Source organism: Nomascus leucogenys, chromosome 4, assembly GCF_006542625.1.
Source record: "Nomascus leucogenys isolate Asia chromosome 4, Asia_NLE_v1, whole genome shotgun sequence".
NCBI classification, from domain to species: domain Eukaryota; kingdom Metazoa; phylum Chordata; class Mammalia; order Primates; family Hylobatidae; genus Nomascus; species Nomascus leucogenys.
In genome coordinates this window covers 33,812,073-34,095,568 of record NC_044384.1, presented here as the reverse complement: position 1 = coordinate 34,095,568, position 283,496 = coordinate 33,812,073, and the positions used below count along the sequence as shown (strand labels likewise).

General features: G+C 43.0%; 3 protein-coding genes across 8 annotated transcripts; 2 read left to right on the top strand and 1 right to left on the bottom strand.

Moving 5' to 3' along the window:
* The first annotated feature begins 33,410 nt into the window (after nucleotides 1–33,410).
* On the top strand, nucleotides 33,411–61,584 carry SLC14A1 (solute carrier family 14 member 1 (Kidd blood group)). 6 transcript variants are annotated; one of them, XM_003267529.4, is made up of 11 exons: nucleotides 33,411–33,503; nucleotides 34,180–34,243; nucleotides 36,488–36,633; nucleotides 39,518–39,665; nucleotides 40,211–40,400; nucleotides 43,428–43,556; nucleotides 45,586–45,778; nucleotides 48,282–48,429; nucleotides 48,647–48,781; nucleotides 57,464–57,513; nucleotides 58,873–61,584. In XM_003267529.4, the coding sequence occupies exons 3-11, from the start codon at nucleotides 36,499–36,501 to the stop codon at nucleotides 59,044–59,046; spliced, it is 1,302 nt and encodes a 433-aa protein (XP_003267577.2). In that variant the 5' UTR covers nucleotides 33,411–33,503; nucleotides 34,180–34,243; nucleotides 36,488–36,498; the 3' UTR covers nucleotides 59,047–61,584. The 6 variants fall into 6 exon arrangements, with proteins under 6 accessions (XP_003267577.2, XP_030666362.1, XP_030666361.1 ...); XM_030810502.1 differs by having other exon boundaries at nucleotides 36,559–36,633; nucleotides 58,873–60,021; XM_030810501.1 differs by lacking the exon at nucleotides 36,488–36,633 and having other exon boundaries at nucleotides 58,873–60,021.
* Nucleotides 61,585–123,168: 61,584 nt separating this feature from the next.
* On the top strand, nucleotides 123,169–141,844 carry SIGLEC15 (sialic acid binding Ig like lectin 15). Its single transcript, XM_003267532.4, has 6 exons — nucleotides 123,169–123,364; nucleotides 134,728–134,787; nucleotides 135,213–135,596; nucleotides 136,488–136,865; nucleotides 137,980–138,010; nucleotides 139,867–141,844. Exons 1-6 carry the CDS (start codon nucleotides 123,313–123,315, stop codon nucleotides 139,946–139,948), a joined length of 987 nt encoding a protein of 328 aa, XP_003267580.2. The 5' UTR covers nucleotides 123,169–123,312; the 3' UTR covers nucleotides 139,949–141,844.
* Nucleotides 141,845–145,641: 3,797 nt separating this feature from the next.
* On the bottom strand, nucleotides 145,642–269,851 carry EPG5 (ectopic P-granules autophagy protein 5 homolog). Its single transcript, XM_003267534.2, has 44 exons — nucleotides 269,705–269,851; nucleotides 256,063–257,007; nucleotides 254,055–254,298; nucleotides 252,744–252,880; nucleotides 251,064–251,171; nucleotides 250,081–250,154; nucleotides 248,225–248,330; nucleotides 245,577–245,691; nucleotides 244,722–244,872; nucleotides 241,155–241,310; nucleotides 236,504–236,661; nucleotides 232,340–232,494; nucleotides 230,527–230,667; nucleotides 223,311–223,475; nucleotides 222,283–222,402; nucleotides 221,356–221,615; nucleotides 216,678–216,818; nucleotides 216,089–216,233; nucleotides 215,659–215,856; nucleotides 215,161–215,271; nucleotides 213,356–213,478; nucleotides 211,944–212,110; nucleotides 210,174–210,395; nucleotides 207,622–207,745; nucleotides 203,653–203,797; nucleotides 200,693–200,864; nucleotides 197,486–197,648; nucleotides 187,688–187,830; nucleotides 185,621–185,777; nucleotides 182,472–182,666; nucleotides 180,179–180,392; nucleotides 177,978–178,126; nucleotides 176,922–177,123; nucleotides 176,262–176,334; nucleotides 174,115–174,221; nucleotides 168,477–168,652; nucleotides 165,461–165,646; nucleotides 164,696–164,905; nucleotides 163,509–163,653; nucleotides 157,980–158,222; nucleotides 156,438–156,654; nucleotides 155,725–155,940; nucleotides 153,463–153,577; nucleotides 145,642–150,554 (listed from the first exon to the last, which is right to left on the bottom strand). Exons 1-44 carry the CDS (start codon nucleotides 269,765–269,767, stop codon nucleotides 150,372–150,374), a joined length of 7,740 nt encoding a protein of 2,579 aa, XP_003267582.2. The 5' UTR covers nucleotides 269,768–269,851; the 3' UTR covers nucleotides 145,642–150,371.
* Between the last annotated feature and the right edge of the window lie 13,645 nt (nucleotides 269,852–283,496).

Here is a 283,496-nt window from a genome sequence, read left to right as displayed (position 1 = left end):
TGGGTAATGGGAAGATGCTCTCCAGACTTGGGGTTCGGAACCTAAATTCACTGAAAATGCCAATATGCTTTCCTTTACATTACAGAAATATTTCTGGAAGTGCCAGATGAAAACTAATTTTTATCAGCACTCAAATCATATTATAAACAAATGTGTTTCCCTTTGTAATATTCATAATCATGCTCTCATTAAACTGTTTAAGTTTGCAAGTTGGCATCAGGGTTTTCTTAAAATGGGGCTCAAATAGAGGTTCATACATTGCTTACTTGAGGGGTTTTCCATGCTCAAGTATGTGCCTGAAAAGAGACAAGGAAGGACTCAAAATCATCAGAACAGGGTTTGATTTGCTTATGGAGCGAATTACACAGAAATGACCTTGGACACGGTTTTCTGTTTGAGTTGAAGCACAGATTGTTAATAACCCATCTCACTATTTAGGGTAGAGTCTTTCAGCTTTGTGCCCCCAAATTACAAATCACGCCAGTCTTGAGTGGCCAGTAACCCTTGTTTAGTCACTCTGGTCATAGTTTCAAGCTCCTAAGCCACAAACCTTCTTTGTGGAACTCCATGTGGCTTGACCTTCCCACCCCTTCTCCAGAGGGGAATGAACCTCTCATAGTGCCATAGCGGTGCCTCCCACCACCCTCCAAGCACACATGCACTCCCAGTTTATTGTCATGGAGATGAGGACATAAAAGGGAACATGGGGAAGGAGAGGCGAGGACAGACCCTCTATAACCACAGCTTTAAGAATTACATTTTACCAAATCCATCATTTGGAAAAGTTAATTTCTATGTTTGCCTTTTCTTGGTCTGCCCCCAAGATTCTGGCCATATTTTAGCAGCCCAAGAGCACTGGGTGGCATATTTCTCTTCCACATCATATCTAGCCCATATGACTTCTCCAGGAAAATGCAGCACTTAAGGGTGGAAACAAATCCTCCACATAGAAAAAGCAAACGAGTCACACTCCAGAGGCTACCTCTGAGTTTGCAATCACACCTTGAGGCCAAGAAGGTCTCAGGCTGTATTTTAATGACCGTGGAATTAGTGCTCTCTGAGGATTAAGCATCCAGGAATTTCACCAGAAGGCTGTTTATGCTCACAGCTCACTCAGTTGCCCCAGAACCTCCAAATGATGACATATAACTATTAAAGCACCAGTTTTCATGCATTTTCCACCAAAGTGTTATAATCTGGTTTTATTAAGAGCAGGAAACCCTTCACGTGCATGCTATTCTGGTTATTGACCACTAATAAAACCCTTCAGCTGTTCTAAGTATTTCAATATCCTCGCCTATAAAGCAAGCTGAGTTGGCCCATGATACTAAGCAAAGTAGAAATAGATGGGGTAGAATTTGACCTATGAAAACATACGAGGTCTACAGAATACCAAAGTAGCTAGTCTAGTCCAGCACTTCAATTAAGCACCAACAGTGGAGAGCTGCAGCCGGCTCCATCAGTTCCTGAGAGTCCACTGCGCAAGTGAGCACATTTCTCCCCATGCCATTCAGTGACATCACATTGATAGCTTGAAGCCGGCCATGGTGGGAGTATTTACATCACAGAAATCAGCAAACTACAAATCTGGGCATGCACACAAGACACGAACACATGTTTTACAAGCACACATACAAACAAACAAACAAACAAAGTATACAGGAATGTGAGAGGGAAAAGGGAGTGAGGTATTAAAAAAAAAAAAAAGGACAGGACGGGGCACGGTGACTCACACCTATAATCCCAGCACTTTAGGAGGCCAAGACGGGTGAATCACCAGAGGTCAGGAGTTCGAGACCAGCCTGACCAACATGGAGAAACCCCATCTCTACTAAAAACACAAGATGAGCCAGGCGTGGTGGTGCATGCCTGTAATCCCAGCTACTCAGGAGGCTGAGGCAGGAGAATCGCTTGAACTCAGGAGGCAGAGGTTGTGGTGAGCCGAGATCACACCATTGCACTCCAGCCTGGGCAACAAGAGTGAAACTCTGTCTCAAAAAATAAATAAAAAGACATATACACCTGTATATCCCAGAGAGGGGCCTTGCATGGGCCCATGAAGATACACTGGGGACCAAAGCACGTGATTAACTCAATTGTCGGGAAAATTTTTTAAATGGGTGGAGCAGAATGTGTGCTACATGTATGTACACAAACATGCACACACACATGCACAGTTTTTTTTTCTTCATCGAACTAGCCCATTGATGGCACATAATAGCCCTGAGAAATAGTAACTGAGTAATTGACTGAAACACCTTCCTACCCCTCTGTCTCAATGGAGCTGCTTTTCTATTCTCTCTATGGAATAAGTTCTATAGAGAGAATAGACTCTACTGGCTGGAATTTGAAAACTGTTTCATGCACACAATGTCCTTATAACAGATACACAGGCTGTCAACTAGGCCAACTGACTTGCCACGAGAACTTATTGCCTGTAGCCTCCTTCCAAAACACATGTGTAGGGTTCAGGGAAAGAACTTTTCAGAGTAGTGCACGGCATCTAACCCTCAGCATTCCATCATTTTATGAGCAATAACGTCAAGCCTCTTTTGCAAACGGTCTTCTACAACCATCCTTTCCTTACAGAGCCTCTGTTATTCAGACATTTAAACTATATAATGGTTTCAGGTGAGGTGCATGTAGATAGATGGTAGATTGGTAGTTCTCAAACCCGAGCATGTATCAGAATCACCTAGAGACCCTGTTCCAAAGATTGTCAACCAGTAGACCTGAGGCACGGCCTGAGAATTTCCTTTTCTAACAAGCTCCACACAGATGCTGCGGGTATAGGAGCCCATACTTTGAGACCCATGAGATAGACTTAGAAATAGGATGCTGCCTCCACTGATTTATTTCCCTTTCATTGTATATTGTAACACACTGGTTGCAAATCTAAGAATAGATGCACTGGTTGTGCATCTAAGAATCATCTGCAAGGCTTATTAAAACACAAATCCCTGGGCCTCAACCTCAAAGATTTGGATTCACTAGATCTGGGTGGAACCAAAAATCTGAGCTTCTAACAGACTCTCAGATTATACAGATGTGGCTGGATCCAGGTCCAGAGATCATTGCACAGGTTCTTACTCTTGGTTAGATTAGGATCCTCTGATTCTGATGCCAGGCCCTACCTCAGGCCAATTAAGCCAGCAATGGGCCTGGGCACAGGTAATTTTTTAAAGCTCCTGGGGTGATTCTAACATGCAGCTGGGGCAGGAAAACAACTGTGCTGCCTATTTGTTGGACCCCAACTGTTTCTAATTTGAGTCACTTTTCAGCCCTCCATTAACCCCCAGTCCCCATCCTCAGTCCCCAGGTGGGTTTGCATAAGGGGTAGTAGACCTGCCATGAGATGCAGTGAGAAGCACTGGGAACTGAGGCAAGAGGAGCACAGACAGCACAGAGAATCCTCTAAAGTGAAGTTTATCTCTTTCTCACTGTTATTGGGGGCTCACCCTACACCACAAAGAAGACTAGATAAAGAAAACCACTAACTAGTAACATCCAGCTCAGTAGGCTGAGCACAAAAGCAAGGTTTTGCTTTGGCCCTAGACCTAGAAGCCTGCTGAGTGAGTGCCGTGGCCCTAGAAAAGAGGAGCAGGGGATTGTCTAGAGCCCCTCCAACCACGCTGCTCTCAGTCAGGCACCACAGACGTGGGCAGAGCTGGCTAGAGGTAAGAGGCATGGCCCCAGTGAGAAGCAGCAGGTGTGCCCTATGAGCAGGTAGGACGGGGTTAAGGGCTGGCCTGGAATGGGGGCAGAAGGTGGAAGTTGGGGGAAATGGTGATGACAGCAGTTGTTGCAAGGGGGCAAGCCAGTGGGCAGGCAGTGGGTGTAGAAAAGCAGCTCCATTGAGACAGGCATGCAGGGAGCCCTGTGCAGGCAGTCAGCTGCGGTCAGGGGTTAAGGAGGTGGAGAAAAGCAGAACATGGAGCCATGTAGAGAGCAGGTGCTGGCAGCCAGCTGGTACTGTAACAGGAAAAGGGCAAAAAAAAAAAAATATATAGCTGTTTTGGTGGTGGAGTGAGGCTCCACCCCTCTGTGAACTGCCTGGTAGGGCCAGGGCTGGGGCAGGGATGGGGTGGCTTTCACTCCTTTCCCCAGTGCTTGCTTCTTGAGGGGTCAGTCTGGGTCACTAAGGTCCACCTGTCATGGCGTGGCCTGAGCAGTAGTTTCAAGGGGTGTCATGGGGCGGGGAGGTGGGCAAGTCGGGCAGCAGAGCATTACAAACCCTGGTGCCCAGGCAACAGCCCAGACCAGCTCTATCAGAATCTTAGGGGCGGCCCAGGCCTGGGTGGTTTCCAAAGCTCCCCAGGGGACCCCATCAGTAGAAGGTGTGGGGGACCCTCGGTGCTGCGCTGCGCTGCGCTGTGCAGGGCTGCAGGGAGAAGATTCTCTAGGGAGCTCTCAAGTGGGAGGAGCCCCAGGCAGCAGGATTTTGTCAAACGGAGATTGTCTCTGTCCCTGAGGTCAGAGGAGGCCTGTAACCATGCAGTTCTTAACCTCTGGATCTGGACAAATGTAAGCTGTGCTCCTGGCCCCTCTAAAGGCCTGTGAATCCTATTCTGCTCATCTGTGTGTAGTTCTTGTTTTTAAGCTTCCAGAGAGACACTGATTCCTAGCTAGTTTCTAACCCTAGCATACAGCAAGATGGAAAGCTCAGGACACAAGATTAAAGTGACAGCCTAGAGGGCAGGACAAGGAGTCTGGGCTGTGGCTGGAACACCCACCACCATTCCTGGGCCACAAGCCGCCTTCAGGGACTGGCTTCCTGTTCTCCCAGGCCCCACTGTGGCTCCTTGGCCTTAGCCCCAGGTTCTCAACATGAACAGACTGTGAACTCCTTGTGAACAGGGATGAGTTTTGTACATTCCCCTAACTGGGGCCTCTCTCCTGCAGTGAATGAGTGAGTGAGTGACAGACACAGTTATACTAAAGTTATAAGTTATGTCCAGCAAAAAAGAGGCATTGCCTTCTCTGTTGTCATCTGTCCTCCCATCAGAGTCTTGCAAGTCTTAATAGCTTTTGAACAAGTGGACTATATTTACATTTTGTACTGAGCCCCATGAATTACGTAGCTGGTCCCGTGCTGAGCTCTTGGTGGCAACTGGAGCTTGCTCTCCCATGGCTGCAGCATCAAAGATCCCCCTGGGCTAGTTCTCTGCTTTCAAACTCCTTCCTCACCCATGACAGCATGAGACAGCAACACGACACCCCAATATACACAGAGCCTCACTTGTGGGGTACTTACTTGACAAGCACCCCAGGGAGCAAAGGAAGTGCAGAGAGAGGTGGCACCTTCTACCATGAAGACCCAGCACACCCAGGCTCCATGGTGCAGGGACTGGAACAAACCAGGAAGGCACCCAGCAACCAAAATATTTGTGGATTTTCCAGCTGGAGCAAAAGAAAGACCCAGAGAGACCCCTACTCATAATCAGCTCATGAAACGCCCTACTGGAGAAAGGCAGAAAGAGTAGCCGGCTTTTTCCCCATCCCTGCATACTCCTCCGCATGCTCTTTGAATCAATGTTTAGCCGGATTTCACCCAATCATGAGCGTGTGAGTGGGGAGCACCCCCGTGACTTCGCTTCCTGCCCAACACATCACACCACAACCTGTGAGTAACTCATCTTCCCCACCATGTTATAACCTCTGAGGGGCCAGATTACGTATCTTCATGGCCCCCATCTCCAGGCCTGGCACGTGGTAAATGCTTGATACATATTTACTGACAGATGGACCCCTACTTCAGCATCCCTGTAAGCCTGGAATTAATTCCAGGAGGTGTGTACTAAGCAAGATAATGTTTAACCAAAATGCAGATTCTAGCACCTCCCCTGAACCCCAAGATACTGGGATTCAGTAAGTGATGGGGTATCTGCATTTTTACCTGCATCGCAAATGACTTAAGAAGGCCAATTCTCCTGGCTGTCTGAAGAACTGAAGGAGTTGGGTAGACAGAGGGGGCCTCAGCACAGGAATTTGAGTAGAATTCACTTAGAAGCCCAGGACACGATTGCATGAGTGGCCACGGGTCAGTGTGCAGCTTGCAAATCCAGTCATTGTAAGGCCTTATCCTAGAAAGGCCCTGATGGGGACTGGGGTTGGAGGGGTGGGGGTCGAGGCAGGTGGCTACCATCTGTCAAGAGCAGCAGCAGACCTGCGGCTGGCTCCATGGCTTCTGTGGCCCATGCCCACCCTCCCTCCTTACCATCACAGCAGTCGCCCAAATGGCCCAGAGAGGAGCTCATGGGAACCACACTTACTGTTGACACTGGGGGAAAAGAATGGAAATATGATTTGGCATAACTTGAGGGACGTATAAATAGTTTGTGCCTTTTACACCCCAAAAACTTCAATTTACCTCCCTCATGAATGTCTCAGTAGCTTCCATATTCTTTAAGAAAACTCCAGCTTTTACATAAAATTTAATATTGACCATATAATTCAACATTTAATTTTATGTTATCTGGTATCACCTGTCACCTGGGTGGAGGGTCTTATTTGCTCAGCAAGGTGGGAAACTCTAAAGTCAAAGACTTCATCTTATAGTTACTTAAACACAACATACTTTGGAGACCAAACACATTACTGAGAACGGGATATCCTTGCTGCTTGATTCACTTACTATTTGAACTCCTGGTTCTGAGACTGTTATCCAAGGAGAATAAAAGGGTGCTGGATGGGCTTCCATGGAGAGATGGAAACTGTCTGAGTGTTAAGGGCTCAGGCTAGGGAGGAGACAAAACTCTTCTTCTGGAAGTTTCATAGCTTTAGCTCTTATATTTAGGTCTTTGATCCACTTTGAGTTAATTTTTGTATATGGTAGTAGAGTCCTCAATCTTCTGCAAGTGGTTATTCAGTTGCCCCAGCACTATTTATTGAAAAGACTATTCTTTTTTGCATATGGGATTGTTTTTCAGAATCCGGAAAAATCTTTAGTTCCCATTCCTCTTGCTCTAAGGTAGTATTTCTGTAACTCATCAGTCATGGATCTTAAATACATATCCAAAACAAAACATTTTACATAAGAAAAAGTCACATGATCCAATAAGATCCAGGTACATTAAGCCAAATAAAGTTTAACATCTTTTATTAGCATTGGCTTCTCAAAGACTTTAATGCCAGTGTGCTTTTAATGAATCACTTCTCCTTCTTTTATCAGAGAAGACTGTGTGTGTGTGTGTGTGTGTGTGTGTGTGTGTGTCCACATATTAACATCTCTAGGAGTACACTTCCAAACACCTCAAGTTTTGGAATCATTCTTTTGCAAGAATAGACTTACTGACTTGAATGCTATTGGATTGTTTTAATTTCATCTTGGAGAGTTAGGCTAACAGGATAGGTGGGGTGTGTGTGTTTTGTAGAGTTGTAGCTTTTATCTTTAACCAAGTCAGAGCAGAAATAACACAATAACCTATGAATTCCTCGGGGGTTTTTTTTTAGCAACTGAATGTAGAAGCCACAATTTTAGTCTGTTTCTGAAGTGTCCATTTTTTTAAACTTAAATATTAAGGAGTGTGTTGTTGTTTTGTTTTGCTTTTTGAAAGTGTGGTCCAAGAACCACCTGAATCAGACTCACTTGGGTGTAGTTAAAAAGCGCAGATCCCTAAGGCCCCTTCAGACCTAATACTCAGAAACACTGGGGCTGGAGCCCAGACCGCACCCCTACCCCCGCCCCGCCCAGGATCCCTGGTGATTCCTGTGCATATCGAAGTTTGAAAACCATGCTTTTCCTTGAAATTAAGAGACGGTGATCCCAGTTGTCTGCAAAGAGATAGGGGACAGAAACTGACATGTACCTAGGACGAAGATGGCTCTTTCTGTACCTTTGTCCCTTCCCTTCTTCATCTGCACTGCCCACCTTCTGTGCCCTTTTGCATGCTCATACATCCTTCTGTATGATCAACGGGCTTGGGCACACTGCACACTCCTTGGCTTATGAAACTTTCACACTGTCAGCAGAGGGCGCCAGAGCCCCTCCAAAAGCCATGGAAGGCTCCACTTGCTCGTTGCCCTCCTTTTGCATTCCAGGCTTTTGCATTCTATTCTAGGCATCTAGTTTTCCAAGCTTAGGCCCGTCCCCTGCCTCACTGATTCTCAAAGGGACATTGGATCTCAGGAGAGTGCATAGCTGCTAAGAAACGCACTTATTGCGGGGCCTGGAAATTTATTTAATGCCTCTGAACCCAAATTTCACATCCTAACAAAGAACTAATTTATTAGCCTGTTATTGTAGTTCTTTTAATGGTTAAATGAGGTAACAGGTGAATGTTTCCATGAAAGTCAGCAGCCCAGTGACTGCCAGCACCCGGCCCCTGCCACCACTGGTGCAAGTTTAAGCATGGACACTGGCAACCCTGCTCCCACCTGCACCCTGCCACAGGTACAAGTGCACACAGGAATGCAGCAGCTCTACTTCTGCTGGTACCCCACCCCCACCAAGGCATAAGCACCCTGCGGTGCTGCCACAGGTGCTAGAACATGTGAGTGAGCACAAATCCTGCTGCCACCGCCCCAAAGAAGCACTTTGTCTGGCACCACCCATCAGAGGGTTGTGGCCAGTGGACCAGAAACACCTTGGCCCCTCCGATATAGCAGGTTCCCAATCTCAGGGGGCCAGATAACAAAGCTGGGGTCCTGGTACCAACTCCCCAGAGTTAGAGTCCACCAGGAGTGCTGAGCTGAGCCATGGCCCCTAAAATCTTCCAGAAATGAACCCAGTCAACCGAACCTATCTAATACCACAATGAAACCCCCAAGGGCAGCAAAGAAGAGAAAAGAAAAAAAACCGCATAGAAAGGACAGCAGCTTCAGAGGTTGAGGGAACATCAGCCCACACAGATGAGAAGGAATCAGCACAAGAACTCTGGCAACTCAAAATGCCAGAATGTTTTCTTACCTCCAAATGACCACACAAGTTCCCCAGCAATGGTCCCTAACTGGGCTGAAATGGCTGAAATGACAGAAAAAGAATTCAGATTATGGATAGGAACAGAGATCATTATCATTGACATCCAGGAGAAAGTTGAAACCCAATCCAAGGAATCTAAGGAATATAATAAAACAATACAGGAGATATCATATGAAATGGCATTTTCAGGAAGAACCAAACTGATCTGATAGACCTGAAAAACTCACTTCAAGAATTTCATAATACAATCACGAATATTAACAGCAGAATCAACCAAGCTGAGGAAAGAATCTCAGAGTTTGAAGACCAGTTCTACAAAGTAGACAAAATAAAGAAAAAACAATAAAGAAGAATAAACAAAACCTCCGAGAAATATGGGATTATGTAAAGAGACCAAATCTACAACTCCCTGGCATCTCTGAAAGAAAAAAAGAGAGAGAGAACACATGCAAGAGCGAGCGAGCACAGAGCACAAGCAACTTGGAAAACATTTAAGGATATCATCCATGAAAATTTCCCCAACCTCACTAGACAGGCCAACATTCAAATTCAGGAAATGCGGAGAATCCTTGCAAGATACTATACAAGATGACCATCCTCAAGATACACAGTCATCAGATTCTTCAAGGTCAAAATGAAAAACAAAATGTTAAAGGTGGTTAGAAAGAAGGCGCAGGTCACCTACAAAGGAAATCCCACTAGGCTAATAGTGGATCTTTCAGCAGAAGCTCTACAAGCCAGAAGCAACTGGGGAGCCTGTATTCAGCATTCTTAAAGAAAATAATTCCAATCAAGAATTTTACATGCAGTCTAACTAAACTTCATAAGCAAAGAAAAAACAAGATCCTTTTTAGACAGGCAAATGCTCTTGGAATTCATTACCACCAGACCTGCCTTGCAAGAGATCCTTAAGGGAATGCTGAATGTGGAAAGGCCATCACTGGCAACTGCAAAAACACACTTAGGTACTTAGACCATTGACACCATAAAGCAACCACACAATCAAGTCTGCATAATAACCAGCTAATAACAGAATGCCACTATCAAATCCACACATATAAATATTAATCTTGAATGTAAATAGGCTAAATGCCCCAATTAAAAGGCATAGAGTAGCAAGCTGGATAAAGAAGTAAGACCCAAATATATGCTGTCTTCAAGAGACCCATCTCACATGCAATGGCATTCATAGGCTCAAAGTAAAGGGATGGAGAAAAATCTACCAAGCAAACAGAAAATAGAACAAAGCAGAGGTTGCTATTCTAATTTCAGATAAAATAGTCTTAAAATCAGAAACAATTTTAAAAAGACAAAGAACATTACATGATAGTAAAGGGGTTCAATTCACCAAGAAGACCTAACTATCCTAAATAGACATGCACCCAACACAAGCGCACCTAGATTCATAAAGCAAGCTTTTAGAGACCTATGAAGAGACTTAGATAACTGCACAATAATAGTGGGAGACTTCAACATCCCACTGAAAGTATTTGACATATCATCAAGGCAGAAAACGTACAAAGACATTCAGGACTCTATCTCGACACTTGACCAAATGGGCCTAACAGACATCTACAGAACTCTCCACCCAAAAACAACAGAATATACATTCTTCTCATCTGCACATGGCACATACTCTAAAATCAATCACACAACCAACCATGAAACAATCCTCATCAAATTCAAAAAAATCCAAAATCATACCAAACACATTCTCAGATCACAAAGCAATAAAATAAAAATCAATAGTAAGGGGCCAGGTGCAGTAGCTCACACCTGTAATCCCAGCACTTTGGGAGGCTGAGGCAGGTGGATCACCCAAGGTCACGAGTTCAAAACCATCCTGGCCAACATGGTGAAACCCTGTCTCTACTACAAATACAAAAATTAGCTGCGTGTGGTGGCACACGCCTGTAGTCCCAGCTACTCTGGAGGCTGAGGCAGTAGAATCACTTGAACCTGTGAGGCAGAGGTTGCAGTGAGCTAAGATCGCACCACTGCTCTCTGGCCTGGGTGACAGAGCAAGACTCTGTCTCAAAAAAAAAAAAAAAAAAACTACTAAGAAAATTGCTCAAAATCATACAATTACATGAAAATTAAACAACCTGCTCCTAAATGACTTTGGAGTACATAATGAAATTGAGGCAGAAATCAAGAAATTATTTCAAACTAATGAGAACAAAGATACAACATACCAGAATTTCTGGGACACACCTAAAACAGTGTTAAGAGGAAATTTTATAGCATTATCTTATGTCAAAAAGTTAGAAAGATCACAAATTAACAACCTAATTAACATCAAGAAGAACTAGAGGAGCAAGAGCAAACCAACCCCAAAGTTACAGAAGACAAGAAATAACTAAAATTAGAGCTGAACTGAAGTAAACTGAGATGTGAAAAACCATACAAAAGGTCAACAAATCCAGGAGTTAGTTATTTGAAAGAATAAATAAGATTAATAGACTGTTAGCTAGATGAATTAAAAAAGAGAAGATCTAAATAAACACAATCAGAAATAACAAAGGGAGATTACCATCGACCCCACAGAAATGCAAAAATTAAACCCTCCAACACTACTATGAACATTTCTAGGCACACAAACTACAAAACATAAAAGCAATGCATAAATCCCTGGAAACATACAACCTCCCAAGATTGAACCAGGAAGAAACTGAATCTCTGAAGAGACCAATAGCAAGTTCCAAAACTGAATCAGTAATAAGAAGCCTGCCAACCAGAAAAAGCCCAGAACCAGATGGATTCACTACTGAATTCTACCAGATGTATATAAAGAAAGAGGGGGTACCATTCGTACTTAAACTATTCCAAAAAAATAAGGAGGGACTCCTCCACAACTCAATGAGCCCAGCATCAACCTGATAGCAAAACCTGGCAGAGACACAACAAAAAGAGGAAGCTTCAAGCCAATATCTTTGATGAACATAAATGCAAAAATACTCAACAAAATACTAGCAAACTGAATCCACTAGCACATCAAAAGGCTAATCCACCATGATCAAGTAGGCTTTATCCCTGAGATGCAAGGTTGGTTCAACATATGCAAATCAATAAATGTGATTCATCACATAAACAGAACTGAAAACAAAAACCACATTATTATCTCAATAGATGCAGAAGTCTTTCAATAAAATCCATTATATCTTCATGTTTAAAACCTTCAACGAACTAAGCATTAAAGAAACATACCTCAAAATAATAAGAGCCATCTATGAAAAACCCACAGCCAACATCATACTAAATAAGCAAAAGCTGGAACAATTCCCTTTGAGAAACAGAGCAAGAAAGGGATGCTTCTCACTACTCCTATTCAACATAGTACTGGAAGTCCTAGCCAGAGCAAATAGGCAAGAAAAAGAAATAAAAGGCATTAATAGAAAAAGAGAAGAATTCAAACTATCTCTGAAGATGGTATGATTTTATACCTGGAAAACCCCATGGTTGCTGCCCAAAAGCTCCTAGATCTGATTTTTAAAACTTCAGCAAAATTTCAGCATAAAAAAGTTATGTACAAAAGTGGCATTTCTGTACACCAACAATGTCCAAGCTGAGAGCCAAATCAAGAATGTGATCCCATTCACAATAACCACAAAAAGAATAAAATATCTAGTAATACAGTTAACAAGGGAGATGAAAGATCCCACAACGAGAATCACAAAACACTGCTCGAAGAAATCAGAGATGACACAAACAAATGGAAAAACTTTCCATGCTGATGGATAGGAAGAATCAATATTGTTAGAATGACCATACTGCTCAAAGCAATGTATAGACTCAATGCTTGTATTAGTCTATTCTCACATTGCCATAAAAAAATACCTAAGACTGGGTAATTTCTAAAGAAAAAAGGGTTTAATTGGCTCACAGTTCTGCAGGCTGTACAGGAAGCATGGCAGCATCAGCTTCTGGGTAGGCCTCAGGGAGATTTTACTCATGGAAGAAGGCAAAGCAGGAGCAGACATCTTACATGGCAGGAGAAGGAACGAGAGAGAGTGAGGAGGTGCCACGTACTTTTAAACAACCAGATCTCATGAGAACTCACTATTGTGATGACAGCTCCAAGGAGGATGATGTTAAACCATACGAAACCACCCTCATGATCCAATCACCTTCCACCAGGCCCCACCTCCAACACTGGGGATTACATGTTGAATCATGAGATTTGGACAGGGACTCAGATCCAAATCATATAATTCCATCTCTGGCCCCTCTCAAACCTCATATCCTTCTCACATTGCAAAATCCCATCATGCCTTCCCAACATTCCTGCAAAGTCTTAACTCATTCCAGCATTAACTCAAAAGTCCAAAGTCCAAAGTCTCATCTGAGACAAGGCTAGTCCCTTCTGTCTATTAGCCTGTAAAATGAAACACAAATTAGTTACTTCCAAGATACAATGGATATAAATGGATATATAGGCATTGGGTAAATACTCCCATTCCAAAAGGGAGAGATCAGCCAAAAGAAAGGGTGAATAGGCCTCCTGCAACTCTAGAACCCAGCAGGGCAGTCATGGGAAGATCTATCCCTGTGGGCTCACAGGGCAGGTTTATCCCTGTGGCTTTGCAGTGTTCAGCCTGCATGGCTGCTCTTAAGGGCTGGTGTTGAGTGTCTGCAGCTTTTCCAGGTACATAGTGCAAGCCTTTGGTTGGTCTACCATTCTGGGGTCTGGAGGATGATGACCCTCCTCTCACAGCTTGACTAGGCAGTGCCCCAGGGGGTCTATGTTGGGGGGTCCAACCCCACATTTCCGTTCCACACTGCCCTAGCAGAGGTTTTCCATGAGGGCTCTTCCCCTGCAGCAGGCTTTTCCATACATACTCTGAAATCTAGGTGGAGGCCCTCAAGCCTCAACTCTTGCTCTCTGTGCACCTGCAGGCTTAACACCACATGGAAGCCATCAAGCCTTCTGGCTTGCACCCTCTGAAGCAGTGGCCCAAGGTGTACATGGGTCCTTTTTAGCCACAGCTGAAGCTGGAGTAACTGGGATACAGGGTCCAGTGTCCCAAGACTATGCAGGGCAGCAGTGCCCTGGGCCTGGCCCATGAAACCATTCTTTCATCCTAGGCCTCTGGGCCTGTGATGGGAGGGGCTGCTGCAAAGGTCTCTGAAATGCCTTTGAGGCCTTTTTCCCTATTGTCTCAGCTGTTATGATTTGGCTCCATTTTACTTATGCAAATTTCCAGGCTGCTTGAATTCCTCCCCAGGAAAATGGGCTTTTCTTTCCTACCACATTGCCAGGCTGCAAATTTTCTGAACTTTTACACTCTGCTTCCCTTTTAAATATAAGTTCCAGTTTCAGGTCGTTTCTTTGCTCACACATTGAGCATAGGTTATTAGAAGCAGCCAGGCTACTTCTTGAATGCTTTACTACTTAGAAATGTCTTCCCTCAGATAACCTAAATCATCACTTTCAAGTTCAAAGTTCCATAGATCCCTAGAGAAGGACCACAATACACCCAGGCTCTTTGCTAAAGCACAACAAAAGTGACCTTTACTCCAGTTCCCAACAAGTTCCTCATTTCCATCTGAGACCTCCTCTGCCTGGACTTCATTGTCCGTATCACTCTTAGCATTTCAGTCACAACAATTTAACAAGTCTCTAGAAAATTTCAAATTTTCCCTTGCCTTTCTGCCCTCTTCTGAGCCCTCCACACTCTTCCAACCTCTGCCCATTACCCAGTTCCAAAGTTGTTTCCACATTTGGAGATATCTTTATAGCAATGCCCCAGTCCTTGGTACCAATTTTCTGGATTAGTTTATTTTCACATTGCAATAAAGAAATACCTAAGACTGGTTAATTTATGAGAAAAGAAGTTTAATTGGCTCATGATTCTACAGGCTGTTTAGGAAGCATAGTGGCATCTGCTTCTGAGGAGGCCTCAGGGAGCTTTCACTCATGGCAGAAAGTAAAGTGGGAGTAGGCATCTTACATGGCAGTAGCAGGAGCAAGAGAGAGAGGGGGAGGTGCCACATACTTTTAAACATACTTTTAAACAACCAGATCTCATGAGAACTCACTATCATGATGACAGCACCAGGAGGGGATGGTGTTAAACCATAAGAAACTGCTCCCATGATGCAATCATCTCCCACTAGGCCCCACCTCCAACATTGGGGATTGCATTTTAACATGTAAAATGTTTGGAGGGGGACATAGATCCAAACCATATGAATATTATTCCTATCAAACTACCAATAACATTGTTCATAGAATTAGAAAAAAAACTATTTTAAAATTCATAAGGAACAAAAAAAGAGCCTGAATAGCCAAGACAAGCCTAAGCAAAAAGAACAAAGCTGGAGACATCACATTACCCTACTTCAAATACTTTGGCAAACTAGACTTTGGTTACAAGGCTACAGTAACCAAAACAGCATGGTACTGGTACAAAAACAGACACATAGATTGATGGAACAGAATAGAGAGCCCAGAAATAATGCTTCACACATACACCATCTGGTCTTTGACAAAAGCCAAAAGTTAACAAAAACAAGAAATGGAGAAAGGACTCCCTATTCAATAAATGGTACTAGGATAACTAGCTACGTGCAGAAGATTGAAACTGGACCCCTTCCTTTATCAGGTACAAAAATCAATTCAAGATGGATTAAAGGCTTAAATGTAAAACCTATAACTATAAAAACCCTGGAAGATAACCTAGGAAATACCCTTCTGGACATAGGCCCTGGCAAAGATTTTATGAAAAAGGTGTCAAAAGCAATTGCAACAAAAACAAAAATTGACTAGTAGGAACTAAAGATCTTCTTCACACCAAAAGAAATTACCAAAAGAATAAACAGAAAACCCACAGAATGGAAGAAAATATTTGCCAACTGTACATCAGACAAAGGTCTAATATGCAGAATACATAAGAAACATAAATTAACAGGCAAAAAACAACTCCATTAAAAAGTGGGCAGAGGACATGAAGAGACAATTTTCAAAAGACCTACACATGACCAACAAGCATATGAAAAAATGCTCAACATCGCTAATCATTAGAGAAATGCACATCAAACCCACAAGAAAATGCTGTTTCCCACCCCACAATAGCTATTATTAAGTCAAAAAATAACAGAGGCTGGCAAGGTTCCAGGAAAAAAGGAACACCTATACACTGCCAATAGGAATGTAAATTAGTTCAGCCACTGTGGAAAGCAGCATGGCAATTTCTCAAAAAACTTAAAAAAGAATTATCATTGGACCCAGAAATTCCACTACCAGATATATACTGAAAGGAATATAAATTATTCTACCATAAGGACACATGCATAGGTATGTTCATCACGGTACTATACACAATAGCAAAGACATGGAATCAATCTAAATGCCCATCAATAGTTGACTGGATAAAGATAACGTGGTACCTATACACAATGGAATACTATGTAGCCATAAAAAGAAATAAGATCATATCCTTTGCAGCAACATGTATGAAGCTAGAGGCCATTATCTATTTTTGTTTTTTTGATGGAGTTTTGCTCTTGTTGCCCAGGCTGGAGTGCAATGGCACAATCTCGGCTCACAGCAACCTCCACCTCCCGGGTTCAAGCGATTCTACTGCCTCAGCCTCCTGAGTAGCTGGGATTACAGGCATGAACCACCATGCCTGGCTAATTTTTGTATTTTTAGTAGAGACAGGGTTTCTCCATGTTGGTAAGGCTGGTCTTGAACTCCCGACCTCGTGATCCGCTCACCTCGGCCTCCCAAAGTACTGGGATTACAGGCATGAGCCACCACATCCAGCCGCTAGAGGCCATTATCTTAAGCAAACTAACACAGGAACAGAAAACCAAATCCTGCATGTTCTCACTTACAAGTGGGAGCTAACCACTGAGTACACATAGACATAAAGAAGGGAACAGACAAGGGGGCCTTCCTGAAGGTGGAGAGTGGGAGAAAGGAGAAGATCAAAAAACTACCTACCAAGTACTATGCTTATTACCTGGGTGACAAAATAATCTCTACACCAAACCCCTGTGGCACACAATTTACCTATGTAACAAACCTGTACATGTATCCGTGAACCTAAAATAAATTAGAATTTTTTTTAAAATGAGACAACAGAGGTGAAGCTCTTTGATCAGCTCCTGTTACATTACCATAAGGCAATGATTTGCATTTCTAGAAAACCAGAAACCTTGAATTACAAAAATAATGTTGTAATTTTGTAATTTAAAATAAATTTTAAATTTTATCATTAACAAATTATTAACAAATCTAAGTTCAGTCATGGCTGTCTTTCATCCATGTACTCAGAATCCTTCCATTTCCTCCACAGTTTTTGGCCTTAACCTTGTAATTTTGCTGGCAGCACCAATGGTGAGCAGAAGAGCACAGGTTAAAAAAGAGAGTTCTCCCTCCAACAGATCAGCTCCATTCTCATGCATCACACTCCACTCACTCAGCTTTCTTTCTCTACGTTATGCTCATCAATTTTAAAAGACATGTAGTTAAAATGTTGTTCCCTGACCAGGCACAGAAGCTCATGCCTGTAATCCCAGCACTTTGGGAGGCCAAGGCAGGTGATCACCTGAGGTCAGGAGTTCGAGACCAGCCTGGCCAACAGAGTAAACCCCATCTCTACTAAAAACGCAAAAAAGCAGCTGGGTGGGGGCCAGGCGCAGTGGCTCACGCCTGTAATCCCAGCACTTTGGGAGGCTGAGGCGGGTGGATCACAAGGTCACGAAATTTAGACCATCCTGGCTAACATGGTGAAACCCCGTCTCTACTAAAAATACAAAAAATTAGCTGGGCGTGGTAGTGGGTGCCTGTAGTCCCAGCTACTCAGGAGGCTGAGGCAGGAGAATGGTGTGAACCGGGGAGGCGGAGCTTTCAGCAAGCCAAGATTGCGCCACTGCACTCCAGCCTGGGTGACAGAGTGAGACTCTGTCTCAAAAAAAAAAAAAAAAAAAAGTAGCTGGGTGTGGTGGCGGGCGCCTGTAATCTCAGCTACTCGGGAGGCTGAGGCACGAGAATGGCTTGAACCTGGAAGGAGGGGGTTGCATTGAGCTGAGATCGCACCACTGTACTCCAGCCTGGGCGAGAGAGAGAGATTCTGTCTCAATAAATAAATAAATAAATAAATAAATAAATAAATAAATTTGTTTCCTAATTAATTGTGCTATAATTAGCACTATGAAAATTTATTCTGTGAAGACAATTATTGTAACAGGTACTCTGGTGATGATGGTGGAGGTGGAGCTGGTGGTGGAATTTATGGTGTTGGTGGTGGCACTGGTGGTGGTGAAGCTGGTGGTGGCATTGGTAGTGGTGGTGGTGGTGGTGGAGGCGATAGATTTTCCTACTTAGCATCCCTCAGAGATTCTACCTGTCTGAAGGATAAAGCCCAAACTCCTGAGCTTGACAGACAAGGCACTTCATGCCCCAGCTGTTGTTTATCTCTTTAGACTCACTTCTCCCAATACACACACACTCCCTCTCTTACACTTACTCACTAAGCTCTTCCACATTAAATTACTTTATGAGCCTCAGACCCAATGCACCTTAATTTTATTGTCTTTGTTCATGCTATTCTTGTCATCCCTTTCTTCCATTTTCCACCAGAAACACACCTATTCAGTCCTTAATACGCAGTTCGAATGTCACTAGCATCTTTTGTGAGGACTTCTCTGATCTTCAAGGCAAAGTTAAGTTTTCTTCCTCAACACTTTTGTCAACTTCGTCTCTAATATTTCTGATCTGGCTTTTAAGAGGCTGGTGGGGTCTCCTCATCAGAGGTGGACTTCTGATTGACCTCTCCACTGGCCCCTCTAGACTGATATGAGAACTCTGGCCTGCTGCCCTCCAGGGTAAGACAGCAGTCACTCCATTATAGGATTGCACACATACTATGAGGTCGAGCAGCAGGTCAGGATGTGCTCTGGGCTCAGAAAGGCTATGACAAGTTTTTTGGTTTTTTATGTTTTTCTTAAAATATAACATCTATCCAGAAAAGTGAGAAAATCATAAATGTACCACTTAATCAATGAATTTCCCATAAACGAACACACCAATGTAACCAGTATGCAGGTCAAGAAACAGAATATTACCAGCATCCAGAAGATTCTCAACAATTGTACATAAAAATGCATTTTAACTATTTAAACTTATTATTTAATTTTCAATATGCAAGCAGTCACTAGCTTTTTGAAGACATTTTAGAAGTTACAGAAGCCAAAATGCCACTGAGGAAGTCACTCTAAGGGTCTGGAGACACTGTGTTCCATTCCAAAGAAAAACTCAAGCCCTCAAGTCACCTGGGCCCCACCATGAGTACACCTGAGCCTTGGAGCTGAGCCAGGTGCAAGAGAGACAGGTACATTTTCTAACTGAGTGAAGCTGTTACTGAAACACCAGGGGTTCAGTCTAGATCCTACTGCTCACCCCACAGAAAGCCAATGACTGAGGTGATGTTGCCAAGGAAGAAGGCTTTAATTGAGGGCTGCAGCCAAGGCAATGGGAGCTCCGTCTCAAATCCATCTCCCCCACTGACTAAAAGTAGGGATTTACACATAGCAGAAAAGAAATGTAACAAGGTGTAAGAAAACAGAAACTAGGGAGGGGCAAGGAAGCAATGATGATAAATAAGGGATTTGGCATCTCATTGTCTGTATGCAGCAATTTGTTCCAGAGTTTCAGGTTTTTTATACTTTTTTGAGAGGCCTGAAGGTCATTTCCTAAAAAAGGAACTCAGACTAAACAAATGTAAGTTTCAATGTTTAAGACAAGGGTCCATTTCTATGTTTATCCAAAAAATAAAAATAAAAAAAAATAACATCTATGTGACAACTGGGTCAGTTTCAAAACAACCAGAGGTGTCTGGAGAACAAGATGACTTCTACTCTGAAGACATTCCAAGCAAGGGAAAAGGGAAGTGAGGTGGAGAACAGCTGTGACTGCTTGCCTGCCAACTCTATACTGGTGTCTCTACTAAGGACTTCATGTATACCTTCTCACTGATACCACTGAGAGGGCTGTCCCCCTTTTAAAGAAAAGAGAGAGGTAACAGGACTTGTCCCAAATCTATATATTATGATGCTCAGAAGCCCCCAAATCAGGATCTCAACCTATTTGGCTCCCAGTGCATCTTCCTAGAAGAAACAGCACAGGCAAAGGCCTGGGATAGGAATAAGGACAATTTCTCCCAGGGCACTTCCCCCATGAAGGAACTGACACCTTCATGCAACATCTCATTGAGGAGTAATGAGAGTTAGGGATAGAGGCATGGAGTCATGCCGCATTACAGAGGGAGGGTCCTGAAAACAGGTAGAGGAGCTTTGATGGAGGGCATCTCTCACTGGCCCCAACCTGCTACTTCACCCTTCCTGCCCCTCCATGTGTGATGGTTGAGAAGACATTGCACGTGTGTGAGATCTTGAGTGTAATTTTTCTTCTGCATTTCTTCTGCAGATGTCTTGATGTTTCATGTGGGTGTGTTTGGTAGTCCCTACTGCCCTGGGCTTTTCTATGAGAGAAAATGTGCTGGCTCTGTTATTGACACATCACCCCGGCCCCCAGCAGTACACAGGGGTTTGGAATGGCACCGTGACCTCCTGGCCTGATGTGCTTGCAGGAAAAGCACAATCCCAGCAGCTCACACGAGGCAGTGGGAAAACAAGCCTGTGTCACTGCTGTGTGTGTACGTGGGTTCCAACACACTCCTCCTTTATCCTGAGAGGTCCTGTACTCCAGGGAGGAGTGCAGAGCAGCATGTTGCTCACCACCCCCTCAGCTGACTTTCAGGGCCCTTCTGTGAGGCCAGCTGACCTGCCCAGGGGCCTTGCTGCCCTTTGCTGTTGAGAGCTGCAGGGTCAGAGGCACCGCATACCCTGAAGTGTGTGGGAGGCTGAACAGGTGCCAACACTCCGCCCCACACCAGCCCTGGACAGCTCACCTCACCAACCCTCTGTTTCCTCAGCTTGTAAAAGGAAGATGATGCCACATGAAATGATGACGGAGCATCTGCCCCATCCCATTAAAACGTTAAGTCCTAAAGGACAGAAATCACGGCTGGCAGAACCAGGCGCAGGGACCTTCCGGGGGAAAGTTCTGAACATGACCCTGATGAATGGCTCTGCGCACTCCTCATCCTCCTGCCTTTAACAGCTAACTGGTTCTAGTTGCTTCTAGCTGGCTCCAACTGCTTCTAGCTGGTTCTAACTGCTCCCCTATGCCCATGCTCTCATCTTCCCTGTCACTTCTGTGCAAGCAATCTCCAAATTCAGTGTCTCCAGCCCGTGATTCTTACCCAGACCAGACTCCCACATCTGCAACTGCATCCTGGCCATGTCCACCTGCCTGCCCAGACATCTCAGACTCTGTCACAGAATGGACTCCTAGTTCCCTTTGCTCCACTTCCTATTTTCATTTTAACATTGTTATTAAAGTGTGATAGATTTACATTAAGTGCACACATCACAAATAGACAGCTTGATGAACCTTCATGAATGGACACATCCAGGTAACAAGCACCAGATCAAGCAGCAGAACATCATCAGCATCCCAGAAGTCCCCCAGGGCCGTCTTCCAGGGGTGACCGATGGCCTGACTTCTGTCTGCTTAGCCTGTTTTTGAACTTTGTATAAATGAAATTATACAGTCTGTTCTCTTCCATGTCTGGCTTCTTTTGGTCAACAATGTGAGATTCATTCATACCATTGCATGGAAGTATAGACCACCCATTCTCTTGCTGTGCAAGTACAGTATTACTTACCCAATCTGTGGCTGATGGCAATCAGATTGTTTCCCTTTAGGGGCTATGATGAGTTCTGCTGTATTGAACTTGATGGTGCATGTCTTTTCTTGTGACTATATGTACACATTTCTTTTGTGTATAGTCCCAAGAAGGAATTGCTGGGCCATGGATTAAGCATTTCTGCTCTCATAGATGCTGCCAGTAGTTTTTTTTTTTTTCTTTTTTTGAGATGGAGTCTCACTCTGTCACCCAGGCTGGAGTGCAGTGGTGCGATATTGGCTCGCTGCAACCTCCACCTCCCTGGTTCAAGTCTCCCAGGTAGCTGGGATTACAGGCGCCCATCACCACACCCAGCTACTTTTTCTTTTATTTTTAGTAGAGATGGAGTTCTACCACATTGGCCAGGCTGGTCTGAAACACCTGACCTCAGGTGATCTGCCTGCCTCAGCCTCCCAAACTGCTGGGATTACAGGAGTGAGCCGCCACACCTAGCCGGTGCCAGCAGTTTCTAAATTGATCGTATCAGTGTACATTTCTACCAGCAATGTGGGTAAGATTTGGCAACTCCACTTCCCTGCCAACACTTGATGCCATTTTTGATTCACCCTTCCATGCCTAAGGTATTTCTTTTTTCCTCCAGAATGATCTCATATTTTCAGCCCTTTCCTCTCAGTACTGTCCTGCTTCAGGAGAGCTCACAGTTAGTCTCCCTGGCACTGGCTCTCAGGCCACCCTGTGGACTGCTCCCAGAGAAGCTCCCTAAATGCTGCTTTCACCCTCACACTGTTCTGTCCACAGAACTTCAATTACTCCTGATCTCCAATTACTGTAGAGTTATAGCTGTTCATCTGGTTTTTGACACTCTGCAAACCTGGTCAATAATCAAGAAGACCTCATCTTTCTTTTGGGCTTCATAATTCCCACATATCATTTTCCAATGTCATAATCTCTCTTCCAGTAAGTCTCCAGCATCAGCTTGTTTGGCAGGAAAACTGTCTTCTTTGTTAGCAGTTCTGTAAGGAACCTCCCTCCCCACTAGCTGGAGAGGGTAGTGGCAGCAAAGCCTCAGAGAACTTGTTCCAACACCCTTGTTTTCAAAGAAGCCCCAAAGTTGTAAAGAACTTTTTAAAAAATCCTAATGACTTGGCAGGTTTTCATAACTTTCTTAAAGTTGCAACCACCACCTCTTATTTGTTACTATTCTTTATTTAATATGAAAGCAGGCAGAACTTTGGAGCTACAGGCATCAATCATCTGCTGCATTTAGGGAGGCTTTATTTTTATTTATTTATTTTGAGATGGAGTCTCTCTCTGTCACCCAGGGTGGAGTGCAATGGCACAACCTCAGCTCACTGCAACCTCTGCTTCAAGCAATTCTCCTGCCTCAGCCCCCCAAGTAGCTGGGATTACAGGTGTCCACCACCACGCCTGGCTAATTTTTGTATTTTTAGTAGAGATGGGGTTTTCACCATGTTGGCCAGGCTGGTCTCGAACTCCGGACGTCAAGTGATCCACCCGTCTCGGCCTCCCAAAGTGCTGGGATTACAGATGTGAGCCACCATGCCTGGCCAAGGGAGGTTTTAGACCAGTAGAAAGTGTTTGAAACCTTCCATCATTACAGAGAATCATAGAAATGCATAGAAAATAGAGTGCAGGCAAATGATGCTTATTTCTCCCACATGTTAAGAAGAAAAATCAGACTGCTCTGTGTTTAATATTTGCTTACAGTTTATGTAGTTATTACTTGAATGTTATATAGTTATTAGAATGTTATATAGTTATATATATAACATGTTATATAGTTATATAGAATGTTATTATAGTTATTACTTGAATCCTACTTTATATAGGAAATCCCAATGCATTCTAGTTCATATTGCCCATATTATGGAACGTAGAGCATAATTTTGCTATTTTAAATGGCATAGGGGTTCATAGTTGCATCTTGTCTTTGATAATGTAGTATTTTTCTTACTTGTACTTTATTTGATGCTGAGTCCTTTGGTAGGGGCAGTAGGGGTTCCATGCCTGGTCATTATATTGTACAACACGAGGAAGGGAATGTCAGAAGATGCTATCATTCTGATGCCTTATGCAAACATAAAGGAGCAGTGCTTTCCTTATGGACATAAGTGGGGGCTAGATTCACAGCACACACCTTCTAGTCTGATCACAGGCTGTTTGCAGCCCCTAAAACAAGCCATGTTTCTCTCAGCTTATCCTTAAGTCTCTCCCCTGAAGGCCGTTCTCTCTTTTCCTGCCTTTGCTAAATGCTACTCAAATATTAAGGGCCTTATTAGGCTGATATCTTTAGTAAAGTTCCTTCTGCTTACTCTAGACTGTACTGATATTACCCAAACTCTCTTAATCCTAAATCGTGTCTGCCCACAATTTAGCACTTAATTGCATATCACGTAGTATCATTTAAGGGAGACTTAAAATCTGGCAGTTCTTGATTGAGCTTGACGGGCATCCTGTCCCTCCCTGGAAGACCACATAATGGGTTTCCTTTTAGCTAATGATATTGCAAACCCCTTGTGTGCTAAGGAAGAAGCATTATTTTGCCCCAGTGTCACCATTGATCTTATACAGCCTTGACTCTCACTGATGCTCCCTGTGTCTTATTGCTGCTCCAGGTGCGAGAACTATCTCACACGTCATACCATTCCCTGGAGTCCTGAGGACTTACCCAGATACTCAGTAGGATGGGAAATTGGGGGTGAAAATGAGTTAATTGGAAGGGCATGGCCTGCAGCCTGAGAGAAGGTGCTGAGTTTGGAAAGTAGGAAGGCAGTGAACTGGCCAAGGGATCATGAGTTTACAGCTTGTGACCACGATGTAAAGCAAGGAGGACTGGTCCCATTCCACACCTGATCCTTAGGGACCTCAGGCCTCTGGGTTTGGCAGCTGGGATTGGTATTGCCCTGTGTCATCCACAATGATCTCTGCCAAAGAGGGCCTGAAGATACAGGCTTCCTTCCTGCTTGCCATCTTCAGAATGGCTCGGGTGTCCCCAGAACAGGCCAATCTATGCACCTAGAGCTGAGGCTTGACACTCCCCAGGTTCAGGGCAGTCCTAGAAGCAAGCTAAAGCCTCTCCCCTCGGGGTAGATCTGCAAGGCTGGCATCCTGGGAGCTTGGTGCATAAGGCTGATTCACCTGCCACAGGAGCTATGAGCTCTGTGTGTGTCCCCAGTGGCAAGGGCATTGACCCCGGGCTACCTGTCCCAGTCACAATTCTGGACCCCTGCTCTGAGGGCTATATTTAGAGGAATTCTACCCCGACTTCCCTGCCAAACTAGAGACACACACACCCTATCTCAGGACCTCACAGGAACTCATCCTAGTCTTCAAGTATCAGAGTCGTTCACCCATTTATTCATCCATATACTCAACAAATAACTATTATGAATCTCCATGAGCCAGACACTGAACCTGGGGCTACATCAGTAAACAAGACCATCCCAGACTCTGCCCTCAGGAAGCTAGCCAGTGAGTGGGGAAGCTCTATAAAGCAGACAGTTGCAAGATCCTGTAATTACGGTGAGAGGAAAGAGAAATATTTTGGGAGATGCATGCCAATGGCTGTGGCCTGAAGTTTGACCTTTCCTCCAGCAGGGAGTCATAATGGAAGATGCTTACCCACCCCTGTCCTGAGGTAGGAGGGATAGCAGATGGGATGGCAGTGTCATTTAGAAAATTGCCTTCAAAATGTCTATTTTTATAGTGTAGGCTATACAAAGTACAGTTCCACAGAGTGTTTTGTTATTTTGGCCTTTTGGACAAAGAAGTTGTATGTATACTGGGGTGGTATAGGAGAGAATTATTGCAGGGTCCCTGAATTTACAAAGATCAAGGAATCCAAGGTGGAAAAACCAGGGCATAGAACCCACCAAGAAAATGTTTCAAGAAGTCCCCTGAGACCCTGGGGTGGGGATTGCTCCTGCAATGCAGTAGATGTCAGTCCTGTGGGTGGGCAGGATGCAGAGGCCTCTGGCTAAACCACACAAGGTGCTTCCAGGCTCCCTGGGCTGGAGGAAGCCCTGCCCCTGTGTGTGCAAGCATCACCCTCCCGTGACATGTGATGATGTCTCATGGTAACTGATGGCCTCAAGGCACCCACCAAACCTATATGAAGCAATCAGCACCACACAGAGGGTGGGACCTGATGGAGTGACTTGATGGAGTTTAATGGGAGGACAAGGCTTGGCCTAGAGTGTTGCCTTCCATTGGTGTGGCCCAGCATGCAACGGCACACTCCCTGCTGCCAGCTGGAATGCCATCATGACTCACTTGGGCTCACCATGGCATCTCCAAACAAGACACTGGAATTTGTAAACTGTCCCCACTCCAGGAGCTGAATTCATGCCTTTTCACCTAGTCTCAAGGACTCTTTACAGCAGTGCTTTCCAAACAGTAATGTGCACACACAAATCCCCTGGGGACCTACTTAATGCAAATTCTGATTCTGAAGGTCTGGGTGGGACTGAGATGTTTCATTTCTAAACAAGTTCCAGGGGATGTCAATGTTGCTGATCTGGGGACCACACTCTGAGTAGCAAGACCTGAAAACATTCACCAAAGTGAGTGAAATTTAACCTTCACTTCTCCTTCACAAGGAAGCATGATCGGCTCCACCATCTGGTGCTCACTCAGCAAGCATTTGTTCAGCCTAGGAACTGAGATAATGTTAACACCATTGGTGGAAATAATGAAGTCAGAGACAGCAACTGTTTTAGGAGAAATAATAATAATTACCTTTGCTTGAATGCCTGTCCTGTTCTATGATCTTGTTTGATCCTTATATTTGGAAGGTAGGTATTATTAATCTTCATTTATTTCATAGTGGAATTAGGCTCAAAAAGTTGAAGTGATTTTCCCTGAGGTGTTATTGCTGGCTGGAAATTGAACCTGGTCTATTAATCTCCAAAATCTACCTGATCCCACTGTGAAGCAGTTCCTTGTTCTGGAGAGTGGGGAATTAGGGTTAAGTAGATTCAACATAGTGGTTCTCAACCTTGCCTGCATGTTAGAATCACCAAGAAAACTTTAAACCTCCCCACACCCCAAACTAATTACAATAGACTCTCTAGGGGAGGGATGCTCTAGTCACATTTTTTAAAGCTCTCCAGGTCATTCCAATGTGCAGACAAGCCTGAGAATCACTGAGTTAGCCCACCTCTTCTCCTAAGAAGTGAGCAATTGAGAAGCCAATAAATGAAATGGCAACCTTGTCAGAACTAGTATCTCTCCATTCCTTCTCCAGGACTCTTTCCAAAAACTGGCTAAACATAACATGATGTAGTGGGATGAAGCAGAATGGGAAAGAAAGTAGGATGCAGGAATTTGCCAAGGGAAAATACATAAGGAGCTGAGAATCCAAGCCAACACTGGAGGCAACACACATTTAGGAACTGAGGAGAAAATTCCAAAAGATAGAAAATTTCACCAAACTAAAACACTTAACATCAAGAACAACATTTCTTCATTTAGGAGTCCTCCTGTGCTTGGCATCTCTTACATAATGGATGGATGAGTGAATGGAGGGAATGAGAAAGGTGGTGTGGCTCTAATTGACAAGAAAGTTCAGAAGCCAAGTTGAGTAGGAAATGGGTGTCACATTGGGATTGAGGAAAGGCATAATAACAGGAGAGATGGTTTTACCCAGTATGAATCTGTTGAAGGAATGACTACAAAAGTGAATGGTCTCCAAGAAGAAGTCATTATAAGGTTTTCTGATTAGGATTAGGATGATTTTTAAATAATAGAATGGAATATGCCAAGTAGAGAAATAAATGGAACAATATGCTTGAAGCAAAAAAAAAAAAAAAATGCTTGAGGCTACTCTAAGGACCATAATGCACCATCTGTTGCCATAATCAAGAGAAAAGGGCAGAGCCCCCCACCATCTCCTCAAAGAGAAATCTTAGATAACAGAACAAAGCTCTGGGTACTCCACCGACCACCTGGGATGCCCCTGGGTAACTTCATTCTTCAAGGCTGTCATGGATATTAAAGTGAATTTCTCCTTCTTAAACATTGAGGATAAAAAGCTATTGAGGACCAAGTGTGGTCGTCATCTATAATCCCAGCATTTTTGGAGGCTGAGGTGAGAGGGTTACTTGAGGCCAGGTGTTCAAGATCAGCCTGGGCAACCTAGCAAGACCCCTTGATTACAAAAAAATAAAAATAAAGCAATTGAGCAATTGGTTGTGAGACTTACATGGCAGTCAAGTCTCTCAGAGGTTCTGTAGACCCCAGGTTTTACAAAAATGTGAGTCAGAAGGAGCCAAAATGCTAAGTGACGTTGGGCATTAAAAGTCCACACAGGGATATTGTTTTACCCATCATATCACACGTGTGTTTAAGTTTCTGCCTAGGATTTTCCATCTCACTCAACGATGTTTAATTCATTGTCCATGTCAATGTGGGTTTAATTGTGAGATCACAGACACTTATCTTCAAAGATGACATCTCCTGAACCATGCCTTAGGCACTCTTCTGTATGAAGGAAGGACATTTCCTCACCCATCCTCGCTCCCCTGGCCCACTTTCAGACCTCCACTGACACTTCGCCACTGGCTGGCCGGCGTGCCAGTGTGTCATGCTGCTGGGGGCTAGAAAGCTAAGTGACCCACCCAGGAATAAACTCTTTGACTTCACTCACATCAGCACATCCCAGCCACCTCAGGCCACAGGACAAAACTAAATATTAGCCCCCAATTTAAATATGTCCCTTGGTCCAGGTGTTGGGAGAAAATAATCAGCAACCTCAGCTGAGTGAGAAAAAGACTGCAGGTAGGGAAAATGGATAAACAATGGCAAACCCATCTCTCCCTGTGTATGCCCTATTTCTTCCCACATTGCTGTTTCTCCAGGACCCACAATAGACACCCAGTTGGGAGAAGGCTCCACTGGTCCCAAGAAGCTGAATTAAAAGCTGGCTTCTTCCAGTACCAGAAACAAAGTCAATGCGAACACTTCTCCAACTAAGAGTTACAATAGTGTTGAGAGTCACCATCTTTTGTTTAAGAGCAGGGGTTTGTGATTAATTAGGAACCCTCCTTTTAGTTCTATCACCATTTATTCATCTGAATCTTGAATGAGAAATGGAAAATTTCGTATTTTTCCAATGCTATACAGAAAGGATTATCAAATCGAGCTCAACTTCCTGAGTTTGGGGCCAGCATCCCCTTATCTTTTACAGTGAGAGAACAATCCGATGCATGTGGTTTACCCTCAGCGGGGGCCTTGACAAATGCGGCCACACCAGTCCCCACCCCTCATTTTTCCCAACACTTCACTCTCCTTTTCATCTGAGCCTAAAGATATTGAAATGATTCTCCTCCTACCTCTTTCCCTATTGTTCCTCATTGGGAAATGATTTTTTTTTTAATCTTGAAGGAACAAAAGGCACAAGCCTGGGAGGGAGGATGATGCCCCGGGTGGTTTAGTGGATGGGATTTGGCACTCTCACCACCATGGCCCTGGTTTGATTCCCGGTCAGGGAAGCCTTTCTTCTTGCCAGGAGTGGTGGCTCATGCCTGTAATCCCACCACTTTGGGAGGCTGAGGCAGATGGATCACTTGAGGTCAGGAGTCTGAGACCAGCCTGGCCAACATGGTGAAACCCTGTCTGTACTAAAAATACAAAATTAGCTGGGCATGGTGGTACATGCCTGTAATCTCAGCTACTCAGGAGGCTGAGGCAGGAGAATCACTTGAACCCGGGAGGTTGAGGTTGCGGTGAGCTGAGATGACACCACAGCCTGGACAAAACAGCAAGACTCTGTCTGAAAAAAGAAGAAGAAGAAACAAAAGCTAGCTTCTCAGTGTTCAAAAAAAAATGAAAATTTTTAAAAGCTCAAAGTATTGCTAGACAATATGGCTCCTTGCACAGACACACTAGCACCCCTTTTCTCAAGACATTTTAGTGCCATCTGCAACAACTTTGTTGCAATAAACACATAAATGTCTAGGACATTAATGGTGACCCCCTTAGACATGGTACATTTGTGCAGTGCACAACCTGCACACCCTTACACATTGGCCCATGACACCAGAGACATTATGAGCCTTACACTGGTCGGATTTTAATTTAAAAGCTGGAAAGGTGACAGGTGGGCATCTGATGAAAGTTGTAGATAGGGATGGAGATTACCTAAACCCTCTGCTTTGTGCAGGAGGAACATCTCTGCATGCTCCCAGCTATTGATCCCCGTTTACTCCTAAAATGGATTGAATAATTTCAGGACCGCATTTAAAGGGAGCTAAAAACTTAGGGACCTCAGTGCCTCCTTTCATCACCCATCATTGTGTTCCCCCAGCAAGGGCAGGCGGTGGAGGTTTGAGTGAGACATTTGCACTCTCTGCGCTGCCTTGGTCCTTGGCTTCACTCTAGGGAATGCCTACCACAAAGGGTCTCCTCCAAGTATCATTCTGGGAGTTTTGGCTCTCGTCTGGTGCCTTTTTGTCTGACTGTTTACCAAACCAAAGAAGTCAGTAGGCTCAGAACACACTGCAAAGGAACATCCTGTTTCAGGCTTGCAGTCCTTTCTACTCTCTTCGTAGGGGATGAGGGGACAGAAAAGCATGAGAATGTCTTGTAGAAGTCCTCAGTGTGGGCGCTGCCCAATTACATAATCTTGAGGTGCCAATTATTTATAACATTAAACTGCCTATGCATAGATCAATATCAAGCAGCAATCAAATGAAACAGTGTTATAATTTCTGATTAAAACAACACAAATTTAGAAATACCTACAAATGCAAGGTATTGTAGGAAAAATATGAAAACTGTGTTTTATCCATAGTTGCTTTCTCCTTTCTCCATTTTGTTACCTGGTTCTTATGTCCTCTTACGTATATTTGATGAACTGCCTCAAAATCTTTCTGGAAAGAGAGAGGTCCATTATGAATAAAGAGAGCTATTGGATCCTGACTTCATCATCCAGTACCTTCTGGCCCAGATGGGACTGTGCATCGTAAGATATATTTTAAAAAATAAAAGACAGTACCAGAACTGCTGCAGAGCTAGGGGGCATGATTTCATGGCCAGTGAGAAATAGAGATGTAAACTGCTTTAAGTGCACAGAAGCCCACTGGGAAATCCAAATAGATTTGGGCAGAGTATGAGGAGGGGGAGGAGAGAGAAAACATTCTAGGGGCAGAAACTCCAAGAAGAAAGTGGAAGAGGAGAGCAGCTTTATGTATGTTCATTTGTGATTGTTCCTGGCAGAGAGAAGGAAGGTGCATTCACTTGGTATGGGAACAGAGAGGGGCACCCAAAGAGGAGATGCAAGGGAAAGACCAAGGAAAGTCAATGTTAGGGCATAAATACTCAGCAAATGACTCTCTGGAAATAATAAAGGAGCTACTGTAGAAAGAACAGAGAAAAGGTCATTGTATCATGCAATTAGGCTGCTTAAAAGCACCGAGAACACATATATGCATGCTATGAGTGCCCAGTTGTCTACAGCAACAGGGTGGCCGCGGACCCTGGCATCTCAGGATCCTGCAGTATGAGAATTTGGCAAGCCCTGGATCAGAAAGCTACCTAGTTCGCCGTTCTTGAATGAAATGAATGGTTTCCTCTGGACTCATAACTGCACCCCTTCTGATGTCAAGGCAGGGAGAAGCTTGTCCCCTTATTCAAGACAGGAGGAAGGTTCCATTTGGAAATCCCCAAGGTAAACCGGTGCTGATTGAGAGGGGCCGACATCAGAATGGGGGCACCTCTACATGTTCGGCATGGTGCTTTGAAGATGTCATCCCTCATCACAACTTTATAAAGGAAGTAAAGTTACCCCACTTTACACTGAGGCTCAGAAACTGTGAGTAACATGCCTAAGGTCATACAGCTTGTCAGAGAAAAGCCAGTATTCAAACTCAGGTTTATCTGACTTGGAATTCCATGTGCCTTGTGCTGCTTTGTGCATACAATATGGCAAGGCTGTATTTTGTGACCCCCACTTAAGGTGTGGCTTTACAGGGACCAGGAGAAAGGCTAGGGAGGGAGGGTGGGTATAGAAGGAGGTGGTTTTTCCAAGAAGGCCTGAGAGTCACTACACACCTTCAGCCCTGACCAGTGCCACTGAGGCAGAAGGCTGCATGGGTGTCATGTGCAGGCAGCTTCAAGATGAGGTCCATAAATATGCATCATGGCCAAGTTGAGTGAAGGAATTAATGAAAAGCAAACATACAGGCAGAAGTTGGAAATATTGGACAGCAATAGAGTGGTTAAAACTACAAAGTTTGAATCAGACTTTGAGCAAGTTATTTAAACTCTGAGCCTCAGATTGCTCATCTACAAAATGGGGACAATAGTATAATATAGGATTTTTGTGAATGCTCAACCATTTGTGGCAGTTATTATTCTCATTACTATCATTAGCATGATTATTTCTAGCAGGAACAGTGGCCCATTTGCATAAGGAAGTCGTGGAGACACTAGTATGAGTCCTTTCATTCCCAAAGCAGGCCACTCACACTGTCTCCTGAGGATTCATTTTTCTCCTTCAGGGAAACCCTATGAGCTTATTTTCTCCTTATTTTACCAGGGAAAAAATGTTGGAAGGAGATTTGCCTGAACCTCAAAACTCTTATTATGAACCTAGACCTATACACACCCTACCTCAGCTGCTCAGGAGGCACTTGGAGGAAAGATGTCCCAAGTTGGCAAGAACCCTGTGGTCTGGCAGGTGTCCAGCGGGTGGAGCCAGAGAGCTCCCAGCCACGGGCCACCTGGCTGAAGGCTGCTAAGTACTATCTGCACATCCAAGCAGGCGGGAGACCCAGATGAAAGAAGACCTATGACATCTGCATGGCTGGCTATGGGATTACATATATATAATATATATATAATATATGTATATATGTGTGTATATTACATATATACACACATATATTACATATATACACATATGTAATATATGTATATATACATATATACATGTATGTATGTAATATAGATGTATATGTTACATATATACACATATATACATATATACACATATATATTTTTTAAATTCTGTGCTCATAAAAGTACATTTGAGTTAGATTTTTGCCATAACAGAACAAGCCACAAAATTGAAATTTAAAAAGAAGGGGGAAGGAGGAGATATTTTAATTCAGTTTTAGATTTCCCTGCTATAGAATGTTTGCTTCCTGACTTTTAAAGAGGCAGCAGAGTATGTCCAAGAATTCTCACCTGGGAAGATGGACATTCCAGGGAAACACTGATATTTTTATTTTCTCCTCACTGGGAAAAAGGCAGCTGGCTTTCAGAAAACAACTTGCATGTACCTTATCTTCCCCACCCTCCCAACAGCCCCTCAGGCCCTTGCTGGAGTCTTACATCTGTGTAGAAGTTGTACCAAGTCTAAGAAAATTTCACCCCAGGAGCAGCCGCTTAGCTTCTGAGTCCACACGGCAGCAACCTGCCCCATGGTTTTTAGTTTGACACTGTGTTGATCCTTTTCAGTTGTAAATCTTTCCAAAAATATGAGTAGGGGCCAGAGGAAACAGGAGAAGAAAAAGATGCATTTTTGTAGGATTATTGCTGGTCAAAGACCTTGGAATGCTGTGGAAGCAGTGGCAAAGCCGTTGGTACTGTGTCAAGAACAGAGAGACATCAGGTACTGAAGCCAGGGGACCAGTTCCTTGGTGTTGCTTTGTCATTGATGCCTGAAGTGGGAGGAGAAAGCTGAGTCCACAAACACACAGAGCAGAGCAGGGCTCTGGGCATATAACTGTTAGGTGCCTCCCTCCAGCACCGTCTCCTGAGAAGCACTCTCCCTTGTCGTGGAGGCGGGCAAATCTTTATCAGCCACTGCCTTCTGCCGCCGGGAAGCCAGCTAGAGTGGTGTAAGTACCCATCCTCGTTTCTATTCATTTCCAACTATTCATCATTTGGGGCTTGTCTTCACAGTTCTAAGTTTTGCTCTTTTTCTTAATGAAGAAAGTGTTTTATATCACTGGAATTGATCAGAAGCAGCAAAATCAGAGTTCTTGTAGACTAGAAAGCAATTTACCAAAGCCACGGGCTTCTTCCTGGAAGCTCAAAGGCATGCCTTTATTCGTGATTTCTGAAGCAAGGTGCGTGCAGCACCTGAGCTGGTGTGGAAGAGGGTTTGCAGGGAGGTGTCCACCCAATGTGCTCAATGATTCTGAGTTAATCAACACTATTAGGAGTTTCAGGCTGTGTTCTTGAAATAATAATTCGGGCTGTGTTCTTGAAATAAGTTCGAGGCAAGTGTCTACATGACTCAAAAGAGAAAAGTGGGCCACTGGGAATGGCCCTTTCCAGTGATGGATTTATGGACTCCTGTGTGTGTGCTGTCATGCTGAAGGGAATGTTCTTGTGCACCCATCGGGAGAACGAGTCAGTCACAACTGAAGCCACGAATTTGCCAGCTTCCTTGCAGCTGCCCTCTCTGGTGTCTGGAATCAAGACTTCTGGGAGTAGTGTTTTCCGAGGAGAGAAGTGTTTTAACCACGACACGGGAACATCTGACAGCATTTTCTTTGTTTCCAATTACAGCTTTAAAGAAAACTGGGCATCTGCTGCTACTTAAAATCAAAAACTACCTAAAATAAAGATTATAGTAAGTACCAAATAAGTGTCAATGCTGAAAGTCTCTTTATTATGCTAGAGCATGAGTGTTTAAATGCTTTCTTCTATATCCATATCCAACACTTCATATTATTTTTAAAAGTAATAGCTGAAGCATGGAAAATTGAAGACTTCAGGTCTCTCCAATTGCACAAATTTCTAATACATGCTGGCAATAGAATATATTTTATTTTGTGAAATAAAATAGAGGATATTAGTTGAATTGAAATCTTGATATTGCCTTGTATTAAAATGCTAAGCACTGCTTCATTTTACTAGTGATCTGGGGTATGAAAAGTGCTTTTTGACTTCTGCTGGAAAGCTCTTTAGGTGCAGCCTCCAGGATATTCTTGGGATGTTAACTTCAGCACACATAAGCCTTGCTGTAGATGTGTCAGCTTTGAGGCACAGGGAGACGTTTGTTTGTCAGAGAGTAACTGCTTCTGGCAAGGGCATAGGGTGAAAGTGGGGATAGCAGAGCTCTTTCTTTGTGGTTGTTCAACCCTCACCCCAAGATTAGTTCAAAGTGACCGTGAAGACAGTCTGTGCCCACCGCATCGCTGAGTCCTAGCCCCCTCTGCATACTCCAGCACACAGAAACTGCTGCTTCACTTGTTTGTCGATTTGAACAGAACCTTGGGTGGCATTAACGTGCCTGGCCCCAGACTGAAAAATTAAGAACCACCAGAGCTGACCTATTCCATAAGACGCACTCTGCCTGCCACGTACTGAGTGAATCTGGATGGTGCCCACTCTGACCCTTGGTTTTCTCTTCTATAAAATGAAGGCTTGAACTATGTGGTCTCCAAAATCCTACCTAGCTCTCAAATTTCTCTTGGTTCTAGGAAAATATTGATGTTGAGCTCAAGGAAGGGGTTCTCCAAGGTGTGTGATTTTGGTGGTAGAGGAAAGGCAGGCACCAGGCGGGGACAGAAGGGGAAGCTGTCTACACTGAGAGAACGTGACAACCCCTGCTTGTCTCTTTTTTCATTCTTCATTGTTTATTTCTTTGTTTTTAGCTTTATATAACATGAGAGCCCTACCACTGGGTTTCTTAACCATTTGTTCTTTATCAAATAAAAATATTCATAATGCAACATGCAGGCACATCAGCGTGGTGCAGAACTAGCCAGCCAGTTTACCATAGGTAAATATACACACACGCAAGCACACACACAATTTTTACCTGAGACATGTCAGAAGTGTTTCCCAAAACTGTGGATTTTTCTGAGTCACTCTGGTAAAGGGTAGGTTTTCAGGTTTCCGGCCAAGCCAGTAGAAGAAAGTAAAAACAGAATAAACAACAGGGGGAGAAAAAGAGAAATACCGCACACACAACTGTTTTGGAACTTCTGGTAAAAGAGTGATATTCTTGGATGCAATGGAAGTTTTAAAAAGGAAAAAGAAAATTTATAAAAAGCTGCCACACTTGTGGAATTCAACTAAAAACTGTTTATTATTCATAAAGTGATGTTCAAAATTTAAGAGTTATTGGCCTGGCATGATGACTTATGCCTGTAATCCCAGTGCTTTGGGAGGCTGAGGTGGGAGGATCACTTGAGGCCAGGAATTCAAAACCAGCCTGGACAATACAATGAGACTTTGTCTCTACAAAAAGAAAAAAATAAATTAAACACAGCTGGATGTGGTGGCACAGGAAAAAATAATACCAGTTAGGAGTCTCTTAAAGAAGGCTTGTGAATGCATACAAAGCATGGCTAGTATCTTATTACAGAAAACAGAGCCCACATCATGCATCCTTCTCTCACGTTTCATAAACAAGGCCAAGGGAACCTACTGTGGGGCAACCTGTTGCTTTGATGTTGGTCCCCAAGATGCAGCCCTCACAATCTGCCCCCAAATGTGTCAGAACATGAACCCCCTCCTCCCCCTCTGGAAGAGGCGACCTCAGATCCAACAGCAGAGACACGCAGCAGAACAAAATCTGGGCATTGGTCCCTGTGTAGGATGGCTTCCTGTTATTTTTTTTAAAGCAAAGTAAATGAACATTTAATTTCCATAGTCAGCTGGTTGTCTTTCTGCCCACTGAGAGCTCTTTGAGGAAGGCAAAGTCCTCCTTCTCCATTAGAGGTCTCCCGTGTGGGGCCACACCTTCCCTCACCAGGAACCCACTGGGCGCGCTCCAGCCCCCCTCAGCTTGCCTTTTGCGTGGTCATTAGAGCTAGGGCACACGTCATGCTGATTCACATATTTTTGCCCTTTGTCATGTATTGAGAAAAAGTAAGGATGAATGGACGGTCTTTGATTGGCGGCGCTGGTGACGCCCGTCATAGTCCTGTTTGGAAGGACCCTTTTGGTGAAGCAGCGCGCAGAGGCATCACCCGGCTAAGCTTGGCCCTGGCAGATGGGTCGCAGGAACAGGTATGCTTCCTTCATGCAGCCTCTGGCTCGGGGAAACTGGGAGCCCGCTCCAAATTCTGGGGTATCTTTTCTGGGCAGAGCCTGGGAAGTGGGGGTTGGCTGTGAGCTAAGCCAAAGGCACAGGGATCTTGGTCCAAAAAGACCCATGGCACTCACCTTGGTTTAGAGGCTGGACCATTGAGCTGAGAAGTTTTGACAGCCATGGAAATGATGGGGATAAGTCAGCTGGAGTTTTACATTTACCCTGTGTCTATTTTATTAGAGTGCCTTTTACTTACTGTCCCTTCTTCTTAGTTGAAATTAATGGCCTGCTTCACTGGGGCTAAGATGTTTGAACATAAGCAGAAGGTCCTGGCTGCGTAGCCTTGCCTTGTCTTCCCAGTTAGGATGTGAGGACTCTTAAAGTTCCCTAAGAAATGCAAACATTTTAGCATGGCAAAATTCTAGGGCAAACTACAACTGTGAGTTATGGATTTTTCCTAAGTGGTTCTCATGCCTGACTTCTGGAGCAAGTAGTCAGGGCTCCCAGAGGCTCTAGAAGGGTTCAGCTGTTCAGAATAAATGGTTCCTGGGGACTCCAAAATAGCAGCAACTGTCTGCTCAGGTCATGAGAAAACCCCTCTCTGCAGGAGATCCTAGCCCTACAACCCATCCCAATTATGTTGAAATTGGATTCACAAATGGTAATAAGTCTTCTATATGTTGGGCTGTCGATTTGGAGAAAACTAGTTTAATTTTTACTTAACTTTAGGTGGCTCAACAGGAGACTCAGGCCGCTCAGGCTCTCAATCACGTCTGGCCAGTTATGTTATCAGGTTTCGAATCTGTATCTCCAAAATCTCTGAGGTGATGGGATATTTCAAGCTCTCTAAAATAAATAAATGTATGCTGGGAATTTTGAGAACATGAATTTATTTATTCTGAAATAGCCCATGTTCCTGCTTTGGGGGTTGATGGAAAAGGCCACTTGAGTGTTTTCATTTGATGCTGCCACCTTAGGGTTTTATAGATTCAGTTCCAGAAACTCAAGGCATTTATGTCTTTGGGCTGCTTGTCCTTGCCTGAGCTGAAGCCTGATGCCTCCCATAAGTTGGTATGGCTTTGAAAATGGGTCACTGCAGCAGAGGCATGGGCTTATCAAGCAATATTTTCAGCTATGAAATGTGAAGAAGGAGATAATCTGAAAATAAATGACAGCCACCACTTAGATTATGAAATAGAAGTACTTTTTCATAAGTGCTTAATTATTCATACGGTTTTTTATCTTTAACTATGGAGCCAACTCAGCTCCATATGGACTTAATTTTGGTTCCTGACCTCCAAGATTCATTGCAAGTCACACATATGTTGGTGTCTAACATTGTTTTACCAAGATAAAATGACCTTGGTCTGGCATGCATTGTATAAAAGGCTGCTTTTTTGTGTAACGATTAATAGTTCAGCACTGTTTAAAAAGCAGAATGGTTAGTTGGGCAGTGAGGTAATACAATTGAAATGTAATTGCTAACAATAAATCAATTATCCATATTGATTTACTTACTGGGATTAATAGAAGCCAAAGCTAGAGTTCAATTTTTTTTAATAGGTGTAACTTAGTATCTGTTCATTGCTATTTGTTAGCTATGGTAAATGGAACAATGATGGGGCCAGAAATATCCATGAGGACCATTTGATCACAGCCTGGCAACACAGAGAAGACAGGCTGGTTTCTCTATGTGGGCTTTCAGTGTTTCTTTGGTAGTGTCTTATGTGGCTGTGGCTTCAACATTCCACAATTGTGCCTTCCAGGGTCTGATGATTTTGGCGTTTCCCTGCTTCCCAATTGACCTGGCTGTGCTGTTGGATGTTCTTGCACATTCAAGGTGGTTTTACCACTGGCTTCCTCCCTCAGCCTGCCTCTGGGATTATGCCACTGGTATTCTTTTACATCTACACCATCAGCACCATGAAATCATCATTTTTGTCTTCAAGGTACCAAATTCTGGTGATATTGGTGCTTTCTTGCAGATACTTATCATGAGAAGTGAATGGTCCCATAGTGAACACAGTCATGGTTACAGTGTTCATATGTTCCAGAGACATGTTTCCTATAATTATACCCTACACATTTTTCTATCATACAATCCTTAGATTACAGCTCTTTGGTTTTCAATAGCTTTGTCCAATTCCATCTTTCCCGGGCTCTCTACCTGGATGAAATATCCTTCTTGCCTGGTTTTACATATTTAAATAACAAATTCCAAAAGTAGAGAGTATCTGAGGCAGTCACATGACATAAGGACAAATTCAAGCAATCTTGGACTTGCAGAGGGTGGGGAGACCGTGTCAACACACAAAATTTTAAAGATTTCTTCCCTTTCAATCTTTTAAAAACAAAACTTTTTATAAAATAAAAATGTAATTTAAAAAGGCTACCTGTCTTGGCAAGTAGCTGATCAGCCTGCATTAGTGAGCAGGCCATTCCATAACCTGATTTCTTGCTCCTTAATTGACAACATGGAGCTAAAGCACTTAATTTTAGCTCTTTCTACGTGATTTGACTCATTCTGTTAACATTAACTGTTTTTCAGTCTTCTCAACTAGACTGAACTCCTTAAGTGCAAGAAATATGTGCTCAGTAAATGTTTGTTGGAGCAGACACTGCACCTTATGAAATTAAAGACCAGAACCTTCTCATGGTAGCATTAGAGACACTGATGGCAAAGGTACTGTGGGATTTGGGTTTGGCTAATAAACTCTGTAGTGGTGTTTCAGAAGGAAAATGGTGCTCTCTTAGTTCTATGGAACATAGTGGTCCAGATCTTCTACTGTAACCAGGCCCAAAGCTGGCTAATCTGGAGGGCTCTACCTTAGGGATACTTACAAGCTCTGTCTTTCCCTCAAGGAGACAGAGGAAGAGATAGCCATGGAGGACAGCCCCACTATGGTTAGGGGTGAAAACCAGGTTTCGCCATGTCAAAGGAGAAGGTGCTTCCCCAAAGCTCTTGGCTATGTCACCGGTGACATGAAAGAACTTGCCACCCGGCTTAAAGGTATTTATCCTTTCATCTTTTGGAGAGACAGAAGAAGTAGCTTTGGGGGAAATGGTTTCCTGGTACTTCTACTTATATCTTTAGTTATATTCTCCAACTTTTTATAGATCTCTTTACTCACCATTTTTCTACTTTTTATCTTTTAACCTGCAAACCTCTCCATTTTTTTTTTCTTATGGAGACAGTAGCCAGGGCCCAGCTCATATTAGAAGGCACCTGGCTTCATCCTGTAGTTTCAGTACTTAAAACTTAAATTTATTCCTTTGGCTTCAGAGTTTATACCTATAAGCATGATAATAAGTGCATTAGATGCTTTCAGGAGCTTAGATTCTAGGAGGGGCAGTGTGGGTTGAGCATACAGTAGATAGATGCTTTCAGGGATCTGGGTGCCACTAAAGCGACAATGGGTTCAGAGAGAAATATTAAAGAAATATCAAAAATGTTTCACTTCCAGGAGGTTTTGCTGATTTTGCTCAGGGTGGGCCTGTGGTTGAGGAGTATCACTTGGCAGCTTCCTCAGCTCTGCTTTACCTCATCCCTTCCAGACAAACCCGTGGTGCTCCAGTTCATTGACTGGATTCTTCGGGGCATATCCCAAGTGGTGTTCGTCAACAACCCCATCAGTGGAATCCTGATTCTGGTAGGACTTCTTGTTCAGAACCCCTGGTGGGCTCTCACTGGCTGGCTGGGAACAGTGGTCTCCACTCTGATGGCCCTCTTGCTCAGCCAGGACAGGTAGGTGTACCCTTTCCAAGCCTTCTCAGCTCCCTTCTAAGACACAGGGGCTGACCAGTTGCTGTGGGCAACAGTGATAAAACCACATCCTTCCCAGGATAAACAACCTTTGGTCCACAGAACTCTTTATATTTGTTTTTAGTCAGAGGTCAGGGAATCGGTTACAGTCTCTTGCTCTTGATATCTGAATAAGTGGCTGGTCTAAATGATGCCAGATTCTTGTGGCATTACGTGCTAACCAGGACTAAGCTACAAGTAATTCCCTGGAGAGGTTCTGAAGGGATCTTCTTTAATGATTGATAAAATTATTTGCCATCAGCATTCTATTTGGGAAAAAGTGCATATGAATTCAGAAAAAGTTTTAGTGGCTTAATAACCCCCATTATATCTTGTTGCTATGATGAGTTTAGGAAACTCATTCTTCATAGACAGTGCAAAGGTCAGCTCAGCTCCTGGAGAAAAGAATAACCATGAATTCCAACTAAGTGGATTCTGACTTAAGAAGCCTTAGTGAGTCTTCTGATATATTCATTAGATTAAAAATAGCACACACTTTATAAATTGATCTGTCATTGAAGAAGTGATGAGCTGACTCTCACCAGGGCAGTAGATAGCTCCCCACTAGCCAGTTCCTTTAGGAAGAGAACCAGTATTCCAGGTGTCTGGGATCAATGCATAATCCCCAGTGTGGTCATTACACAACTAAGCTCTTGTAATGCTAGCTGCAAGTTGCCTGAAGAGATCCATGGGGAGAGAGTTAGCAAATGCTCCACTTTTCTATCAATTTCAAGGAGTCTGATTTGCTCCCTGTAGAAGGGGATTTTATAGCTTAGGTTAAACTCTATTCCAATGCATGCCAAGAAAAGGTCTCCTCAGTTTGGGAATGGAGTCTATAATTGTGCCATACTGAATATTCCTGTATTATTTTGCTCTGATGAAACATGATCAACTCATTTTTTGTCAGATATTATTTAGAAGACAAGTCATTTATATGTGTTAGTTTCAAATGTTTTACTTTCCCTGGTCTGAAAAGACTGCACTAAAATGGAAATCCTCTGTTTTAAGTAAATATATGTCTTCCTGTGGCTTTAACTATGGCATTCCACAATTTGTAGATGTTGCCATTAATTTTCCACTGATCAAACTCAAGCATTAACATCTCCAAGTCAGTTGTTCAGAGGACAAGTCTGCATAGCTCTCCGCTGTCATGTGTAGTCCCAGTTTCTGAGTTGCACCATTGCAAATTGTATCACCTCCCATTTGCCCTCAAGGATTACTTAAGGGAGACAAAGAACTTTTGAATAGGGAACTCCACCTCTAATGTTCATCCGGATTAATGTACATGACATCATCTTGCCTGTTGCAATGGTGCCTCCTAGCCCAGTTAGAAACAACCCAAGAAGCAGCTGTCACACTATCCCTTACCAGCCCCTGCAGTGTGGCTCTCTGGCTGTAGCACCTCCTGCTCGAGCCCAGCATTAGGCTTCATCATCTTTACTCCCCCATCCCCCTACAGACATCGCCCTTGAGTGACAGGCCCTTGGGAAGTGGGTCCTGTGCCCTTCACGGTGCCAGACGTTGCCAACTCTCAGAGCTGTGGGGGTCCTGGCTTGTCAGGTCAATCAATATAGGTGCCCATCAATGGTGGATTATATAAAGAATATGTGGTGCATATACGACATGAACTACTACATAGCCATAAAAATGATTGAGATCATGTCCTTTGCAGCAACATGGATGCATCTAGAGACCAATATCCTAAGTGAATTAACGTAGTAACAGAAAATCAAATACCGCACGTTTTCACTTACAATCAGGAGCTAAACACTGGGTAAACACGGACATGGAAATAGTAGACAACTGGGACTCCTAAAGAGGAGAGGAAGGGAAACAAGTGTTGAAAACCTACCTATCAGGTACTTTGTTCACTATTTGGGTGACGAGTTCAATAGAAGCCCAAACCTCAGTCAGCATCATGCAATATATCTATGTAACAAACCTGCACATGTACCCCCTCAATCTAAAGAAGGAGAAGATGGGGAAGAAATGAGATTGAATACTAAGCAAAAAGTAACCTCAGAAAGAATTGGGTGCTCAACATGCACATAATTAAATCGGGTACTTCTCCAAGTAAGAGAAAAGCAATCGTTCTTTGCAATAACTTTGAAATGTGTGTTTGGAGACAACAAAATAGAAGCATCAGGACACAAAAATGTATACTAACCTGGAAGATTAATGTTGATAAGATCAAAGACACTATGAAAGTGAATTTACATTTCAGGAATCTTATATCTCTCACCAAGAAATCAAACTTAAGCAACAGTTTCATATGCTAAAAGCATTATTCAAGTCAGAGGCTCTTGTTTAAAAGAATAACTTTCCAAAGGAAAGGCTAAAAGAAAATATGGCAGATTGCCTTGCTAAACTCCCCTTTCCTCTCAGCCGCTGTAGACCAGTCTTTAGCCTTGACACCTGTAGAGGGAGTCATTCTCTATCAGGGGTCCCCAACCCCTGCACTGGAGGCAGGTATCAGTCTGCGGCCTGTTGGGAACTGGGCCGCACAGCAGGAGGTGAGCGGTGGGCTAGTGAGCATTTCCACCTGAGCTCCACCTCCTGTCAGATCAGCAGCAGCATTAGCTTCTTATAAGAGTGCGAACCCCATTATGAACTGCGCATGCGAGGGATCTAGGTTGCCCGCTCCTTATGAGAATCTAATGCCTGATAATCTGAGGTAGAACAGTTTCATCCCAAAATCATCCCGCATTCCCCATCCATGGAAAATTGTCTTCCATGAAACCTGTCCCTGGGGCCAAAAAGGTTGGGGACCGCTGATCTAAATGCACATTAATATTTTTATCTATGTATATTTCACTTCATGTCTTTATTAGTTTTCGTATGATGCTTAGACTTTGAAATACATTTCCAAATATAATATGAATATGATCTGGAAGTTATTAGTGTTATTTATGTGCAAGTGCAACCAAAGCCTACCCAGGAAATGTCTGTGCTGTGTCTCTTGCCCCACAGGTCATTAATAGCATCTGGGCTCTATGGCTACAATGCCACCCTGGTGGGAATACTCATGGCTGTCTTTTCGGACAAGGGAGACTATTTCTGGTGGCTGTTACTCCCTGTATGTGCTATGTCCATGACTTGGTAAGTTACAATTGGTTTTCAAAATGCCTTTTTGAAAAAACATGGCAGAAGGAGGGAATGGGAGTTGTTATATGGCAGAGTTTCAGTTTTTTGCAAGATGAAAAATGTTCTCTGAATGTATAGTGGTGATGGTTGTACAACGTGATTGTCCTTAATGTCATTGAGCTGCACACTTAAAAATGGTTAGCTGGGTGCAGTGGTTCTTGTTTGTAGTCCAAACTATTCAGAAGGCTGAGGGGGAAGGATCACTTGAGCCCAGGAGTTAGGGGCTGCAGTGAGCTATGATTGCGTCACTGCACTCCAGTTCCCCAAACCTCCTTGCTTGGGCTAAGTGAGGAGGAGGAGGAGAAGGATGGAAGGGAGGAGGAGTAGCAGGAGGGCAAGGAGAAGGAGGAAGAGGAGCAGGAGGAGGACAAACAGTTAAAATGGTAAATTTAAAATTGGATTCCAGTAGATTCTGTCTGTTGGAAACAGAAACAACCATTTTAAAAGATGTGTATTTCCTTACAACCAGCTATTTGGCCTTTTGTCTGATCTGGCTACATATCCACTAATACCCCCCAACCAGAGGTGGCTGCACATTGACACTTCCATGGGGAGGGGAAACCGTGCGGCAATGAACATACGAGTGCAGGTGCCTTTTTGGTAGAAACACACTGATGCACGTGGCCCCCCATACACCTGACTCCTCCCTCCCGAGACTCTACTGTCATTGGTCTGCGGTAGCACCTGGGCATTGGGAGTTCCTAAAGCTTCCCAGGTGACTCTAAAGTATAGCCAAAGTTGAGACCCACTTCCTCCATCATTGCCTCTCAAACTTGAACAATATGAGAATCACCTGCAGGGCTTGTTACACCACAGGCACCTGCTCCCTGGCTCCAGGGTTTCTGATGCAGTCTATCTGGGGTGGGGCCTGAGAATTTGCATTTCTAACACATTCCCAGATGATGCTGGGAGAACCACTGTGCCTACGTGAATTCCCCTTACCCACCTGCCCCCCAGGTCTCCCTTAGAAAAAATTTTTTGGCTGAATTCCTTTTTTTTCAAACCTGAATCCTTCAAACTAGTTTTTATGTTGACAATGTTTTAAATCCTTTTTCTGGAAACAAAGATTTCCTTCTTTCTATATTGTAGTTAAATATAAAATACTAATACACACATAAATAAGAAGCACAGCCTCCTGTGGGCAGTGTCTGCAGAAGGGCCACCCACCCTTGCTGCACCCACGGGTGTGTGGACGAGGACCTACCTGTAGAGCCAAACTCTTCAGGAGGTAATTTGGGAGCTGCTCTGAAGAATACGTTCATGGGAAGGAGGCCTCGCCTGTAAGTGCTCACCACGCTCCCTTCCACAATCCAGGAAAACGGGAGTTCTGGTCTTTAAGTGATGGCTCTTTGATTGGGCCAACAAGTGAGAGCCTATGAGGGACCTTGGGACCATGCAGCCCAGCCCCCCAGTTTACAGGCTCGGAGACTAAGGAGATGCGCCTTGCCTAGGTCATGCAATTTATCAACAGCTCAAGGACGCACACTCTGCCCCACCAACTGTGAGATCGTTTTCCTCCAGCTCACACTACCTGCATCCTTGAACGATTGTTTCTCTTTTCCAAAAATAGGTCTATTAAAGAAATGATATATGCAAAATCAGAATCAGGGTTGCCTCTAGTGGGGAGGGAGGGACATAAAAGCAAGTGGAGGGACAAAGGGGACTTTCACTATGTAGACAATATTTTATTTTGTATGTCATAAGTACTTCAAAAATATTTTTTAAATCTCAATATATAGCTCACTCTGAGCAACCCCAGAGTAGAATTTTTCAAAAGCCAAATAAGCTGAGAGTTGATTTTTTACTTTACATAATATTCACTGCCTCTATAATAGGATTTATCCCAAGTTTTCTTTCTGTGGCAAATTCGCCAACACAACACGTAAGGGGCCTGTTGGCAGGTGAAACAAGGCCCCTCCAGAGTATAGCGATTCCGTGTGTCAGCCTGGTTTGTCACATGCACATTCTTCTGCTCTTTTTTTAGCCCAATTTTCTCAAGCGCATTGAATTCCATGCTCAGCAAATGGGACCTCCCTGTCTTCACCCTCCCTTTCAACATGGCGTTGTCAATGTACCTTTCAGCCACAGGACATTACAATCCGTTCTTTCCAGGCAAATTGGTCACACCTGTAACTACAGCTCCAAATATCTCCTGGTCTGACCTCAGTGCCCTGGAGGTAAGAGACACTGACTTCTCACATCGCCCCTGGCTCTGCAAGATACACAATGGCCTCCTGGTCAATTGTCCATGGGTGTCAGAGTCTCCTAGATGCTCAGGACTATGGTGGCCTTTCTGCCTTCATCTTGCCATTTAAAGCGTTTGTTCTACTCCAGAGCATTAGGGTCTAAGGGATTTTTTAAAATTACTATTTAGTCAAGCTAATTTTTCTGCCTTTACCCCTAAACATCTACAGTGCTAACCCCAGAGTACAGTTCCACTGGGAGTCACTCTATCGTAAGCTTGGGGGTGGGGTGATGGGATCCAGCCCTTAAGGCATGTGGCCTCCAGCCTGGTTTTAAATCTTCCACAGTCTACTCCCTCCAATCAAAAAACTGGATGCTTATTCTTAGAGCTTATGACAGAACCTCTCTATTCTGCTTTTTCTTATGGCATAGCTCATAGAACACTGACAATAATTTAGGGTTCCCAAGCTTTGGTAGGCATCAGAATCACCTGGGGAGTTTTAAATACCCAAACAGGCTTCATCTCAGACCCTCTAAATCATAATCTCTATGGGTGGGGCCTGGAACCTGTTTTAACAAACTCCCCAAATTGTGATGTGGGCCAGAGTTTGAGAACTGCTGTATCAAGGGATGAATCCTATGTATCTCTTTAAAGATGGTCATAAAGAGATCCCGTATTTTTTAAAACCTGGTTAACCCAAATCAAATTCCAGCTCTTCCTGTTGGTGTGTAATAAACATGTTTAAGTTTTCTGGATTATCAAGAACAAGAGAACACCTGAAATTAGAAGAAAACCAAGAAACCTTACCTTTTTAATGTGCTCTCCCACTGTCAGGTTATGAAACGCCCTTTTCCGTCTTCGTTGTTGAGTGATCAAAACACCTGAGGAGCTCAAGTCACCTTCTCCTTAACTTCTTGCCAGAAAATTAAAGGGAGCACCTGGAAACAATTCAGAAGGAAAAATCAAAGATTCATTAGAACTAGCCATGAAAAATAACAGTATAAAAAAGCATTAATCTATCTAGAACTGCACTAACACAGGAGCCTCTAGCCCCATGTGGCTATATAAATTTAGACGTAGATTAGTTAAAAATTGAGTTCCTCAACCTCTTTAGCCACATCTCAGGTGCTTGATAGCCACATGTGGCTAGGACCCACTGTATTAGACAGCACAGATACAGACTATTCCATCATCTTGGAAAGTTATCCTACACAGTGCTGATCTGGAGCAGGGGAAGCCTTGTCCTTCACACTCTGAATGAACAGCCCATCCTCAGCACCAACCCCAACCCTATGGCTACCTGAGAAAGAGTTCTGAAGTCCAAAAAAAACAAAAAAACAAACAAAAAAGCATATGCCATCTTTGCAAGTTCCCTAGTCTAGAAATAGCAAAATGTTTAGACATGAAGACCTAGCATGGGCTGGAAGAATTTAGAGTCCATCTTAGGGTAGAGTCAAACTCACACTATGGTCTGGTGCCCTTAGCCAATGTTAGACTCAGCCTAATATAAGAGGGGAGAAGACACTTTCCCTTGGGCCAAAGCTGGGGCTTCCTCTGGCAGAGTCACTGCCTCCAGAAGGTCTTTGGTACATACACGACCTAGCAATGGAGGAGAGGGCAAGATGGGAGCTGGGGAAAACATCTTCCAGTAAATGGCCTTGCTCAAAAGGGACATGCCATGGCTAATTATGCCTATCCTAGCCCTACCAGAAGTTCAGCTGTAAAGAATGATCACTTGTTAGGTTCAGTCAAACCTTGTTCACTCCTGAGAACTGCAATTCTGTGAACAGAATAACTAAATTCAGGCCTCAGCCAGAAAGTAGAATTGTGACATTTCCATGTATTTTTGTTTTGAGACCTGCTTGACAATTGTTCATAACTAGAATAAGCTAAAGATATCTTTGTTTAAATGAATACATGTTCCACTTAACAACAGAAAAGTAAATTCACAAACTTGCTAATAATTGCTTCTAAATTGTGGACAAGATAACCTGGCTTTAGGTCTCTGGCTTTAGTGTAAGCATCCAAATTGCATGGTGATAATAATCTCTATTGAACATAGGGATGCATGGATAGATTAAATCACCCTCAACACTGATGGACATTTGAAAGCAAAAGAAGTGTCAGCTGTGGTCCCTGCCATCCCCAGTGGGAGGCAAGGCAGATCTTCATAGCCAGGAGCAGTGAGTGGCACCATGCTGGGAGCTTAACAGTGGCCAAGGCCAAGTGTCAGTGCAAGCTGGAGAGCACAGGGGGAGCTTTGAGAAGGCATGTGTGGCATGCACCAGGGAAGGGTTGGTGTATCTCTGGGGATAAAGCTGAAGAATGACTGGGATTTTTCTGTAATCAAAGAGAATTTTAAAAGATAGTAACACTGTTCTTGAAAGAGATAAGGTATGTCCAGTCTAAAATTACATTGTAGGAGTTTGTGGGTGTCCTGTGGGTTTTTGTTCAGTTGTTTTGGTGGCCTCATGTTTAAAAAATTTCTTTTGCAGTTGTTGAAATCTATACCAGTGGGAGTTGGTCAGATCTATGGCTGTGATAATCCATGGACAGGGGGCATTTTCCTGGGAGCCATCCTACTCTCCTCCCCACTCATGTGCCTGCATGCTGCCATCGGATCATTGCTGGGCATAGCAGCGGGTGAGCACAAAAGCCCTTACCAAATATTGAGCACCTCCTCCATCCCATGCATTGCATCAGGCATCTTCTGTGCTCCAGATCTTTCTTGAGATCTTGGCTTCCTAGGGACCAATGGGAGTTCCCGGGATGCTTCCTGCTAACTTTCAATCCCACCCTCAGTTTCCTTCCAGAACATCCTGCCTTTAGTCCCAAGTTCTGACCCCTCCTGTCTTAACAGGACTCAGTCTTTCAGCCCCATTTGAGGGCATCTACTTTGGACTCTGGGGTTTCAACAGCTCTCTGGCCTGCATTGCAATGGGAGGAATGTTCATGGCGCTCACCTGGCAAACCCACCTCCTGGCTCTTGGCTGCGGTGAGTCTCCCACGCCCCTGGGGGAGGGCTGCTCGTGACTATAGGATCTCAATCAAGGATAAGCAGTAAAAACAGACTGAGTGAAAAATCAGGGCCAGGGTTCTGGCTTGAGCCCACTCGCTGTCTAAGTGTGTGAACAGGACAAGTGACGTCCCCTCTCTGAGAGCATTAAAATCACCTCTGCCTACCTCTCTGATGATTGTGAAGGCAGGAGCCTATTGAGTTATATTAACATCCTAAAATATGGATGTTTGGGAGGATAGAAAAAAAAATCCCAGTTATTCTTCAGCTTTATCCCCAGAGATACACCAGCCCTTCCCTGGTGCATGCCACACATGCCTTCTCAAAGCTCCCCCTGTGCTCACGGGCTCTCCAGCTTGCATTGACACTTGGCCTTGGCCACCGTTAAGCTCCCAGCGTGGTGGCACTCACTGCTCCTGGCTGTGAGGATCTGCCATGCCTCCCACTGGGGATGGCAGGGACCACAGCTGACACTCCTTTTGCTTTCAACTGACTTGTCCTGCGTTCTTCAAACTAGTTGTTTGACCCAAGAAACTAAAGGGAAATAACTCCGGCTAAATACAGAGCAGTGTCCCCTGGTGAATGAGGGTTGATTACATTTATCCCTTTGAATGAGCATCACAGTAACCCAGCCGTTCTGCTTATCCTTGATTGAGAATGCATCAGAATCACCTGAAAGACTTGTTAAAACACAAATCACTGGGCCCCCTCCTCAGTCTGATTCAGTGTTAGAGGTAAGGGGAAGAATATTTTTTTTATTTTATTTTTCTGAAAAACGGTCTCATTCTGAGCCAAGATCGTGCCACTGCACTTCAGCCTGGGCAACGGAGCAAGACTTCATCTCAAACAAAAAAAGAAAAAGGGTCTCATTCTGTTGCCCAGGCTGGAGTGCGGTGGTGTGAACACAGCTCACTGCAGCCTCAACCTCCTGGGCTCAAGCGATCCTGCAACCTCAACCTCCCAAGTAAAGTAGCTAGGACCACAAGCGTGCCACCATGCCTGGTTAATTTTTTATAGAGACGGGGTCTCCCTATGTTGCCCAGGCTTATCTTGAATTCCTGGACTCAAGCAATCCTCCCACCTCCACCTCCCAAAGTGCTGGGATTACAGACATAAGCCACCACGCCGGCAGAATTTCCACTTCTAACAAGTTCTCAGGAGGTGCTGATGCTGTTGCTCTCGGGATCACATTTCAAGAACTGCTGTATTAATCCTTTCTGACTCCCAGTGTTCTAGCCAGACTCAGCCTGTCAGAGCGAGAAGGCATCCTGAGACTTCTACTCCATCCTTCTTACTTTACTGTTGGGGTCCTGAGGCCAGAGAGGCTAAGGGATGTACTGCAGCTAAGGGATCTGGACAGCGATAGGTAAATCCACCCCCGGAACCCACACTTACCATCCACCTCCAGAGTTACCCCGCTGCACTCCTCTGCTTCCCTTTTGTAGCATTCAGGCCCTCACGGCAACCTCTTAGGTGAAAACAGACTGCATGTGATTTGGATCTGAAAAGCTAATAGATGTCCCAGGTGGATTTTGAGTGGAGGCTCATTCACCCATAGCCTCTGGCATCCCTAATTCAATCAAAGTATAAGCATTTAAGATAACGTTCTAGAGTGGAGAGAATGAGATTCGCTTGGGAACAAAAAGGAGGAGGGATAGTGTAATGTGGAGAAATTATTTCTAATCTAGTGGAAATATATGTCTAGAGTCAGTTTATCACCAGATTAATCAAGCCAAGGTACCTGAACAGTTATGAAAGCAGTGGGCCACGTATCAGGCAGGGTTTAGAATAGATCTCTGCACTGGCAGAAAATGGGATGGAACCAAGCGTTTCTAAAGACCCATTCCATTTTGATTTGATGCTATAGCAAGGGTAACATAACTCAGGTTGCTGTGATGTAGCCATGTAGATGTCATTTTGTCAAATTCTTTACTATTACTCAACTATTTCACCTAGCAGTTCTGTTGAAATGTTGTGCTCCTTCTCCATATTTGTTCACAAGCTTAGGATAAAGGAGAGGGTTACAGACAGGTGCTGTAGCCACCTGAGTTCAGCTGGGTTCGAATGTTTATCCTACAACCTTTCAGCTTTATTCTGAGATTGGTTAGGAGTTTCCACCTGAGTTCAGCTGGGTTAGAATGTTTATCTTACAACCTTTCAGCTTTATTCTGAGATTGGTTAGGGGTTTCAAACCTTTATTTGGAATGCATACCTTTATTTTTCTGGAGGCAGTAGCCATGAATATGTATTAAACACACATGATACAAAAGACAGTACCAGGAAGAGCAAGAGGTTTAGAAGCTTTAGGTCCCATGCAGTTCCTGCACACAGAGTGTTACAGTAGAGGGCAGAAGCCAGGCAAGGGAGGGAGCCCAAGAGGACCATGCAATCTTTGTGGGAGAAGAAGAAGTCCATAGTACAGGATTCTCCAGGGGGCCATTTCCATTCAGAATTATCACAAAGTGCCTCCTGGAGAAGGGGGCTTTTCCATAAATGCTAGAAAATAAGAGGAGGAATTCTGTTTGGTGGAAAGGGTGGTGCAAGCCAGCATGGGGACAGCCTGAGCATGTCCTTCAAGATCAAGGAAAAGGCATTTTGAGCACAGGAGATGGCGATGAGGTTTTTGTTTTTCTGGGTTTTTTTTTTTTTTTTTTTTTTTGTTTTTGACAGTCTTGCTCTGTCACCAGGCTGGAATGCAGTGGCGTGATCTTGGCTCACTGCAACCTCCAACTACCTGGTTCAAGCGGTTCTCCTGCTTCAGCCTCCCAAGTAGATGGGCTTGCAGGCATGTACCATCACACGCAGCCAATTTTTGTATTTTTAGTAGGGACGGGGTTTCACCATGTTGGCCAGGATGGTCTCAATCTTCTGACCTCATGATCTGTCCACCTTGGCCTCCCAAAGTGCTGGGATTACAGGCATGAGCCACCACACCTGGCGGGTGCTGAGTTTTTTGTTTTATGTTGTTGTTGTTTGATATGGACTCTTGCTCTGTAGCCCAGGCTGGCATGCAGTGGCACAATCTCAGCTCACTGCAACCTCTGCCTCCGGGGTCCTAGTTCAAGCAATTCTCCTGCCTCAGCCTCCCGAGTAGCTGGGATTACAGGCATGGGCCACCATGCCCAGCTAAATTTTTTTTTTTTGTATTTTTAGTAGAGGTGGGGTTTCACCATGTTGGCCAGGCTGGTCTTAAACTCCTGACCTCGTGATCCGCCTGCCTTGGCCTCCCAAAGTGCTGGGATTACAGGCGTGAGCCACAGTGCCCAGCTGGTGATGAGGTTTTGACAGACCATGGAGAAGAATGAAGCCAAAGCTCTTGACATGTGTTTCCCCAAAGTGGGAATATCTTTGATATTTTCTCAATTACAGAAGCAGCACAGGTTTATTGTATAAAACAAAACAAAAATGTAATCTGTATAGAAATGTATGAAACGGAAAGTGGAAATACTCCATTTTACTCCCTGGAGAGGGCTTTTTTGCCCCCTTCTTATAAGGATGCTTGTGATTACATTGGGTCCATTCAATAGTCTAGGAAATTCTCTCCATCTCAAGGTATTTAACTTAATCACAGCTGCTGCTAATTCCCTTTTGCCATGTGAGGTCACATATTCTCAAGTTCTGAGGTTTAAGATGTGGACATCTTTGGAGACCATTATTCTTCCTACCACACTCACCTTCCTTGGGATAGATTTTTTTTTTTTTAACTGGTGTAGCATAATGGTTGAGGCAGTCGACTGAGCTAGTTAAGAGCTCAGACTCTGGTACCAGACAGCCTGGATTCAATTCCAGTAGCTCTGCTACTTACTAGCGTATTTGCTTATGAATGTAAGCAAATTACTTAACCTTTCTGTGCCTCAGTTTCCCCATCTTAGAAAATGGAAGTTACCATATTTAATTCATACAATTGTTCTGATTATTAAATTAGTTAATGTGTGTCTGAAACTCATAGAACAAATAGTGTCTAGCACTCGGTAAGCGCTATTTAAAAGTCTGGAAAAAAAGTTTTTCTGGTGGATTTGCATAACTTATTAAGAATCAAGCTTGTTTATTTTCTCCTCTCAATTTCTTAAGTTTATCAACACCTGTATCTTCTCCCCAAATATGACTGATACCCGAGCCTGCCTTTACTTCCTCTGAGAAGGCCCACCCCTAATGACTACTAAAACCATTGATACTGTATAGAATTTTTATTTTGGATTTGTTGTAAGTATAAGTTTTTGTTTTTGGTACTTGCTTATTTAGGCAACTGTAAACTTTATTAACTTGCTTATTCACTCTTAGTTCATATTAACCTTCTGTATTTTTTTTTGTTTTGAGACAAAGTCTCACTCTGTTCCCCAGGCTGGAGTGCAGTGGCACAATCTCAGCTCACTGCAGCCTCCACCTCCTGGGTTCAAGCGATTCCTATGCCTCAGACTCCCAAGTAGCTGGGATTACAGATATGTGCCACCATGCCCAGCTAATTTTTTGTACTTTTTGTATAGACAGGGTTTTGCCATGTTGGCCAGGCTGGTCTCGAACTCCTGACCTCAAGTCTCAAGTGATCCACCTGCCTTGGCCTCCCAAAGTGCTGGGATTACTGGTGGATTACTTTTTCAAAGAAGGTTTGCAAAGAGAGTTTTGTTTTCTTCAAAGAGGGTTTGCAAAGAGACCTTGTATGCTGGAGAATATCTTCATTTTACTTTCATTTAAATTTTAGTTGAGCTAGCTACCGAACTCAAGATTTAACATTTTTTTTCTCAATATTTTGAAGGTTGTCCTCAAAGACTACTCCACTGTCTTCTTATAACCAAAATTGCTATTAAGATGTCTGAAAAGAAACTAATTCTTGTTAAAATTGATTTTATTTTTCTCTCTGGACTCTCTGAATTTTCTCTTTGCATATTATATTAGATATATATATATGGTTTTATTTCACTATTATCTGTCTAGATGTAGCTTTTTTTTTCTATGCTACTAGGTACTCAAGTCCTCTCAACATGAGCCCTCATATCTTCCTTTAATTCTGGGAACATCATCAGTTTTTACTTTGTCAAATCTTTTCAATTTTTCCCCTCTCCCTCTGTGATTTCTAGTATTTGAGTACAATACTTTATGCTAAGTTTTTCATAACTCTTGACTTTTTCTTAATATTTTCCATCTGTTTATCTTTTCCTGAGGCCCTTCAATTCAGCTGATTGGCCCAATCATTCTTTGGCTCTGTCCATTGTGCTGATCACATCATCTGTTGAGCTCTTCATTTCTGGTTCATTAATTAAATTTTATTGGCTGGGCGCAGTGACTCACACCTGTAATCCCAGCACTTTGGGAGGCCAAGGCGGGTGGATCACAAGTTCAAGAGATCGAGACCATCCTGGTTAACACAGTGTAACCCCATCTCTACTAAAAATACAAAAATTAGCTGGGCGTGGTGGCACGTGCCTGTAGTCCCAGCTACTCAGGAGGCTGAGGCAGGAGAATCACTTGAACCCAGGAGGCAGAGGCTGCAGTGAGCTGACATCACGCCACTGCACTCCAGCCTGGGTGACAGAGTGAGACTCTGTCTCAAAAAAAGAAAAAAATTATCGACTGTAGGTTGTTCAGTTTGTTGTCCTTCTTTTATGGTATTTGCTCTCCTGGGATGTCCCCTTTCCTTGTCCTGGGAGCTCATGTTTCCCTCGGGATATCAGCTATTTGGATGAGTCTCTGGGCAGAGATGGAAGCCCAGGCTGGAGCTAAGGAAAAAGGGGTCCCATGCCACAGGGTGTAGAACCTCCATTGCTCAAGGCCATGGAGATGGTGACTGTGTAGACACTTTATATAAGTGCCCTTTTGCTGGGGGAGGTTCAGATTGCTTCTAGTTTGAGATCATTACAAAGAGTCCTGAAATGAATATTTTTGGTACAAATGTCCTTGTGTACTTTGTACAAGCATTTCTGTAAGAAAGATTCACCTTCTTTTCAAGAAGCTAAATTGATGGGTTAAAGGGAATGCCAATTTTAATTTCAGTGGATGGCAACTTCATCTCCAAAAGAGCCATACCAGTTTCCACTGCTGCCAGCAGTGTGTGAGAGTGCCCACTGGGCCCCCACAGGGTACAATCAGACTTTTAAATCTCAGTGCATGGATTTTTGAGGCAGATCTCCGGCCCCCCTTGGAAAGGGAATCTCACGTGTAAAATGCCACAGCAAGTTTCAGCTTGTCCACATCACCCTGATACTGCCAAACAAAAGACCAACCCTCTCAGCCAAGGTAAATAAGTGACAGACATTTATTACAGAGCTGCTTTTTTATTAGTCCCCAGTGGCTTTATCAGGAAGTGAACTCAGGAAACTCTGACAGAACCTGGCACTGCTGTCTTTCTGGCCTCTAAGCCAGAGCAATTGCACGGCCAGAGAACATCTCAGTGTTGTTGTTTTACCAGTGGAGAGTTTAAACACATTGTGTATCTCTTCTCAATGGTTGGGTTAGCACAGTGGGACTCACCTGTGGCAGTCCACTGGAAGGGACACTATCCAGGAGGAGCTGAAATCCAGTTTCCCCTTCAGTACTCAAGGGCTTTTTCTTCCCTCAGCTACCAAGAATGTTGTCAGGGTCATTGCCTACAAACTGATGATGCTGTGCAGAATTGCCCCTCTACTGTAAGGCTTTCCCGGTCCTACTTGGAGAGTCTTAACTGACATACCTACCATTAAATAATCTATCACTAGTACTATGGAGAGAAAAGCAACTTTGAATTGGAGATCGCTTCACAGCAACATAACAGTATGAGACGTAAACGTGCCAAAAGTGAGCCTTAGAAGTGTAATGGATATTTTTAAAAGAGAGAAAGCAACAAGGCCTCATGTGCTCAGGGGTGGTGTTGTGGTAGAGGAGGCACTCAAGAGATCAGGGACAGAGGGCCCCAGTGCTTGGCAGAGGGCCAATGAATAGTTGTTGAATTAATTGATTAAATTTTAACAATGAATGAAATTGGTGTAACTGAGGAGAGAAACCCTTCTAAGCCAAGCCATGAGCACCCTTCTGCTCAGAGCAGTAGCTCAGTCCCATGGTGAAAGAGGTGCATTTACAGCTGTGTTTATGGAAATACAAGCTCTCATTTGAGATTCTTCACCTCCCAGTAAGGCAGATCTTCAAGGTGCCTTTTTACAGATGATGAAACTAGATTCCAAGACAGTGATTTGTTATACAACAAATAAAATGGCAGAGCTGGGATTTGAAACAGTACTGTTTCCAAAGACCAGCCCTTCCCACTAGTGTGAGACAATTCATACATGAAAGAATTTGATATACTATTGAATAAGAAACACCAGGATAAAAAGACAAAATATTGGTAAAAGGACAGAAGTCTATGGAAAAGTAAATGAGGATCACAGAGCCTCTCCCACCACGTCCTGCCACATCCCCGCACACCAAGATAGCTGATGTACCAGACATGAAGACAAGATGGTGAGTGTGTCTCACGGTGAGCTCTGGTGGCCCAAGTGGCTGTGTGGCCATTATATGAAGGTCATTCTTCAGGCTGTCCCCATGAAACCTGAGGGCTTCCCTGAGACTCTGCGAGCCTTCTCTTCAACCAAAACTGAGGAATAGATAATTAGCTGGCTGAGATCTGTGCTTTTGTTGTTTTACATTGAAAGTCACCCATATACTCGAATTACCGACTCTACAATTTTTTTGGCCACTCAAAGCAAATAAAAACATATGACGTTGGCTGGGCACGGTGGCTCATGCCTGTAATCCCAGCACTTTGGGAGGCCGAAACGGGCAGATCACAAGGTCAGGAGATCGAGACCATCCTGGTTAACATGGTGAAACCCCATCTCTACTAAAAATACAAACAAAAAAAAATTAGCTGGGCGTAGTGGTGGGTGCCTGTAGTCCCAGCTACTCGGGAGGCTGAGGCAGGAGAATGGCGTGAACCCAGGAGGCGGAGCTTGCAGTGAGCAGAGATCATGCCACTGCCCTCCAGCCTGGGCGACTGAGACTCCATCTCCAAAAATAAATAAAAAATAAAAAAATAAGACGTTTATTCATTGATTTTAATGGTATTGAAGAAGATGTTACCAAGGGGAGGAAGCTCAAGTTTGTGGTCAGTTCCTGCTGTTCTCTGAGTTCTTTCCTTCTTATTTTGTAAACAGGGTTTTGTTTTGGTTTTTAGTACACAGGCTGCCAAAGCGAGCGCTATGATTTTTTGTAGCTGTGAATTCAATTCATTAATATGAGAATCCTAGATGCTATCTCAAGAAACATTCATAGGTTTCATTTTAATTCAGCTATGCTTGGATAAAACATCAGAGAAATTTATTTGCCATAGAAGGCCTTTCCCTTAAGTATTAGCAATAACAACAAAATAGTAACCATAAAAAAACTACCTTTATTGAGCACTTACTGTGTGCTAAACACATGCATTTTTTTCCTTTCATCCTCACACCAACACCATGAAAAAGATAATCCTCTTACTTCCATTGTACAGGTGAGGAAATGGAGGCTTAAAACAGAGCCCACGGAGCTCCTAAGTGATGGAGCCAGGATTTGAACCCAGGACTGCTGACTTTAGGATCATGCTTGTAATCAGGGCACTGTACATTCCAGGTGATTTATACTGGAAGGCAGCCTTTCCTGTGATTAAAAGTGCATCTACCAAGCATTGTTCTCTCTCTCCTTTTTTTTTGTCTGTAGCCCTATTCACGGCCTATCTTGGAATCAGCATGGCAAACTTTATGGCTGAGGTGAGTTTGCTTTAGTCTCACTTTTCATTAGCGTAATTGACCAGCTTACGACTATATGGGAAATGCTCCTGAAGTCCACTGGGCTGGCATCCAGTGGCAGGATCCACGACCGTGAGAAGCACTGCTCTCCCTTCTGCTGGAGCTCCCTGGCCTTTCTTTCAGCATCACAGCAAACTTTAGTCCAAACTACAATCACCCCGTATGTTACAAATATCAGATTGCTTGGTTTAAAAAAAAAATGAAACTTAGGTTGTATAACATATTATCGAGTTCAGAGTCTAACTCTGAGTGATAAGAAGTTGACTTTAGGATATCTTTTACTTAAACAGAAAGCCAGATATTCCATTGCAGGTGATGCAGGGCTGGTTTCTGACAGCTCAGTCCATTTTGATGTGGTCATGGCTGCTAAGGAGTCAAGGCAGTATCTAGCCCTTTTGGCAGCAGCATGGAGATTTTATCTGGGAGGGTCCTTAAGGAGACACAGTGTCTTTCTGGTAGAAAGCCAAAGTCCCATTACACGCATGCATGATGGAGAGTACATCAGAGCACATGGGGCCCTTCACATGTCAACAAAGAAGGTTCACAGGCATCAGTCCCTGGACCCAAATGGGCAAGCTGCACACCAGAGTCAGCTAGGAAGACGGAAAAATATGGAGCCTTAGGCCCTGTCCTTTGGTATTTCTGATAGAGTAGGTCTTGTATGATGCTTGAACATCTGTGTTTTTTTTTTAACTCCCCCAGATGATTCTGATGTGCAGTCAGGTTAGGGTACCCCTACATTCCATCACACCCCAGGGAGGTCCATGCATTGGGCCAGAGCTGACCAATGGTGTATGCTCAGAATTGTGTGAGTTTCCGTGAGCAGCACAAAGAGGACCTACCCTCAAGGAACTTGGAGTCTATTTGGGAGACAGAATGTAAAGAAACAGAGTAAGTCAAGTCTAAGACCTAGACCAGGCAGAAGTCAAGGTCAGAGAGGTCACTGTGGGCTGGACTAATCAGAGAAGGCCTTGTGGACGTGAAGAGTGGTTGGGGGCCATTTGCAGTTTGCAAGTGTCATCTCTGTTTGTCAAATGTCCTCTTGGCACATCTGGTGCAGGAAGTCTGAATATATGACAGGCAGAGAAAGACATACAAGATAGAGACATAAGTGGCTGCCCTAAAGAATGGATGTCAACATTCCAACGGCTCAATGCCCTGAGATTGTAAACTCGGTCTCCACGAGCATGCACAGAATCCAGAGCAATGCCCCCAGTGGTTCATCCCCCTGGGCTGAATGCAAGTAGAGGGGGATGCTTTGTGCAGCTCAGCTGTCAGACGGGATCTGAAAGGAGTGTGTGGCTTTCTCTTCTTCCCCAGATTGGATTGCCAGCTTGTACCTGGCCCTTCTGTTTAGCCACGCTATTGTTCCTCATGATGACCACAAAAAACTCCAACATCTACAAGATGCCCCTCAGTAAAGTTACTTATCCTGAAGAAAACCGCATCTTCTACCTGCAAGCCAAGAAAAGAATGGTGGAAAGCCCTTTGTGAGAACAAGCCCCATCTGCAGCCATGGTCACGAGTCATTTCTGCCTGACTGCTCCAGCTAACTTCCAGGACCTCAGCAAACCGCTGTTTTTCACCAGTATCAACTTTCATACTAATGCATCTGTGATCTGTTCTTATGCTCATTTTGTATTTTCCTTTCAACTCCAGGAATATCCTTGAGCATATGAGAGCCACATCCAGGTGATGTGCTCTGGTATGGAATTTGAAACCCCATTGGGGCCTTGGCACTAAGACTGGAATGTATATAAAGTCAAAGTGCTCCAACAGAAGGAGGGAGTGAAAACAAACTGTTAGTATTTATTGATATTCTTGGTGTTTAGCTGGCTCGATGATGTTAACAGTATTAAAAATTAAACCCCATAAACCAACTAAGCCTTATGGAATTCACAGTCACAAAATCGAAGTTAATCCAGAATTCTGTGATAAGCAGCTTGGCTTTTTTTAAATCAATGCAAGTTACACATTACAGCCGGAGTCTATATCACAGAGGTGCAAGCTGACAGCTGAGCTCGGTCCCCACTTCCTGCAAACAATGGCCTGTACCCTATCCCTTGTGTGTGTGACATTCTCTCATGGGACAATGTTGGGGTTTTTCAGACTGACAGGACTGCAAGAGGGAGAAAGGAATTTTGTCAATCAAAATTATTCTGTATTGCAACTTTTCTCAGAGATTACAAAGGATTTTTTAGGTAGAGATTATTTTTCCTCATGAAAAATGATCTGTTTTAAATGAGATAAAATAGGAGAAGTTCCTGGCTTAACCTGTTCTTACATATTAAAGAAAAGTTACATACTGTATTTATGAAATACTCAGCTTAGGTACTTTTACTTTAACCCCTAAATTGATTTTGTAAATGCCATAAATGCATAGAATTGTTACCAACCTCCAAAGGGCTCTTTAAAATCATATTTTTTATTCATTTGAGGATGTCTTATAAAGACTGAAGGCAAAGGTCAGATTGCTTATGGATGTTATTTTTATAAGTTGTTGAATTTCTTAATTTAAAAAAGCTCATTATTTTTTGTACACTCACAATATTCTCTCTCAGAAATCAATGGCATTTGAACCATCAAAAAGAAATAAAGGGCTGAGGGTGGTGGCTCACACCTGTAATCCCAGCACTTTGGGGAGCCCAGGCAGGTAGTTTGCTTGAACCCAGAAGTTCAAGACCAGCCTGGGCAGCATGGCGAAACCCCATATCCACAAAAAATACAAAAATTAGCCAGGCATGGTGGTGGGTGCCTGTAGTTCAGCTACTTGGGAGGCTGAGGTGGGAAAATGGCTTGAGCCCAGGAGGCGGAGGCTGCAGTGAGCTAAGATTGTGCCACTGCACTCCAACCTGGGTGACAGAGTGAGACCATGTCTCTCAAAAAAAAAAAAAAAAAAAAAAAAAAAAAAAAAAAAATACAGGTAAGGATTTCCCTGTTTTCCTCTCTTTAATTTAAAAATTATCAGTTCCGTAAAGTCTCTGTAACCAAACATGCTGAAGACAGCAACAGAAGTCACATTCAGGGACTGGCTCACACCTGTAATCCCAGCACTTTGGGAGATGGAGGCAAAAGGATCTCTTGAGCCCAGGAGTTCAAGACCAGCTTGGCAACATAGCAAGACTCTATCTCTTAAAAAATAAAAATAGTAACATTAGCCAGCTGTGGCAGCACACATCTGCAGCAGCTACTCAGGAGGCTGAGGTGGAAAGATCGCTTGTGCACAGAAGTTCGAGGCTGCAGTGAGCTATGATTACGTCACTGCACTCCAGCCTGTGTGACCAAGCAAGACCCTGTCTCAAAAAAAAAAAATTAATTAATTAATTTTAAAAGGAAGTCATTTCATTTACCTTCCACTTCAGTGTGTATCGTGTAGTATTTTGGAGATTGGAAAGTGAAACGTCAGAATCCTGAAGATTTTTTCCACTTCCAGTTTGCAGTGCTCAGTGCACAATATACATTTTGCAGAATGAATAAACAGAAATAGGGAAGTAAACCTACAAATATTTTAGGGAGAAGCTCACTTCTTCCTTTTCTCAGGAAACCAAGCAAGCAAATATATTGTTCCAATTTTAAAACCCAGTGACCAAAGCCTTTGGAGCTATGAATTTGCAACTGTCATAGGTTTATGGGCATTGCTGTGGAGAAGCTCAATTTTCAGTGTTTGAACTGAACCCTTGCTTGTTAGGGAATGTGTGAAAGAAGGAATTGTGGGGAAAAAAAAGCAAGCATAACCAAAGATCATCAGCAGTGAAGAATCTAGGCCGTGGCTGAGTGAACCAGAGGCCTCTAAAATGGACCCAAGTCGATCTTCAGAACGGGGATCTACCGTGCAGGAGCTTCTTGTGCTCACACAAATCTGTAAATAGGAACATTGTACATTGTCGAATTTAAATGATATTAATTTTCTCAAGCTATTTTTGTTACTATTATCCTAAAATTGAATATTTGCAGGGAGCACTTATACTTTTTCCTAACGTCTGTATAACAAATTTCTATGCAAGTACATGAATAAATTATGCTCACAGCTCAGTTTTGTATAATGTGCCGTTTATAGCCATCATGTATATGAACAATCACAAGCATAAGTAGGTATTGCTTATGTTGCATGTGCTAGGATCCTTATTCCTTTCTTACACTTGGTAATAGCACCAGATGTATAGTTGAGTAAACCCTTTTCAATTTCAGATTGGCAGGCGCATCCCCTTGGGTATCCTCTCAACTATCCATTGTTCTTTCAACTCCAGGATGAGAATGAATAACTGAGGACAGTTGTTCAGGACATGCTCCTAACACTTTGAGATCAATATCCCTAGAGCCACTTCTATGCATTCCCAGACAGGCCCTGGGCACCCCCATCAGGGCTGACCCTGGGCCACAGCATGCCTCAGGGTTCAGCTCTCTAGGACAACCCACTTGTCAGAATGTTATCCCCTGAGGCTGAAGCCACAGCCATGCTTGTCTTTTCCACAGAAGCACTTCTTTTCCACCCCCTTTCACCACAGTTGGCAGATTTGAAAGAAAATATGGTAAGAAGAGAAATTTACTTCAACAAGTTTGAATGATAAGTTTCAAAGCAGCCCTAAAAGGAAACTAAAGAAGCCATAGTGGGGTCTCCCTATTGAAATGCCCTCTGTCATAACAAAACTTCTCCTACCTATGGTTTCAAGGTAAATTCAAATAAATTCTCCAGAGTGATCTGGGCATTCTATGTCTTCTTTTATCTGGGGGAGAAACTTTAGGTTGTGAGGCTCTTATGCTAAAGACACTCTATACCTTTAGGAGCTAAAGGGGCCAACTTGCCTGTTACCCATGATACATGATTAGCACGGAATATGTCAAGATCAAAGCTAAGTTTTACAAGAAACCAGGAATTTCTAAGGAGGCTTCTTATTAACAGTTTTGCAAGAATATTTTTGTGGTTAGTAAACATAAGATAAGATTTCATGCACAGGACTGTTTTCAGCCTTTCTCCTTATGTAACTAGTTCCTTCCAAAAGGCTTCACTCTTTAGTTTCATCTTCTTCTTTAATCTGCATTGACAACCCCCAGACCATTAGGAGGGCTTATAGCTTCAAGGCTGTAGAGTGCCACTGGCTAAAGCAATCAGCAATGCAGATCCTGAAGGAATTTAAGGCTTAATAAATGAATATAGTAAATAATAGACTTTTAAAGAATGAAATATAAGTATAGCTGCTTTCACAGCTCTTAATTAAACTATAAAGTAGATGCAGTAAATCAGACCAGACATGTGCAAAGTCACCTAAAAGAGAAAATTGCTCCCAGGACTGACCTAACCTTATTTAATATTAACCTGGTAGGTGTGAACATATCTAAAGCAAGCTTAGGTCCACCTGATGGGGTAGCAAGTCAACCACTGAGGCTCAGGAGGAGGAAAACCTAGGAAGGGGGTCTTCAGTATTGGAACTTGAGGTGGGACAGGTGTCAAGGGTGAGCTCTGTGGTGGAAATGGCACTGGGGTATTATGGTTTAGTAAACTGAACTATACAGACCAAGCAACTAATGCTCCTTGTCCAATCCTGTACTCACAAGCTATTTGGCTTCCTATGCAGACTTGTCTTATAGGGTAAAAACACATGTGTCCACACTGATGAGCTTCTGATCCTTGATAGTTACATTTCTCATTTTAGTTGATAATTCTAATTGTTATACATAAGTCTTTTAAATTTTTACTTACCAAATTTATAGGTCACCAATCACACACCCTCCCCATGGTGCTCCAAAAAAGTTAAGTTTCTGAGGTCCCAAAAGTCAATAGGGTGAGGAGTGGGTAGTTAGGGAACGCCTCCCTGAGGAAGGGAGGTTTAGGCAGAAATCTAAGGAATAGGCAGAAGGTGGAGGAAGGTGGAGTGTGGAGGGAGCAGTACCCTTGGCAAAGGGAACCTTGTGGATAAAGGCCTTGAGACAAGGAGATTGTTGCTTTCAAGGAGTGAGAAAATTGCTGTGGCCGGATTATGGTGAATGAAAGGGTGCTGGAGTGAATTCAGCAAACCAACTGGGAGGCCATTGCAGTAGTGCAGGAGAGAAGTGATGGTGGTTTAGACTCCAGTGGTGATGGAGAGACGTTCATGGATATGAGAGACAGGAGGCAGAATCATCAGAACTCTGTGATGAGTTGATTTGCAGGGTGAGGGAGGGGGAGGTGTCAAGGATGGCTTCCTGATTTGTAGCTTGGGCCACAAGGTGAATGGTGGTGCCACACCATCGATGGAGCACTGAAGGGTTGCTTCTCCTCTCATGCTGCACACTCTTCCTCACCAATTCCATCCTTCTCATGCTTCAATCCAGAGCTTATCTTCAACTCCCTACAGGGACTGTTCCAAAAGCACTTCCTCAAACTCAACATATCCAGGACAAAACTCATCTTCTTCAACTATTCTTCTCTCCCTCCCATGTTGACTCATGGAGAAAGGTAGCACCCTCCACCCGACTGGGAAAGCCAGAAACAGGATGCCATCCTTGACCTCATTCTCTCACCTCCAGGAAATAGATAGCCAAGTGCTGAGGGTTCCACCTCCTTGATAGCTCCCATTCATTCATTTATTGAATGACTGTTTACTACATAACAGGAACTGTGACTACAATAGTGAACCAGACAGCCATGGTCTCTTCCCTCACAAAAACTTGATGAGGTGAACTGACAAGTAAAGGAGTAATATAATATAGTGCAGTGATGATAATGAGTAAGAGACAGCCAGGTGACAAGGTTGAGGGAAGAGTATGCCAGTGACCTCTTTCTTCTAAAAAATGAAGACAGTAATATAACATTAAGTACCAGGCATCCATACCAGTTAGGATGCCTTTGCCTGCAAGTAACAAAATACCTGACAAAAAGTGGTTAAAACAAGAGGAATTTCATTCCTAAAAGTAGGAAATTCCAGATTTGGTGCTCAATGATGTTACCAAGGGTGCGATTTCTTTCCATCTTCCTCATCATTCTCAGCATCCTCAGAAGGCTCCACTTTCATCCTAGAGCTTGTAGCCTCATAGTTACAACATGGCTGCCCTGGTTACAAACATCACGACCACATCAAGAAGAAGGGGGGCAAACAGAGTTGCAAGAGGGCCATTCTCTCATGTTTCTTGTCTTTATCAGGGAGGGAAGTCTTTCTTAGAAGCTCCTCCAAAATAATTTCACTTGTGTCTTTTTGGCAGAACTGGGTTGTATGGCTATTTATGGCTGCCTAAAAAATCTGAGAAAGTATGCAGCTTCTCTTGTAACAGGTGAACTCTGCCATATGGAGCAAAACCAAGAGGAGTGGCAATTAGACAGGCAGCCAACATGGCTGCTACAGTGGTATATAGTACCACCATATAGCATGTAGTTCCTATGTGCCCACACAAGAGAGAGACATAGTGATAGACTGTCTATTGTGGGATTCACAAAGGGATTTAGAACAGAAATCTAGACCAAGACCTTTTACACAAGAGATTCTTTGTGGAATACTTGCTGGAATATTCCCAGAGTATTTTGGGATACCCCAGACTCATACAAGGTTGTATAACCTCTAATTAACAAGATTCTAAGCAAAGGACGAGACGTGATCTTGCTCAGGTAAGGAAAACTTAGGGTCAATTCACGTTCTAATTAGTTCTCTTGATCTAACAGTTACGGCTTGGGCCAGGCGCAGTGGCTCACGCTTGTAATCCCAGTACTTTGGGAGGCTGAGGCGGGCGGATCACGAGGTCAGGAGATCGAGACCATGGTGAAACCCCGTCTCTACTAAAAATACGAAAAAAAAAAATTAGCCGGGCGTAGTGGCAGGCACCTGTAGTCCCAGCTACTCCAAGAGGCTGAGGCAGGAGAATGGCGTGAACTCAGGAGGCGGAGCTTGCAGTGGGCCGAGATTGCGCCACTGCACTCCAGCCTGGGCGACAGAGCGAGACTCTGTCTCAAAAAAAAAAAAACAAAAAACAAAAAAAAACAGTTACAGCTTATAAATCATTCCATGTTGGAAGCCCCACTGGAAATAGTTGAGGTTCAATTCAGTTACAGCTCAATGAAGTACTGAAAACAAGTGTCCAACATTTTCTGGTTCATGGTTTAAAATAGGTTTCAAATAAACAATGAGGAAGCCAGTTTCCTGTTTGGGTTGGGTCCATTGGATCCTAGCCCATCAAAGCTTTGAATTGTATTGCAATGACAAGCAAGGACTAGAGGGGGAAAAACTGAAGCGCAGAGGCAAGTTGGCACAGTGCCAGGAAACCTGGCTAAAATTAAGTCCCTCAGTCCAAAGGAAACAATGGCAGCTAGGACATGAGTCAATGGTCCAAGTGCAAGTGCATTTGGGGGCAACAAGAGTACACACAGGCAGGCCATGGAACTGGCCAAACCAACAAGAAGGTCTTTCTACATTCTGAGACCCCCTCTAATGCTGGCATCTCAATGAGAGGGTAGATCTGTACTACTGAATACAGTAGCCACTATCCACGGTGTAGCACTTGCAGTGCAGCTAGTCCAAATTGAGATGTGTTCTACATGTAAATTGCACACTGGGTTCCAAACACTTATAACAAAAGAGGAAAAAATATCTCAATAATTGCCTATATTAAATTTTGAAATGACAATAAAATTTTAAAAAATGAAAAATTAGCCAGGCATGGTGGCGCATTTTTGTGTTTTTAGTAGAGACAGGGTTTCACCATATTGGCCAGGCTGGTCTCAAACTCCTGACCTCAGGTGATCCACCAGCCTCGGCCTCCCAAAGTGCTGGGATTACAGGCATGAACCACGATGCCTGGCTTTTTTTTTTTTTTTTTTTTTTAAGACAGAGTCTCACTCTGTCACCAAGGCTGGAATGCATGGATGCTAGCTCGGCTCACTGTAGCCTCCACCTCCCGGGTTAAAGTGATTCTCCTGCCTCAGCCTCCCTAGTAGCTGGGATTACAGGTGTCCACCACATTTTTGTATTTTTAGTAGATATGGGTTTTCACCATGTTGGCCAGGCTGGTCTTGAACTCCTGACCTCAGGTGATCTGCCCGCTTCGGCCTCCCAAAGTGCTGAGATTACAAGCATGAGCCACCATGCCCAGCCCAACCCACTGTTTTCCTTTGCCTGTTTGATTCTGCCAATAGGATGAAATACAGGGAGAATGGAAGGAAGAGGGATTTGCCCCTTTCAGCAGTAGTTTCCAGCTCCTTGTCACTTTGCCACAACCTGACCCATCAGGGCCCCTTAAAGGGTTCAGCACCGCTGAGTCATTCATTCCTTCCTCAGTGAGTTCTGTCCCTGGCCCTAATCAAAATGAACGTCCTGACTAGGAAGTGGCTACCTGGGAGGATTAAAAGAAATGGGGAAGTCTGATCCCAAGCACCTTCTATTATCAATGTTTTCTTTGCCAAAAAAAAAAAAATGCTAGCAATTCCTGGCCACAACTAAGTGTCACTCACTTGGGAACAGCCTAGGGACAAAGGCCATACTGACCTTACACCTATGCAAGAAGGGCCCTATACTGACCCCTCAATGCTTTAAAATGTCCCAAACTCACCTCCCTCTAGCCATTCCTCTGCCCCTTCCCTATGGACAAGAAGCGCATGGGCCCAAGAGGATATGTCCACCTGGAGCCTGGGACTCTCTTCTGGACCATGCTCCGAGCACCTAGGACCACAGAATGCCCTCCCCAAATGGCCTAGAGCTTGCTTTCTGGGCCCATGAGGCCCCCTTCCCTGAGTTCTCCTTCTAAAAGGGGATTGGGTTTCCAGGTTACACACCCCTTAGCCTGAGGTGCTACTAAGAGATGCTGATGGAGGCTGGAGGGTGAACGGAGCTTGGACGTGCCCACTGAGTTGTCCATATGCTTGCATGGGGCCCCACTAAGCAGAACAAAGTCCAGTGGAAAGAGAAGATGGGGTGGGCAAGGGACTTCTTTTTGTGTTCTTGCCCCAGCCTCACAAAGAGGCTCAGAGAGGGCCTCACAGGAAGTGAGTAAGTTCCAGGCCCTGGGTCTAAAGCAAAGGCCAACAAGGCCATTAAGCTGAGATCTAAGGAAATGAGCTAAGAGACAGAACTGCAAGGCTGGGCACAGATTCAACCAATGAAATGAGTGAGAGTTTTTTGAGGCAGTATTGCCAGAGAAACCTTAAGCTGAACATATAGGCGCTTATGATTGTCAACCCCAAGCACCAGATCCCATGCCAGAAGGGAGCGGGCCTCAAGGCAGGGCCACCCCAGCAGCAAAATCTTCCCAGGTGCTCCTCAGGAGTGTCCAAGGTTAGCCCTGTATGGGAGACCCCAGCAACAGGGAAGCCATACTGGCTGACCACAGACTCACCCACAACCAGGCCATGAGTCAAGAAACATGTCTGCCTGCTTACTCACTATTCCTGACAAGCAGGACACACTGTGCTCTGTGCCAGGGGCTGTGACCTCCTGTTCCCTTTCCCCTTTTTAAAAATGGAAGTTTTTATTATCTTGCTTCTCCCCCATCATGGTTTCTATATTGGGTGCATTGGGGTGACATGCTTATCTCTTTGCCAGATCCAATGGAGGAGAGAAGAGGTATCAGTAGCCATGGTTGTCTCCCGGGAGAAGGAGGTATGAACAATGCGGAGCTATTTTAAGCAGAGATATCTTTGAGATCGTGTGTGTGTGAAGAAGGTTGTGTGTGAGTTGGGCGGCAAAGTAGGGTTCCCCGTGCCCATCTCCCACCCCTGGCCCTTCTAATCTCAGGCCTTGAACCCTTAACTGCAGAGGAAGAGCATGAGCCAGGCTGGAACAATCACCGCACTTTACCTCGACCACAGTGACTGACTCAGGGTGGTCTTATCACAGCAGCTGCCAATGTCAGTGCTTCTGGGTGGAGCTGGTGGGAATAAATGCCTTTCTGTTTTTTGTTTGTTTGTTTGTTTGTTTTGAGATGGAGTCTCACTCGCTCTGTCACCCAGACTGGAGTGCAGTGGGGTGATCTCAGCTCACTGCAACCTCTGCCTCCCAGGTTCAGGCAATTCTCTTGCCTCAGCTTCCTGAGTAGCTGGGATTACAGGTGTGTGCCACCACACCCGCCTAATTTTTGTATTTTCAGTAGAGATGGGGTTTCACTATATTGGCCAGGCTGGTCTCAAACTCCAGACCTCGGGTAACCTGCCCACCTCACGCCTTTCCCTCTTGACCCAGCTGTTGCCATGTGAGTCCAAGGTTGTGTCAGAGGCCGTGTTCCCCACTATGTGGAGAAAGGCCATGTGGAGTAGGAGAGAATTAGACAATGGGTTAAGTGAGGTAGGGAGAGAGAGAGTGTGTGTGTTCTAGAAGCCTCAATTCTCCTGTTCTAGTCCCAGAGGCCACCAGAGATTCCTGCAAATCTGCTTTAGGTTCTATGAACTTCCTTACCTTTTCTACTTAAGCTAGTATAGAAAGTATAACTGACACTTTCAACTAAGAGTCTCAACTAATTAACCAATCCTTAACATTTGAGTTAAACTTTCTTAAACCCATGGTTCTTTACAATACTTTCTCATTCTGTTTATATATCCTCCCAACAGAATGAGAGAGAGAGAGAGAGAGTGGTTTAAAACAATAGAAATTTATTCTCTCACAGTTCTGGAGGCCAGAAATCCAAAACTAAGGTATTGGCAGAGTTGTGTTTTTCCCTGAGAAAGAAGATTCCCTGCCTGTCAACTGGCTCCTGGTGGTAGTCAGCAATCCTTGATGTTCTCTGGCATTTCTTGGCTTGTAGTGGCATCACTCCAATCTTTGTCTATATCTTCAGATGGTTTTCTTCTCTTTGCATGTCTGTGGCTCTATGGCTCCACGTTTTCCTCTCTTTTCCCTTACAAAGATGCCACTCATTGGATTTACGGCCCACCCTAATCCAATATTACCTCATCTTAACTAGTTACTTCTGCAAAGCCTCTGTTTCCAAATAAGTCACATTCTGAGGTTCTGGATAGACATTAGCCTTAGGAGGCACACTATTCAACCTATTACACATATATAATATGTCCTACCATTGCCCACTTGAGAGGGCTTGGTTGTTTTACATGCCAAAAGCAGTGAGCATACCTACCACTAAGAGCCTGGCTTCTAAATGCCATTCTTAAAAACTGCATATTCTCCACATGAATCCCAGAACTTAAAGTAACAACAACAACAACAACAAATAACCAAATAGTGATCAAAGAATGATTGGGGAAAACTGAAAAAGACACAGAAGTCAGTTTGAAAGAACTTCCACTGGCCAAATTTGGGACAGTTTGAGCATGAAAATAAATAATAACAGTAATATGTCCTCTCAAATAATATAGAAAACCATGAATCAATACTTATATACCTAAATACATACATACAAACAAACATACATACATGTACTAATTGAAAATAGAGATATTTGTCATTCCTTTTTCAGCAAATATAATTCCATCCTATGGATATATGGTAGTTCATGTAAGTGTTCTATTACTGATTCAAGTTGATTTCAATGCTTTACTATTTTAATAGTAATGCAATCCATTTTTTATTTTATAATATTTTGGACTTGGGGGGGTACATGTGCATGTTTGTTACATGAGTATATTTTGTATTTGTGGGGATTGGGCTTCTACTGTACCCTTTACCCAAATAGTGAACATCGTACCCAATGGGTAATTTTTCAACCCTCGCCCTCCTCCCAACCTCCCCCCTTCAGGAGTCCCCACTGTCTATTATTTCTATCTTTGTGTTCATGTTTACCCATTGTTTATCTCCCACTTATGGGTGAAAACACGTGGTCTTTGATTTCCTGAGTTAGTTCACTAAGGATACTGGCCTCCAATTCCATCCATATTGCTGCAAAGGACATGATTTCATTTTTTATGGCTGCCAAATAAATTCTATTGAGCTTTATTTTGTATTTCGAAATACAGACAATTTAATCAATTTGAATTAAGTATGACTGCAACTAGCATAGACTCAAACTAATAGTGGGTAATTTCTTTCTCCTATTTGGAAAATCTGGAGGCAGGCTGTCTGTGGCTGGTGCCCCACCAAGTAGTTGAGGACCCAGGCTTTTTCCCTCTTTCCCAAGAGTACCTCCCAGTCTAAGATTGTTCTGGATCAGTGGCTCTTCATCAGGGATAATTTTTCCCCTAAAGGACAGTTGACAATGTCTGGAGACATTTTTTATTGTCATATTGGGGACAAGGTGCAACTGGCATCAAAAAAGTAGAGGCCAGGGGTGCTGCTAAATGTCCTACAACCCATGGCAACAAGGAATTATCTAAGCCCAAAATGGGAACAGTGTGGAGGTTGAGAAATCCAGTTCTCACTCCATCCATCACACCTGTGATCCAAGAAGCAGGTCAGCATACAGAAGGAAGGGGCAAAAGGCATATGCCAGCTGACTTAAGAAAAGTTTCTAGAAGCTGCCACACAATTCCACTTATATTCCATTCACCAAAACTTAATCACATGGCCACACATAGTTGGAAAATGTAGTCCTTATTCTCAGCAGCAATGTGCTTAGTTAGAAATTGAGGACCAAACTGTCAGTCTTTGACATAGTAATTATATTGGACATGACTTTTCAAATTAAATTTACCTTCCTCCCCTTGCCACCTTTCCCATGACTGATCCCCAGCAAAAAAAATCATTCCCCTCCCTGCCAAGAAGTGGCTCTTTTCCCCACCGCTGCTTTGAGAATTGTTGCCTTGGGAAGAAAGAATGTCATCTTGAACCATTACCTCAAAACTAGTTGAGATTCTTTCTTGCTTCATTGACTTCACTTGACAAATATTTATTGAGAGCTTTAAAGTGCCATGCACAGTGTTGAAGGCAGCTTGGCACCTCCCACAGAGCCAGCTCAGACGCAGGCATGGAACCAAGCAGACCACTTGGATATCATGGCCAAAGCAAACCTAGAGATATCTGTGATGAGATACCTCTATTTTCCCCTAGAGAAGAGAGGTCTTGCAGGAACACACCCGCGGAAGAAAAGGCAGTGCAGTCAGCAATCCCTGAGGCCAATTCTGAACCTACTACCAGTTCATGTGACCTCGAGCAAGCCGTATCCTACCTGCACCTCTATTTTTTCCTTTGCAAGTCTAACGCTGGGATCCAGAGGTTTCCCAGGCCAGCACTGAGCTACCTACATGAATCAACTTGGAAGTGTGCTTAAAATGCAGATTCCTGGGCCCACCCCAAATTCTGATTAAGAAACGCTATGGTGGGGCCTGATAATTTATGAGTTTTTTCTTAAGTGCATATGTTCTCATGCCCAACAGCTGTGAAAATTACCAGACTAGTAGAAATCCTTCTTAGCTCTAACAGTCCAACGTCTTGGAAATTAGAAACAAATCCACATTCATGTAGCATTAGAAAGTCCCTGTAACATTTCAGGAGACACTACACACTCAGATTTAAAATGAGAGCTTGCAAAGTCATAGAAAATAAGAAGGCATCATTTCTACCAAAAGCATTACTGATTAACTGCTTCAAGAATGGGAAGTCATTTTCTATTACTGGCATAGAAGAGGAATAACAACATTATAAAAGGTACTTAAAAAAAGATGGATTTTCTGAGCTCTGAGACTACACTGAAGGAAAATAAGTCATAATTCTATGTCACTAGGAGCCCATAATTTTTTCCAGAAAGAAAATAAAAGGAATCAGGACTCCCTACACCTACTTGCTAGAATAATCAGGCATAGGGATTAGCAAAAGGATGCAGAGAAGCCCTCTTTACATCTTCTGCCAGCACCAAGAAAGCTATGACAGCCCTTGGGCCCAACACAGCTTTGTTCTTTAGAGAATCATGCCTACAAAGGTTTGGAAGCAGTGCATCTAATACTCTGAGTGATATTCAAATTTAAATTGACATAGAATAAAAAGAAAATAAAAGTCTCGTACAGGTCTCTGCCTTTTGAGGTCCTACATTTGCATATCTCACTACCATCAAAATAAAGTACAATGAGGTCTCTAATGAGACCTAGAACAGACCTGGAACATACAGATTATCAAAGGCTTATCCAAGAAGACATCCACAAAGCTGAATTCTGAAGGCTTAATATGTGTTAGTCACAAAAGCGTTGGAGAAATTGGAGGATACTGGCCAGGTGAACTAACACACACCAAGATCTGAAAGTAAAGCACCCAATGAAGTATACAAATTACAGGTAGTTCATTCATTTGAAACCTATCCCAGAGTGGTGAATGGTGAGGCTGGAAAGGTAAGCAAGGCCAGAGCATGAGTGGCCTTCATTGCACACAAGTACAGGAATGTGGGCTTTGTCCTGAAGGCAATAGAGAGGCACTGGAAGGTTCAAAGCTGGGGAGCAACTCTAGCTGCATGTAGAGAATGGGCTGTAGCACAGCAGTATTCCAACTAGGGAGACTAGTAAGAAAGTTAGTGCAACACTCCAGGTAGGAAACAATGAAAGTCTGACACAAGAGAATGGTAGTGGGATGGATAAAAGGAAAATTTCCTAAAGCACTTTGAGTTGTAGAACTAAGACTTAGTGATTGATTTCACTTGAAGAATAAGACAAAGCGGGTAGTCAGCAATGACTACTTTGGGCACCTGAGGTGGTGACAGTCAGTGAAAAGTCAAATACAGAAAGGCAGCAAGTTGCAAAGGTTGGGGCAGAAGAATCCAAGGAGGCAGTTGACTATAATGGCCTGAGACTTCAGAGATTGATTTAGGCAGCGGATGATAAATCAAACCACAAGCCAATAAAATGACCCCAGGAAAGAATTATGAGTGAGAAGAAGATGAGCATGGAACCCCAGGGAAAAAAATCAGCCTTTAAGCTGCAACAGAAGAAAATGGGCATAAGAAAAGCTAAGAAAGAGTCACCAGAGAGGCAAAAGGAAAATTATGAGAGTGGGTACTAAAAAATTCAAAGGAAGAACAGATTTTAAGAAAGGAGTGTTAATCATGGCCACTGTTTCCAAAAGGTTGTCCATGAGATTCCACAATGAAGAGGTCCCTGATGACCTTGGGAGGCACAGCTTGGAGTGGTGGGAGCAAAGCCAGAGAGCCTTAGATTTAAGAGACAATGGGAGGTGGGAGGTAGGAAGTGAGGACAATGAATTGGAAAACCTTGGTGCAGCTAATCTGCAAAGAGTTTAAAAGAGGGAGGCAACCAGTCCTGGATGGGAGACGGGAAGGTGATTCTTTTAAAGATGGGAGACACTTGGGACAATTTAAATGACTTAAATTTACTGAGTATTCATATGTGACCTCATTTGAACCTCCTAATATCCATGAGGAATTTTTCCCATTCTACAGATGTGGAAACTGGAACTGAGGCTAAATGACTCAGAAACATAGGGGAAATTGATGGTAGGGTTTGGAAGAAGAGATACAGCCATTACTTCCTTCCCTGAATTCCCACTGCCACTTCATCATGCTGGAGGCAGAAGGCAGGGAGGCATGGAGAGAAAGAAGGAAAAGAGGATTGGAAAGGAAGACTCACAGTCCTAAGTCCCCATGAGGTGCAGGAACTATTAGAAACTTACTTACCACTGTATTAGCCTGTTCTCACTCTGCTATTAAAGACATACCCAAGACTGAGTAATTTATAAGGGAAAGAGGTTTAACGGACTCACAGATACATGTGGCTGGGGAAGCCTCACAATCATGGTGGGAGGTGAAAGGCGCGTTTTGTTTTGTTTTGTTTTGTCTGTTTTTTGAGATGGAGTTTCACTCTTGTTGCCCAGGCTGGAGTGCAATGGCGTGATCTCACCTCACTGCAACCTCCGCCTCCCGGGTTCAAGCGATTCTCCTGCCTCAGCCTCCTGAGTAGCTGGGATTACAGATGCCCACCACCACCCCCAGCTAATTTTTGTATTTTTAGTAGAGACAGGGTTTCAACATGTTGGCCAGGCTGGTCTCGAACTCCTGACCTCAGGTGATCCATCCACCTTGGCCTCCCAAAATGCTGGGATTACAGGTGTGAGCCACTGCACCCGGCCTGAAAGGCATGTCTTACATAGAAGCAGGCAAGAGAGAATGAGAGCAAAGTGAAAGAGGAAACCCCTTATCAAACCATCAGACCTCGTAAGACTTATTCATTACCTCAAGAACAGTATGGGGGAACTGCCCCCGTGATTCAATTATCTCCCTCCTGGTCCCTTCCACAGCATGTGGGAATTATGAGAGCTACAATTCAAGATGAGATTTGGGTGGGGACACAGCCAAACCATACAAATCACCTTTAATCAAATCCCACTAACCCCTCAAGAAAGACACTATTATAAAGTTTGGCTTACAGTGAGTAAGGGCTCTGAGGTTGAGACAGGTTACACCTTCACCAGGTCATGCTGCCAGTAAGTGACTGCATCTGATGTCAACTTGGATCTGCAGAAATTAAGGTGTCCTCTCACCACTTCTAGCGAGCCCTTCATTTCAGAGTCTCAGGCACTCTCCTCCAGCAACTCCACTAGTCTCCACATCACCCCTACCCCCACCCCCACAGTAGACTATTTATGAACACTGCTTTCATTCCAGTCTGTGCTCACCCAAACCCTACATGGCCTCATGTCTCACACCAGGGTCAGCCCCACAGTGGCATGAGACCACACGCATGGAGGAAGGGAAGATGAAGAATACTTCACTGGGTCCTTCCCTTTTACTCAACAGTAAGTAATTTAAAAGATTATTTTTATATGAAAAATAAATCTGAAGACATTGCTGAGCCAAACACAAAAATTACATGAATTTCTGAGATGAAATATGAGACTTCCATGGGATGTCCTGCTTGTGGTGCCGCTTTGGACTCCAGCAAGTTCCTGTTTAGAATATTTCAATGGAAATTCATGAAAAACAACTTAAAACAGGACAAAGGGCTTATGGTGGAAATTCAGACCTTCCAGTCCATCCCACTTGCTTTCCAGGCTTAACTAACCCTACTTCCCCACAAGAACCTTACTTGATACTCCTACTACATCCCTTCAGCTTTCCCCTTTATCTCTGCTTCCCCTGCAGCCTGGAATGCCCTTCTTCTACTCCCTCATCTCAAACCTGTTCACCTTCCATGAAGTCCTGTAGGATCAGAGTCATCTCCCTTCCACTAATCTCCCATGTTAAGCCAGCACTTGTCGAAGCTATCATGCATTGTTATATTATCCATCTGTGGTGTAGGGCTTGTCTCTCTAAGCTGCTTAATAATAGGGATCATGTCTGCTATATCCTTGTGCTTCCACACATAAGCAAGATAGCTTTCCCAGAGAAACAAAAACAGCAGCAGCACCAACTTATATTTAATAGGTACTCATATATATGATCTCATTGGAACTTCATAATAATACCACGAGGAAGTTTCCCTACAAAACTGACACTTAGAGAAACTAAGTGACTCTTGCAAGGCCATACAGGTTGGAAAAGACTGCTACATTCTGACAGCAGAGCCTGTGCCATACTAAGTAGTTGCTCAAAGAATGTTTATTAGTTGACTTTTTCCACTTCTTCCTCTTAAATGGTAGCAGAGTACCATTAAGTGATCTCCATAGACTCCATACAGAATAGCAGAATCATCTAGCAGAGCCCCCCCGCCACCCCCACCGCTCATTTCTGACCCACAAAATCACTAGACATAATACAATGGGCTTATTGATTTAGGTCATTATGTTTTTGATTAGTTTTTCAAGTGGCAAGAGAAATCTGAAAAACCCTTATGAGTTCTGAAGCAAATTTCTCATAGTTGGCATTTAACACAATTTTTGTATTATCACTGAGCACACATGAGGCAAAGTCTGTCCTAGTGCATTCCCAGTTCATTGTTGATGCCTTTTCCCAACAATTCAGTTCTCTCCAAGGTCCTCTGAAGATCCCCTCTCAGATCTTCTTCCCTCAAGATGCCCTAAACCTTAAAATCCTTCTGGTCTTATGCCTCTCTTCTTCCTTCTTCCTTCTTTCTTCTCCTCCTCCTCCTCCTCCTCCTTCTCCTTCTTTCTTCTTCTTTCTTCTTCTTCCCTCCCCCTCCCTCTCCTCCTCCTCCTCCTTCTTTCTTTTTACCCAGGCTGCAGTGCAATGCCATGATCTCAGCTCACTGCAACCTCCACCTCCTGGGTTCAAGCAGTCCTCCCATCTCACCTCCTGAGTAGCTGGGATTACAAGTGTGTGCCACCATGCCAGGTTAATTTTTGTATTTTTAGTAGAGACAGGATTTTGTCGTGTTTGCCAGGTTGGCCTTCTTTACCCTTCTATTATCCTTCCTCTCCTCCCATTAAAGTGTGTTTCATTTTAAAGGAAGAATTTTTTTTTAATAGAGTCTCGCTCTGTTACCCAGACTGGAGTGCAGTGGCGTGATCTCAGCTCACTGCAACCTCCACCTCCTGGGTTCAATTAATTCTCCTGCCTCAGCCTCCTGAGTAGCTGAGATTACAGGCATGTGCCACTAAGCCCTGCTAATTTTTTTGTATTTTTAGTACAGATGGGGTTTCCCCAAGTTAGCCAGGCTGGTCTCGAACTCCTGACCTGATATGATTCACCTGCCTCAGCCTCCCAAAGTGCTGGGATTACAGGTGTGAGCCACTGTGCCCCACCTTAAAGGAAGAATTCAGTAGCCCTAAAGAATCTCCAAGGTGAAGACTAGAAGGAGAGAAATCAATGCAGCATTTGTGTAGAGACCTAGGAGGAGAGGGCCTGAACACCAAGCAGTCTCCCTGGTGTTTCTTCTCCATCTTCTATTCATAGCCTTCTACACAAACCAGAAAAAGATCATCAATTTTACGCCAGATGTGAGAAGATGCCCACTCCCACCACCTCCCCCAGTAGTAAGTCCTCATTAAAACTTGCTACCCTCTGTATCTAAAATGATTTAATGCTTCCTTTCCTTTGAAGTGATGATAGTACAGATTTTATTATCTTTTCGAGGAGAAAAGGTCTGTTAGAATAAATAAAGCCTTAGTATATGAAGTAATGTTCAGAGTGTCTTACCAACTTTAGTCTTCCCCTGGGAATCCTCTCTCTTCCCCTATGCTCACCACATCCTGTCCTTCTCTTCCAGCCCTGCTCTGATTATTAACTAAGAACCCATAGAAACTAAGGTTTCCTTTAGCTCTCCCTAAATGGGGTTTGAATAACCCACTAACCATGTTTAAACAGATCTTCTTAATCATAGACATCACCCTAGAAGACAAATATCACTCTTTTATTATGTGGCTGCCCATAAAACCCAGACAGCTTCCTGTTTCTGTTTGGACCTCATGTGCCTGCCAAAGGTATCCGCCATTTCCGAGTGGCTTTGAGGGAGGCATAAAAGCCAGAGCCCACAGGATGGTGTTACTCAGTCTTTGTCTTAGGTCTCAAGTGGGGCCAGATAGGGAGGGGAGTGTCACACCTTGTTGCATTACTAAGGCTGATGGTCACCCAAAATACAAAGATAGGACTGTATCTCTTGGAGATGACGGTTCACATGTCAACATACACTTCCCACCTATGTCAGTCTTCCCACCCCCAAGCTTGGTCATGTCTTTCCTCACCTCACTTGCCTCCTACTCCGCTTCCAATCTGGAAGGGCCCCTCTTCTCCTGTCCACCCAACTAATGGCTACCCAGCCCACCAAGGTACACTTCAAGCCCCACCTCCTCTCTGAAGCCTCCACTGCCCACTAGGTGACTTTCTTCTACCATTCACAGATGGTAACATGTGTGTATCATTCCTACCTAAAATGCTGGAGAATGGTGTGTTAACTCTTCCTGTGGTATTTGTTTTCCCAAGATTATATTTAAGTTCCTGGAGTGCAGAAAGCATGTGCTGTCCATGTTTGAATGCCCCACGTGCCTAATAAAGGACAATGTAGATGGAAGACCCATGTGCAATATACTGAATCAATTAAAGAGACAGGGCATGACATTGTTCAGGCAGCTGTTAATAATAATAAAAAAATTAGTTGCTATCATTAAGCCTGTCTCAAACGGCAGAGAACAAGACAGACACAGGGGATGACCTACAAGCTTCGAGACTCAGAGAATTCAACAATCTTAAGAAATACCTCCTAGGCAGAATGCTGTATTTGTTTGGAAGGTTGGAAGACTCTGAGCTTGAGAACCCTGAAGAAGGCGGAACTGTTGGGTTGAGGGCAGCCGGGAAGGGTTTGCCTGACACTCTTGGCTGGGCGGGAGGAAATGGGGGGAAGGAGAAGGGCGGCGCACTGGGCTGCCGGAAGCTGGGTTCCTTCAGAAAGGACGTTACGCTACCATCCGTGATATCACCCCAAGCCCTAGCATTCTCAGGAAAGTCGCTTATGAAGCTATGACTCAAGTGCTTGGGCCCACGCTTCGCAGCGTGGAATCAGCGGCGGGGCGCGGCGGCACGAGGAAGCTGTGCAAAGCCGAAGGGGCAGCCTCGGACCAGGAACCTTACCCGTCTGGCGGGTCTTATGGCCGAGTCACCGTGGCGGCGCAGCAGCTCGGGCCCGGTTCTCCCGGGCGGGCCGGGGTGGTCACCTCTGCAAAGCAGGGTTTCTGTGCCGTGATCGAGTCTTGCCCACGGGCATGTTGGGAAAAGCCTGCTGCGCTCCCTGCCTGAAAATCCACTCTTGAAAATGCACTCCCTTAGGTTAAAACGCTGCCTTTCTTAAGGACCTTCTTTAAAAGTAAATCCTAACATAAGTTGGTGCAACCAATTTCCTTCCCTTACAGACGCTGAAAGCAGAGCACTGAAGGGGTGGGATTCTTGAAGGGGAGGGAGGGAGGTAAGGCTACTGATGATCCTGGAAGGGACATCTCCACTGTGAAAGGTTTAGGGGAAGGCGGGTATCAGCTCTGGTTGCTTGGCGAGTTTGCCGTATTTCAGCTGACGACTTTCGTTAATGAATTTCACCTCTAGTGCTCAGTGGTTTATCTGAAAGAAAAGGCTGGACTAGAGAAGTGGTTGTCAAAGTGGTCCCCAGACCAGCAACATCAGCATCACCTGGGACCTCGTTAGAAATGAAAACTATAGGCCAGTCCTACATCTACTGAATCAGAAACTCAGCGGAGAGCCCAGGAATGTCTTTCAACAGCCCTCCAAGTGTTTCTGATTCATGCTGTAATTTGGTGACAAACTGGACTAAATGATCTGGCGAGTCCCTTGCAGAGAAGAGAGCTGATACTTTTTAATGTAGTTCATGAGGCCATACAAGGCCCTCACTGATCTGGTCCTCATGTAACTGTCCAGTCTCTTAAGGCAACAGTCTTTCTCATCTACATAAAACTGATAAAACTTTCTCTAAAGAGATTTCCTCTTTGAAACCCAGCGTTACATATGCTGCTCTTCCTGACGTAGCCTTTTTCTTCCATTACTATCTCCTATTTGTCCTATAAGACTTGTTTTGTGATTATCTCTTCCAGGAAGGCCACCTTATACCTCCCAAGGTCAGGTGTCTCCCTTCTGTGTTGTTGTGGCACCTTATAAATGTTATATCCATTTACCACCTTTATCAGGTTACCCACCAGACTGAGCGAGGTGTGGGCAGAAACTTGTACTTCTGCATGTTCAGTGTCTGACACAATGTTAGCCACTACAGTAATCATCAATGCATGAGTGAATGAATGGATGAATTGAATCCTTTTGTCAACTGAGGGCTCAGATAATGGCTTTCTGGTTCTTTTTGATCTCTAATCATTGATAATTTAAAGCTCTTCGTGTTACCCCAATGATTTGATCAATGCTTATTACTGTTAGTAATGTTTTGTTTTTTTTTTTTGAGACGGAGTTTCACTCTTGTCACCCAGGCTGGAGTGCAATGGCCCGATCTCAGCTCACTGCAACCTCCACCTCCCGGGTTCAAGTGATTCTCCTGCCTCAGCCTCCCAAGTAGCTGGGATTACAGGCACCCACCACCATGCTCAGCTAAATTTTTATATTTTTAGTAGAGATGGGGTTTCACCATATTGGCCAGGCTGGTCTCAAACTCCTGACCTCAGGTGATCCACCCACCTCAACCTCCCAAAGTGCTGGGATTAGCCACCACGCCCGGCAGCTGTTAGTAATTCTTTATAGTACATTACATAATACAAATTATTTCATATCCATTGGCCCATTTCAACTTCTCATCAACCTTAAGAATTAGAGTAGGTATTGTTTTAATCATTTTAACAGCTGTAAAACAACTCACAGATATTAAATGGCTTTCCATGGTTACCTATTTCTGTAAAAATTATTTACACAGAGTACAAATAAAACACAAAGTGTCTCCTTGGCAAGGCATAGTGATAGACACATAGGAGATAAAAAAGTTATTAAAGACATGATCCTTATCCTCAAGGAATCTCCATTTTAGGAAAAATAAAACATATTCTCCAAATAGCCACAACATAATAAGTGTATAATAAATCCAATCTTAAGTGAGTCATTCCATTAATGATCTAGGAGTTTGGTGGACAGAGGAACTGTGGGTGGCAGAGTAGTTAGGGGAAACATGATTGGGGCAGAGGCAGAAATTGCATTATGACTGGACAGAAAAGGCTGTGAATAGATATGAGAAGAAAGCCAGGAGCAGAGAATAGACTAATAAATGAACAGAGACTGGAACAATCAACATTGTTTGGGGCAGTGAAGATATCTAATAGCTGTAGCAAATAGCAGAGATGCTATGAAGGGGAGCTGTGAAAGTCAAAGATAGAACTGGTGGTGGCACTACATATGCCACTGAAGGTGGGCTTGATGGGAGGATTTTTCACACTTTTATTAGGCTATTAGTGGCCACTCTTGAAATTACAACATATATCATGGATTTATTAAACATTAATGTTAACTCTTACTTTTCCCTCCTCCCAGACAATGCAAGGACCTTAGAACACTTTAACTCCATTACCTCCCTCCTGACTTGCTATCATTATCATGGATCTTGAGTATGTATCTTAAACCCCACTAGTCATTATTATTTTCATTTTGCATAGTCAGTATTCATTTATATTTACCTGTGTTGTTTCCATTTTCATTCCTCTTCAATTTTTCCTTCATCTCCAAGCTTTCATCTGGGATCTTCTCTTTACCCAAAGAATATCTGTCAGAATTTCCTTTAGTGCAGGTCTCTTGGTGGCAGCTTCTTTCAGTTTTTATTTCACTGACTTTATTTTACCATCATTACTGAAGAATATTTTTACTAGGTGTAGAATTCTAGATTGGCCAAATTGAAAATATCATTCTACTATCTTCTTATTTCTGTTATCATTTTTGAGAAGTCTGCTGTCATTCTTTTCGTTCTTGGAGATGAGGGTCTCACTGTGTTGCCCAGGTTGGAGTGCCATGGCTAGTCACAGGTGCAATCATAGCTCACTGCAGCCTCGAACTCCTGGCCTCAAGCAATCCTCCCTCCCGCCTCAGCCTCTTGAGTAGCTTGGACTACAGGCAGGCACCACTGCACCTGGTTTACCACCATTCTAATTGTTGCTTCTGTCTATTGTCACTTGTCTGCTTTTAAAATTTTTCTCTTTGATTTTGGTCTTCTGAAATTGGACTATGATATGTCTAGGTATGAGTACATTTTTTTTATGCTGCTTGAGATTCATAGGATTTTTATCTGTTTGGGGGAATTCTCAACCATTATCTTCTCAAATGCTCGCTCTCTTCTCTCCATTGGGGATCCCATTTGAATAGGTACACATTATGTAGTATACGTGCTGATCAAACTGCATATGTCTCTGACTCTTCTGAATTTTCATGCTTTTTCCTGAGCTAAGTCTGGATAGTTGCTTTTGACCTTTCTCCTAGTTCTTTCATTAACTGTATTTATTTGCTGCTAAATACATCATTGAGATCTTGATTTTGGTTATTATATTTTTTAATTAGAGTGTTTCTAGAGATTCTCTATCAAATGTGGACAATTACTTTTTATAACTTCCAATTTCCAATCCTTGCCAACAAATTTCAAGTTTGGCCTTTACTTTCTTTTTTTGTTTGTTTTTGTTTTTGTTTTTGAGATGGAGTCTCGCTTTGTTGCCCAGGCTGGAATGCAATGGCACAATCTTGCCTCACCGCAGCCTTCACACCCCGGGTTCAAGCGATTCCATTCCCCTGCCTCAGCTTCCTGAGTAACTGGGATTACAGGTGCCTGCCACCACACCTGGCTCATTTTTGTATTTTTAGTAGAGATGGGGTTTCACCATACTGACCAGGTTGGTCTCGAACTCCTGACCTCAGGTGATCCGCCCACCTCGGCCTCCCAAAGTGCTGGGATTACCAGCGTGAGCCACCACACCCAGCCAGGTCTTTGTTTTCTTGCATATATTATAATGTTGCTTTAGAGTCTGTGCATGGTAATCCCACTGTCAAGAATGACCATGAATATCTTTCTGTTATTTCTTGCTTGTGCTGGTCTTTGAGTGTTGTCTTCATTCCTCATTTGCTTGGTTATTTATTACTGTGTGTTGAACATTATGTTTGAAAAAGTATCTGTAGAAATAACGTGAGACTTAGGATGATATCTTCTTCTGGATATGATTTTCAGTTTCTATGCCAGGCATCTAGGGACACTAGTAATCCAACCAAGATTGCTTCAATTCAAAGTCAAAGCTTCAAATTTTTTGAGCCACCCAGATGACTAAGGCTAGAATCCATGTGAAGTTTAATTCCAGCTTAGTCTGACAGTGCAGCCCTTCGGGGCCCCAACTCTGAGTGCCAAGTAGTTTACCAGGGTCTCCACCATGGAAAAGAAAGGGAGCAGTAGATTCAAACTTATGGGCACCTAGCCACCCACAGTTTTCAAAAACATGGCTCATCTGTCTTCTCTTCAGATGAGCCAATGCCCCCTGGGCAAAAGTAGCCCTAAATGCCAAGCTTGCTCCTAGAGCCTCATTGTCTCCTAGATCTTGGCTTGCTTCCTCACTATCTTATTAGTTTTTGATATTTTAGGGAAATTTTTTTAAATGTTTTCTCTCAATTTGTTAGTTGTTTTCAGAGGGAAGGTTGGCCCATATTAGCTAGTCTGCCTCTATTAGAAGCAGAAGTCTGATATGGACTTTGGATAGAAATGAGGATCAGAAATTTTTAAGAATAGAGGGACATGGCCAGGCACGGTGGCTCACGCCTGTAATCCCAACACTTTGGGAGGCTGAGGCGGGTGGATCACGAGGTCAGGAGATTGAGACCATCCTGGCTAACATGGTGAAACCCCGTCTCTACTAAAAATACAAAAAAAAAAAAATTAGTCGGGCATGGTGGCGGGCATCTGTAGTCCCAGCTACTCGGGAGGCTGAGGAAGGAGAATGGCGTGAACCCGGGAGGCAGAGCTTGCAGTGAGCTGAGATCGTGCCACTGCACTCCAGCCTGGGCGACAGAGCGAGACTGTGTCTCAAAAAATAAAAATAAAATTAAAAAGAGGGACATAAGCAGATAAATGAATCAGAAAGCAGTGTGTATGAGGGGGCTGTTGCAGGGGTCAGTAGAGAGATAAGAATGGAAGAAGATGATTTTTATTGGTTCCCTTGCTTCAGCCAGCATAAAGGATCAAAGAATTTATTTGGCTAATGCTCAGATTGGTACTTCTAATCCCAGTTAAACCCATGAGATTTCAAAAACAGGCAATATTGTTTAACTTACTTAGTTGTTTCCTTGTTGGAGAGCCTTTGATTCCAACTGCAAACTCTGCCAAGAGAAAAGAGAAACCTAAACCACAGATGGATTAGTCCCTACTCTAGGAGCACTGAACCATTGTCCCTGCTCTCAGAGAACCACCTGGAGCCATGCCGGGGCAGTGGGTGAGTTCAGGGAATTGAGGCTGCACTGCTGAGACAGAAACATCAGTCAAGGTGCAGTGCCCTATGCTGTGGTCCCCTGGCTGCCTGCCTTTCAGGACTATAGGTGCTGGAGCTTTTGAATAGGGATGACGGCAGACCCTGCTGCTTGGGCAGCATAGCACCCATCCTCTACCTCCTTTCCCTTTACTTCTTTCCATTAGAGAGTCTGCAGTAGCTAAATATTCACTCTCCCAATATACCTGTATCATGGATTAGTCATGTGATACAGTTCTGGCCAATGAGATGTAATCAAAAGTTTGGTAGGAGAGTTCTGGGAAAGCTTCAGCTTTGCTAATAAGAGACAGATGGGGCTGGCACTGATCTTGGTATTGATCCTAGACTTGAATGCAGATGCGTCACATAGAGTTGAAGCAGCCTTTTCATGACCATAAGGAGACATGCATGAAGGAAAGGCCCAGAAAATCTTCAAGGCACCAGCCCTAACATTGCTTTTCTCTTATATGAGAAAAAGAAACCACTCTTGTTTCAAGCTACTGTGGGTAGGCTTTCTATAATTTGCAAACAAAAACACTCCTAATTGATGCAGGGAGATTCCTAATGCCAGGACCCAGCATCTAAGCAAAATCATCTTTGGCTGTAGGATTAAAAACATGATCAAACAGCAAATATTGACCAAACTTCTTGTGAAGCCAGCACTGAGCTAGGTGGTGCTATGGAAATCACCAAGGTAGCAGGCACTGAAGGCATTCACAGCCTAATTAAGAGACAGAATTTAATACAAATGAAATCTCATGATCATGATCAAATGTTAGAAAAGCCTTTAAGATGATCTAGTGGTTTTGGACATGTGTCAGCCATGATACCATCCCAACACCATACAAAGACTCAATGTGTAAAACATAAAATCTGCTTCATTTTAAGAAACCTGTGCAATTGGCCCCTCCATATCTTTGATGATTTGTGGCTGAAAATTTCTGAGTAGCACTGCAATTGATTTGACAGCTGAGAAAACTGGGGTCTCCATGGCAGAATGGAAGCAACTTATTCTAGGAGATGTAACAGGTTTGCCATGGTGCCTGAATGAAATCTACATCTCCAGGACCGTTTTCAAGGCTGTTTCCTTCCAAACAGTGACCAAAAGAAGGGAGTGGATTATTACATGGTAAATTGGAAAGCAGCAGCAATAATTGGTACAGGAGACCGAAGAAAGGAGAAATTAGCATGACCAGAATTAACCAAAGCAAGCTTCATGGAAGAGGTGGGACTTGAATGAGGTCATGAAAGTTGAATAAACTCAAGATGGATCAGTGGTTCCATTGGCCTCCAGAAGACATTTGGCAATGTCTAGAAGCATTTTTGGATGTCACAACCTGGGATGGGGGGTAGCATTTAGTGGACAGAAGCCAATGATGCTGCTTAAAGTCCTATAATATGCAGGAAAGTTCCCCACAACAAAGCATTATCCAGCCCAAAATGTCCCAATAGTGCCCAAGTTGAGAAACCCTGGAATACATGGAGAGAAGGCCAGGCAAAGGGAATGGTGTGAACAAATGCAGAGGTATACATGAGCAATGAGTTCCTTGAGAACAGAGACTGTATCTGTCTTATTCTGTGTATACCAACACACATCAGTGGCTGCCTAATGGGTAGTTATTTGCTGGATGAATGAATAAACGCTGTTCATCTTTGAATTCTACTCTAGCACTTTGGCAGCAAAGAACTTTGCTCAGAATAAGAAAAGCAGTCAGCCTCATCAATACTTTTCCTGATTTTCCCTGCCTCACCTGTTCCTCATCCCAAGTTAAAAAAGGAAGGGAGTACCTCTTATTCATCCTTCTAAACTCGTTTACATTCTTACACCCAGGCTTCTCTCAGTACTCACCAAACTCCTTTGCTACCTGGGTCTCAGAAACAAGAGAAGGTACCAGCCCTCCCCTTCACTGAGCAGACAGATGACCGATGCCAGGGAACTGTGTGTCCATTTGTACTCATAACAGCTCTAGGGGACTCCCAGCCTCATAGCCCAACCTCCCATTTACACACTTGTAAATGGAGGAGGGGAGGGAGAGTGGGGTTTCTGGTCCTCCTGGTGCCAGTATGTTTCCAAGATGAAACTTAAGGCCCCAGAGAGTCCCACCCTCTTCTGGAGGGCTCTTTCAGGTAAATATTAGGTGCCCTGTGGGCCCAGATCCACTGTGGATTTTTAATGCATATCCTGGTAGGAGATGGTTCCTTGAAATCTAATTGCTTCCAAGACCTTAATACCATCCATTTTATTGTGTACAAACAATGCTCAGGATAGCAAATGTGAACATGGGCAAGCGCATACCTCAAGGCATCTGGCTTAGTAAACAGCGTGTTCAGGAGACAGCAAAGGATTAAACAACCGTCAGGGCATCCATAGCTAGGACTCTTTGTCTGTGGTCTGCTGTACTCCAATTCCTTATGATCCCAACTCCTACTCCTCACTTAGCCCTGTTCCTTTACCTCTTATCCAAACACTTCCATAAGATTTCCTATGAGTCACTGAACCCTCAGTCTAGTATAGCTACAAGGGACTAGATTCTCCTATCTCTGGCTCTAGAGAAAAAGTTTATCCTTCCTAAAATGAGTTTTAGGCTCTGAGGCACAGGAGAGGGTGAGACTTTGTATAGTGTTTATGACAGTGCTTACTTGAGGGAATTCTTCCCTGGATTCCTGAGATTCCTGAGTATTACTGCTTTCTTCATGGAAGCCCAACCCTGACTCTTTCAGATGGACTTATCCCTATTCCTCACATCCAAGCAGTATCAGATCCGAGAGGCTGAATAACTTGTTCTGAGCCAGGGAACTAAGTGCCCAAAACAGTAGTTCAATCCAGACCTGCTCCACCCCAGAGACGGAGACTGTAATACTCCTAAACTAGAGGAATGGGAAGTAGCACCAAAGGGCACAAAAATATGCACATGTATGAAAATCTATTAACCTGAAGAGGCTGTTATTTCAGTGAGGGTATGAGTAAAAACGGAAATGCACTCATGCTAGAAATGCACACACAAACACATCCACAGCCAGATCAAAAGCATGAGATTCCTCCCTTAATAGACCTCCTAAAATAAATTTAGATGCATCAAGCTGGCAGATGGAGATGGGAATGGGGCCTTCCCAAGAAGTCAAGTTCTGCTAAAGTTGTAGTTGCCTAATAAGGTATTATCTTGCCTCTCTGACCATTTAAGTTAGAAAAGGGAGGCAATAACAAGAGGAAGTTGTATGGTTTCTCAGTGTTTATATCTGAGTAAAAAGAAAGAACCAACCAGAGTCATGAAAGTGACATTCTTGGGAGGCAGTGATTTCTCCCCTACTGTTGAAAGTGGATTTTATTTATTTTATTTTTTTTTTTGAGATGGAGTCCCACTCTGTCACCCAGGCTGGAGTACAGTGGTGCAATCTCGGCTCATTGCAACCTCCACCTCCCAGGTTCAAGCAATTCTCTTGCCTCAGCCTCCCAAGTAGCTGGGATTACAGGCATACGCCACCACACCGGGCTAATTTCTGTATTTTTAGTAGAGATTGGGTTTTACCATGTTGGCCAGGCTGGTCTCGAACTCCTGACCTCAAGTGAGTCAGCCTCCCAAAGTGCTAGGATTACAGGCATGAGCCATTATGTCCAGCCAGAAGTGGATTTTGAAATACCATGGACCAGATAGGTAAAGAAAAAAAAGAGAAAACTACATATAAAAGTATTAACAATATTTTCCTTTGAGTGCAGAGATTACATTATTTTAATTTCTTTCTCTCTTTTGGTCATTTATTTTTTCTCTTGGTCTTTTTTTGGTCTTTTTTTCTCTTTTGGTCATTTATTTTTATCTTTATTTAGAGACAGAATCTGGCTCTGTCACCACGCTAGAGTGCAGTGACATGATCATAGTTCACTGCAGCCTCAAATTCCTGGGCTCAAGCAATCCTCCTGCCTTGGCCTCCCAAGTAGCTAGGACTACAAGTATGCACCACAAGGACCAGCCATCTTTTGGTCATTTCTGGATTTTCATGGGTTTTTTTTTAATACTAAACAGAGATTGCTTTTATGATTACATATATATGTATGTTTCAAAATTAATAATACATGAACAAATCCACAAAATAGAAGGAAGATCTTGGAAAGTTTAGATAGAAATTCTAAAAATAGTGTAGACATATCCAAAGTCCAGAGTGAACAGGACTTATGAAAGCTGCTAAAGACCCCAGAGAGGCCAGTCAAGTTATGCTCAGACAGAGCAGAAAATCAAGGAAGGGGAAGGCCCATTGCCCAAAAAGAAGGCTCCAATGTTGAGGACTGACAAAGAGAAAGCAAAACTCAGCAACATCTCTCTCTGAACACCTTGTCTCCACCACAGGAAACTGTCCTCAAGTTGGAAAGGGCTCAATAGACACCACTATGAATTCCAGCCTAATATGGTATTTTAATGAAGACTCTTGGATGCAAGTGACATAAACCCAACTCCTATCAGCTGACAGTGAGGAGGGAGGGGGTTTGGAAAGAAGGGCAATTGGTATTACTTTCTGAATCAGAAGAACTGCAGGATGTGGGCTCCTGGCCAGAAAGAGCCTCAGCGAGTCTCAGCAGTCAGGAGGCTGCCTGTCTCTCTCGGTCTTCCTCTGTCACTATTGCACTGTTCTGTCTTCTCCCTCCCATTTGCTTTCTCTCAATCTTTCTCATCTCTGCTTGTCTCCCTAGGCTTCTATCTTTAGGGCAGGAAGATGACCGCCCGCAGCCCAGCAAACCCAGGAGGGAGAGAATTTCTCTCTCCCAGGGTCTCTAGAAGAATCCCAGGAAAGGGGTCTGACCATACTTCAGTTTCCACAGTTAGAACCAATCACTATTGCCCAGAATTTGGGTTCCACAATTAGCCAGTCCCAAGTCATGCATACCTCCCTTTGGCCATGTACTGGGACTAATATCCATACTCAGGAGAAAGAACTAGAGAGCCCCTAGGTACTCTCAGTTTGTCTCCAGGCTCAAATATTTTGCACCCTATCATTTTAAAATAAATATCTTAAGTATCATCAGATTTATCAACAGTAATACTTGGTAAATTATGGAAACTAGGACATATTTGAAAAGGAAACATACATTTCTTTAAAGGGGACAAGCCGTGTTTTGAAAGACGCTCTAAAAGATCCCTAACATAGGCCTGAGTCCCCTGACGCTTCCATGCAAATCTTTTTTCCTTCTCAATGGAAGCAAATTTGGATTAATGGTATTCACTGTTTATTGTACTTAAATAAGGTACACCGAGGCCTTTGTACACCTTCCATGGAATTGGTTGCATATGTGCCCCCAGGAACAGTTAGTAGAGGGGCAGTGCTGGCCTTAGGTAAGGCCCTGGACAAGCCTCTACTGGCTTCCCTACCATGGAGTGAGCTCCTTTGGTATCTGAGAACGTTCTCCTGGCTGGCAACCCTCACAGAAGGGCAGAAGCCAGGACAGCAATATTTGGCATTATAACGAAAGGGGGGGGTGGTTCTGGGCATATGAGCTTTTGTACCAGTTGTAGCTCTTGTCAATAATAAAAATCAACTCTGGCTAACTTAGGCAGAAAAAGAACATATTGGTAGATCAGGCAGGTGTGGTGGCTCACGCCTGTAATCCCATCACTTTGCAAGGCTGAGGCAGATGGATAACTTGAGGCCAGGAGTTTGAGACCAGCCTGGCCAACATGGTGAAACCCCTTCTGTACTAAAAATACAAAAATTAGCCAGGCACGGTGGCGGGTGCCTTGTAATCCCAGCTACTCGGGAGGCGGAGGCAAGAGAATCGCTTGAACCCAGGAGGCAGAGGTCGCAGTGAGGTGATATCATGCCATTGCACTCCAGCCTGGGCGACAGAGTGAGACCTGTCTCAAAAAAAAAAAAAAAAAAAGAACATATTAATAGATCATAGAAATGACTGGAATGCTGGGGAGCTAGGCTTGGAAGGCAAACCAGGGAGGCTGGGCAGGAAGTCATACAACCGGTACAGCCACAAGGGGCAGCCTAGTTGGGAGGGCGCTGCTGGCACTGCCGGTTCCACTGGACTGTCGTTGCCACCGTCTCTGGACTCTTGTCTCTACCTTTACTTAACAGTAACCTATAACTTGTCCCTGCAAATTGCATTGTTCCTTCCAGGCTCAGAGTCCAGGTGGGATCCTCCAACAGCCCAGACATAGTCATGAACCCACCCTAAGCTGCCAAAGGCACAGAGAGAAGCTGGCCCTTTGCAGATGCCATATTGGGAAGGAAACGCCTCCCACTAAGTCGCACAAACTGGGGAATTCTCCCAAATAGAGATGTGACTAAAAGGCAGCTGAAAACAAAACAAAACACCACAGGCTAACTATGTGTGTCTTCAAAATCTGCAGGGCTAGATTGCTTCAGCAGAGCTCCTAAGGGCAGAGCTGAGTTTGTGGGGAGGAGATTTCAATTCAGATAAAGAAAATCTCCCTCAGGCTGAGAACTGCCTGGAGGTAGTTCCTGAAGGGCAGCCCATCCACACCTCAACTTATTGACACAATTCAGAACAGAGCTTCTTGCACTCAGCAAGGCCTTCAAACCCCATGTCTTCTTGCATCCCCCTGTTAAAGCATAAGCTTCCCTGAGAGAGAGGACCAATATTTATCTTTGTGTCTCATAGTGTCTAGCAGAGGATGCTGCACTGACAGAAACTGAACAAATTTGGCCACATAAAAATAAGCAGCCATTATGCTACATGATGGCAGGTCAGATTTTCCAATCATGTAGCTGACAAGATGCTCAGCAAAAGACCTCCCACACAGCACAACTAAAAATGTTGGATTTTTAAAAGATGCTTATGAGCCAGTGGGAAAGGAAGAGAATTCCACAGAGGCTAGAAAGATTTAAAAAATGCAAGTCCGCCGGGCGCAGTGGCTCACGCCTGTAATCCCAGCATTTTGCAAAGCCGAGGCGAGCGGATCATGAGATCAGGAGATAGAGACCATCCTAGCTAATATGATGAAACCCCGACTCTACTAAAAATACAAAAAATTAGCCGGGTGTGGGGGCGGGTGCCTGTAGTCCCAGCTACTCGGGAGGCTGAGGCAGGAGAATGTCGTGAACCCAGGAGGCGGAACTTGCAGTGAGCCGTGATTGTGCCACTGCACTGCAGCCTGGGTGACAAAGCAAGACTCCATCTCAAAAAAAAAAAAAAAAAAAAAAATGCAAATCCAGGCCGGATGCGGTGGCTTACGCCTGTAATCCCAGCACTTTGGGAGGCCGAGGCGGGCGGATCACGGGGTCAGGAGACCGAGACCATCCTGGCTAACATGGTGAAATCCAGTCTCTACTAAAAATACAAAACATTAGCCGGGCGTGCTGGTGGGTGCCTGTGGTCACAGCTGCTCGGGAGGCTGAGGCAGGAGAATGGCATGAACCCAGGAGGTGGAGCTTGCAGTGAGCCGAGATTGCGCCACTGCACTCCAGCCTGGGCAACAGAGTGAGACTTCGTCTCAAAAAAGAAAAAAAAAAGAAAGATGCAAATCCAGTAGGTTAAGAACACACTAAAAGTCAAGAGCATGACACACACCTGTAGTCCCAGATACTGAAGAGGCTAAGGTGGGAGGATGGCTTGAGCTCAGGAGATAGAAGCTGGAGTGAACTATGATCACACCTGTGAATAGCTACCGCACACCAGCCTGGGTACAAACATAGACTTGCAAGACATGTCCTGTATGAGAAGAAAAAGACTTCACAAAAGCAGCGAAAGAAGCACAAGAATGGAATGAAGAAAGCCAGGGACACTGCAAAGGCCAATACTGGTGCTGGCAAAAAGCCAAAGGAGTAAAGATGCTACAGTGACATCATCTGCAGACATCGTGTGGATTTTTCATGAGCAGATTAATAAACTAAAAGCTCTCATGTGAAAAATAAAAAAAAAATTAAAATTTTTAAAGCAGTAATTCAATTCAGCAGAAAGAGAATAAGCTAATATATGGTGGTGGTACTGCTGCTGCTGCAACTATCTGGAAGAAAATAAAAATGAACACATATGTCTTATACTATATATTTTTAACCCCACTTGAATTAAAAGGTTGACTATTAAAAGTAAATATGGTAGAGGCTGGCTAGCTCCTGACGAATCCTTTTCCTCTTTCTGAGCACTGAGAAAGACATTTTCCAGCCTCTCTTCCAGTTTGGTTGAGACCATGGGGCTGGGTTCCATGCAATGGAATACAGGAGGAAGTAACAGAGAACACAAAAGATCCCTTGAGTAGGTGTCCTCTCTCTCGCTCCGTCTTCCTCTTCTGAAGTGACTGTGGGAGTCACATGTTGAAGATCCATCACAAATGGAAGGGATCGGGATCCCCAACCCATTGCTCGGGATTGACTGTCCCACACTTGATAAGACTGACTGAAAACTAAGCCTCTCTTGTGCTGGCTACTGAGGCTTTGGAGTTGCTTGTTACCTTAAGTAGCACTCATTCCTGTATTACAGAAATGCAATAAAAATCTCACAAAGAGAATCTAGTAGACAATATGTTATTGGCTGAGTGTTTGTGTACCACCTCCAAATTCATATGTTAAAGCACCAACCCCAAGTGTAATGGCAGCAGGAGATGGGGCCTTCGAGAGGTGATTAGGGTCAGATGAGGCCACGAGGGTGAGGCCTTCATGATTAGATTAATGTCTTTATAAGAAGAGGAAGACATACCAGAGCATTCCTGAGCTCTCTCACTCACTCACTTTCTCCCTCTTTCTCTCTCTCTTCCTTTGTCTCCGCTATGTGAGGACACAGCAAGAAGGTGGCCATCTGCAAACCAAGAAGAGAGCCCTCACCAGAAACTGAAATTGCCAGCACCTTGAACTTGGACATCCCAGCCTCCAGAATGGTGAGAAGTAAATTTCTGGTGTTTAACCCACCCAGTCTGTAGTGTTTTGTAATGACAAACCAAGCAGACTAATACATGATGTATATGAAATAGCAGAGAAGGTCTTCATAACCAAGACTGAGAACTAGAATCTATTTTTAAAAAAAAGATAGGAAAGAAAAAAAAGATGGGCATATTTTGGCCATTAAAAATTACAAAGAAAACAAGAAACTTTTGTACAGTAAAAGATTCCATAAACAAACTACAGTTGTCCCTTAGTCTATGCAGGGGATTGGTTTCAGGACCCCCTCTTATACCAAAAGTCAGTCCTGCAGAACTGGCATATATGAAAAGTTGGCCCTTTGTATATGGAATTTTTGCATCCCATAAGTACTGTATTTTCAATCCCCTTTTGGTTGAAAAAAATCTACATATAAGTGGACCCATGCTGTTAAAACCCATGTTATTCAAGGGTCAACTTTACAGTAATGCAGTTGCCCAAAGGAAAATATTTATAATACAGATGATATAAAGTTAGTTCTTAAAACATGCAAACAGCTCTTACAAGTGTGACAAGAAAAAGACAATCATCACAAAGAAAAGTGGACAAATCAAACTATTTAAAAACCCACAGAGGAGCAAACCCAAAATGCCGGCAAACATGCTCAAATTCACTCGCCGACATGGAAATAAATGTTACATAGTTACAAAACATCACCGTATGCCCTTCTGATGAGAAAATTAAAACTTAAAACTCCTATTGCCGGTGTGGATGTAGAGAAATATGTGGTATTTTCCTCTATTATAGTGGAAATGTGACATATTAGAATCATTTTAGATAGCCAACTGGGGCTTTCACTAAAATTAAAACTGTATGGCTAGGCATGGTGGCTCACACCTGTAATACCAGCACTTAGGGAGGTCGAGGTGGGTGGGTCACCTGAGGTCAAGAGTTTGAGAACAGCCTGGCCAACATGGTGAAACCCCATCTCTACTAAAAATACAAAAATTAGCAGGGCGTGGTGGCAGGCACCTGTAATCCCAGCTACTTGAGAGGCTGAGGCAGGAGAATTGCTTAAACCCCAGAGGCAGAGGTTGCAGTGAGCCAAGATTTTGCCACTGCACTCTAGCTTGGGTGACACAGCAAGACTCCATCTCAAAAAAACAAACAAACAAAACAAAACAAAACAAAAACTGTACGCCCTTTGGCCTAACAATTCCACTTCTGGGAATCCATCTTATAAAAATAAAATTGCCAGTACACGAGGATAAATGTGTAAGGGTGTTTCTTACAGGATTGTTCATAGTGGGGGAAAATGAAAACAAATGAAATTACCATTAATAGAGATATAGCTAAATAAATGTGAGTATACCCACACCATGGAATATTATGCCATTATTTAAAAGAATGAATAAGACATAACAAATGGCTTAAAGAAGTCTTCAGCAAACATCTTTGAGTAAGAAAAGCAAATCACAGTCAAATGTTCATAACTCGATCCATTTTAATAAGTTAATCACCTCAAAATGCTGTATATGTAAATGTTTGTATGTACACATATATGCATGTATTATATGCATACATATCTATTACATATATACACACGTATATGGCATGAAGAAATATGGCAGAGTGAATAGTTGTAAACATGGTTTACCTGAGGTTGGGGGCAAGATGATGACGTGGAAGGAGTGAAACTGCCATTGCAGAATTATAGCTGAGACAGTGAAAGAGATCCGACCTAACCAACCCCATCTTGCTTCTCACCTCCAAACTCTCCTTGTTCATTCCTGGGCGTAGGCTGACCTAACTCTGGGAGGAAGTTAGTTTATAGTTTAAAGTTTAAAACAAAGACGGTAACAGCCCTTTCCCAGAACAAACCTCCTTCTTGCCTGGGGGCTAGACTGCCTTTGTAGGACTAACATATTAGCTACAAGATTAGAAATTATGGTTTAGCCACAATGAGATACCATCTCATGCCAGTTAGAATGGCGATCATTAAAAAGCCAGGAAACAACAGATGCTGGAGAGGATGTGGAGAAATAGGAACGCTTTTACACTGTTGGTGGGGGTGTAAATTAGTTCAACCACTGTGGAAGACAGTGTGGCGATTCCTCAAGGATCTAGAACTAGAAATACCATTTGACCTAGTGATCCCATTACTGGGTATACACCCAAAGGATTATAAATCATGCTACTATAAAGACACATGCACATGTATGTTTATTGCGGCACCATTCACAGTAGCAAAGGCTTGGAACCAACCCAAATGTCCGCCAATGATAGACTGGATAAAGAAAATGTGGCACACATACACCATGGAATACTATGCAGCCATAAAAAAGATTGAGTTCATGTCCTTTGCAGGGACATGGATGAAGCTGGAAACCATCATTCTCAGCAAACTATCACAAGCACAGAAAACCAAACATCGCATGTTCTCACTCATAGGTGGGAATTGAACAGTGAGATCACTTGGACACAGGGCGGGGAACATCACACACCAGGGCTTGTGGGGTGGTGGGGAACTGGGGGAGGGATAGCATTAGGAGAAATACCTAATGCAAATGACAAGTTGATGGGTGCAGCAAACTGACATGGCACATGTATACCTATGTAACAAACCTGCATGTTGTGCACATGTACCCTAGAAGTTAAAGTATAATAAAAAATTTAAAAAGAAAGAAATTATGGTTTAGGAGTCATGATGATGGAGGCTGCAAGATTCTGACCCTCCCTAAACTGCTCCCAAGATCAGTGCCTGACATATCTTGCAGACACTGCACTTGACGGATCAGCTGGCACCACCTGGATTGATAAACTGGTTCATCTCATCTTGTGGCACCCACCCAGGAACTGACTCAGTACAAGAGGACAGCTTCAACTTCCCATGATTTCATCTCCAACCCAACCAATCAGCACTCTCGACTCACAGGACTTCCCCCACCCACCAAATTATCCTTAAAAACTCTGATTCCCAAATGTTTGGGGAGAATGATTTGAGTAATAATAAAACTCCAATCTCCTCCACAGCCTGCTTTCTGTGTGAATTACTCTTTCTCTATTGCAATTCCCCTGTCTTGGTAAGTCAGCTCTGTCTAGGCAGCAGGCAAGACACAGCCCAGCTGTTACAGGAGGAAGGGAACCACTGGGCAGTTACAGGAGGAAGGGAAAAAAAGGAGGAATAAAGAGCAAATCAAAAAACAATAAAGGGGGGGAAATTGCACACAGATGAGTATATATACAATCATATTTTTGCAGCTATTAAATTTGTGTTTGCAGGAGGTTAGATATCCAAGGATATTAAGTTGAAAGTGTCTTATTTTTCAGAGCAGTAGAGCAGCTGCACTATCTCAATTCAAGGAAACCCAGTCCTGAGGGCCCTGCAGCCTAGACCAGGTAATTGGGACAGAAATTTTGGAAAGGTTTGGAAAGTCTCTGCCTACATCAGAAGCATAACAAGACCTATCCTTCCAGTGGCACAGCCTTGAGCCGCCACCTGTTGGCCTCCATCTCTGTAGCAGGTGACCCAAATGTTAGGGCCAAAACCACAACAGAAACCAAAATCCAGAAAACCTCACCAGGTCCCGCTTCCCCTGACTCACAAATGACTCTCAAACTCTTGGAAATTCAACCCTCAGCATTCAGCCACAAGTCCTTGCCTCTCCTTTTTTTTTCTTTTATTATTACTATACTTTAAGTTTTAGGGTACATGTGCACAACGTGCAGGTTTGTTAAATATGTATACATGTGCCATGTTGGTGTGCTGCACCCATTAACTCATCATTTAGCATTAGGTATATCTCCTAATGCTATCCCTCCCCCCTCCCCCCACCCCACAACAGTCCCCGGTGTATGATGTTCCCCTTCCTGTGTCCATGTTTTCTCATTGTTCAATTCCCACCTATGAGTGAGAACATGCAGTGTTTGGTTTTTTGTCCTTGCGATAGTTTGCTGAGAATGACGGTTTCCAGTTTCATCCATGTCCCTACAAAGGACATGAACTCATCGTTTTTTATGGCTACATAGTATTCCATGGTGTGTATGTGCCAGATTTTCTTAATCCAGTCTATCGTTGTTGGATTTCAAGCCCTGTAGTGTGTGGCAAGAGCACAGGTCTTAGGAGCCAGCCAACAACTTTGACTCTCACCACCTGTGTGCCCTTGGGCAAATTCCTATCTCTGAGCCTTTGCTTCTTCATCTATACAACTAGAATGGGGAATGTTGCAATCTGTCAGGGTTGCATTACTCATGCAAAGATTACTCATGTAAAACACTCAGAACGAAGTTGAAATTTACTACAGATTTGTTGATTCTCTTATGATTGTTAATTGTGTCATTGTTTTGGGGACAGGCTCAGGAGACTGGGCCTGATGGGAGGTCAGGGAGATGTGTGACTTTCCTTGTGATCACAGCAATAGAAGGGTTTTTCCAGCTTGCAAATGACCTCTCAAAATAACCTGAATTTCCACCCAGAGCTGGTGGGAATGTGAGCTGATATAAACTTCGGGGAAATAATGAGGTGGAAGATAGTAACTGGCTTAAGAACGTAAAGGGCAGAGGAGTGGAGGTTGAGATTCAGTGTCCTAGGATTAAGGGAAACCTGTCCTGGTCATCCCACCCCTGGAAATCTGTCCTAAACGACTTGTACACCAAAATGTTCATTTCAGATTTACTTATAGTAACTTAAAAATAGAGTTGGAAACAACTCAAATATGCAAAAAGTAAGCAAATTTGTTAAGCAAAATAAGCATGTACTTTTAGCAGGTTGTCATGCAGCCATTGAAAATGATGCTTACAGAGTTTTAATGTCGTGGGAAAATTCTATTGAAATGGAGTTAAGTTTTTAAAACAGTATAAATAGGATAGCTGAACGTGTGGTGCATACTTGTAATCTCAGCTACTCAGGAGCCTGAGGCAGGAGGATCCTGGAGTTCAAGACCAGCCTTGGCAACAGAGTAAGACCCTCTCTCACAAAAATAAAAAAAAAAAGTAGTATACACTATTTTATCTCAGGTATAAAAGAAAAAATAGATGAAAAATACAGTGGATAGTAAGTTCATAGACAGTTTTCATCAACCTCTTTATCATTTTCTCAGATTTCTACAATGGGCATGCAGCACCATGATGGCTGGGGAGGAAAAAGCTAAAAATCAAAAAGTCAAAAATTAAAACAAAAGCTGGTTTTGTTGATCGATAACTGCACATTTTTGGTTGGAGGTGCCAGCTCTTGACGAATTTGCAGCCCTCACACTCTCGATATTGGAGCTTCTTCCTCCCATGCTGTCTTCTCTGCCTGGATAAAGCTGTGTCCCTCAGCTAGGCCACCCAGGGGAATCACATGATGACCCTGAACATTCCATCCCGTCAGGCTATGCACAGGACTGGCTGCATCTGAGATCAAATGATGTTCAAAGGAAGTTCAGACTCAGCACTCCAGTTAGGGCAAGCCTCTTAGAAGGTGAGTGTCTTGATACCTGTTTGGAAGGAGGGAACACTGGTTGTAGGAAATTCAGGTGAGCATTTTTAAAAGAGGTGGTGTATAGACTCCAAAGCATCCTCCTCCTACTTTCTTAAGTTTTTTTGTTTTGTGTGTTTGGGTTTTTGTGTTTTGAATGGGGGGTTGTTTTTCAGTTTTTTTGAGATGGAGTCTCGCTTTGTCACCCAGGCTGGAGTGCAGTGGTACAATCTTGGCTCACTGCAACCTCTGCCTCCCGGGTTCAAGCAGTTCTCCTGCCTTAGCCTCCCGAGTAGCTGGGATTACAGGTGTGTGCTACCACACCTGGCTAATTTTTGTATTTTTAGTAGAGACAAGGTTTCACTACGTTGGCCAGGCTGTTCTTGAACTCCTGACCTCAAGTGATCTGCCCGCTTCAGCCTCCCAAAGTGCAAGGATTACAGGCGTGAGCCACCACATCCCGCTCTGTGTGTGTGTTTTTTGAGACAGGGTCTCACTATGTTGTCCAGCCTGGTCTCGAACTCCTGAGCTCAAGCAATCCTCCTCCCTTGGCCTTCCCAGTAATTGGCTTTTAAACATTTGATGGAGGGTGCTGGTGAGCAAAACTCAACAGTTATGAAACAGGAAACCAGCAGGAAAAGGACCTGCCCAAACTTGGAGGAGGAGGTGGTGCCAGGGAGGAAGGGATGGCACTGAGCTCAGTCTGCAACCCAGAATTTGTGACAATTGCATGACACACCCTCTTATTCCTGTGAGTTTTATTCATTCCCCTCCCTCCCTTCCATTCCTTTCCCAGCCTTTAATCCCCCTGTTCCTTCCCTTCTCCTACTCCCTTAATCACTTAGAGTCCCACTCCCAGGAGGAAGGGGTACAGGAAAGTGCATTTCTCCTCCCAAAGGTCACTGTGTGCAGCTGAAGCCACTTAGTCCACAGGAAGGAAGGTCAGCTGGTAGGAGTTCAGATGGCAGCTACAGCCACCAGGGGATGGCTTTGGCATCCACCCCCTTCAGGTCTCTCCCGGGAGGCAGGAGCAGTGCCCACCCTAGGGAGGGCTGAGCTTTATCACACTCTCTGAGGGCTGTCTGGGTCCTGCCTCATCAGCTCTGATGGCGGAAGGGTTGACAGGGGGCAGCAAGGATGATTTTGTCCTGTGGCACCTCACCCTGCAGTGTCCACTCCCTCCTACCCCCAGCCCTTCCTGCCTTGTCTCCTGTTCCTTGTGATCCTCCCTCGGTGGAGTGCTGATGTGATGGAGTGGCCCTTCCTTGGAGACTCCCCACAACAATCCAAGTCCCCAACACTCTCCAGTCAGGGAAGACTGAAGCTACAACAAGTGCTGGCACTGATCTTTATGACTCTGGTCCAGGCTAGGCACAGTGGCTCATGTCTGTAATCCTAGCACTTTGAGAGGCCGAGGCAGGTGGATCATTTGAGGTCAGGAGTTCAAGACCAGCCTGGCCAACATGGCAAAACCCCATCTCTAATAAAATACAAAAATTAGCCGGGCATGATGGCATGCACCTGTTGTCCCAGCTATTCAGGTGGCTGAAGCAGGAGATTCTCCTGAACCTGGGAGGCAGAGATTGCAGTGAGCTGAGACCACATCACTGCACTCTAGCCTGGGTGACAGAGCAAGACTCCATTTAAAAAAAAAAAAAAAAAAAGTCTCTGGTCCTTTCCAGCTACAGCCAAACATCCAAACCCATCCCAGTGCCCAGAGAAGGGAGGAGGTGGGGACTAAACCCAGCAGGGCCCAATTGTGCCCAATACCTTTCCCCACACTGTTCTACTGCCTCTCCTCACCTTCCACCCCACCCTCACTCTGCATGGCTGAATGACTTAATTCAAATTGCATTTATTTGCTGATTTCTAATCACATCCTAGGATCTCATGCTCTCTTGATGGTAAATAAAAGTGAACAGAAAATGTCTTCTAATGACCTGGTAAATCAAGTTTATACCTTTCCCAAATCAGGGTCAATTTGCTATAAATCTAGTCAAGTCAGAACCAAGCATTAGTAGGTGGCCTGACCACATGGCCACTTCCCCCAGTCTCTTAAGGCATAGTGAGTCACTCACAGAGGCCAGCTTAGCCCTTCATGAGTCAGTATCTCCTATGTGTGTACAGAGTCTTTACTTTCTCTATAGGAAAAATAGGAGGTGGTGGTGGGGGTGCTTGTCTATAGATGGACTGGGCATTGTAATTTGAAAAGCATTGAGAAAAGTCCCCATCTCCAAAGACATTATCAGCCTTACATAATATCTGAAAACCTATCATTTGAGACATTTCTCAGAGCAATGATCCTTTATAGAATATAGGATGAGGCCAGAAGAGCCATTTTACTAAGTGACAGTCAGTATAACTCAGTGGCTAGGAATCAGGATCTGGATCGAGTTCCACTTCTGGTATGGCTGAGTAAATGTTTACTGTACTGAGCTTCCTGCCAATAATAACTATAAACCCAGGGGTTGGGAGAGGACAAAATCTATCTGAAGGCCCTGGAGAGTATACAACAGCAAGCAGGCTCCAGAGGGAAGTTAACACTTGGAAGAAAGGGTTAGTAGGAGGTTGTTCTCCTGTTTTTACCACTTTTGGCCTGAGGGTCAGCTGCAGTCACTTTCCTGAGGGGCAGCTAAAACTGAGAAGAAACTCACCATCTATCTGGCCTGAAGAACTGGCAGACAGAGTTTGAGGGCAACCCCAGCTGCTAGAAAGTGAGGGGGAATCCTCAAAAGGAGAGAGAGCCAGAGAAAGAAAATCCCAAATTCCATGATAAAGTCTGCCCCAATTTTTGCCTGACCCCCAAACACCCATGTACAGGAGAGATTGTAAGCACCCTATCTAAGGGTGAAAGAACAGAAAACAGATATGAGGGCCCACTCAAAAAAAAAAACAGAATTTGCAGTTTGAACCCTACCAAGTTAATTTCTTATTAAAACAAAAAATTCAAAACTCTTTGAAAGAATACAACTGAATCCAGTCTCCACAATATGACATTCACAATGTCCAGAGTACAACCCAAAATTTCTTGACATATTGAGAGACAGGAAAATGTGATGTATTCTCAAGAGTAAATATAATAGGCAAAAGTCAAGCTCAAGATGACACAGATATTGAAATTAATAGAAATTTATTTTAAAATGGCAATTCTTACTACACTAAATGACATAAGGAAAAATGTGCTTATAATGATTAAAACATAGTATCATCACATAAATAGAGATGCCTAAAAGTACAATCAAATGGAAATTCTATAACTAAAAAATACAATATCTAATTTTAAAAAATTAACTGGATGGGGCTTAACAAAATTTTTTGAAACACATGAAAGAGTAGGTGAATCTAAAGAGAGATCAACAGAAAATATCCAATCTGAAAGACAGAGATAAAAATGATAGTACCTGAAGGATGGTATTGAAAGGTCTAACATATGTACAATTGAACTCCTAGAAGAACAGAAGAAATGGGGTAGAAAAAAATTATTTGAATAAATAATGGCCAAAAAGTCCCCACATTTGGCAAAAGACACAAATTTACAAATCTAAGAAGCTCAGCAAATCCCAATCAAGTTAAATAAAAGAAAACCATGCTTAGGCAAATTAGAGTCAAATGAATGATAAAGTGTCAAAAGCATGCAGAGAAAAAAAGCACATTACACAGAGGAGGATAATGAGTCAAATGACTGCTGATTTCTTATATCAGAAACAATGGAGGCCAACACAGTGAACCAACATTCTCAAAGCACTAAAAGCAATATCTATCAAATATGAAAGCAGAATAAAGACTTTCCAAATAAAAGAAAACTAAGAGAATTTATCACTAGCAGACCTTTATTATAAGAAATGCTAAAGAAAGTTCTTTATCTGAAGATAAATGATATCAAATGAAAATATGGATCTTTAGAAAGACACGAAGAACATCAAAACTAGCAAACAGAAAAGACTGCTTTTCCAGTCTAATTCCTTTCCAATATATAACACTATTCAAGGCAAAAATTATGACCTTGCACTGTAGGATGTGTAATGTATATAAATGTCATATGGTAATCATAACACAAAGGAAATGCTGGGGGCAGGTATAAGAGGACCTATAGATTGCAAGGTTTGTATATTTTATGCAAAGTGGGACAATGTAAACTCAAATCAGATTATAAAAAGTTAAGAATGTATATCATGATTCTTAGAGCGGACACTGGGTAAAACATACAATAATATATAGAAAAAACATTATTATGTAAATTAAACTGGAATTCTAAAACATGTCCAAATAATAATTTTTAAAAGTCACTAAATGCAATATGGTACCCTAGATTGGCTCCTGGAACAGGAAAAAAGGGTTATTTGTGAAGAAACAAAGAAATCTGAATAAAGTCTTGCACTTAATTAATAGTAGTGTACTAATGTTAGTTTCTTAGTTGTGACAAATGTACCGTGATAATGTAAGATGTTAACTTCAGCAGAAACTGGGTAAGAGGTATACAGGAACTCCCTGTACTATTTTTGCAACTTTTATGTAAATCTAAAATTTAAACACAATAAAGCATTTCTTCTGTAAAAAAAAAAAAAAAAAAAAGGACAAGAAAGAAGGAACAGAAGAACAAAAATCAGAGGGGCAAAAAAGAAAACAAATAAAATCGTGTATCAAAATACAATCATAATAATATTAAATGTTAATTGGCAAACATTTCCAATTAGCTAAAAAAAAGAAATAGCAGAGCTTGTTGTAATGGCTTAAAAACAAAAGTAAGATTTAAAGATATGCTGTGAATGGGACCCACTTTGAAATAATTATACAGATAGATTGAAAGTAAATAGATGCAAAACTATATGCAATGCCATGCCAGAAAGAGCCAGATCATTCAAGACAGAAGTATTAGCAAAGATTAGGAGGGATATTTTACAATGATTAAAATGTCATTGGGAAAACATAACAGTCTTGTATGTGCATGTCCCTAACAACAGAGCTTTAAAATATATGAAACAAAAATTGATAGAACTAAAGGAAGAAACAGACAATTCTACAACCATAGATTTTTGTAGAGTTTTGAAGATTTTAGCATCCTTCTCTCTGCATTTGATAGAAAAATTAAGATAAAAATTCAGGAAACATAGATGATCTGAATAATGCTACCAACTACCTTTTTTATTTATAAAATGGAAATAGAAATAAATTCACTGTTTGAAATTGGTATAAGGATTAAACAAGCAAATAGTTTAGCCCAGTCTGGGCACATTGTAAATCCACTATACTTTTTGGTTATTATTAGCTACTTATCTGGGAAGGGAAAATTTTTGAGCTCAATAGTATCCCATTGCCAGGGATTAATTTGCCAAATTAGCTAGTTTGGGTGTAGTGAAGAGCAGATACTTCAAGAGCTGAATATAAAGGAAAACTATTTTCACCATAAATTAATATATTCAGATAACAGAAAAATGAAAACAGTGTAAAAGAATATAAAGATAAGGGGATCATGGTGGGTGGGAGGCAGGACTAGATTGCAGTTCTGACTCGGACGGACAGAGCAGCATGTGGAGGCTTGCATCATGAATTTTTGCTCCAGAATGACTGCAGGAATAAATCAGGAAACCTCACAGGACCCACAGACCCTCTGAAGGAAGCAGATTGCCCAGGAGACACACCAAATACTGTGAGTGCCCAAACTGTACAAGTGGGAAAGGGACATTGTCTGCCCCTGAACACACCTCCCCCCCACACCCCAACTGGGGAAACTGAAGGTCTAGAATACAGGAGAAGACTAATACAGGAGAAGACTCTGACCTTACCTGGAGCTGAGTCAATTTAGAGAGCCTAGCAAAATACAGGGGCAGAGGAAGCAGTGAGGAAAGACCTGTGAGCTCGCTGGGTCCCCTAGCAAACCATTTCTGCCTGGCCTCACAGGGATCCTTCAGAAGGGCGGCCAGAGGCACTGGGAAAAGGCCACAGGGAGAAGGAAATCTTCAGCTGAACTTTGAAACAATTTGAACTGGTGGAGAACTCTCCTGGTCAGAACTCAGGGGAGGGCATGAATCTGGTGTGCAGACTCCACAGGCTGGGGAAGAAGGAAAGACATACTTGCTACTGCAGCTGGGAGGCGGGTATCCTTGAGCAAGTTCTCAGCCCTGCTTGCCCACTGCCTGGAAACAGACTCAGTGCTGTTGGCGGGTGGGAGGCAGGGGGCACAGTGAAAGTGAGACCAGCCCTTCGGACTATGTGGGAGCTGGGTGAGACCTGTAACTGCTGGCTTTCTCCCACTGCTCTGACAACCTGCATGACACAGTAAAGACATTTATAATCCTTGTAGGAACATATCTCCATTGACCTGGGAGCCTCATCCCCATCCCCCACAGCAGATGCAGCAAGACCTGCCCAAGGAGAGTCTGTGCTTAGATATGCCTAGCCCTGCCCCCATACAATGGTCCTTCCCTACCCACCCTGGTAATTGAAGACAAAAGGCATATACTCTTGGGAGTTCTAGGGCCCTGCCCACCACCTATTCTTCCCCATACTACTGCAGCTGATGCTCTCTGGAAAGCGCCACCTCCTGGCAGGAGGCCAACCAGCACAAAAATACTGCATTAAACCACCAAAGCTAAGAACCCTCACAGAGTCCATTTCACCTCCCTGCCACCTCCACCAGAACAGGTGCTGGTATCCACAGCTGAGAGACCCACAGACGGTTCACATCACAGGACTCTGTGCAGAAAACTCCCAATACCAGCCCAGAGCCTGGTAAACTTACTGGGTCTCAAGGTCCTAAAGAGACAAAACAATCACTACAGCTTGGCTCTCAGGAAGCCACATCCATAGGAAAAGGGGGAGAGTTCTACATCAAGGGAACAACCTGTGGGACAAAAAAAATCTGAACAACAGCCTTCAGCCGTAGACCTTCCCTCTGACAGAACCTACCCAAATGAGAAGGAACCAGAAAACCAACTCTGGTAATATGGCAAAACAAGGTTAATACCTCCAAAAAAAATCACACTAGCTCACCAGCCATGGATTCAAACCAAGAAGAAATCCCTGATTTACCAGAAAAAGAATTCAGGAGGTTAGTTATTAAGCTAATTAAGGAGGCACCAGAGAAAGGCAAAGCCCAATGTAAGGAAATCAAAAAACGATACAAGAAGTGAAGGGAGAAATATTCAATGAAATAGATAACATAAATTAAAAAAATAGAAACTTCAGGAAACAATGGACACACTTATAGAAATGCAAAATGCTCTGGAAAGTCTCAGCAATAGAATCAAACAAGTAGAAGAAAGAAATTCAGAGCTTGAAGACAAGGTCTTCAAATTAACCCAACCTAACAAAGACAAAGAAAAAAGATAAGAAAATATGAACAAAGCCTCCAAGCAGTCTGGGATTATGTTAAATGACCAAACCTAGAATAATCAGTGTTCCTGAGGAAGAACAGACATTTGAAAGTTTGGAAAACCTATTTGGGGGAATAATCAAGGAAAATTTCCCCAGACTTGCTAGAGATCTAGACATCCAAATACAAGACACACAAACAACACCTGGGAAATTCATCACAAAAAGATCATACCTATGCACATTGTCATCAGGTTATCTAAAGTTAAGACAAAGGAAAGAATCTTAAGAGCTGTGAGATAAAGGCACTAGGTAACCTATAAAGGAAAACCGATCAGATTAACAGCAGATTTCTCAGCAGAAACCCTATAAGCTAGAAGGGATTGGGGGCCTATCTTCAGCCTCCTCAAACAAAACAATTATCAACCAACAATTTAGTATCCAGTGAAACTAAGCTTCATATACAAAGAAAAGATAGTATTTTTCAAACAAACAAATGCTGAGAGAATTTGCCATTACCAAGCCACCACTACAAGAACTGCTAAAAGAAGTTCTAAATCTTGAAACAAATCTTGGAAACATATCAAAACATATTTTGATATTTAAAGCATAAATATCACAGGACCTATAAAACAAAAATACAATTTAAAAAATAAAAACAAAAAACCAAGGTATAGAGGCAACAAATAGCAGATGAATGGAATGGTACCTCATATGTCAATACTACCATTGAGTGTAAATGGCCTAAATGCTCCACTTAAAAGACACAGAATTGCAGAGTGGATAAGAATTCACCAACCACTACCTGCTGCCTTCAGGAGGCTCACCTAACACATAAGGACTCACATAAACTTAAGGTAAAGGGGTGGAAAAAGACATTTCATGCAAATTGACACCAAAAGTGAGCAGGAGTAGCTATTCTTACATCAGACAAAGCAAACTTTAAAGTGACAGCAGTTAAAAAAGACAGAAGGACATTATTTAATGATAAAAGGCCTCGTCCAACAGGAAAATATCACAATCCTAAATACATATGCATCTAACATTGGAGCTCCCAAATTTATAAAACAATTACTAGACCTAAAAAGTGAGATAGACAACAACACAATAATAGTGGGGGACTTCAATACTACACCAACAGCATTAGAAAGGTCATCAAGGCAGAAAGTCAACAAAAAAAAATGGAATTAAACTATACCCTAGAACAAATGGAATTTACAGATACACACAGAACATTCCATCTAACAACTGCAGACTATACATTCTATTCAACAGCACATGGAACTTTCTCCAAGACAGACCATATGATAGGCTACAAAATGAGCCTCAATAAAGTTAAGGAAATGGAAATTATATCAAGCATTCTCTCAGACCACAGTGGAATAAAACTGGAAATCAACTCCAAAAGGAACCTTCAAAACCATGCAAATACATGGAAATTAAATAACCTGTTCCTGAATGATCATTGGGTCAGAAATGAAATCAAGATGAAAATTAAAAAATTCTTCGAACTAAACGACAATAGTGACACAACCTATCAAAACCTCTGGGATACAGCAAAGGTGGTGCTAAGAGGAAAGTTCATAGCCCTAAATGCCTACATCAAAAAGTCTGACAGAGCACAAACAGATAATCTAAGGTCACACCTCGAGGAACTAGAGAAACAAGAACAAACCAAACCCAAACCCAACAGAAGAAAGGAAATAACCAAGATTAGAGCAGAACCAAATGAAATTGAAACAAAAAAATACATAAGATAAATGAAACAAAAGCCTGGTTCTTTAAAATGATAAATAAAATTAATAGACCATTAGCAAAATTAACCAAGAAAAGGAGAAAATCCAAATAAGCTCAATAAGAAATGAAATGGGAGATATTATAACTGAAACCACAGAAATACAAAAGATTATTCAAGGATACTATGAACATCTTTATGTGCATAAACTAGAAAACCTAGAAGAGATGGATAAATTCTTAGAAAGATACAACTCTCCTAGCTTAAATCAGGAAGAATTAGACACCCTGAACAGACCAATATCAAGCAGTGAGATAGGAAAAAGGCCAGGACCAGATGGATTCACAGCAGAATTCTACCAGACATTCAAAAAAGGATTGGTACCAATCCTATTGACACTATTCCACAAGATGGAGAAAGAAGGAACCCTTCCTAAATCATTCTATGAAGCCAGCATCACCCTAATACCAAAACCAAGAAAGGACAAAACCAAAAAAGAAAACTACAGACCAATATCCCCAATGAACATGGATGCTAAAATCTTTAACAAAATACTAGCTAACCAAAGCCAACAACATATCAAAAAGATAATCCGGCTGGGCTCAGTAGCTCACGCTTGTAATCCCAGCACTTTGAGAGACCCAGGTGGGTGGATCACCCAAGGTCAGGAGTCTTCAAGACTAGCCTGGCCAACATGGCAAAACCCCGTCTCCACTAAAAATACAAAAAGCAGCCAGGCATTGTGGCACACGCCTGTAATCCCAGCTACTAGGGAAGCTGAGGCAGGAGAATCGCTTGAACCTGGGAGGCAGAGGTTGCAGTGAGCCAAAATAGTGCCACTGCACTCCAGCCTAGGCGACAGAGTGGGATTCTCTAACAACAAAAAAAAAAAGATAATCTGCCATGATCCATGATCGAGTGGATTTCATAGCAGGGATGTAGGGATGGTTTAACATATGCAAGTCAATAAATGTGATACACCACATAAACAGAATTAAAAACAAAAATCACATAATCATCTCAATAGATGCAGAAAAAGCATTTGACAAAATCCAGCATCCCTTTATAATTAAAACTCTCAGCAATATTGGCATACAAGAGACATACCTCAATGTAATAAAGGCCATCTATGACAAGCCCACAGCCAATATAATACTGAATGGGGAAAAGTTGAAAGCATTCCCTCTGAGAACTGGAACAAGATAAGGACGCCCACTCTCACCACTCCTCTTCAACATATTACTGGAAATCCTAGCCAGAGCAGTCAGACAAGAGAAAGAAATAAAGGGCATCCAAATCAGTAAGGAGGAAGTCAAACTGTCACTTTGCTGATGATATGATTGTTTACCTAGAAAACACTAACAACTCCTCTAGAAAGCTCCTAGAACTGATAAAAGAATTCAGCAGTTTCGAATTCTACCAGAGGTACAAGGAAGAGCTGGTACCATTCCTTCTGAAATTATTCCAATCAATAGAAAAAGAGGGAATCCTCCCTAACTCGTTTTAAGAGGCCAGCATCATCCTGATACCAAAGCCTGACAGAGACACAACAAAAAAAAGAGAATTTTAGACCAATATCCCTGATGAACATTGATGCAAAAATCTTCAATAAAACACTGGCAAACCAAATCCAGCAGCACATCAAAAGCTTATCCACCATGATCAAGTGGACTTCATCCCTGGGATGCAAGGCTGGTTCAGCATATGCAAATAAATAAACGTAATCCAGCATTATAAACAGAACCAAAGACAAAAACCACATGACTATCTCAATAGATGCAGAAAAGGCCTTTGACAAAATTTAACAACGCTTCATGCTAAAAACTCTCAATAAATTGAGTATTGATGGGATGTACCTCAAAATAATAAGAGCTATTTATGACAAACCCACAGCCAATATCATACTGAGTGGGCAAAAAGTGGAAGCATTCCCTTTGAAAACTGGCATGAGACAGGGATGCCCTCTCTCACCACTCCTATTCAACACAGTGTTGGAAGTTCTGGCCAGGGCAATCAGGCAGGAGAAAGAAATAAAGGGTATTCAATTAGGAAAAGAGGAAGTCAAATTGTCCCTGTTTGCAGATGACATGATTGTATATCTAGAAAACCCCATCGTCTCAGCCCAAAATCTCCTTAAGCTGATAAGCAACTTCAGCAAAATCTCAGGATACAAAATCAGTGTGCAAAAATCACAAGCATTCTTATACACCAATAACAGACAAACAGAGAGCCAAATCATGAGTGAACTCCCATTCACAATTGCTTCAAAGAGAATAAAATACCTAGGAATCCAACTTACAAGGGATATGAAGGACCTCTTCAGGGAGAACAATAAACCACTGCTCAATGAAACAAAAGAGGACAAAAACAAATGGAAGAACATTCCATGCTCATGGATAGGAAGAATCAATATCATGAAAATGGCCATACTGCCCAAGGTAATTTACAGATTCAATGCTATTCCCATCAAGCTACCAATGATTTTCTTCACAGAATTGGAAAAAACTACTTTAAAGTTCATATGGAACCAAAAAAAGGGCCTGCATTGCCAAGCCAATCCTAAGCCAAAAGAACAAAGCTGGAGGCATCACGCTACCTGACTTCAAACTATACTACAAGGGTACAGTAACCAAAACAGCATGGTACTGGTACCAAAACAGAGATATAGACCAATGGAACAGAACAGAGCCCTCAGAAATAATACCACACATCTACAACCACCTGATCTTTGACAAACCTGACAAAAATAAGCAATGGGGAAAGGATTCCTTATTTAATAAATGGTGCTGGGAAAACTGGCTAGCCATATGTAGAAAGCTGAAACTGGATCCCTTCCTTACACCTTATACAAAAATTAATTCAAGATGTAAGGCAATACCATTCAGGACATAGGCATGGGCAAGGACTTCATGTCTAAAACACCAAAAGCAATGGCAACAAAAGCCAAAATTGACAAATCAGATCTAATTAAACTAAAGAGCTTCTGCACAGCAAAAGAAACTACCATCAGAGTGAACAGGCAACCTACAGAATGGGAGAAAATTTTTGCAATCTACTCATCTGACAAAGGGCTAATATCCAGAATCTACAATGAACTCAAACAAATTTACAAGAAAAAAACAAACAACCCCATCACAAAGTGGGCAAAGGAGATGAACAGACACTTCTCAAAAGAAGACATTTATGCAGCCAAAAGACACATGAAAAAATGCTCATCATCACTGGCCATCAGAGAAATGCAAATCAAAACCACAATGAGATACCATCTCACACCAGTTAGAATGGCCATCATTAAAAAGTCAGGAAACAACAGGTGCTGGAGAAATAGGAACACTTTTACACTGTTGGTGGGACTGTAAACTAGTTCAACCATTGTGGAAGTCAGTGTGGCGATTCCTCAAGGATCTAGAACTGGAAATACCATTTGACCCAGCTATCCCATTACTGGGTATATACCCAAAGGATTATAAATCATGCTGCTATAAAGACACATGCATACATATGTTTATTGTGGCACCATTCACAATAGCAAAGACTTGGAACCAACCCAAATGTCCATCAATGATAGACTGGATTAAGAAAATGTGGCACATATACACCATGGAATACTATGCAGCCATAAAAAAGGTTGAGTTCATGTCCTTTGTAGGGACATGGATGAAGGTGGAAACCATCATTCTCAGCAAACTATCGCAAGGACAAAAAACCAAACACTGCATGTTCTCATTCATAGGTGGGAATTGAACAATGAGAACACTTGGACACAGGGAGGGGAACATCACACACTGGGGCCTGTCATGGGGTGGGGGGAGGAGGAGGGATAGCATTAGGAGATATACCTAATATAAATGACGAGTTAATGGGTACAGCACACCAACATGGCACATGTATAAATATGTAACAAACCTGCACGTTGTGCACATGTACCCTAGGACTTAAAGTATAATAAAAATAAAAAAAATTATCCAATAAAATTTAAAAATTTGAAAAAAAAAATAATCAATATATGTTAAAACTAGGGAGTAAAAATTTGAAATGGGAGAGGTTATCTACATAGTCTCTGAGTACCTCCCCACAGATTACTTAATAACTGTAAAGGGAGAAATTATAATTATATACCAAAAGAACCTGGAAGACATCACCTTAACCAAATAATCAAAATCAACATCACTGTTTCCTGATGCGATGCACTGAGAAGGACACATCACTTTTACAGTATTCCAGAGAGGACAGGTAACATACACTAATCATGAGGAAAGACGAGACAAACCCAATTGAAGGGCATTCTGTAAGACAACTAGCTTGTACTCTTCCAAAATGTTAATTCATGAGAGATAAAGGCTCGAGAAATGTTCTAGATTAAAGGAGACTAAAGAGACTATATAACTAAATGCAACATGCAATCAGTTTGATCTTGGATTGGATCTTGAGATAAGAAGTAAAAATTCCTCTAAAGAACACCATGGGACAGTTGGCAGATTCTGTATATGGAATGCAAATTGTGTAATAATGTATACATGTTAAATTCTGTAAATCTGATAACTATACAGTGATTATGTAAGAGAAAGTTAGACCCTGAAATATTTAGGGATAAAGAGAAAAGTGCATGATATCTGTGACTCATCAAAGAATCATAAAGTGTCAGAGGTTGAAGGGTCCCTAGAGAGTCAGTAGGCCAAACCCTGCTTTCTTGAAATGATGTGACCAAAATCCTGAGAAATTGAATTATCTGCCTAAGACCATACATCCAGCCAGGAGTTAAGCCCAAGACTCTCTGGCCAGGTGTTTACAGTGAGTGCATTATATTGGTTGTTCTTGTTCATCATGGGTCAATACTCAGACAAATACATTGTTATCCATTAACTACAAGCCAATATACATCCCCACAGCTTTGACCCACCTTCTGCCAATGCAAAGGTCCCTGACCTCTGGTGGGCTTACATCAGAGGACAATGACCCTGGGAACTGATTTATTTTCACCCTTCTCAGTGCTGACCATGGCCTCAGAGGTGAGTGCTCTCAGGAGAGCCCTCTGCTGTGTGCTATGGTGGAAAGGGCTGGAGCTTATAGTTGGGTAGACCTGCTAGATGAGATCTGTTACTAGCTGTGTGACTTCAAGCACAGCTACCATTTATTTTATCTGACACTCAGTTTTCTCGTCAGTAAAAATGGAGACAACATGCACATTTACGGGACTAAATGAGATCATGTATGTGATATATGCCCACCCAACAGTAAGTCTTAGTAATTGGTCATTGTTTTCTTCTTTCTTTTGGTCCAAAAGTATTTACGACTATGGATGGAGCTGGGTGGAGGGCTTGGAGAACTCACTACAAGTTATTTAAACTTTTTCCTCATTAGAAGAATATTACCAAAGTGATATGCACCTTATAGAAAAATAAAAAGCAAATAAAAAGACAAAAATATGTGGAAAAAAAAGAATTCAGCAGTTTCCAGATACAAAATTAATGTACACAAATTAGTAGCTCTTCTATACATCAACAGCAACCAAGCTGAGAATCAAATCAAGAACTCAACCCCTTTCACAATAGCTGCAAAAAATAAAATACTCATGAATCTACCTAGCCAAGGAGGTGAAAGACCTCTACAAGGAAAACTACAAAACATTGCTGAAAGAAACCATAGATGACACAAACAAATGGAAACACATCCCATGCTCATGGATGGATAGAATCAATATTGTGAAAATGACCATACTGCCAAAAGCAATCTACAAATTCAACACAATTCACAATGATACTACCATCATTCTTCACAGAATTAGAAAAAGCAATTCTGAAATTCATATGGAATCAAAAAAGAGCCCACACAGCCAAAGCAAGACTAAGCAAAAAGAACAAATCTAGAAGTATCACATTACCTGATTTCAAACTGTACTATAAGGCCATAGTCACAAAAACAGCATAGTGCTAGCACAAAAATAGGCACATAGACTAATGGAACAGAATAGAGAACCCAGAAATAAAGCCAAATACTTACAGCCAACTGATCCCCGACAAAGCAAACAAAAACATAAAGTGGAGAAAGCACACCATTTTCAACAAATGGTGCTGGGATAACTGGCTAGCCATGTGTAGGAGAATGAAACTGGATCCTCATCTCTCACCTTATACAAAAATCAACTCAAGATCGATTAAAGACTTAAACCTAAGACTTGAAACTATACAAATTCTAGAAGATATCATTGGAAAAACTCATCTAGACATTGGCTTAGGCAAGAATTTCATGACCAAGAACCCAAAAGTAAATGCAATAAAAAGATAAATAGCTTGGACTTAATTAAACTAAAGAGCTTCAGCAAAAGGAATAGTCAGCAGAGTAAACAGTCAACCCACAGACTGAGAGAAAATCTTCACAATCTATACATCTGACAAGGGACTAATATCCCGAATCTACAACAAACTCAAACAAATCAGCAAGAAAAAAACAACAATCCCATCAAAAAGTGGGCTAAGGACATAAATAGACAATTCTCAAAAGAGGATATACAAATGGCCAAAACACATGAAAAAATGCTCAACATCACTAATGATCAGGTAAATGCAAATCAAAACCACAATGTGCTACCACCTTACTCCTGCAGGAATAGCCATAATCAAAAAATAGTAGATGTTGGCGTGGATGCGGCAAAGAGGGAACACTTCCACACTGCAATTGGGAATGTAAGTACTGCCACTATGGAAAACAGTGTGGTGATTCCTTAAAGAACTAAAAGTAGAACAACCATTTGAGCTAGCAATCCCACTACTGGGTGTCTACTGAGAGGAAAAGAAGTCATTATACAAAAAAGATACTTGCACACACATGTTTATAGCAGCACAGTTCTTAATTACAAAAACATAGAACCAATCCAAATGCCCATCAATCAATGAGTGGATAAAGAAACTGTGGTATATATATGATGGAATACTACTCAGCCATAAAAAAAGAATGAATTAATGGCATTCACAGCAACCTGGATGAGATTGGAGACTATTATTCTAAGTGAAGTAACTCGGGAATGGAAAACCAAACATCTTATGTTCTCACTCATAAGTGGAAGCTAAGCTAAGAGGATGCAAAGGCTTAATAACAACACAATGAATTTTGGAGACTCAGGGGGAATGGGTGGGAAGTGGGTGAGGGATAAAAGGCTACAAATAGGATGCACTGTATACTTCTCAGGTGATGGGTGCACCAAAATCTCACAGATCACCACTAAAGAACCTACTCATGTAACCAAACACCACCTGTTCCCCAATAACCTATGAGAATAAAAAATTGTTTTAAAAAAATGAAAGAATATAAAAATAAAAATGTCTCTCTTTCCTTTTTTAGAAAAATTTCAAAAAAGTTTCTTTCCTTTCTTTTCTCTACCACCACTTCTACTTCTATATTAGTTATTTACTGCTAATTACAAGGACACCAAAACTTAATGGCTTAAATCAACAAACTTTTATAATTCTGTGAGTGAGGAATTCATGAGCAACTTAGCTGAGTGGTCGGGCCCAGGGTCTCTCATGAGGTTGCAGCTAAGATGTCAGCATCTTCAAGGCTACAATCATCTGAAGGCATTACTGAAGCTGGAGGATCTGCTTCCAAGTTGTTTTATTCATCTGACTATTGGCAGGTGGTCTCAGGCCCTCACTGCTGTTGGTGAGAAGGCTCAGTTCTTTAGCACATGGGCCTCTCCACAGTGCTGCTTGAGTGTCCGCATGACATGTTAGCTGGCTTCCTCCAGAGTAACAAAAGAGAGAGCAAGAAGAAAGCCACAGTAACGTTTATGATATATTTCAGATGTTACACACTGGCATTTCTGCCATATTCTATTCACTAGAAGTGAGTCAATAAGGCCAGTCCACAGGAGAATAAAGTTCCATCTTTTGAAGGAAAGAAGGAAGGAATATACTTGTGTACAAAAATTTAAACTATCACACCTCCCTAGAGACAATAACCTTTCATTGTTTCTTCTGAGTCTTTCTAGAAAGTATGTATGCATACACAAGCTTATAGCCCCTTTTTCTTTTAACATAAGTAAAATCTCACTATATAGACTATTCTATACCTTATTTTTTCCATTCAATATTATCTTGAGAATCTTCCTAAATCAGCACATACATGTATGTTCTAATCTTTTTAATAGATTCAAATTATCTAATTATATGGGTATTTAAATACTTGACCAGTCCCTGCTAATGATAATACATGTTGTTTACAGTTGTCTATTATAGCAAAACAATACTGTAAGGAAGATTTTTTTGTTTTATTTTCCTTTATTTTGGAAGATTTTAATATGCATATTTTTGCCAACTTCTGTGAGAACATCTAGAGAATCAAATCCTTGGAGTAGAATTGCTGGGTAAGGGGATACACACATTTGCGACCTTGATTGATTACGCCTAATTGTTTCTAAAGAGATGACTGGTTGATACATTCACCTGTATTGCTAAGAGTCCCTTTCCCTACTCTTGTCAGGTTTTCATCTATCTTCAAAATGTTTGCCAGTCTGATAGGTGAAACATGGCATTTCATCATCCGTTGAGTTTGCAATTCTTTAGTTACCATTAAGTACATTTATCAGCCATTTTTATTACTTTTCTGTGAACTATCCTGTATTGTGTTAGTGTGTAAAACAAAAGAAACTAGTCCTTATCTACTATACATGCTGCAAATGTTTTCCCCCACTTTGTCATTTGCCTTTTGACTTTAATTGGGGTTTTTTTGCATAACTTTTTTTTTTTTTTTGCGATGGAGTCTTGCTCTGTCACTCAGGCTGTAGTGCAGTGGCGTGATCTCGGCTCTCTGCAACTTCTGCCTCCTGGGTTCAAGCGATTCTTGTGCCTCTGCCTCCCGAATAATTTGGGTTACAGGCACCCTGCACCACACCCAGCTAATTTTCATATTTTGAGTAGGGATGGGGTTTCACCATGTTGGCCAGGCTGGTCTCGAAATGCTGACCACAAATGATCCACCCGCCTTGGCCTTCCAAAGTGTTGAGATTACAGGCGTGAGCCACCGTGCCTGGCCTAAACTTTTAAATAGTCAAGTTTTAAAGCAAAATTTTTAAGAGGTCGAATTTATCAAAACCTTATGGTTTCTGGGATTTTTTTCCCCAAACTTAGAAATATCTCCATTTCATGACTCATTTAAATATCACCCATGTTTTCTTCTTGCATTTTTATGGTTTCAATTTTTACCTTTAAGTAATTGCTCATCCAGAATATGGATTAAGAATTGAGAAGAATATGTAGCTTTGTTTTTATTCAAATAGTTTTCCCAGTACCAATTATTAAATAATCCACTTCTCTCCAGTAATTTGAAATATCTTATGCTATGTTTCCCTCTGCTTGGCAGACTATTTATAAACTCTCTTTGTTTCATTGATCTGAAGCGTCCCTTTAAGGGAAATTGTTGAAGTACTGAGAGGAGGCAATATAGTTCAGCAGCTGAGAAGTTCAAGGCCAGCAAGGAAACACAGCTGGGGAGTGAGAAGGAGTTGGGGTGAGGATTCAGGGAGCACTGGGAATGCAGAAAATATATAGATATCTAAATTATATAATTGTATTTTAAAAAGCAATTGTGTTGCTTCTCAAAACAACTAAACCAACAATGAAGACTTGCCCAGGTCCTCAGAGGATGCACATTAATTAATAGAAGATAGGTGTGTTAATTACTTCACCAAATGTTTCTAAAATGCTTGAATCAGCCTTTCATAGGTATCTATTTTCCACTACTATCTTCTGTCTAACGCTTGAACTCATGTTGTTTTTTCTGAAATATGTTGTTTTCAGGATGAATCTGAATTGATGTGTATTCCACACAGGTGGGATCCAAAATGAAAAGATCATGCTGCATTTTCCTGATGATTAGTTGAAGACTTACTGTGAGCCAGGCACTCAGCATCACTCCTTTTTATATCACCCTGTCGTTCTTGTAGCAATACCATAAGGAGGCCATTATCATCCTCATTTTGCACAGGAAATAAAATATGTATTTGCCCAAAGTCATCCTGTTGTTAGTGAGAAAGCTGGGACCCAGTTCCACCCCCGTCTGGTGCAGAAACTGTGCTCTTGCCAGGACACAATATGGCCTTTCCCGTGTGATGGATAGGATAGAGGAAAAAAACGGCATGGGAAGCTGAAAATAACTGGTTTTCCAGAGAAGAGAAGGCATGGAGAAGAATGACTATCTCCATTCCGAATGAGCAAGAGGACATGGCCTCATGGAGTCCGATAGAGAATGACTTAGAAAACCCCAAGCATTCTGTCCTTCTTCCCAACCTAAGTGTGATATAAGCTGGTGTTCCACTGACCTCACTCAAGTTCCCCATGTCATGTATTAGGAAATGTTCTGCTCTCTGGCAGCCTCTAAGCAGAAACCTGATTTGACCTCCCTGGCTTCCTAACCACCCAACCCATGTAGCTGGCCCTGGTTCTGGGGCCCACTGAATTGGAGCATCACCTTACCTGGCTGGGGGGCAGGCATGGAGTTGGCAGGTGCTGAGGAATGAGAAATTCAGTTCAGCCTGGATCCCTGCACCATCCCACTGGAGATTCCCACAGGCTTCTTCTGCCATTCCCCCTTGCTGCTACATGGCCACCTGCTGCTGCTGAGATTGATGCCCCTGTTACACGGACCTGGGCCAGCTGGGGGTTCATCTTCATCAAATCAAACCTGGTTACAAGTGGCAGGTGGCTGAGAGAGGCCCTTAAGCTCGCCAGAAACAATCCTGGTTTCATGTTCCAACCCTTCCTTAGCTTTTCCCCAGCACTCACACAAGATTGTCGCATACCCTTGTGCAGCTTGTATACCGCATGATCTCATGGGGAATATAAATCTCAATGGCTTCTGATTCACATATTCTTACTTGTTTGAAAATTTGTTTGGGAAAGACTCATTACCAAGTCCCTAAACAACAGTTCCCTGGGACAACGTATATGAGGTATATGAGAGTCAAGAAAAGAACCAATGAAAACCAGAGATCATCTGATAAAGTTCAGAGATTGCTTCCACAGTATTTCATTGTATACATTTGTCAAGGGCAGATAAATAATTTCTACCCTGTTCACTTCCCAGAAATATTACAAGGGTAGGACAGACTCATGGATGTGAAAATACATTGTGAAGTAAAAAGCATCAAGGAATGAGAGCAATTTTCTTGTTGATGACTATCAGCTAAGCGGTATCTATGGCGAATGGACTTTATGTTCTCTGAGAACCTGTAAACATGTGTTTCCTGTGCTCCCTGAAGCACTGTGAGAAATCCATGCATGCACTATAATGCAGCAATGTGGGGCAGTGCCGAGGATATCTAAAAGAAACTAACTTTATCTTCCTTCTGCAAAGTTGCTATATGTGGAATTATTTTAAAATCAGTAAGATTAGGAATCAAATTAATGAATGAATATATACTAATTTACCACAAGGCGCCTAAGACAAAAAAAGAGAAGGCATTTTATATGAGAATATCTAACCTAAATGTAAAACCTGAAGCTATAAAACATTAGAAGGAAACATAGCGGAAACACTTCAGGACATACATCTGAGGAAATATTTAATGAGTAAGACCTCAAAAACATGGGCAACAACAGCAAAAATAAGCAAGGGAAATCATATCAAACTAAAAACCTTCTGCATAGCAAAGGAAGTAATCAGCAGAATGAAAAGACAACCTATAGAATGGGAGTAAATATTTGCAAACTATTCATCCTCTACAAGGGGTTAATATACAAAATATATAAGGAACTCAAGCATCTCAACAGCAACAAAACAAACAATGCAATTAACAATGGGCAAATGATCTGAACAGATATTTCTCAAAAGAAGATATATAAATGGCCAACAGGTATATGAACAAATGCTTGACATCACTAATCATGAGGGAAATGCAAATCAAAACCACAATGAGATATCATCTCACCCTTATTAGAATAGCTATTACCAAAGGGAAAAAAAATAACATATAGTGAAGCCACTATAGAGAACAATACGGAGGTTCCTCAAAAAAACTACAAATAGAACCACTGTATGATTCAGCAATCCCAGTAGGGGTCATTTATCCAAAGGAAGGAAACTCAGTATATGAAAAAGACATCTTCACTCCCATGTTTCTGGCAGCACTATTCACAAGAGCCAAGATATAGAATCAAGCTGGGTGTCCACCATCAGAAGAATGGAGAAAGAATATGTGGTATGCACAATGGAATATTATTCAGTCATAAAAAAGAATGAAATCCTGTCATTAGTGGCAACATAGATAGACCTGGAGGACATTAAGTGAAATAAGCCAGAAACAAAAAGTTAAATACTGCATATTCTCACTCGTATGCAGAAGATTAAAAAAAGTTGGTCTCATAGAAGTAAAAAAGTAGAACAGAGGATACTAGAGTTTTGGAAGGGTAGGGAAAGGAGAGGACAGGGAGAGATTTGTTAAAAGATACAAAATTACAACTAGATAAGAGGAATAAATTCTAGTGTTCTATAGCACTGTAGGATGACTATAGTTAACAATAATATGATTATATAGTTTCAAATAGCTAGAAGAAGGATACTGAATGTTCCCAAAACAAAGAAATGATAAATGTTTAAGATGATGGATATGCTAATAGCCCTGATGTGGTCACTAGACATTGTATATATCAAAAAAATCACTGTACCCCATAAATATGAACAAATATTATGTGCCGATTAAAATGTTTTTAATTAAAAACAATTAAAATTAAAGATTTTTAAAAGAATATCTATTAAATATATCTCTCCTTGAAGAATTTATAATCTAATCAGAGAAAACAGGTTAGCCCAAGAAACAACTGGAAAATAAATCAAGACAGAATATAATCAGGCTGCAAGTGGGGTGTACTTTCACTGACGTATTCATGCCTTCCAGGACTATTTATTAGGTACTCCCTATGGTTTGGCCCTGTGCTTGCTGAGGGAGATGTAAAGTCACAGCCACATCCCCAAGTTCCCTAAAATTGGGAGGAAAGATAGACAAAAATATCAAAGATCCTAGGTCAAGGGATTTACCTAGGGGTAGAGGTTGCACAGATAACTGTGGAAAAACACACAGGTAGGCAGCCAGATGAGACTGGAATGCCAAGGAAGACTTCCTAGGAGAGGTGACCATGGGAATGAATTTTGAACAACAAGCTAGGAGTTACTGAGATTCTATGGGGTGGGAGCGGGGGCACACCAGGCAGGAGGAACAGTATGGAAGGTGGATGGGAGTTGCTTTAACAACAAATTTAGGAATTTGAGCTTGATCCTGAGGTTTTAAGGAACCTCTGGAGACACCTGAGATGCGGGTGAGGGGTGCATGATCAGATTTTCACTTTAGAAGGTTCACTCTGACAGCCACAGTGCGGAGGTGGTATTGGAAGATCTAAGAAGCAACTTGAGCTTTCCTAGAAGAATTGAGACCCCTTGTCCCTAAATTACCTCTCTCACCAGTTCAATGACACTTGGCATTCCATCAGTAAGGCTGTATTTCCTTAACCCTAATATACAACTGTGAACCCTTGACCACTGCATCACCCTGGAAGAATGGAGTCATACTCCCGGCAACCCTCGGCCATTTACACTGAGTGTTAGTGAGTTTCAAGTATCTTCCTGAGGATATTATTTTATTTTGTTCTTTTATTATTTTATTTTATTTTATTCATCTAATTGATTTATCTAATTGCTAGTCTGCATAAAGTCCTGTGATACAGACCACAAACACGGTTCTCTCCTCCATAATTATAGCCCAGGAAAAGGAGGGTAGGAAGGAAAGGCGATGGAGCAGACCAGCAAACAGACGATGACAACACAGCACAGCGCGTGCGAGGAAGGAGGTCTGCACACAGGGAGCAAATACCCCTGCGTTCTTTCAAATACCTTTCCAGCACCCATGGGATGCCAAGTGGCACTCTAGGTGGTAAAAATCACATGGCAACTAGTGCTGAGCACCTGGACCTTATGCCTGGGGGAGGAGAGGAACAATAAACAAGAAAACAAATAAGTACATAATGTAATTGCAGGCAGAGATGATACTGAGGACTCAGGGTTAAGAAGGAACTGACCCAGAGGATGAGAAGGGGTTGAGAAGACCACAGGTGCAAAGACGGCTTGGGAACTGTGGTTGGGTGGGGGCAGGTGAAGGAGGGGAGGCACAGACAGTAGACCAGCCTCTGGGCTGGGTCCTGAACCTGAAGGGTCTCCTGTGTTGATCTCCAGCTGGAACTTTTTTATTTTTTTTTGAGACGGAGTCTCGCTCTTTCACCCAGGCTGGAAGGCAGTGGCACAATCTTGGCTCACTGCAAGCTCTGCCTCCTGGCTTCACACCATTCTCCTGCCTCAGCCTCCCGAGTAGCTGGGACTACAGGCACCCGCCACCACACCCGGCTAATATTTTGTATTTTTAGTAGAGACGGGGTTTCACCGTGTTAGCCAAGATGGTCTCGATCTCCCGACCTTGTGATCTGCCCGCTCGGCCTCCTAACGTGCTGGGATCACAGGCGTGACAGTTGGAACTTTAAGAACAATGAAATGTCATGAAAGGGTTTTAAGCAGGGAAGAGAAATTATCAATTTCATTGTTTTCAAAAGTCGCTGTGCTTGCAGAGAGTGACCAAGAAGTTGAAGGAGTCCCATGAGAAGGGATATAGCCTGAGCCAACGCAGGGATGGCCAAAGGAAGGAGGAGGAACAGAACACGGGACTGGCTGTGTGTGGTGAAGAGGAGGTGGTGTCAAGGGGGACTTGCGCATTTCTGGCTCAGCTTTCCTAGAAGGATAATGCTGCCATCCACTGAATCACAGAACCTAGAAACTGGGGAACAAGAGGAGGCAGAGAGAGTATGGTAACAGGCTCTGTGGGCCTGTTGAGGTGGAGAAGTCTGCAAGCAGCTGAAGAAACGGGTCTGGCTCTGGGGATTCGCAGCTGAGGTGGAGATGCGGGTTCAAGAGACTAGGAAGACCCCCAAGTGCCGAGGGAAGGGGGCAGAAGGACAGGGAGGTGGCTAGCAGCGGTCACTGTCGAAGGGAGAAACTGCTCCATAGTTAGGTCAACTGCTCAAAGAGCAAACATCTGTGTATCTGCCCTCTGCATTCTTGACCAGGCCCAGAGACCCAGCCTAAGCCTTGAGAAGGGAGATAGGAAAGGAGGGAGGGAGGGAAGGAGGGAAGGAAGAGAGGGAGGGAGGAGGTGAGGGAGGGAGGAAAAGAGGGAGGGAGGGAGGAAGATAGGGACAGAGGGAGGGAGAGAGGGAGGGAGAGAGGAAAAGAGGGAGGAAGATAGGGACAGAGGGAGGGAGAGAGGGAGGCAGGGATAAGGGAAGGAAAAAAGGGAGAGGAGAAGGGTGGATGAGATGGAAGAAGAGAGGGAGAAAGGGAGGAAGAAAGGGAGGAAGGAAAGGAAGGAGGGACAGGAAGGAAGGAAGGGAGGGAGGGAGGAAGGAAGGGTGAGCCACATATAAACAGCATACAAACAACACTTTTCTGTGAGGGGATGGCAGCCACAGGAAATGGCCCTGTTTCTTTCCCATTCTCTTTCCTGTTTCCTGTCCTGGAAAATCATCCCAGTGGTTCCCCTCTTGGTTTTCCACATGACTAAACTCCACGGGGCTTGAATGATCAGACCTCAGGCTGCCAGGCTGCCTGTCCTTAGTTCCTCCGGCTCCTGCAGAGCCCACAGGGACCTGCAGATCTGGGCGCCCTGCCCACCCCCTCCTGCCTTCCTTCCCCCACCACGCCTGGGAGGTCCCTCACTGGGGGAGGTGGCTGAGAGTGGGTCTGGCCTGGGGTGTTCAGATGCTCACAGCATGGAAAGGTCCATCCGGCTGCTGGCCTGCTTGGCGTGTGTCCTCCCGACAGGTGAGTGTCTGCTACTCTCTGTGGCCCGTGCTCAGGACAGAATAGATGCTGACAGCATCTTAGGTACAGTCTCCTCTGGAAGGCAGGAAGCGGGTGTGCACAGCCTCCAGGCCTGTGGAGGAGGAAGAGCTGCGCTTGGGGCCTGTGGTGCCAGAAGCCAGAAGTTCAAATCAGCGCTGTGTCTTGGATTTCAGATGACTTGAGACAGGCACCCCACGTCTCTGGCTTCAGGGTGGCTGCCTATATAAAGGCTACTTGCCCCACCCATTGCTGTGGGGATCCAGAGGACAATAGGCCAGGTACAGAGAGGACATCACAGGCTCCGAACAAGCTTCATGTGCTGCTGTCACCCAAATGCCGTATGTTTTTTTTTTTTTTGAGACAGAGTCTCGCTCTGTCGCCCAGGCTGGAGTGCAGTGGCGCAATCTCGGCTCACTGCAAGCTCCGCCTCCCAGGTTCCCGCCATTCTCCTGCCTCAGTCTCTCCGAGTAGCTGGGACTACAGGCGCCCGCCACCACGCCCGGCTAATTTTTTGTATTTTTAGTAGAGATGGGGTTTCACTGTAGTCTCGATCTCCTGACCTCGTGATCCGCCCGCCTCGGCCTCCCAAAGTGCTGGGATTACAAGCGTGAGCCACCACACCTGGCCAAGTGCTGTATGTTTTGATGGGCACAGCCTGAGGAAGAAGGTGGGGGAGCACATGGGCGTTTGGGGACAGTGCTGACGCATGGGAGGGGTGATTTCATGTGGGGGATATAATGAGGGATAGAGGCCCTCCCAGCAGGAATCCCAGTGGGTGAGTGGGAACACTGTGGCAGGTTTAAGCAACAATGTCATCAGTCACTTAGCTCGGTGACTTGGTATCCTGGGAACAGTGTTTCAAAAGGCACAGGGACCATCTGCATCAGAATCCCTGGGGTTAGGAGAGGGCATTTGCTACAGTGCTGGTTCTTTGGCTCCACCCCAGACCTGCAGAATCAGAGTGTCAGGCAGCAAGGCCTAGGAATCTGCATTTTCACCACCTTCTTGGGTGATTCTGACACTCGATGCATTTGAGGGCACCTGGGATTAATGGCAAAGGCAATCCTCAGAGCACCTCTCTCCAGATCCCAGTCCTTCCCCCATCCCCATCCTAGGACTCAGCATCCGTGCCACTGTATGCTCGGCCATCACAGGCCACACACTAACATCATGGTGTCCTGAGCTGTTAGTCAACGTTCCCTGTATGGGGTCCTGGCTCCACAACTGGATGATAAACTCCCACACCTTAGACCCCTTTGCCCTCCCCTCCGGCGTTGTACTCAGACTGGAGTCCAGCTCGGGGCTGGTTTGAGCAGTAACAGCAAACCTCTGCACAGCTCTCACCACGTGCTGGGCACTTTAGTAACTCACATAAGCCTCAAAACCCTATGAGAAAGGAACTCTGTTTGTTTGTTTCTCTTTGGAGACAGAGTCTTACTCTGTCACCCAGGCTGGAGGGCAGTGGCGCAATCTCAGCTCACTGCAAACTCTGCCTCCCAAGTTCAAGTGATTCTTGTGCCTCAGCCTCCCAAGTAGCTGGGATTACAAGTGTGTACCACCACGCCCAGCTAATTTTTTAAATTTTTAGTAGAGACAGAATTTTGCCACGTTGTCCAGCCTGGTCTCGAACTCCTGACCTCAAGTGATCAGCCCGCCTTGGCCTCCCAAAGTGCTGAGATTACAGGTGTGAGCCACCACGCCCAGCAGAGAAAGGAACTCTTCCCTATGAAACATTCTCTTTTCACAGATGAAGAACGTGGGGCCCAGAGGGGCTCAACAAGTGGCAGGGGTGGAGCTGGGATTTGAACCCAGGTGTGTGGGGCTTTTGGCTGGGCCCCCCACTACCCAACCCCACACAGCCATGGGGCCTTGGTAGGCACTGACAGGGAAGGAGCTATCTTTTCCCAAGTTGACCTAACTTAGCCATCTTTCTGGGATGATTTAGGGTTGGGTCCCACTGAGACAGTGGCCAGACCCGAGTGGTCGATGGGAGAGGGGTTGAGGGTGTGGATGTTGGCAGCAGGGCAGGTCTGAAGCCCACCTCTGCTGTTTGCTGTTTACTGGCTGCATGGCCTTGGGCAGGCTGTCTACCTCTCTTGAGTCCCTGTAAACTGGGGTCCCTGCCACCTTGAAGAGGTGCTGGGGAGGTTCATTAGACAGTACATCAAAGGCCCCCAGCACAGCTCCTGGCCCTCAGTGGCTGCACGATAAATGGCCATGAAACCTTGCCAAAGTCACACCGTTTCAAGAGAGCCGAGGCTTTGGGGATTTTAGGTTTAGGGTGATTTTTTTTCTCCCCTGTTATGGGTCAGCTGCTATGAATCAGCAAGAGACAAAGGATTTAGAGGAAGCATGAGCTGTGGAGTCACATGTTCAAAAACAAACGCCAAACCACACACCTGCTCTGTTGAGATTACTGAGTGCAGCCAAGCCACTCGCGTGAGCCGACTCAGCTGCAGAAAGTCGTTTTCTTTACAAACAGCAGCTGCTTCACAGTTAGAACCAGGGTGGTCCAGGCCCCCACTTCCTGATGCTCTTCTGGCTGCTCTTCTTCTGGGAGCCTCTCCTCGTGGCTCAGCCAGAAGACATCCAGGGCAGGAGGCCCGAGGAGCAGGCTCTGCTCCACCACTGTGTGTGCACCAGAGGCTCTGTGCGCAGACGCCTGTGCCAGCGCAGGCCCGCCAGTCATGGTCCCTTCCCTGGCCCAGAGCAGCCCCTTGGTGAGAGAAAAGTGGGAAGCATTTGTCCCAGAAAGGCCCCTTCTACTTTCCATGTCCTCCTCTTCGTGCAGGAGACCCCCATACTTGACACCCAGTGCCCAGCAGCCCCTAATCTCCCAGGGGCTCCCCACATAGCCTCCCTGGTCCTCCCCCCTCTCCCCCCATATCTGCTTTTAGGAAGCTAGAGATGCCAGGGAATGTGGGGCAGGGGGAAGAACACTCGCCTGGGAGCTCCAACCACCCGAGTGACCTTGGACAAGGCCTCAGGTGGTCCTCAAGCCTGTGATAGGCAGATGTCACAACCACAACCACCGTCATATTCAGACAGTGTGCCAGGCCTGTGACAAACAGTTCATTTACTCTTCAGCACAGCCTTGCAAGTGAGGCTCCTGGCCTCTGCAATGGGGATTCGGTGACTGCAGAGGCATCCGGCCTAAATGGGAACCAGAGGCTTCTGAGTGTGCATCCACCTGTCCCGCACCCTCCTGCAGTGGGCAGGGAGCCTGGGCAAAGCCTGGTGTGGAGAGCTATGCACTTCACTAGTTCTGAACTGCCGGAGAAAAGCAAACCCAAATGGCAAGACAAATAGCCGTCACCCAAAGATGCAGGGGTGCTTATTCGGGACGCAGGGAAAGGGCAGGACCAGAGGGACATGGGCTGGTGTCACAGCCCAGGAGGAAATGGGAGGGTTTAATGAGCTGGGGCGCTTCTCTCCCAGTGGCTGTTGTGAGCAGTTTGCTTGGACTGAGGAAGTCCTATCTGGGGTGGGAAGGGGAGGAGTGAAGGGAGCAGGGCTCCCTTCCTCCTATGGAGGCTGGGCAGGGGGTGGGGGCACCAGCAGAGACAGACTACATTGGGACTCTGAAGAGCAGCACCCTGGGGTGGGCACAGGCCCCACGGCAGGGTCAGCCTGTGGCCCTGCCTCTCCATCAGCTCAGGTAAGCAGGGCCACACCCAAGCCACAGTCAGCCTGCGGCAGAGGCATGGGTTAAAGGGGAAGCTAGATAACCCTGAGGCAGATGGAGACCAGCCGGCCTTTCACTAACTACTCACACCTCACCCCTTCCTGGGAACCTTCAGGGTCTGGTTTGTGCTGACGGCTGGAATTCCTGCTTCCTCTCCCTCCTCTGCTCTCTGATCTCCACCCCATTCTTGCCCTTTCTCTGCTGATAACCTATCTTGACAACCTGCAAGCCCAGAGAAAGATTTGCAGGGAGCAAACCTAGGGGCGAGAGGGGAAGGGCTGAGCTGCAATGAGCCTCAGCTCCACCCACATACCTACAGGTGAGGTCGACAGCCAATGAGAGTGTCTCTCCTTGCCCCCAAAGTGCCCCATCCTGGCCCTCCAGGTGCCACAATGCCGGAAGTGCCACCCCCGGAGCCACGCTCCTGGAGCACCCTGTTAGTATGCCCAGGTGCCCTCAAGGAGGGTAGCCCCTCCCAGATTGTTGGGCTCCTCAAATTGGCCACTCGTCAGCTGGTAATGTCAGCCATGTGGTGGGGGCAGGGGCACAACAGATGTCTGAGGGACTCCAGCTCTGAGGGCCACAATGCTGTCCCTCCTGGAGGCATGGTCTTCCTATGGTGACTGCCCCCCTGGCTCCATCCTTCCCTTACCCCCTCAAAATCCGTGTCACATAAAGCCCACCCCAGCAGACCTAATTCTTGTTAAAGTGCCATTCTGTAAGGGCACCCCCTCTGGCCATTATTCCACCACGACTACCATGGGACTCACTTTCCTGTCTGTGACACCCTGGAGAGGGTCTTTAATTCCAGGCATTAGTAAAACATCCACAGACAGCAAGTGACCCGTACTCCGCCATGAAACCGACAAGCAGCTCAGCTTTCTCTCTAGTTAACAGAAGCGTGACTACGCCCACAGAAGATCTACACAGAGGTTCCCGTGCAAATTCCTGCTTTGCTTTTTTCCTTACCAAGCAACTGGTGGAGATCTTTGGTCAGCTGTGGCAAAACCAAGGTTTCTGTTTCTGACCCTATCCAATTGCAGCTTCTGCTGGTATAGGCTCCCCAGCTCTGTATAGGCTCCCCAGCTCTGTTTCTGTCTCCCTGGAGCTCTCTGCCTACCCTGGCATCACAGGTGTGGGGCTTTGGGAGAGTAGGTTCGGCATCAGTCAACTACTGCCTAGTGGGATCATGATTACAATGATGTGAGAGCTAACGCCCAATGCTGCAGCCCCAATCCTTCCTCCTTTAGATCGGTCACTACAAGAAGGCACGAAGGGAGCTATGGGGGGAATTTCGCTATGAAAGACCATGAAGGCATGGATGCTACTTTCAAGTCGGTTTTCTGAATACCTAAAAGTCCTTTGATTTATTTTAGCTAGGGTTCTTTTTTTTTTTTTTTTTGAGACAGGGTCTCGTTCTGTCACCCAAGCTGGAGTGCAGTGGCACCATCTCAGCTCACTGCAAGCTCTGCCTCCCAGGTGCAAGCGAGTCTCCTGCCTCAGCCTCCCAAGTAGCTGGAACTACAGGCACCCACTGCCATGCCAGGCTAATTTTTTTTTTTTTTTTTGTATTTTTAGTAGAGACGGGGTTTCACCATATTGGCCAGGCTGGTCTTGAATTCCTGACCTTGTGATCTGCCCGCCTCAGCCTCCCAAAGTGCTGGGATTACAGGCGTGAGCCACTGCACTTGGCCAGCTAAACATTTTTCCAAAATGCTTTATGTGCTTTCTTGTCATTTTTATCCAAGTATCATTTTCAGACATAGATTTTTAGAATTTAATGTCACCTTAGTAAACATCTAGAGTTATCAACTCATGGATGAGACTACTGATGCCAGAGAGCTATGGCGACTTGCCTAATGTCCCAAAATCAGCATCAGAGCTAGGGGTGGAGCCCCGGACAGACCCCTGACACCCACTCTAAGGGGCATGCCACTAAAGCAGAATGCCTTTTGCTGCAGTGAACCCCTCCATGGTGCCTCGGGCCATCTCTGTGTGTACCTGCTACACTTGCCTGCTGCAGTGTTGCGAGGGCTCAAAGCCTTCTGGGTTCACTCTTTCTCCAAATAGTCCGTTTGACACGGTACATTTATCATTTCTGCCTAAGCTGTCTTTCCACTATTTTTTACTAAAACTTTCCTCCCTCATCGAATGTCAACTCTCATTTCTTGCTGCTTTCCAAGAGTCTACAAACAGAAACCACGTTCTAGCTTTTCAAGTTTCATGTCCCTGGGCTGGGAAACTAACCAAATAAGTGTGTTAGAATTGTGCATAAATTGGAAAACAAATAGTGGCTGAGCAATGGCCAGACTGTCAACATAACAAGGAGGCTGTCAATTGCCACTGCAACTGTATCCCCAGCACCCAGCAGAGTCTCTAGCACATGGTAAACTCTCAATAAATACCTATTGAGTGAATACATGAATGAATAAATGAAGAAATTCCAGGTGAGTAAAGGACAAGGACTGGGCAATTATACTTCAGCTGGTCCAACATGCTAAATTGAGCTGCAAATGCTGTAGTGTCCAGGTACCAACATCTTTTTTTTTTTTTTTTTTTTTTTTTTGGCGGAGTTTCTCTCTTGTTGCCCAGGCTGGAGTACAGTGGGGCAATCTCGGCTGACTGCAGCCTCCGCCTCCTGGGTTCAAGCAATTCTCCTGCCTCAGCCTTCCGAGTGGCTGGGATTATAGACATGCACCACCACGCCCGGCTAATTTTTGTATTTTTAGTAGAGGCGGGGATTCACCACCAGGCTGGTCTTGAACTCCTGACCTCAGGTGATCCACCTGTCGGCCTCTCAAAGTGCTAGGATTACAGGCGTGAGCCACCGCGCCCAGCCCAACATCTTAACCCCTTGTGGCATCACCCTGAACACTTCTCCACCGCCCTCCGTTCACACTGCCTGTGCAGGACTAGTGAGGGAAGGGAACTTACACATATGGAGCATTTGCTGTGTGTGAGGCACTGTGTTCAGTGCTCTACATACGTGGTTTCATTCAATCCTCAATCCCATGTGAAAGGTACTATGTTCCCCATTTTGCAGCAGAGGACCCTGAGACCCAGGATATTATGTAACTTGCCCAAAGATCACTCAGTAAGTGAAGGAGCCTAGGACGTGCCAGGCACAGATTGGGTGCTTGATAAAAGTCTGATGAAGAATGGCCAGAGGTGGAATTGCCACCTAGGTCGGGCTGTGCCAAAGCTGGCATGCTTCCTGCCATACCCTATGGCCCACCATTGAGGGAGGGTATTTTGGACAACAGGAAGAATGTGGGTCTCCTGAGGACCCCTGAAGGTTGACAGAGATAAAGCAGAGAGATTAAAGACCCTACAGTAAGAGGCCATGATTCCAGTTCAGGAATCCTCCCTCCCCTGTCTTAGCAGACAGGCAAAAGCTGCCAGAGGGAATTGTAAATGTCACAGGATGCTGGGGAGCTTGTATTCTAGCCAAAGCAAATGCATTTTTTTCCCTAGGCAAATCCTGCTGCGTCCTTCCCACCCTCACCCTGAGTCCTCTGGGCAGCCTCATCCAAAGTATGAGCGGGAGTCCAAGTGCCCGCTTCTTCAATTCCTATTCAGCAGATAAACAGGAAGCACAAATCTCTTCCTAATGGCAGCCAAGATCGTAACCCTTGGTGAAAGAGCCTCTATGTTCCCATTCTGCTTCTAGAGCAAAGCCCACCCAGGGAGGGAGGGGCCCAGACCTGCCATTTGTAGCACACTTCAGGTAAAGGTAAAAATCCTTTGAACAAAGGAGGCAAAACTACCCAGGGTTAAGCCTTGGCTCTGTGACTTCACCAAGTTGCTGCAGTTCTGCAAGCCCCAGTTTCTCCTTCTCTAAGAGGGAGCTAATGATAGCACCTGATGGGGTTGTTGCGCATTTTATTGTTATTTATTTTACTATTATTATTTTTCAAGGCAGAGTCTCGCTCTGTTGCCCAGGCTGGAGTACAGTGGTGCAGTCTCAGCTCACTGCAACCTCTGCCTCCTGCGCTCAAGCACTTCTCATGCCTCAGCCTCCCACATAGGGATTACAGCTGACCATCACCATGCCTCGCTAATTTTTGTATTTTTAGTAGAAAAGGGGTTTCACCATGTTAGCCAGGCTGGTCTGGAACTCCTGACCTCAAGTGATCTGCCTGCCTTGGCCTCCCAGAGTGCTGGAGTTATAGGCATGAGCCACCGCGCCCGGCCTCTTGTGCATTTTAAATGAGATGAGGATATCATTGAGGATGATATCCTGACATACAGATTTAATGCAAACCAAGCAAATTCTCAAAAAGAGTTTACTGCTGTCATTATTGTTGCTGTTGCTGTTAGTTCATAAACTAAAATTTCTACAAAGGGGCAAAGACCGAGGTATAGATATATAGGACCAAATAAGAGGGAAAAGGTGGGGAACCGTCCAGATTCATTAGAGCGCTGTAGTAATGAAGAACATGACATGCTGTATTGATACAGAGGTGAACAAATTAACCAAGATAAGTAAAGGAAATATAGAAAAAAACCCACGAATCCATGGAAACATGACACATGAGAGAGTATTGTTTTTTAATGAGATGAGGACTCCCCAGAGCACTGTGTGCTCTGGCCTCATTACGCCTTCATGCCTGGCAACCTCTATGCTGATTGATGTCCATGCCTTGTGGCTTTGCTCTGCTGTTCCCTTTGCCTAGAATGCCACCTCAAGGCTTCGTGCAGTCCCCTCCCTTTCTCAAGGCTCTGCTGAAGTGACATCTCCTCTCTCAAGGGTTCTCCAATCCCTGCCTGCCTAATACACCCCTGCTCTAACCACCCCTACCCTCTCCTGTCAGCCTGGACACCCACCCTTCTGTTCTCACATAGCAAATCAATCCAATGTCAGTGACTAGGAGGCAGGTACCATGCCGGGCAACAGCAACACAAATAGAACCAGATAGATGTGGTCCCTGCCCTGCCAGAGCTTCTGAGTGTCTGGGCAAGACACACAGTTCAAAAGCAATGCTCATACTGAGGAAGTACCTATGCCAGCTCTGAGGCACAGGGGAGGGAGGCCAGCCCCAGGCTTGGGGCTCAGAGAAGCCCCATGCTGTAGGAAAGACTCAGTGGAGCCCTGAGAATGAAGAGGAGGAGCTGGTGAGTGACATGGCCAGAAGCCATGTTCAGACAGAAGGGATATTGTTCATGCCCATCTTTACGGCATCTGGCAGACTGTAGTGTAATTATGTGCCTAGAAATCTGTCTCCCTTTCTAAGCGGTGAGCCCCAGCAGGCTGATAAGATATCCTGTCCACCTTTGTCACCACAGATCGTACCCCAGTGCCTGGCATAAAGTGGGGAAGTGTCCAATAAATGTTTGCTGAATTGATGAATGCACAATAGCACATAATATGTGGGGAATCTGTGCCTGGCTCTGTGATGCCTGCAAGATGCAAGAGGTCAGAGGAGGCTGAGGTCACAGAAAGTGAGAAATAGCAGGGAAACTAAGGCTGGGGCTCATCCTCAAGATTGGAGAGATGCTTTCTGCAGCTAGAAGTACTGACTGAACCAGCCAACCCTTCAGACAGGGTTTCTCAAATTTGGAACAAGGTTCTTTGATGATTAACAACTGAACAAACAAGCTCTTTCTAGAGAGAAAATGTTAGGTCCTCCACTTGGGTTCAAAAATATAATTACATTTGTCCAGAAGAAAAAAAGGAGATTAGGCTTAAAAGCAGGTTGTATGAAAAAAAGAACTTGTAGTTTTGAGACAGGAGAATAGTAGAGGGAATTGGAGGTTGGATACAGGGTGGAATGAGTAGGAGCAGAAGCAAAATGAAGGGGCAAGTGAGCACAAACCAAGAGAAGAAGCAGAAGTTGAGCAGCCAAAACAAAAGGGAGATAAGCAAGTAAGAGACCCCATGGCCGGCAAGATCCAGACCAGACCAGTAAAGGTAAGCTTCTCAGAGATGAGCATGCGCATTAGAGAGAAAAAGTATACTTAAAATGACCCTGTATGGTAATTAGCTATTTAAGGTTCATGCATATGGACTGCATCTCATGCATGTACTTAAAATTATGGGATGGAGGCGATGCACAAGCACACAAGGGCCAAAGTAACTAAGCAGCCTATCAATCAAAAGGCAGACGCTAGCTAGAGATTAGGCAGCTCAGGAAGAGAAGAGAAAAAATAAAAGGCCATGAAACGTAACAAACTGGTGCTGATCTCATTTCGTAGAGGTCAGTCACTCTCCCACTCCAAGGGTGGGATACTGTACTTCATACACTCCTGATGCTTTGCTTTGCTATTTCTGTCACGTCCAATTGTTTGTGGCACCAAGAACCTGGAACTGAACCATCCAGTAACACTTTTACTTGATGGCAAGCTGGGCATGAACACACAGTGGCATTTTTTCCAGGCACAGCTCCCATAGCCCAGGACAGCACTGTGGGACTCACGGCAATGCAGGTCCAGCACACCTAGAGCACACACCTGGAGCCCCCAGGCTCAGGACACTACAATGAAGGAAGAGGACAGTGAGGATGAGGAAGGCCAGGGGAGGGACTGGGATTTTTTCCACCAGAAAAGAGAAGGCTCAATGGGTCCAGGATAGTCATGACAAGACCCTGCATGGGGCCATCATGGGAAAGAGATGTGCACACACCAGAGAACAATGGCGGTCCTGCAGGCGGCGGGAGATTTTGGTTCTGTGCAGAAGGAACATCCCAACCTGTGATTATTCACAGATGGATGGTCCCCATGGAGGATGGTCTGCCAGCGGTGGGCTAGGGCTGAGAAGACTCCTGCCCAAGGAGCAAATTGGGCTAAATTACCTCAAAAAGCAAAGAGCACTGGGCTTGGAGTCAGAAAAGTTATATTTCTCCCATCTTCAACCTGTGCGACTCTAAGCCTTCATTTTCTCACCTTTAATAATATCTGCCCTGCCTTTCTCCACTGGGTGTTTTGAGGGTCACATGACATGGTACCTATGAAAGCATTGTGTAAACTGCAAAGCCCTTTGGAACTACAAGGGCTGCTGTATTATTTCCTCAAAAGATCCTTTGGTGAAGTGCACCCTGGGGCACCGGCTGGGCAGGCTTAGGCTGCCCTCTCTCCTTGGGAGGCACCACCCCTGGCCTGATCCTCTGAGGCGTGCTCCCCTCTCCCCCAAAGCAGCACACATAGGCAACCACACACTCCCTGCAGTTCACCAGCCCTCTGTGAGCTGGAGGCAGAGCTCTGCTTCCAGAACTTGGCTCAACCACACATCCATGGTTCACAAGGTGGGGAATGGGGAAACTGTCCAGAGGTGCTTGCACAGAGCAAGGAGGCAGTGACACAGCCCACCTCTCTGGTCTCTCAGCTCCCTCCCTGCCCAGGCACTAGGGAAGCCAGTCAGGGCACAGTCCACTTGGGTATCCCTGGATTCTAGAGGAATCTCATGCACCAACTCAATGCATTAGCTTCCAAACACACTGCCCCCTCGCAGGGGCTGTTTCCTCTCTGTAAGTGGAAGTGCTGGTATCCTCGGAGGAGCCCCAAAGCTCTCAGCCTCTAGTGCACTAGAATGCAGGCTGTGGAGTGAGGCGATCCTGAACACTGGCTTGGCCTCATGCTGGCAGTGTGACTTCAGTTACTCAACTTCTCTGAGCCTCAGTTTATTCACATGTAACCCAGGGATAACTGTGTTTATCTGTAGGCTCATTTGTGAGAACTAAAATAGATACTACGGAGAACTTGCTCAACACAGAGGTGCACAGTAAGTGCTTTTATTATTATCACCATCTCGGGGATCTTGGGAGCCTCTTTTAACCACGGGATCCCAGGGTTTTTCCACAGGGCAGGTTTTGATGGGGAAAAACTAAGGGTAAGAATATGGGGTTCAAGAGGCCTGCAGGTGAGTTAGGAAACAAAGAGGGGAATAGTCCCAGGGAAGAGCTGTGGGAACCCAGGCACCTCCCAAGTCGAGGGAGTGCAGGCCCTGGGAGTGCAGGCACCAGGAATTGCCCTCAAATCACAAGGTGGAGTTCCGGCTCCCGTGGAAGTGGGGCATGATCCCTGAGTCCTGGGGTTTCCAGGCTGGGGGTTGGGGGAGCGCTTCCTGGGTCGTGGGGTTTCCAGGCCCCTGGTGTGGGCGCCTCGACCCCGGGGCCCCGAGCCTGAAGCAGCCCGCCCCACCCTCAGGCTCGCCAGCGCAGCGCTGGTCCATGCAGGTGCCAGCCGAGGTGAGCGCGGCGGCAGGCGACGCGGCCGTGCTGCCCTGCACCTTCACGCACCCGCACCGCCACTACGACGGGCCGCTGACGGCCATCTGGCGCGCGGGCGAACCCTATGCGGGCCCGCAGGTGTTCCGCTGCGCTGCGGCGCGGGGCAGCGAGCTCTGCCAGACGGCGCTGAGCCTGCACGGCCGCTTCCGGCTGCTGGGCAACCCGCGCCGCAACGACCTCTCGCTGCGCGTCGAGCGCCTCGCCCTGGCCGACGACCGCCGCTACTTCTGCCGCGTCGAGTTCGCCGGCGACGTCCATGACCGCTACGAGAGCCGCCACGGCGTCCGGCTGCACGTGACCGGTGAGGCGGCGCGGGAGCGAGTCCCCGGCCTCCCTTCCCGCCCTCCCGCCTGCCCAGCCCCGAGGGCTACCTGGGTGCCAGGCGCTGTGCTATGCCAGGAAGGGCAACGAGACCCAGCCCTCTCCTCTACCCCAGGGATCTCACACCTGGGGGTAGTTTAGGACCACATGGGAACTTGACACAAATGCAGAATCCAGGTCCCAGAAAGGGCTGGGATGGGCCCGGGAATAGGCATCGCCATGACTCTCGTAGAGTGACTGTCCCCAGTGGCTCTCAGACGAAGAGGCGAGAAAGACAAGTGAATGGCAATCCTAAATATGCCAAGAGGTGCAATGTGGTGTGTGCTACCAGCCCGGAAAGACACTCGCAGCCCCTCTACCCAGGGGTGCACAGAGAGCCCACCAAGTAGTGCCTAGCACTTTGCCAGACCCTGATATACAAAGATGCCTGAACCAGGGTCCCGTCCCTAGAGCAGTGGCTCTCTGCTCTAGCCCCCACCCTGCTCTGCGACAATAATGGCCACTTAGCATTTGCCAGGGAGCCAGGACCTAGTCCAGGCACCCACAAGCATGAATTTGCCAAATCTTTTCAGCAACCCCTTAAGGCAACTGCTATCATGATCCTCACTTTACACGTGGAGAAACAGAAGCAGAGATGATAGAATCGTTCGCCCAAGGCCACACCTGTATTGGGACGGGGGCAGCCTAGCACCCAAGTGTCCATTCCTCCCTTCTGACCCGCCCCACCCCTCCGGCTCTGGCGTCCAAAGGGCTAAGGGGAGGGGGGCCCTTGCCTTTGCCCGCCGCTCGCGCACTGCAACCCGCTTTCTCACAATACCCCCACCCCGCCTTGATCGCGGCTGGTGACAGTCACCCGCCTTCTCCCCTGCAGCCGCGCCGCGGATCATCAATATCTCGGTGCTGCCCGGCCCGGCGCACGCCTTCCGCGCGCTTTGCACTGCCGAAGGGGAGCCGCCGCCCGCCCTCGTCTGGTCCGGCCCGGCCCTGGGCAACGGCTCGGCAGCCGTACCGAACCCGGGTCAGGGTCACGGCCACCTAGTGACCGCCGAACTGCCCGCACTGACCCACGACGGCCGCTACACGTGTACGGCCGCCAGCAGCCTGGGCCGCTCCGAGGCCAGCGTCTACCTGTTCCGCTTCCACGGCGCCAGCGGGGCCTCGACGGTCGCCCTCCTGCTCGGCGCGCTCGGCCTCAAGGCGCTGCTGCTGCTCGGCGTCCTGGCCGCCCGCGCCGCCCGCCGCCGCCCAGGTGGGTGCGCCCCAGACCCGGGTGGCCGCGAGGGGCCCGGCCAGGGCTCTCCTCTTAGATAAGACCACCTGGCTGACCCCCTGGCACTACCAGAACGTCGGTTTTTTGCCCTGTGCATCGTGGCGCTTTCCTCTCTTTGCATGAAGCCCAGCAGGTGTAACTAGCGCGAAAAAATCCCATTTTGCAATAAGGAAGCTGAGGCTCAGAGAGGTTAAGTAACCTGCCTTTTGATAGCGGCACAGAGATAGAGAGACCCAGACCCGGCTAACTCTAGAGCCGCCCCTTTACTACCACCCGGCAAACGATTCCTCTGGAGGTGCTCTGACTACAGACCTTCCTAAATAGCACCGTTCCTGAGGACCTACTATGTGCTGTGTGGGTGCTAGGAATTCAATGATGAATAAGGCATGGTCCCCTGCCCTGCAGTGCGTGCTGAGCGGTAGGCAGATCATTGCAATGTGCTATGAGAAGGCCTCTCCTCAACCCCAGGTCTGCAGAAGCCAGAGGACGGTATGCCTCCCTCTGGTGGGCCGTCTGGAGAAGGCTTCACACAAGCCGTGCTGGGAGAGCTAAATAAAAATATGTAAGTAGGCATGAGCTAGGAAAACAAGGAGAAATGCTTTTCCTAGCAGAGATCATGGTGGATTGACTAGCAGGGTGTCCTGAGATTGCCACCACCGCTTCGCTGATCTGCATCAGAAATCTGCCCTGTGCCCCAGAGAGGGAGGGAGCTTCTTGGAGCCCCTCAGAACTCCCAGGTCCATAGCACTAGGCTCACACTCTAGTGAGGAGATCAGACTTTGTCACAGTGGCCCTGGCTGCTGCTGTGGCCACAATGGCTTTCTTGCCCATTTCTTGGAACTCATCAAGTGTTTTGTGCTCAGGGTGCTCAGAAGAACGGACTTTTTACTGGATTGCTCCTCAGTCCACCCCTCTCCTAACTAACTCCCCGGCAGGGTTCCATGGCACAGCTTCACACCCTGCTAGTCTGCTGTTTGCTTCACAAACAGTGGTTTCCTCCAGACCCCTTCCACATGGCATGGGTGGGGGTGGGTGCACAGGCTGCAGACTGCGGTGGAGATTCATGCCTGCTCTCTTGCTGTCCCTCCCACAGAGCATCTGGATACCCCGGACACCCCACCACGGTAAGTGAGCTCCCCACCTCCACCCCACCCCACCCACCTAGTCCCCATCAGCCAAGGGGTCCAGGTAGGAGGAATAAATGGCAAAGGGCTGGGGCTGGGGTCCTGCTTTGGCCAGGGGCTGGGCCCTCCTTGCAGCCCACCAAGGCACCCCTCTTGCAGCCTGCCAAGTTCTTCCCTGGACAGACCAGGCCTCGCTGACCTGCTCCTCCCCCACAACTCCAGGCTGTGTTTCTTCCTGTAGTTTTCCCTCTACATTCTTGAACAGGCAGATTCACACAAAAGCCACATTGGGGACACTCATCCCCATTCCCCTCTGGCACTCTGCTGAAGGCTTTGCAAACAAAATCTCTAGAGGTTCTGAGAGCCCAGGTGAGGGGCCCAGGGACCCCTAGGAAATCACTGACTCTTGGGTCATACTCTCCTCTTCTGTGGCATCCACCCATGTGAAGGCTGGTGTTGAAGGAGAAAGAACTCAATTCATAGACCCTGGACAGGCTGTGCCTGATCCTGACGGAGGGTAGGAGTGGGAGGAGGAGCCCAGGCACCCCCATAACTCCGCCCACCTGTGCCCTGAAGGCTGGAGGTGCTACACTGCTGGTGGCCCCACTCATCAGCTGCCTGCCGATCTCTCCACAGCCCCACAACCTGTCCTGTGTCCCTGTTTGCTGATTTACTGTCGCACCAATGCCCCTGAATCTGAAAGTGGACCGTTGTTCAGTCATTTAACAAATACTTATTGAGTACCTACTGTGTACCGGCACTGGTACTAAAGACACAGCAAGATCCCTGACCTCACAGAACTCATATCCTATTGTGGAGAATTTTAATAAATATGCAAACAGGCCACCTGACATTGTAAAGCAAGAGCTGTGAAGGAAATGGACACACGATGCAGCAGATCCCCTGGGGAGGGGGACTGCTGCTGGGCTGAGGCTGCTTTAGATCAAGTTCTCTTGGAGGACATGACATTGAGGGAATCTGAGGATGGAGGCTGGGGCCTGGGCAGGTATGAGGGGTGGAGTTCCACAGAGCAAGCCCCACTAGAGTGTGGATGTAAGACAGGGACAGTGGGGGCAGCCGGGGAGAGGAAAAGGCAAGTAGAAAGACTCAGGTGAGGCTCAGAAAGGAGGCAGGCATTTCTGGAAGGTGGGCGGGAGGAAGGCAGGAAAGGCATGGGGGTTATTGTGGGTGCAATGGGAAGTCACTGAATGGTTTTAAGCAGACGCGTGGCCCCATCAGAACAAGCTGGCCCGGGAGAATTGGGTGCAGGCCGTTGGAAAGGCTGGGGCTGGCTTGGCTGCTTAGACGAAGGTGCAGGGGTGGCGGTGGGGAGGTGGGTAGATGGGAAGCAGGGCTTGCCCAAGAGCCCGGTGGGCAGCACACAGTGTGGGAGGGAGCCAGGCTTCCCGGGTTGGGAGCCCGAGCCCTGGGTCCCACTTCCTGAGATAAAGACAAGAGGAGAAGAGAGTGGGGCAGGTCTGAGGGTCATGCGTAGCACAGTGGACATTGAGATTTGAGATTCCCACTGAGATGTCCTAGGGGAAGTCAGGAATGCAGTTGGGGACCAGGAGGCCAGGCCGGAGATTACAATTTGTAGGTCAGGGACATGGAGCCAGTCTTGAGGCCTCAGACAGAGATAGCGACTCTATGGTCTGGGCTGCCCTGGCCTTTGGGGGCCCCTCCCTATTCCTGACTCTGCCCAGCCTCCAATGCCATTCATCTCTGAGCCCTGCCGGTTCCAGCTGCACTGCTCCCCAGAATGTGTCCTCTTCTTGGCCCACTGCTGGCATATAGTTTCGGCAGTTGGGGACCTCCCACCTGTCTTGGGTGGTCATTCAACTTTCTCCTATCCACAGGTCCCAGGCCCAGGAGTCCAATTATGAAAATTTGAGCCAGATGAATCCCCGGAGCCCACCGGCTGCCATGTGCTCACCGTGAGGAGTCCCTCAGCCACCAACATCCATTTCAGCACTGTAAAGAATAAAGGCCAGTGCGAGGCTTGGCTGGTACGGCCAGTCCTGGTTCTCGGGCACCTTGGCAGCCCCCAGCCGGGTGACTCCTCCCCCACTCAGGGTCAAGACCCTGCTCAAGGAGGCTCATCTGGCCTCCTATGTGGACAACCATTTTGGAGCTCCCTGATATTTTTGCCAGCATTTTGTAAGTGTGCATATGTCTCTGTGTGTGTGTGTGTGTGTGTGTGTGTGTCTACATGCATTAGCTTGAGCGTGAAACTTCCAGAAATGCTCCCTTGCCCTTTCTTACCTAGAACACCTCTATAGTAAAGCAGACAGGAAACTGTTTACAGGGCCTGGAGGCCCAGTCTTGTCCTCCTCTGTCACCAACTTGCTATGTGGACCTGGGACATTCTCTTCACTTCTCTGGGTCTCAGTTCATTTACTGTTGAACACGGACAATCATACTCTTCCCTCCTGGCTGGGAAGACTACCAAGATCTGAGGAAATAATGCATCTGAAGGGGCTTTGGAAAGTACAAAGCCATCTACTCGTGAGGGGCATGACAGGACCCTCTTTGCAGAGTGACCTTTGGATGTGCAGTCAGTTCTTGAAGTGTGGCCCCTGCAGCAGTGTCACCAAGAATAGAGTTCCAGAGAGCAAGCCTGGGGCAGGGGCTGTGCGAACCTGTGGTCAGAGGAACATAAAATCCTGGAAACTTGGTGGCAGGGAGAGGCCTGGGACCTTTACCCCATGCCCCCTGGGATCTCCACTATGACTGTCCCACACCCTCTGCCCAACTCTTGCCCCATCAGCTGCCCTACATTGCCTTGAGCTGGGACCCCTAGGAAATGGAAACCAGGCTCCCCTCTCTCAAGGTATCTGGGAACCACCGTCTCAGGGGCTGAAGCTGGGAGACCCGAGGGGAGGTCTGGCTGGAGGGTCGCTGTGTGCAAAGCAGCTACAGCTCTGACCTCTCTGACCTGCAACCTCTCAGGGTGTGCAAAGTCCAAATGCACTGGCAACTTCATCCCCTTTGCCCTAACGCGGGCAGGCTGACTTGGAGGGGTGCTTCCCTATTTACACCTCAGGGTGAATTTGTTGATCACCTTAGCTCCTGTGGTCCTTGGGGCTTAGGGAGAGGAGGGATGCATGCCTGGGTCCCAGGCGAGCTGGCAAGAGGAAAGGGCCACAGTCTAGGGGAATAATGAGGCCATGAACAAGACATCTCACCCTAGTTACAATGGCTTTTATCCAAAAGACAGGCAATGACAAATGCTGATGAGAATGTGGAGAAAGAGGAATCCCCATACACCATTAGTGGGAATGAAAATTAGTATAGCCACTATGGAGAACAGTACAGAGTTTCCTCAAAAAACTAAAAATAGGCCAGGCATGGTGGCTCATGCCTATAATCCCAGCACTCTGGGAGGCCGAGGCAGGTGGATCACTTGAGGTCAGGAGTTTGAGACCAGCCTAGCCAACATGGTAAAACTCTGTCTCTACTAAAAATACACAAATTAGCTGGCCGTGCTGGTGCGTGCCTATAGCTCCAGCTACTTGGGAGGCTGAGGCAGGAGAATTGCTTGAACCCAGGAGGCGGAGGTTGCAGTGAGCTAAGATCACCCCACTGTCCTCCAGCCTGGGCAATGGAGAGACTGTCTCAAAAAAAAAAAAAAAAAAAAAAGAATAGAACTACCATATGATCCAGTAATCCCACTGCTGGGTATCTGTCAGCAAAGAAATCAGTGTATTGAAAAGATACCAGCACTCCCATGTTTACTGCAGCACTATTTGCAATAGCCAAGATATGGAATCAGCCTAAGTGTCCATCCACGAATGAATGAAGAAAATGAACACACAATGAAATATTATTCAGCCACAAAAAAAAAGAATGAAATCCTGTCACTTGCAACAACATGGATGGAACTGGCAGCCATTATGTTAAGGGAAATAAGTCGAGCACAGAAAGATAAATATTGCATGTTCGCACTCACATGTGGAAGCTAAAAAAAAGTTGAACTCGTGGAGGTAATAGAATAATGGTTACCAGGGGCTGGGAAGGATAGCAGGGAGCGGGCTATCCTTCCCAGGGGATACTTAATGAGAACAAAATACAGTTAGAATGAATAAGATCGAGTATTTGCTAGCACAAGAGGGCGATGATAGTTAACAACTTATTGTATATTTTAAAATAACTAAGAGTGGAATTGGAATGTTCTTAACGATAAGTACTTGAGGTGATGGATACGCCAATCCCCGATTTGATCATTGCACATTGTATGCCTGAATCAAAACATCACATGTAACCTATAAATATAAATATATAAATACATATATAAATACATATACCCATACTAATTAAAAATATGTTTTTTAAAAAAGAGGTAGTGATGCTTTTTCCAGGGAGATGGTCTGAAGGTCAAGGGATCTTCACAAGATCTTCACAAGTTATTATGCAGGCCAGTGGGTTGCAAAGCTCCACTCCTCACCAGAGTCTTCGCCAGGGCAAGACGTGGCTCCTGATTAACCTTGGGATTCATCCAGGAGCCTGTCTGAGCTGTTAAGAGGTCACAGGAGCGGGCTTGTGTACCTCCTTTTATGGGGATGCTTTGGGGCACCTCTATGGAAAGTCCTGCATGACCAGGGAAGAAGTTAAGGACACAGGAGTGGTGTGTATTGGAACATCTGCCTGGTCTTTGAGGTCACAGCCAAGAAAAATTGCAATAGGAATTATTTCTTAAGTATCTGCTTTGTGCTCTATCACCTCAATACCATTACCACACTTGAGATCATTAACATGAATGCAATATCATTTTACAGTCCATATTCAGATTTCCACGACTGTCTTCAAAATGTCCTTTTGAGTTTGTTGCTTCTAAGCAGGAAGCAGTTGACTCCAGGCGATTCTTAAGCTAACGGTTGAGACCGCAGCTCTGGGTGCGCCTGGCATTGGCATGATGGTGCAGATGTGTAAGGGTGCCAGGTAATCAGCTGGTGCCAGCTGATACATACCCTCCTGCGGTACTTGCATTTTGAAGAGGGCCTCTTGGGACCAGAAGAAGCGCCATTTCTCAGAGGGTCATGCCTCTGTTGGCATGGTTTCAGATGCAGTGATGGGCTGTGGGAAGCACGCTGAGGAGGGACGGCCAGCTGGCACTCCCTTTAACAACTGCACACAGTGCACAGGCAGCCCCCAGCTTGGCCTCCTGATAAAGCTGCTGCTCCTAGGGTCAGAGGGGAGGGTGGTGAGGGGATGGCACTCAGCCCTCCCCAGACCCTCTGGGCTGCCCTTGGAGCCTGGCACTGTCCCTGTAAGAGGTCTGGGTGGAGCACAGCTGCCTGTCTTCCCCCACCCGCCCTCTCAGAGTACTCAGGCTCTGTCGCTGGCAACAAAGACCAGAGACACGAGCGGCAGGCTGAGTCAGCATGGTGTCCTGCGGCATGGAGTCAATGAGAGAAATGACCCAGAAGACTCGGTGTTTTCAAGACTGGACTTCCTGTTGTAGTGCAGGGCACAGCGTTCCATGAACATGCTCTTCCCAGGGGCTTCTGACAGGCAGGCTGCGGCCTGCAGGCTTTGCTCTGTGGTCAATGCCCACCAGACTTTGAAGACAGTAGTGAGAGGCAGTGGCCGGCAACTACCTGGGTGATCTCCTGGGTCCACCAGGAGCCCAACACACTTTCCCTGCTGCCAACTGAAATTTAAAACCAGATGTAGCTACGTGAGAAGAAACTGCCGAGGGGATAATCTATGGTGAAAGTAGGCCCTGCCTTGAGATGGAAATGACTTGGCTGGAGACACCATGGGCTGAGTTTTCACTTGTACCTCACTGGTCAGACAAGAGAGCCAGGGTCAGGGTGGGTGCTTGGTCCCCCACCAGTCACAGAAGCCTCAGGCTGGAAGGCTCCTTAGACAAGAGTCAAGCATCTGGGTTTTGTCCCGGCTCCAGTGCTGGCCACTGAAGTCCAGTCCCACCCCCTCTTCAATAACAGCCCCACGTTTCTGGGCCCCCTGTGATCCTCAAAGCCCTATAAAATCCCAGTGGGGGCCAGGGGCGGTGGCTCATACCTGTATCACTTAGGGAGGCCGAGGTGAGCAGATCACCTGAGGTCAGAAGTTCAAGACCAGCCTGGCCAACAAGGCGAAACCCCATCTCTACTGGAAATACAAAAACCAGCCAGGCATGGTGGCAGGTGCCTGTAATCCCAGCTACTCGAGAGGCTGAGGCACAAAAATTGCTTGAACCCAGGAGGTGGAGGTTGCAGTGAGCCGAGATCCCGCCACTGTACTCCAGCCTAGGCAACAAGAGCAAAACTCCCTCTCAAAAAAAAAAAAAAAAGATCTCAGGGGGTTCTAAGAGCCCAGGAAGTAAGACTGGAATTATCTTCATTTTAAAATGAGGAAAAGCCCCAGGGAGGAAAGAGATCTTGTTACCAGAAAGGGGTCCCGATCCAGACCCTAAGAGAGGGTTCTTGGACCTCGAGCAAGAAAGAATTCAGGGTGAGTCCACAGTGCAAAGCAAAATCAAGTTTAAGTAAAAGAGTAAGAAAATGGCTACTCCATAGGCAGAGCAGCCCCGAGGGCTGCTGGTTGACCTTTTTTTTTTTTTTTTTTTTTTTTGGTTATTTCTTGATTATATGCTAAACAAGGGGTGGCAAAGAAAGACCAAGAAGGAAAAGGGCTGTCTTCAGAAGAGAAGCATTTTCGGAGAAAGATCGTTTCTTTCAGAGGGTCCCCACTAATTAAAATATGTTGTTTAAAAAAGAGGCAGTGATGCTTTTTCCAGGGAGTTGGTCTGAAGGTCAAGGGATCTTCACAAGATCTTCACAAGTTATTATGCAGGTCAGTGAGTTGCAAAGCTCCACTCCTCACCAGAGCCCACAAAGATGCCCACTGGTCTGGAGACAGTTAACGTGGCTGCTGCACTAGAAGGAAGTGAGACAACCTGCCTCTAGGCCACTTTCCAACCCTTAAATCCTGTGGTTCCATCTGGTTTAAAAAGCTGCCAAGCTTAGACAAGGGTGAGGGAGACATACCCCACTCCCAGAAAGGCCTGTCCCTAAGGAATCCCAAATTAGTTTAATTCTCAAATGGAATGTGCAGACCCTTCTACACACCTTGGCCCATTCAAAGTGCATCTTACAAATGTGAATGAAAAATAACACTAAAGAGAACTCCCTGGGCATCCCATCATTGAAGGTGGATTTCCCCAGCAGACCATGACCAAGCTGGGGTTACACTGCCAGAAGCACCCCCACTCCCACCTCATTTGTGCAATTTTTATGGCCCTGCTCTTACCAAGCTCAAGGCCACATCACAGACCCTCTTGACCTGAGATCAGCAGGTGGCCTCCTGTTCCTGCCAAATCTTAAATTCTCAAGTTAAAACTTCTCTTTGAAATTAGAGGCCTCACCCGTCGTGGTGAAAGGTCACAGAATAAAGATTCTATCCATTACAAAGTTTCTCATATAAAATTTTTCTTATTGTGGTTTAATGTATGAAAAGACTGTCAACCAACTTGCAGGAAACAAGGAGACAGGCCCGCCATGTGTAAATTAAATTCGAATCTAGTTTATTTGCAGAATTTTACTTAACCAATTGTCATTTCTTCCTGTTTCTCACCATTATATAAAAACTTACCCTTTGTACAAGTATGAAAAATGCTGAACAATGAATAAGTAGTGAATATTGCACATTTAATGTCCAAAATAAAGTTGTGGTCTTTAAAGGTCACACTAGATATGTAGGAAGAAAAAGAGCTGAACACACTTAAGAAGTATGTGTCTCCACATAGGTGATTTTAAACTATTGAAAGAAAAATAAATTCTAACTATCAGTGCTCAATGAGAGAGAGTACCTCTGTACATTAAAAAATAAAAGTCATAATCAACAACATTCCTTCGCAATTTCATTATCCCAAAAGAGGATCAGTAGTATAATTATTTTTTTTCAAGTTATTTTCATCAGGAATCAGGAACCTACCAGAGTGAAGGAAACCTCAAATACAGCTACTCCTGGACACTGATGCCCGAGGCATGCTGTGGAAACCAGACCAAAATGAAGTCTGCGTTAGTAAGTCTGGAACTTAACCCAGCACAACCCAGACACAAACAGAAGATGGTAGAAGGGGATACTTTTTTTTAAATCAACACACTTATTTCCCAACATTATATTCTCCATTTTGCTTAATAAGACAAAGTTAACTGATCAGAAAAATGACCAGCTACTATCTCAAAATGAGCCGCACAGTTGGCCCAAAATGAAGAGCGGGCAGTAGTAGAGGATTAAGGGCAAAGTGCCTCGTTGTTAGGCCTGTCATGAAGATGTGGGGTGAGATCTGTCTTGGGCAACAACTGATGTTAAGCTGAGGTCTGCAGTCTCAACTTGCCACTAGTTTAATGTGGCCCCCCATGAGGCACAGCTACTGAAAGCTGATACTGCCCAAGCATCTAGGGAGAGAATTATGCCACTTGGACCACACTGGCGCGACTCTAACCCCAGGGCTGGGGCCAGAATGAGGTAAAGGAGGCACCACAGGTGTAAACCCAAGGAAGCACTCTCTTGGCACCTGCAAGCAAGCACCAACTTAAATGTATGCCCCAGGTGCCTCATTTGTCTCACCCTAGCCCTGGCCCTGCTAATCCGGGGCACACCCCTTTTAGGATAACATGGACCAATTTGGACACTTTCCCCAAATTGCAGCCCGGTTAAACATGATGGTGGAAAAGGTCTAACTAAAGACATTGCAAGGGAGACAGGCGCGGTGGCTCACGCCTGTCATCCCAGCACTTTGGGAGGCCAGGGTGGGCAGATCACAAGGTCAGGAGTTTGAGACCAGCTTGTCTCAATGGCTGGGTGAAACCCTGTCTCTACTTAAAAATACAAAAATTAGCCGGGCGTGGTGGCATGCACCTGTAGTCCTGGCTACTTGGGAGACTGAGGCAGAATAGCTTGAACCCAGGAGGCGGAGGTTGCAGTGAGCCAAGACCATGCCATTGCACTTCAGCCTGGGTGACAGATGAGACTCGTCTCAAAAAAAAAAAAAAAAAAAAAGACATTGGAGGATTTAGCCTAAGAGGTGAGGGGTGGGGTGGAAGTGGTGTTAGATATGTGATGAAAACTGAAAATATCTAAAAGTCTGCCTCAAGGAGGGGCAAGAGAACAGCCCCAGCCTGAACTGCTCTGGACAGAACCACAACCAACAGGCAATGTAGAAACATCTTGGTTCAACAGAAAGCAGAACTACAGAGCCTGCGGATGGCAGCCTGGGCCTGCCCATCACAGGCTGGACCACCAGGCACGAGAAAGCGGGGGAGGAGAGGCAGGAGGATCCCTGCAGAGTGAGAGGGGCACTAGATGAACGTGAATGACCCTTCTGACTTTAAAAGTCTACAATTCCAGGACATTTGCTTCCTGCTCCAGAAGAAAGAATTTCAGGAATAAAAACTCAGTGAAAAAGTATATATCACCTTCATTTGAAAGGAACAAGGACATGAACACTCTTGGCTTGTATTACATGTACACACTGATTTTGATGATGAATTGAGAGGAACAAGGAGGCCGTCACTTGGTTGAAAGGAAGTTAGGCTGGTCTATGGGTTTTCATTTTCTGGCCTAGGCTTCCCCCAACCTCAAAGAAGTGAGAGACTCAGGCACACAGCCCCAGTGGGGCAGAGGCATGAGATGTCTGAGCCAACAAAGGGTGGTGAGACTAAGAAATGAGTCACGCCTTGGAGCTGAGGTCCCGAGTGTGCAGGAGCTTTGGAAACATGTACAGGTGGGTCCTGACTCCACTGCTACTGTCATGCTATGTAGACAGCTGTGTAGACCACATCTGGCAGGACTTCCCTCCCTCTATGTCTGGTGTGTTCCAGCATTCTGCCCTTCACTTGTTCTATTCATAGGCAGTGGGACAACATGATTCAGGGATGCAGCCTGCCTCTGCAACCCACCTGTGCACTGCAGCATGGGGAGTGATGGAGAGGGAAAGAGATGTTTTTCATGGCAACCAGAATGCTGCCTCCTCCTGCTCCCAGGAAGCTGTTAGACATCCTTATTTCGTCCCGATGCCACTGTTGGCCACCCTGTGGTGAAGTCTGGAGCCTGCAGCCATTCGCCCTCCATGCTGCTCAGTCCATGGGGCCTTGGTCTTGCTTGATTCCAGTCTTGATGTGCAGCACCCATCACTGATTCTGAAACCATAGCCCCGTGCTCTCTGGAGGCCAAGTTTTTCAGGCCAAGGTTCATTACCCCTGCAAGCCAATGGGCGGGCTGGTCTCTCTGCCGCCCTTCTTTCCCAGGAGGCTACAGCAGCATGGCCACGTCTGAACTATCTCAGTGTCTTTATAGCATGTTCCTAGCCCAGAGTTTCCCATAGAAACCTAGGAGCTGAGTCAACCTTCCAAGGTTAAGCAAGAAAGAGTTAAAGAGGAAGCGCTTTCACTGACCATCTCTGATGATTAATGACGTTCAATGTCAAATAAATTAAATGACATCAGGCATAAAAACCTACAGCAACTTTAACAGCTGAAACACTTTACAAGATAGTGTGATATCCCTATAATTTGGTTTTTAAACAGTTACAACCAAAGATAAATGATTTTATTTTTTATAATTTTTACAGACCAAAAAACATTATACAGATTAATCATAATTTTCTTTAAAATGTGCATACTGTCACTCAAAAATTTCACATCCTAGGATACCAATAATTATATCCTCCTCAAAGAAAACGCAAAATATTTCCAAACAAAAATTGCTGTTGCCAGATAAGACTATTAAATTATCCACAGCTTCTCAAATTTTCTTACACACAGAACAAGATGATTAATTTTGAAAACAGAGAGAAGCAAAAATAAGAAAAGCTGAGACAGGTCCCTCTGAGATGGACATTTTGTGGCCTGTAAAACTCAAGAGACTGAACAGAGATGTTCTTTATCAGAGCTGCAAAGCGTGTCTGTAAGGCAGAATCGTTCTGTCCAACTAAAGAAATTCAAAGTGAAGAAAAGCTCCTACCGACTTCCCAATTTTGGGGGAAGCATTCCAAAAGGACATTGGAGGAGAGATTAGCGCTCTGTTAACTATATTCCTGTACCCCTATAAACATTCTTGGTGGCTGTTTAGACATTTTTAGGTAAATATTCTCAGGCTACAAAGTACCCATACACAAAGACATATTAAGCCAGCTATGCAGGCAAAATCCATCTAGAGGTGATAGAATGAGGAACGTGGGAACAGAAGTCAAACTGCTCATTCCCGGGAGAAATAACATGAGCAAGAAGATGGCCACAGAACAAGGCAAAGTTACACACAGGCTTTGGTAATGAATGAACTGTCAACAACAGAAGGCACGTGGCTATGGAAAAAAAGCCAAATTTCAGTAGATCTCCTGACCTGACCCAGCTTCCACAGACAAGTGTTTCAGCAGGTCCACTGGCTTCATCTGAGTTTGAAGTTAAAAAACAAGCAGAGAACAGAGAATCAGGTCTTCAGTCTCCCTCAGTCTCTGTCTCCTGACAGTGGGCCTTTCAGATATCAAACACGGTGTCTATCAAAGGGTGCAAACTTAGGTGTCGACAGGGGCAAGTGATGTGAATGAGGCTAGGGTCAGGGCCCGAGGGAATGCACAGACTCTCCCGACTGGAGAGAGGCAGCCCTGTCTGCACTCCTCACCAAGTGGCCCAAACAAAACATCTGTGCAAAACATGCTCCTCCCAGACTGCCAGCTTGCCACCCTGATTCAGACAGGCAGCTTCTCCATGAGGACACACGGCTGGATGGAAATGGACTTGTCATCATCTCTACTGCCCACTATAATCACGATCAAGTGGTCATATTTTACACATGACCCACCTTAACTAACTTGGCATTTTTATCTCCCTTCTGAGGAAAACAATACTTTAAAATTATTCTATTTCCCCACATTTGAGAAATGCAGAAATTTTCAAAATTGACTTTTTTACTTTGGAGGAACACAAATGGGGTCTAAAAGTAAGGGTACTACGTGACTTCCAAGGTTGTCAGATCTGGAACATTTACATAAAACGGAGACAGAAGTGAAAACATACAAAGAACTCCATCTGGAGGTCTTGTGAGATGACTGGGACATTCGGCAACTGTGAGTGGCTCTGTACCCAAGTGGAACTTAGTAAGTTTCTCTTGTGGATGAATATAAAAACTTAAAGAGTCTCCAGAAGGTCTTAAGAGCTAAGAAAACACACACACACACACACACACACACACACCCCAGAATTATCTAATATCTAATGCCTCCCAACTTGCACCTCAGTCAACTACACATCGGCCGAACGGAGCTCTACAGTGAAATTGAGCAAAGTTACTTGTGCAACAGCAAAGTTAAATGTAAACATAAACAGCAATGGGTTTTTCAAGAGCCTCAGTATTACTATCGTATGTGGTCCAAATAATGCACTTCTGGATACAGACAGTTAACGAGAAGAGCCAAGAAGCTTTTCCCATCTTGAAGGCAATGGCCAGGATGCCTTATAAACTGGGTGGCTTGCAATATTTGATCCTGGTATTCAACATACTGCTTACTTGATGCCATGGATTCAAGAGCATTCAGAGCCTAAAAGACATGGAAGACGAGAGGGTTAACTCCATAGAGGCACATAATGTGACTGCCAGAGGTACAGCACACCCATTATTACTGTGTACTTCAACTGTGAGCTTTGTGGGAAGGAGGCCTACAGAACTGAGGTCACGAGTCCAGAAGGCAGGCATTGATTAACTTAACCACAACCAGAAGGAGGCCAGCAGCCCAAGCCTCTGTGGCCTTTGTAGCATCCCACACCCAGCCTTCTGTTTCTGTTTTGTGTTATTTCCCAACCTTGCCTTACCAAAGGCCACTGCTGTGACAGGCTGCTCTTGTTGCTGGGCGCCTCACCTGCCACACCCATTTCTAAAGCCTGCCTTGTCCTCGTTCCCCCCAGTCCCACCTGTGGGGTCCTCCCCACCAGATTGTCCACTCCTTCCGTTCCTAGGGCGCAACCGGAAATTCCAGGCACCAGCCTCATCTTGCTAAGGTGAAATCTGTTCAATCTGCTATTGGGTATGTTCCTAGGTTATGAGATAATGTTATATGAAACTGTCTAACGGCAAGGAATTCTACAGGAACCAGTTGCTAAGTGCTGCCAAGAGTAAGTGAGAAGGTTGTTAAATCAGACAACAAGCATGAAGTACATAGGTTCCTCCCGAATCCATCTGACAAATGACACAAAATCATGGCAGAAACTGTTTCCATGCCTCTCTTCAGAGGAAGAAGGAAAGAAAAACATTCTTTGACTCCAGAATTTTGATTATTCCTTTCTTCATAGTAGGAGAAGAGAAGTGGAAGAGACTGTATATGGAGAAAACAAAAAATCAACAATGGCTCTTGATTTTTGGGGTGAGGAGTTTTGTTTTCCAACTTAACAAGCTCATCTGCCCCACGATTCTGACGGTGTTCCCCTCCTCACTGGGGCACATCCCCCACCATGGAGTGCTCCACTCCCTCCTTGTCCCTTTTACAGAAACCACTGCACTAGAAAATATTAAAAGATGGAATGTGCTTGATTCAAAAACCATAAGAGAGGGGATTTTTTTGAGGCTGATAAATCAACCGGAATTTTAGAAATTAACTACCATGAGGGCTGTAGATGGAAGTCTTTGGGCTGAAAATAAACTGAAGGTATCTGGGTACCAAATTAAGAGCTATGTAAACAGAGTTCAATTTAAGAATAGGAATCAGCTGGGACAGGCATTCCCATGAACCACAGTGTCCCTCCGTCTCTCTCTCTCTCCTTTCCCTCTTTAAATTTAGTCCCCCAAACAGTCTACTTTGACAGTTTGCCTAACAATAATCATTTTCTAAAAAGACAACTTTCTTCAAATCTGAAAATCCTGATGACAAATATGTATGGGACATACAGGGAGTCATCACTTTAAGTCTAAAGAAATGAAGGCAAAGAGGCCAGGCCTGGGCAGCCCCGGGCCCCAGCTAAAGCAAGAAACTGATGCTCCAGGTACTGGTGGCCACAGGAGACGTAGCCTTCTCAAATACACCCTGCATCTCACTGACACACAACCTGCCCTCAGGATATTCATCTGCCCACGGGGATGTTTCATGTAAGACAATAGGGGATTCAAACAGCAGCTGTCTAGGCAATGAGTGACAACTATCAGCTATTTTACAAGCCCAGATCCCTGTGAAGAACCTGCTAATTATTCTGTCTGATCCTTGCTCTTAATAACCAAGATCTGACACTGCACGTGGCTGGCTTAAACATGACAAAGCTGCCCCAGCAGAGGAGCTGAGGTGTTTAAGCTCTGACCACTTACAGAGACAGGCCTGCAGAGCGGGGAATGGGAGAGGCCTAGAGCCAGACTGGCCAGTGCGAATTCCAGCCCCAACACTTACTAGGTGTGTAATTTGGGACAAATTACTTAGCCTTTCTCTCTCTCTCTTTCCTCATCCAAAAAACCAGGATAATAATGGTTCCCAGCTGGATGCAGTGGCTCATGCCTGTAATACCAACACTTGGGAGGCTGAGGCTAAGAGGATTGCTTGAAGCCAGGAGTTTGAGACCAACCTCAGCAACAAAGTGAGACCCAGTCTCTACAAAAAAAAATTTTAATTAGCCAGGAGTGGCAATGCATGCCTGTAGTCCCAACTACTTGGGAGGCTGAGGTGGGAGGATTGCTTGAGCACAGGAGTTCAAGGCTGCAGTGAGACATGATCACACCATTGCACTCCTGCCTGGGCAACAGAATAAAACCCTGTCTTAAAAAATAAAACCGTTTCTGTGCTATAGCATTGCTATGAGGATTAAATGAGTTAAAGCTTTAACTCATTAATATTGGTCGAGTTAAAACTTATTACAGTACCTGGCACAGAGGGAGTACTCACGAATGCTGATCATCAGTTTTTACTGTGCACCTTTGTACCTGGCCAGCATGTCCATAGGTTATAGGAATGTGGCCTTCCATGTTTTTAGAAGAAGCTGTAATTTCTAGCTACCATTCTGTCCATGTTAGTTTATTCTAGCATCAGCCAACAATAGTCAACCTTCAGACTCACAAAACAGGAACTACTTTCTCGGTTCCAAGCTAAAGCTCAGCTAATTTCCATCCATCCCAACTGTAGCCACATCTTCCGTGCGAGATCCCAGCCCCCAGCTCCAGCACCTGCCCCAGCCCAAGCATGTGGCAGGTAAGTGCATATTCTCACTTACCAGAACCAAATTTAATCCTAGACAGACTTTTCGTTTGGCCTTACTTTTCTACAATGACAGTAGCAGCGATCTAGACAACTGCCTACAAAAATTTGGAGATTGGCACGTGAAACCATTTTCCCGTAAGTAGGGCACATGAAAGGGAACACTGTGCTACCACCACAGAGCATCATGTCATGATGTACACAGGCTACAGCTGCCACCTCCCTGCCTTCTAGGGAAGATGTGCAGGCAAACTTCTAACCCTTCATTGTATATACTGACCTGCTGAGCTTTGGGGGTCAGATGTAATTCAGAGCCAGGCCTCAAACGGATCTGATCTTCCATAGGAACCTGAACTGAAAGGAAAGCAGCCATGCTTCGGGCAACCACTCGGAACCTTAGGCATTAGGGAGAGGTCAGAAGAAGTAAATGGCTATTAAAGTAAGCATTTTGAAATAAACACCATATTTTCTATGACATAACAAGATTAACACATTTCCAGATCTACTGTGTTGTTCACCTTCTCAGGAAAATCTTAAATATGATCAAGAAAAAGTTTTATCCATTATCACCATCCAAACAATATATGTATAATTCAGTTTCAAGAATGAAAGTGTTGCCAAAGATGTGGAATAACTGGAACCCTTGCACATTGCTGGTGGGAATGTAAATGGTACAGGCACTAGGGAAAACAGTTTGGCAGTTCCTCAACAAGTGAAGCATAGAGTTACCATAGGACCCAGCAATTCCGATCCTGGGTATACACCAAAAAACTAAAAACAGATGTTCTAACAAAAACTGGTACACAGATGCTCATAGCAGCATTATCTGCAATAGCCAAAAGGTTAAAACAATCCAAATGTCCATCAGCCAATGAATGGATAAACAAAATGTGGAATACAAAGGAATATTATTCAGCCATAAAAAAAATGAAGTATGGATACATGCTACAACATAGATGAACCTTGAAAACTTTATGTTAAGTGAAAAAGTTCGACATAAGGGGTCACACATTATATGATTCCATTTATATGAAATGTCCAAAATAGGATTGAATACATAAAGTCATAATGTCAATTCGTGGTTGCCAGAGACATGGGGATTGAAGGGAATGGAGGTGACTACTTAATGAGTGTAGGGCTTCCTTTTGGAGTGATGAAAATGTTCTGAAGCTAGATTGTGGTGATGGCTGCAACAACATTGTGAATGTTCTAAATGTCACTGAATTGTGCATATGAAAATGGTTACCATGGAAAGTTTTAAGTTATCTGTATTTTATCACGAAAAAAAAGAAGAAAAGACACAAGCCAAATTTAAGTAAAACAAAATCTCGCAGTCCTGCTATCTTCCACCGCAAACAAAGAAACATGATGTTAACTGGTCTGGAATGAGTGAGTCCCAAAGTTACAACATCACAATGGGCTATTCCACAAGAATGCTGACATCATCAAGTTTGCAAACTTTTCAACACTGACAAGGGCTTGAAAAGGAAACCATGATGTAAGTATTATGAGAGAAAATGGGAGCTAATGGCAAATTCTTTCATGCCTTGGGATTTTTTGCAACAAAAATCCAGACTTGTTTGTCATTACTTATCCTTCTTACCAACAGGCCTTTTATTTATGTTTTCTTTTTTTTTTTGAGACAGAGTCTTGCTCTGTTGGCCAGGCTGGAGTGCAGTGGTGTGATCTCGGCTCACTGCAACCTCTGCCTGCTGGGTTTAAGCAATTCTCCTGCCTCAGCCTCCTGAGTAGCTGGGACTACAGGTGCTTGCCACCACACCCGCTAATTTTTGTATTTGTGCTTATTTATTTATTTATTTATTTTTGAGACAGGGTCTGACTCTGTCACCTAGGCTGGAGTGCAGTGGCATAATTTCAGCTCACTGCAACCTCTGTCTCCCGGGTTCAAGTGATTCTCCCACCTCAGCCTCCAGAGTAGCTGGGACTACAGGCATGTATCACCATGCCCGGCTAATTTCTGTATTTTTTGGTAGAAACAGAGTTTCACCATGTTAGCCAGGCTGGTCTCGAACTCCTGACCTCAAGTGATCTGCCTGCCTTGGCCTCCCAAAGTGCTGGGATTACAAGTGTGAGCCACCACGCCTGGCCATCAACAGATCTTAATGCAGCTAGATGACTTTACGGTTCACTAGACTGAGTCCCTCACAGGTTCTGAATATCCCTGAATGCCTCAAGTGCCCAGCTGACTTGGCTTTTAAACTAAGCTCGCATACCATCCATGACTGGCTCAAAACCAAAAAGAAATCAGTAGTGCAGTTAGGTTACAAAGTCCAAACACAACAGGAGATACTATTAAAAATACTGTTTGAACTGAAAATTTTTTTTAAAGGTAAGAAAAAATAAAAATGCTTTTTAGAATGTAATCAGGCTCTGGTTTTTTGTTTTTGTTTTTTTTTCCATTAATCTTTCTGGAGAACCTAGATCCTAAGTCGAAAAACCTGCTAAAGTATCACAACCTGTAAGTAGGTACAGATGTCTGAGGCCTATTTAGAACAACAGTGTTAGAAAGGCGCTTCCTTACCTGTTAGACAAAGGCGACTTCCGGCCAAACCCAATTGCCCCCAGGATCCCAGAGCTGAGTCTCTCCTCAGCCACGAGGTTCTGCCTGCTCTGAACCATGAGCAGAATTCGAATGACAGATTCTGTCAGGACGGAGTCATTCTGCTCTGTCTGAATGAGGGAGAGCTGCAGGACTTGGTGCCACCACAAAAACAGCTTTGCCTCTTCCTCCATGGAGCTAGGGGAGGCACCGGAGGAAAATAAAATTAAAAGTAAATTTTTTCCACTCCCATTTAACTGCAAGTCCACATTAGAGTTTTAAGGATAGGAGACACTGAGTACTTCAAAAGCATAGGCTAACGGCTGATGTTAATAGAGCAATGGGATTGTAACCACCGCCATCTGTGGAACACCTACTATACGCCACTGTGATGAACTTCGTGTTCTTCCACTTCATCCTCATGACAGCCCTATCAGGTAGGGGTTACTATCTCCACTTAACTGGTAAGGAAACTGATGCTTGGTGTTTCAAAGTGCCAGTTTTAGGAAACAAAAAATCTGCTCAGAAGATTAGCCCATTAATTAAGAATCTTTCCAAAACAACTGTCACCATACCTTAAAACCTTATTTTTTATGCACCACTTGGTTCTGTGTACTTGAAGCTAGACTTAAGCTCTAAATTCCAAGTTAACCAAATACAGCAAGTTTGATGTAACAGCCTGAGGGCGAACGTACCTTGGGTACACCTGTTCCAGCCACTTGCTTAAGATGAGCAGCACTTTCATTTCATTCCTTAGAGTCTGTTCACTGTTTAAACACTGAAGCAGGTAGACGTAAAGAGTCAAGTAACTGCCCAGGGTGAGGCACTCCTGCAGGAACTCTTCCATGGTGAGCTCGGGAACCTGAAGGGATACCAGAATGGGTCCCCATCCTGAATTCTGATTGACAGGGCCTAAGAACATGAAGACGAGATATCAAGATATAGGCAAGAATCCAATTACTTGACAACTCTAGCAAATATTTTCACTTTTAAGCTTCATGATTTTTTTTTTTTTTGACATAGCAACCTATGAGATAATAAGCTTCATGTCAAGACAACCTTTCTTACAGTGACCCTGGAGGCTACAAAAGTCAAATACACCTCAGGGCTCAGACTGGGAAGCCCTCGGGCCAGATGCCTGTCCCCAGCGTAGCCACCAGAAAGGTTTAAGAAATCAGAATTCAGGGCTGCATACGTATAAATCACCTTTCTATCACATTATGATCCTTAAAACCACATGTAGACACTGCCTGTCCTGGTCAGTTAAGAGTTTTAACTTTAATACCCTTTTTAAGAACATATGAACACTTACAGTTTCCCATGGGAAACTGTTATCACTCAATCTGTGAGTAGTTTTAGTTATCAAAGCTTAGTTTAACTCACGTATTGAAACTGTTTGATTTTTAGTAACACAGATGAGTTTGGAATAGCAATGTTATCCTAATGGTTCTCCACTCTTTGGGCGAGTGAGGGTGGGGTGGCATGGTGACATGCACACCACCTCCATGGGTGGGCATGTGCTGTTCATGGGTGATCAGGATAGGGCAGATGGCAGGTTGTGGGCACTTCCTGGATCCTTGCTCCGATACCCTCCTTCTCACCCCTGCTTCTCTCCCACTAACTGCAGTGTGATATGTTATCTGGATATCAGAGCTGAGAAGTGCTGTTCTCAGCAATTCTTAATCAGACTAAGCTGCTTCCAGAGTCTGAGAGTTTACAGGTAGAAAGTAAAACAGATTTTTAAAAAGGAGGGGTGACAATGAAGGAGCCCTTCATAATGCTTTAAAAGGTCTGATAAGAAGCAATTTCAAAAACTTCTATGAAAACTCCTTTTACCAAAAGTGACAAAGACAGGGAAAATTAACCTCATGGATCATGATTATATAGATCCTGGTATATAGCATTTGTTTTGAGGACTATGACTTGGCCTGTGACACAACACAATTTGCATGTCAAAACAGGTTGGTCTGACCCTCCAAAACCAACGTGAAGTGGATTAGAGCTTTTCTCCCTTGAAACGTGACTGTACCAACAGACATGGCCACAGGTTCTCATGCTAACTACAGATCTTTATGAAAAATACGTATATTCAGAAATATCCACAACATTTGCAGAGCAGAAAATTAGAATGGCAAATCCCTCACTGGGAAGAGTCTGGAAAGATATCTCCTGATGACAATGCTTTCATCTTTCTGGAAAAGACCAACACAATGGAGCATAAGATGACCTCCTCTTACTTTCTTTGAAGTAGGCAGTGATGCAGGCTTCTGTAGTCTCAGCCATGTGGCGGACGGACGCCAGGCTCTGGCAGGCTGCTGTTAAAAGGGGCAGCACCACCAGCCCATGCATTTTTTGGCCAATCCAGGTCCGGATACTGCCCCGAAGGAACTCCGCTGTTGGAATAGTCGCATTGTTCATCATCATCAGGACTTCCATAAAGAGGCTGCTGAGGGCCATGTGGCGGGTCTGGCTGTCCATGTCTGAAAGGAACATAGACACACTCAAGAATGGCTGCCAGAAAGGTGCTATCCATGTGATCAGGAGAATAACAGTGCTTCAATCTTAGCTATTCTCCAGGCAGATTTTACGGTGCTAGTAGCTGACTGCAAGGGACCGGAAGGAAGGCTCTGGATGGTGTTGAGTTTGTACGGATAGTATGTGGCACAGTTACTAAGAGCAAAAGCAAGAACTACTGTGAGTTCCCTGGGTACAGCAGCATAGCAGAGCAATACTTAATAAACAGACAAATCTGAAGCTGGTGTGAAAGAGTAACTTATCAGAACATGCCTAGTCAGTCTTTATTTTCTAGCCATTGCTCACGGAAAACCAAATACATAGATCTCGCCAGTTATTCGGTAAACTAAGTAGCAAAAGTACCCACTATCACTGCCACTGCTGTCAATATTCTAGGGTGATTTACACAAATTAAAGGTTATTACTTAAAACTAAATATAAATGTAAGGAAAAACCTTTGTAAAGCATCCTAACTACAGCTCTTTTATTTCTTTGTTTCTTAAATAAGGAAAGTAAACCTACTGGTAATTTTTCAAAAAAAATTGGAGGTAAAGAGAGAGGAACTCAAGAAAAAGAACGAATTCATTTCACAAGAGAATTGCAAATCTTCACATTCAAAAACAGAAAATATATTTACTGAGAGTTAACTGAATAATTTTTGCCAACTCTTCTAGCTCTCCTTAAGCTGGGTACATTTTTTTTAAAGGAGTAGAACTGTAGCTTTCACACCACAAGGATTCAGTATTTATGTCAATAGGAAGGGTAAAATGTTGAGAGATCTTATTCATCGCATCTATCAAAACAAATTCATCTACTTATGCAGGATTAAATAAACCCTCACTTAATCTTTCTGTACAACCTACTTACCATCAAGCAAGGACTTAAAAAACAAGTTTGAGAGAGATAATACTAGCATATCTATCTATTTCTTCATGTATTTCTATGGGTACAAATATTCTTGGAAATAAAGGCTCATCTATGAATTTCAACTGAATAGCAATTTAAATTTTATCTCTTGATTATGACTAATAGGAATAGATTACTACAACAGACCCTAGTCTCTCCCATTCCTGTTCATCATCAACAGGGCTCTCAAATCTCTTCCTAAATACCATATCTGATCTAATCACTCTTCTGATGAAGATCTTTCCAGAACACCCTTCTCCCCTTTCCCTGGCCAGCTATTATTCAACCCTCCTGGTTCCATCATATCTGACCAACTCTAGAGCACTTTCTCCAGCATTGCTTCCTGATAGTTCTTTTCCATAAGATTCATTGAATGTGGCTGACTTGCCAGGATGATGCTAAAATTTTAGATATTATCTCACTTGATACTTACAATATCTACATGAAACAGGTATGATCATTAACAACATTTAGCACCGTTTCATGTTTATTGGTGATTAGGATATTTTCTTTTGCAGAATGTTGTTTCAAGGGTCTTGTCCATTTTTTTCTACTAAGTTGTCTTTTTCTTCCTTGTTTTATCTGGTGTGACAATCTTAGTCATTCACAGTTACTATAATTAATTACTGATGTAGCTGGGTCTAAATCTACTGTCTGCCTGTATGTATCCTATTTGTTCCTCCTATTCTAAATTTCTTTTTCTCTCTTTTGCTTCTTTTAGATTATTATTCTACTTTTTCTCTGTTTTAGCTTGAAAACTAAATCCTCTCTTAAAATTCTGACAGTGGTTATCCTATAAATGAAAACATGCATTCCTGATTTTTCGAAGTCTGATGTTAATTGGTTCCCAGATGATGTAATGGCTTTGGAACATTCTAACTTCATTTCTCCCCTGTTGCCATAGCCCAACAAACCATTTCTATTATTATTGTCTTACACAGTCAGATTTCATTTAGATTTACCCACACATTTACCAGTTTCATTGTTCTTCATTCTTAGTTTCTTCCTATTTATTTTCTCTTTATTATTTCCTCCCTTCTACTGTCTTTGACTGTTATTTTGTTGTCTTTTTAAATAACTGTTTAATGCTTATCTTTTTAATTTTTACCTTTTAAAAAAGTCTACTGAAAGTAGGTGATACAGTTTGGATCTGTGTCCCCACCAAATCTCATGTTGAACCGTAGTCCCCAGTGTTGGAGCAGAGTTTAGTGGGAGGTGGCTGAATATGGGGGTGGGTCCTTCATGAATGGTTTAGCACCATCCTCTTGGTGCTGTTCTCATACTAGAGTTCTCAGAGATGTGGTAGTTCAAAAGTGTGCAACATCTCCCCCTCGCTCATTCTCTCTCTTGCTCCTTCTCTGGCCATGTGGAGTGTTACTCCCACTCTGTGTTCTGCCATGATTGTAAGTTTCCTGAGGCCTCTCCAGAAGCCGAGCAGATGGCAGCACCATGCTTCCTGTACAGCCTCCAGAACCATAAGCCAATTAAACCTGTTTTCCTTATAAATCACCCAGTGTTGGGTTTTTCTTTATAGCAGTGTGAGAACAGGTTAAAATAATAAGTCCCACGTTAGCCGCATCCCACAAATTTTGATGCACTGTATTTTATTATTCAGTTCTAAGTATTTTAAATTTCTATTATGATTGTTCCTTTGGCCATCAGTTATTTAAAAGTTTGCTTCTTAATTTCCACAGTGTTTTTCCCTCTAGTTCTATTTAGTTACTGATTTTTTTTTTCTTTGTCATGCAACTTCAGGGCAGAAATACACAGAGACGAACATCTGGCTTTTACGAAGTTTTCTCCCTTACAGATCTATTTATCTGATATTAATATAGCTATGCCAGCTTTCTATTTTAATATTTGCCTGACATAATCATCTTGTGGAAAGCTTTCTATATCCTTAGGCTTTTGATGTATTTCCTATCAACAGCTTAAAGCTAGATGTTTTTGGTTATTAATCTACCTTAACAATCTTTGTCTTTTAACTTAAGCATTAGTCCCTTTACCGATACATTTGAATTTTATCATCTTATTTTGGTTATTTTTCTCTTTCTCCATGCTTCCTTTCTTGCCTTCTTTGGACTGAACATACTTTGGCCATTCCTTTTTATCTCCCTCTACTGACTTGGAAATTGTACATTTTAATTTCTATTCTTTTAGTTAATTTCTTAAAATTGTTAATATTCATACTTTAATCGAGGTATAAAGTTAATCTCTTGACCCACTAAATAGCAGTAGAACCTTAGAACACTTTTAACTCAACCTCCCTCCTAGCATGCTTTAGTATTTTCTTTAGTGACATCTACTGGGACAAACACTCTCAGGGCTCAATGAAAGTATGGTTCTTTACCTCATCTTCATCATTAAAGGGTGGCTTTTCTTAGTTTACAATTCTAAGTTATGAGACATTTTCTCATAGCACATTGAAGTTGTTATCCCACTGTCTTATAGATTCTTTTATTGATACTGAGAAGTCAGCTGTCAGTCTAAATGTTGCTCCTTGGGAGGTAATCTGCCTTTCCTTCCTGGATATAAAGGGTTTTGTTTTGTTTTGTTTTGTTTTTTTTAATTTTGCCACTGGTGCTTCTGCAGGTTCACTATAGTGTATACAGGTTTGAATTTCTTTCCATATATCCTACTTGGGATTTGCTGGGTTTACTGAATTTGAGGATTGCTGTCTTCATCAGCCCTGAAAATTTTCAGCCTTGCTATCTCTTCAGATATTCCTTCTCCCCAGTTAAGTATCTCCTCTCCTTCTGGAATTCTACTTGGATAATAGGATGTATATTAAACCTTCTCAGCCTATCCTCTATGCCTTTTAACCTCACTTTCACATTCTTTTTGTTTTATAGATGGGGTCTCACTATTTTGCCCAGACTGGAGTGCAGTGGCTATTCAGACACAATCATTGCATACTGTGGCCTCAAACTCCTGGCCATAAGCAATCCTCCTGCCTCGGCCTCCATGCCCAGCTCACTTTTACATTCCTTCTCAGTTCCTCTGTGCTGCAATCTGAGTATTTTCTTCAGTTTTATTTTCCAGTCTACCAATTTTCTCTTCAGATGGGCTTAATCTACTGTTGAACTTATCCATTAACTTTATTATAATCTGTATATTTTTCATTTCTAAAATATATAAATCTCTCAAATCTGCATATTTCTACAATCCCTTGCTTCTTACTGGTATCTTCAATCCTCTCTTATTTCAGCATATAATAAAAATACCTTTTTTGCTTACTGTACTAATTATTCCACTATCTTCAATCTTTTCATTTCTGACACTGCTGTTGTTCTCTATTCTTTGCTCATGGTACCTTGTTTCCTTGTGTGTTTTGCGACTTTTTTTACCGTGAGTTTCTTGGAACTTTGAGGCATGAGTTAAAGATGGGTTTCTCCAAACAGGATCTATGGTTGCATTTTGTCAGATGCTGGTAGCACTGCCAATCCAGAACTACTCTAAATTCTTAGATTGAGGTTGTTGTTATTACTGCTGTTTTTAACAATCTAGGTAGTTTGAATTCTTGCTTCAAAACCACATGAGGGTCAGCTTGTTATCAATTCTCAAAACAGATATCTCTTTTCCTGCATAAACATTTAACCTAACAACGAGGCCAAAACAGGTAACTGTCTTTGCCTTCCTCTCACAAGAGGAGGTTTACTTCTAGCTCATCTTTACAGTAAAAATGTCACCCTGTGGATTATGCATGGGATTTCCTTTTAGGCTCCCATCTTAGGCAGGCCCTGGGCTTTACCACCTCCCTCTAATATCCAAACATATTCGGCAAAACTCTTCAGGGTGACAGCAGCTTCAGAACTCCACCTACCTTTATGGGTTTCTCCTTTCACTTAGGTTCTGGCCTCTGAGGTTCCCTTACCTTTTTGCCACTCCACTAATAAATTTAATTTCCAGTTTCTTAAAAACATTTCATCCAGCACCCAGTTATCTTCAGCAGGAGAGGCAGTCAGTATGTCTAGTCCACCGAACTGCCGGGAGCAGAAGTTCTCCACACACAGATTCTTGACAAGTCTACAGGTGATTCTGAAGTGCCCTCCCAGTTAAAAGCCAAAATCCCTAGAAATGCCACTCACTGAAAGGTCTCTGGTATCTCCTAATCATTAGATCTCATTGTCCAGCTTAACGGTCAGTCTCGCCCACCACCCAACAGCATCTGCTAGTGTCAATCTTTCCCCACTGCTGAGTCCCTGGTGTCCAAACCCCTCTCTGACCATTGCTTCTCTGGAAAGAGGAGTGCCAGTGGCCTGAACATCCTCCTGATCTCACAGTGCCTCACACACAGCAGGAATGCATTGACTGAATGAATACAGGACTTCCGACTGGTCACTTACCGGGCGGGTTAAAGACAATGATATCATCTAAGAGCTTAGACATTTCCTGTTCTAGGACTGCTAAGGTGATTTTTCCATTTTGTTCCAGGGTGCTGAGGAATTGAACCATCTGATGAGTAAAAGCTTGGCATTTTGGAACTGCATCCTGACCAAAAAAAAAAAAAAAAAATCATTCAAATGAATCCAAGCAAGGAGTGTTAACTGCATATTTCCTGGGAGCATGACACTGCAATGAATGCTTGGGTAGGGAGTAGAGGGGACAGAACAGGAAGCCACATGAAGACTTAGTCCCACGTGGCCCAAGGGCCCTAGTGAAAGGCAAATCTATGGTAACACTTTGACCAGGGCCCATGTTTTCCCAAATTGTGGCAGAACACTCTTCCTTTTTTACTACAAGAATAACAACATTAACCAAACACTAACTACTTGCCAGAAACTTTTCCAAAAACTTTTATATTCATTATCAAATTCAATCCTCACAACACCACTTTGAGACAAGGTACTATTTCTTTTTTTTTTTTTTTTTGAGATGGAGTCTCACTCTGTTGCCCAGGCTGGAGTGCAGTGGTGCAATCTCGGCTCACTGCAACCTCCTCCTCCTGGGTTCAAGTGATTCTCCTACCTCAGTCTCCCGAGTAGCTGGGACTACAGGCACGTGCCACCATGCCTGGCTAATTTTTGTATTTTTAGTAGAGATGGGGTTTCACCATGTTGGCCAGGCTGGTCTCAAACTCCTGACCTCAGGTGATCCACCCACCTTGGCCTCCTAAACTGCTGGGATTACAGGTGTGAGCCACCACGCCCAGCCTTTACAAGGTACTATTTCTAATCAGATGAGAAAACTGAGGGACTTGCCCTGTCAAGCCTAAGCCCATATTACTACCCTCTCTCCCTCCCTGCTATTCTGCTGCCAATGACATTCAGATCATGAAACCGGCAGCTTGCTGGCAGCCCTCAATCCTTTTGACCTTTCATCGACATGTGACACTGCTAGTAAGTAAAGGTTCACCCAAAGGGAGAACTCAACCCAAAAGATCTACAAGGCCAAAAGATGAGTATATGATAATACACATCCTCCGACTTCCTCTGCTGAGCACTTCCTAGGTTGAAGACTGTCCTTTGTAGCACTTATGCTACTACCAATCTCCAAGAACAGTCCCTGCCTTTTAAACTACCTCTCAACTTACAAGATGCTTCTGGCTGTCAGTAGGAATAGAAAGGCCCGCAGACACTTTTAGGAGCTTCATGATTAATTCAGCATAAGATTCTTTTGCCAGGATGATGGACGGTGGGTAATGGCTGCTGAAATAACCTAGCACACTCTGGTACGACACAATATCCACAAGATGCCATGAAAGTGAGCTTGTCTGTCCAAGGAGACTAAGTAAAGGTGAATCCTAAAAATAAAACACATATTCCTTTAGTTCCAGAGCCCCAATTTTTCCAGAAATATGTGTTGCTAACTAGTCTGTGGAATAACTACTAAGATGGCCTATGGTAAGCACAGAACAGTTATGATATCAAGTAAGTATCTATTCAAGTTAGGAGTACTAGTGAAAGCAATAACCAAAGTTTTGGCAAAAACACATTCATATTAAGATGTATTGAGTATCTGGAACCCAGGTTCTTTTCTTTCAAAAGAACTCTCGGTTCTGGTGGGACATGCCAAAATTGACTTCAAGAAGCATACAAGAGATTGAACTAGATATTAATGAGATATAAAATAAAGTTGATTAATATATTCTAACTCAGTGTGGTTTTTTGCATAATTTAGAATCAGATAATGAGCTATCCAAGAAAATCAGGCATCTGGTTAAAGGTACCTCTCATATGCCAAGCATCTGTTCACACTGATAGGGGCACTGGAAAAACAAATGAAAAACTACGACCTAGAAGAAAGCAAAGATCTAAGCAGCCTTGCCGAATTTTTGCCATAAGCTTCCCAAACTTACTGTTTGGTCTACCAGTTGAACTTCCTTTGCCAATAAAATCATCATGAAAAGGAGGCAGACAATCATGCTGCGGGTTTCTGGGTGGGGACTGGGATTCCAGGCATCAGAGAGCACACTAACCCAGTTGACTTCACAGAGTACAGACCCCAAAAATAAGAAACAGCTCTTGGGGCTTCCTCGTTCCACCTAAAAGAAAATGAATTAAAGTCAATGTGTTGCCTTGTGCTATCTATGTATCTGGAAAATGTATGTAAACTGTTTCATAATTATGTTTTTAAAAAACACTTTTGCCCCAGATTGTATCACTTAGAATCCCACCTCCTAGAGATTTAGACTTAATATTTGTAATATCTTTCCTTCCACAGTGTATGTGTGTATATTTTAGTTTGTCTGTTTGTTCAGATTTCAGCATTTATTCCAATCATTCTTAATAAGCGAGGAATGACCTTCCCTAACCCCAACCTGGGTGGAGAATCACTGCCACAGTAAGTCACTGGAGCTGCAGGGAGTGTATCAGAATCCTCAGGTGTGCCAGGACAGGGCAAAGTTGAGATTTACTAGTCAGTAGTTCCCAAACTTAAGTGTGCATCAGAACTAAATGGAAGGTGTATTAAAACAGATTGCTGGGCCTACCCCTAGAGCTTTTAATTTTGAAGGTATGGGTTGGGAGCCAGAATGTGTAAGTTCCCTGGTAATGCTGATGCTGCTGTCCCAGGGACCACACTACTTTGAGATCCACTACACTAGTATATATTATTTATATTGCCTTTTTCCTTTTTTTTTTTTTTTTGAGATGGAGTTTCACTCTCGTTACCCAGATTGGAATGCAATGGCACGATCTCAGCTCACCGGAACCTCCACCTCCTGGGTTCAAGCAATTCTCCTGCCTCAGCCTCCTGAGTAGCTGGGATTACAGGCACCTGCCACCACGCCCAGCTAATTTTTTATTTTATTATTTTATTGCTTATTTTTTATTTTATTTTTAGTAGAGGCCGGGTTTCTCCATGTTGGTCAGGCTGGTCTTGAACCCCCAGCCTCAGGTGATCTGCCCACCTCTGCCTCCCAAAGTGCTGGGATTACAGGTGTGAGCCACTCTGCCCGGCCTATATTCCCTTTTTAATGTAATGTTGTATTATAACAATGTCTCCGCATTATTAGTCTTTACAATTTTTGATGACCACATGTTTAAATTTTATTTAAAATACATTAGAGAGGCCGGGTGCGGTGGCTCACGCCTGTAATCCCAGCACTCTGGGGGGCCAAGGCGGGTGGATCACAAGGTCAGGAGATCGAGACCATCCTGGCTAACAAGGTGAAACCCCATCTCTACTAAAAATACAAAAAATTAGCTGGGCATGGTGGTGGGCGCCTGTAGTCCCAGGTACTTGGGAGGCTGAGGCAGGAGAATGGCGAGAACCTGGAAGAAGGAGCTTGCAGTGAGCCAAAATCATGCCACTGCACTCCAGCCTGGGTGACAGAGCAAGACTCCGTCTCAAAAAAAAAAAATTAGAGAATGAGGAACAGATGTACTACAAAGTATATAAGAAACCTCAAAGATCTCTTACAAGCTATTTCAATACTTCTAATTTGTTTAAAATAAAACATGGCTACTCATGAATTTTTCCTTTCAAAATTAAGATTAAAAGCTCTAGTCTATTTATAAAATCATAATCAATGGAACTTGGTGATGATTCATTTCTTCTCATTACTGTTATTACATTATGCTAACTACTAATTCTCTTCCTTTTAGAAAATGATTCTTCATTGTCCATTATAATCTGTTCTCTATCCTCACCCTCGACCCCACCAAAAAAATATAGTTTATTATGCCAACAAGACACAAAGAATTAAAAGATCCCCAGCTTCTGGGGTGGTCAGGGTCATCTGCCATTAGAATAAAACTCCTAGAGACAGAGCCTACAGCATCCCTTAACAGGCTGTGCTACTATTTAATCTGTCTTATAGTTAAGGTCATCCTTTTTAAAACTCCATCTTATAGTTCTTTAAACCACCTTTCTCTAGTATGTTCATAATGGTGATAAATATTTACTTAATGCCTGTCACATATACTAAATCTAGCTATAAAATCATTCTTAAGCCTTGGATTTCTCTAGAACAACTGCCCTCAGCTTTTCTTGCATTTCAGCTACTGAGGAGTGGCTGACAAGAGCAGCACAGATGGGGTTCCATTAAGGGCACTAAAAAAGTTAAGTATATTTTGCTAACCGTCATAAATAACTGTAGATCTGTATCAAAGCACTTAAGGTGTCTCAATAATAAATGTGACAGTAACAGTAAACACAAACTAACTGATGAGACTACGAACAAATGAACTGAAACTACCATAAAAACCTAAGACAAGAGTGTAATTAAAAGAAAAAAAAAAGAAAAGCAATAACAAATGCCTGACTAGTATGTAAGTTACACTACACTCTCTGTTTTCTGGTTTTGTAACCATTGCTTCTACTGCAAAGACTCACACACACTCTCTTTTTTCTGGTCATTTCAGGTCTGTACACGATTATGATGCATCATCGGTTGTCACAATGCATTTTATCTCCTATAATCAAAATTATTCACTTGCATAACTGCTAAAAGAAACTAACAGCTTCAGTACCAATTTACATTTGCTTTAATAGAACATTTAACAATAAGCAGTTGTTGACACAAACTGTAATGACACAAACTGTAATGACACAAACACATCAATAACAACCAAGATTAAGCGTAACAGAGCCATTAAACTATGTACTCACACACGACAAAGTCTAGGGGATGACTGACATATTATAGATAAAATCTTTCTCTGGGTTTTAAAAATGGTCCTGTAGATGTTTTAACACAATGAAATGACTTCCACAGGACACTGTTTTCCACAAGCACCACCGAGGCAACACAGAACGTATTCACGGTCCACGCTGGCACACACTGCCACTATGCCTAACAACCACAGTGACCAGGCTGCTCCCTAGAAGCCAGATCTCTCTAGGCTGTGACCGGGGAGTGAAGGGCTTACTTTGAAGAAGGCCTCCATGAGCATCTGGTCAGGGTGCAGGTCCTTCCATGGCAGTTTCCGGTACATGCTATGGAAAGTGTACAGAATGAACTCTGGCATTTTGGGTGCTGTACATGCTTCACAGTAATGCATCAGGTGCAACCAAAGGGCTCCTTCATCACCTGGCAACAGCTTATCTAGAATGTGAAAAGAAAATAGAGCTGACGACCTTCGGTTTACTTTAAAAAAAAAAAAAAAGCAAATTTGAACTAAAAGTCTAAAATCTAAGGTTCTCATGATTGACCCAATTTCAAAGATTTTCATGTGGGAAGAGTGGTTAAGGGGACTACTGGCAGATTAGTAATAAAGAATGGTACTTTAATTACCCACTTAGGTAACTGGAATGAGCAGATCCTGTGTGAGAAATAATCAGCTTTTCTTTAAAATTTCTAAATGTATGGCTTTTTAACTGAAATACACTCCTACAGCCTGTTGCCCTCAGTATGTATTCGGTTTTACACATTTAGTGCTTCATTCATTTGGCACTCAGGAGAAATCCAAAATCCCTCAAAAGGAAATGTTCGGTTTTTTAAAAGAAGACATACAAATGGCCAATAGGTGCATGAAGAAATGCTCAGCATCACTGATCATTAGAGAAATGCAAACTAAAACCACAACAAGATATCAGTGCACAGCTATTAGGATAGCTGTTCAAAAAGATGAACGATAACAAGTGTTAGAGAGGATCTGGAGAGAAAGAAACTCTTAAACACTGTTGGTGGGAGTCTAAATTAGTACAACGATTATGAAAAAAGGCATGGAAGTTCCTCAAAAAACTAAAAGTAGACTACCATATGATCCAGTAATCTCACTTCTGGGTATACAACCAAAAGAAAGGAAATCGATAGGTTGAAGGGATAACCGCACTCCCATGTTCACTGCAGCATTATTCACAATAGCCAAGATATGGAAACAACCTAAGTGTCCTTCAAAAGATGAATGGATTTTTCTAAATGTGGTGTATACATGCAATGGAATACCAGTCTGCCTTAGAAGAGGAGGAAATCCTGTCATTCGCAACAACATGAATGAATCTGGAGGACATCATGCTAAGTGAAGAAAACGAGGCACAGAAAGACAAATGCCACATGCTCTTACTCATATGTGGAATCGAGTAAGTTGAACTCATTGAAGTAGAGAACAGAATGACAGTTACCAGAGGCTGTGGGGTATCAGGGGAAAAGGGAGGGAACGAGGAGTTGCTGATCAAAAGGGCACAAAGTTTCAGAGGGCAGGAGGAATAGGTTTCAGGATCTATTGTACAGCAGGGCGACTACCGTCCACAACAATGCATTACGTATTTCAAAATCAGAAGAGAACAAACTTCAAATGTCTCACCATAAACAATGAAAGGTAAGCAAGGTGACGGATACCTTAATTATCTTGATTTAATCACGCCACACTGTAAATCACACTGTACCTCATCAATATATATAATTATGATTTGTTAATCAAAGATAACATTAATAATAATTCTTTAAGAAACGGTGGAAATGTTCCAAATGACCAAAAATTAATTGTGCAATGAAACTAGTCCATTAACTGTCATTCATGTAAGTCATTCTAAAATAAATCTCACGCTTTTCTGAGACCTGGATTATTACTCAATATTATCCTCACAAGTATCAATTCCATTAATGTCTTCAAGGGCTAATGACTATATAAGGGACATTTAGTCTAAAACAAGCGGTTTCAGACTTTCTGGTTCCATGCTAATGGAATGCAGTCAAAGAAGAGAGAGTCACACACAGTAAGAACAGAAACCTGATGGTGTTGCTCAACACAAATCTTTTAAAAAATGGCCAACGAGGCTGTGTGCAGTGGCTCACGCTTGCAATCCCGGCACTTTGGGAGGCCGAGGCAGGCAGATCACTTGAGGTCAGGAGTTCGAGACTAACCTGGCCAACATGGTGAAACTCTGTCTCTACCAAAAATACAAAAATTAGCCAGATGTGGTGGCAGGCGCCTGTAATCCCAGCTACTCGGGAGGCTGAGGTGGCAGAATTGCTTGAACCAGGGAGGCAGAGGTTGCAGTGGGCCAAGATCGCGCCACTACACTCCAACCTGGGCAACAGAGTGAGACTCCTTCTCAAAAAAAAAAAGAAAAAAGCCAATGAGCATCAACACATTGTACCAGACAACTCTCATTTCTAACATGCTTGTGCCCTCAATTCCAAAACCTGGCATGGAACAGTAATGCACATTTTTAACAACCTTTAAGAGAGGTTAATGATAGCATTCGTTTAAATATGGATAAAAGACAGTTTTGTTTAGATAAAGTTGGGTAAGTATGTAGAAGATATCCAGAAGGATGTCTTAGGATAGACTGAGCTGATAGTTCCAGCCAAGACACAAATTCTGTGACGTCAGATAAATTCTTTTCATTTTCAGGTCCCCACTTTTCTCATCCATAGAAGGAGCTAGTGGATCAGATAATCTCACTAAAAAGCTGCAATACTTCTTCATCCTACCTTGCAAAGCTCTCCTGTTTCCTTTCTTTGAACCCAGCTGCCAAGTCTTGATGTCTGTGTACCCTCCTGTCCTATGCCACTTTCTTATTTTATTCGTATACACGGGCAAAAGAGCCTTGGGGTGCTTTCCCCTATACTAAGAAATTAAATATGGCTGGGCATGGTGGCTCACGCCTGTAATCCCAGCACTTTGGGAGGCCAAGGTGGGTGGATCACAAGGCCAGACTGGCCAATATGGTGAAACCACGTCTCTACTAAAAATACAAAAATTAGCCGGGTGTGGTGGCGGGCGCCTGTAGTCCCAGCTACTCGGGAGACTGAGGCAGGAGAATCGCCTGAACCCGGGAGGTGGAGGTTGCAGTGAGCCGAGATCCTGCCACTGCACTCCAGCCTGGGCAACAGAGTGAGACTCAGTCTCAAAAGAACAAAAAAAAAAGAAATTAAATATATAGCCTTTATGATTATAATTTGGTGCTCAAATCTTTTTCTCAGTAATCAATATATTCTGGATGGTAAAAAGCAGCTAGAAGTCTGCCTTTCAAAAAAAAAATTGAGTACTACTAGGATTTCATGTGTTACTCATTGAACCACTATTTATCAAACACACACTGAGAATATGGCATTACCCCAGTTTTGTAGGGAGCAAAAAGAAGCAAAGAATAACATTTCTGTTATTCTATGAAGAGTTTACACCTCTTCAAGACAAGTTATATAAAAGATAAATCAGAAATACAAATAAGGTACAGCCAGACAAAATGAAATGAGCTATCCAGCCATGAAAAGGCATAAAGAGACTTCAATGCCTATACTAAGTGAAAGAAGTTAATCTGAAAATGCTATGACTCCAACCATAGGACATTCTAGAGAAGGTAACACTATGGAGATAGTAAAAGGATCAGGGGTTGAGGGGAAGGAGAGATGAACAGGCAGAGTGCAGAGGATTTTTAGGGCAGTGAAACTGCTCTGTATGATACCACAATGGTGGGCACATGTTATTTGTCATTTGTCAAAACCCACCGAATGTGTTCACCAAGAGAGAACACTAATGTAAACCATGGACTTTAGCTGATAAGATGCCTTACTGTAGGTTCATCAATTATAACAAATGTATCACCCCGGTGTGGAATGTCCAGAGTGGGGAAGGCTTGTGCATCTGTCGGGGCAGAAGGTATAAAGGAATTCTTGTACTTTCCACTTAATTTTGCTGTAAACCTAAAGCTGCTCTAAAAAATAAAGTCTGTTAAACAAAAAATAAAATCTATTATGAAAAAAAACAAAACTGGATGACATATGCTTAACTGTATGTATTAGCTCATTTTCACACTGCTGATAAAGACATACCCGAGACTGGGTAATTTATAAAGAAAAAGAGGTTTAACAGACTCATAGTTCCACGTGGCTGGGGAGGCCTCACAATCATAGTGGAAGGTGAAAGGCACGTCTTACATGGCAGCAGGCAAGAGAGAGAATGAGAGCCAAGCCACAGGGGAAACCCCTTATCAAACCACCAGATCTCATGAGACTCATTAACCACCACGAGAACAGTATGAGGGAAACCACCCCCATGATTCAATTATTTCCCACTGGCTCCCTCCCACAACACATGGGAATCATGGTAGCCACAATTCAAGATGACATTTGGGTGGGGATGCTGCCAAACCATATCACTCTATAACTAAATGCCACACAAACACATGGCAGCCACCGGGGCACTAGGTGTATTCAGTGGAAGAAAACACCATGGGTCAGAAGCAAAGAGGAAGCCAGAGTGTTAAACAGATGCTGAAACCAGCCAACCGGGGACTATTTGCCTGCTGAGTTTTAACAGCACAAGAGGACAGAACATGAGGTTTTCTAAGGACTATATTCTTATTGAAAGGGCAGAATGGGGCAAAAGAGGAAACTTCTCTGCCTTACCCTAGATTGTGAGTCAGGAGAGATCAAAAAGTTTACTGTGAGAATTGAGGCCAGCCTGCAAGTGAGTTTGGGGTTTAATTTCATGTAACTGGTAGCATGAGAAACCCCCAACCAAGAAGTAGTTCCAATTGACAACAAATGTAGATCCTCTCTGGAGGCCTTATACACCCTCAGCCTAGGCCTTATGAGATTCCCATCAGTCTCTCAAAATATGGGCTCACAATACAAAATTTAAAAACGCACAAGGAAACAAGCCTCCAAGAACAAGAATCCAAAGGAAAATTAAACAGCAGCATAAGACAACCCCCAACAGGAATTTCAGATAATAGAATTATTGTACATACATCATAAAGTAAGCATGTTTAAACATTTTAAGGAAATAAAAAATAGAATTTTAAATGAAAGATACTACCAAAAAGGATCAGGGTACATTTGAAAAACAAACAAATAGATCTAGAAATGGAAAAAATAATCACTGAAATGAAAAATTCAATTGATATATTTTAAGCAGATGAGACACAGCTGGAGAGAGACTAAAGAAATGGAAGGAAGACCTCTAGAAATTACTCATAATAAAGAAAAAAAAGACAGAAAATATGAAAAAGAGGTTAAGATTTAGGGAGGACAGGAAGAAACTCAACATGCAGGATAGGCAATATTGGAAGAGAGAGAGACTGCAAATTTACCATAACTGAGAAACTCAGAGCAACCTACCAAAAAGAGATAAGAAGTTACACACCTAAAGGCCGGGCGTGGTGGCTCACATCTGTAATCCTAGCACTTTGGGAGGCCAAGGCGGGCAGATAGCCTGAGCTCAGGAGTTTGAGACCAGCCCGGGCAACATGGTGAAACCCTGTCCCTACTAAAACTACAAAAAAATTAGCCAGGCGTGGCGGCATGCACTTGTAGTCCCGGCTACTCGGGAGGTTGAGGCAGGAGAATTGCTTGAATCTGGTAGGCAGAGGCTGCAGTGAGCCCAGATCACACCACTGCACTCCAGCCTGGGCGACAGAGCAAGACTCCATCTCCAAAAGAAAAAAAAAAGAGAAGTTACACACTTAACACTAAATAATTGTATCAGTGACCTTTCTTCAGTCACAAATAACTGCCTATTAAGTAAAAATTAAATAGAGGAAAGTAGAAGAAAAAGACTAACTGAATGACTTAGGGAAAAATGAAAACTAAGCAGAGACAGCCTGACATCTTCCTACCTTTAAAACTCTCATGCAGTGAGTCAATACAGTCAGTGAACAGCTGCACAATGCTTGAGGCCACCACAGTATCACTCTCTAGCCAGGGGTAATGGCGCTGTTGGCTGCTTTAAAGAAAAGAAACACACACTTAGGAATGCAACCATGATTAAAATACTGTAAGTCCCAGTGTCTAGGGCTGGCCTAAGTCCTGGAGGCCTGTCCATTATGTAGGCCTGACACACATTTAGAATACTTCAAAGGCTGTAAATACCTGCAGGCAAATTGTAGCTTGTAACACCAGCCATATAATTTTCTTTCCTCTCCTTCCTACCCTTTATTCCAATGCAATTAGATTTCAAAAATGTGCTATCTAAATAACCCTTAAATTAACATCTTTTTACATCAAATTTAGACCCTTGGACATCTTGGTTACATTTCAAATGCCGTAGAAAAACATCCTAAATCAGCTTCGACAGTTTTCTCTACTCAAAACATTTAAAAAAAAAAATCAAATTCACATAACAAAGAGATGGTCAAAAATTAACAAATAGAAAATGAGCAAAGAAATTTTTTTTTTTTTTTGACAGAGAGAGTCTTTCTCTGCCACCCAGGCTGGAGTGTAGTGGCGCAATCTTGGCTCACTGCAACCTTCACCTCCAGGGTTCAAGCAACTCTTCTGCATCAGCCTTCCAAGTAACTGGGGTTGCAGGTGCCAACCACCACACCCAGCTAATTTTTGTATTTTTAGTAGAGACAGGGTTTCACCATGTTGGCCAGACTTGTCTCAAAGTCTTGACTTCAAGTGATCCACCTGCCTTGGCCTCCCAAAGTACTGGGTTTACAGGCATAAGCCACCACGCCTGGCCCAGAGAAATTCTTTATATGAAAAATTTAATTGGCTGGGCACGGGAGCTCATGCCTGTAATCCCACTTTGGGAGGCAGAAGTGGGCAGACTGCTTGAGGTCAGGAGTTCAAGACCAGCCTGGCCAACATAACAAAACACTGTCTCTACTAAAAATACAAAAAAATAAAAATAAAAATAAAAAATTAGCTGGGCGTGGTAGCACACATTTGTAATTCAAGCTACTCAGGGGGCTGAGGCAGGAGAATCGCTTGAACCTGGGAGGCAGAGGTTGCAGTGAGCCAAGATCACGTCACTGCACTCCAGCCTGAGCAACAGAGTGAGACTCTGTCTTTAAAAAAATTTTTTTTTTATTTTCTGAATCTGGTCTAGAAAACTCAATATCCAAATAGGTTCCATTAATTCTTACTGGAAATAAACAAGCAGCCAGCACTATGGTAAGCAGTCTATATATACACAGTCACTATAAAATCCTGAAGCTTGCAGATTATTCAAATAACCCTCTAGCAAAAGCAAACATTCAAAACATGTTACACTTTCCTTAAGTGGCTCGTAAAGCATCATGGGTTAATGCTAAGAGTCTAGAAACAGAAGTCTAAGACCTGACTCTAGTCCCAGCCTCAGCACTAACCAACCAGCTATGAGACTTGAGTACGACATTCATGTTCTCTGAGTCTCAGAATCAAATTCAAGTTTTTGAAAATAACTCCTATAATGTGATGTTTACCACTGTCGTAATTTTTATAAAGCTGTGACAAGTTCAACTAACTTCTGCTTGTATACTTTCAGGGAAAAAAAAGACTCAGAAGGAAACTTACTGAATTTGGACAGCTCTATACCTCTAAGTATTTCAAATGCTTGTGAAATAATGCTTTAATTGCAGAGTCCCAGATTTAAAGGTAATTCCCACCCAATAATTTAATAGCCAACTTAGTTCCAAAACATAACTGATGCAGTAGAGAAAAATCAGTCTCATAAAAATCTAAGAGAACCCTCAGGAGAACAGCATCGTTTTTCTGAAATTAAACACTAAAGTTTATTCAACCTCTTTATTGTGGAAAACTGGAAATGAGTGCCCAGTTTTGTTCCAAAATTAATATTAAGATAATATCTCTGATGACCCAGACTAGCAATTCCATAAATAGAAAATGTCTTAAGTTTTGAAAAGAAGCCTTTTCTAAATTTAAATATGGCCTTACACTAAAAAATTAAATCTGTGAACTCATCACTTCTACCAAATACCATTTAGAATTTTAAGTCTACAAATGTCAAAGGAATTTGAATATCTAAAAAACTATTTACCTTTCATTGTCCTCTAAAACCAGGATCCATGGCTTAAAGAGCTGAATGATTACTGAATGTAGGGATTTCAGCACTAAAAAGTTTAAGAGACAAAAAAAAAAAAAAAAAAAAAAAAAAACAAGGTCATCATTTGTCAATACCACTGCTCACATTATATAGAAAAATCTACCTCATTATCTGTAGACTCATAAACCTATGTTAATGTATAAACAACATGCTTAGTGTAACTAAGTATGTTTACATTTTCATTGGCTACACTGGAATTTCTCTGAATTGAAGAATTTGTATTAAGATACAGTATCATGGATAATTTTATAATGTACTTTTAAAAAAGATACATGTATAAATATTCAGAACCCTTTCCTTAGTAAGACAAATGACAGAAAGGGTTGGAAACTGAAACCTATCTCTTTGTACCCCACGCTGCACAGGAGGAGCAGAGACAAGCTATAGCAAGCACCCTACATTCACTATGTAATGAATATATCCATTCATATATCGTGACACATATATGACACATATATGGGCTCATGCCTGTTCTATATATTTCTACTTTTTCTCTCCTTGACACTCAATATAAATCTCTTAATGTGCCTATTTAAATCTCTCTTAATGGAAAGTCCAAACACCTAGCTCCACATTGCACGAAAAGTATATTACCTGTTTTCCTGCTGACAGTTGGGTCTTGGGCCAAATAGGCCATTTCCGAGTCAATCAGCCTTTTCACAAGGTAGCCCAAGAATTTCTTCACATCAGCCATATAAGGACTCCATTTTGAGAATAAACCAAAGCTTTTAAAGTCCATCTTGGATAACCGAAGCTTATAAAAAAAGTCTGAAAGCCACTGTATAGTCTCCATTACCTGGAACAGACAACTAGTCAAAAAATGCTTACTAAATATGTACTTTTAGTAAAGTGTTATGACACACTGTGATGGGGGTGTATGTAGTAGGTCTTTGACTTTATAAGAGAGTTGCAAAAATATAAGGCATATGAGAAATAAATCAATGGGTTTTTTTTTTTTTTTGAGGTGGAGTCTCGCTCTGTCACCGAGGCTGGAGTGCAGTGGCATGATCCTGGCTCATCGCAACTTCTGCCTCCTGGGTTCAAGCGATTCTCCGGCCTCAGCCTCCTGAGTAGCTGGGACTACAGGTGTGCACCACCATGCCCAGCTCATTTTTGTATTCTTTAGTAGAGACTGGGTTTCACCATGTTGCCCAGGCTGGTCTCGAATCCCTGGCCTCAAGTGCTCTGCCCACCTTGGCCCCCAAAATGCTGGGGTTACAGGCATGAGCCACCGCGCCCGGCCATCAATGGGTTTCAAGCCTTTTCTAAAGCAGTGGAACCATTATTTCAAATAAATTCTCATGCAAACCCATATCAAACAGAATGGATAAAACCGAGAGCTCCATGGGACACTGCATCATAGAAACCCGACCAGTGGTCTCAGGGTGGAGTCCGATGGGCTAGGGTGGGAAGGAAAGATCTATAGGGGAGTGCCTGTCCTTGTGTTGGACACATGGGCAAGAATTAGACTCAGGGGAATGCGGTGAGCCACCTGGACAAAGGGGACATGAGGGAAGCAAAGCACTTAACAAAGAAAAACTCATGGCTCTTAAAGATAATGCACAAAAGTTTTCCAACTGTTTAAAAAATAAATAGCAAGGGAAATAAAAAAGAAATGCACAAACACGTCAGGGACCAAAAGCTACACACCTGTTTGTCTGACAAGAGAGCATCAGAAGAGCTGGGAAGCACGGCGCCCTCGGCGGACGCTGCCCCCTGCTGGCAGCTGGGGGCGCAGCAGCCCAGGGCTCTCAGAGTGGCTTTCCAACACTCGGGGCTCAGCAGCTGCTCCGCGGAGCCTGCCAGCAGGGACAGGAAGAGCAAGTCAGCGGCTTTCCCAAAAGAAATGTTTTAACTTGTAACAAAGAATATGAGTACCTTACAAAGGAATAAAAATTAAGCCAAAATCCAAAACAAACTCACAGGGATATCTGGGGTAAGGAGGCCCAAGTAAAGAGAACCTAAGAGAAGAACTGGCCGCCTGTACATTTGGTTTTCCTGGTTCCTGGTGACCCTGCTGGGAGTGAAAGCTGCTGAAGCCGGTGGAGCTACACTCAGAGGGGTAGGAGACCTGACCCTCCGACCCTGACTGGGGAATGGTGGCAGTGCCACTCTCCTGGCTGGAGGACCACAGCTATCTATGAGTGTGACAGAAACAACAGTCACAGGACAACGGAGACTACATGCTGAAGGCACCTCAGGGCCTGGGCTCTCCGGAAGGAGTCTCCTACCGGCCCGCCAATTCCCCAAAACCAAGACCCAGAGGCAGCATGGAAAAGCTGGGCAAGTCCAGCAGCCCATATTCTGAACTAGTCCCAACTCTGCTACTTAATAACTTCCCATCCCACAGGACAGGAATAATATCTCCTGAAGTACTTTCCACCCAGAGCGAACATGAGAATCAAATAAAGTAACAGGTTCACGGAGCAGGTCTGAGGAGAACAACGGTGAGGCCAGTTACAATATGTCCAGTGTGAGGTACCTGGGGACAGTGATCAGTCTGTGTCCAGTGGCCACTGGGGTCTGAATCTTAGGACAGTGCCCCAAAATTAAGCTATCACTGTAGAAATCACACATGCCTAGAAGGCGGCAGTGACATCAGGGAAAAGAATGGGCTCACCCAGAAGGAATGAATGCAGTAGAAGAGCAAAGGATGCTCCCAAGGGAACATCAACATGGTAGCCAAGGAGGAGAAAGAAACCAGGAGGCCGCAGCTCATGACATCTGAGAGGTATCATATTGTTATTCTTAAGTCTGAATTACTTTTCTTGGTAAGAACAAATTTCTTGCTAAATTCAAGTCAATAGTGGTCTAATATAAATGGTTTACAATCTCTTTAAAACAGATTTCAGGGAAAAATCCACAACATACACTATATCAAACTCCAAAAGCTTAGAGAAAAAATTAGCTATGCATATATTCATTGACATTTCTACAAATGTATTTCCCTTCCACCATTCTCCACCCACCCTGCAACCTGCCTCTGTGGGAAACAAAGCTCGAAGTGCTTTCAAAATGAGAGACTGCACGTTTCAAGGTCCTTTGGGTAACCCGATACACTGGATCATTAACTTATCCATTAAACTATTTCCATGATGTAACACAAAAATTTGGTATAAAGCAAAATTTCATTTGCTATTACATCTATAAACCATATGAAGTTTGCATGAAAAAGTAAATACTATCTCATTTATCAAATTTTAATAAAATTACTGCCTAGCGAAACTCCAAAAATAAAAAAGCCTACCCTATTTATTTCTCCTCTAAACTCTAAAACTGCTATGGAAAATTGTAAGAAGGGGGAACAGAAGTGGCAGGAATGTGGAGATTGTAATGCTGCTCTTTCCCTTGGTAAATATAAATAAAGTCTATCATTACATATGGATAAAATTAATTTGCAAAAACAACAGTAAAAGAATTAGAAAGGAAAAACCCCCAAAATGTTTGGAACTACAGAGAAACAAACTGTCATATTAAACATATCATAAGGCACAACCTCCTTGCTTTGCCAGATCTGTCGTCTGCAGAGTAAGCCAGTCCTTTCCCATCCCACTTCAAGACAGCTGAAAAGTCAAGACAAAGAAGTAGCTGCATGACTGTGGACTCCACCAAACTGTAGGTGCTGCCTTGCCCAATTAGAGCCCATTCTCACATTTAGAACAATAACTGGCCATATTTACAGTAACAACTTTTTGGGCCTTGTTCATCAAGCCCTTTAGATGACAATTAGTGATTCTAAACTCCTATACTGGTATTACTTTCATATCTTTGAATAACATCTGTAAAATGAAAAATGTGATATTAAATATTCACTAAGATCTAGTTAGTTACAATTAAATGAAGACACTTACTTTGCATCAGCAGCCTGAGAATGTCACTGTACTGGTCAGGAAACTGGTAGAGAAGAAGGTAAGTCCAGTGCTTACAGAAAAGATTAAATGGCATCAAAATATCCTCATCTGGTTCAAGGCCCCAGGCAGTAAGTGCCAAGTGAATGGACTCCAGAAGCCTGGTACGATCAGACAGAGGAGGTTTAGTGGCGCTTAACCATTGTTTAAGATCGAACTAAAAAGAAAAAGAAACAAAAAGCCGTTTTATTTACACTAGAAAAATAGTTTAAGAGGAGAGAGGTCTGTGTAAATTTAGTTTAAAGGCCAAAAATTACCCAGCATTTTATAAAAATTGAAATTAAAATGTATAAACAAGTACATAAAAGATTCAACCTGAGGAAGCTAATTGCAAAATAAATAAATAAATAATAAAAAGAGAAGTACATAAAAGAATATAAGAAGTTCACTAATTGGGTAGAGTGCGGTGGCTTACACCTGTAATCCCAGCACTTTGGGAGGCTGAGGCGGGCAGATCACCTGAGGTCAGGAGTTCCAGACCAGCCTGACCAACATGGAGAAATCCGGTCTCTACTAAAAATACAAAATTAGCCAGGCATGGTGGCACATGCCTGTAATCCCGGCTACTCAGGAGGCTGAGACAGGAGAATTGCTTGAACCCGGGAGGTGGAGGTTGCCGTGAGCTGAGATCACGCCATTGCACTCCAGCCCGGGCAACAAGAGCGAAACTCCATCTCAAAAAAAAAAAAAAAGTAGTTCACTAATTGGTGCCATTATGCATCTATTTCTATGTTACTATCTAGAATCTCAGAGGCAGTTTTCTTAGATCTGTGTGCTTTTCTTGCTATTGGCTTATAATTTTATACTGTTCCTCAGAGTCTCATATATTTCTGTCTTATAATAAGTTTCCTCTCTAAGAACTGGATCAGAATTTCGTAGCTCTCCTTCACTGGTGACAGTACCACAAATGAGCGGCCACTTTATGGAACTGTCTCAATTTAACAGCCATGTTTCTGGTCTGCATCAGTTACCTGTCTCAGTTAATAAAATTCAGACTGTTGATATTCCCTTCCAAAATCCCAAACTATAAAACATGTTCTCCTCCATTATAGGCTGAGATCAATCTCTAGGCCCTAAAATTGTCAAGGTTTTTTGTCTCTCTTTTTTTTTTTTTTTTTTTCCACAACAGGTCTCACTCCATCACCCAGGCCGGAGTGCAGTGGTGCAATCACAGCTTACTGCAGCCTCAACCTCCAGGGCTTAAGCAATTCTCCCACCTCAGCCTCCGAAGTAGCTAGGAGTACCACTAGCCTGGCTTTTTTTTTTTCTTGTGGAGACAGGGTCTCTGTGTTGGCCAGACTGGTCTCAAACTCCTACGCTCAAGCAATCTTCATGCCTTGGCCTCCCAAAGTGCTGGGATTACACACATGAGCCACCATACCTGGCCAAAACTGCCAAGGTTTTGTTGATTCATAGATGTAAGAGAAATACAAGTGGAGACAAAGTAGCTAAGACTCTGAAATTCTCAACTGGTTAAGTAAACTCATTACCTTGGTCTAATAGAGTTAATATTCTAATGTTATATATTAATATTAATATATTAATATAAAATATAATATTAACAGTTAATATTCAGAATGAGATCAAAGGCAATTTGCTTTGATCCAGCTTATTCTAAATATGAGAGAGACTAACAAAACTTTTCTCAAACACGATTTAGGCATAAATTCAGGATAAATTTTAAAAAAGGATGTACTAAACTACTATTATGAATATTTTCAAAACTGTATTAAGCTTTTAAAAAGGGGTGGGGATTAGGTCCTTTTTACACTAAGTGGAATAAGACTACCCTATACAACAGGGGTCCCCAAGCCCCACCTCCTGTCAGATCACCCATGGCATTAGATTCTCATAGAAGTGCGAACCCTACTGTGACCTGTGCATGTGAAGGATATAGGTTGCACGCTCCATCTAATGCCTGATGATCTGAGGTGGAACAGTTTCATCCCAAAACCATCCCCTCTACTCCAGTCCACGGAAAAACTGTATTCCATAAAACCGGTCCCTGGTGCCAAAAAGGTTGGAGACCACTGCTATACAAGACAACCAATGGCCCACCCCCCTAAGAAGCAGCTGTGGGGTCAGACCGCTTGAAGCTCATGCACTGTGAAAAAGGCCTCTTAGCCTCTGCTGTACCTGGAAACAAAACTGCAGAGGTCCTTTTATTTCTGTAGAGTAGGAAGCAACAATCATTGCTACGTTTCAACAATATGGTGAGGATGGAATTACATCTTACCTTGGTTAGCAGCATGAAAATCATATCACTGTTGTCCTCACTTAGAAACTTCACCACTTTCTCATACAGCTGTATGAACTCTGCAGGCGCAGCACTGGGAGTGAAGAAAGGAGACAGTAGGGAGCAGAGCCTGCTGTTCTTCAGAATGGTCTCAAGTACTTTTCTGCACTCTGATTTAGTGCCACTGATAAACACCTTGGAAAAATAAAAAGGAAAAATGTCACCAGATTCTTCCCTCACAACCTTTATTTAAGCAAGCAAATTTTTAAGGGGCACCAAGTAAGGTGAATAGAATTTTTTTCTAAATGAAAGTCTGAAACAATCAAAAGACAGCTAAAATCAACATAGATAAGCCTATTGCTTCCAATGGAAGTAATATTAGAAATTCTGAAGAATCCATAAATCTGATTTGGACAAGCCACATATAGAAAATGCTGAGTTAGGCTGGGCGCAGTGGCTCACGCTTGTAATCCCAACATTTTGGGAGGCCAAGGCAGGTGGATCACCTGAGGTCAGGAGCTCAAGAACAGCCTGACCAACGTGGTAAAACCCCATCTCTACTAAAAATACAAAAATTAGCTGGGTGTGGTGGTGGGTGCCTGTAATCCCAGCTACTTGGGAGGCTGAGACAGGAGAATTGCTTGAACCCGGGAGGCAGTGGGTGCAGTGAGCTGACATCACGCCATTGCACTCCAGCCTGGGTGACAGAGCGAGACGCCGTTTCAATAAAAAAAAAAAAAAAAAGAAAAGAAAATGATGAGTTAACTGTACTACAAGATTTTTAAGACATCAAAATATTGGGGTACTTTTAATCCACAAACGTGCAATGTCCCCACCATGATTACTACGGTACCCAACATGGTGCTGCATTACGTCAGGAAAACAAAACTTCCAGGTTATAGATTTTACTGAGAGGTGTATTTAATACCTTTTAAAAACTAACTTTCATAATAATATATAATCAAGATGACGTCATCTTGTTTTAACTTTGTTCTAATATTAAAAAGTACTAGAATATAAGCAAAAATTGAAACAATTTCACCGGCAGGAAGGCTTTCATATGGTTGATCAAAGGCAGAAATAATAAAACAACAAGACTGATAGGCTTGAATATATTAAAATTTTAACTTCTATAAGGCAAAGAGTATCATAAAATTAAAGAAAAAAATGACAAACTGGAAAAATGTATTTATAACACATTCCAGATGCCAAGTTAATAGCGTGAGGAGCTCTTTCAAAGCAATCGGAAAACAAGAAACTCCAACAGAAAGTGTACAAAGGACCACAATCACCAATTCACAAAAGTATATATAAATGGCCAATAAACATATGAAAAGGCATATAACTTAACAAGTACTTAAAGAAGTATAAATTAAAATAATAATGAAATACCACTCCCTTATCAGATTAGCAAAACTTAAAAAGAATGAGAATTCCTAATGTTGGTTATGGTATGAAGAATAACAAACTCAAACACTGCAATGATAGCATAAATAGGTGCAAACTTCCCAGGGAAGGCAGAGTGACTATATCAAGTATTATGTACAACATCAAATATACAATGTGTATCAAATTCCTTTGACACATCAATCATACCTCTAAGAAATTATCCTAAAGAAAACAGTCCAACAAGTTCACAAAGACATACAAGAGTATTTACCTCAGGTTTATTGTAGCAAAACAATCTACCTAAATATCCATCCATCAAACACTAGCTCAACACCCTGTAATAAATCTGTATCAATGAGCACTACACAGACATGCAATGTCATGATATAGGTCTGTATTTATTAACATGAAATAATGTCTAAAAGATGTGTTTAAATGAAAAAGGAGGTTACAAAATAGCATGAGCCCATTTTAAATGCCTATCCATAACTATATATATGTAGAAATGAAATATGTTTACATATACATATACACAAATAGACACACATATACAAGACAAACTATAATGAAATGTTAGCTATGTAATCAGTATTTCCAGTAGTTAGGATTATAAGAAATTTTTCTTCTTCATACTTTCTATACTGTCTGCATTGCTTATAATAAGCACACACTAATTTTTTTTTTTTTTTTTTTGAGATGGAGTTTTGCTCTTGTTGCCCAGGCTGGAGTGCAATAGCACGATCTCGGCTCACCGCCTCCCGGGTTCAAGTGATTCTCCTGCCCCGGTCTTCCCAGTAGCTGGGATTATAGGCATGCACCACCACACCCAGCTAATTTTGTATTTTTAGTAGAGGCAGGGTTTCTCCATGTTGGTCAGGCTGGTCTCGAACTCCCAACTTCAGATGATCTGCCTGCCTCAGCCTCCCAAAGTGCTGGGATTACAAGTGTAAGCCACTGCGCCCAGCCAGCACACATTAATTTTATGACCAGGATAAAAAACTTCCTACGAAAAAATCAATGATAATACCTGTTCTGCATTACTTCCTTATAAGCACCCAGTAAGTAAGTACTCATTCAGTTGAATTTGGGTGAGAGTACATGGTTAATTAGTGTTTACACATTTCAAACAAGAGGTTTTCCTTTCTTTTATGAAACATTTCATAAATCTGCATGATTACCCTTGCCCTTGTTAAATATCCATCTATGTCACTGTAAGCCAAATAAATAAATAAACAAACAAATAAACGTTGACCAAGACTAGCAACCTGGACACAGCAGTGGGGAGCTGGGGCTAGCACTGAGTGTTGTCAGAAGCCGTGGGATCCAGTCTCAGCTCCACACTCACCAGCTGAATTCTTTAGGCCAGTCACTTAATCTTCTAGAACCTAGTTTTCTCATCTTTAAGATGGGAATCTCAATCACACAGATTCCCCGTGAGGATTAAACAAATTGGAAAGTATTTTTATAAACAATGAAGAGATTTAGTAATGTTATTGTTAAGAGCACCAAGGATATATGACAAATTCTGATGTCTCCCCAGACTTTCAAATATGAATAATTTAATCTCCCTTGTATGAGAAGCAAAATTCTATACCAACAATTCTAATCATATTTTGAGAAGCCCACAACCCCAAGAGGCTTCTGACTTGGGTAAGACTCTGAACCTGCAATATAAGTCTGAAGTCAATGCTGACTATATCTAATGAAGACACCGCAGAGACTCATTATCTGATCAAGGCAAAAGGTACAAATAGCCTTACCTGTCCCAAGATCTCAATGCATGAAGTAAAGAACTGCCTTGTTGGGGGATGACGCTGCGTCTCATCACTGACGTAATCCACAATAGTAAAGAAAAGGCGAATGCCAACTTTCTGAATCCCAGGTGTAGGCTGCAACTTGTAGGCATTCACTAAGGCCCTGTGGGAAAATGTGGGTAAGACTGCAGTCTACAGTAAAAGATTCCATACTCACAAGGCCTTCTTTGATACCCTACGTTTCTCAGGCAATATTCTTAAGAATCCTTAGAGCACCCAAGAAAATGTCACTTTAGAACTATTTCATGGAGTAAATATATGTATCTTCCAATTTTACTGACAACTGATTTTCTTTTTTCTTTTTGGGGTGGGGGAGACAGAGTATCACTCTGTCGCCCAGGCTGGAGTGCAATAGTGCGATCTCGGCTCACCACAACCTTCGCCTCCCGGGTTCAAGTGATTCTCCTGCCTCAGCCTCCACAGTAGCTGGGATTACAGGCACACGCTACCACGCCTGGCTAATTTTTGTGTTTTTATTTTCTTTTATTTATTTTATTTATTTATTTATTTTTAATTTTTTATTTTTTGACGGAGTCTCACTCTGTCACCCAGGCTGGTGTGCAATGGCGCAATCTCAACTCACTGCAACCTCCACTTCCTGGGTTCAAGCAATTCTAACACCTCAGCCTCCCAAGGAGCTGGGATTACAGGCACCCGCCATAATGCCCGGCTAATTTTCTTGTATTTTTGTAGAGACGGGGTTTCACCCTGTTGGCCAGGCTGGCCTTGAACTACTGACCTCAGGTGATCTGCCCGCCTCGGCCTCCCAAAGTGCTAGGATTACAGGCATGAGCCACCACACCTGGCCAATTTTTGTCTTTTTAGTAGAGATGGGGTTTCACCACGTTGGCCAGGCTTGTGTCGAACTCCTGACCTCAAGTGATCTGCCCGCCTTAGCCTCCCAAAGTGCTGGGATTACAGGCGTGAGCCACTGACTGCATCTGGCCGATTTTTAATACTTAGTAATGATTTCATATTCTCCTAGGGAAAAAAAATCAGCTATAAGGACTAATTAACATTCTCATCTTTATTAAAAATGTTCATATTTTGCATGTAATTAATTTATAATTTGTTATTTAACTTTTTTATTCTTTATATAATTTTTTTAAACACAAAACCCTGATTTCTCTACATTTTAAAATCCAAAACACTGACTAAAGTTGAGATAAAGATTCTGTATAGAATAAGATCCTAGAATAAAGATATCCCTTCCAATTCTCACACCTTTTTGTGTCCCTTTCCCAGTAAAAGAAACATCAACCTCTTGTTTGCCTGGTCTCCTTCTCCTTCCCAGATGCCCCAGCCCAACACAAACGGACTCAATGCTCCCCTCCATACACCATCCTACTCTACTGAGGGGATCAGCTACTGGAACTAGAATGTGGAGTCAGTCACCTTAAAGTAAAGGCAGAGAGTCAACCCCCACCTCCCAAGTCATGTCATGGTGGCTTTGGAAAGAAAGAGGACAGTGAGAGTAAGCCACAATGAAAGCCAAAAGAAAACCATGATGGTCAAATGCAAGTTCACAACCATACTTGAGAGCCCTGATTCCCCTAAATAATTGTGCTATGAACTTTGTTCAGTCATCTGAGTTGACAGTGATAAGTTCCTGGGCAAATGTGACTTTGATATAAAACATAAGCGCTAAATCTCTCCATAACTGAATTTCAATGCACTGTATCATCTCACAATTCAGAGGTCAGCAAACTTTTTCTATATAGGGCCAGATAGTTAATATTTTCTGCTTTATATCTCTGTTACCACCACTCAATCCTGCTGTTGCAGCATAAAAGCCATAGAAGTTATAAATAAATGGGGATGGCTGTGTTCCAATAAAACTTTATTTATAAAAATAAGTAGCAGGCCAGATTTGACTCAAAGGCCATAGTTTGCTGATGTCTGCACTAAATTAACCTGTGGGTGCTGCAGGGGTGGTGGTGCTATAGTAGCATGTATGATTACTATTCATGATAACAAAACAGTATTTCAAATTATAATGCCCACAAAACTTACGTGATCAAGTTTTCTGCATGTACAGCGGCTTCCACAATATTAAGTGATGGTGGTTTAGCAGCTTCTGCTTGCAACTGCTTCACTTCCTTCCGTAAGACATGAAGCTGTTGGCTTATGGCTTCATTCTTATGCATGCCTTCAAACTAACAAAAGTTAAAGTTATCAAAAGACATTTCCTCCCATGTTTCTAGAATAGATATTTTATTACAAACACAATAGGCATATGACAAAGAGAATATTATTACAACTAATATTATAATTTAACTTAAAAAACTCTCAGTTGAACTTCAAGGTGATAGAAAAACTTTGTCAAAACACTGTTCAAGAATCTCAGGTTTTCAAGGCTGGGCACAGTGGCTCATGCCTGTAAAGAATCTCAGGTTTCCCATGAAGACTCAAACTTAAATAAAATTATTGTCTTATAAAAATACCAAAATTTGTATCTCTTTATATGACTGCCTTATAAACTGGTAAGATCTTGAATTAATTTATCAATAGTTCAAAGCCTTTTGTAGGATACTATTTCACTTATGTTTCAACTCCTGAAATCCTCATCAAAAACAGACCCCATGTCTTCCATCACTGAGGCTTTTCTTGAAGCACAGGAAGCCCCTCCACTGCTGATCATGGTTCCCCAGCCGTAGCCCTTCTGTGTGCTCTCAATCCAACACACAAAACACTCACTCCAAACACTCGGGCTGCAGACACATGTGTGCCCAGCATTAAAAAAAGATGACACAGGTGCTGCTCACAAATGTCGTTTTGAAAGGAAGAAAATATATATAATCATAAAACAAACAACAAAATAAGATAAAATATGGGGAAATGCCCAAACCAACTGCATGCCAAGGAAAGAGCAATTGGCTAATTCCTAAATTCACCAATTTAGGTTCCTAGAAGCTGGTCTTTGAAAAAATTTTTATTGGTTTTCAGTAAAGGGGGAAAAATAAGGAGAATTTATTGAGCTTCTTTAAAAAAAAAAAAACTAAATTTTTTTCAACTCAAAAGATTATCCTTTTTTAAGATTAGTCTTTCTTATTTGAGAAGCCATCAACAAACCCTTTCTCTGACTGATAGTGACATACATACCTGGTTTGTTTATGCAATTTTAATCCATTTTTTGGATGTGGATAGAGGCAGAAGAAAAGAGAAGACATCCTGGACCCAGATTGCAACACAAACACAGAACTGACATGACAGCTGTGGGGGATGTGGGACAGAGAGACAGGAAGGAGGAGCCTGGCCAGGGTTGCAGGGTGCAGTAAAATCAGACTGGGGAGCTGAGAGAGCCCTCTTGGGGAGGCTTTGAAATGCAGGCCGGGGAGTCTGGACTTACTTACAGGTACAGCTGAAGAGACCAGAACATTTAGAAGGCAAGAGTTCTAAACTCTACATTCTCCTCCTGCTGTCTTCCCCAATCACATGGGTGGGCAGTAAGGTCTACATTTTTCCTTTACATGCACCTGTCCAAACCCAGTCTTCAGCCATCGCTGCAATGATTAAAGGTGTCCTTTATAAATAATGTAAATACTTAATTCACAAACTTATTACCTGAGGCTCTTATGTCACTTATGAGGCCCAGGGTTATTATCATAAATTCTGTATAAAAGTTCCTGAAGGGCGGCCAGGCATGGTGGCTCATGCCTGTAATCGCAGCACTTCGGGAGGCCGAGGCGGGCAGATCACTTGAGGTCAGGAGTTCGAGACACGCCTGGCCAATGTGGTGAAACCCTGTCTCTACTAAAAATACAAAAATTAGCCGGGTGTGGTGGCAGGCACCTGTAATCCTGGCTACTCAGGAGGCTGAGGCAGGAGAATTGCTTGAACCTAGGAGGCAGAAGTTCCAGTGAGCTGAGATCACGCCACTGCACTCCAACCTGGGCGACAGCATGAGATTCCATCTCAAAAAAAAAAAAAAAAAAAAGTTCCTAAAGGGCAATGGTCCTATTTGTTTTACTTACCCAGAACCCCAGCACAGCATAACTCTGACAATACACTGGGCAACTATTTTTTATGACTGTGATAATAATAACTTTCTTGCAAAAAACTCACCAATGTTATATCAAAAATCTTTACAAAACTTCTTTAAAAAAAAGCTCTGTGACATCAAAATGCACAAAAGTGAATATTCAAGAACATATAATGTTAATAATAATTAACTTTTACTGTTGGAGAAATGAAAGATTAAAAAAGAAATTACTTGCATTTAACTAGATAATAAATCAATACAAGTATTTGAATTAAACTTAAAATCTTTCAAATAACAGACCAATGTTTAATATCCTAAAATGTGATTAGGAGTATCTGCAGTCAGCCTTTTTGTTCAATATATCACCAAATACAGTTAGACTGGGACTATGCGTGTCACAGAATCCCCTGGCTGGACTGGACAGAAAGGAGCCAAACAGGAAAAGAGAGAATCTGAGATGAGGAAGGAAGACACAGAATGAAGGGAGGTGGAAAGGCAAAGGATCCAGAGACCACTTGACCGGAAAAATGCAGAGACAGGACTAAACCTACTTTGTAATCCAAACTTTACAACTGCCATACCATGTTGTAGAAGCTACTAAAATAAAACCAGCTGGTTTAGGAAAGTTTAGACTCTGTCTCTCACAAAAAAAATCCCCAAATTATCATTATTTTCTAGTCTACTTATTTTTGTTTATTGTTCCCACTACTGTTGAAAGTTTTCTTTTTTTACTTCAGTGAAGGTGAGAGCAATGGAATGTCTATCAGTTCATAATTACAAGAAGTCGTAGACAATAGAACAAAGTAGCATGGTGGAAGCCCCTCCACTTGAGTCATTTTAAGTGGACACAGAAATCTAAAAGTTTCCTTGTCTAAATTTAAAAGTTGGACAAAGCATGTCCTTCCGCCAATTTTTACAATAATGTGAGGCCCTCAGTGGGTCTTTTCCATCGTTCATTTCTTGGAATTAACAAATTTTTCACATGATAATAAATCAATCCTGGGGTCAGCAAGCATACCCACAATATCAAAGTACATCAAAAGGAACCCAATTATAAATCACCCCATTTCCCCAGGGAACATCAGTGAATTGTTAGAGCCTTCTATTGGGAAGAGAGAACACAGAAAGAAGCACGTCTCACGTCCCATAAAATATATTTGCCTTTGTATACCCCAAACAAGATATACATAACTCAAACACTTGCAGATAGCTGGAAATTTCCAGGACATTCTTTCCCAGAAAAATTCTATTAAGGAATAAAATATTTTCATGATATAATTTGAACTCTTTACAAATGAGTCATTAAAAATTATATTTAAAATCTGAAGTCATTTCCCATAAAGCTAATTTTTAAAAATTGATCTAATCTAGAATGTTAAGATCACAAATTCTCTAATCACTGAAAAAAGAAGGCAATACTATTATATAGACTCAGAGAGAAAATGAAATGGTACCTATATTCATTTACATGAGATTTAACTGTCATGATCAGCTTACTCAGAATCACACTGCAAGTATTCAGAAGCTGCAGCTGAAACAGCTGAAGCAAAACGACCTGGCAATATTGAATGGGAAAAGTAGGGGTCTTGAATTTAGACACATGCAGGCTTGAATCCTGACAGAGCTACTCACTAGCTACGTGACTTTAGCAAGTCTCATAGTGTCTCTGAACATGTTTCTCTGAACTCATCCTCATTCTGTGAAGATTAAGTTGGATAAACTAGGCACAGTGCCTCACATCTGTAATCCCAGCACTTTGGGAGGCCAAGGTGGGCGGTTCACTTGAGGTCAGGAGGTCAAGACCAGCCTGGCCAACATGGTTAAACTCCATCTCTACTAAAAATACAAAAATTAGCTGGGCATGGTGTTGTGACCCTGTAGTCCCAGCTCCTCAGAGAGAATTACTTGAACCTGGGAGGTGGAGGTCGCAGTGAGCCAAGATCGCACCACTGCACTCCAGCCTGGGCAACAGAGTGAGACTCTTGTCTAAAAAAATAAATAAATAAATACATTAAGTTGGATAATGAAAGCAAAGCACCTAGCATAATACCTGGGATATGAGAGTGCCCCAAGCAAGTGACAAAAAGTACTGTGAACATGGCTGGGAAAGACAGTGCAACCATCCTTACTGCTTTCCAAGACTGAATATATGGGAGATATTTACATTAGAGTAAAAACGTACGGTAAGCAGTGTATAGTATTTAAGTATGGAAAGTATTACGCTGTTTAAAAGCAAAGGTAAGCACAATCAAAGAATGAACTGTTAATGTTTAATAAGAAAAAGTTCCAATTTCCATGATGTCTGTCATGGCCAAATAATATCCATAAAATTCCCGAAAGTAGTTAAAATCAGGGAACTTACTGATGAAGGGCATAAATCTAGAGCTGTTCATTCCTTCAAACACATCCATTTTGCAGCACTGACTGTATGAGGCACTGATGATATAAACATGAATAAAACAAAGTCCCTGACCTTGTGTAACTCAAAATCTAGTAACAGCCTAGAACTAATCATAACACAAAACAAATTGTAACAGCCTAATGAGTGGTGTGTTACAAATAAGGATGCTTCCTTTCAGCAGAGGTGTACTTAAAAAATTAAAATAGGCCAGGCATGGTGGCTTACACCTGTAATCCTGGCACTTTGGGAGGCCGAGATGGGTGGATCACCTGAGGTCAGCAGTTCAAGACCAGCCTGGCCAACATGGTGAAACCTCATCACTACTAAAAATACAAAAATTAGCTGGGCACAGTGGCACCTGCCTGTAATCCCAGCTACTCAGGAGGCTGAGGCAGGAGAATTGCTTGAATGCAGGAGGTGGAGGATGCAGTGAGTGCCACTGCACTCTAGCATGGGTGACAAGAGCAACACTCTGCCTCATAATAATAATAATAATATTAAAAACAAATAAAGATGGAAACCTTATTCCCAAAGAGTTCAGTCTGGCAGGACAAAACAGCAAGTGACTGCAACAGCATTTAGGCACAAGCTGCAATGAGGGAAAGAACATCTCAATTCGACTGCAAGAGTCCGCAAAGACCTCAAAAGAGGTTTGGCCTGAACTAAATACTGAAGGCTGAGCAAGAAAGAGGCCAGAAATGGGTGGGAGGAGCACAAAAGCAGCATATGCAAAGAACAAAGGTATTAATGTGTATGTTGTGTTTAGAAAAATGGAGAAAGTCTAAATGGCTGAAAAGTAAAATGTCTGTGAAGTGGGAGAGAGGATAAATGATGCTGCTAGAAAAAGACCAATAACAGATAATGAAAGGCGCTAAGGGTCATATTCCTTTTGATACTGCCAAGTAAATATGGGTTTTTAGCCTGGAAATGTGATCAGATCTGTGTTTCAAAAGATGAGTAATGAGAGAATGGAAAACAGACTAGGCAGGGAGAGAGGTATGGACAGGAAATCTAATTAATGCAATAGGTCAAGGGAGAAGCGAGGTGTGCCTACCATGGAGAAATGGCGACAGAAACCCAGAGAAGGGAATGTCAGGGGCTTCAGAAAGCCATTTCAGAGGCAGAACCAATATGGAAGCAACTTTGGAAAATACAGGAATGAAGTAGGGTAGGGTAACTGGAAGCAATGATATTGATGCCTAAGTTTCCAGCTGGGGAGACCAGCTATGTGAAATTATAGGAAGAAGAGATTTGGAAGGTAAAGGTGAGACTAATTTGTGAATATGGAGTTTGAGGTATTTGGGGAACATTCAGGTAGAATGAAGCAGGTGGAAATCTAGATTTGGAACTCAAGAGAGAATTCTGGACTAGAGAAACAGAACAGGATTATCAACATATGAGTAAATGGCTCTTTTGTTCTTTTTGAACTATTCTGAGATCTATTGGAGTTATAAACTCTCCAGAAAAAAAATTTACACACACTTTCAGGAACTTCATCAATTCTCTAAAGACCATTCACAGACCCCAGATTAAGAACTCCAGCACAGACAGTAGGCAAAAGAAGATGATGTCATATGAAGAAGAGAATCAGGATAACTAGCAATCTAAGGGTTTGAGTTGAGGAGGAAGAAACCCTGGAAACTGAGAAGTGCTTAGAGATTCAGAGGGAAAAGATGAGACTACATAAAGTTCAATATCACAACAGAAAGCTGTTAAAAGGAATCAAAACTACTGAACATAGCCATGAGGTGGCCACTGGACACATCTATATAGAGGGCTACAGTTTTATGTATAAAAATAACACAACCTACCTTTTGCAGGACATACTCTCTCCCAATGACAGTTTCATGATGAGTCATAAACACTGAGAACTCACCCTCTCTATCCTCCATTAACACCTCTTTTTCCAAAACAAAAGTCATCCATAACCAATATTATCCATTTGGGTAATGGATGGCTTCATATTTAAGTACAATCTTTGGCCAAAAATCAGAGCAAAACGAACAACTTGCACAGATAATGTCCCAACTTCATAGCAGGTAGAGTTTCAGCTTTCCTCTATCTTGCCCTTCACCATTAATGTGTAACAAAACATATTTTTATCTTCAAGTCCTAGAAGTACCAACCGGCAAATACTGCCTGGGACAGCCTCAACTAGCAATGACAGTACTACATAACTTTCAAGATTATTTAAGTCTCAGCCTATAAAAGTTGTTCACTGTCCACGTTTTTAATTGCCCTGGCAAATCTGCGTATCGGGCAAAACACTGACTGCAATCAATACTATTATTGATACTGAACTTCTGGGAGCCATCAGTGGGGGATCTCAAGCTTGTGGAACTTCCCAAGTGGGACTAAAAGTCAGGGCACTAAGCAAACGACTGAGGCCAGCAGAAAAGTAAAACTTGCTTTAAGAAAACTTAAATATTTCTAATGAGGTTAGGGCCACAAAATACAGCCATTTTTTCAATTTCTTTAAGCTTCTGCAACATCTCCTTTTTTCCCTCTGTCCTTCATTACTTTTCCCCCTTCTTTCTTCAAGCCATATTAGCAATTACCAATTTTTCTTTTTTTTCTTGAGACAGGGTCTCACTCTGTTGCCCAGGCTGGAGTGTGGTGGCACAATCACAGCTCACTGCAGCCTTGACCTCCTGCGGTTAAGTGATCCTCCTGCCTCAGCCACCCAAGTAGCTTGGACCACAGGCGTGTGCCACCATGCCCGGCTAATTTTTGTCTAATATTTTTTGTAAAGACAGAGTTTCTCCATGTTGCCCAGGCTGCTGAACTCCTGAGCTCAAGCAATCTGTCCACCTCGACCTCCCAAAGTGCTAGGATTACAGGAGTGACCCACCATGCTCAGCCCAACTTTTAAGAAAAGAAAGCACAAGAACTTTGGTATGTTTGTAAAAACATCTAAGCCATGTTCACATCAGTCCTTATCATAAATCATCTTTTCTCGGACCTCCCTCCAATCAAAATTATCTACAAGACATTTTAGAAAAGGTGTTTCTTTTTATTTCAGAATTAACAAAGCAAAAGATTATATTTAAAACCTCAATTCAAGGGTTCAGACAAATAATATAATACTATGATCCCTTTTTCTGTAAAGGAAAAGAGACAAGTCACAGGTAGGCTTAGAGCTTCAGCTCCCTGGCCTGCCTGGTGGTATTTTCCACTGCGAGGCCCAGAGAGTTAACAGGAGGTCAGGGCAAGAGACCTGTTCTTTAGCTGAGGCAGTAAATATTTACAGTTCTTCACAGAGCAAGCCATCAGCCAGAACTGGAAAAACATTTCCTTATAGTTATCTCACTTGTCACTTATAAAAATGCATTTTAGAATTCTCTTCTCTATATAAAATTAACAGTCTGGCAAAGATATGTAGTTTTAAAATATGGAAAAACACAAATTGGTGAAGACATCCCTTTTTTATTAAAACCGGATACATTTTCAGTTTTTTCCTCACTAACTCGAACTCCACCCAAAATTGGCAAACTTTTCTCCCAGTTTTATTACTTCAGCAAGTGATCTTTTCTTCAGTATTTCTACCTTGGTCTTACTACAACAGCATTAGTAACTGGGAAAAAAATACACCAAAAGAAAACCAACTGTTTATACAGTTATACAGTTGTTTATAGCACCTGGCCAAAGATAACTCAATGTTTAAGAGTCACACATATTTACAATAACATACAGGAAAATAAGTTAGACTCATCCTAACTTTTAGGTCAAATTTCTGAACTTTAGACAAATACAACTATGTTGAAAAATCAGAGATACATTTTGAAAGTAATGAAAAATACAATACATATGAAAGATTATTTCAGAGAAGACATTTTGTAGAAAAGAGTCACCCAAGGAAATTGATGGAGACATTGGAATAGTTACAATGAAAATTAGCAAAAAAAAAGAAGGGAAATTTCTGAAAGACAAACAAGAGGGAGTAAAATAAATTTTCTCCAATTTCCAAAAGCTAACAAAAAAGAATCATTTGTGTGTAGACAGATTTAGACAATAGGCAGTGCTCATCTCCAAGCATTTCTCTTTCAGCTTAAGGAATACTGACTTCACTCAAAGGAGGAATACAGTGCAGTGATTAATGAACACAGGCTGGCTGAGTGCGGTGGCTCAGGCCTGCAATACCAGCACTTTGGGAGTCTGAGACAGGCAGATTGCTTGAGCCCACTAATGTGAGAGCAGCCTGGGCAACATGGCAAAACCCCATCTCTACTTTAAAAAGAGTACTGGCTCTGGAGCCGGACTGCCTGGGCCTTTCTGGCTCTGCCACTTACGGGCTGTGGCACTTCAGGTGTGCAACTTAATTAACTTTTCTGTGACTCTACTTCCTTACCTGAAAAATGAAGATAATATGATAATGGCCACCTTGCAGAGTTGTTGTGAGGATAAAATAACTTATTTAAAGTGTTTAGACAGGGCCTGGCATAAAGTAAATGCTATGGCATGCTAGCTTCAGCAAAGCTTCCATTGTGAAGTGCATACCATATCGCAGATCCAAATTCTGCCTATATTCCAGTGCAAGAAGGTAACTCTGAGAGGCAGTTCAAGTTTCAGTCATGTTGTTGCATGTCTCTCCTCTGCCTGTCAGCAAGTTCCACCCGACTAATCTGCTTCCCATATATCCTTCCCACGTTCATCTTCAGGGGCTCCCTGCCATGTGCAGCAGACAGCCAGAGCTCCCAATGATGGTGCACACCAACCTTTCCAATGTGAATTCCCACCACCACCCCCAAAACACTTGGAACAGGCTGACCTAGCCACTGACCCCTAAATGACATCATGGCCACTCCATTTCCAAATTCCTTCCCACTGTATCATCACCAAAGTCTTTTAAGAATCAATTGAGGCTGGACGCGGTGGCTCACGCCTGTAATCCCAGCACTTTGGGAGGCCGAGGCAGGTGGATCACCAGGTCAGGAGTTCAAGACCAGCCTAACCAACGTGGTGAAATCCCATCTCTATTAAAAATACAGAAATTAGCCGGGCGTGGTGGCAGGTGCCTGTAATCCCAGCTACTCGGGAGGCTGGGGCAGGAGAATCTCTTGAATCCGGGAGGTGGAGGTTGCAGTGAGCTGAGATCGCGCCACTGCACTCCAGCCTGGGGACTCCGTTTCAAAAAACAAACAAACAAACAAAGAAACAAAGGAATCGGTTGAAGCCCTCTCTCTAGGAATCTTCTCAATGATTCTGATTTTTTTTTAAATTCCTATTTGAATATCTGTCTTATAGGACTCATCTGGTACCTACAAAAATGTGTGATTAGCTCTATGAGTGTTTTCATGCCCTGCCTAACTAGTAAATGTTTGGGACGCAGACAGTGTGCTATATATGTCTTTCAATCTTTCTCAGTGATATGCCAACATTATGGACTCAATTAAAATTCTCTCAGTTCTGAAGAAATTTAAACACTTACCTGAACCGTGACAACTGCGGCTCCTTGGCATTTCTTACCGCTGCTGCCTCTGCACTCCAAATGTAGTGTGGTCTGTTCTTCACGATTCACATACTGCTTTGGCATTGTGTCCAACAGCTCACCATCCAGAGCAACCTGCTGAGATTCCCGAAGAGCTGCGGTTCTGAAAAACATCATCAGGAGGTAAAAAAAAGTCTTAGGAAAGGTTATATGATAAGTGATAAAGGCTTCCAGTTACCCACAGCCAGCATTATAGTGCAGCAAAATACGCATATAACATAGTAACAGAGAACCAAAGGTTGTGAGCCAAGACTTACCCAAATCATCCCCCTGGCAGAGAGGTTAAAGAGAAAGCTAAGAAATGACAGAAAAGCCTATAGAGAAGTGAGACAACTTTATAGCCACAAACAAAGCTCCATTTAGAATCCATGTTATACCAACAGACCCTACAAGAACAAATGAGAATTCTATCCTAACTTCATCATCCTCAAGGGGTGCCTTAATTGTAAGTACCAATGACTTCTTAGGTATTAGCAACTCAAAATGAGATGTCAAAGACCAAGAAAGCTAATGGCATACATGGGGTGTCAAAACTGGTCTAACTGTATGTATCATTACATTAATGGGCAGGTGCTTATATGTGCACTCAACACACACACAACAAATGCCTGGACCAAAAACAGCCAAGGAAAAAAATACCAATAAGAAATTGATTCGCCCGCCCGCCCGCCTTCCTTCCTTCCTTCCTTCTCTTCCCTCCCTCCCTCCCTCCCTCTCTCTCTTTCTTCTTTCTTTTCCCTCTGTGGCCCAGGCTGCATGTAATCTACTCCGCTCGCTGCTGCCCCGCACCGCGGACTGCCTGAGACTGCCAGCGCTCGCCGGCCTGCTTTTCCTCCTTTGGCTGCAGGCGCGGTTTCACCATGTTGGCCACGCTGCTCTCCGGCTCCTGACCCCGAGTGCTCTGCCCGCCTCGGCCTCCCGAAGTGCTGGGACTGCGGGCGGAGTCTCGCTCACTCGGTGCTCCGTGTGGCCCGGGCTGGAGTGCGGTGGCGTGGTCTTGGCTCGCGGCAGCCTCCGCCTCCCAGCCGCCTGCCTTGGCCTACCAGGGTGCTGGGATTGCAGCCCCTGCCCGGCCGCCGCCCCGTCTGGGAGGTGAGGAGCGCCTCTGCCCGGCCACCCATCATCTGGGAGGTGAGGAGTGCCTCTGCCCGGCCACCCATCGTCTGGGAAGTGAGGAGCGCCTCTGCCTGGCCGCCCTGTCTGGGAAGAAGTGAGGAGCGCCTCTGCCCGGCCACCCATCGTCTGGGAGGTGAGGAGCGCCTCTGCCGGGCCACCCATCGTCTGGGAAGTGAGGAGCGCCTCTGCCTGGCCGCCCTGTCTGGGAAGAAGTGAGGAGCGCCTCTGCCCGGCCACCCCGTCTGGGAGGTGAGGGGCGACTCTGCCCGGCTGCCCCGTCTGGGAAGAAGTGGGGAGCGCCTCTGCCCGGCCGCCCCGTCTGGGAAGTGAGGACCGCCTCTGCCCGGCCGCCCCGTCCGGGAAGAAGTGAGGAGCGCCTCTGCCCGGCCGCCCCATCTGGGAAGAAATGAGGAGCGCCTCTGCCCAGCCGCCCCGTCTGGGAAGAAATGAGGAGCACCTCTGCCCGGCTGCCCCATCTGGGAAGAAGTGAGGAGCGTCTCTGCCTGGCTGCCCGGTCTGGGAAGTGAGGAGCGCCTCTGCCCGGCCGCCCCGTCTGGGATGTGGGGAGCGCCTCTGCCCGACCACCCCGTCTGGGAGGTATACCACGGAGGCCAGAAGCAATCTGGGGACTGGACGTGGTGGCTCACGCTTGTGGTCCCGGCACTCTGGGGGGCCAAGGCGGGTTGATCACTTCGGGCTAGGAGTTCGAGACCAGTCTGGCCAACATGGCGAAACATATGAAAAATACAACAGACAAACCAACCAACCAACTCAGTGGCAACAAAACAGGTCTATCCTGGAGTCATACTCTAATTTTTTCTATTTTCCTCCCTTTCTGATCCTTTATCCCACTTTCTTTTTCTTCCTCTTCCTTCTCCTTCTTCGTCAAATAGAGGATTGAGTTATTATCACTGATCCATATAAAGTCCCTCTCTCATTTATTTTGATTCCCACTCCCCATTTCTATTCCCCGTCTTCCCATGTGCAACCTTCCTAATATGTTTGATACGCATCTTTTTGTTTGTATGTATTTTTAGAAAATGTTTATTGTTTTTGTGTGCAAAAAAAATTAATTAAAAAAAAAAGATTTAAAATACAGACCATTTAAAATAAAGGTCACCCTAGCCAGAAAAAAAAAAAAAAAAAAAAGAAATTGATTCACGGCCTGGCGCAATGGCTCATGCCTGTAATCCCAGCACTTTGGGAGGCCGAGGTGGGTGGCTCATGAGGTCAGGAGATCGAGACCATCCTGGCTAACACAGTGAAACCCCGTCTCTACTAAAAATACAAAAAATTAGCCGGGCGTGGTGGCAGGCACCGATAGTCCCAGCTACTTGGGAGGCTGAGGGAGGAAGATGGCATGAACCCGGGAGGCGGAGCTTGCAATGCGCCGAGATCGTGCCACTGCACCACTCCAGCCTGGGCGACAGAGCGAGACTCTGTCTCAAAAAAAAAAAAGAAATTGATTCACGTAGGATTTGTAAAAGTAAGGCTCGTTAACTGTTAATGAAACAGACTTACTCCACATATGCTCCTTCTCACAAGATCTCAAGTTAGATCAAAACCTTAAACTGTTTGATCATTTTGTATCCACCATGTGAACTCAAAACAATGACTTTCCCACACTTTAATCAATGTTTACATCAATTTCTTAAAGAATATGGAGAGGTAGAGAGTACAGCAATGAGAAAAGAAAGGAACTCTTACTTCACACCTTTCCAACACCATCTTTCCAATATCAGAAGATCTCTTCATGAGAAACATAAGAAAATCTTAGCTGGCACTGCTGACACTCAGAAATGCCACCACAGGAAATGTGAAATTGATAGTTGGTGAGAGTACCACATAATTTCGATGTGAAATTATAAGACTTGTCACAACTTGGTTAACCAAGTGAACCGTCTGGGCCAGGTTGGTCAAACTATCCTCATGGTAAAAATGCTGACAAGGAAGCCACTCCAGGTAGCAATTCATCCAGCCTGTCAAAGCCACCAGCATGGGAACATGATCCTTGAGGCTGCATGGTCTTACCTGGCCTGCTGTTGCAACAGATTCAGGTCTGTGCACACCAGCTGTGTGGCGTCCTTCTGACTCAATAGCACAGCAGAGGAAATAACTGGCACAGGAGGCTTCGTCGGGTGCAGAACAAGGGGAGGCTGGGGAGCCTCATGCTTCCGCAAGTTACTTAAAACCCTTTCTTTAGCTGAAAGAAAATTAAGTCATATATACTGAGCAATCAGGTGAATTAGCAGGAGAACAGAAGCATGTGGTACAATTCAATAGAATTCCTGTCCTCAAAAAATTTATAGTCATAATTATGATAGTTAAAGAGTTAAAGCTCATGACCTTAAATTATTACCCTAGACAGGACTTGCATGACATGCTAACAAGTTTGGACTTGATATTAGTGTAAAGCTACTATCTAGTGCATTACACTAGTATCATGTGGATCTAGTGAACAGCTCTATGCAAGCTTGAATCAGATGGTAGCTATCACCTGAATAATGGTTTTGGTGAATGGAGTAGGTCTGGAGGCAGGTCACCCACTCAAGGTTTTAATGCCATCATCCAGAATTCAGAGGAATAGAAGAAAAAAGAATAAGCATTATGGAATATAGCTGAGTCAAAAATCTGAAATCAGGCAAAGGTTTGAACAGGAGGACTGGATGCAGTAAGAGGTAAAATGAATGAAAACATATGCATAAACTCCTTCAGCACTTCTATTTATGCAGTCATATAGTCCATCAGTCATTTACTTATTCATTCACTCAACAAATGATTTATGGAGTCCAAATAAGCAATCCAGTGCCACACACACACACACAAAAAGGTGAATCTCTACCAAGCAACTTTGCCCTAGATTACATATAATCTTATACTGTTTAATCAAATTCAAATGTTTGATACTTCTAGACAGTACAGAGCTGAATACACAGTACATATCCAACAGATTCCTATCTTCCCTCCCTCTCCCTTCACCACACTATACACATACCACACAGCAGGTGGGGACTGAATAACATGAAGAAAAATGCTGCTACCTACCCAATTCTTTTCAATAGCAAGAAACAGAGGAAGGCAGTGGTCAAGGGAATTTCAAGTCAATAAGTCAAGTCAACAAGTACTTAAGGGACTACAATGAATTTCCGATTACATTCCAGATGTAACATTCTATTTTCTATTCTTGTTGAGAAAAATTAAAGAAAAATTAATAGCCATGACTTTACTTGGCATAAGGAGACTTGTACTGTTTGTACCCCAAACAGACGGAATCCAACATTTCAAATAGGTCAAGTACAGCACTATCCCTTATAGTTAGTGTTTTTCCACTAGAACTAACCACTCTTTGCACAGATGTAATCAAGTTAGGTATTCATCACTGGATAAGACTTGTGACTATTTATGATAAAGTTCCTTTCAAGCAACATAAGAGGCCACGATGCTAAAGGAAAACTGGGGGCTCTTTCAAACCCAATATAAGTTACCATAAAAGAAAAACCAGGGATATTTTAAAAACAAACAAAAAATCTAAATTCATATTTAATAGTAATCACCACTCTAGACCACAACTGACGAAAATATTGAAGCCAATAAAACAAATTTAGTTTAAGAAAAAGAAATTGTTATCACAAGGGTGCTAGTGAAATTTTTCCTACAACCAATCACAACCACAAATCCAATCATATGATATAATCATCAACTAACCTCTTATATCTGAGAAAAACCTGAAACTCACTATTTAGAAGTATAGGCCCTAATTTTGCTTAGAAGTACAAGGTATCGCTGGACACAAGAGGTAGAATAATGAGTGGTGAACAGCAGGTCTCTGGAGTCAGATGGCTCTGCCCAATAACCAGCTTGCGGGCAGGTCACCTAACAGCTTACAAATTGGGTTTCTTATCTGCTCAATAGGGATACCCTAACAACATAGGGTTTTTGTGAGGACTGAGTTAATGCATATAAAGCACTGAGACAGTGCTTGGAACAAACTAAGGGCTTCATAAATTACTAGCTTAACTCCAGCAAAAACAATTCGTATTTTAGGGCAGTGTTCAAGCAACATAGAAACACTACAAATGGAAGGGCAGAACAGAAATCATTTAATAGTTCCCAGATCTATTCACATATTTCTTCTTCTTATTTAACAAACTTTCAGGAATAGAAAAATGAGACTCTACGTTGTTGGCTTGAGGGCAATTTTCATCCCTTTCTCTATATACCTTTCTATATCATTTAATATTTAAAATTAATATATATAACTTTTTTATAATCACACAAAAAATATTGTTTCAAGAAAAAATGCAGGGAGAGGAAATGTTGGAGGGAAAAATTTTAAAGCCTTAGAAGGGACCAGCCAGCACCATTTTACAGATGAATGGCATGAAGTCCAGAGAAGTTCTTGTTTCTCTCTCTTCATATGACTAACGCGTTTTGGTTAGTGGCAAGCTGGAATAAGAAGGTATTCTGCATTTCTCTGAATCACCTCAGTGTCTTATTACACTATATATTGTAAAAAATATTTTGGTCAACAATTGAATTTACAATGATATGTCCTATATTTTTGAAATATAGTCAGTAATTAAAATTAATAGGTTACCCCAAATATCAGCAACTTGATAGGTTAAATGGGCTTTTGTGACCTGATAGAAAACTAACTGGTAACTTACACCAGTTTCTCTAGAAAAATGTACTGAGAGAAACAAGTAACCTAGAAACTTCAGGAATCTGATTCATTTGTATGGTAAGGGTTCTAGGTACAAAGTAATAGAGTTTATAAAAGAAAAAGACAGACTTACGATTTTCAAAACTGCAAAGTAATTACATTTACAGTTGCACTTTATACCATTGTGTAAGTAAACTGAAATCTCTTTTTAAAGCATCAGAGGAAAAATGAACACTGGGGGAATAAAGTATGTCAGCCTCAACCCTCAATGGCTCTAATTCAATCATTCATTCACTCATTCAAATGTGCAGGTGATCCCAGGACCCACCCAGCAAAGGATCAGTGAAGTCCAGCTGCACGGACAAACTGCAGGGTGTGGAATGGGACTCAAGCTTGGCCTGTGTCCACAGACCAACAGTCTCCTGAAACTCATGATAGATGCGCTCCATGTTCAAATACTCCATCCACAGATCCTGAAACAGAATGACAGTATTTTAACTCTGACAGACAAGTCATAGATTCACATATAAAACTATGTATTTAACTATAAAGTGAACCAGTAAGTTTCAACATGAAGTGGTCTACTGCAAGTCCTCCAGCATTAGGATAAATTGCCATTAAAATGACCACTCTAACAATCCCTGCAGTAGCTGTAAAACTTTTTTGATTGTGTATCATGATTAGAAAAAATTGTAACAGCCCTATATGTATATTTGTAAATTATATACATACACTATAAAGCTAATACATTATGTACACTATAAGACATAGGTAAAAAATAGCAAATGTTAAAGAGGTAAAAAATAAAATGTTAAAAAATAATCAAATCTTATTAGATCAAGACACTAAATCCAACTATCAATTTACAGTAAATACAGGGGACAGAAAAACATGTTAAACTACACCATGAAGATATAGTTAGCAAAATCCATACTGTGGGGAAACTCTGTGGACAAACTACTCAGTTTCTTCAACAAATAAATTGCAAGGAAAAGTAAAGGGATAAGGGGAGGACCTGTAGATTAAACAGACTTATAAGACATATCAACCAATCGCAACATGTGGATCCTGATTCAAACTATGAAAATAAATAAAAACAAAACTTTTATGACATTTATGAGGAAAATGGAAACTTGAACACTGACTAAATATTTGATATAAAAAAATATTTCTAACATGTTTAGGTATGCTGTTGGGTTATGTCATTTTTTTATCCCTATCTTTTAAAATCTTCATGTATCAAGTGCTCTCTGGGATTACCTCCAAGATAAAATGGAAAAGGAAGTAGATGGGCTATAGATGAAACTAGACACATGGCATATGTGGGGAGGGGGAGAAGAGCATGTCCATTATACTGGTCTCCCTATTTTCCCATACAATGGAATTTTTTCATAATAACAGGTGTCATATAAGTAAATAAATGAGAAAACAATAAATATAGCAGCTCCAGTATCCTCTCCCTACACTCCCATGGGCTGTCTTGCATATTCTGAATCACATATATTTCACTTTGCTGATCTCTACACTTTAGAATGGGGGACTGCCTTTAACAACAACAACAACAAGTCAAATTATCAATGAACTTCAAATAGTAATAGCAAGTGAGCAAACAAGGACTATAGGTTTGTGGACCGTGATTTTTTTGTATTTTAAGTGTTCTAAAGGCCCAAGGATCCCTCTAAACCAAAAAATGTCCTTGGCTTCTCAATAAGCACACTGCTGTGAAGTCCCAAATCATTATTTCCAAACCAACCCCACAGCCCAAGGCATTCCAGACTCAGAGGAGGAGCTCCAATGTAATCCTGATCACAATCCTGAATTCTACATGCAGCTGAGTGTTCAGTGTGCTGGGCTAGATCCTCCTATTGCGTACACACTCCTTTAAATAGGGTCACTCTGTCACTTTCTCTGCCTCTATGCCAAGTAACTGTTAACAGAGGCTAATGATTAGAGCAACTACTAGGAATTAACAACAGGTAAGCAGAGACATCTGAGAAACCATAAAAATACAAAACAACCCTGAGCTTGAATTATGGATCAAGAAATTATACATCAAGCACCAAGCAAAGGCTGACTTAAAAAGAAACAGAGAGAGAAAGAAAGCAATTAATTCTGTTGATGCTGAGGAACCAGGATAAATCTCAGAGAACCAAGAAAGCTACGGCTAATTTTTAAAAACACTGGCCAAGTACCTACCATGTACAAAGCCTTGGATATGGATGAGGGGTGTCGAGTATAAAAAGATGAGGATGGAACTGCACTCAAAGGATGTCAGGACACCATGGTCTCCTGTGTATTTTTCTTGTTTCTCTGGCTCTATATTCTCAGTCTTATTCCTCTGTGCCTTAAATGCTGTTATTTCTCAGCGTTCCATCTTCAGTCCTCTTCTTAATCTACGTATTCTCTTACCATTAAATCCACATATCCGACTTTGCCTCACTCCTGAATTCTAGATCTGTATCTCCCCTTCTGACCAAGTCCTTGATAGAGAGCTCTCATTGAAGCCCCTCAGGCACCCCCTCTTCCAGGGTTTATCTCTGGGGGCCAAAGTTAGAAATTTGGAAGTCTTTGGGTATCTGATTCTTCCTCGATATATTTTTAATTCATCCATTTGTTTAATAACTGCTATTTCAGTAGTTCTCCAAACAAAGACTTCAAAATACAAGCCAAATTCTTTAGAAAAGTATACATGGCCCTTAGGGATTTCACTCCTACTCACCTCTCTGGTTTCATCTGCCCCGCCTCAGGTGCTGTGCCCTACCCTGCACCTTTCTGAACATGCCCTACTCTCTCTCACCTGCTATGTCTCTGCACACATTGGTCTTTCTGCCCATCAACATCCTCTCTGCCACTCCCTAACACTATGCCTTTCCTTTCCATCTGCCCAACTCCCATTTGTCCTTCAGGGCTCAGCTCAAAGGTCACCACTCCAGGCCCAATCCAAATCAGGGGCTATTCCTCTAGTTCCCATAGTACCCTGTGCATTCCACTCTCATCATTTCTTTTTTTTTTTTTTTAAGACGGAGTCTCTCTCTGTTGCCCAGGCTGGAGTGCAGTGGTGCAATCTCAGCTCACTGCAACCTCTACCTCCCAGGTTCAAGCAATTCTCCTGCCTCAGCCTCCTGAGTCGATGGGATTACAGGTGCCCACCACAATGCCTGGCTAATTTTTTGTATTTTTTAGTACAGATGGGGTTTTGCCATGTTGGCCAGGCTGGTCTTGAACTCCTGACCTCAGGTGATCTACCTGCCTCAGCCTCACAAAGTGTTGGGATTACAGGCATAAGCCAGGCACCTGGCCCATAATCTTGATCACAAAATGTAATAACTGTTTGTTTAGTCTCCTGTTTGCCAATAAGCTCTTTGGAGGCAGGGAATGTATCAGATTTCTTTTTATATCTTTGGTATCTGGCACTTAGAAGACACTCAATAAATACTTACAGAAGGCAGGAAAGCAAGAAGAAAGAAGGCAAGGAATGAAGGAAAAAAAGAAAAGAAAAAGACACCTACTGGAGATAAAATATACACACGATGTGAAAGTAGGAGGGTTTAAGGATCCAAATGAAAGTGTTTCAACTCTTAGAGGTTCCTAAATCCCATCCTGGTGCTGGGGTCAATACTCAAAAGACTGCAACCCTAGAAAAAAAAGAACTAGAATAGAACAGAACTGTCTTCCCCAACCCTTTTTCCCTGTCCCCAAGATGGCTAGAGAAGCTTAGATAAAACTGAGATTACAAATTTTGGCCTGAAAAAGGGTCACAGACATCTTCAAGTGCCTGGGAGAGAACAGCTTAGGACATACGAAGACTGAAATCAAGTGGTTCCAGAAGAGCAACCAGAACTGTGACAATGACAAGTAAGCACTTCCAAAGCCAAACAAAGGTGAGCTCCTGATCTCCTCCATGCAACCAACCTCCTACATCACGTATGGATCCCTACAAATGCTTACAAATTCTTACACTGCATGTAAGAATGGTAGTAGAGATAATTGCTTAAAGGTGTTCAGCTACTAACAACTTCCAATTAAAAAAATATACAGTCAGAGGAAGGTTATGAGGTCGTAAAAAGCCCTAGAACAAGCTTCAAGCCTTCAGGTAGAAGGCACGGTGAGGCTGGAGATTCAAAAGGGAGTATTCCCTCCATATGATCACTTAGATACTGACAAAACTCATAGAAACAATGACCATCTGAGTGACTACCCATTTTCTTATCAATAAATTGTTTTATTATGAATATGACCAGTTCAAATTACATTCAGATATGCTAAAAAAAAAAAAAAAAGAGGGCTATAGTTTCACCTGCTGATTCTGCATCACTTTTGCTAGCCTGTGAATATCATAATGCTTTGGTAGAGAAGGGATATAGGTATCTCCTTTTTGAAAATTCTCATCTTCTAGCCATAATATATATACATTGAAGAGCCTAAAAGATAAAAACATAATTATATGAAACATAAAAAGATGAGCATGCAAATAAAGTTTCTTACATCTCTAGGAACACTGGCACCCCTACGTAAGAGTAAAGAAAGCCCATAATACAGAAAATGTGGCCAACAACCACCACGGCTCCCAGGGAACTCCTGGTCCAGCAGGGGAGGCATGTCACAGATCATTCAAATGTGATGCAATAATTGCTAAAACAAAAGGTATGAAGAAGGAGCTCTGACAACCATTCTTAAAGTAGATTTAAATACAGTACACAGAAAAAAATAACTGGAAAAGGTGATTTTTACCACAGATCTGAATCTGAATCTGGAGCTTTTCTTTCCTGGGCAATTCAGTCAGTTATTTTTGCTTAGAAAAGCAAAAATAACATTCAAATAAAAACATTTTCAGAGAAAATATTAAGAGCTATTTTAAACTTATGCATTGTAGGAATTTTCCAGCTTTAGGCTCAAGAACCATCTCCCACCTCAAAGAATCACAAATAAATATCACAGCATGTGCGTACTCCCCTCTCATCAAGAAGGAATAAAATCAAATCAGACTTAAAAAAATAAAAGTTCTGGCCGGGCACAGTGGCTCATGCCTGTAATTCCAGTACTTTGGAAGGCCAAGGCAGGCGATCACGAGGTCAGGAGTTCGAGATAAGCCTGACCAACATGGTGAAATCTTGTCTCTACTAAAAATACAAAAATGAGCCGGGCGTGGTGGTGCACACCTGTAATCTCAGCTACTCAGGAGGCTGAGGCAGGAGAATCACTTGAACCCGGGAGGCAGAGGTTGCAGTGAGCCGAGATTGCACCACTGCACTTCAGCCTGGGTGACAGAGCAAGACCCTGCCTCAAAAAAAAAAAAAAATTCCAATTTTCCAGTAAAAACCTTTTTAAAAATATGATACTTCCTTCATTTTTATTTTGTTTTGTTTTTACCAGTAGCGCTAGAAAAATAGTCAGCAAATACACAAATTACTGGGTAAGGGACTGGGAGGTGGCCTGGCCTGACTTTACTCAATAAAGTGGAAAATTACCTCCTTTACCTCTGCAACAGCCAGTGCAGGAAGAGAGACAAGGACAGGGCTTTGGGGTTCTTACAGGGAAGAGGTTGCTAGGTAGTTCTCTCCTCCAGCTTCTGGGCTCAGTGAAATAGATGGCCACTTTATGAACACATACCAGGAAGGGGGATATAACAGAGGCAGAAGGGAATATCAAAGACTTTCTTGGCTTATCTAAAATATTCATAGAGAAAGCCTTCCACTGGTTAAGGCTGGTTAAAAATAAGTTCTCCTTCAACAAGCAACATAAGGGAAGAAATCATTCTGGAGGCTGACGGCCGTAAAAGGTTGAGGGCAAGTAAACCTAAGGCCTCAGTGCTAGATGAAATGGTGGCCTCACCAAGCTATTGTATATTCAGGATTAATTCTTAAGAGCCATTTTTATTAAGTCTTATTTGTAAGACTAGTATTTAGTTTATATCAAACCTATAAATGAAAGGTGAAGGAACAGTGTGAAAGGAATCCAAACCTACTTCAGAGTTCTTAACCTTTTAGAGGAGGCAAATATTGTACCCTGATTTTATAGGGCACATATTTTTGGGAGATTACTAGACTCCTCATCTCAGGTGGATCCCTGAATCCCATGGAGGATCTATGAATCACACTTAAAGAGCCATGCCTTGGTCATTTGTTTCTTTTGAAGAGCTATTCTAAGCTACGTGTGGTGGCACACACCTGTAGTCTCAACTGCTCAGGAGGATCACGTGGGCCCAGGAGTTCGGGGCTAAGGTGCACTATGATCATCTCACTATAATCGTGCCTATGAATAGCCACTGCATTCCAGCCTGGGCAACATAGTGAGACACACCTTCTTAAAGAACTATTCTAGCAAGGTTTTTTTGTAACGGAGTCTCACTCTGTTGCCCAGGCTGGAGTGCAGTGGCATGATTATGGCTCATTGCAGCCTCGACCTCCTGGGCTTAAGGGGTCCTCCCACCTCAGCCTCCCAAGTAGCTGGGACCACAGGTGCACGCCACCAGGCTTGGCTAATTTTTTTTTATTTTTTGTAGAGATAGGGTCTCACTATGTTGCCCAGGCTGTCTAGCAGGATTTAATAGTTGTTTACCTGCTATGATAAAATTTGGCTTATTTCTATTTTTACATAAAGAAGTAGAAGAGGATTTATCACTCAGACTACAGGCACTCGACACAAGTACATCCAAACTGTTGATTCAGTTCTCTTGAGGAACATAAAAGAGGAACATTTCAAGATGTGAATTTATATCAAAGCCACCTTCCATATTCAATCTAACCGTGTTAAGAGAATAACATCTGGCAGTTTGTAACACAGTTAACTGCTCCAGCATAGTACCTGTGCTGCAAACAACAATGTAAGTGGCTAAATAACCATACTCACCTCACCAGCTCCTTGTGCAGTTCTGGTGAAGTCAGGTAACCAGGGGTGCCAGAGTGGCTCTCTGGCAGCCCTTCACTGCCCTCTGCTGGAACACGGAGGGCCTTGCTTGCAGCATGGTGGAAGTCAGCCACCTCGGTCAAACGTCTCTTCATTTCTTTCAACAAACTGATATGAGCAGGACTTTGAAAAAACCTTCTTCCAATACAACCATCTATGGGTAACCTTAAAAAACACAAGCACAGATCTATAACCTTTCAAAACAAGATGTACTTTCTGTATGGCATAAAATAGCAGTTAATTAGCAAGGCAATTTACTGTGATTGTGGATATACACCATTAAATTAATACCTATTATTTCTACCTCAAAGATTATTTTGATGGTCCAACAAGATGGTGTATATGAAAGTAGTTTTAAAAAGTGTGAAATGCCACACAAATTTAAGACATCTCTACTTAGAGGTACAGCATAGATTAAAGATGGTTTCTATTCTTGAAGAACTTGCAAGCTGGCAAAAACTAAAATAGAAGTGACTAAGAATCTATCTATCTATCTATCTATCTATCTATCTGTCTATACACACACACACACACACACACACATATATATACATTTTTTTTTTTTGAGACAGAGTCTCGCTCTGTCACCCAGGCTGGAGTGCAGTGGCATAATCTCGGCTCACTGCAACCTCCACCTCCTGGCGACTCTCCTGCCTCAGCCTCCCAGGTAGCTGGGATTATAGGCACGCGCCACTGCTCTGGACTTTTTTTTTTTTTTTTTTTTTTTTTTTGACAGAGTCTTGCTCTGTCGCCCAGGCTGAAGTGCACTGGCGCGATCACAGCTCACTGCAAGCTCCACCTCCTGGGTTCACGCCATTCTCCTGCCTCAGCCTCCCAAGTAGCTGGGACTACAGGCACCCGCCACCATGCCTGGCTAATTTTTTTGTATTTTTTTTTAGTAGAGATGGGGTTTCACCATGTTAGCTAGGATGGTCTTGATCTCCTGATCTCGTGATCCACCTGCCTCGGCCTCCCAAAGTGCTGGGATTACAGGCGTGAGCCACCGCACCCAGCCGCGCTGGGCTAAGTTTTCTATTTTTAGTAGAGACGGAGTTTCACCATGTTGGCCAGGCTTGTCTCGAACTCCTGACCTCAAGTGATCCTCCCTCCTTGGCCTCCCAAAGTGCTGGGATTACAGGTGTGAGCCACCATGCCCAGCCAGTATCTATATATTTCAAATGAGTAAGTTAAGGGAATGAGGAATTGAGGCAGGAGCTAGAGAGCAATGGTTGGTAATCGTGGATGGCTCTGGCTGGGTAGAGTATCTTCACATGAATCCCATGAAAATGCTGAATATTCCCAAGTACAACCCACAGGTGACAGACAAAGCCTGGCCTTTGTTCACATGTGCACCACTCATCACAAGGTCCCCTCCCACAAGCCCCATGACGGTCACACAGGCTGCCTCAGTTTAAGGCAGTTGCTCTCCCTTTGCATCTCCAGAAGTTCTGTGTGAAAGCTTGCCCAATCCCAGGGTGTTGTCTTTACTACACTGGTCATGGAAGATGGTAAAGAGAAGCTGCCACAAGACACCAGCAACTCAAAAAAGATCCAGTCTAATAAATGTCAAACATAGAGACAGAGAAAGAGTCCTCACCAGGGATCACCAAAGAATGATTCCAACTCACACTCCACAGTCTAAGAACACAAAGAATGAGAGCAGTGCAAAGGCAGAAATGGACTCACAGAAACCTACAATACTGGGCACCATACCCATACTGTGGTCCTGGACGGTGAAGATACAGAAGGAAGAACTTCTGCCAAATGAGTGGCAAGAGGGGGTGATCAGAAGGCGTAACCAGAGCCTGGTGGGCCCAGCGATAAATCAGCAGCCTCTGGAGGGATGGCACGATAGGGAGCTTCAGCTGGGTCTGGGCTTTCTACAAAAAAGAAAGGGCTTTGAGTAATCACAAAATGAACATAAATGCAAACAGTTAACTCTTTCTAAGTGATCCAACTGAAACACCAAACATTCCGTTTTCAATTCAATAATATAGTTTTTAAAAGTCACATAAAACTCACTTCTCCAATCCACTAGTTAACATTTTAACCTCCTTGGTAACAAGACATGTAGGGCAGCTTTTATTCTGTCAAAACACTTCACAGACCCCAAAATGGGTATGGGTCTTAAGAGTCATCTAGTCTAACCTCATTTTCATTTCTAAAATTCCTTGGCAAATACAACGTTATAGTGCAAGGGAATAGAATGATATGAAAACTAAAAGTAAAGCCGGGGGGCAGTGGCTCACACGTGTAATCCCAGCACTTTGGGAGGCCAAAGCAGGTGGATCATTTCAGGTCAAGAGTTCAAGACCAGCCTGGCCAACATGGCAAAACCTTGTCTCTACTAAAAATAGAAAAAATAGCCTGGTGTGGTGGTGCACTCCTGTAATCCCAGCTACTCAGGAGGCTGAGGCATGAGAATTGCTTGAACCCGGGAGGTGGAGGTTGCAGTGAGCTGAGATTGTGCCATTGTAAAATTCCAGCCTGGGCGACAGGGCAAGACTCTGTCTCAAAAAAAAAAAGAAAAAGAAAAAAAGAAAATGTGGCTATGTGACTGTCAAACTTTATCAATCTTTTGAAAATTCAGATTTCAAAAAGACATTCGAGAATGCTGAATTCTTTGACAGGCTCTGAAACCCAAAAGCAAATTCTTTAACAGGCTCTGAAACCCAAAAGCAAAATCTATATTAAAATAGAAGGTCTTTAAAGCCTTATTCCAGTCTTTTCCACACATTAGTAAGCCTGAGAATCAGCTGGGAGTTCCAAAAAATAACCTCCTTGTCCCACTCCAGACTCAGAGACTCCAAATCCCAGAAGGTGAGGTCTAGGAATCTGCTTTTTAACAAGCTCTCCAGGGAATTCTGATGTACATGGGATGCAATGACAACCCCCGTCACATGTGCAATGATCCAGCCTTCAAATACTAGGCTGAGACTCTTGTTAAACAAACCTTGAGAAGCAAGTACTCTTCAATTACACAGTTTTAAGTATTGGTTTGGTTGTTGAGTTTCCAAACATTCACAACAAAATAAAACACAAAAGCCCAAAAGCTACAGGTGAATCCATCAGCATCAAAGTGTAAGCCACCTTCTACCACTCAAATGCAGAACTGCTATTTGTACCTTCAGAGCTTGGTCAGGGGTGAAAGCAGAGTTTATCACCAATTCCCCTTCAATAACTCTCCGGAGCTGGGAATCCTCTTCAAAGATGGATTCCATGTTGAGCACTGTCCAGGCAAACCAGACCTACAATGACACCAGATAAAGGGAAGGGGAAGGAGGAGCTCGCCCCACTGACAAAATACATCCTGATATTCCACAATTTAAACTCTCTTCCTATCTCAAGCTCAATCAACAAATATTTGCAGTTTCTAAAATTAACACCTTTTTATACCTACCTATATCCTTGTCGCAGATATAAATTTAAATAAAATAGATCATTGGAAAATGTTACATTCCTTTGGAAAGGCTACTTTAGTACAAGAAGATGCTCATTAACTCCATATTTACCGGGCAAGATCTGTGTGCAAGAGAGACAGGAAAGAGGACCAGACAGGGGCTCTGTCTTTAAGAAGTCTTCCATCTACTGGAGGAGACAAGACTAATATATAAGTAAGCAAAATGTGAAGTTCAGCAGTGACGAGGACTGAGTCAAGGTAAAGTGCTATATCAGAGAAGGTTCTATGTAGATGTCAGAGGGAAAGGCATGCTGGTAAGAGAATCCGCTAGGCAGAGACAAAAAGAGGAAAAGCCAGGGACGTGTCTAGGTAACAGCAAGGAGTTTGTTCCAGCTCAATCCATAAGAGGTGGGAAGAAGAGCAAGAAGTAAGACGAATAAGAGGTTGAAGAACGTTACTACTGATTTAAGAGATGAAACAGACATAATTTTATACACAAAGTCTAAGAGGTGGTAATGATAAAAATAATGCTGCTGCTGCTGATGACAATAACAATGGCCAACACTCAGTGAGCACTGGTTATGTGCTAAGCACTGTTCTAAATGCTTTACATATAGGTGCCATCATTATTCCCATTTGACATTGAGAAAACTGAGGACAGATAGGTAGGCAAGCTGCCCAAGGCACAGAGCTAACAAACGGCAGAACCCAGATTGAAACCCAGGCTGTCTGGCTCCAGTGCCCACTCTAAACCTCTCTGCAGTGCTACTGGGCAGTCTCTGCAGTCCGGCTGGCTGGGGTATGATCAAGAGCTGTCTATTCCTGAGACAGCCCTTAATTCCACTGAACCTCAGTTACAGCTAGGCACAGTAGTGCGCCTGTAGTCCCCAAATACTAGGGAAGCTGGGAGCAGGACAATCACTTAACAACAGGAGATTGAGACCAGCCTGGGCAACAAAGTGAGTCCCTGTATCCAAAAACGTTTTTTAATTTAAAAAAAAAAAAAAAAAAAAAACTCAGGCAGGGCGCGGTGGCTCACACCTGTAATCCCAGCACTTTGGGAGGCCGAGGCAGGCGGATCACCTGAGGTGAGAAATTCGAGACCAGCCTGACCAACATGGAGAAACCCTGACTCTACTAAAAATACAAGGTTAGCCTGGTGTGGTGGCACATGCCTGTAATCCCAGCTACTCGGGAGGCTGTGGCAGGGGAATAGTTTGAACCCGGGAGGCAGAGGTTGCAGTGAGCCGAGATCGCGCCATTGCACTCCAGCCTGGGCAACAAGAGCGAAATTCCATCTCAAAAAAAAATAAAAATAAAAAAAACTCAGTTAACTCCTCTGTAAAACAGGAATGTCAACAGCACAACCTCACCAAAGGGCTACTGTAAAGATTAAATGAAAAAGTATACTTACACTAGAATAAGTGCTAAATAAAAGTTAGTTTAGACTATTAGTAATTTCTTTGTAAGGATGATCATGAGATTAAAGTTCACAAAGATAACAAATGATCCTCTTAGTCAGTTTCCTACCTGAGTGGGCGTGGCCAAGCCCTCCACGAAGGAAGGAGTGATGTTGCCTGCCACAATCCAGCTTACCAAAGACGAGAGCAGACTTCGGTCACAGTGGTAACCCAAGGCATTCTACACCGGGAGATGTGGAGCAGAGAGAGGAGGCTTTAAGGAAAATCTTATCAATGACCTTTACAAGAGTATCAGCAACTGTGTTACTACAATACAAGACTTGGATAAGACAGAGATTTCAAGGAGGAGTCCACCAGCAGCAATAGCCCAAGGCAGAGCATTACAGCCAAATGTAATAAGCGGGACACTTCCTGGGGTGTCCTTTCCAACTTCCCTAGGGTCTATGCTAGTGGACTATGATTATTGGGATAAGCTGCCATTAAGGCAAAGCTTAAAGAAGGCAATGGCCACAGAGTAGAACTGAAAACTGTATTTGGGGGAATCTTTTTAGAAAGCTACTTTATCTAGCCAATCACTGAAAGATAAATTCTCTAACAGGTTTTTTACCTTATGTTGCTGGTAGAGTAATTTCTGTATGCAGTCTTCCTGCATCAGCTGAAAAGCTGCTTTACACAAGTGGTCCATGAGGAAGAGGATAGGTTGTTCTCGGTACCAGAGATGCTGGCTTATGAGAGCCTGAACCCAGAACTCCAACACAGCAACGGGGCCCACTTCATTGGGCTGAGTGCTTACAGATATGTGTGCCTGTGGAGAAAAGGCTCATGTGATGGGAAAGATAACAACCAGCCTCTCATTTTTTAAATAGCAACAAAATACTATCTACCTCCACTACAAAGCCCAAATCTATTGCCTTTCTTGGCCAAAAGCACACTGAGCCAAGTGATCTGAAATGACTAAAACCTAAGTGTGCTAACACTAGAGGTCTTGGTTGGGAAGACAGGGGAGAGTGTGCTTGGGGGCTTGCAAGGGCCCTCACCTGGATCATGCTGTTGAGAAGCTTCACGTTGTCCCCATGGCTGGCTCCTGTCAGGTGCTGTGCCACCTTGTGGGTGACCTGTTGTGTGACACCCTGAGGGACACCGCTGTCCAAGTGTAGGAACAAGAGGAGATGCAACAAAAACCTGCCAAGCACACAGGAGGACGCACTTTACCTTCCGATCAGGACTCAACAGAATTTTCCCTAATTACTTATGAGGAAACAGAAAATTCCTAAATTGGTCCCATTTTTCGACCAAAGCACTATTTAAGAAGGGATTCTAGAAAAATAAAGTTTTCACATTTAACATGGGTTAAAAGGAATTATATCTACCCACAGAGGTGTAAGAACAGATCCATGACACACAAACACATGCAAGTTAAACACCATTAGAGGAAAAAACTGGAGTCATTATTAGAACCACTGTTCATCAACCTGCATTCTAAACTGGGGTGCAGAATATTTTTGCCCCATAATACACTGTTGAAATAGCATTCCCTTTATTTTACTTAAGAAACCAGAAGACACAGTCATTTGTACTTGCTGGACTGCTTAAGAGAGTCTCCTGCCATAGATGGAACACACTTACTGCTCATTCTTCAGAAGGTAATACTGGCAACGGTAAAATAAAGGCAGAATCTTATCCAGGACATGGACCACTGTTCTCAAATGTCTTGACTGGACCAGAATTCCCAACAGTGGGATGCCTTCTGCACAGAACTTCTCAATGCTATGGAAAAAGAGAAAGGCAATGAATATACAAGGGAGCTGGTTCATAAAATTCTGTTCTTCCGATGAGTCATGAGCCTTCAATACCTTGGGTTATCTCAGGTCTCCAACACATGTTTTATACCCAATCTTCACACAGAAATACTAAACCCAGAATTTTAGAATTGCAAAGAAACTTAAAAGTTAATCTTTATTTTCATTTTATGGATGAGGAAGGTGAAGTATCATGCCCAAATTCACATAATTTCCTTGAGTAAGGTCAAAATGAGAACCCCAGTTTGCAAATTTCTAATCCAGAATGCCCTCCACTACCATATTTTATTTCTCAAAAAGAGCTTCTCCTAAGAGCCACAGGGACTCTCCTTGTCTGGATATTCCCACAAGGTATCACAGCAAAGAGGAGACTCAACAGTGACCTCAATCTGTCAGTACAGGTTGACTATCCCTTAACTGAAATGCTTGAGACCAAGTATTTTAGATTTTGGAACACTTGTATCATACTTAAAAGCTCAGCATCCCTAACCCAAAAGTCTCAAATCCAAAATGCTCCAATGAACATTTCCTTTGTGCAATGTCAGAACTCAAAGTTTCAGATTTTGGAGCATTTCAAAGTTTAGATTTTCAGATTAGGGATACTCGACCTGCATAAACTGCAAAATTCTGCTAAAACCAATTTGGCATGAAAGTTTTCTTATTCTCTGCCTCACTTCAAAGAATCTATCCTTATAAAATAATCTCAAATATGGAAAAAAATATAAAATATGATCCATGTAAAGAGGTGCTTTTCAGGTTTATTTTTAACTCTAAAACTGAGAGGTGGAAAACGACTTAAGGAAATTGTAGAAAAATCCTTTCAATTGGAAATATTATTGTATCATTTTAAAATAATACACATGATGACCAAAGGCAATGTGGAAAAACACTTCTGCTATAAAGATGCTAGGGAATAAGACATAAAATTTTATACTCATGATCATAACTACTAGTAAAGAAAAGTTATTTGTGGAGGCGAATACAGGGACAATGTCACAACAAAAGAGTCATTGTACAAGAGTGGCAGAAATGAGTGGCTTTTTCTCCACTTTCCTAATTCTGCAGTTTGGTTATACGCTTTAATTCTGGGGTTGAAAATCATTTCAAAAAATATAGTAATTGTGCAAAGGTTATGCCACAAGGAAACTACTTACAATTGTAAAGTGAAAAACTAAAGATATAAAATTATACAAACATTTTTAAAAAGAGCAAAGGAAAAATGATGGATGAAAATAAACAGAAAAAAAATCAATGATTTTATGATGGGAAATATTCTGGGTGATTTTCTGACTTCTCTTCAATGTCTGTAATATTATATTCACGTACAACTTATGTCCCGGCCTACTCCACCCATACCTAAAATTGTTTTAAGTTACTTCTATATTCCAGTACACCTAATCCCAAATGCCCATCATGGAGTTTTACACTGGAGATCAGCCCTGAGAGGAAATGCTCATTCTCACTCTCACTCCCATTCAGGATTCAGTGATCAGCACAAATCAAAAGTTATCTCTAGAGAGAGCCTACAGCAGTATCAGTGAATAAACAGCTATGGTCCCAGAATGGATACAAGAAATTCGAGAAACCATAAAAACACTTAAGTTCAGATAACTGCACTCAAGAGAATCACGTCAGACACTGTTCTAGGCATGTTACAAGTGGTTTTTTTTTTTTTTTTTTTTTTGAGACGGAGTCTCGCTCTGTCGCCCAGGCTGGAGTGCAGTGGCGTGATCTCAGCTCACTGCAAGCTCCACCTCCCGGGTTCACGCCATTCTCCTGCCTCAGCCTCCCGAGTAGTTGGGACTACAGGCGCCCGCCACCATGCCCGGCTAATTTTTTTATTTTTAGTAGAGACGGGGTTTCACTGTGTTAGCCAGGATGGTCTCTATCTCCTGACCTCGTGATCCGCCCGCCTCGGCCTCCCAAAGTGCTGGGATTACAGGCGTGAGCCACCGTGCCCCGCCTACATGTGTCCTGACTCACTTAAGCCTCATAAAGTAAGTTTGGTGTTATTATTAGTCCCATTTTAGAGATGGGAAACCTGAAGTGCAGGAAGCCGTTAATAACACTAGAGCCACTGGAAACAATATAAAGAGTATCTTCCTAAGGACCCTTATCAGGTCTCCTCTTTTCTAAACCAATTCTACCTTCTTTTACTTAGCTTTCAAATCTCTCCATAATTTGGCCCAACCAAACACCTGATCACCTCCATTCTCCAACATGAATCACAGGCGTCAGTGAGAAGTATTTCCTCATCATTTCCCCTCCTCTCCCCTTACCCACTCAGACACCTGATGATCCTTTCCACATTCATTCAACCCACCAGCATTTGTTGAATACCTACTAAGTATAAGATCTAGAGATACACAATTGAACAAGACAATGTCCCCACCTTCATAGAGCAAACAGTCCATGAGGAGCGGGGGAGATTACAATGACAATAAAACACAGTGAGGGTGCTGTTTAGAATGTACAGGGGCTGCAGGTGGCAGGAGACCGCCCTTGAGCTGAATCTTCAACTAACTGTGGGCACTAAGTAACTGTAAGAGGAACACAACATCACTCTGCTCATCAGCCTAGGATGTTGTCTTAGTCCATGTTGCACGGCTATAACGGAATACCTGAGACTGGGCAATTAATAAAGAAAAAAAGGTTTGAGTCATAATTCTGCTGGCTGGAAGACTGGGCATCTGGTAAGAGCCTCAGGCTGTTTCCACACATGGCAGAAGGCCAACGGCAGCTGGCAGGTTCAGAGATTACATGGTGAGATAGGAAGTGAGGAGGAGGCAGGGTGCCAGGCTCTTTTTAACAACCAGTTCTCGTGGAAACTAAGAGACGAGAACTCATTCATTACTGAGAGGATGACACTAAGACATTCATGAGGGATCCGCCCACATGGCCCAAACACCTCCCATTAGGTTCCATCTCCAACACTGGGGATCAAATGTCAACATGAGGTTTAGGGTGACAAACATCCAAACTGCAACAGATGTCTTGTCTAATTTAAGACTCCTTTCCAAAACTCAGCTCTTCTATGAAGGTATCCCACTATACTGATCTCTCCTTCCTTTACATTCTTTCTGCTCAGCTTCTAAGTAGTTCTCAATCCAGGGTGTACATTAGACATACTTAGAGAACTGGCCCCCAGCCCATTTAGGCCAGGATTCTCACCCTTTTCCCTGCACTGGGATTTTTAAAAGGCTCCAAAAGTGAATCTAAAAAACAGCAGAAGTTGAGAACCATTGCTCTCCACATATCATCCAGCCTGCAATTATATTCTATAGTACTGCTGATTGATTTATGCCTATCATCTCAACAAAACTGTCAACAACCCGGGGAAAGCTATCAAACAATTCTTTATCTCTCCTACTTCATAGCACAATGCTGAGGACTACAGCTGATTGCAACTGGTATCCCACTGAAATTACACTTAATGTGGAACAAGATGTTGAAATGAGGATGCTAAAAAGTGTTACAGTGAGTCTAAAACACAAGAATCAGAAAGCAGAGGTCAAAGAGTCTGAAGACAAATGAATAGACTAGAAAAAAATTAATGCATAAGAAAAGAATCTTTAAATAAAAGGGTGTTTAATCAACTGAGAAGTCATTCATGCATTCAATTATTTACTGCATCAGATATAGTCTTCATCACTAGTGATAAAATGGTAACACAAGACAAATGCCGTTCCTGGGCACTTCTCTCATAGAGGTTATATATAACTGAACCTCTAAGAAAATTAAACAGATTAACTATGATACAGTGTGATAAATGCTCCAGTAGAAGACATACAGACAGCTATGGGCTCATGTCAGACAGGCATGTGACCTGGTCAGGCATTTCATTCTTCTAGACAGTTAAGGGGACCTCTAGTTAAGAAAACCAAACACCGCATGTTCTCACTCATAAGTGGAAATTGAACAATGAGAACACTTGGACATAGAGCGGGGAACATCACGCACTGAGGCCTGTCGTGGGGTGGGGGGCTGGGTGAGGAATAGCATCAGGAGAAATACCTAATGTAAATGATGAGTTAATGGGTGCAGCAAACCAACATGGCACATGTATACATATGTAGCAAACCTGCATGTTGTGCACATGTACCCTAGAACTTAAAGTAAAATTAAAAAAAAAAAAAAAAAAAAAAGAAGCCTGAGTTGGGCTACGATCAATTTTTCAAAAATTTTACTACAGGTGATCAATTATTTTTATTTGATCACAATTCTGAGGAAGACAGTACGAATCTACTGCTGACATGAACATTCCACTCCAGGAGACAAGCAGAACTCTCTTCATAACATAACAAGGTGACTTGCTGGTACAAATCTGAAGTATGTGAATTTGGGCAGCATCTCCCCTTGATAAGCTGTTAATCAAGGATTATCATTTGGCCCTAATTACTCCGCAATAGGTTTCACAGAGGCCTCAGAACTTGGGATATGAAAGATAAAATTCTACAACTATCTGCAAGGTTCAGTAACCCTAGTGGTTCAGCCCAACACGGTACCTGTGGCCCACAGCTGTCATAGATAAGGCTAGATAACAGCCAATGGGCATGCCCGCTTTCACAGCCTTCAAGAGAGGATGAAACGTGGGTGACTCTGTCATGTCAGGCACAGTGACGGAGAAGGGAACAGCTGGACAATTCTGCTGTATTCCATAATCGTTTTTGTGCAGTTTTAGCCTCAAGATTAAATTCCAGGCCCATTGGTTAAATGAGGTCTCAGGCGTCTCTCCATATCGAACAATACTGGCCAAATACGAAACCTAAAACAATTATTTATTTTGAGCCACATTAGTCACACGCAAATTAAATCAGTAAGCTCATACACTCATCTCCTTTTGTGACCAACAATGCCCTCAAAAGAGAGGAATATTCTACTTGCTGGTCTCCAATTAATCTTTATTGCACTACATCAAAGCAATTTCTCACTCGCAACTTCCGCTTACTTGCTAGTCACTTTGTGAACCTGATCTTAGCTCATGTAAAAGAAAAGTGACATAAAAGTTGATGCTCAATGAATAGTGTGCTGATAAATAAGTTTAACCATCAGGACAGAGGTCTCATCTATAGCGCTTGCCAATTTTGATGGTGTAAAAATTCCCACCATGGTCAATTTTAAGCTACCAACAGTTTAATAACCTGGCTTGCAAAGTTCCTAAAAATTTAAGTCAGTTCTCCAGAGGCAATACAACCAAGCTCTAACACACCACTGTAGTTCAACTCAAATTCTGTAATATTAGAATAGTTATATAAAGGCTATTTCTTAAAGAAGAATCTTTATCAAACCATAGAAGTCAATTGTAACATCTTAAATTGCTAGAAATGTTCTTTGGATACCTAAGGGTCAATAGTATAAGTCTATCATCTTTATTTCTAAATGTCTTGGGAAGATAAAGATTCATGTTTCCAATACAGAAGAGGAAGAAATACCTGCTTCATACTTTCAGAAAGAATCCCAGCGTATGGCTTCTGTGCAAGGTACTTCTGATAAGCTTCAAGAACCATTAAAGCCACTTCAGCATGGACTGCTTGATCCAGATGAAGGGTAGCCTTTTAAAGAGAAAAAGAATCACAAACATACAACCTTGGTTTTGTTTTGTTTTTGTACCTTTGAATCAAAACATTAGGCAGAATAGTAAAAAAGGATCTTCGATGCAGAAGCTAAATGTTCCAAAAATCACATCCCACACAGTGAAGCTATAAAATGACAATAGGCAAAAAACTGTCAAGGGCAATAACACTGTACCTACATAGGTTTGAACCTGACTTAACCCCTACTCCAGCCAAAAAAGGTTATCTTTGAATGTCATCTCCCATTCCACCCAAGAATCTCTATAAACACTTTGGGTCAAGGGCAATGCCACAAACCAGGAAGATGCTTAATTAATTAAACAGAAAAATATTTAATGAACTGTCTGGGCGTGGTGGCTCATGCCTGTAATCCCAGCACTTTGGGAAGCCAAGATAGACAGATAACTTGAGGTCAGGATTTCGAGACCAGCCTGGCCAACATGGTGAAACCTTGTCTCTACTAAAAATACAAAAATTAGCCGAGTGTGGTGGTGCACACCTGTAGTTCCAGCTACTTGGGAGCCTGAAGCAGCAAAATTGATTGAACCCAGGAGTCAGAGGTTGCAGCGAGCCAAATGATGCCACTGCACTCCAGCCTGGGTGACAGAGTGAGATTCTGACTCAAAAAATAAAAATAAAAAACAAAAACAGATACATGTGAATAAGGAAAAAGGGAAGAATTTTCAATGTGGAACAATTTATCTTCATTTAATAGTTGCTTATTCTGCAAAAGAGAATTAAAGAGAAAATCCTAAACTCTGACACAGCCAAAAGAATTTGTAGACCTTGCAAATGGTACTCAGAAATGTTAGTGTTTTGAGAAAATCCTTCTTTGAAACGGATGTATGTACAACCTCCAGTCTCCAGGGAATAGTTTGAACACATACCTGTTTAGCAAATCCCCAATTCAGTCCTTCAAGAATAACACAGGCCAGTTTATTCTTCACCACTGTCAGGTTGTAATTCAATAACCAATCCCGAATCACCGCTATCTCAGATGCAGAAGGTTGCCAAAGATACAAAGGCAGTTCTTTAAACAAGTAGAGAGAAACCTTATTAAAAAGAAAACAATACTCATTAAAACAAAGACTTAGGAACAATGCTATATTACTACAATATTATATTATTAAACTGCTTGTAAAAAATTTTCTCCAAAAGGAACTGGGATTTTGTTTAATTTTTAGACAAGTGAAATGGAAATCACAGACAACCAAATCAAGTGGGTATTAAAATTGATGACACATCAAAAGCACATTTTGTAATCCTTTGTAAAGATCAATCTTTTTTAAATATTCAAATTGGTATGCTTCAGTTTAGGTAAACCACCACACTAATGCACATTTTTAAAGTCATGATAAATTAGGGGACAGTTATTCACTTTGCAAAAGAATTTAGCACTTTAAGTAATTATTCATTCTATGGCATTTAAAAAGATACTCTATTGGTTTCCAAGCCATCTTGGCTGGGGGTAGGGTGAGTGGGAGGGTGGTAAGATGAAAAAAGATCAACAAAGAGACCAAGAATTGATAGCTATTGTTAAAACTTGATGATAGGCCATTATACCATACTATTCTCATTACTTTTATACGTATTTGAAATAATCCACATTATTTTTAAATCCTATGTACAGAAAGTCTACAGCACTACTTTTAAAATAACACATCCAAGTGTGCAAATTAAGATAAATCTGGGCCGGGCATGATGGCTCATGCCTGTAATCCCAGCACTTTGGGGGGCCCAGGCAGACAGATCACCTGAGGTCAGGAGTTCGAGACCAGCCTGGCCAACATGGTGAAATCCCAACTCTACTAAAAATACAAAAATTAGCCCGGTGTGGTGGCATGTACCTGTAGTCCCAGCTACTCAGGAGACTGAGGCAGGAGAATCACTTGAGCCTTGGAGGCTGAGGTTGCAGTGAGCTAAGATCATGCCACTGCACTCCAGCCTGGGTGACAGAATGAGACTCCGTCTCAAAAAAAAAAAGATAAATCTGAGTTCAGTTAAGAAAGTATGCCTTAAGGGAGACTGATCAGAAGAATAATTCATTTTACAACGTCTAGAATAGTGCTGTACAATGGGAAAACGATGCAAGTCATATATGCAATTTTAATTTTTCTAACAGCCACATTTTTAAAAGCCAAAAGAAACAAGTAAAATTAATTTTACTAACGTATTTTATTTAATCTGCTGTCCAAAATGTTATCATTTCAACCTGTAACTATTAGATAAACTTGAGATGTGTACATTCTTTTATTAATACAAAGTCTTCAAACCTCAGTGAATATTTTACACTTAGAGCACATTTCAACTTGGACTAGCCACTATTCAAGGGCTCCATCTATAGTCACGTGTGTCTAGCGGCTACCATATCAAACAACAAAGGTCTAGATACTGGCATTTATCAGGTTCCTGCACTGTTCCAAACTGAAGCCAAAACAAAATTTTTTAATATAATTTCAACTTTTATATTCATAAGGTACATGTGCAGGTGCTACATGGGTATACTGTGTGATGCTGAGGTTTGAGGTAAAAATGATCCCATTACCCTAAACAAAATTTTAAAAAAACAGTAGAAAGAGTGAATTTTAAAGAAACCATTCCTTTCCTTTTTAAATTCTTCTGTGTTTACTTAATTAAATTTTCATGAGGATTCATTAATATGCATCTTTCAAATAAAATGGTAAAATGAAAATTTCAAAAATAGAAAAGTTCTACTGTACGCTGCAAGTGTCTAACAGAAAGAGCAAAACGGTCGTGCTAGAACAATCAGTACATCAATGAGATCTGTCCGGAAAAGCACCTAGCCCAGCTACGTAAAATAATGGCATAGCATATATCTGTCTATCAAGAATGAAAGTGAAGCTATCACGAAAGACCCCCGAGACGTTAAAAGATTAACAAGAGACTACCACAATTAACTCGATGCCAATACATTCAACAAGTTAGATGAAATGGGAACATTTCCCTTTAAAAATATATCTTACAAAACCTGACTCAAGAAAAAAATAAAAATCTGAATAGTCCCGTATCTCTTAAAGAAATCCAATTGTTGACAGGCACAGTGGCTCACGCCTGTAATCCCAGCACTTTGGGAAGTTGAGGCAGGCAGATCACTTGAGGTCAGGAGTTCGAGACCAGCCTGGCCAACATGCTGAAACCCCATCTCTATGAAAAATACAAAATTAGCCAGGCGTGATGGTGTGTGCCTGTAATCCCAGCTACCGGGGAGGCTGAGGCGGGAGAATCACTTGAACCGGGGAGGCAGAGGTTGCAGTGAGCCAAGATTGCCACCACACTCCAGCCTGGGTGACACAGCAAGACTCCATCTGAAAAAAAAAAGAAATCCACTGTGTTGGCCAGGCATGGTGGCTCACGCCTGTAATCCCAGCACTTTGGGAGGCTGAGGCAGGTGGATCACCCGAGATCAGGAGTTCCAGACAAGCCTAGCCTATATGGTGAAACCCTGTCTCTACTAAAAATACAAAAATTAGCTGGGCACGATGGCATGTGCCTGTAATCCCAGCTACTCAGGAGGCTGAGGCAGGAGAATTGCTTGAACCTGGGAGGCAGAGGTTGCAGTGAGCCAAGACTGTGCCACTGCACTCCAGCCTGGGCAACAGAGTGAGTGTCTGTCTAAAAAAAAGGAAAAAAAAAAGAAAAAATCCAATGTATGATCAAAAGACTTCCCACAAAGAAAACTCCAGACCCAGATGATTTCACTGGTAAATTCTATCAAATAGTCAAAGAGGAATTAATAGCAATTATGCAAAAACTCTTTCAAAAAACAGAGGAGGAACAAATGCTTTCCAACTCATGTTATGAGGCTAACACAGCCCTAAAACCAAGCCTAATAAAGACATAACAAGAAATGAAATGGCAGAGCAACATCCCTCATGAATATATGTAAAAATTGTCAACAAAATATTGTCAAATTGCATCTAGCAATACCTCAAGAGAATAATACCTGATGATGATCAAGTGTTTTTTATTCCAGAAACACACAATGGCAATTTAATATTAGAAAACTGGTTAGTGTAACTCATCAACTTAAGACAATAAAGGAAAAAAATCATAAGATTATCTCATATGAATGTGGAAAAACCACTTGAATACTCATTCATGAAGAAAACTCAGCAAACTGGAAATAGAAAGATACTTCCTCAGCTTAATATAAAGCACCTATGACAGGAAATCAGGCAAGAATGTCCATTCTCACTAATTCTATTCAACATTGTAATAAAGGGCCTAGAGTCAATGCACTAAGGCAAGAAAAAAATTAAAGGCACAACAGTTAGAAAGAAGAATCCAATTAAGAATTCCAGTGAGTGAGAGTGCTCAACAAAACAGGATTTACACTATATATATATATATATATATATATATATATACACATATATATGGTTTTTTTTTTTTTTTTTTTTTTTTTGAGACAGAGTCTCACTCTGTCGCCCAGGCTGGAGTGCAGTGGCATAATCTCGGCTCACTGCAAGCTCCGCCTCCCGGGTTCACGCCATTCTCCTGCCTCAGCCTCTCCGAGTAGCTGGGACTACAGGCGCCCGCCACCACACCCGGCTAATTTTTTGTATTTTTAGTAGAGACGGGGTTTCATCGTGGTCTCGATCTCCTGACCTCGTGATCCGCCCACCTCAGCCTCCCAAAGTGCTGGGATTACAAGCATGAGCCACCGCGCCCGGCCTATATTTTAAAATATATTTATGCTTTCCCTGAAAGCAAAAGTATCACTAATTTTACTTGAAGAGGTTAAAGGAAAGATGCATGGATTTCACTATCAAAAGTAGAATGTGTCCTCTGAAGTGGGCCAATTTTTGAAATTACACACTATGCCAAAAGAAAAACATGACATCAATTTGCAGGTTGTCACCAAATAAATCTCTGAGTTTTATACTCTGGGATCTCCCAAAAGGTTTTGTCCTTCTCAACAATTATCCTAACCCACAGCAATCTCTACATAGGACGTGCCTCATGCTAGGCCTCTAGAACAGAAAGTTATCTTCAGACATACTCCAAGTGTGTCACTGAAAGTTCAGAGCCCCCAGCCACAGCTCATTCTCAGATTCTGGAGCTAGGGTCTGATTCCAGATTAGCAGATTAGCCCAAGGTTTCTGTGAAAATATTCAAGGCCATCATATCCATCTGAAAGCATGGGGGCTTAAACAATTTCCTCCAAAAACCTCACAAGTTCATAGAGCACAATGGAACCACATGTATAAATCAGGAGTGTAGGCAACTTACACTGAAACACTGTGGTGTTGTGGGAAGTCAGGGACCCCGAACGGAGAGACCAGCTGAAGCCATGGCAGAAGAACATAAATTGTGAAGATTTCATGGACATTTATCAGTTCCCCAAATTACTACTTTTATAATTTCTTACGCCTGTCTTTACTGCAATCTCTGAACATAAATTGTGAAGATTTCATAGACACTTATCACTTCCCCAATCAATACCCTTGTGATTTCTTATGCCTGTCTTTAATCTCTTGATCCCATCATCTTCGTAAGCTGAGGAGGATGTATGTCACCTCAGGACCCTGTGATGATTGCGTTAACTGCACAAATTGTTTCTAGAGCACGTGTGTTTGAACAATGTGAAATCTGGGCACCTTGAAAAAAGAACAGGATAACAGCAATGTTCAGGGAACAAGGGAGATAACCTTCAACTCTGGCTGCCTGTGAGCCGGGCGGAACAGAGCCATATTTCTCTTCTTTCTTTTCCCCACATTGTGGTTTCAATTTTCACACTTAAAGTTAAGCAAATTTGTGGGCACAGTTTACTATTAGAAGTATTATGGCCAAATTAAAAAAAATAAATGTAGGCCGGGCACGGTGGCTCACACCTGTAATCCCAGCACTTTGGGAGGCCGAGGTGGGTGGATCACAAGGTCAGGAGTTCGAGACCAGCCTAGCCAACATAGTGAAACCTCATTTCTACTAAAAATTAGCCGGGCATGGTGGCACGCGCCTGTAATCCCAGCTACTCAGGAGGCAGGAGAATCACTTGAACCCGGGAGATGGAGGTTGCAGTGAGCCGAGATTGTACCACTGCACTCCAGCCTGGGCGACAGGGCAAGATTCTGTCTTGGGAGAAAAAAAAAAGGAGCCAAAAACAAGAAAAACACTTGAGAAAAATGTCATAAGCTCAAACCGAAAGAATCATATGATCCACTGTACATTTCTCTGGAATTCATCCACTAATCACTCAAGAAGGAGCAACAGAAAACTTCCTACTGCATTGAACTGTATATGAAAAGCTTTTTATCTCAATATAATCATCTTGCAGTAGCATACAATGTTTTTCTTTTCTTTTTTTTTTTTTTGAGACGGAGTCTCGCTCTGTCACCCAGGCTGGAGCACAGTGGCGCAATCTTGGCTCACTGCAAGCTCCACCTCCTGGGTTCACGCCATTCTCCTGCCTCAGCCTCCGGAGTAGCTGGGACTACAGGTGCCCGCCACCATGCCCGGCTAATATTTTTTTTGCATTTTTAGTAGCGATGGGGTTTCACTGTGTTAGCCAGGATGGTCTTGATCTCCTGACCTCATGATCCTCCCACCTCGGCCTCCCAAAGTGCTGGGATTACAGGCATGAGCCACTGAGCCCAGCCAACAATGTTTTTCTTAAAAGGAAAATGTACCATGTACTGCCACTATGGAAAACAGTATGATGGCTCCTCAAAAGATTAAAAATAGAATTATGAAATGATCCAGCAATTCTACTTCTGAGAATATGCCCAAAAGAACTGAAAGCAAGGCCTGAAAGAGGTATTTGTACATCCACATTCATAGAAACATTATTCACGATAGTCAAAAGGCAGAAGCAACCCAAGTCCCTATCAATGAATGAATGGATAAACAAAAAGTTATACACACACACACATACACACACACACACACACACGCACCAAGGAATTACTATACAGGCTTAAAAATGAAGTAAATGCTGACACATACTACAACATGGATGAACCTTGAGGATATCATGCTAGGTGAAACAAACCAGTCACAAAGACCATATATTACATAGTTCCATTAATATGAAATGTCTGAAATAGGCAAAAATCTAGAGACAGACATTAGATTAGGGCTTAGGGCCCTAATCTATGAAAGTCACTTAGGACCCCAACCTAAGAAAGCTGTTTAGAGCTGAAGGAGATAGAAGAGTAAGAGTGATAGCTGGGCCGGGCACGGTGGCTCATGCCTGTAATCCCAGCACTTTGGGAGACCGAGGTGGGTGGATCACCTGTGGTCAGGAGTTCAAGACCAGCCTGACCAACATGGTGAAACCCCATCTCTATTAAAAATACAAAAAAATTAGCTGGGCATGGTGGCGGGCGCCTGTAATCCCAGCTACTTGGGAGGCTGAGATAGGAGAATCACTTGAACCTGGGAGGCAGAGGTTGCAGTGAGCCAAGATTGAGCCACTGCACTCCAGCCTGGGCAACAAGAGCAAAACTCCATCTCAAAAAAAAAAGTGATAGCTGAAGTCTAAGGGGTTTCTTTTGGAGGTGATGAAAATGCTCTAAAATTGACTGTGTTGAGAGTTGCACATATCTGTGAATAGACTAAAAACCACTGACTTATACACTTTAAATAGGTAAATTGTATGGTATGTGAATTACATCTCAAGAAAACTTTTGGAAAACTACATGAAGATTGCAAATGGGATTGTGACAAATGACAGAAACAAATTAAATCTGTGTCCTCCTCAACTTAAGTTACTACATACTATTTATTTTGCTTTTGACTGACTTTAAATAGGACCTTCTTTGTCAGTTGTTTATTCCAAGTATAAAATATAAAAACTATGAAAGCCAAACAAATTATGAAATAAAAATTGTTAATTAACTATAGGTCATAAGTAAAGTAAAAATATGTTATTGAAGGACGTGGACAAGTCAACCTTGAGATCTGAGAGAAACAATCACATCTTTTTATAAGCAGCAGCTAATCCCAAGTTGGTGTGGTGAATGACACAGAGGCCGGCACAGTAAATGTTAGTTCCTTTCATCCTGTTCCTTCCTATTTTTGCCAATGTTCCATTACTCCAAGATTTAAAAAAACAAAAACAAACAAAATCAGTGCTCTTACCATTCCAACCTGGTCAATGGTCTCTTGAACTCTATCCAGAAGGACAGAAATTATCTCAGGGTGAACAGCTGTGATAGTCCCTAAAAGCTCTCGACCAACCTTTGAAAAAGTCTCTCTGGTAGACAGGGTGACATAAGATACCTAAATGGGGGGCAGGGGGAAGAAGACGACACTTTTAATATTAATTATCAGTCAAAACACTTACATAGTTTTTTCAAGCAAAGCAGAAAGAATCTTACATTGAGCCTTAGTTGACACTATGTTCCAAAAAATGTTAAAACTTCATATACGCAACTGTCTACTCTGAGGCTGAAAGGTGGAGGGAGAGGAATGTAAGAGAATGGCAACTTTTTATAACAATGACTTCAAGTATGGATTCAAAAAGTATATCCCAAAGTTTGTCGGTAACAATAAAACAGTTCCTGCAGTTTCAAAACTTTTCTAAATTTGAGGAAATCACTACCATGATGAAAATCAGAATGCATTTCACGGAAATGCCTAGCTTCTCCTACAAAATAAGATCCCTAACTACAAGATCTTCTAAAATATTAATGTTTACCAACTCCTTTTGAATTACGTCTTTCAAAGTGTATGTTACAATCCATTAACGCCAATGGTATTTTTTAACACAACGGAATATACAGAAAAATAACAGAAAGAATAAAATAAAATAGAAAAATGTAATAGTGCATCACAGGTAGATTAAGTATTGCTTCAACTGTACATACACACACAGGATAAGAATGTAATATAGAATGTAATTTTTATTGTGACTCCTGGTCAAGACACTGGAAACTTTACTCAAGAGCGTAAGTATTACTTTAGCAACAGATCTAGGGAATGTCACTTAATGTATGTGAAAGTATGTCTTCTCTCCCCAAGTTTTTTGGATCATGAAGATAGTCTGAATTCCAGATCCATCGAGATCTTAACTTTATGCATGGTTATGAAGCACCAGTATAGGAACAGCTGAATCAAGTATTTGATCCTGGAAAGAACATCCAGGTTTGTCATTCTCAAACTGGATTATTAGAGGAAGATAATACAACCCAAATAATCATCTTCAAACATGATTTTACTTGAGTTAACTTGAATACTTTGGAGGAGATATTTTGTATGCAGAGCAACAGATAAATGACAGCTTAAAGTGTAAAATATGCAGGGCTTTTTAAATATCCAAAAATTCCAATGAACATTTTGGTAACCACTTTGGGCTAGTCCCTAGATGCTCAGGGGTCCAAATTTCACTCTCCTCCACCCTCATGGATGGCTCAGTGAAAAGATGAAGAATGCAAGGATCTCATCCCAGCCTGTAATTTCATATTATAGATGAGGAAAATGAAGCCTGGGGTAATAAGTTATCTTTTTTTATTTGAAATGGCCAATTAATAGCAGAGTTAAAACTCAGGTATCCTAACTCTAGATTCAATATTCTTCCCACCATCTCATTTAAACTGGCTGGGAAGCTAGGTTTCTGCTACTAGCTGGAGTGGAAGAGTTTAGTTGAAGGGGTGGGGGCGAGGGAAACATACATCATAAAAACTGTGTCAGGCTGTGTCACATTGTCTCTCCCTTACTGAAACTGGTGCAACAAATTTCAAAAGATAATAAGTACTGGGAAATGGATATAATTCACATTTTCAATAACCCTTGTAGCAAAATAATGTTCCACTGATTCTCTATCCCTTCTCAAAAGTGTAGACAGTAGCTAAATAAGTCACAATTTGTAAAAGCAATCTCCCAAAAAAATCAACAGATGGACAATCCAAAAAGAAAACATTTTCAGCTGATTTATAAAACTTCATATTCTAACCTCATATATCTCCAGAACAATAATTTTTATGAAGTCTTCGTCCACATTGGTTCTTCTGGCCTGAGCCATCTGAGCAAAGGTAGTCAGAAGGCAAATCTCTTCTGAGCTATTCATAGAAGAAAGACACTTCTCAAAGTTGGTAAAATGTTCTGGGTCTGCAAGTTCATATCAAGAAAATTAGAGTGGGGAAAGAATAAATTTATATCTTTTAATCACTCTTCCAGAGAAAAAGATTTAGGAATATTTAAAGATACAAAAGGTCTTTCTTTGTTCCAAAATAGATTTCTACGGGCATCACGAATAAGGCTGGACCAGATGGCCTCTGAAATTCCAACAAACTCTAAATATAATGTGGCCTCACAGGAGACATTTAACATCTCTAAGCTTCAGTACCCACATCTGTCTCAAAAGGTTATTTAATAAGAAGATTAAATAGCATGTCACTGGTGACGTGCTTTGTTAACTGCAAAGTACTGCTGCTGTCATTAGGCAGTCACCTTCAAAGGCAGTACTGCCAACTTGAAAGGCACACTTGAAGCTACTTGGTAACCATCAGACAAACAAAGACCTGACTAATGAAAACTGCTAATACAAGCAACTACTTGGCACAAATAGGGCGTTCCAAAAAAAAGAGATTTGCTTATAAAGAAAAACTAGGGGCAATAAATTAGTTATAACCATAACTGAAATACTAATGAATGTCATAAACAATATAATAAATGTGATATGTTTTGCCTATATCGCAAAGGATGTTGTATAAGCAATACTAAATTCTGCCATTAGGAAGCAATATTCACAAATATACATGACAGTAAACTACATGCAAAGTTCTACAGCAGAAAGGAAAAAAAGCCCATTTTAAAAATATATGTGCTTGGCCGGGCGCTGTGGCTCACACCTGTAATCCCAGCACTTTCAGAGGCCGGAGGTGGGCAGATCACTTGAGGTCAGGAGTTTGAAGCCAGCCTGGCCAACATGGTGAGCTCTATCTCTACTGAAAATACAAAAATTAGCTGGGCGTGGTGGCACACACCTGTAGTCCCAGCTACTCTAGAGACTGATGCAGGAGAATCACTTGAACCTGGGAGGTGGAGGTTGCAGTGAGCCAAGATCACACCACTGCACTCCCGCCTGGGCAACAGAGCAAGACTCCATTTCAAAAAAATAATAATAATAAAATAAAATAAAATAAAATAAAATAAAATAAATAAATATATATATATATATCCTTGGTGGAACTTTTCACAGTAAGAAGGCAACAAGCCAATAATTCTTTTCACATTTACACATTTGAGAAACCAAGGTAGGTAGCTCACCAAATTTCCTGCATTTTCAAAATAACTCTGGGACATTTACCAAATCCATTTTCATTTGCCATCTCCAAATTGGATTTATAGTGGAAATTATTACACAGAGCATTCCCAGAATAATGAAAATTGGCATGATCATTCTAACTTACATTGTGAAAAGATATTTAAAAAGAAAAAAAAGAATTATCATTCAAACTTACAATGTTTAAGGTACAAATCAAGGAAAAGGCCTTATATTTTAAATAATTCTATAGAAAAAACAATAAGAAAGTGAAATAACTTTCTAATTAGCTTTTAAAATATTAACTATAAGGACAAACAAACACATTTCTATATTTATTTATCATCAAATTTGCTTATGGCTATACTTTACTAGTAGTCAGAATGTTGATCAGACTAGAAATAAACAAAAAGAAGCCAAATTAAAACAGGCCGGTTTTTAACAATCACTGCTGAGAAATCTGCTAGTTAGGAAATCTTAAAACTAGTTAAAATTTGTCCCCTGGAAACTGATTTCAAACTCACCCTACTCCCATTACCACAGATAAATAAGAACTGGTTATAAAGAATAAGCACTTCTGGCATTTATTAAATATAAAAAGTGAGGAAGGTAAAATATGTTAGGAGGCTTTATTCTTTCACAAACAATAAAAATCAAGCCTCCTAACAAAATTGGTATACAAAAGATTAAGCAAAGGAGAAGATGAAAAAACAGCAAATTACAGCAGGAGGGTCAAATTTTGCAAAGACTCCACTCTCAAGGCTAGAACATAATAAGGCAGATGAAACTTCTCTACTGTGCCACTAACTCCTGTGTCAGGTGATACAGGCCCCAAGGGAGATAAAGATAAAAGTGCCATGGGAGCCTGGAGTCCAGACAGAAAACTCCAGCAGCAGGATCCAAAGCTCCAGGGCAAGGCAAGGCTGCTACTGCCACTTTAGGGTCTGGAATCACATCCACTACAGAGCTGAGCTGTTCGACATCGGCTCCATCTGCCACATGCTAACGCAGAGCCTGGAGGATAGTAAGTCCGCAATGAAGGGAGATGACACTACAAAGGAGATGTACCCAGGACTCAGGTATACAAAGAAGTGCTGCTGACCATCCCAGGCACTTCCAAAGGAAATGTCTGCTTCTGTGTTAGCTATTTCAACCACAGAAATAGCTGCCAGAGGACAGACAATGGCTGTGAGACCTCTCACCTAGCTCACTCGTAAGACCAGGTCCAACCATGGCAATAGTCTAATAGAAGCACTGCCCCCAGGACAGTGGAGAAGCATTTTACAAAGCAGAATAATGTAAAGGAATCCAGAGCTACCACTAAAAAGATAAAAAGAAAAATGGAAAGAGACAAAAGAGGATGCATGCCGAGCCCCATAAAAGAAAAAAACACAAACAGAAGAATAAAGACATCAATCTAGAGAGACAGAAACGGAGGCTGGGTGCGGTGGCTCATGCCTATTATCCCAGCATTTTGGGAGGCCAAGGCAGGTGGATCACTTGAGGTCAGGAGTTCAAGACCAGCCTGGCCAACATGGTGAAACCCTGTCTCTACTGAAATATAAAAATTAGCTGGGTATGGTGGAGCGCACCTGTAATCCCAGCTACTCGGGAGGCTGATGCAGGAGAATCACTTGAGCCCGGGAGATGGAGGTTGCAGTGAGCAGAGATTGCACCACTGCACTCCAGCCGGGGCAAGGCTCCAATTCAAAAAAAAAAAAAAGGAAATAAAAAAATAAATCATGAATGTCTGCAGAAACTACTTTGCAAACAGTAGAGGCTCAAAAATTTTTAAAGTAATATATTTTCTTTTAAGTGATACAGACATTTAAAAATTTGGAAAACAGCCTTTACTTCCTGCTGTGAAGGAAAAAACATTTGGAAAATAGAATTATCTTTGGTGTTTCTTTTTTAATCTGGTATTTCAGTATATTGTCTATCATTTTTTAATGTACAGGGTAGTTTTTTAAAATCACTACAACATACATCTAATTAAATAGTGTTTTTCACTTTGAACATTATAATTTTGTTATAAGTAAATATCCTGGTCAGGCATGGTGGCTCACACCTGTAATCACAGCACTTTGGGAGGCCGAGGTGAGCAGATCACCTGAGGTCAGGAGTTCAATACTAGCCTGGGCAACATGATGAAACCATGTCTCAACTAAAAATACAAAAATTAACCAGGTGTGGTGGCATGGACCTGTAAGCCCAGCTACTCAGAAGACTGAGGCACTAGAATTACTTGAACCCAGGAAGCAGAGGTTGCAGTGAGCCAAGAGCGCACCACTGCACTCCAGCCTGGGTGACAGAGTGAGACCCTGTCTCAAAAAAATAAATAAATAAAAATAAATAAATATCCTATAGTTTAGAGACGGTATCATGCAAAAACTTAAGTTTTCACCAAAATTAATTTTTAAAGTACACCTGTCTACATCTTTAGTTCATAAAAACAATACAACTTTAAAAAAAAACAGCAATAAAAGAAAGATATTAGAGGAATGGCTGGGCACAGAGCCTTAAAAAATTTCTAGACAATTAATACATATCTGTTAATACAACTGTCAACTAGAATAATTTCACATACACACGCAAAAAAGTGCTTCCTAAAAATTAGAATATTGTGTGTATTGGCATACTGTTTGGGACTAATCAAATTTTGATTTCAGGTATGCTAGTTGCTATTTAATACATCAAAACTGTAAAGCAGTCTCTTGAATTTCAAAATCATTACACTTGAGTATGCAGAGTAAAACATTTTCTCTTAGTCCTTCTAAAAGTAAAAATTAAGCACTGAAGAGAAGCACAAAAAGATAGGGAGAGCTGGACGCCGACTGCTCGGCGGGGCTGTACCTTGGAGCTGCTGCTTGCACTGGGCGGGCTGCAGGGAGGAGGAGAGCTGCTGCAGGTTCTCGCTCTCCACCTGGTGCATGAGGTAGAAGAGCTTCCACAGCATTTGCACAGACAGAGTCCCAAAGGGCATCTCGGACATAAACAGCCAAATGCCAAGTCTGCATGTAAGCAGGAATCATTTTATTTATTAATCAGCTTCATTACACTAAGAAAGTAGACAAACCATTGGCTCTCAAGGAAAAAAAGATTCTTAAATCACACTACAATTTTTCTAATATGCTTTAGTCATAAACACCTCAAGGATGGCTAAGAATAACAGCAAATACAAACCACCCAGTCTGTGCCAGGGACTGTTCTAACCACTACAATGTGTGCACGTGTGTGTGTATATATATATGTACAATATCAACTCAAACCATCCTCACAAAAACCAAGACAATAATTATGGATATGGTCGGACGTGGTGGCTCACGCCTGTAATCCCAACACATTAGGAGGCCGAGGCAGGTGGATCACTTGAGGTCAGGAGTTTGAGACCAGCCTGACCAACACAGTGAAACCCGTCTTTACTAAAAATACAAAATTAGCCAAGCATGGTGGCACATGCCTGTAATCCCAGCTACTTGGGAGGCTGAGGCACGAGAATCACTTGAAACCAGGAGGTAGAGACTGCAGTGAGCCAAGATCGCACCATTGCACTCCAGCCTGGGCAACAAGAGTGAAACTCCATCTCAAAAATAATAATAATTATTATTATTATTATGGATATTAGCACCAACTCACACAGGCTACTAAGGCACAGACAGTAGTGGGTGGCAGAGAGGTCAGCTGTGGATGCATGTGTCTGAGCACACATACAGGTACACGTGTGCACACAGAAACATGTGCAGTGGATGGGAGGAAAATCAAAATCCATCCAGTACTCCTCTCTGAGCACTGAACAAAGTTCAAACTCCTCAGCCCACACTCAAAGGCTTCCATGGTATGGCTCTGACCCGTATTTCCAACCAGAGCCCTCTCTGCCTTCCTTCAGTTACCACTGCATTCCAACAAGCCTGGAGAGACCCCACACCTCCAGGCTGGCTCCTTCCATGAGTCGAGCTCTCCTTGGACTTCCTCCTCTGCACTATTACAGAACTCCATCCATACCTGACTTTGCCATCATCATACTTTCTGCCAGTAACCCTCACACTGTAGTGGCAGAAAAACCACCTGCAGACTTTGTGGAAAATGCAGATTCCCAAGCCTCACCTATAGAGACCATGATTTTGTAGGTCACAGCTGGGGCACAAGAATTTACACCTTTTATAGTCACCCTTGGTGACTCAGACTCAAGTGATTCTTAAAACACAACGTGAGAAACACCTCAAGGTACTGTAATTTACATATAACATACTAACCTAACAGCAATTTGAGAGCAGAAATCAGGTCTTGCTCATTTTTATATAAACCAGTTTATAACTAGAACATTGTATTTTAATTATCTGCTATCTAAACCAGTATCTCAAAAACAATCAGCACTCAATAGATGCTTATTAAAATTGTATGTGAATGTTATTGCAACTAAAAAAAAAAACGTGTATCAGGATGGTGGCCATGCCCCAAGTCAGAATCTCCTAAGGAATGGCCGGGTGCGGTGGCTCACGCCTGTAATCCCAACACTTTGGGAGGCTGAAGCAGGCAAATCACTTGAGGTCAGGGGTTCGAGACCAGCCTGGCCAACATAGTGAAACCCCATCTCTACTAAAAATATAAAAATTAGCCGGGCACAGTGGTGCGTGCCTATAGTCGCAGCTACTCGGGAGGCTGAAGCAGGAGAATCGCTTGAACCCAGGAGGCACAGGTTACAGTGATGGTGCCACTGCACTCCATCTTGGGCGACACAATGAGACTCCATTTCAAAAAAAAGAAAAAAGAAATCTGCTAAGGAATGTATAGCAACTTATCTGCTATTAAATTTAAAAAAAAAATTTTTTAAATAGGAGGCACTCAAAGCTTTGCCATATTTGAGGCCTAACTACTACAAATTATCCAATTACAAATTATCTAATTACAAATAAACCAAATTTAAGAAAAAAATGATTAGTGTATGCCTAATCCACATCTATGAACCTAAACAGGCAACTGGTAGCTCAAACCCACACTAACCTAGACTCTGGAAAAGTCAGCTAGACTCCTGACCAAGAGATTAAGAAACTTCTCTAAGGTCAGGTGGGCCAGGTTTCTATCTTATTAATTAATTATCCTAACACTTCACATGGGACCTGATGCTGTTTTATAACCCCAAACAAAGAAGGAAAACTATAGAGGACTTAAAAGTAGTATCATGAACAGGGTGTATTTCAGGCTATAAAATTCCCTATATGGCAGACATTCAGGAAGTCTGGCATATATATACATATATATATACACACACACACACACACATATATACACACACACGTATATATTTATATAGCTATTTATATATATACATATACATATATATATTTTTTTTTGAGACAAAGTCTTGCTCTGCTGCCCAGGCTGGAGTGCAGTGGTGCAATCTCAGCTCACCGTAACCTCCACCTCCCGGGTTCAAGTGATTTTTTTGCCTCAGCCTCCCGAGTATCTGGGACTACAGGCACCTGCCACCATGCCTGGCTAATTTTTGTATTTTCAGTAGGGATGGGTTTTCACCATGTTGGCCAGGCTGGTCTCAAACTCCTGACCTCAGGTGATCTGCCCACCTCAGCATCCCAAAGTGCTGGGATTACAGGCGTGAGCCACCGCGCTCAGCCCTGGCTTATATTTTTGTTGTCTGTCTTTTAGTATAGTTTTGTTTTAGCCTGAAGGGATAGCTATTGCCAGAAATTTCCATTTGAGTGCCAAATAAATTTAAATTTCATGGCTTTAAATGTCTAGTTCTCATATAATTTGTTTCCTAAAATAAACTTAAGAACAATAGCTGTCAACATTTTAAAACAATTATCTTTGTGAATTATATACACAATGTTACAGGAAGGGTTCACAGCTCAATATATAAGCCCTAGTAAGTAACTAGGATGAGAACTTTGCCTCTCTGCCAAGCAAGCACAAGAACAAGTGACAGATCAGAGAAGGAAGACTCCTCCCATGCACCAGGCCGGCATCAGTGGGCAGGTGCTACTGCACTGATGCCCTGACACAGTCCTGAACAGGATTTGTGCATCTCATGAGACTACCAAATTTATGGTATAGGTATAACAGGAGTAATCTAAAGATAAGGCCAGGCGCAGTGGCTCATGTCTGTAATCACAGCACTTTAGGAGGCTGAGCCAGGCAGATCACTTGAGGTCAGGAGTTCAAGACCAACCTGTCCAACATGGTGAAACCCCGTCTCTACTAAAAACACAAAAAATTAGCCGGGCATGGTGGCAGGCGCTTATAATCCCAGCTACTTGGGAGGCAGAGGTGGAAGAGTCGCTTGAACCCGGGACACGGAGGTTGCAGTGAGCCGAGCTCATGCTACTACACTCCAGCCTGGGGAACAAAGTGAGACTCCACCTCAGAAAAAAAAAAAAAGATAAATTTCTATACCCAAGTTCTATTTAAGTTAGACTCATGCCTTCACAGTGTCTAAAAGTGGTTAACACTTAGCTAAGAACTCCTGATCTTTCTCTAAGTCTCTAGATTATTCTATTCCCCATATGAAACCACACGAGAACAACCCCCACTTACATTTGAAAAGTCCTTTATGGTTTAAAATGTGGTTTCCTCATAATACCACAATTCACCCTCATCACATATCCATGAGGTTAATGGAACAGTAGTATCATTATCACCATCTCCATTTTATAAATGAAGAAAGTGAGACCACAAATATTAAGTGACTTTCCCAGGGTAACAGTAAATGGCAGACCAAGACTCAAACTTACTATACAACACAGAATAAACCAGGGGCTGAGGCTAAGAGTCACATGGCAAGAGGGAGTGTAGACAGCTAGCTCAGGAGAGAGCCAAAGCAGAGGAGAGCCAGAAGTTCATAAGCACAGCTGGGTGGGGGTGGAGGCAGCCCCGCATCTCCTACTGGAGGGCACAATCCTGCAGCAGAGCCCACTCCTCAACTTGGCCAGTGGCTCAGGGAAGACAGTACAGGATGTGCAGCTGTGCCCCTGCCTATGCCTCAAACAGGTCCTAGGCTATAAGCAGCAGCACAGACAGCATGATCAAAGACAGCATTTACAAAGTTAAGACAGGGAACCAAGATCCATGACATTCCTAGACCTTAAAGCCCTTACAGGAAGGCAAATTGAACAATAACATCAGCAGATCATTTGCACCACATGCTGCACACCTACTGCATCTCACTGCAGGCAGTGCAGTGGGTATGTGATAGATAGAATCTATCCTTGTTTTCCCCTGCTCAAGGCTGCCCCAAAAGTTCAGGGTGGCAAAAAACTGAGACACCAGAATAGTGTTGTCTTAAAACAGAAAGAAATTGAGAGAGAGAGAGAGACCATTTCAGTCAACAGATAAGGAAACCAACGCCCAAGAATTTGCCCTCAATAAGAAATAGATGAAATACACTAAGAAACTATTATAAGAGACCTACTTAAGTGGCTTTCACTTGAATAGTTCTTACTAGTCAGGAAGTTACTTTTCACTAAATATCATCATATGTCTTACTTACCTTTTGGCCTTCAGCACATGTAGGACAGCCCTCAAAAACAGCTCATCAAATTCAACCTGTAGTTTCTCCATACAGTAGGGCTGCTGGGCCACTCCTGAGCCTTGGTTATGGCTCACATACTGTGCCCAGTGGTCACTTACATAACCAAGGGTCATCCTGAGCATGAGGAAAGATAATACAGTACTTTTCATTAGCTCAATATCTGCATCTTTATATTACATTTACAACATTCACTTATTCAACACATATTTATTGAGCACCTACTATCCACCTACTATTGCCCAGGTTCTGAAAGTAATGAAATGGAGTAAATAAAATCCTACCTTCATGGAGCTTATATTTAGTGAAGGGCAAAGAGGCAACAAATAAAATAGTGATATATAGTCTGTCACATGGTTGTAAGTGACACTGAGAAAAATAAAGCCAGAGAAGGGAATAAAGTATGTCTGGAGGTGGAGGGGTGGGCAGGGTAAGGAGGTGAGTTGGGAGCACGAAAGGCCTTACTAAAGAGGGACATTTGATAATGTCTGGAAAACAGTGAGGTATCACAAGAATGTCCATGAGAAGAGTGTCCACGTAGAAGAAACAACCAATGCAAAAGCTCCGAGGGGTGTCAGGTATGTTTAGGAACAGCAAGGAGGCCAATGTGCTGAGAGGGAGACCGGCTGGAGATGAAATCAGAAAAGTGGCAGGAAACCAGATCGTGAGGGGCCCTGCAGGCCACTGTGAGGACTTCGGCTTTTTCCCTGAGTGCAGTGGGGAGCACAGTAGGGTCCTGGGCAGACAGTGAATAGGCTGACTCACAATTCATAAGGAAGGCTGGCTGTTTAAGAATACACTGAGGTGGGGAAAGGGCAGAAGCGGGTGGTGGGCAAAGTCAGAAGCAGGAAGATAAGTCAGGAGGTTTAGGAATGAAATGGGGTGCTAGCAGTGAAGGCGGTAAGAAGCAGCTAGATTCTGGAAAGAGCATGTTTCATTGATTCAAAATGCATGTCTTTCACACTAATGTCTCTGCAATTAGAATGCCCGAATCCATGTTAATATTAATGATGTGATGCCATAATTTGGCAGCATTTTCCCTATGTTAGTGGCACATAACATGTATCTTAAAAAATAATTGGTGGTATTTTAGATTTGATAAAAGATGGTATTTTGATGGTGGAGATGATAAAATTTGCAGTTAGATTGAATGTGGGGTATAAAAGAAAGAAAAGCCACAGGTGCCACCAGGTGTTTTGGCCTGAGAAACCAGAATAGAGTTGCTACTTAATGAAACTGGGAGGAGTAGTTTGGGAGGTGGGCAGAGTGAGTTCACTTTGAGAACATTATGTTACAATGTTAATGAGTCATCCAAGTGGAGGTGCTTGGTTGGTAGCTGAATATACAATGTGTTTATGAGAGAGGTAAGGGCTGGAAATATAACTCTGAGAATTGTAACAGTGTTTAGATATTTAAAGATGAATGAATGATGTCTCAAAAAGCAAGTGTAGATAAAGAGAAGAGAGGTCCAGGGACTGAGCTCTGAGACACTCTAACATTAAGAAGTCTGGAAGTGAGAATGAAACAACCAAGGAGGCAGAAAAGGGATTGTCAGTGAAATGGTGGAGAAATCAGGAGAATGTGGTATCCTGGAAGCCAAGCAAAGAAAATGTTTCAAGGATAAAATGATCAACTAACTACGAGAAAGGCTGCTATGTAAGCTACGTAAGAGATGCCAAGTAGGATGAAGAGACCTAGAACTGGCCACTGGATCAGGAGCACAAGGTTCATTAGAGATCTTCATCTGTATTAGCTGTTTGGGTAGTGGTGGGAGGAAATGCAAGTTCAAGTAAGGATGGAGGAATAAAATCGGAACTAATAGACGATCTGAAGGCAAGCCCTTATGGGAAATTGTTCTGCAATTAGAAGGTATGAGAAGAATCTGCACTAGATACAAAGAAAAGTAAGCAGATGGAAAGAAAAACAAAGAAAGAATAATTATAATACATTACAGCTGTTATTTACACAGTAATGTAAACAGTGATCTTAAAACAGTAATGATACCAACGTCCTTCCTATAGAGTTACTGAGATAATAAAATGAGAAATCACAGTCCTGGCATACAGTAAGCATGCAATCCTACATCATATATGTGAGCTTATGGACAAATTTTATTTATGGTCTTATTTATTAAGCAAAATCAGAAAACAAATGTCTGGATGGACTTCTGTTAATAATATGTAGATGGGCTTTTAGCTTTTAACAAATTTATCTCCAAGTCACCAGCCATCCTCCCTCCCACTATCTCATTCTCCTAACTCTATACTCAAAGCTTTCTCTAGACCTCAGAAAGGACCCCCAGGCCGGGCACAGTGGCTCACGTCTGTAATCCCAGCACTTTGGGAGGTCAAGGCAGGCAGATCACTTGAGGTCAGGAGTTGGAGACCAGCCTAGCCAACATGGTGAAACCCCATCTCTACTAAAAATACAAAAAATTAGCTGGGCGTGGTGGCACACACCAATAGTCCCAGCTATTCGGGAGGCTGAGGTGGGAGAATGGCTTTAACCTGGGAGGCAGAGGTTGCAGTGAGCTGAGATCGCACCACTGCCCTCCAGCCTGGGTGACAGAGTGAGACCCTATCTCAAAAAAAAAGAAGGGACCCCCCACCCTTTCAGGGCATCCTATAATCACTTGACTGATTTATAAAGCTAATGGATACATATCTAAAATAAATGAATTAGGCCAGGCACGGTGGCTCACACCTGTAATCCCAGCACTTTGGGAAGCTGAGGCTGACGGATCACTTGAGTCCAGGAGTTTGAGACCAGCCTGGGCAATGTGGTGAAACCTCGTCTCTACTAAACATACAAAAACTAGCCAGGTGTGGTGGTGCGCACCTGTAATCCCAGCTACTAGGGAGGCTGAGGCACAAGAATTGCTTGAACCCAGGAGGCGTGGGTTGCAGTGAGACGAGACCATGCCCACTGTACTCCAGCCTGGACAAAAGAGCGAGACTCGTCTCAAAAAAATTTAAAAAAGATAAAATAAATGAATTAAAAGTAATTTTGTTTTGGAAGCAAAAGTAAGGAGGGAGAGAAGTTTTGTAGTTTTATGGAGTTTCTTTTGGGTGGGGAAGGAAGTTGAATAACAGCATACGTATATGCTATAAGAAATGACCCACTAAAGACAATTAAAATTAATAAAGCAGAAAAAAGAGTATAAAATTAATTCAAAGAAAAGCAGTACATATGCTCTAAATTTATTAAGATAGTTGAAGCAGTAAGAGCCTGCATTTTCCTAGATGCCTTCTGTCTCGCCCAGACTTCAACCCAGCAACAGCTTTGGGGATCTCAACTCCAAGAACAATCATCTAGCAAGCCAGTTAAATCTGAGATAATTAACAAAATATTCTAACTGGAAGCAATTATGAAATTCCCATTTTATAGATGGTGAAGAAAAAAATCTTAACTTTTATGAGAAATAAGACCTGAGGTTTACAACTAAAATGTCCATCATCCCAATTATGCAGTATCTGTGTCTGACTAGGGTGAAAGGAACAGAGAAGGGTAGAGCAACAGCAGTATTACCTGATCATATAACCAATTCGCTTCACAAACTGCCTATAGCGTGCTCTATTAAAGGTTTCTAACCCCACAGCCAGAAGTTCCACTAGTGAGTTGGCAAAGGCAAAAATTTTCATCATCTCTTGAGGTCTTGTTGTTTCAGGTAAATAATCACCTAGAAGTTAATCAGATAAAAGAAAAAAATCATAATTACTATGAAAAAACATGAACGGATACAGCTATATAAATATTTTAATGAGGACTCAAAGCCAAGATGGAGACGAACTGACAATCTCATTGCTCTGGCTCCCATATCAACATGAAATGGGAAAAAACTTGAGATAATGTGCCAAATTAAAAACAATTTATTTAAGCTGGGCAATGCACAAGCTAGTTAGCTTTCTCACATTTAAGCACCAAGTGGGAAATTACAAGCACAAGAGAAGCCTAGAACAGCTAGGCACAAGAAACCCAAGTTGGAGCCTACACAAGAAGTAAGACTCAGGCCAGGCACGGTGGCTCACGCCTGTAATCCCAGCACTTTGGGAGGCCGAGGCGGGCGGATCACAAAGTCAGGAGATGGAGATCATCCTGGCTAACACGGTGAAACCCCGTCTCTACTAAAAATACAAAAAATTAGCCGGGCATGGTGGCGGGCACCTGTAGTCCCAGCTACTCGGGAGGCTGAGGCAGGAGAATGGCGTGAACCCGGGAGGCAGAGCTTGCAGTGAGCCGAGATTGTGCCACTGCACTCCAGCCTGGGCAACACAGCAAGACTCCATCTCATTCAAAAAAAAAAAAAAAGAGAAGACTCAATGCAGAGTTCCTGTGTTTACACTTGCCACTACCACATTTTACACATAAGAGAAATGAGTCTACCTTTTGCTTTAAACCCAAGAAGATGTTGAAAGAGTTCATGAAAGGGGAACTGTGCTAAAAGGGTAACCAAATCCTCTTCATTAAGGAGAATCCAACTGGTCTCAGGGTCTTCATCCTAAGGGAAAAGACAAAAAGTCATGTCAGCAGATTTGATCAGATCACACTATGATCTAGAGTTACAGGAGCTAAATTATCACAGGTCTCAATAGTATACATGTGATATCCTCATGAGTCTTCATGGACCTTTTCTCCAGGACAGAAATTTATAGTATCAGTTCCACAGATAGTTACACAGTAAATCACCTGAAATTGCAAGCACAATTTTATATGTATCTGGGTCATAGCCAGTGACTGAAACTGCTCTCATTAAATGTCCATCCCAAAGAAAATAGAAAAAAAGAAATCCTCTAGAGTGAGGACCTTACAGGGATCAGTGCTTTGATAACATCAATTAAAGAACCACAGATGGGCTGGGTGTGGTGGCTCATGCCTGTAATCCCAGCACTTTGGAAGGCTGAGGCAGGCAGATCACCTGAGGTCAGGAGTCCAACAGCAGCCTGGGCAACATGGTAAAACCCCATCTCTACTAAAAACACAAAAATTAGCCAGACATGGTGGCATGCACCTGTAATCCCAACAACTTGGGAGGCCAAGGCATGAGAATTATTTGAACCTGGGAGGTGGAGGTTGCAGTGAGCCGAGATCACACCATTGCACTCCAGCCTGGGTGACAGAACGAGACTCCATCTCAAAAAAAAACAAGAACCATAGATGAGAGTTCAAAGTTATGTTAGCTGCAATTCTCTTCTCCCAAAACCAAGATCTATGTAGTATGCAACAGACTTAATACGAAGCAATTGACATTTGCTATAGGTGACTAAAGTTCTGTTGTCAATTAGTGCTGCCAAAAGCAGTATAAAAATAACAGTGGTCATACACAAAGATTACATAGGGGAAATCTTTGCAGTCTTTTTGTTTGACACAGAGCACTAAAGTCACCTTAGAAACCAAGTTGATTCATGCCCTAAGATACGCTACCATTAAAAAGGGAAGGAAGTGAAAAGATCCTGAGAACCTGAAGAATATATCACCTCAATTTCAAAAAGGGACTAACGCAAATCATTCATAATTTCCTTAAGCCACTCAATTTTTACACTCTTACTATGTGTCTAAAATGGCTAACAAACAAGCATTTCAGAAACTCTACTTAAGGCAGTAGTTCTCAACTTAGCCATTCTCAACTCAGCTGTACATTCAACCCCCAGGGAGGCTTTTCACTATTTGGATGTCTGGGTGTGGGCCTGGGCAAGGTTTGCAAGTTGCTCAGGTGATTCTAGTATATAGCTAGTATCAAGAAACCACTGATGCGGATAATTCAGAGTGCCTTCCTCCCTACAGCCTTTCCTGAGGCAGTGGCACTCCCAACTTTCTCATCTACTCCCCAAGTTCTTGAATTCACTGAATATTTAGGGATTGTTAAACAGGAGCCAGGCACCAATGCAGGGTGAGATAATTAATCAAATATTTTGACTGGAAGTATTTATAATGCCTAATCATTACAAGTAATTATAATGCTCCTTAATCATTATCTGTCTGGGATTAAATGCAGGAAACCTACCAGAAAAAAAGACTTCTCCCCCAAGAAAGACCACTCTAAAAAAAACATATTGCTCCACTACAATCTTTAAAAGACCAATCTGTACTGGCTCCTGAGAAGCTTGCTTCAGAATGACTCCTCAGTTTCTAGTAAAGACGCCTGCATGTCCACATCATTCACCACCACCGGACCACCTCCTCCTGCAAGTCTCAGGAACAGAAAAACGACTGTGAAGGGGGCTCCCCCCTTCTGAATGAGCACTCTGGGAAATACACAGACATGATCCCACAGCTGCCATGGCTGTCATTCTGAGAACTGTTGGCTGAACACTTTCACCTGCTTTTAAGAGAGGGATTATAATAAATCTGTCACTGGACATCCTAGACAAGAACACCAAATCAAGATTCAGACCAAAATAAAGGACTAGAACTGGTAATTAGCTGGAGAACAGAACTGCTTACAAATATAATCACAATGAGTATATTAGAAAGGAAAATTAACAAGGGTGATCTCGAGAAGCTGGATTTTGATCATTAAATTCTCACCAAAAATGGAAAGCCATCTTCTTCCTTTCAAATGAGAATTTCTGGATAAGAAGTTTATGAGTTAAGGGAAAACACTGCTAAGCTCCAGCTCTTTATTACTCAGATTCATATCATCTGTAGGTGAGGCTCCAACCCCAGAAACTTGTTACTACATAAAAAAACTCCTAATATACATCTTACGTAATATGACTTTAATTTCCAGGTGCCAAATTCTCCCAGCTGAACAGACTGATATTCTAGAGAAGGGGTGCAGCACAGCACACTGGCTCAAAGCATAGGCTCTGGAGGCTCCACATTTAATGACCCTATGGTTTGAGAGAAGACACTTCACACCCCTGCACCTCAGTTTCCTCATGTATAAAATAGAAATCATAAGTCTTTAGCTAGGGGGGGTGGTTGCTGAGAGAATTAAATGAGATACTATGTGAAAAGTGCTTAGAACAATACTTGGTGCATAAGAAGAGTTCACAATGATTCATCAAAATAATGCAGATATGACAAGTTACCTCTTCTCCTCCTTCGTCTACTAGCGTCCAGGTCCCGGACCCAGGCCCTGAGGAGGATGGCTTCCGCTCGCTGGGCTTCATGTGGCACATAAACTCAGCTCGATTTCTAAAGGACAAGAATAATCACTCCCATCACTTAGATGAAGGCCATGTGAGTGCATTGTGGATTCTCTACTCACCCCGAAGGAGAGCCACACATCAACCCAATCTTCAAATGGTTTAAATTAGTGAATAAGAACTGGCCAAAAACCAAGGCTGCTAAAACTGCACTAATTTTGGTGGAGAATGCAACCATTCTGAATTAGCAATGATGAGTAATTGCAGAAAAGCAGCTACACTAGCACAGCTCCCTGCATGATGCAGGACCTCAATACATATGCTGCGGACCTTAACTCAAACCAGGCTCACAAAGTCTTGCCAGGGAAACTATTTTAGCAACTATGACTTACTGAATAAAAAAGGGTAATGGAGGCTGGGCGCAGTGGCTCACGCCTGTACTCACAGCACTTTGGGAGGCTGAGGCGGGCGGATCATGAGGTCAAGAGATCGAGACCATCCTGGCCAACATGGTGAAACCCCGTCTCTACTAAAAATACAAAAATTAGTTGGGTGTGGTGGCACACGCCTGTAGTCCCAGCTACTCGGGAGGCTGAGGCAGGAGAATCTCTTGAACCCAGGAGGCGGAGGTTGCAGTGAGCTGAGATCGTTCCACTGCACTCCAGCCTGGCAAAAGAGAGAGACTCCATCTCAAAAAAAAAAAAAGAAAAAAGGTGATGGAGAGGCTTGTTTAGGGCCAAAACATAGATATAAATGCAAAAACACTTGTGAGTCAAATCATTATCTACCACGTGCAGGAGCAGGCCCTTGTATCCAAGGCAGTAAGGGAGAGGAATCATCTAATCTAAATTCCTCATTTAATTTCAAGGACTTCTATAATCCAACCCACCCGAGTTCTTCCCCTTTATTACCAGCTCCCGCAAACACACACCTTTGCTTCAGCCACACTGATCTACCTGTGCTCTGCACAGCTATCCTAACCTCTGTTGGGGCCTTTGTTCACACTGTTCTCCCACCTACATGTTCTCCATTGTCCCATTCTCCTACTGACATCCAATCCATTCTTTTTTTTTTTCAGATGGAGTTTCACTCTATCACCCAGGCTGGAGTGCAGTGGCACGATCTCGGCTCACTGCAACCTCCGCCTCCCAGGTTCAAATGATTCTCCTGCCGCAGCCTCCCAAGTAGCTGGGATTATAGGTGATTACACCACCATGCCTGGCTAATTTTTGTATTTTTAGTAGAGACAGAGTTTCACCATGTTGGCCAGGCTGGTCTCAAACTCCTGCCCTCAGGTGATCCACCTGCCTTGGCCTCCCAAAGTACTGGGATTACAGGTGTGAGCCACCATGCCCAGTCCAATCCATTCTTCAAACACAGCTCATTTACCATGAAACCCTCTCTGACTACTCCACTCAACTCTTTATTCTCTTCATTTCTATTGCATAGCTTCACAATTTAGCACTTAAATCTCTCTGTGCTATTTCTCTTCTGGCATTAAATCTCTTCTTCCAAGAAACAGATCACCTTTTTTGTCTGAACCTTTCACAATAGCATATGTGACAAGAGGGACAAACCCACTAAAAGGGGGAACCCATAAAAATGATTGCTTATATATAAGCAGTTGAAGGGTCACTTTGAAACAAGTATCAAACCCAAAGAAAATCTGCAATGTTAAATTCTAGAATGCCAACACTTCCCTTAGCTGTTCTTCTTTGGATCTAGGCAGTTTCAGGAGCCAATCCTTTAGAAGAAAGAAGCATTTCAATCTCTACTTCACAAAGCTCTTCCACACTTACTTGACAGGAGACATCAGCAGGGCAAGGGATTGCATAAAATGAAAGACCCCTGATGGGTTATGCAACACTTTGATCTGAAATCAGAAAAGCAAAAAGCATACTGTAGAAAACAAATAACCCTAGTGTCCATAATCTTGGGTTCACAAGCGTTCTGACCAAAGTTGCTGTTAAGAGAACAAAGCTGAAACTGGTACCTAATACACAAAAGTAAAGCACAGCCCATGGGTTACCTGGTGGCACTGAGTCAGCTGTACTCAAAGAGCAGAGGTAACTGAGCAGTTTTCACCAATTATCTGTAACAACATGGGATGAAGGACACTACTGCTACTTTAATCCAAAGAGAGACAAAACAAAAACAAAAACAAAATCCTCCTTCTACCTAATAAGATTCAGACTTCTTGCCACCAGAAATGCTAAAGAAAAGGAGGTGTGGAGAAGCTGAACTTGGCAAACATTTTGGCTCCTGCAAATTCTAAGTGGTTGCTATGAGTAACAAAATGACCCAAAGGCAACAGCAGAGAGGAGAATCTAAAAAGCACAGTCAACTACTAAGTATACAAGAGTTGATCACAGAGACCTGAGATCTCTGCTAGTATTAAATAACTCTGAGATGTGGGGGCTTCTGTTTGACCTGTACCAACTGTGGTGTAAGACAGATTGACTTAGGAAGCTGTATTGAGTACCATGGGGAAAAAGTCCTGGACAGCCTTCCTGCACGAGAATTGTGTAGAATTAAATGCGACTGAAACTGCCCAGCCAGACTACAAGCAGACTTAGTACAGTCTGTACTATCAATTATGGGTAGCCCAACAAGTTTCAGTCTAAGAACTTTAATAAATGTATACTGGATATATTTTAAGAATTTTATTTTAAATATTACTATGTTTTAAATAGTCCTTTTTTTTTTCAGCAATCTCTTCAGGAAAAATGTCTAATAAAACCTCTCCCCCAACCTCTCAGAATGAGTTGACGATTCATCATACCTGGATGAAAGGAACAGCCCATTTACTAACACCAGCGGGGCATCGAAGAATATGGTTTAGAAGGAAGAGGTGATCTCCAGGACAGCCAACTCTTTGTAGCACGGATACCTGAACAATAAAGGTCATATGATCTCACTATTTTTTTAAAAAGAAATAATTTATCTAGGGGTCTAGTAAAGTCATTCATCCAGTGCTTCAATACATGTAATCTTTCAAAAGAGTAACCAGACACAAGATATACTACTCACTGGCTGAGTTTCTACCAGAGGCCTATGAATCTATGAGTACCATGGTAACATCATAAGCAGATTCTCTACAAATCTAGCTTTTTCTTCTTTGGCAAATTACAAATCACTAATTTCCTGGCCACAAGTGAATAGATATAAGTCAAGTAATTTAATCTATTCTTAGTTTGTAACAGTTTCTTAAATCCAAATAAGTACGCTTGAAACATTACCCCTCATTTAAGAACTCTAGTACAAACCTAAAAAGAGAGTTCAAGGCAGCCCCACTGGAAAACATAACCAATAAATAAATACCCCTCTTCCCATAACACACCCAACATCTTTCCTAAGTTTTCCAAATCCTTTTACCTTTCTTCTTTCTCTTAAAAGAAACATTTTTAAGCATGACATTACATATCACATGACAAAAAGAATGAGATATAGAAAATTTTTTGATAGATACCTTATCTAAAATGCACAAGACCAGAAGTATTTCAGATTTCAGATTTTTTCGGATTTTGGAATATTTGCATAAACATAATAAGATATCTTGGTGATACGGTTTGGCTGTGTTCCCACCCAAATCTCAACTTGAATTCTATCATCCAGAATAAGATAGAATTCTTCTTCTTCTCCATTGTGGGACAGACCCAGTGGGAGGTAACTGAATCGTGGGGGCCAGTCTTTCCCGTGCTATTCTCATGATAGTGAATAAGTTTCACAAGATCTGATGGGTTTATCAGGGGTTTCTGCTCTAGCTTCTTCCTCATTCTCTCTTGCCACCACCATGTACGAAGTACCTTTTGCCCTCCGCCATGATTCTGAGACCTCCTCAGCAATATGGAACTGTAAGTTAAACTAAACCTCCTTTTCTTCCCAGTCTCAGGTATGTCTTTATCAGCAGCATGAAAAAGGACTAATACATTTGGGGCTGAAACGTAGGTCTGAACACAATATTCATTTGTTTCATATACACCTTATATACAGCCTGAAAGTTGGTCTATACAAAATTTTTTGTAATTCTATACATGAGACAAAGTTTCTATTAAGTACTTAGGTGTGGAATTTTCCACTTGTGGCATTGTATCAGCACTCAAAAAGTTTAGAATTTTGGATCATTTCAGATTTCTGAATTAGGAATCCTCAACCTGTACCTATATTCTGAATATACGTCTAGTCTTCAATTTCACATACTTCCTGCATTTCCATTTCTTTCAAAGTTGAAGTCCAGAGTTCATTTAGCATAATCTTTATTAGAGAGAAACATACTTTGTGTTCAATAATGCACTAAATAACTTATTACCATGTACCATAATCAACGAAAAGTCATTAATAAACTCATCAAATAAATTAGCTGAAAAAGTTGTTGAAGACCAAATGTAATGAAATAACAGATAATTCCTAAATCATGAAAGAAATAAAACAAAGACTACTGTGTCTATTTCTGTCCCCTTACCAATTTCTGCAGCCAGAGAAGAATATCATCATGAAACTGAGTATCTTCATTAACTCTCCTGGTGAACATGAATAAGACACTAATGCATTCCTTTAGTTGACACAGATCAGAGGGAATGCTTTCTGTCTGCTTAGACGCTGTAAATGAAAGAGATTAAATGAGTCTCTCATAAATGGTGTTTTTGGGGGAATTTTTAGTGTCTTCACTTAAACCAATAACAACAAAAAACCTTTAAAATATTTAGTGCAGATAAAAATAAAAGGAGAAAAGTTACATCAAAATACTTAAATTTTTATAAACAGACAAGCCAAAAATGTGTTTAACTTTGAAGTATTTCAAAATAATGGAAAAATCAACCTCATCATAATTCCTTTTTTTTTTTTTTTTTTTGACACAGCCTCCACTCTGTCGCCCAGGCTGGAGTGCAGTGGCGCAATCTTGACTCACTGCAACCTCCGCCTCCTGTGTTCATGCCATTTCCCTACCTCAGCCTCTTCAGTAGCTGGGATTACTGGTGCCCGCCACTACACCCAGCTAGTTTTTGTATTTTTAGTAGAGAAGGGGTTTCACCATATTGGCCAGGCTGGTCTTGAACTCCTGACCTCAAGTGATCCGCCCACCTCAGCTTCCCAAATTGCTGGGATTACAGGTGTGAGCCACCACACCTGGGCATAATCCACTATTTTTTATTTGAAAATCAGTACATCTCTGACCTACCCCCAGTTATTTGATTAGTTAAGAAAATGGGGGAGGGTGAATTTTAAAGTATCCTAATATATCCCCCAGAAATAAAAATTGCATAATTCAATAAGCATACTTAATATTCATGTCATAAAGACTAATTTCTTAAAATCCAAAATAAGATGAAAAATTCAGAACATTATTAATCCTCTGTTGGAAAATTAAACAAAACAGTCCTATAAACAAAGCAGCCCAAACAAACCACAAGAGATAAAGGGTGAAGAAGTATTCCGATGATTACTTTTATAATCAAAAACTATATTTGGAATCAACTTGGTAACAAGCACATTAACTAGGACAGCAAAGGACATTCATGATAGATAGTGAGCTTTTTGGCATCCTAGAGAAGCAGAGAAAGACAGCCACGGAGAAAGGAGACCTGGCAATGCTCCCAAGAAATATCATTAAGGCAGATCTCAATCCTACAGTGGGGGAGGCCTGGTAAAACTGCAAGCACAAATGGTACCTTGTAAGACCAATTACTATACAGTCAATTCAACCAGACTGTACCCCTCAATTTTCTTTTATTTCAAAACACAGGAAAGAGTGAGAGCTTCATTACTTACATACCTTGGCCTTGCTGGTGAATTGCTAAAGATCTCAGAACAGCTGAACTACTGAGCAATGCATAAATGTAAGACTCCACTTGCAATCTTGAGAGCACAGAAGTATAAGAATGAAGGGCCAGGGTCTGGTGGAGGTGCTCAGATTTGGCATCAAATAGCTTCTTTAGCTCCACCAGTGCATTTTCATTCATTTCCACTCTTTGGTAGCGATGATAGCTGGAAACTTTCACTTGATCTGCACAGATACCCTACCAGAAGACAAAAGGGTACAATATGAAACCAGTTACTGTTTCCATTTGAAGTAAGCAGGCAGCAAGTACAAGGTACATAGGCTTCAGTACCATCTCCAAAGAGCTTATAATCATGGTGAGGAGACATATTACTGTGTAGAGAACATTACCAGCAAATATATGATCAGGTGCAAAGGAACATAAGGCCAATCACAAATACATCGCAAATTCAAAGAAGGGAAGAGTAACTCTAGTAGTCAGCAGTGGGCCAGGCGCAGTGGCTGATGCTTGTAATCCCAGCACTTCGGGAGGCCAAGGCAGGTGGATCATGAGGTCAGGAGTTTGAGACCAGCCTGGCCAACAGTGAAACCCTGTCTCTACTAAAAATATAAAAATTAGCTGGGCATGGTGGTGGGCGCCTATAATCCCAGCTACTTGGGAGGCTGAGGCAGGAGAATTGCTTGAACCCAGGAGGTAGAGGTTGCAGTGGGCCAAGATTACACCACTGCACCCTAGCCTGGGTGACAGAGCTAGACTCCATCTAAAAAAAAAAAAAAAAAAAAAAAAAAGTAGTAGTCTGCAGTGAAAGCTGCAAGAAAATAACAGAACTTGTCCCTAAGACTCTCATGATTGATGATCTTACCTTCTATTTTATGAACACGAAGCCAATGTGATATCTCCTAAACTTCAAGGTACCTCAAAACATCTCTGGATCTACTCTCATCATTCTTCATAGTTCTACTCAAGAGAATACACACTCCACCAGCTGTGTTCTTGATTCTATCCTCTCCTCTTCAATACAGTATTTCCAAATATTTCCCTCCTTCTTATCTACAGAGATATACAGGTCTGCCAATGAATGAGGATTAGGGATATGGGAATGACATGTTTCTCTCCAATATCTCCTCCAGCTTCCCTTCACTGCCAAACTTGTCAAGAGTAACCTCTTCTTCCCTGCCATCTCTCCTCAGCCACTATGAAATGGGTTATGATCACTTTGGCCTCCATCGGGTTGCATCTAATGGTCTTCTCCATCCCCTCTCAACCTTGAGAGGATGTCTCCCCCTTCCTTTGGGGGCTCTGTGTTACACATCAGGGACTCTCCATTGCTTATAGTTAAGAAGGTGAGTTTCACTCTCATTTTGTCCACTGGCATCATCCTGGAGCTAGGAATCAGTTACTACCTTCAGATTCCTCATCTCCACTCAATGGGGAAGACCATTAGATGCAAACCCATGGAGGCCAAAGTGATCATAACACCTTCAGTTTCCTCATCCCTTCTCAACCTTGACACTGTCTTCCCATTGGATGTTGGTGGCATTATGCCCATGGTCACAAACTAATGACCCATGGGCTGAATTTCAGCTGGAGACATGATTTGCTTGGCCTACACTCTGTGTATGTGTCTGATTAGTTGCTAACATTTGCAAATTAGGATTCCTCACATTAAAATCTAGATTTCTAGTTTTTCTTGGAAAATCCTAAGATGTGGCAATGCTGAACCATCACAACCTCATAGCAACCATCAACTAGAACTTGAGAACGGCTGTCCCCTCTAAACCAGGCATGGGCTGGCCCAGTGACCATTGTCCCACTCAGCCTGCTTCACTCCTCCAGGTTATACACCTGGCTCCTGCAGGCATTTGACTTTGTGATCCCTGCACTCTATTACTCTAGGCTGAGGCAGGGTCAGTGTGGGTGTAAGGCACAGATTCCAGACCCGGACAACATCCCAGGAATAGCAGCTCCGCTGCAAATTCTCCAGGCTTATGATCAAAATACCTGTACAGACATTTGTTCCTCCTTAAACTGCCACAGCCGACTTTTAGCATTTTGGCAATCAGATGTCACAGTAAGCAGCTCAGCTTCGGCCAGCAGCAGTTGCTTCCTACATCGTGAGTAGTTCAAAAGCAACTCATAAAATTCATGCCTGTCTTGATGAGCCATGCTGTCAAATTCTTCTAAATATGACTCGACATTTTCCAGCCATGAACCAGGCTCCAAGATTTTTAGCTGTTCTTTAGTAAATGGTACTAGTTCCGGTTGAGACGGGAGTTCTGGGTAGAGTCGCTCACTACGAAGCAAGGGTTTCACTGCCACCAAAGCTGGTGCTTCTCCGGCAATTTCAGCTGGCAACTGGGGATACAGTTTCTTCACTCTAGGTGTCTGAAAACCATGTTTGGCTGCGCAAGAACTCTGCAAGCCAACATTCTGTGGCACCTCTGAAGAACAAACCAGGCCTTGTTTGTCTTCTTTACTATTCTGAGTTTCTCTGACTTGTATATTTTCCACTGCTGGCTGAGTATAAGAAAAATTAGATTGCGGTGCACTTTCTGAAAGTCCACCTTGTACCGACATACTTTCCTCTACCTCTGTGAAGTCCTTGGGGGTTTCTACTTTAGTTCCAACATTGTCTCCAGGGTGGACCTTTGGCATGACTGCACTGTCCCCCACACAGGGTCTGGCCTCTCCCCCTTCCTTTGGGGGCTCTGTGTTACATGTCAGGGACTCTTCATTGCTTATAGTTAAGGAGGTGAGTGGTACATCACACATTTCACTCTCATTTTGTCCACTGGCATCATCCTGGAGCTGGGAATCAGTTACCACCTTCAGATGGTCTCCTTTCAATTCACAGGCTAGAGAAGGGATTTCCTGCTCTCTGGAGGTTTTTGGAAGGGAGACTTCATTGGACTCTTCCCTCTGAGGGGTTTCATATTTCTTCTTTTCCTAAAAACAACATACATAATATGAAATAATTTATCACAATAATTGATGCTTTCAGCAAGAGGAATTTTAAAGTTGCACATAAAATCTAAATTTCATCATGTAACAAATGAAACCTAAATTCACTTTATCAGTGTTTTTGAACAGATATGAACAAATATGAAACAGAAATGTGTTTCATATTTCATATTATCCAATATTGAGTGTGTTAAATTTGGAGATTCACTAGTCTGATCCTAATAGAAAAAGACATCACAGTAAGCAGCAAATTACACATATACAGAGTGTAGGCCAAGCGAATCATGTCTCCAGCTGAAATTCAGCCCATGGGTTATTAGTTTGTGACCACGGGCATAATGCCACCAACATCCAATGGGAAGACAGTGTCAAGGTTGAGAAGGGATGAGGAAACTGAAGGTGTTATGATCACTTTGGCCTCCATGGGTTTGCATCTAATGGTCTTCCCCATTGAGTGGAGATGAGGAATCTGAAGGTAGTAACTGATTCCTAGCTCCAGGATGATGCCAGTGGACAAAATGAGAGTGAAACTCACCTTCTTAACTATAAGCAATGGAGAGTCCCTGATGTGTAACACAGAGCCCCCAAAGGAAGAGAGAGACATCCTCTCAAGGTTGAGAGGGGATGGAGAAGACCGTTAGATGCAACCCTATGGAGGCCAAAGTGATCATAAGCCATTTCATAGTGGCTGAGGAGAAATGGCAAGGAAGAAGAGGTTACTCTTGACAAATTTGGCAGTGAAGGGAAGCTGGAGGAGATATTGGAGAGAAACATGTCATTCTCTACTGATTCAAAAAATAGAAGGGGAAAGTTAATTAGATTGTACACCATTTTGCCAGGGGTTAAGTCAAATAGATCAGTCTCTACGTATCTTCAGCCACAACAGGTTTGTCTTCACCTTGACAAACAAATTCACTCAAAACTCGGGGAGAAAAGGACGGAACAACTTGAGCAACAGAACAATTGTAGTACTGGAATAAAATAAATATCCAGGAGCCCATACTGACATAATTACCTGAATGAATAAATACGTAAATAAAATGGGTGAGAAGGGACAATTCTTCCATACAGGAGAATTCCAATTAATATAATTAACAGAAGGAATGAGAAAAACAGAACATTTACCACAAGAACACCATGGTAACTGCCACAGGTAAGATCTACCCATGGATGCTAAAGTGAGTAAGTGAAGAGTTTAAGAGAAACGGAGTATCTGCATAGTCTCGAAGTATCTCCTCCCAAATATTTAATAACAACGAACAGGAAAATAGTAAGTTTCAGTGGAGAATCCTGGAAGACAATGCCTTAACCAAGTGATCAAAGTTACATCACCAGTAATACTGGCATCAGATACCCCAATAGGATATTCCCAATAATGCGTAACCTCAATCTAATCATGAGAAAACATCACACAAAAACCCAAACTAAGGGACAGTCTACAAACGAACTGAAGGAATGTGGTCATGAAAGACAAGATTGAGAAACTGGAAGAAACTGGAGAGAACTATAGTGATCTGACAACTAAGTGTATTGCCGGGACCTGGATTAGAAAAAGGACATTAATGGAAAAACCGGTGAAGTTCAAATAAGTTCTACATCCTACTATTGTACCAACATTAATTCCTTGGGGTGTTGTTTTTTTGTTTTGTTTTTGAGACAGAATCTTGCTCTGTTGTGCAGGCTGGAGTGCAGTCGCACAATCTCGGCTCACTGCAACCTCCGCCTCCCGGGTTCAAGTAATTCTCCTGCCTCAGCCTCCCAAGAAGCTGGGACTACAGGCACCTGGCTAATTTTTTGTATTTTTAGTAGAGACAGGGTTTCACCATGTTAGTCAAACTCCGGACCTCGTGATCCGCCTGCCTCGGCCTCCCAAAGTGCTGGGATTACAGGCGTGAGCCACCACGCCTGGCCAATTCCTTAGTTTTAATCATTGTTCCATGCCATAGAATGTACAGTTATATAAGATGATGACACAAGAGGATGCTAGGTGAAGAGTACATGGGAAGTCTCTGTATTATATTTGCAACTTTTCACTAAGTACAAAATTACCTCTATCATCATAAAAAAGTTATTCATTAAAAAATAAGTTATGGTTTCAAAAAAACCTTCAGGCATTAATACGCAAACTAGATAACATAGGAAGTTAGGCTGAATAAAGAAGAAAACATTATTTAAATGACATTTAAATAAAGTTGTTTCATTCAAACAGACTAAAAACCTCACTGAAATCACTCAAATACTTCCTTTCACGAAGAAATTTTAAGGCAGGCAAACATGAGTTATACAAGCTCTTGGTTGTTTTGGATTATTCTGCTCTGAATGCCCAGCAGACTAATAGCCAAAAAAGTGGGGCCTTTATATATTAAAAAAAAAAAGAAAAGATGAACGTTTTTGACATGGAATTTGAGGTCAGCTTGTTGAAATGAACCTGACTGCCAAACATTTACAAATGGTAATGATTCAAGAAGCAATATGCCCCTCCAAATTACTTAACTCCCCACGGTGAACTGTGGACATCAGATCCAGAAGTCAGTCACCCAATGCATACCTCATACAAACTAGTTTGTTAAACTGCCTAAAATTATGAATAATAGAAAAACATTATGAGTGTTAATAAAACAAAAAAGCAAGCCCAAACTATGCTGCAATGATGTTTAGCAAACTTGCTGTAATAAACAGGGTTCTTAGACTGAGAAATCAGAAAGAAAAAATTAAGAGGGAAAATGGTTACTACAGCAAGAGAAATGTTAGTGGACACATCAGGGACTCTTCATTGCTTACAGTTAAGGAGGTGAGTGGTACATCAAACATTTCACTCTCATTTTGTTCACTGGCATCATCTTTAAACATCATCCGTAAAAATATATATGATTTGCTTGGCCTATATTGTATGTGTATGTGTGTGTGTGTGTGTATGCGTCTGATTAGTTGCTAACATTTGCAAATTAGGATTTCTCACACAAAAATCCAGATTTCTAGTTTTTCTTAGAAAATCATAAGATGTGGCAACACTGAACCATCACAACCTCACAGCAACCATCAACTAGAACTCGAGAGCGGCTGTCCCCTCTAAACCAGGCATGGCTGACCCCATGACCACTGTCCCACTCAGCCTGCTTCACTCCTCCAGGTTATACACCTGGCTCCTGCAGGCATTTGACTTTCTGACCCCTGTACTCTACTAGTCTAGGCTGAGGCAGGGTCAGTATGGCAGAGGCCAAATTTTAGTGAGTTGACAATCAGAAAATGAAATTAGTAAAACAATTTCATTTACAATAGCATAAAAAGAACAAAGTATTTGGGAATAAATTGAGAGAAAGAAGCACAATACTTGTACTCAGAAACTTATAAAACATTATTGAAAGAAATTAAATGTAACTAAGACATTCTATGTCTATCACAATATTGTTAAGAGGACAATATTCCTCAAATGGACCTACAAACTCTACACAATGCCTTGCAAAATCCTAGCTACCTTTTTTTGCAGAAGTTGATAAACTGATACTTAAATTGCATACAGAAATGCAAGTGACCCACAACAGACAGAAAATCTTGAAAAAGAACAAAGTTGGAGAACTCGCACTTGGCAATTTCAAAATCTACTACAAAGCGACAGTAATAAAGACAGTATAGTGTTGGCACATGGACAGACAAATAGATCAAAGGAACAAAACTGAGAATCCAGAAATAAAACCTTACATATATGGCAAATTGATTTTGACAAGAATGCCAAAACAATTCAACGGGGAAATTTGAACAAATGGTGCTAGAACAACTGGATATCCTCATGTGAAAGAATAAATTGGACCCTTACCTTATATCATATACAAAACTTAATGCAAAAAAGATCATATACCTAATGTGGTAGCTAAAACTTTTAAACTGTTAGAAGAAAACAAAAAAATCTTTATAAACTTGGGTAGGCAAAGCCTTCTTAGATATGGCACCAAAAGCACAAGCAACAAAATAAAAAGATCAACTGGACTTCATCAAAATTAAAAACTTTGGTGCTGCAAGTACCATCAAGCTCACGCCTGGTCTGGCACCAGTTGATGAATAAACTGGCTCATCTGATCTTGTGGCCCCAACCCAGGAACTGACTCAGCACAAGAAGAAACTTCCAACTCCCTGTGATTTCATCTCTGACCAATCAGCACTCCCAGCTCACTGGCTTCCCCCCACCCACCAAGTTATCCTTAAAAACTCTGCTCCCGAATGCTGGGGAGACTGATTTGAGTAATAATAAAATTCCAGTCTCCCACACAGCTTGTTCTGTATGAATTACTCTTTCTCTATTGCAGTTCCCCTGTCTTGATGAATCCGCTCTGTCTAGGGCAGCGGGCAAGGTGAACCCCTTGGGCAGTTACAAAATTAGCCAGGCATGGTGGCTGGCGCATGTAATCCCAGCTACTCGGGAGGCTGAGGCAGGAGAATTGCTTGAACCCGGGAGGCGGAGGTTGCAGTGAGCCAAGATTGGGCCACTGCATTCCAGCCTGGGTGACGCAGTCAGACTCGACTCAAAAAATACATAAATAGGGGCCGGGCATGGAAGGCTCACGCCTGTAATCCCAGAACTTTGGAAGACCGAGGCAGGCGGATCACGAGGTCAGGAAATCGAGACCATCCTGGCCAACATGGTGAAACCCCCAGAGGCGGAGGCTGCAGTGAGCCAAGATCGCGCCACTGCACTTCCATCTGGGCAACAGAGCGAGACTCTGTCTCTAAATAAATAAACAAATAAACAGGGCTGGGTGCCGTGGCTCATGCTTGTAATACCAGCACTTAGGGAGGCCAAGGTGGGTGGATCACCTGAGGTGAGGAGTTCGAGACCAGCCTGACCAACATGGTGAAGCCCCATCTTTACTAAATACAAAAAATTAGCCGGGCATGGTGCGGGTGCTTGTAATCCCAGCTACTTGGGAGGCTGAGGCAGGAGAATCACTTGAATCCGGGAGGCAGAGTTTGCAGTGAGCTGAGATCGCGCCACTGCACTCCAGCCTGGGCAACAAGAGCAACTGCCTTTAACTATCTACTTCAGTTAAAAATAAATAAAGGTCAGGTGCAGTGGCTCACACGTGTAATCCCAGCACTTTGGGAGGAAGGAGGATCCCTTGAGCCCAAGAGTTTGAGACTAGCCTGGGCAACACAGGGAGATCCCATCTCTATCTTTATAAAAATAAATAAGCAAAGACACAGAAGGAAGACATAATGTATATATAATAATCATTACAGGTCACAAAATAAAATTCAAACAACTCTGTGTGTATCAATTCCATGTGTATCAAGTAACATAATTTAAGCAAAAGGTATTTCCTTTTTAAAAAAAAAAATCAGAGACAAGGTCTCACTATGTTGCCCAAGCTAGAGTGCATTGGCTATTTGCAGGCACAATCACAGCATACTGCAGCCCTGAACTCCTGTGCTCAGTCTGCCTGCCTAGCCTCCCTAGTAGTTGAAAATACAGACTGGTGCCATCATGCCAACAAAAGATATTTCTTACACCTAAAAATGCCAGGCAGATTAAGAAAAATCTATTTCTTTATTTTTGATCTCCACATAAGTTACATACAGGTAAAAAAACAATTTTAAAGTCATTCAAATGGAGACACAATAACCAGTAAATTATACAGAAAGAGTTGATAAACACGGAAAAACAAACTTAACTATACATTACAGTAAATATGCTCTGGAGTGTGGGTATATGGGAAAAAAATCTAAAGAAAAATACAACAAACCATTACCAACAGTTATTTCCAGATGGAATTCTGGGCATTTCATTTCTGGGTTGTACGCTGTGTGACAGTATGTGTATGTGTACACTCATACACACTTTAAGCAATGAGGAATCAGAAAGTAATCATTTAAAACTAAAGTTTTTTTAAGTTTTGGGAAATAAATGGGAAGTTTCTATTCATCACTTGAAATAAACATGTAAAGATGTAGAATAGGCTTGGATTCACATGTCCAAGCCTACTCCACATTGCTACACATTTATTTCAAAATTAACGTATCTAAAACCGAACTCCTGATTTTCCCCCTAAAACCTGTTCCACCCACAGCTTTCTCCTTCTCAGGGTCTTCCTTGTTTTCTCTCACATCCCACATCCAAACCTCAGCAAACCCTCTTGGCTCTCAGACTTCGAACACTCCTCACCACCCTCTCTCTGACAATCCTGGCCCAAGCCACCATCACCTCTTGCCTGGGTGACTGCAATAGTCAGATAGTCTCTGCTTCTACCCTTGCCCCCTTACAGTCTATTCTCCAAAAAGCAGGCACAGTGATTCTTTAAAGCACAAGCGGAATTGTGTCACTCCTCTGCTCAAAACCCTGTATTGATTCCCTATGTCACTCGGAGTAAAAGCTCACCCAAGGCCCAACACGACCAGGCTCTGCTACTTTTCTGACTTCATCTCCTACTGTTCTCCCCTCACTCACTCCGCACGAACCACACTGCCTCCTTGCAGTTGCTAGGACAGGTCTGGCATGCCACCGCCAGACAGCCTTTTCCTGGCTAGTCCCTCTGCCTGAAACACTTCTCCCCCAATATCCACATAGTGAACTCTCTCTTCTCTTCCATGTCTTTACTTAAATGTCACTCTCAATAAGAACTACCAGGCTGAGCACGGTGGCTCACGCCTGTAATCCCAGCACTTTGGGAGGCCAAGGTAGGCGGATCACCTGAGGTCAGGAGTTCAAGACCAGCCTGGCCAACATGGCAAAACCTCTACCAAAAGTAAAAAAAATTAGCCAGGTATGGTCGTGGGTGCCTGTAATCCCAGCTACTCAGGAGGCTAAGGCAGGAGAATTGCTTGAACCTGGGAGGCAGAGGTTGCAGTCAGCCAAGATCGCGCCACTGCACTCCAGTCTGGGCGACAAGAGCGAGACTCTGTCCCCTCCCCCAAAAAAAAACTATCCAGACCGCTCATCCTAACCTCTCACCAGTACTCCTCGACTCTTTAACCTGTTCTTTTTCTTTTTCCCATAGCACTTATAAAGCATGATATATTTTCTTTTTTTTTTTTTGGAATTTATTAAAGTTTATTTAATGGAGTATATAAACTACAGGGTATATGGCACAATGGAATTTTTTTTTTATTATTATACTTTAGGTTTTAGGGTACATGTGCACAATGTGCAGGTTTGGATATATTTTCTTCTTCATGGGTTTTTGTTTGTTTAGCTTGCTTGTTTTTTGTCTTCTCTCTCTAGAATGTTAAGCTCCACTAAGGCCAGGTTCTTTGAGTTTTTTTCTCTTTTACATCCCAAGTGCCTAGAATAGTTTTTGGAACATAATGGGTGATCAATGAGTGTTTGTTTAATAAATGAATGGCTTTTAGGAGGCACGAAAGAAGCTAAATAATACTATGCAGCGTCCCCCAACTTCACACTAATAACCACTCCTGATAGAAAGGGACTAGAGGTGGAAATCAATCATCTAGGCATGGCACAAGGTGGATGGGGGTTTAAAGGTTTTTCCTGTGACCTTCTGGGACACATCTGTCTGTCCTTAGCAATTACCAGATGCTCTCACTATTAATAAGTTGTTGGCATTCAGAATTTAATATTAACTGTCAAAAAAACACTATAAAATGCACTACTTCTGCAGAGTAAGTCCAAATCTAAGAATCTACTGTACTTATAATTTATCAAGATCAACGAAGTCAGGGTGCTCAGAGTTGGGGGATTTTATAGCAGAAAATGATACTAAAGAAATGAAAACATTATTAGGTCTATCTCTTAGGCATCATGCGATAAGCACCACATACCTAACCATAACCTAGCAGCCGAGGTTAGCTACCAGATGATTAACATTGAGGAATGTAGGTCAGCTGCTGGGTAAAATCCAGAAGCCACTCAAACTGTCTAAAGGCAACAGCACATGACACTATCCACTTCCTGAACTGAGACTTTGAACCAGTTTGTGGTTCCCTAAATAGTTGCCAAATTATACTAAAGATGGTAAAGGTTTCATTAATATAGGACTTTATAACTATAATCGAACGATAACCAGCACTAAGAAGTGCATCAATTTACTCTAAAAAAATAACTTTCTAGATTGTTTTATTCTAAAAGAATTAACTTTCTAGACTGACAAAGATAGGGGCCTGGCTGGTGTCATGGACTTTTTTCATCCGTTTTCTCACACTAGTCAGAGGAAATTCACTAGAATAAATTCCTCTGAGTGACAAAGTTTGGAAATATTCTTCATTACTGGCATTTATTTCATCATTCAACGAACAGTATCAAGTGACAAAGAGGCTGTGAAGGGTACTGAGAACAAGACAGGTCCCTCCCTCAGTGAGTTCAAAATCTAAGGGAGAAGAGAAATGTTGACAAAGTAACCACAAATGAGATGAGTGGCACAAAGGGGAGCAGAGTGCTATTGGAGAGGCACTGACACCAGGGAGATGAGAAAAAGCTTCTCTGACGAAGTACTGTTTAGCTGACACCTCACAAATGAGTAGTTGGCTACGTAAAGAGGCCAGGAAGGGGTGTCAGAGGAAACAACATGGGAAAAGGCCCTGAAGCAGGAAAGGACATAAAGGTTAAGAATCAAAAGAGAACTTTGGGAGGCCGAGGCAGGTGGATCACCCGAGGCCAGGAGTTTGAGAAGAGCCTGGCCAACGTGGTGAAACCCCATCTCTACTAAAAATACAAAAATTAGCCCGGCATGTTGGCAGGCACCATAATCCCAGCTACTCAGGACGCTGAGGCGGGAGAATCGCTTGAACCAAGAGATGGAGGTTGCAGTGAGCCAAGATCACACCACTGCACTCCAGCCTGGGTGACAGTAAGACTCGTTCACAAAAAGAAAAAGAAAAGAAAAGAGAGAATGGTGGCAGTGGTGGTAGAACTGAGGCTGAGGAGGAAGACAGAGGCAAGATCATACAGAGCCCTTAGTTCATGCTTTGGACTCTAGCCTCTGAGTGATGGGAAACCTTTGAAAGGTTTTGAGGAGAGTAACATGATCAGTTTTGTTTTGAAAAATATATATCCAGCTCAGTTTAGAGAATGGGCAGCAAGAATGAATGTAAAGAGGCCAGTTTAGAAGAAATCCTCCTTGGAGGAAGGTTGTAGTAGTTAGGATGGAGAGGAAATGCACAGAATCAAAAGAATATTTAGAAAATGCAATTGGCAAGACTTAATGAACGATTAGATTTAGAGGGTGAGCAAAAGTAGATATCAAGGATTTTTGGTTTGACCAAATGCCTCTGAAATAAAGGCCTCTTCATAAACTTTAACAAAAAAAAAAATTAATGTATGTTTGTATAGGAAAGTTGCCCAAGATGGATAAAAAATATAATCAATTGGTTTTTCATGATGGATCTAAAAGCTTAAGATTTTTAACTTTTTAATTTAGAAATTCTGTTTTAAACAAAATAACTTAAGAGGGAATTCCCTTAACAGACTCTTTTTAAAGCATCTGTAACATTCTATCTATGGAAAGACAAAAGACATACAGATATATGAAATAACTATTAAGCTCCTGGATTAAGAGTCAGGATTTCTGGCTTTAACCTGAGTTCTCTCAAGAACTGCATGACACTGAGCAATATTTAATCCCTGGAGGCTTTAGTTTCATCTATATCTTGGGGAAAAAAAAAACTAGAGATTAAGACTTAAGATTCTGCTCTCATAGACAACTAACATTTATGTGTTATGCACTACTGCATTCTAGGTTCAGGGATTTTTTTTTTTTCTTCACTGGATAGGTATGATTTTTTTTTTTTCCTGCAGTCTCATCATTAAGCAGGTTTAGGGATCGTATGCATAGCGGGCCAATGGCTTTTTTCTTACTCCTGGGCCTGGATAGTTCTTTACCAACCCAATACAATGCAAAAGCATTTCTTTTAAAAATATTTCTGAGCCAGGTGTGGTGGCTCACACCTGTAATCCCAGCACTGTGGGAGGCCGAGGTGGGCAGATCACCTGGGGTCCAGAGTTTGAGACCAGCCTGACCAACATGGAGAAACCCCGTCTCCACTAAAAATACAAAACTAGCCAGGCATGGTGGCACATGCCTGTAATCCCAGCTACTCAGGAGGCTGAGGCAGGAGAATTGCTTAAACCCAGGAGGTAGAGGTTGTGGTGAGCAGAGATCGCACCACTGCACTCCAGCCTGGGCAACAAAAGCGAAACTCTGTCTCAAAAACAAAATAAATAAAATTCCTGAAATTTGGTACCAAAATGACTTTCTCACCAGAATAACTCCTCACAGACCTGGATACACCAATGTGTCTAACTCCACTACAGCGTTTTAAAAAGTCATATCAAGAAAATGTGGTAAATTTTAGCATGGAATACTACACAGCCATAAAAAAAGAACAAAATCGTGTCCTCTGCAGCAACATGGATGCAGTTAGAGGTAATTATCCTAAGCAAATTAATGCAGAAACAGAAAATCAAATACCACATGTTCTCACTTGTAAGTGGAAGCTAAACATTAGGTACACATGGACATAAAGAAGGGAATAATAGACACCAGGGCCTACTTGAGGGTGGAAGGTGGGAAGAAGGTAAGGATAAAAAAACCACCTGACAAGCACTATACTCATTACCTGGGTGATAAAATAATCTGCACACTATACCACCAAGACGTGCAATTTGCCCATGTAGCAAACCTCCACATGTACCCTCTAAACCTAAAATAAAAGTTGGAAAGAAAAAAAAAGCACCATAATGAAAGAAATCCACATAAGTCATTTACAGTCTATTAAGTATGGTACCTATGAACACTAGCCTCCTGTTAAAACCTTGCTCCCATGAGAAAATCGGATTACAGTATCACGTTTAAATTACACCTGCTTTGGAACATCACCCACTTCTGGGGAAAAAAAAGTGTCCTGTACTTGTAATACCATCCTCCTTATTTCCCAAATGTAAACTCTGTTTCAAGTATGCCAAAATTATGAGGTCTGGCCACACGGGAGCAGCATTTAATCTGTTCATCTTAGAAAATATATATAAATAAGGCCGGGCGCGGTGGCTCACGCTTGTAATCCCAGCACTTTGGGAGGCCGAGGCGGGCGGATCACGAGGTCAGGAGATCGAGACCACGGTGAAACCCCGTCTCTACTAAAAATACAAAAAAATTAGCCGGGCGTGGTGGCGGGCGCCTGTACTTCCAGCTACTTGGAGAGCCTGAGGCAGGAGAATGGCGTGAACCCGGGAGGCGGAGCTTGCAGTGAGCCGAGATTGCGCCACTGCACTCCAGCCTGGGCGACAGAGCGAGACTCCGTCTCAAAAAAAAAAAAAAAAAAAGAAAATATATATAAATAGGCCGGGCGCGGTGGCTCACGCCTGTAATCCGAGCACTTTGAGAGGCCAAGGTGGGCGGATCACTGAGGTCAGGAGTTTGAGGCCAGCCTGACCAACAAGGAGAAACTCCGTCTCTACTAAAAATACAAAATTAGCCGGGTGTGGTGGCGCATGCCTGTAATCCCAGTTACTCGGGAGGCTGAGGCAGGAGAGTCACCTGAACCCGGGAGGCGGAGGTTGCGGTGAGCCGAGATTGCACTCCAGCCTGGGCGACAGAGCGAGACTCCGTATCAAAACAAAAACAAAACAAAACAAAACAAAAAAAAAACACAGGCTGGGCGCGGTGGCTCACGCCTGTAATCTCAGCACTTCGGGAGGCCGAGGTGGGCGGATCACGAGGTCAGGAGATCCAGACCATCCTGGCTAACACGGTGAAACCCCGTCTCTACTAAAAATACAAAAAATTAGCTGGGCGTGGTGGCAGGCGCCTGTAGTCCCAGCTACTCGGGAGGCTGAGGCAGGAGAATGGCGTGAGCCTGGGAGGTGGAGCTTGCAGCGAGCCGAAGCTTGCAGTAAGCCGAGATCGCCCCACTGCACTCCAGCCTGGGCGACAGAGCAAGACTCCGTCTCAAATAATATATATATATATATATACATATATATACACACACTACACACACACATATGTATATATGTATGTATATATGTATATATGTGTATATATGTACTATAATAAAATGAAAATCCAGACTGCACTTATAAACAAATCAACTTAAAATCACTCTAATATCACATGTAGTCTAATACAGGAAACTCAGAAAATTCAAATACTTCCCTACTGTGTGAGTCCCGCCCTGGGTTAATTTCTAGCCATTCGTGCCCCTTATAAACAATCAAAATAATAAGAAATAAACAGAGACAGCACCACTATCATCTTGAACTTTCAAAGTAATGAGAAATGGCACATCACTAGTCTACTTATAAAGTTCTGCCAAAGGTACCTTCTCCGCGTGGAGGAGAGGAACATTCCCTCTTTATGCATGGCAGGGACTGAAAGTGTTCTAGGATATAAAGGAGTAAAGAGAGAGTCAACGATGGGGCGGAAAGAGAAAAATTATTTCACGGCAGGAAACCAGACCCAGGTGAGGAAAGCCAAGAAGAGAGCAGAAAAAGAAGAGGCCAGTGAAGTCACAGGAGGGAGAAGGAAAAATGGGGTCCTGACAGAGTGTGGCAGGGGGATGTGGAGAAGGAATGGAGGAGAAGGGCCGGTGTCAACGGGTGGTGGGATCAAATATTGGAAGGTGGAGGCAGAAGATGCAGAGGGCTCAGGGAACGGGAGTAGATTTGGCTGGGGAGGCCGAAGAGAGGAGCAAGGAGACACAGCACACTGCCAGAGCCTCGGGAGGGTGGGGAGATCCTCACCTTTGTTTTAGTCCGGCTGGCCTTGGCCTTGGCCCGGCGCTGGGGCTTCACCGCCTCGGCCATAGACCCTTCCGCGGCGCCGTCACCGTTTGTTTTTGTCAAACCCCTGCGCTTCACGCAACCTGCCCGGTTCTGGCCTCTGGACTGTCACATGATCGAATCTCCGCCACTCCCGGAGAAGAGGCGGTGACTCGGCACCTCTACGGGCCGCAACGTAGGACAAACCACTCCAGGACGCATTTGCACTGGAGGACTGCAGGCCCGCCCCCTTCCCGGAGTCCAGGCCCCACCCCTAGCCCTGGCTCCACCCGGCGCGCCGCTGTCCTGGGTTGCGCTGGACAAGGGCAGCGACCCAGGCTGACCCACCTCCTCCGTCTCCCGGCTCTGCGGAACCGCACTCAGTGCGGACCCCGGGCGCGCTCGCACACCTCACCTGCGTCGGCCTGAAGAAATGCGGGAAGTGGGTTTGCCATTCTTTTTTTCATCTTCAGATAACCAGATCCAGTCGGTTAGCCTAAATCCGCACTGCGCGCAAGGAAGAAACCCTGACGCCCATCGGGGTGTGCACTTCAGTGTCCTCTTTCGTAAAGGGGAATGATCATACCTGCCTTTTCGGATGTCATGAGGATTTAATGGGCTCTCCAAGAAAGGTGCCTGGTAGCGGCAGGCATGTCGGTACATGGTAGTTATTAATTATCATTACTGTACAAATTCCCAGACTGGAAAAGAGACATGTGCTCCTAAAAGGACAGGCAAGCAGGTAACAAGACAAATAAGACCCGTAAAAGTATTCTTAGTATACATTTTACAGTAAAACTTGTCCACATCTTCCCTTCCCAGCTCTAGGATTTCTGTGATTTGCTTGTATCCTTATTGTTAGTGTCTGTCAATCCTCCCAGAATGTAAGATCCTCAATGGCAGAGTTCTTGATTTTGTTGCCTGATGTATCCAGGGGTCTTTAGAACACTGCAGGTAGTAGCACATAGTAGATACTAAATAAATATTTCGTGACTCACACAAATGAATATGAGTTTTGTCTGGCGGTGGGGTAAGATAGTTGAAATGGAGTGGGCCAGGCGCAGTGGCTCACACCTGTAATCCCAGCACTCTGGGAGGCCGAGGCGGGTGGATCACCTGAGGTCAGGAGTTCAAGACCAGCCTGGGCAACATGGTGAAACCCCAACTCTACTGAAAATACAAAAAAGTCGCCGGGCATGGTGGTGGACGCCTGTAATTCCAGCTACTCAGGAGACTGAGGCAGGAGAATTGAACCTGGGAGGCGGAGGTTGCAGTGAGCCAAGATGGCACCATTGCCCTCCAGCCAGGGCAACAACAGCGAAACTCCATCTCAAAAAAAAAAATAAGAAAAGAAAAAGAAAGAAGAGGAAGTGGAGTATATGGGAGGGAGGAAAAAGACCATCCACCCACCTGTAGCATAGCCGAGAATAAAAAATCCAGCAATATGGCATGAAAAATGGAAAAGACTTCAGAGATGCAGTTTGCTTGTTTATGATGATCTTTTAATTGAGTATATAATACAATTTCGTGTATTTTGTTCCTAAATCCTCCACAACAAAAATTATTAAACTACTCAGAATGTACATGTACTTTATATGTCCTTGTGTGTGTGTGTGTGTGTGTGTGCATGTATATAAAGTTATCACCTGCAAAGAGTTGGCAAATATGAACAAAATCTTTATACCACCATTACTATCCATAACTTTTGCTGATATTTCTCCCAGTCTGGAATACCCTTGCTCTCTGACCTCTCCCAGTTTAAGTCATTTATGACATTTAAAGTTCTCTATGTGTTACCCACTACTTGGTCAGCAAAACACAACTGACCCTACCCTCAATTTGCATGTTTTACAGTTTAGTTGGGAAGCAGACAGAATGCATACATTGTGATACGTGTATCATCGCCTAAAGGGTAAAAGAGGCATACATTGTAAAGACTGAATGAAGGGATGACACCAGGGCAGGGGTGAGTTCCGCACAAAGAAGAGGTTAATCAGGGAGGATGGGAGAAAGAGGAGAAGGAGGAAAGAAATGAAGGTTCTTTAAAAAGCAACTCAGCCAGGCACAGTGGTTCACGCCTATAATCCCAGCACTTTGGGAGGCCGACGTGGATGGATCACCCGAGGACAGGAGTTCGAGACCAGTCTGCCCAACATGGTGAAACCCTGTCCCTACTAAAAATACAGAAATTAGCCAGGCATGATGGTGCGTGCCTGTAATCCCAGCTACTCAGGAGGCCGAGACACAAGAACCACTTGAACCTGGGAGGCGGAGGTTGCAGTGAGCTGAGATTGCGCCACTGCACTCCAGCAGCCTGGGCGACAGAACAAGACCGTGTCTAAAACAAACAAAAAAAAAAGCCAGGCACGGGGACTTACGCCTGTAATCTCAACACTTTGGGAGGCCAAGGTAGGTGGATCACGAGGTCAAGAGATGGAGACCGTCCTGGCCAACATGGTAAAACCCCACCTCTACTAAAAATACAAAAATTAGCTGGGTGTAGTTGTGTGCACCTGTAATCTCAGCTACTCAGGACGCTGAGGCAGGAGAATTGCTTGAATCCGGGAGGTGGAGGTTGCAGTGAGCCAAGATCGCACTACTGCACTCCAGCCTGTGAGACTCCGTCTCAAAAAAAAAAAAGACAACAAAAACTAAATTTTAGAATGTGTATGGGTTTAATAAATTAAGATTAATTTTTAAATAATTTAAGATATTAACTTCAACGAGCAAAATAACAACAAATGTCTTCTCTATGCATATGTACTGTTTGCAGAGATACTAAGAAATTCACCTTGACAGCTAGCAGTGTTCATCACTGGCATAATTATCAGAGAAGGGTTTACTACTCTGGGCTATAATAATTATCACCAACATTTTCTGAATTCTTACTCTCTGCTGGGCACTGTTCTGAGTACTTTTCACATATTAACTCATTTGATTCTTCCAACAACCCCGCAATGTTGAGGATTTCATTGTTTTCATTTTATAAAAAGAGAATTAAGACTCAGAGAGATTGAATTATTTGCTTAAGGTCACACAGCTTATGTAAGTGGTGGAGCTGGGATTTGAACAAGGGCAGTTATACAATATAAATGGACTTCGAAGAGGAAGCCAGGTTTACTGTCTCCATGTTTGCAATGTTTAATACTTATACACTGGGGCCAAGATGACTATCAGAAATATTTCATTTAAAAGATACTGTATTAATCATAATAGTCACAGTGCTGACTACTGGATGTCAAGGTAATATATTTTTTCTTCAAAAATTTCTATAATAGTTTTAAATTATAATATTTCTTTTCATTGTTGTTTTTATTTTATTTTATTCTATTTTATTTTATTTCTGAGACAGAGTCTCGCTGCGATGCCCAGGCTGGAGTGCAATGGCGTGATCTTGATCTTGGCTCACTGCAACCCCCACTTGCCAGGTTCAAGCGATTCTCCTGCCTCAGCCTCCTGAGTAGCTCGGACTATAAGCATGCACCACCACACCCAGCTAATTTTTGTATTAAATTATATTTCTAAATGCACCTGCAAACAATATAGAAGTACCTATGATAGTAAGCTAATACTCCTTTCCCCAGAGTTAACAGTAACAGTTCAGTATACATCCTTTAAGACTTTGCTCTACTCATATACAAAATCACACTCTTAAATACTCCATGCCTATGTATAGATTGTGACCTTTTAATTAATTAATCCTAGAGCTATTTCCTTGTAAAAACACCTCATTTTTCCTTTAGTTAATAAAATATTTCATAAACTTATTTAAACTTGTTTAAAACTTATTTAAACAGACTTTTGATGGCCATTGTGTTGTTTCAATGTTTCACTATTAAAAACAGTGCTGGCAGGCGCGGTGGCTCATGCCTGTAATACCAGCACTTTGGGAGGCCAAGGTGGATGGATCATGAGGTCAGGAGATGGAGACCATCCTGGCTAACACGGTGAAACCCCATCTCTACTAAAAATACAAAAATATAGCCGGGCGTGGTGGTACACACCTGTAGTCCCAGCTACTCAGGAGGCTGAGACGGAAGAATTGCTTGAACCCAGGAGGTGGAGGTTGCAGTGAGCCAAGATCACGCCACTGCACTCCAGCCTGGGCGACAGAGATTCCATCTCAAAAAAAAAAAAAAAAAAAAAAAAACCCTCACACACAAAAAAACAAACCAGTGCTTTACATGACCACTCATATATTTTTATGCATGTTTATTTCTATAAAATCAATTCCTAGATGTACAATTGCTGATCAGAGAGGCATTCTTATTTTTAATTTTGATAAATATTTACCAGATTTCCCTCTAATAGGCTGTATTAATCTTCACTGTGGCTTTAAGAATATAAAATACTTTTTAATCTCATGATTAAAATCCTGGTCAATTAAAAACAAGAACAAGGCGGCCAGGGGTGGTGGGTCACCCCTGTAATCCCAGCACTTTGGGAGGCCAAGGTGGGCGGATCACCTGAGGTCAGGAGTTCGAGACCAGCCTGACCAACATGGAGAAACCCTGTCCTTACTAAAAATACAGAATTAGGCAGACATGGTGGCACATGCCTGTAACCCCAGCTACTCAGGAGGCTGAGGCAGGAGAATCACTTGAACCCGGGAGGCAGAGGTTTTGGTGACCGGAGATCGCACCATTGCACTCCAGCCTGGGTGACAAGCGAAACTCTCCATCTCAAAAAAAAAAAAAACAGCATTCATAATAATACTGTAACTCACATATTATGTTATGGCATTCCATAACGTAATATGACTATGATGCATAAGTCAGCCAGCATCTGGAACAGAGTAAAAGCAAAGTTCAGTGAAAGCTGCTGAACTCTAGAAGGTACGCTGGGTTGACCTTTCTTAAATTCCCTTGCAAAATTCCATTCCAGAGTCTCCGTTGCCATCTGGTGGCAATGCCCGCTTGGTGAAACCTCTTACACGTGATTTCCAAGAAGTCATTCATGCTACAGATAGTTACTTTCTGTACATCATAACAGCACAAGGCGTTATTTCATCATTCTTCATTACTAAATGCATTTTGTAAAATTGCGAAAGAATCAGGTTACTTCTACATTATTTCAGTTTCTTGAGACAATTAGCTCGCAGAGCAAGTACATATCAAAAATGTACAAACCTATGTTTTTCTAACAAACTGTCTTCCATAGGTGGGGTCTTTTCCATTAACAGACTTTTGCTTCCATAGGCAGCAAAGCATATAAAACTTGTCCTTTTTTTCCTCTTATAATCTCCAAACATTACATGAGTCATACAAGTACAGTTGACCCTTCAACACTGCAGGAGTTAGGGTCACTGATCCTCTACACAGTTGAAATCTGCATATAAGTTTTGACTCCTCCAAAACTTTATTTTATTTTATTTTTTTTGACATGGAGTTTCACTCTTATTGGCCAGGCAATCTCATGCAATGGCACAATCTCGGCTCACTGCAACTTCCCCTTCCCGGGTTCAAGCGATTCTCCTGCCTCAGCCTCGTAAGTAGCTGGGATTACAGGCATATGCCACCATGCCCAGCTAATATTTTTTTTCTTTTTGAGGTGGAGTCTCGCTGTGTCACCCAGGCTGGAGTGCAGTGGCGCATGCAATCTCAGCTCACTGCAAGCTCCACCTCCCGGGTTCACGCCATTCTCCTGCCTCAGCCTCCCGAGTAGCTGGGACTACAGGCGCCCGCCACCACGCCCCGCTAATTTTTTTTTTTTGTATTTTTAATAGAGATGGGGTTTCACTGTGTTAGCCAGGATGGTCTTGATCTCCTGACCTCATGATCCGCCCGTCTCGGTCTCCCAAAGTGCTGGGATTGCAGGCGTGACCCACCACGCCCAGCCCTAATTTTGTATTTTTAATAGAGACAGGGTTTCACCATGTTGGTCGGCTGGTCTTGAACTCCTGACCTCAGGTGGTCCGCCCGCCTTGGCCTTCCAAAGTGCTGGGATTACAGATGAGAACCAGATATTTAAGGCCGTGAAATTTAAATGTATTTGGCACTCAAATGGAAATTTCTGGCAATAGCTGTCCCTTCAACCTAAAACAAAACTAAACTATACTGAAAGGCAGATAACAAAAATATAAGCCAGGGCTGGGCGTGGTGGCTCACGCCTGTAATCTCAGCACTTTGGGAGGCTGAGGCAGGCAGATCACCTGAGGTCAGATGTTCGAGACCAGCCTGGCCAACATGGTGAAACCCCATCTCTACTAAAAATACAAAAATTAGCCAGGCATGGTGGCAGGTGCCTGCAATCCCAGCTATTCAGGAGGCTAAGGCAGGAGAATCACTTGAATCCGGGAGGCAGAGGTTGCAGTGAGCTGAGATCACGCCAGAAAGCATTCCAGCCCCTCTCATCTTGACTTGGTGGCTAGTGCCCTTTTTTTTTGTTTTACAAGAACAATTTAGCCTTTTGGGAAGGGCTATTATATAAACTATCACTAAATTCCTTCCCAAAGCTAGTTCGGCCTATGCCCAGGAATGAACAAGGACAGTTTAGAGGTTAGAAGCAAGATAGGGTCAGTTAGGTCTGATATCTTTCACTGTCATAATCTTCTCAGTTAATATTTTTGCAAAGGCAGTCTCAATCAGGGTGAAATGAAATGGTGATAACATCTGTGCTGCACCATAAAAAAGAACGAGATCATGTCCCTTCCCAGAACATGGATGGAGCTGGAGGCCATTATCCTTAGCAAACTAATGCAGGAACAGAAAACCAAATACCACATGTTCTCCCTTATAAGTGGGAGCTTAATGATGAGAACACATGGACACATGAGAACAACAGACACTGGGGCCTATTTGAGGGTGGAGGATGGAAGAAGGGAGAGGATCAGAAAAGATAACTATTGGGGCCATGCGCGGTGGCTCACACCTGTAATCCCAGCACTTTGGGAGGTTGAGGGCTGGAGGATCGCTTGAGCCCAGAAGTCCAAGACCAGCCTGGTTGGCCAGGCATGGTGGCTCACGCCCGTAATCCCAGCACTTTGGGAGGCCGAGGCGGGCGGATCACGAGGTCAAGAGATCGAGACCATCCTGGCTAACACGGTGAAACCCTGTTTCTATTAAAAATACAAAAAATTAGCCGGGCGTGGTGGTGGGCACCTGTAGTCTCAGCTACTCGGGAGGCTGAGGCAGGAGAATGGCGTGAACCCAGGAGGCGGAGCTTGCAGTGAGCCAAGGTTGTGCCACCGCACTCCAGCTTGGGCGACAGAGTGAGACTCCGTCTCAAAAAAAAAAAAAAAGACCAGCCTGGGCAACATGACGAAACCCCGTCTCTACAAAAAAACACAAAAATTAGCCAGGAGTAGTGGCACATGCCTATAGTCCCAGCTGCTCAGGATGCTGAGGTGGGAGGATCACTTGAGCCTGGGAGGTGGAGGTTCAGTGAACAGAGATCATGCCACTGCACTCCAGCCTGGGCAACAGAGCAAGACTCTGTCTCAAAAAATAACTATTGGGTATTAAGCTTAGTACCTGGGTGGTGAAATAATCTGTACAACAAACCCCTGTGATACCAGTTACCAATACTGAACTGCTTCATTCTCTTTGACCCATTCATGAGAAATAATTATTTCTCCCTTGAACTTTACAGGTCTTTGTAAATGCCTCTATTACCACATTGCATTTCAATTATGTTCATATGTAATGCAAGCCATTAGAATGCCAAACCCTTGTGGTTCAGTCTTGATGTGATGTCATGATTAAAGAGGCACAGGCAGACAAAAAAAAAAAAAAAAAACTATGCTGCAGAATCACAGTTACTGAGGCCTCACTCGTGGTGAATTTGGGGGAAAAGGGTGGAAGAGCTCATGCAACATTACTAACACTTGAAAGATATGGGGCAAAGGTAATTCTAAGGACTATCAAGTAGGTTGGTTTTTATCAACTGCTGTTGATACACTGCAGAAAATCACAAGCTCAGGTCACTTAGGGAATAGTGGGAAAGCCAGAAAGCCCTTATGGCATCATTTAAAGAGATGCGTTTTGCAAAATTATAAAGGTAACATGAATATAAAAAGAAATGATGTTACTTCCAAATTACTTTATCTTTCTTCAGATGCCCTGAGTCACAGGTCAGGAGGGCACATCAGTAATCCTTCCTGCAGTGGAAATGGTACATTCTGGTTTCTTTGTTGTTGTTGTTGTTGTTGTTTATAGAAATGGCTTCTCACTATGTTGCCCAGGCTGGTCTCAAACTCCTGGGCTCAAGGGAGCCTCCCACCTCAGCCTCACAAGTAGCTGGGACTGCAGGTGCATATGACTGCACTGGGTAGAAACGGTACATTCTGGATTAGGCCTAAGCAAATCCAGGGAGCACAAGTACGTTGCCCCTAAAGGTGATGCAGATTCATCAATAACCTTTCTCTGTTGTATATGTGCCTCTCCCTCACCTCATACCTATGGCCTCAGACAAGGCATTCTTCAACCCAGTTGATGGAGAAAAACTCAGGCCCAGTCAAGAATAGGTCAGCTCCATATGTTAATTGTTGCTCTATACCCGCGTGGACTGCTGCCCACGACAGTCCCACTCAGGAGGGACTGTGGAAAACAGCAGTGAAGAGGAATACTCTCAAAGCACAGGAGTCAAGCAGTCCAGCTGTGAAGGGAGACGTAGCCCAAGGTAAATAATACACATAGATTCCTTGGCTGTGGCACACGATCTGACTGATTGGCAAGGGAGGAAATAGAAGACTGAAGACAGGCTGGGCATGGTGGTTCATGCCTGTAATCCCAGCACTTTGGGAGGCTGAAGCAGGAAGATCAGGTCAGGAGCTCGAGATCACCCTGGCCAACATGGTAAAACCCTGCCTCTACTAAAAATACAAAAATTAGCCGGGCATGGTGGCGGGCGCCTGTAATCCCAGCTACTCAGGAAGCTGAGGCAGGAGAATCGCTTGAACCCAGGAGACAGAGGCTGCAGTGAGCCGAGACCACACCACTGCACTCCAGCCTGAGTGACACAGGGACACTCTGAATCTAAAACAAATAAAATAAAAATAAATAGAAGACTGAAGACAAAGAGGCCTAAAGAAGAAGCAGGCAAGTGGCCTCTGGAATTAGGCAACAAAATGTGCAACTGTTTGTGTCTCATATCAAGGCCCACGAGAGAATATCCATCACAGAGCAGGTGCAGAGCAACCAGGTGGCAGGGATGACTCATCCAGTGCAGTAAGCAAGCCTCTGTCCTTGGCCACTCTGGTCCTTCCTCAATGGGCCCATTAACAGAGTAGCCATGGTGGCAGGAATGCAGCTATGGGGACTTCCCTGCTGACCAACCCCGATGTAGCAACTACCACTGAATACCTGATCCATTAGCCTAGAGACTGAGGCTGAGCTCTAAATATGTTACCAGTCCTCAAAGAAACCAACCAGCCAGTTGGTGTCAAATTGATCCTATCAAACCCATTCTACCCTGGAAGCATTTCTGTCTACTGGCATTGAGTTCAAGAATGGATTCGCCTTTCCTGCTAGCATTGCCTCAGTCAGCACCACAATCCAGGAGCTTATAGAGTGTCTAATGTAACATGATGGTTTCCACATAATATCATCTTAAACCAATATTTCTCAATTTTTTTTCCTTTCTTTTTTTTTTTTTTTAAACGGAATCTTGCTCTGTCTCCCAGGCTGGGGTGCAGTGGCACGATCACAGCTCACTACAACCTCTGCCTCTCAGGTTCAAGTGATTCTCCTGCCTCCCCGAGTAGTTGGGATTACAGGCACATGCCACTGGGCCTGGCTAATTTTTGTATTTTTAGTAAAGATGGGGTTTCACCATGCTTTGGCCAAGCTGATCTTGAACTCCTGATCTCAAGTGGATCTGCCTGCCTCAGCCTCCCAAAGTGCTGGGATTACAAGCATGAGCCACCTCACCCAGCCTTCAATTTTTTTTCATTATCACTCCCTTAATAGCCTTTTTAGACGTTTTTTTCCTAATTGTCACCCTATGAAACTTTTCTTTTTTTATTCTTTTCTTTATTTTTAACATGCCTTCTGAAATCGAAAACTCCCATGAAAATAATACCACAGATATACTGTATTATTTCTTCTTCTTCTTCTTCTTCTTCTTCTTCTTCTTCTTCTTCTTCTTCTTCTTCTTCTTCTTCTTCTTCTTTTCTTCTTCTTCTTCTTCTTCTTCTTCTTCTTCTTCTTCTTCTTCTTCTTCTTCTTCTTCTTCTTCTTCCTTCTCTTCTCCTTCTCCTCCTCCTCCTCCTTCTCCTCCTCCTCCTCCTCCTCCTCCTTCTTCTTCTTTTTGAGACAGAGTCTTACTCTGTTGCCAGGGCTGGAGTGTAGAGGCGCAATCTCGGCTCACTGCAACCTCCGCCTCCTGGGTTCAGTGAGCCGAGAGCCTCCCAAGTAGCTGGGATTACAGTCTCTTGCCACTACACACAGCTAATTTTTTGTATTTTAATAGAGACGGGGTTTCGCCATGTTGGCCAGGCTGGTCTCAAACCCCTGACCTTGTGATCTGCCCGCCTTGGCCTCCCAAAGTGCTGGGATTACAGGCATGAGCCACAGTGCCCAGCTGTATTTCTTTTTCTGCGGTATATGTTTATCCATGCTTTATACATAAAAATAGTAAGATTTGTTTTGTCTATCAATAACCAATTTTCACCGCCTTGGTGGCAATACCGCCCCCATTAAGAATGCAAATCTTTGTTTTTTTCTTTTTTTTTTTTGAGACGGAGTCTTGCTCTGTCACCCAGGCTGAAGTGCAGTGGTGTGATCTCGGCTCACTGCAACCTCTGCCTCCTGGGTTCAAGCGATTCTCCTGCCTCAGCCTCCTGAGTAGCTGGGATTACAGGCACATGCCACCACGCCCAGCTAATTTTTGTATTTTTAGTAGAGATGGGGTTTCACCATGTTGGTCAGACTGGTCTCGAACTCCTGACCTCAGGTGATCCACCTGCCTCGGCCTCCCAAAGTGCTGGGATTACAGGCATGAGCCACCACATCCGGCTGAGAATGCAAATCTTACACTAAGAGATATTTGCTTTATGGCAAAGGTGGTACAACAATGGACAAATGCCCATCGGCTCCCTTTTGTCTACTGTGTACTGCATCACCTAGAAGATGCTGTCCTGATAGATTACTGGAATGTCCTCTTAAAGGTGCAGCAGCTTGAGAATAATACCTTGCAAGGTTGGGGTGCTGGCCCTGATGATGAGGTGTTGGTGTTTAAATGGCCACAATCTGGTACTGCATGTTATGACTCCAACAGGTAGAAAACACAGTCTGGGAACTGAAGAAAATTATGTATACAGTGGTCCATTTCCAACACAAAGTGCCTTGAATTGGCTTAGATCAGCAAACTACAAAAGAAACAGGATATATGAGGCCTCTGCTTGGAGAGCCAATGCCTGCTTGTTGGCCTCCACCTTCCCCACAACTTAGTTGCCCTCACCTGAACCAAAGGAGTTTAGTCTAAGATGAAAGTTTACTAGCCTGCGGAATAGTTCGTTTTGTCTGATCAGCCTGCCCAGCTATTTAGGTCATAAGTCAAGCACTTGAACAGCTCCTGAGCTAGGATTGCAATGCATTGTGGGCTGCAACAAGATGCAGCAAGACAACCCTAAAAAAATACCTAAAGCCTTTACCCAACAATCCACTGGCAATGTCCAGGAAGATTGTGACCCCGTAATACTCAGCCTATGAGGAACTAGTGGAGGGACCTGTGCACTAGGGGATAAATTGCTTCTTGAAACTGTGCTGGGTGTGCCTGCCTATCAGACACCTGATCTTGCAAGACCGTCATTAAAAGTCTCACGTTTGATGTTCTGCAGGTCTCTGAGTCCATTCTTTGGATTTGGATGGGTGAGTTTGTCTCTCACGGAAACCAAGAGGTAAGAGTGGCATCTGTCACTATGGCTCACACTGACCCACAGGGGGAATTTGTGCTTCTCATCCCTTCAACTTTAGGCTCTGCCAGACAAAAACTCCTGACTCTAGGAGGTTGGCAGGGGATACCTATACCAGGGGATACAGAAAGGGTTCCATAAATCTATGGCCAATGCCTGGGCTATTGGGGTTCCTCATACCAATAGACCAGCAGGCAAAGAGAGGCATACCAATCCCAACAGGAGTTGGTGATTATCATGAGAAAAAGGGGGCAAGGATGAATATATCTGCAAGGCAGGAGTTTCCCTGGGGTGCTTCCTTGTGTTCCCATGCCTGGTAATTAACATAAACTGGCAATTTCAGCAAACAGGGGACAAAAGCTTGATAACCAGGGCTAAGACCACCACCCCAGGGAGGAAGATGCAGATTATCCCACCAGTCAAGCAATCTAGACAAGCAGATGAACTAGCCAAGTTTAAGAGGATTCTAGAATGTCTGTGCATTAGTTCACTAGGGCTGCCATAAAAAAATACCACAGATTGGGTGGTTTAAACAACCAAAATTTATTTTCTCTCTGTTCCAGAGGCTGGAAGTCCAAGGGCAAGGAGGGCAAGGTGCAGAGTTGGTTTCCTCTGAGGCCTCTTTCCTGGGCTTGCCACTGGCACATGGCCACCCTCTTGCTGTCTCTTCACGTGCTCATTCCTCTGTAAACACGTACTCCTGCTGTCTCTTCCTCTTCTTCTTCTTCTATTTTTCTTTTTTTTGTTTGTTTGTTTGTTTGAAACAGAGTCTCCCTCTGTCACCTAGGCTGGAGTACAGTGGTGCAAACTTGGCTCACTGCAACCTCTGCTTCCGGGGTTCAAGTGATTCTCCTGCCTTAGCCTCCTGAGTAGCTGGGATTACAGGTGCCTGCCACCACACCCGGCTAATTTTTGTATTTTAGTAGAGATGGGGCTTCACCATGTCGGCCAGGCTGGTCTCAAACTCCTGACCTCAAGCGATCTGCCAGCCTTGGCGTCTCAAAGTGCTGAGATTACAGGCATGAGCCATCGCGTCTGGCCTCTTCCTCTTCTTAGAAGAACACCAATCACTAGGATTAGGGCCCCACCTCAACGGCCTCCCTTCAATTTAATCACCTCTTTAAAGGCTCTATCTCCAAACATTCTGAAGTACTGGCTGGCAGCTGGGACTTCAACATATGAATTCTATGTGAAGGTGGGGTGCACGATTCATCCATAATAGGAGGGGGAGGAAGGAGATGATGAATATCAATTATGAATTTAAAATTATCTGTAAGAACAGGAAATACAGCTGGTCCTGCTGTTTCATTTATGTGTGTGTGTGTGTGTGTGTGTGTGTGTGTGTGTGTGTGTGTGTGTGTTTGGAAGTTTGGACTTGAAGAAGTAGTGATAGGATGGAGTAAAAAGTGGGGTATGGATGCATCTGAACTATGTGGGGTCAGATGCTATCAATGCCCCATCCACATCCCTTCAGTACCTCTCAATTCCTTAAACACACAGTTCCAACTGTCAGGAACTGTGTTCCTGCCTAAGGACCCTCTCAGATTGTTCCCATTCTCCAGCGTTGGAGGCAGCCCAGAAGTGCTGGGAAATTAATGCCTCCTAGGAGCATTCCGCAACCAGTGACTGACAGAAGTTGGTGAATAAATACTCCAGCTCCCTTGTGGCTTAGTGCAATATCTCTTAAGTGTGTGTGTGTTCTTTTTGTTTTGTTTTGTTTTTGTTTTTGTTTTCTTGAGACGGAGTCTTGCTCTGTTGCCCATGCTGGAGTGCAGTGGCGCGATCTTGGCTTACTGCAACCTCCACCTCCCGGGTTCAAGCAATTCTTCTGCCTCAGCCTCCTGAGTAGCTGGGATTACAGGCATGCACACCATGCCCAGCTAATTTTTTAATTTTTAATAGAGACAGGATTTCACCATG

What these genes read in the sequence shown, in the direction of transcription:
- SIGLEC15 (XM_003267532.4), top strand. Translation starts at nt 123,313, where the DNA reads ATGGAAAGGTCCATCCGGCTGCTGGCCTGCTTGGCGTGTGTCCTCCCG. An exon ending in GCTCAACACAGAGGTGCACA is followed by an intron (nt 134,788 to 135,212) that starts GTAAGTGCTTTT and finishes CCCCACCCTCAG; the next exon opens with GCTCGCCAGCGCAGCGCTGG. An exon ending in ACCCCGGACACCCCACCACG is followed by an intron (nt 138,011 to 139,866) that starts GTAAGTGAGCTC and finishes TCCTATCCACAG; the next exon opens with GTCCCAGGCCCAGGAGTCCA.
- EPG5 (XM_003267534.2), bottom strand. Translation starts at nt 269,767, where the DNA reads ATGGCCGAGGCGGTGAAGCCCCAGCGCCGGGCCAAGGCCAAGGCCAGC. An exon ending in CATGCAGAAAACTTGATCAC is followed by an intron (nt 185,778 to 187,687) that starts GTAAGTTTTGTG and finishes ATTTTCCCACAG; the next exon opens with GGCCTTAGTGAATGCCTACA. An exon ending in TGACCCCCAAAGCTCAGCAG is followed by an intron (nt 150,555 to 153,462) that starts GTCAGTATATAC and finishes CATGTCTTTTAG; the next exon opens with GCTCTGAATGCTCTTGAATC.
- SLC14A1 (XM_003267529.4), top strand. Translation starts at nt 36,499, where the DNA reads ATGAATGGACGGTCTTTGATTGGCGGCGCTGGTGACGCCCGTCATAGT. An exon ending in ACTTGCCACCCGGCTTAAAG is followed by an intron (nt 39,666 to 40,210) that starts GTATTTATCCTT and finishes CATCCCTTCCAG; the next exon opens with ACAAACCCGTGGTGCTCCAG. An exon ending in CTGACCTCAGTGCCCTGGAG is followed by an intron (nt 45,779 to 48,281) that starts GTAAGAGACACT and finishes TTTCTTTTGCAG; the next exon opens with TTGTTGAAATCTATACCAGT.